A 254868-nucleotide genomic window follows, 5' to 3' on the forward strand; every position below is an offset into this window, starting at 1 on the left:
AGTTGGGCCCATTTGCGATATGATATACTTCCAAGAATATACAGACAGTCGAAGGCTTTACCATTTACCATAAAACATATACATTATATGAATTCGTTTTAGTTTTAACTTTTTAAATATTTACCCGATAGATCTTTTTAGTTCTTTATTTTCAATTTTTCTTTTTTGCTGAAGAACGAAAACTTAATTTGTTTGATATAACTATAGTTTTTTTTTTTTTCTTTCCTCTCCTTTATCCTCTCTGTCCCCAGCAACTTTCTAAGTGCTGGAGGGGTCCTCCCTCCCACTATTGTGTGTATCTTTATTTTTCTCAAAATAATTTGTATTCATTCACTGTTAATTAAAATAATTAAAACTAATACAACAACAATCTAAGAAGGCAACGGTACCTAACGGAGTTCAGCAGGGCATGATTGTATTTTCAGGGCCCAACTTTGTGCTACTGAACCTCTACCCGGCCCTTTTAAGGCCCAGATATGATGTTGAAGGCCGTCAGCTTCTCCCATCATTGTTCTACAGGGTGTTTGTGAAATGCTGGGCCTAAGCGTAGCCCAGTTAAGGCCCAACTATCAGGATTGGAAGATGGAGTGATTTTGAAATATCTTATAAATCCCATATCAGTTTGAAATTTAAATTAAATACATAATATAATTGAATGTTGTTGACTTGACTATTAGCTTCATAGTAGTAGAAGCCAGAAGGCAAGGCTTTCACCTTCTCTTGAGTTAGTGTAGGATATTATTTATATATATATAACGTAACTTGGAATGTGAATAAATTTATTATTTTTAACTATTATTTACTCTTACTAAAAATTGTTATAGCATTAATGAAAATTAATTTTAAAATTCATCAAAATCACAAAATGTGCAATCAGTGAATTTCTTTATTGAACAATGCAATATAGAAATAAATACATTATTAGGTATAACAACAAATGTGTGCTTTACCATATTTATTGAGACTTGGCCCAACCATCTATCTATCTATCTATAATAAATGCCAACGAGCAAAGACCTACAATCATTTGAGGCTTCAAACGCTGCTATTTGCTATTTGGTGACACCAACACCTACAGATATCATTTTCCGGCGACCACCGTCGTGCCGGCGATATCTTAAGCAGAGCAAGGAGTAGTTTTGAGGGAGGTGGGCTTTTAAATTCGTTTGGCTTTATCAAATCAGGAATCTTATTACGGATAATGATAATTATACCGGAGGGGGAGTACTAATTGGGCAGCAGCAGCTGCTGACGGCGCATAAAAAAGTCTCAAGGATCCATCCATCCTTGCATGGGTTATTATATATGCTTATTGACTGTTTGCGTTGCCTCCTCCTCAGCTGCCCAATTCGGACTAATTTCGATGAATTAATGCATCATCATTTCACTGATGTTCACGTCCTATTTTACTACAATTTGATCCATTCAGCGCCATCAACGAAGCTAAGTGAAATAAAAGGCTTGGCTTCCTCGTCGGTGAGCTCTCTTGACCACGACACTCTTCCTGCAAAACGTGCCCCTGGCCCTGTGCACTTGTACTGTCCATAGAACACGGTCCTGCCACCAAAATTAACCATATATTATATTATATAATTTATCACAACCATATACATTTGATTTCACTTTAATTGGGTACTTACTCTGGGTAATTAAGTAACAACCGCAACAATATATTAAGATTTTATTTTATTATGTATACTCATTCATATCATTTATTTTATTTATGATTTTTTTTTTAAATCTTACTCTACCCTTTCTACTAAATTCTTTTTCATTCCATTTAACTTCTTCTAACTTCTTTATATGAGAATTAAACCATCTTAATTGTGTCTCTTATATCTTGTTTATTTGAAATAATATATGAATAAAATTTTAATGAAAGCTGATTTAATTTGTAAATATTTATTTATTGTGAAAAAAGAAAATCCATCATCAAAAGTGGATCATAAATAAGGAAAGACCATTGGCACAATATTTTACATAAAGTTTGATAATATTTTTCTAAAATTAGCAAGGTGGAGTGGAGAATATGCAGCCATGGGAAGGTGGGGGGCCAGTGTTCTTTTTTGGCATGCCCTGGCCCCTGCTGATTCCTTGGCCAATGGCCACCTCAGAAATATTGTATTATAACCTCACTTAAGTCAATATTAATCAAAAAAACATATTTGCTTAATAAACTATCCTATCTATGTGAGGTTATATTATCACAAATTGTCCTCCTCTCAAATCCCAAATTGATTACTCTTAAAACACTCTCCTCCTCACTCACAATCAATTAGTAGTGGTTTTAATTTGATTTGATATAATACTGTTGAGTCCTATTAGAATTCAATAATAATAGACTTAAAATCTCCCTTATAAACTATTGATGGTTAAAACACCCTATTTAGTTTTTATTTCCAAAATGGTAAAAACAGAACAAAGTTTATTTTTTAACTCCAAAAAGGACAAAAAAAAAAAACTGTACCTAAAAACTCTATCAAACAACTTCTTAATATTATTTGTCCTTCCACAGAGCTTAATCGTTCAGAGAAACCAACATAAAAATCTAGATACCTGTCTCTACTAGTGTTCCATCAATATCAGTATGTTGAATCCACATGCATATATATATATAGAGAGAGAGAGAGAGAGAGAGAGAGCTTACAATTCTCTGTTGGGATCACCCCAGTTATGCCAGCCTTGAGGGATGATGATGTTGTCCATATAGGTGTAGGCAAAGACAACCCTGGAGAAGGGACCCCATGCCCGCCCCAGATACAGGGCCCCCGACCCCGTCACCTTGCACCGCACAAACGAGAACCCCGATTCTTCCAGCAGGCTCTTCCTCCCCTGCGCCGTCACCGCCCCCGTCACCCGCGCTATCGCGTGTACCTGGCACCCCTGTAAATTGTTGAATCGTTAAAGACTTTTTTTTTTTTTTGGTCTAAAAGATTAAACTCATAAGTTTTGAGATTGTGTTAAGGGAAGGGAAGGGAAGGGAAGGGAAGGAGAAGAAGGAAGAATCAAGTGAGGCAAAACCTCGAACAGAGAGAGGGCATTGCCAAAGATGAAATCGACAGAGCCCTCGATGTAGCAATCCTTGTAGTAATGCCTGCCCACATGATCGTACAGTGTATCCTGTGCTCCCAGGAATCTACAACCCACAAACGCTGCTGTATCCGCTGATATTCTGAACGCCACTGCTTGCGCCCCCATTGCTCCTGGTGCTGGAAGTGGCGTTGTGTTCTGTACATCATTTCAATTTTTTAGCAAATATTATACGTTTTCCAATTTTTCAAACCATAAGACTATCAGTATAATATAATTTGGTCAATAAAAGTTCACATGACATTAGGAGAATAAGTTGAATAAAACAAAGATGCATACAAATAAAAGCTTAAGGGTTTTATGAAAAATATGGTTATATTTAAAAATATATAATTGACGAATTAAAAATTATGTGCATGAGATTTAGATTTTATTTATTATTGTAAAATTCTTAGAAAAAGTTATGTGTATGGAATAAAGTTTCATGTGAATATAAGATTAATAAAGTTTTTTTGTAAATAAGTTGATTATATATTTAATAATAATAAAAATAAAATAGAAATAGAAGAAGACATAAATTGATAAAAAGAATTATTAGGCACGAGATGGATTATAAAAGATACGACAATTAATGAACAAAAGATAATTTGAGAGTTAAAAAGTAATTAATTTAGTCAATTGTATATAATAAATATTTAAGAGTCACATGATATGGTAATAATGCTAATCTTGTTGGCTGTTGCCGTGGAGAGAGGAGAGATCGAGCGAGGAGAGACATTGAAGGAACCTTGAAAGTGATGTTCTTGGCGATGAAATATGGAGCGTTCACAGCAAAAGTTGCAGAAGCAAATGTCCCCAGTGGCTTCCCATTTGGCCCCCTCGTCATGGCCGTATCTCCCCATTGAACTATCGTCTTCTCTGCTCCTGCTCCTTGTACGGTCACAAACGACTTCAACGGAGGTATACTGACCTTCTCCCTGTAAAACCCACATCTGGATTATATATATATGTATATCATTCTAAGAATCACAACCAACAAAAATCACTAAATTGCTCCACTCGGAGCTTAAGCTTAAATCATCAATGTCACGCGTACGAGTAAACTCCGGCGTGAACCTTGATGACGACTCTGAAGAGATTGACGAAAGGGAGGGAATCAATGGCGGCCTGGATGGTGGTGAAGTCTCCGGCGGCCGGATTCTTGTCAACGGTGAGGGTGTAGGAGGGGGAGAGCTTGTTCTTGGCGGTTCTGAAGAGGGAGTGCTTGAGGCTGCCCACGAACCTCACCCATTTCAGGAACTGTTGCTCTGATAACTGCACTTGTGTCATGTTTTCTGTTAGCTCCTTCCCTGAAGTTCTTCCCGGCCTAATGCCCTTGCTGTGGCCAAGTGTTTCGCTTGCATTTTGAAGCACTAGAATCAGAATGATAGTAGTACTACTACTACTACCCAGAATGTGTCTGAAATTAGACATATGAATGAATTTGAGAATAGGGTAAGAATTAGGGGAATGCTGTGCAATTCAACTAGCTATAGCTTCACACACACACATATATATACAGAGAGAGAGAGAGAGAGAGAGAGATTCATTTATCTCATACGGTCACAAGTAACAATGATTGTCTAATGTGATTAAAGTCGATTGAATATCGTACAAGTATTTCCCCCTTCTTTTGATTAGTTTCACACATTTTTATTCTAAGATAAGAAAAGACCATTTTGCTAAGAAAAAAAACACAAGTGAGTGACCGCGCGTTATCCAAACAATCAGATTCAGGACTGCTCTGCTCCTCCTTGACACCAGTTGTAGTTGAAGGTGAGTGATGCATTTTTGTGGAAGACATTATCAAAATAAATTCTTTTATTTATAAAAGTATTCATATAAATTTGTGAGAGTATTAAGAGGGTATCGTCCAAACAGTTTAAATAAAAAAGGTAGGAAGGGATGACATGGAAAGGGGCGTCACGGGTGCTTCCTCCACTAACATGTGTGGAGATGAAATTGAGGGCACCACACCAACCAAAGGGGGATTCCCAAGGAAGAAACTGTTTCTGGTCACAGAGTTGTTAGTTTCTAAGATGGATTTGAGCTTTTGCCTTTTGGTCTGGTTATTGTTGGTGCCCGTGAATGGAGTTACAATATTCCACTGCATGTTGTACCCATCCGTTTGGCAGCTATAATTGGCTTCAAACGATTGTACTTTCCATCGTAAGCGTTACATGTTTAGACTGGAACACCGAAAGGCTGCTATCAGGTCCGTCCATCTGCGATCGTGTGGTGGAGTCTGACATGCATGATGGCCTGATGGAAACGACAAGAGGAAGAATCGTCGCACCAGATAATAATCTACATGCAGCCAAATGAAATGCCACTGAATATTGGTGTTGTGCCATAACTTTTATTTATTTATTTATATCTTCTAAACAAAAAGGAGATAAAAAAAAGAAGAAGAAGCTAATTTCGGAAAATAAGAACACGAAAGACTAAAATGGCAAGAGTGGTAGCATCTTATATTTCTCATCATTTGAGTGTTTCTTTCCTGCTTGAGGAGAAAATAATAATAATGAAGACTTTGTATTATTTTGAATTTATTATCAGATTTGACATGATTATTTAAAATAAAAATTGAATATATCATTTAATAATGTTATTTGTAACACCCCTTGTAATGCATTATAATTGCATCCACTAACAACACAAAAATGTAGCTCCCATGGACATAAGCTAGTAGTTGAGACCGTACATATATTGGTTCCAAAAAGTCATGAATTTTAACCGCTATATTACTAGTCACAGGTCCCGTGTTCGAATCTCGCTATTTGGTTCCATGATTAACCTCTCCTACAGAAATCTTGAAACTGAACTGCGAGGGACTTTAAGGTGAAAAATTTTACATTTTCATCTAAAAACACAAAAATGTGATGCATTACTCAATTATGAGTAAATTAAAGCCCGACCGGACTGAGGACTGTGGCATGAGAAACTGGCAATTAAAGCTAAGAGGAATTTGGGAGGATGAGAAATGGGCTTTAATCATCCTAAATAGATCTATTGGGCTTCATGAAATTGATCCAAAGAATTGAGAATTTGAATTGTGCGTAAAAGAACAGGTCCAAATATTTTAAGGTGAGCCTAATAGGCTTACTAGGCCCAAATTATTTAAAAAGATAGATAGATTGGGCTTAATTTAAGCCCACATGGAAATCGAAGGGGTTCGGGTGCAACAGCCTCTCAGCATGTTTCTTAGTTAATTTTTAACTTTAATATTAAATATTACATATTTATTGAAGTAGTGATCCACTACTTCTGCATCTCAAATGAGAGGCATATTTGAAGGTGGATCTGGATATTAGGAACAAACGATCAACATTCCGACCCGACCCTGAAGTGTTTGCAGGCAGCGTGGGCATTATGCTGATGTGTCAGCGAGTCATTGGGCTATAGACAGCCGTAACACAACGTGGAGGTGGAGAACGGCACTAATAAGTAATAACCAATGCCCCGGACGGAAACCCTAGTGTAACGAGCACAGAGCAAAAGGGGTTTCAATAAAGAAGATGAATGGCACATTGGCCCTTTTACTTCCGCCAGTTTCTCCTTCTCCCCAATTTCTCTCTCTAAATTTCAGTCGCCTTCCTCTCTTTTATTCTCCACCTTCTCTCTCTACAGCCCGTAAGCCAAAAGTCTCTGAAGCTCCCTATTTGCTTTGTTTTGAAGCGATAATTTCTCTTATTTCCTGTTTCTGTTCTTCATTTTCGTTGTACTGGAATGTGCTTATCCATGTGATATACCCGTAGTTGAATATGTATATATGATTGCTGTGGCTCAGATTGAGATTTCGGGTATTTGGCTATTGAGTGTGTTTTGGTTTCTGTTGTTGAAGTGTTTCACTTTCTCATTCTTGCTTTCACATTAAACGTGCTGGCTCATATTGAAATCTTGTATCTTTTCGATTTGTTATTCCCCGTTGTTTATCATCTGCTGGATTTGTTTAGTTAGAATTTTGTTATGTTTAAAGAAGTTTCTAGAAGTTGAAGCTATGCTTGGAACTAGAATATCTCGAAGCAAAAGAAGGAAGATGAAATAGGAAAACAGGATGAACAGACTGTAGCTTACAATATGTTTGGATTGAAGTGAAGGAATGCAGAAACTATAGAAAGAGGTGAAGGGAAAGGAAGGAAAATAAAGGGGTTTTATCGTTTTCTTTTTGGGGTTAGAGGAGGGGAAGTAAGAAAATGTCTTATTTGGTTGGAAGGAAATTATAATAAAAAGTGAAATGATCGAGGTAAATAGACAATATATAATTAAAATTTTGTAACATATCATTTAGGATATAGTTGATATTTAAAAAATAAATAAATGAATACTTACTTTCCCTTCATTTACTCTTAAAACTAGAAAGAAATGAAGGGAAAGGAAAATGCTTAAGAAATTATCCAAACAACCCAATCACTTATTTTTTCCTCCAAACCTCAATCCAAATGGAATGTAAGGTTGTTAGCTCTTTGATTGGATGAAAATATCAGAAAAAAATGCACACATATTTGTAAAAAATGGTCCAAGTGTATTGCTTGAAGTATATATTTTTGAAGTGGCACTCAAACTTTGCTTGAAAGGACAACTCCTACTTAATGATTTATCTATTCATTACTGTGATAATTTCTGCATGTACATGTTATGAATAGGACATTGCATCTCTATAGTTTTGGATATCAATTTTTGTTCTTTCATGCACTCTTACTTGTTAGGAACAAACTCTTTAAGTACTTTTGTAATTTTGTTCAATCATTGTGAAACTTAGACAGATATTCTGAGGGCAACGTCTAGAAGGTTATTATCAGCTACAAAAGTGCAGACAATATCGATAATGGCAGCTGTAAGTAATTTTGAAATATTTATATACATACATACATAAACATGTGCATTTGTCTATGCATGTATGTGCATACTGTGTAAAGTTGCTGTCAGTTTATTTGCTAACCAAGTTAATTTTTGGCATAATGACCTTTTGTATAGCAAGAGGAAAATGTTGGAAATCTGAAGCAACAGCTAGCAAAATTATTTGAAGCATCTCTTAGAGCAACAGTCCCTGGTGAGGTGGATGTAGCGCCTCTGATTGCGGCATGCAATCCGAGATTTGGCGATTACCAATGGTATTTCTTGGTTGCATATATTTGCTGAAGAATTTCCTTTGTCCCCTTTCTAGCAGCTAAATTGGGAATTTATTCTGGTGCAGCAACAATGCCATGAGCTTATGGACAAAAATAAAAGGCAAGGGTTCAGAATTCACAGGCCCCCAACCAATTGGACGGGTACCAATACAGATGTTTCCTAATAGTCCTAGTTGTACTTTTTGTTTGTAGGAAATTAGTTATTATCTACATTCTTCTTTGTGTGAGTTAAATTGGGACATTAAGCCATATTTTACCTTTTCTCTTTGTCAAGGCCCTTATGAAAAATTTACCTGCGTCGGAAATGATAGAATCATGCACTATAGCGGGACCTGGGTTTGTGAATGTTGTGTTATCAAAGCAATGGATAGCAAAGGTATCATAAAATAATAGAATGATGATATGTATTTTACATGGTGTCTGAATATGGATTTCTAAACTTTGTTCCTGTTACTGCAGAGCATTGAGAAGATGCTAATAAATGGTATTGAGACATGGGCACCAAAACTTCAAGTCAAAAGAGCAGTGGTTGATTTTTCTTCACCCAACATTGCTAAAGAAATGCATGTTGGCCACTTAAGATCTACTATTATTGGAGACACTCTTGCACGTATGCTGGAGTTTTCAAATGTTGAGGTTCTACGGAGAAACCATGTTGGTGATTGGGGCACACAGGTGAGTATGCTCTCTCTTCTGTCTCTTTCTTTTATGTTGTCTAAAAGTCTGTATTGTGTCAAAATTATTTGATTTTGACGTGGCTTTTGTTCACAGTTTATACTCTAGGAAGCATGACTACTTCACTTAGGATGCTTTACCTGTGCTTGACACATTGAAATATCTATCGTGCCAAATATTTTTTGTATTTTGACGATGGCTTTTGTTCATTGTTTATCCCCTAGGAAGCAGGGATACTTCATTTAGGATGCTGTACCTTTGTTTGACACATATTGTACAAGTATACTCATTGGGTACCGTGGGATATGTTTTAGACATGCTAAATGGCATGCCAAATTTTTTTATTATTAACTCTGTTTTTAGACATGTCTATGACACACAAAAACATGCATGTTCATGGGTTAGACATGTCATGGACACATTTCAGAATACAATGGGCTGTTTAATAGTGTGTTTAGAATTTTTTTGGGATAAAATCTGCAAGTGCAATAAATTTTTTGGTAAAGAATAAAAAAATATAATCGAACCTAATCACAACTCCAATGAAAATAGGTATTTTTTTTTCTTTTTTTTTTTTTATGTTGCATGATGTTGATAGTATCATTATTTTGGATTTAATGGTATGTTTATATTAGAATAGCCGTATTTTTGATAGTTTTCTATATAATCATTTTTATAAAATCAAGGTATCTTCATATTGGATTAATATTATTCTTTCGTTATTTTCAGTAATTTTTGTTTTTTATGTTCATGAACACTAATAAAAAAAGGGAAAAAATATTATTCCTTTTGCCTTATCCTTGCTATATTATTTTTCTTCACAGATTGCCGTATCTCATGTCTGTTCTATATCCATTGCCGTATCTCATGTCTGTTCTATATCCGTTGCCGTATCTCATGTCTGTTCTATATCCGTTGTGACCCTATGTGTTATCAATGCTTCTTAGTTTATGCCATTCTAAATGTTCCGATTATTGTACCAGCTTTACTCATAATGTTTTTTAAATGATTGGAGAGTTATAATCTATGTAGCCAACCATGTAGTGGGATTAAAGCTTGTGACAGTGAATGATGATATTTTATTGTTTCTGGACATGAATGGTTTTGAGTTGTACAGCCAACTTAGACTTCTTAGTATGAGATAGAAGATCGAACTCTGATAGACTTGTCTTGTTACTCCACTAAGTGAAACAATTTTTCCCTGAAATTTTTTATTGTTGATATAGAAGTTGATTTTATATTGTTATGTTTTTGGTGTCTGAAATATTAAAAGGTCTATTTAGGTACTTCTAATTTTTAATTGCTTCACTATTATCCTGTGTAACCTGAAGATGATAAGTGTGTTTGCAGTTTGGCATGCTGATTGAATATCTTTTTGAGAAGTTACCAAATTTGGAAGCTGCCAGTGATCAAGCTATTGGAGATCTTGAGGTGAGTGAGAAAAAGTTTAGAGATTACATGGTTTTCTGTATTTACTCAAATGAAAATATATCCACATTGCTTGATATTGTCAAACAGTGCAACTCACTGGTTTGCTAGGGCTGCTTTGAGCAGAATACCAAATAGTCTGTAATTTTTATTGCAGACATTTATTTATTTATGCTTTTTTTTAAGTCTAGACGAGCTTGTTCCTTACCTGGTGATGAAGCTGTTGAACCTTCTTCTGCTAAGCATTGATGCATTATTTCAGGTAGAGAAATACGGTCAATGAAATTGAGTGTAACTAATTAGTCCACATGATATGAACATGTTCACTTTTTGTTCACACATGATATCACAGTGTCCCAGATAAGCCAAGTTTATTTTCGTAAATGGGATTTCAAGTCATTACTTCTCCGTTTAGTTTCCCCCCCTTCTAATTCTTTCTTAATAGCTTAATGAAATGTGGTAATATTTTTGATAGAATTCAAATATTTTCCTTTTTTATAATTATGTCTTCTTATCCGGGAGTGTTTTTATCTCAATTGCTTCGTATCTTTGTCATAGACTACTAATCAACACAGTTCAAACACTTTCCCTCCTAGGAAATCGTGAATTCAATTAAAATGAGTATAGCTATTTTAATTCAATGCTTCTCTATTTAGGCATTCTATAAGGCCTCAAAGCAAAGATTTGACAGTGATCCTCAATTCAAGGAGAGGGCACAACAGGCGGTGGTCAGTCTCCAGGTGATTTACTTTAATGGCTCAAGTACTTCTGAGATTAACTCTAGTCAATTCTGCATTCCTAGGATAACTTGCAAGCTTTTCATTTACTTTATCATCCTAGAAAAACTGGTTTGTAAAATATGAATGCTGTTTTTATTTTGGGAGACAATGTGACAAATGATATTCTCTCCTTGAGGTTTCTTTATTTCTCATAATTTTATTTTTCATTCTGTACATGACTTATGTGACAGGCTGGAGAAGAGAAGTATCGTAAGGCATGGACACAAATCTGTGAAATTAGTCGGAAAGGATATGAAAGAGTTTATCAGCGGCTAGGAATTGAGATAGAGGAAAAGGTACTTAATTGGTTGTCATATTAGCACTAAATAATGGTCCAATCTGGTCAGTGTCAATACTCAATAGATGTTTATTTAATAAATATTATCATTGTCTTGTTTTCTCTACACAAATTTATGTGCTATGCTCGAGGCAGTGAATTTGCAAGGAGTTTGAGATGCTGTCACGTGTTTCCCTTCTTATTGAATTTTATCTCCCAACATGATTAATCTCATATACAAAATTATTATTATTATTATTATTTTCAATACTGAACTTGAAGCTTAATTGCATTTATTTTGTTTTTCCTTTCTGTTAGGGAGAAAGCTTCTACAATCCATATATTCCTGGGGTTTTAGAGGAATTGAGTAAAAAGGGCTTAATTGAAGAGAGTGAAGGTGCACAGGTTATCTTTATTGAAGGGAAAAATATACCTCTTATTGTTGTTAAGAAGGATGGGGGTTTCAACTATGCTTCAACGGATCTTACTGCAATTTGGTTGGTCTCTTGAACTTTAACATTGATCACCATCATTCTCATCATTTCATTTTGTCATAGATAGTTTTCCATGTTTTATGTAGCCTATACTCTATGATATATGTATATATGTTTGACCTGCACAGTTTATATATTTTCACCCCCTGCTTTTCCTACAGAGAGTTACTTTATGTAATCTTTGCGTTCAAATTAATTAAGGGAGAAGCACTTGGTTTAACTTTCATGACTATTTTTTGTTGCATTGTAATAATATGTGAGTGTGATGTGCCTTTCATGTGTTACTCTTGCTAGAGTGAGGCATTTAAATTTAACCAGTTACTTCTAATATGCAGGTATCGTCTTAATGAAGAAAAAGCTGATTGGATAATATATGTTACTGATGTTGGACAGCGAGAGCATTTTGAAATGGTGTTCACTGTTAGTATTAATACCTTGCCTTGATTTCATGTTAGAAAGATGGGTTAATGTACTGTAACGATTTGTACTTCTTCTTTTTGTTTCCCCTTCTTCAGGCTGTAAAGCGTGCTGGTTGGTTTCCAGTGGATGAAAATATGTACCCTAAAGCTAGCCATGTTGGCTTTGGTCTTGTTCTTGGAGAAGATGGAAAACGATTTAGAACTCGTAGTACTGAAATAGTTCGACTAGTTGATTTACTTGATGAAGCTAAGAGTCGATGTAAAGCAGCTCTTGTTGAACGAGGTACCATGACAAATGATCTTTCACTTGGTTGTTTTCTTGCATGTTTTCCATGCATAAACTCATATATGAAATAGCATTGATTTTTTCTTATCAATTAATACATTCATCATTTGGTTCTAGAGGCAGGGGTTCTATATTTCTATACACAACAACAAATCAAGTCTTAATCCTACTATATGGGGTCGGCTACACAAATTTTCTTCTGGGCCTATCATTTCTGTATATGGCTTATCTTTTGTTAGGTTGTAAATTCATATCATATTATACCTAATAATCTCCCTCCAACTTTCTCTTGCTCTTCCTCTACCTCTTTTGTTAAAAACTTGTTCCATTTCACATCCATTCTCATCACAAGAGCCTCTATTGGACTTTTTCTTGCATGAGCGAACCATCATAATCATGTCTCATGCATTTTGCTTCAGAAAGAGCCATGGTGCTTCAGCTGCTATACAAAACAAAATATTTTAATTGGCTAACTTTGATGTTCTCAAGATTTGATTATGACATTTCTTTGAATCTTTCATCAGGCAAAGCTGATGAATGGACAGAGGAGGAGCTTGTGCAAACTGCTGAGGCAGTTGGTTATGGGGCTGTGAAGTAAGATTTTATCTACACATAATATTTTACTCGATAATGGTAATTTTTAATTAATGTTTTGGCTCCTGTCATTTCATGCGATGTATACATGCTGTCAGTTCATGGCTCAAGTATGGGAACTAGGACATATTTTATCCTTTGTTATAAAGCTCAAATGGTTCAATAATGTCGGTGAGAGAAGTGTGAGGAACTTTGTTTATTATTTAGTGTTTTTAGCAAGGGGGCTTTTCAAATTCTTTGTTATTTTAAATATTCTTGTGGGTAAATACATGGTCTATTATTTTGATTGTCCATGCAGATTTCACCCTAATTAACAAGTTGTTACAAGGTTTTAAGAAAAAGCATTTATATGGATGTAAAAATTGTTGCATGCAGATTTTGTTGTAACATTGTGGTTATCAATAAAATTTTGTTATGAAATGTGTAGCAGAGTTTGGTTATTTTGAGCTTGGTTAAGAAACTAGGGTTGGATTGATATTGAGATCTGGTAGGGGTCCCCATTTGTAGACAGCAGTTAAGATGACACTGATTGTCACAGGGATTTTGTATTGACTCAGTATAGTTATTTATAGGGATCAAGAAATTTGGACCTATTTCAGGAGAAAAGAAGGTTTAGGAAGATGAAGGCCTAATCAATGAAGGATCATTATTTCCAGAATTTGTATTTGGTAGAACTTTGAAGGTGAGCCTCGGTAGCAGTGGTATGATTGCTCATTTGTGACTGAAATGTCATGGGTTTGAATTGTGAAAACTTCTTTATAAAGCAATGGTAAGGCAGTAAGGCTTGTGTACAAAAATGACTCTCCCCCTACTTGCACAAAGCAGGGAGCCTCATGCACTGCTGACATAATTCATATGATATCTAGTAGAATTTTATTTTGTTTCAACAAGTTTTACACTATTTGTCTACTAGCCCTCCTTTATCTGGGTTTGGGACCGAATGTGAATAGGAATCCACTGGTGGAGGTTTTTCTTTTAGTCCCAGTAGACTTACATTTTCTTTGTAGATATAGGAGGGTATTTGGAGTTGAAACTATGGACATTTTTAATTTATTGAGCATGAACAGATTTGATTTTCCTCTTCCTCTCAGTTCTCCTTTCATCTGGTTTGTTTGTTTCTTTTTCTCCTCTTCTCCTCTGCCTGCTGTCCATCAATAAATTTTAACCTGAATAAAAATATTGTCTTTTTAAACTTTTGGTTTATCTTGGCAGGTATGCTGACCTGAAAAATAACAGATTGACCAATTACACGTTTAATTTTGATCAGATGCTTAATGATAAGGTGCATTTTCTGATTGCTCATTTGGCATTATGCTGTATGAAGTGGAATTGGGAGTTACATTTGTTGTATTGAATTATTTACTGAATATACTTACCTTATCCAGGTCCTTAGTTTTTCCCTTCCCTCATGAATAAGATCCCCCTAGACCCTAAGATCCCCCCCCTCCCCTCTCTCTAGACTGATCTGGTGATATAGTTATTTTCATCTTTGGCTTTAGCTATTATGGTTTGCTGGCTTGATAAGGTCTTAACTAAATAGTCATCGTGATTCTTGTTTCCATTTTACTTTCATGATATATTGCTGACACTGCACAGTTACTTTCATCACTGCATCCATTTCTTACTTTTACTGTCTTATGAGCAGGGAAATACTGCAGTCTATTTGCTTTATGCACACGCCAGGATATGTTCTATCATCAGGAAATCTGGTAAAGACATAGAGGAGTTGAAAAAAGTAAGATGTCTTTTATACTTGAACCACTCATTAAGTCATAACCACTTTCTTGCTTTCTGTTTTACTTTTACATTGGTTCTTAATTTCTTATGGTGGCTAGACCTTCTGTCAATAGCTGACTTTTGTTTAGTTAACTATTGCTGTAGTCCTACCTATTTTGAGAAGTTAATTGTAAACTTGGATACAATTTTTTTCTGAATCGGCATTTTACTGTGACCGCATGAACATCACACTTGGGCATTGTGTTGGCAACCATCCACTACTGTACAGGGCTTCTGGATTTTCTGTTTTACTAATAAAATATTTTTTCCCTCTCAAGTATCTACTAGCATGGATGGGAGTAAAACTATGGAGATAAACCATGGTTCTAGAATATATTTGCCAATTATAGGTTTTTATTACCATACAGGTTTGGTATAAATTATCTTAAGCTACTTTGTTATTATTGTTTTAAAACCTGTGATCAATTGAACAAATCACTACTTGTGTATTCTGACCTTTAAGCCCATGCTCTAAATTTCCAGTTCTGATTTTATGCTTGCATCGACCTTGGTTAACGGCTCTTTTCCAATGAACCACTGGGCAGTGGCAGTGGTAGTTACAATTTAATTGGCCAAGAAATAAAAAAGAAAAATCAACTATTGATATTTCATTGCTGCCCCCAAACCCCAGCCCAAGAAACCCCCTCCCCCCTGAAAAAGAACATAAAAATCTGTTCTTCTCCCTTTTTCTTGTTTCCCTGGTTTCTCATATTTGTTTATTTGATCGATTCAGACGGGGACAATAGTTTTGGGCCATCCAGATGAGCGTACATTGGGACTTCACTTACTCCAGTTTGCTGAGGTAAAAAAATGCACGTAAAATAAAGCGTTTCTTGCAATTATTCATGTCCTTAAACTACACAACTTACTTGAGATGGAATGTTTATTTAGTGATCCTTTCACATATCAGGTTGTAGAGGAATCTTGCTCCAATCTTTTGCCAAATGTTCTCTGCGAATATTTGTACAATTTATCAGAGTACTTCACAAAATTTTATTCGAATTGTCAGGTATGAGTTTTTCCTCGATCTTTCACATTCATTGCAACTATGTTCGACTTCATTGAGTTTTGTGGAACAGGGAATTGATTCACAGCTGATTACTTGGAACTGAAGATGTTCTTGGCCCAAAAACTATAGTGTAAACGTTATATCATTTTCTGGATGAGATTGATCATATTTTAAAAATTTTACAGGTGGTTGGGTCAGACGAGGAGACAAGCCGGCTCTTGATTTGTGAAGCAACTGCGGTGGTCATGAGAAAATGCTTCCATCTACTTGGTATCACACCTGTGTACAAGATATGATACTTTAGGATGAAGATTAATTGGGCACACTATTAAATATTTTGATTCTATACACAAATATCTTTAAGATATTTGATATTGTAACTTTTGCTTCACATTGTGCTGCTGGAGCCTGATATTTAGCAGAAAGAAAGTCCCGAAAATTTCAATTATGGATTGTGATTATATTGTTATATACACGAGTTTTTGGTCTTGCTTACAATGGCACTAATAGAATTACTCAAGAGTTTGCATCTAACCCTTTTGACAATGTCATTTATGCCACACAATGAGAAAGTTTATAATCAAAGAGGTAGAGAATTATTTAGTGGAAAATTCTTTTGGGCTCTGTTTGAGAGATTAATAATGGAATGAAATGAAAAGGAGTGGAATGGAAACTAAACTATTTTTTCTCCTTTGGAAGAGTTGAGAATTGAAAGGAAAATATTTCTCTTTATTTGAGGAAGTAATGGAAAAATATGAAAGGGGATGGAATGATAAATTTTCTTTCATCTATTTAAATTTTATCTATCCTCCTCCATTCGAGTGGGGCCAAAAATAACCTCTAGATGAAAATTGTGTTTCCGTCCCTTCTATTACTAATTTATTCCCTAAATAATGAAAGCCTTTTGTTATCTATTTTTATTCTATCCTCCTCTTCCCACATGCTATTAAGTATATTATGAAATATAATGACTATTAAGTATATTATGAACTATAATGAGATTGTGGAAAATATGATTATGAATCTTTGTAATTATAAGTATATTATGAAATATAATAAGATTATAGAATATATGATTATAAATCTTTGTAATTTTACTCGGTTGAAGAATTTTATTATTTACTCAATTGTAAAAGAAATATGGAGAGATCGTAGAAGATTCGTAAAATGTAATGGTAATAGTAGTCTGAAACATAAATTAAATAAGATTTTTATTCTATCCTCCTCTTACACATGCTATTTAGTTCTAATTTTTTCAATTTAGGAATCTTAATTGTTTTTCTTATTATATAGAACCAGGACATCTTGAAACAAATTTTCAAAAATAATCCACTAAATAAGTCATCTTAGACAAATCAATATCTGCAACGGGAGAGAAGACATATTTATCAAAGTGAATTCCAAAGCTCGGACACTAGAAATTCCTCTGTTCATGAAAAGAAGACTTGCAATTAGAGAAAAGATACCCTCGAACTCTTCTTTGATATGGTAGCCTTAGGACTGTGAATCCGATTATCCAATCCCCCTCCATAGCTCTTACATGCCTTCATTTTCCTTCTGCATGGCCTTCCTTTCTTTGCAAGATCTTCCAGGCTCTTCACACAACCTAAAGATGCAAATGTTTGAGACTTCCCTTGATAATACTTGGAAAGACCCCTCCTGCTCATACATCAATATGCACTTTTCAGCTTAAAATTAAGGGGAAAAAAATAGAAAACATGCAAATATATATATATTTGCAGCTATACACTTGTATGTTTGAATGTAATGGAGATTATACTACTGATCACTCACTTGATGGGGAGTTGAGCCATGAGCTCTGATAATTCATATAGAGGTCCATATGAAGGTGATGATGATGATGATGTTGCATCATCCATCACATCTGATGACATATCGGAACTTGTTGGATCTCCAGAGGAGGAAATGGAAGCTGAGTTGCTTATATCATTGCCATGTTTCATGGTCATCCATTGATGAGGATTACAAGAGTCTGCCTCTTCACTGTTCTTGAGTGCCTTGCCTTCATGAACTTGATCTGCTCCAGCCATTTTCATGGTCAAAGGCAAGGAAGAAGAAGAAGAAGAAGAAGACGACTTAGTAATATATATTTCCAGCAGGCCTAACTTGAGGGAGCATTTATGTACATGTTAAGGTTCAGTGGGTAAAGTGTAAAGAAATGGTATTATATTGAAGAAACTTGGAGGATAGGGTGTTATATTTTACAAGGTCAGAAATCCAGGATTGGAGGTGATGACTAGTTTTTGTGTTGGAAGTCCTTATCCTTGGGTTTTTGTCATTATCGTTTCCAATTCTTTTCATGGTCTCAATATCCCCACCTTTCCCAATTTACAAGGTAACGGGATAAGGTCTATAGTTTGAAGGCATCCCCATGTCTGAGTCATTACCCTTTTTCATTTTGGGGAAACTGAAGTCACTGTTTTTGGCTTCTTTGTCCCAATAAAGTAAAGACAAACATACCCATTTCCCATTTCTTTAATGTTACAAGGAACCCATAATTTTAGAAAGGCCACCCCCAACATGGATCCCTTGATTTAGCTGAACTTTAAAGTATTTAAAGCAACATTGTTTGGTGGATGTGGGCATCTTCCAGAAAGGCCAACTGGTAACTAGTTAGGTCTGCAAACCAAGAGTTCAAATTTTGTCCACACAAGCCAAAGTTCAAAAAATTTGTTGTCTCAAGTGGTGCAGTTTGGATTCCACAACATTATCATTTGTCTTTGCTTGTTTAGTTGTTCCTTTGGCAGGAATGCTATGAACTAGGAATATGCAAATATAGTATTTACATGACATCAAACCCTTGCCACTATTATCTTAGTTGTCCAACTAATTTAAAAAAAAAAAAAATCATAATGTTGGTTTGCATGATCAAAACCTATCAAATTTGTCACCCATCAAATGTTATTAGATAGGGGAAATGAAGTTTACTATAATTGTGTTTGGATAGGTGAATCATTTAGAATTTAATTGTTTGGATAAATATAATAAATGAAATGATTCAAATTCAATTATTTTAAATTTAATTTATGATTAATTATAAATTATTTTAAAAAAAGTAAAAAAAACTAATAACAAATGATATTATTGTTGTTAAAATATAACAATAAAATTTATAATTAGGAATCGCGTTTAGGTCTCTAAAAGTCTGCAAGATAAAAGATAATCAGATGACGCAAGTATCACCTACATGAACCCTCTGACAATTAAGTTAGCTTAGTTAAAAATTAGAAACATATGTAATAAAGTTTTATTAAATTTTTATTATACTTCAACCTCTATTTATAGAAATATTAGATAATAGGTGATAGAATCTCTATGTCTTTTAAAATTAAAATTATCATCTGTTTCATTATTCAAGATAAAGATTTTGAAGGTTAGTTGAGATATTTCAACCGAAATTGAAGGAGTCTTTAGAAGACTTAGACAAGAGGGTTCTTTGACTTCTTCTAATTTCTTTTTTTTATCTTTTGATTTTATTTATTCTTAAACTCAATTTTTTTTTCACAAGTGACTCATAATTCAAAACACATCATATATATATATATATATATTATGTGCACAAGCTCAAACATCTTTCACACTACACTTTGAGTAAACAATATTACAAAATACAAGAAGACTATCAAAATATGTAAGTAATACAAGGTGCGAAGCTAAAATTCGACCATAGTTAAATAAAGAGGGTTCCAAAAAAGCATGCACAATATGTGAGCTCCTCAATTAAAAGCAAGTATGCAAACAGATTTTAATTTCTTTTACATGTCTTTTGTTGGTGTTGTTTTCATTAATAAGGTAATTTTTTACATTTCCTTAATGAGGTTGTTCAAAAATCACTAATAAAATAAAAAATAATAATTTTAAAATATTTAATAATGAAGGTTTCCATTTTTAATCAACATTTTTTTTCAGTATATCTATCTTTTAGCAAATTAGTGTAATTCTAGCATTTTTATTTTTATTATGCAAAAATATGTTTTATATATTTATATTGTAAATTTATTTTCATTATTACTCGTTTTTAAATGATGTCTTTTCACCCCCCATATTTTATATGTGACCTTTTTATTTTTTTTATCTTTTTGTGAAATTGTGGAGGGCCTGAAAAGAGGGAGTGAAGATAAGAAGGCTTGACTGAGGTACAAAATGATACATTGATGGAATTGATTCCGATGGGGGCATAAAATAAATAAAACTGACAGATACTTAGGATATTGTTTCACTGTTTTTTAAATATAAACATTTAATGGGCGCGATGTAATATAAAAATAAATAACATAATATAATATAAAAGAGTAGAATTTGAAAAAAAATGATGTAATTTAAAAATAGAAAGCATCGATACCCTTTGGCGTTCATAGGGTCAGGGTGTGGGTGTGCCCTCACGGATTTCTTACTTCACGAAATTAGGAAAAAAGTTGAATCTAAGCAATCTACTCTTTATTTTTCCAAAGAAACTTTCACAACTCAAATTCATAATCTTTTAATTATAAAAAATAACTTTACAATTAATGTAACCAATTTCACAAATAAAATTAAATAATTAAAAAAGATGGATCCTCTCCCTCTCAATAATTTTGAAAAATTATAAAGGAAAGAAAAAAGCAAAACAAGGAGATAATCGTTTGCTAGATTAATTCCGAGTGATTAGCTCAAAGAAAATGTTCTAGTAATTGTTAACAGATACATATGAAGGAAGCTCATCTTACATTCAGAAGAAAATGGTACAAGAGATCATCTGGGAAAATTTAGAGGAGGTTCCAAGCTGCCAACCAGAATGCCTAGGTCAATGTCTTTGTCTTCGAACTTCTTGATGAACGGGTGGCTCTGCAAGAGAAAGTAGGCTCCGGAGTTGACTTAATGGAGACTTGATAAATCTACTAACGAGTAAGCAAAGTACTAACCAAAAGGTCCAAAGCAGACGATCTATCTTGGGGATCCTTCTGTATGCTGCAAATCCAATAAACAGTAGCGTCAACAAGAGTTGCAGTTTCAATATGGGAGAGCATAGCATACATCAGACCAATTAGAAATGTCAAAGCTTCTTCAACAAAAAAGTTCTGCAACCTACAAGTAATCTGAGTTCTGAGCACTAAAGCAGGGAGAAAATAAATCATGAAAAACAAATCTATTGGTGGTTAGGAACATTGCCCCAAGCAGCTGAGTTTCTCTTATATTGTGTGTTTGAAAGCAACAAAACCAATTACTCCTCATTAATCATCTGTAAACAAAGCCTAGGTTGGTTTATCTCTTTAGATCGTGTTGGGCCTAAAAACAGAGGGTCTCTAACTTAAAATAGAATTGATTCATTCAGTTAGATGGGGGGTACAAAGTCAAGATGCTATCTTGACCTTGTAATTTTTAATGCAGCTGATTATGATAAGTAATCTACCCCGTTAATCACATATCTAAGACTTGTAGGCAAATCTGTTTAACAGTATAGAGCTTTGAAGTACTGCCAAGACATCAGCCACCCTGAAAGGGGATTTAGTTCAGAATCACTTGAGCACCCAAAAGGGCGGCATTCTAAAGGGCCACTTTCTTGCAACATGGGATTCAACCACGGAACAAGCTAACACGACAAGCAGCCCAGATTCACTATTTCAAATAAATCCAAAAAAGAAAATGTCCAACTGCAATTCCTTGTAGACAAAATAAATAAATAGATGAATATTGATGCAACCTAACAAAATATTGCAGTAATTACCAGGCAGATACAAACGAGCAGAACTCGGGGGAGAACTGATCTGGTGGAGCAGAAGGTGGCGGACTTTCCACAATGGCTTCCAAAAGTTCATAAAAGCTTGGCCAACCTTGCTGATCTTCTGATTTTATGTAGGGAAAACGCCCTATGGCACATTCTAAAATTACCATGCCCAAACTCCAAATATCACTCTTATAGTCATAAGTGCTTCCTCTAATTCTTTCAGGCTGAAATGAACATAGAAACAACATGACCAATCCATTAGTAACATTCTTGAAAATAAGCTGTGGATACTGGTTTCTGCAAGTTTAGAAGATATTCAAAAACTAGAGAAGAAAAAAGATGTTGACTTGGAGATACACTACAAATACAAGGGTGATACAAATGCATACCGACATGTAATTGTAGGTCCCAACAAATGTATCCCGTTGACCCATTGAGCTGGCCAGCATTGCACTCACACCAAAATCTGTAATCTTTACTTCCCCCTTGTGGTTCACCAGCAGGTTGGAGGGTTTTATGTCCCTATGAATTACGTGTCTTTCATGGTGTAAATACACAAGACCCTGTAAAACCTGGAAAGGCAACAACTTACATGATGAGTTACTATCTGCAAACTATTGAAAGGACTATTAATATCTCAGCTTTTATTCTGGAGGGGAGAAACTCATAACCTGCTTACAAACAACTGCAAGATATGGTTCAAGGATCGTGTTTACTTGTTTGATTATGTCTGCCAAAGATCCACGATCCATGTATTCTAATACAAGAGAGATAACTCCATTATGGTAGAAAGAGTGGTAACAAACTACAACATGCAAACATTGTGATGCTTGATTTATTTTCAGTTCCTGCACAATTTGTTTACGTATCTCCTCCTGTATGTTCATCTGGATAACCTGTGACAAACCAACAATTTCTTGCCATGTAAATATGGTCTGAAGGGGCAAATATCTTTCAGCAGAAAAATAGCACAATTTGGCATGTATATTATTAAACATGGCATCAAGAAGTAATTACATGGTGATAATTTCAAGATGTCCACACCAATTTTGAGGGTTGAACCCCTCAGTCAAATTACATCATCCATTATATGTAGGAAATAAATGTTATGGAGCAAATTTTGCAGTATAAGTAATATCAATCAATCTCATGACGTGCAACTTTTACTGGAATCTGGTTAAGAACTCTGCCTGTGGATCAAGTTATCCTTCCTCCTATTTATAGCTGGTCGCAAGCCCAAACAAGTGAGGAGGATTGCATTAAGTAACTGACAATAATGTAAACTTCATTGGATCAAACGTCATGAATTCTCAAGTTTGTTCATGAAACTAATGCAGCAAAGAGATTAGAAAAGATCAACATTGATCAATTTAAAATCTCCCAACACCAATCACGAATGTTCATGCAAAGAATGTATGTAAGCAAATTACCCTCACATCTTTTTGCATATAAACTCCATTTAATTATTGGAAGGAAATAAAAACATTAATTGATCAAAAGAATTAAAACTTTTCATTAGTATGAGACACCAGAAAGCATAAGTCACAATCATTAAATGCCAACTTTCAGAGTGCAGTCAATTATATGTAAAGTAATAGAAGGGAAGTTGAAAGTTATTTGTAGCATATTACCTTCAAAGCAAATAAAGTTCCTACCCATTTATGGCGGACAAGTTGAACTACTCCACCACTTCCCTTCCCAATGACTTTAACGGTCTCGAGGTCTTCCAGTGAGAATTGGAGATTAAGTTCCTTGATTTCTGAAGGCTTTTAAAGTACCAAAAAAAAGCAAATAGCATGAGTCTTGAGATTATATAACACAAAAATTAGTGAAAATATGCATGGCAAGACCATCTTGGTGGAATGCTACTAGGCCTTAGGCCATACATTGGGATACCTTGGTGGTGGCCACAAACATATACTCAAGGATATATGAAAAGTACGGATAAGGATGTAGGACACAGATACACCTTTGCTCAATAATTTTTTGATAAAATTAAGACATGATAGGAAGAGACAAGTCAATACACCATTTTCATATGAATGCATAAGCATAATAATTAAAAAATTAGGGCATTTTCTATCCTATAATGGCCTTATAAAGGATATGACCATGGGCATAGATAGCCGGAAGTCTATAATTCATGTAACTAACTTCACCTAATAAGATTAAAGGTTGTTATAGTTGTTGTCGTTTTATGTAAGTGTCTTAACATATATGATTAGAACATGGCACCTTTGTGTTTCTTAGGGATCAAAATAGAACCATCAATAGGTAACATTTACCGATTTACATCTAGCAGAAAAGGTGTACTCTACATCTATATGCCACAACAAAAAGAATAGAACTATATACTTATACAGTCCTATTTTTATGGCAGGTAACAAGCAATTACAAACAGTAGCCCCCTCATAAGCAAGGTCTGGAATTGGAAAGAGCGATCATCTTTTATTACTGTTGTTATTACAAATTCCAAAGACAATCGATCAAGTAGTTGGGATTTTACTTAACAGAACGGACAAGCAAGATTATAGCTCATAGGCCTGATGCACTTTAGCGCAGGATTAGATTATGAATACCAATCAAATTATCAGAAAACAGCTAGAATGCGGAAACGGATCATAGCAAGCACGCACGAAAAAAAGAAACAAAAGATAACTTACACGAGATTGATTTTCTTCGGAGATGAGGCGCAAACCTTTCTGGTTCAATAGCAAATCGCCGTCGTGAAAAGTACCACTGGCAGTCCTGCAACATTTCGAAATCAAGAACCACGAATTAGGGATTTGAGTAATTGAATTTTTATTTTTATTTTTATTAAAAAAAGAAAAAGAGGCAATCAATCAAGCGAAGAGTAGGGGGAAGGGAAATGTGGATACAGACAAGAAACTGGAGATTGGAGTTTCTTGAGGGGGCACCGACAGCTTGAGCTGCTGCAGTGGCTTCTTGCTCTTCATGATACTCTTCTTCTTCTTCTTCTTCTTCTTCTTGGGTTTGGTCTAGTTGCAGAGAGCGTGAGAGAAAGGGGCAACGTTGATGAAATTTGGGGAAGAGTCGGTGGTAGGATACAAAAATGAGAAATTATAAATTCAAACGAAGATGACCGCCAAATTACAGCAGTCATCGGTCTAAGCTAAGCTTTTCTGCCGCATCGCCCACCTTTCTTTGGATCGTTCACTTTTATAATTTAAAAACCAACCATTGGGTGAAATGGTAAATTCGCCATGCCGACAACAGTGACACCCCCCTTTTTGGTAGAAAAATCATTTTTCTTCTGCTTCTTGTACGTTAAATCGTCCCAATTTCCCAACTGAAATCTGAACTGAATGGTCTTCGGACCATTTTGCCCCTACCTGTACAATTGGTAATTGAAGAATTTTAATAATTTGAAGCCCCCAATTTTTTATTTATTCACTTGGTATGTTTAAGGTATATCTAGAGGGGAGCGATCTTTTTCTTGATATACTTTTTAAAAAAATTTGGATGCGATCATAATTTATACACATTTAAAATTGAATATAAAACATAATTTATATAAGACTTGCCTTATAGTCTTACTATTGCATTCTAACAATAATTTTGTTTTTTAAATGGTCATAGTGATTCGAATTCTAATATTTTATGTAAAATTTTAAATATTTTATCATTATACTATGTTTGTGGGTTTTTTTTTTTTTAATTCACATTGAATGTCCGATGTTCGCTAGACTAATTCTTAGAAATGAGTATTTTTTCCCTTAATGTATTTTTTCATATAAATTTGAATGCGATCATAGTCTATATACATTCAGAATTAAATATTCGATATAATTTATGTATGATTTATCTTACAACTTTACTACTACATTCTATCAATAATTTTATCTTTTAAGTAGTCGCATTAATTTAAATCTTAATATTTTATGTAAAATTTTAAATATTTTATCATTATACCATATTCGGAAGAGCTTGAAGCCCCCATTTTACAACTATAACGAGGTTATTTATTACAAAACTCTACTTATTACTCTTATTCTCTCTCTTTCGTTAATGGCTAGCATTATATTCTTTTAAATTTTAACATATATACATAAATCTATATGTATTTGGTTTAATTTTTTTAATTAAAAATATATGAAAAACAAATCTAATAACGTAATACATAGTGTTTGTTAGAATTCAAATATAATTTCAATATTTAAATTTAATATTTTATTATTATATATTATATTAATATAAATTATAAAATATTTATATAAAAATTTGTAATCTCTTAAATAATGTTATTTAATTTAATTAGTATATTTAAATTAACACACTAATATTATTTAATATAAACTAAAAAAATGTTATTTTAAAAATTAAAACTCTCCTATAAAAATATAAAACTTATTTGTTGGAATGCGTTTGGGGAACAGACATGCGATGGGTGGGTGGGTGGCGCCTGGCACGCAATATAACCTTGAATCGTGGCGGAATCCAGAGAGCCTCAAACAAACCCCATTTCATAAATCACTTTCAAGTCCGCTTCCGGACACTGCTGACACCCCTATTGTCTTGTCACCACGGCTACAGCAAAAAGTTTTCCTCCCTCTGCGCTTCCCTTACCCTCCCCTCCCAGTTCATACTAATAGTACAGAGAGAGAGAGAGAGAAAGAGAGCGAGAGCCAGAAAAAGAGCCGTTGCCCGGAAGGAAGAGGGAACGTTGGGAAGAGTAAAGCAAGAAGAAGAGTTGCAGGAGAGCAATGGCGAAAGTGTTCAGAGCCATGCTTGCGACCTCTCTGCTCCTATTGCTCCTGGGTCTGTCTGCTCTTTCATTCCTCAATCTTCATCTCTACGTGAATGCATTGCTACCCATTATATATATATATACATGCTTATGTGTTTGTATGTCCTTGTATAGTGTTGCAGTGATTTCTTTGGTTTCTTTGGCCTTGTCTTTCTCTGCCGGTGATTAGATCTTCATTCGTTGCTATTTTGCACCCCATTTTTGAAGGGCGAACTGGGGTTTTACCTTTTTCTATGGTTTGTGGAAGATTCTTGTTGTTAAACACGGTGCAATGTGAGGTCTTGCAAACTTCAAGATTCCAGATTTAAATCCTGTTAAATGCGGGTTTCATCAAACTTATTTTTGGCCTGTATTTGTATTTATTATTTATAAATTATAATACGAGTGCTTTAATGATTATATTCATGTTGCTTTATGTAATTATTGATTAAAATGTACTTGTCTAAAAATAAAGCACAGTGCAATGTGAAAAAAGAAGAAGGGAATTTCAAAGCATTTTAGGCGCATTTCATTTCACTTCCTGTACCTGTACCTGCTTCTGCTTTGTTTGTGCCTCGAATCATCTTTTTGGATGCTCTGTGGCCCATTACATCATTGTTTTTTCCTGGGTTGTGGGTTTTTGTCTATTATTTCCTCTTTCTTTGCCCACTATGCAAGCAGTACTGTATAAATAAAAATCTTTGGGTTCTGTTCTGGAGTTATTATTTTCCTTTTCTTTCTTCATGGAAGTTATGTGTTTCACTTCTATTTACTTTGTTTTGTTCAGTTTCAAGTAGTATGTTAACATCAATGTCACTTTAGTCGATTAGTTGGGGGCTTAATATTAATGGACAGTAAAGTGCATTAGTTTTCTAGTAAACGAAAGGGAAGTGCCATAATTAACCGAGGTTGCGGAATACAGACGCTTATTATCCTTAAGCAATATGCTAACTGCTACAGTTGAAACCCATGTGGCGGTTCACTAGGCTTGTCTGATTGATATGCATTTCTTAGCTGTCAGTTGTCACGATCCTGTTTGCATAATAAATTTTTCTTTTAACTTGAATGCATTTCATCTTGGCTCGAGGAACTAGTAGCCACTAGTTGGGAAAACAATTTTAGAATGCAACTGATGCTGCTGAAATTCACAATTTGATGACTAGCCTCAATTGGTAGGAACTCCACTACCTGCAAACACAGTAGAGAATCACCCTTGGATGTGTCTTAAGGGAAGACTCACTGATGCCTAAGTCAAAGATTGCCTGAGCTTAGTAAGAGGATATAAAAAATATATGAACATGCAAGGTTGTTAAAATCGGGATTTTAAGTGGGATCGACAAAGGGTTCATAAAATCGTATCGTAAAATCGTAAGATTTTAGAGATAATTAAAAATACTCTTTAATTTTTGTAAATATATGTTTATAATAACATAATTTTGTAGAAAATGAATTAATATCATTTAATAACCTAATTATTCCTTATTATAATTCAAAAGATGATATTTTCAAAATATAGCTCAAAAACTAGCAGGTTGGTATAGGCAATTTAAAGGCAAAATATAGGTAATTTAGAGGTAAAATATAGTTTAAAATTCTTTAGATGATGCTTCCAACGTCTTCCATTAGATTTAGATTGCAATTTTTTCTTGATTTAACATTGATTAAATCAAATAATATCCCGATTTGGAGTTGGGTGGTCCATTAATTAATTACTTGTTTGTCTTGATTTACTTATGCAATCAATGTTAAATCAAGTAAAAATTATAATTTAAATCAAGTAAATTGGAACTTATACAATTAATGTTAGATGCTATGTGACATTGGAACTTATGCAATCAATGTTAAATCAAGTTCCAATTTAGAGGCAAAATATAACAATTCATTGCATAAGTTCCAATGTCATATGCTATGTGACATTGAGACGTTGGAAGCATCCTCTAAATTACAACTTAAATCAATGGAGGTATTTGAATCGTAAAATCGTTTGGGGATCTCTGAAGCGTAAAATCGTAAAATCGTACATGTAAAATCGAGATTTTATAGGATTTTATCCCAAATTGGATTTTACTTGGGATTCGAATCGTTTGGGGGTCTTCGAATCGTAAAATCGTAAAATCGTACGCATAAAATCGGGATTTTAACAACAATGTGAACATAGGATATTCCAAGGGAAGAAGACTCTTTGATGCCCAAATCAGAACTACGTGAGCTTTAGGAAGAAGATGGAAAAAATATATGAAGGAGCATATGATGCTTGGAAAAATTGTACTTAATGTAGTCGTCATACCTGCCTGTTGGTTGTATAGAGTTGACCTAATCGTGATAGATAGTATAGATAGTAGTGGGATTCTGCTTATTAATCTCTCATGTGAATGGACCTGTGAGGAATTATCAGTGGTACAACTTTTTTGGTGGGTTATTTTCTCCTAGTGAATAGGTAGCTACGAGTTATATCCCTTAGGGTGGAGAAGGCATATGTGGGTTATCACTGGCAGCTTGAATACCATAGGATGTTTATCCACCCTGGACATTTAAGTGGGATTTATCTAACTTGCCCTCTTGTCCATGTGGTAGTCATAGTTGCTGGACACTTTTTGCATGTGTTAGATGTCTCTTACTTCCTTTGCCTAGTTATTAGGTTTTAGGAATTAGGCTTTGAAAATTGCTTGCACTAAACCCTCTTCCCAATTTCACTTGGGGTTTTTCATATTTGTCTAAACCACTTGAAATGAGTAAGTTGTGTAAAAAGCTTGAAGCACTAAACATTTTATGTACAAGCAAAGTGCTTTTTCAACTTTTTGTGTCCATTTTTTTTTTAAATGAAATCAAGGGAAGATTTCGTTGTACTACCTAAGGCATGCCTCCTAAAGGGGAGCCTTATTGGTGCAACAAACAAAAGTGAGGTTTCTAGAAAGAGAAAGGGAGAGAGAGAGTGTGGAAGGAAAAAGGAAGGAGAAATAGGAAAGACGGTCTTTGTAAATGTCCTCCCCAATTTGATACTAAGGAAAAAGTAAATGTGATAACTTCATAAAAATCAAGGGAAGATTTCGTTGTACTACTTAAGGCGTGCCTCCTAAAGGGAGCCTTATTGGTGCAACAAACAAAAGTGAGGTTTCTAGAAAGAGACAGGGAGAGAGAGAGTGGAAGGCAGAATGGGGGAGAAATAGGAAAGACGGACTTTGTAAATGTGCTCCCCAATTTGATGCTCAGGAAAAAGTAGACGCGATAACTTCATAAAAATCAGACCCAAATCTAATAGTAAGAAAAAGTAAGTGGAGAGTTAAAATTTTTAGTAACAAGTAGTTGCATAAAGAGGCTTATTAAAGCCTAGCACAATTAAATATTCAAAGTAAATTGATTGGCCATTGTCCATTGATAAAATTTTGTAAGGGTACCCTGCCCCTCGACAGTGAATGCCACCTTCCTCCCCTAGCCACAAGTGTGGAGGAGCTTAGTTCACACCCTCTTCATGTGGGTTGGGAATTGTCTCAAAGGTGCTCTTTTGAAGCTAAGTCCCGCTTCTATTGGGGTTAAGGTCAAGTGACAAGGTTCCCCATGAGCCTAATGTTATTCTATCTTCTAGTAGCCCATTGCACTCAAGAACCACTAGACATCATGGTCACAAAGACTAAGCTTCCTATAGTTAGCCTCTCATGCTATAGTTTAATCTATATTTCCACATGCTTTTTCCTTAAAATTAAAAAACTTGTTTTTCACCTTATAAATCCTACCATCTCGTTCTTTCATCATTTTTTTATATGGACATTAAGGACCATAAGCTCATGTTGAGTGATAATGCCTAGTATAGCTTTGCAATTCTCATAACATAAGCGGCTCTCTCGTCTCATAAAAAGGTGGTCTATTTGGGTATTTGATAAACATGTTGTGAGGGGCTGATGTTCAATCACTTATAGCTCAAGTAGGACTTGAGAATTTTCTAACTCATGCTTCATCTCTAGTAGTCAATAATTAATCTTATATGGGGAGTAGGGGTGTCAAAACATATAAACAGGTCGGGCTCAAGTCAAGTCATTGTTGGGTCACAATCTGTTAAAGGCTCAAGCCTAACTTGATCTGTTAGCCTGTTGGGTTAAAACCCTCAACCTTAACTTGGACATGCTAACTAAATAGGTAAATAGGTTAGTTTGGTAAATACATGTAAAGGTTAACATGTATAGATCAAGTTGACCTATTAACCTGTTTAAGTACTTATTTAAATACTAATCAAAATATTAAAAATAAAAATAAAATAAAGTAACCCATAAATTACTAATGAAGTGATTAATTTTGTTCTAATTCTTCTGAACAATCTAAAGTAGTCAAAACATAAACCAAGAACAGTGTATATCCATCATCCATGATACAACTTGGAAAATAATCAAAATCTTGCCTTGTTATCGGGTCAGTTCCAAGTTTTTTAGGGTTGACCTACTATCAACCCAAACCCAACAAGCTTTTATTGGGTCGACCCAACAATGATCCAAACCTGTTAAAGGTCGACCCAAACCCACTAATTTCGTGTCAAGTTTGGGTTGGATTATCGGGTCAGGTCATCTATTGACAGCTCAAATGGCAAGTTGCCTTGTTTGGGGAATGCAGTTAATTCTGGACTCACTATTTGTATGTAAAAATCTTAACAGTAGCTTGTTCATGTTGGTAGGTAAAACCTTCCTATTGATGAGCTGTCCTGAGGGCCTTAAATACTTTTGCAGGACACCCTTATATTCAAGTTTTAGGTTTAGTTTGCCATGTTATTTGGATGGAGTAATTTAATACTCTATCTGAGTAAGTAGTAACTCAGCCATTGGCTTTCATAGGTAGAAAGTACGATGCTGTTGGTAGGGTGAGATATATTACTTGTCCTTGCATGTATAATGCCAACTGCTCCAGTTCATCAAAAAACAAAGGAAGTTCTTGTCAAAATCTAACTCCACATTACTAGTTTATTGGGGAGATCTTGTGTATGGGTTGATTTTCTGAATAAGCCACATTCAACTAGCAGTTTCAGGTGAGATTTGTGGTGTTACAAGTTTTATCAGACCAAATTAAAGGAGGGTTGTTTTTCACAATCTAATCCCATATGGGTAGAAGTAATCTACTAGGGAGGTCGTCTTGGGTATATAAGCACTGTGGGTAAGAAGACCTCATGCAAATGCATACAAAGCTGTACAATGTGATGGCATTTTGATTCTAGGGGTTCGGTTCTCTTCAATTTCTGTGCAGATATCTGCAAGGGGAGCAAAATTGGAGTTTGCTATGGAAGATATGCCGACGACCTTCCCACGCCAGATAAAGTTGCACAGTTGGTTCGACTTCACAACATCAAATATTTGAGGATATATGATTCAAACATCCAGGTTCTTAAGGCCTTTGCAAACACTAGAGTTGAGCTCATGGTTGGGATTCCGAATTCAGATTTGTTGCCATTCTCCCAATTCCAATCCAATGCCGACACCTGGTTGAAAAACAGCATCCTCCCTTACTATCCAGCCACAAAGATCACTTACATAACTGTTGGTGCTGAAGTGACAGAAGCACCCGATAATGTCTCTGCCCTGGTTGTACCTGCTATGCAAAATGTTTTCACGGCTCTAAGAAAAGCTGGCCTGCACAAGAGGATTAAAGTTTCGAGTACCCACTCTCTCGGCGTTTTGTCTAGATCATTTCCACCTTCTGCTGGAGCCTTTAACAGTAGCCATGCATTCTTTCTGAAGCCTATGCTGGAGTTTCTTGCAGAGAATCAGTCACCTTTCATGGTTAACACCTATCCTTATTATGCTTATAGAGATTCGCATAATAAAGTTTCTCTTGATTATGCGCTCTTTGAGTCATCCTCTGAAGTAATCGACCAAAATACCGGTCTGCTATACACCAACATGTTAGATGCACAAATTGATGCTATTTATTTTGCACTGATGGCCCTAAACTTCAAAACAATCAAGGTTATGGTCACTGAGACTGGCTGGCCTTCCAAGGGATCTACCAAAGAGAAGGCTGCTACTCCAGATAATGCCCAGACTTACAACGCCAATCTGATTCGCCACGTTATCAATGATTCAGGTACCCCCGCTAAGCCTGGAGAGGAGCTAGATGTGTATATTTTTTCATTGTTCAACGAGAACAGAAAACCTGGTCTGGATTCAGAGAGGAATTGGGGCCTATTTTATCCAGACCAAACAAGTGTTTATAACCTTGATTTCACTGGAAGGGGTGCCTTGGACACGAGTATACAATCAAATGTTACTGGTTCAAACGGAACATGGTGTATTGCTTCGGCTACTGCCTCTGAAGCTGACTTACAGAACGCCTTGGATTGGGCTTGTGGTACCGGGAATGTGGACTGCTCTCCTATTCAACCCAGTCAACCTTGTTTTGAGCCGGATAGTTTAGTTTCGCATGCATCTTATGCATTCAACGGTTATTACCAACAAAATGGAGCTACCGATATTGCTTGCAGTTTTGGAGGAGCTGGCATTAAAACAAACAAGAACCCTAGTAAGTATACTAAGATTTAAACCCTTTTCTCTTGGGACAAATCTCCTTCTCTTGTTCAATTTTGTTTTCTCACAAACACGTGAGCAAGTGCAGGGCAAGTCTTGTGCATCTGTATGCTTATTCTCACCTTTTTGTTTTGTGGTGCAGGCTATGACAACTGCTTGTATATGACAGCCGGGTATGTCGAGCATCCCATAAAAACATTCTTTTTTAGTACAACTACATATCAAGTCCTTTTACCCCACTATGGTGGGGTTGGTTACGTGAATCTTAACTCGCCATTCATGTCTGTCTATCTATGGCTTTATCTGACATCCCTTTTTTAGTATCTCTTTAATTTTCATACTCATAATGCTGGACTTGGCCGTTGAAATTTTACAGGGGCAGAAAAACTGCTGCAAGTAATTCAACAGCAGCTCCTGCAACAGCTTCATCTTCCTCTTCTTCTTCTTCTTCTTCTTCCTCTATTCAAGTACGATTTTCTGTATGGATTTCTAGTTGTCTGCTTTTGGCCACCCTTCCATTTGTCTGAGATTCTCTGTCCAACATAGCATGCATTTTGGAGCTAGAGAGAGTTTCTTGATTTGCATTGCCATTGTGGAGCAGCAACCGAGCCCTCTTGGTTTTGTAATTGTATGATACTTAGAAGGTGCTTTAGGAAGATGGTAGGTGTTCTGTTGTTGGTTCTTCAACGGAACATGGGTAGCTCTGAGTTGTAACCTTTTAAGCTATGACGTGTTGGAATCTAAGTATCATGCTCAAGTTTTGTCAATAGAAAAACAAGATCTGAACCGTCACTTCCGCGTACATATTATTGAGTAAATGGCATCGATAAACAAGAAAAAAAATACATTAATATATGCGATTTAGGCATGGGCCAGAAACCATATTCATTTTGACATTTTCTCTGTTAAATAAAATTTTAAGTTTATATTGGCCACAAATTAACTGGATTTTTCAAGTACTCGTAAAATCAAATTGGGGTATATATTATCATCCCTATTTTTTGAATTGAAGGGATAAATGCTTGTCCAGAGAAATCATGGATGGTTGAAACCCTGTTTCAAGCTGCCATTACTAATGCACGAGTTAACAAGTTGAGAAATGGACGCGCCTGATGCATCCCATGAAATGTTGTCAAATAAAGACCGCTTTTGTAAGTCCAAAAAGTGCCTCACTTGGACCAAATGACAACAGCACAGAGAGAAAATATAGTTCAGCTCAGCAAATAGCATAATCTTAGCACTTCACAAGCTTCAATACTGTTTGTTTCCACAATAGAGTTTGCCACTTCAGTTACTTGTATCCTTCTTTCACTGCAATAAGTTCAAGTGCTGCAAATGAGAAGATGCAAGCCCCAAAAATAAGGTAAGAAGAATTGCAGGTAGAAAATGGAACATACCAAAGGAATTAAAGACCCTGGTCGATGAGATAATCACCAAGCCTTTCAACAACCATGTTGCACTGGCCAGGTGTCATTGGCTCGTCGTAGATGCCAATGATCAATGCCTGACTAGTCTTCTTAACAGTAATGCCGCCAGGACCCTAAACCAATCAGCACCATTACGTCTATTAGGGAGACAACAGATGCCAAATTCAGATTCACCCTCTGGGTTTCAGAATGGACTTCAAACTATGAAACCCAATATTCTCAACAGACACAAGGATACACAGTCTTCAACTAAAACCATTCATGATGATCACACTAAACAATTCAGGTGAACGGGTTTCAACTTTTAGTCCCTAATTCTTCCAGTTTGGAAGCAACTTATAAAAACTAACATATCAAGCTTTTATTTCACTAACGGGTTACTTACGGAAAATTCTAACTCGTTGATTATTCTTATATATGACTCGTACTTTCTTTAAGGCCCTTAGATTCAAGAAACTAATCTTGTAAAAACGGGTCCAACCAGGTCATAGCCCTGAAACATGGATCTTTAAACATGATGACTGGGAAGAAGTTGTGTCTAAGAGCATGGAACTCCCAAACCATCATGTATCCAATAAAGGATATTGATGGTGTCATGAAGCTTAGCAATGCAGTTTCTTACTATGTAAATGAAGCTTTCCGGATTAGAGAGCAACGCTCAACAAAGCAGCGTATTTTAAATAATCCACGTATCAGCAGCATTATTCTCTGTAACTATGTTAAACGTACTTTTTTGGTTGTCCACTTTGATAATAACGTGATAGAAAGCAACAATTAAACGAAGCTCAGTTACAAATTCATCACCTTCTTCCCTCGAATGACAGCTCCAGGTTCCCCTTGGATCACCATGTATTTTGTCCCTCCAAGGTATAAGCCAGTTGGAGCGAGCGAACCCGGCTCGGCAAAATCATTCATGATAGCTGTTATTTCTTCAAGCTTGAACTGCACATATTTGAATGGAAAATAAATCAGCGCAAAATCATGAAATTCATGTCACAGAAAGCCCTCAGAATCGGCCAATTGTCTGTTGTTTTGCGCCTTCAATTTTTATAGTCATTATTTCAAGAAGGATGTAATTATAGATCCAACCAAACATATCGCAAGAATGAAATGTAACGCTCAAAAGGAATCCTAGACCCTTTTTTTTTTTTTTGGGCATGGGCATTCAGAGGCAAATAAAATGTGCCTTTTTTAATTTTAAGCATTTTTACAAACGTTACTTTCTTAAAAGGAAATAAATAAATTATTTCAAGACATACCTACGTGCAGAGCAGGCTTAGCCTCTCGCTCTATCGATGAGGTTAGGCTCAGAGAGTTAATTCAGGCCAATCTTCTCCTGCTACACCTAGCTGTTGTTTTCCACGGATTGACAATACCCTTGCTAGTAACAACATCATTAGTCTCTACCCGCTTAAACCAGGAAGGAAAATCTAATGGCAGGCAACCGGCCATATCCTAAAGTGTAGAGAGAGGCTACACAAGGGAAGACTCAAACATGAGACTTTTCCCGGTAGACTAAAGCGAAATTCAATTCAGAATCCAGTTTGGTTCCTTCCTCTTCCTCCTTTTAAGCTTCAACTATAAGAAAATAATTGATTTAGCAACAACTAAAATAATGACTAACATTTTCACCTCAACCTTTCCATTACACAGAAATTAGATGAAACCTAGCATCAAATCCAAACGCAATTGATCGATCAAACAAAGAGCATAAAATCCCAAAAACAAAGAGCTATAAATTACTAACAGATGCAAGGAAAACAGTTGTCAAAACTGAAAAAAAAATCAAGCCCAATGCAACCCCATTGCCATAAGATGATTCAGATCCATGGAGGCCCTAACAACAAACCCACCAGCAATTTACTTCCGTGACTTAGACACAAGCACTTTTACGGATTCCCAAGAAGAACAAACAAGAAAAAGGAAGTAAAACCTGAGGGAAGGTGGCGCTCTGTGCCCAGACAGCGGCGTCCTGGCCGATGATGGCTGCGGCGAAGAGGCGGTTCCCCTCGATTTCGCACATCAGATGCTCGTCCACGTACGTCTGCCACGACATCTTCTTCAATCTTCACTTCCTTGCTCTCTTCTTCAGCCGAGAATCTAGACTGGAGAGGCCAGGCAAGCGAGGAAACGGGAATTTGTCACGTAAATATAAGGCGACGAGTGGAGTGGGATTTGTGGATTTTTGATTTCCGATTTTGCCCTCAATGCCAACCACGTTGAGCCGATATTACAAATCATTATTATATTTATTATAGAGTCTCAGTTTTCAACTTCTAAATTATTTTTAACTTTTTATGCTTAAACATTTTACTGAAAGAAATCTAATTTGGTTTTGAATTTCTTGATAATACCTTTTTGGCATGGTCCATAGACATGTGCAAACGGCGGATCGAAATGTAATAACTGAAAATTTTGATGTTAATTGAAAAATCAAATTAAATTGATCGAATAAATTAAAAATATAAAAAAATTGAACCGACTGAAATAACCTAAAAATACAACAAAAAAAATTGACAAAAACTGAACAAACTAATAAACCGAACCAACTGGAAAAAGCTAAAAAACTGAATAAACTAAAAAAAATCGAGGGCTAAATGGTAAAAGATAAAGGCAAAGAGAGGGTACCTAAATAAAAAAAAAAAATTCCCCGTTGATAGTAGGGGTGTGCAAGGGTTCGGTTAGACCGAACTAACCGAACCGAACTGACCGAACCGACCGATTCGGTTCGGTTAAATAAGTCTCGGTCATCGGTTAACCGAATGGCGGTTCGGTTGGTTCTTTGGTTAGAAACATGTGGTTCAGTTAGGCTATTCGGTTAGTTTTAATAGGATCGGTTTGATGGTCGGTTAACCGTTTAGTCCGAACCGCCCAATGCTCAAACGACGTCGTTTTGTGAGATTATCGGTTAACCGTGCGTGAGGGGTAGAAAGAAGGCATTCTAGAGCCTTCTCCAAATTTCTATCGACGCGAGAGAGAGAGAGAGAGAGAGAGAGAGAGAGAGAGAGAGAGAGATGAAGGCGATCGAAACCCTAACCCCCTACCAAAACCCTATCGTCGCCGTCGCTTTCTACCATTGTCGTCGGTTGCTTTCGGCTTCCTTCATCGCCACCAATCCACCGTCGTCTAATCGGTCAGTTTCTCTATCTCTATCTTTGTCTCTGTCTCTTTCTCTCTCGAGCAATCTCTTTCTCCCCCTTCATCTCTCTCTCTCTCTCTCTTAGTTGCTCTATGCCTATATCTCTATATTTATTTTGTTCTTTTGTTTTGCAGATATTAGTGGCGTCCGTTCACGGTCCACTGCCACTCCTAAAGTGATTTAGCTAGCCGTCCGTCGTCCACTCCTAAAGGTTAAATGTAACTTAGGTTTGTTCTTTGTTGACTGGTTAAAGGTAACTTACCTTAGTTTGAAATTGTTAGGTTTGTTCTGTTTGAAATAACTTAGGTTTGTTCTGTTCTCTTTTGTTCGTCCACTAATATGAAATTGTTTTGTTGAGTCAATGACTCAATGGAACATTCGATTACTTTTTAAGCTCAAACTATATTGACTTGTCACTGAAACTAACATATGAACATCAACTGACATCTTGTGTTATTTGTGTCTAGCCATGACAAGAAGTATATATCTTATACTTGTACATGGAGTTAATCAGTTACTAATAATAATTATTTTGCATTTGTACAAGATAAATGATGATCATATAAATTAACTTCTTAAATATTAATTATTTATGTGATATATCTACTCTCGTATTTAGAGGAATAAGATTTAAGCGACAGAATTTTTATCTCCACATCAATTGGCTTTAACTATAAACACTCTCACAAATTTGATATAAAATAAAATCATCGCTCTCTTTCTAGGACTTTATAGTGTTTACACCATGAATGTTGGTTGACTATTCTAGTAAAAGTTACTTACTAAAGCTCGTAGTGCAAGCATGAATCCAAAATATCAAAATATTTTTTTTTGGTGATATTTTATCTTGCTATAATTATCTTATTTTGATTAAGTTTGTTTACAAGACACCCACTAAACTCTTTTCAAGATGGGATTTAAACAACTGTTATTTGAATTTCTATGATCAGATTTAAAAATAAAAAATAAAAGTAAGGTCAACTCAACAACCTATCAATAGACAATCTGTCAACAGATTGCACAGATTATCAAATTAAAGAAAATGCCTTCATCGAGCTCAAATTAAACCAAAAGGAAAGGAAAAAAAAAAGAAGCAAAAAACAATCTGTCAACAGATTGCATAAAACACAAATCAAATGACAAATACTAGAATATATTTAAACTCACTCTTTAAATACAATACATATTAATTACAAATTTACAATTGTATTAATTTTAGATGGAAAGAGAAGAAGACACCAGTCACACAACAAACATCCCTAGTATGGATGATAGTTCAAGACCTACACCAATAGTACCAAGTCAAGGTAGCCAATCTCAAGCTGATAGAGGTGCAACATCACTAGGAAAGATAAAGAGAAAAACAATAAGAGCTAGGTCAAATGTGTGGGATCATTTTACAAAGTTTACAAATTCAGAGGGTCAGATTAAAGGGAGATGCAACTATTGTTCTAAGGAATTCCATTGTGATCTAAAAAAAAATGGGACTATAGCTCTAAAGAATCATATGGGAACATGTAAAAAACACCCTCATACTTTGGAAACCCACAAAATGCAATTAAACTTGCAACCAACTTCAACGGGGGCTGAGAGAGAGGGGGAGAGTATGGGATTGGTGAATTGGAGATTTGATCAAGTGCTTGCTAGAAACGCTTTAGCTCGTATGATGATGGTTGATGAGATGCCTTTCAAATTTGTTGAGCGTGAGGGGTTTAGGCACTTCATTAATGTGATTTGTCCAAAATTTCGTATTCCTTCACGTTGGACAATTTCTCGAGATTGTTTTGAATTATTCAATGAAAAGAGGTTAAAATTGATGAATGAGTTAAAAAATTCATACCAAAGAGTTTGTTTAACCACTGACACATGGACCTCCATTCAAATGATTAATTATATGTGCTTGACAGCACACTATATTGACAACAATTGGACATTGAAGAAAAAAATTATAAATTTTTGTCCAATATATAGTCACAGGGGTGATGCCATTGCTATGGCAATTGAGAAGTGTTTAATGGGTTGGAAACTTGATAGAGTTTTGATTTTAACAGTAGATAATGCTAGTTCAAATGATATTGCTGTGGGTAACTTCAGGAAAAAAATGGCAAAATGGGATGCTAGCATTATGAGTGGCCATTATTTGCATATCAGGTGTGTGGCTCATATAATAAATATGGTTGTGCAACATGGGTTGAAAGAGCTAAATGAATCAATAACAAGAGTTAGGGATGCAGATAGATATATTAGACAATCTCCAGCAAGACTAAGAAAATTCAAAGAATTTGTGGAAGTGGAAAAAATAGAATCTAAGGGCTTATTGTCGTTGGATGTTGCAACTAGATGGAACTCCACATACTTGATGTTAGAGATTGCTCAAAAGTTTGAGAGAGCTTTTGAGAGATTTGATGAGGAAGAACCATGTTTTATGCTTGATATTGGTATAAGTAGTTGGAATAATGACCTGCAACAAGTTATTACTATTGATGGGAGATCCAAGCCAGAGGATTGGACAAGGGTCAGAATGTTTGTTAGAGTGTTGCAACAGTTTTATGAGCTTATTTTGCGGGTTTCGGGTACTTCATATGTCACCTCCACCACTTTTTTTCATGAGATTAGTACCGTTCACTGTCTCTTACATGAGTGGCAAGAGGGTGACGATCTTGAGTTGAGTAAGATGACTGGAAAAATGAAAGGAAAGTTTGATAAATATTGGGGGGATCCAGAAAAAATAAATCACTTGCTTTACATTATTGTAGTACTTGATCCTACGCATAAGTTAAAGTTTATGGAGTATGCACTTCAAGAGATGTATCCAGATGAGAAAAGGGTTGCTGCAGTTTTATCCTTAAAAAATGCCGTATATGCTTTGTATGAAGAATATAAGAAAAAATTGACACCTCAAGATGAAACAGGAGAGCAGTCTTAAGTGTCTACACCTATTGTGGAGAATGTTGAGAAGGGAAAATCTAGCAGACCAAATTTACTTAGTTCTCGTTTCAAAAAGTATAAGTATGCAAGTGGTAGTGAGTCTACAACTGTGCCTTCAGAATGTGATAAGTATTTCAGTGAGGTGTGTGAGGAGGAAACTGATGACTTTGACATTTTGAATTGGTGGAAAGTTAATTCTCATCGGTTTCCTATTCTATCTTCTATGGCTCGGGATGTGTTGGCAATTCCAGTTTCTACTATTGCGTCTGAGTTTGCCTTTAGCATACGGGGTCGAGTACTTGATCCATTTAGGAGTTCTCTTTCTCCTAAAGTTGTTGAAAGTTTGTTTTGTACTCAAGATTGGATTCGGTCATCTACCACCCCAATGAGTGTTGAAGAAGATTTGGATCATGTTGAATAACTTGAAAAAGGTAAACTAATTAGCACTCACCCCGTCACTAAAATTCTGTCACGCCCGCTTTAGTGACGGATTTTACCCCGTCACTAAACCCGTCACAGAAAAATTTAGTAACGGATTTTATGTTTTTAGTGACGGATTTTTCCGTCACTAAAACTGATTTTTCTTGTAGTGAATACTTATACTTGTTATTTTTAAATTATTTAATTAATTTTTTGTATTGTTTTAGAATTGGCAAAGGTTACCGTTGACAGCCCCACACCTATGGAAATTTAGATTTTAAAGACTTATGCTCATGCATTTGTAAGTAAGAGAATTTGTGCCTCTCAATATTTCAATTTCAATATATACTTTGATGTGTTTGATGCATTAGTTAATATTTCTTTATTGTATTATTTTACAAATTTAAAATGAAGCATATATGACAGACTTCTCCAATACGATCATCAGTGTACTGTAAACTAGAGTGGACAATTTTGAGTAAGGTGGATTGTGGACATTTGATCCTTTTTTATTTGGTTTCCTACCCAATTCTATTGGTTTAGAGTAACTTTGGGCCTTTCCATTATGCTTAATTTATCTGTGGTATTTATGTATTTATTTATTTTTTGCCTTCAAGCTTCTAGTGTAGCAGTTTCCATATTGATGACTTCTATGTATTTCTCTTCTGTAATGGCTTGATGGATCCATTAATTACAGATTTAAGAAATATGAATGCTTTAGCAAATGTATGCATTTCATTTTAGGTATGTACTTGCTATATATTATTAGAGTAGTGGTTAAATGTCAATGGACTTAGTTTTGCAAGTAATGAGGCAGAGACGGATTGATAGAGGGGCTCTGACTCTTGCGTGGCTGAAGTGAAATTTCAAATTGACACTAAAACTCATGACCCTCTTGATATTGTTATGTAAACTTTTTGAATGAAGCAACTTAGAATTTTATACATAGCTTCACACTAGCAAACATATAATTCATTTGATGCAAATGGATATATTATGAGTTATTGTTCTAGTTTGTTGATTGATAATGCTTTAGTGGATATTCATGTGTTTGGAACTTTGATGGTATGGTATGGGTTTGTGTTTGCTATAGTTTTCTGTTTTTGTTGCCCGAAATTCATAGAATATTTGGTAGGATTTTCTGATCCTATGGGTATTAATTAAAGTCCGATTGTTAGTGATATATGGTCATTTGTGCATTGCAGATTTTATGTTTTGTAGATTTTTTAATGTGCTTTGCAGATTTTATGTTTTGTTCCGTTGAAAATCTGGGGATTTTTTGCTTTCTTTCATGCTTTCTTTTCCACTTAAAATGTTAGGAATCCATTGCCAGGGTATCTGCTTTGTCAACTTCGGTAGATTTTCAAATGTTCGATTAGACTAAACAAACTGACAGAACCAACTTGTTCGGTTCAGTTATATACCGATCGGTTACCAGCTCGGTTAGAATTTTAGGCAAAACTTCGGTTATTAAGTTGGTTCGGTTAGCCTATTTATAGTTCGGTTATATCGGTTACCGGTTAGTTCGTTTATATTGAGTTGTCGGTCGGTTCGGTTCGGTTAGTGAATTTCGGACAGTTTGATTTGGTTATAACCGATTACACACCCCTAGTTGATAGTGTTTGATTGGTTGAAATCGAAAGGGAGAGGACCAAAGAGTTAATAGGCAAAGATAGAAAGTGATTGATCGGAATTGTGGGTTATTAGTCCAAGAAGGGAAAGGGTTCAAGGATGGGTCAATTTGGTATGTTGCAACTTGTCGAAGTCAAAGGTGGAAGGTAGAAGGAAGAGTCCAAGACGAAAGGTAGGCGACGATGACAACGATTAATGAGAGCAAAGAGGACGTGTGGGTCTTTGGTCTAGAAGATGACGACTGATGGGAGCAATCCAAGCTGAGGAGAGAAGGGTCGAAGGTGAAGAAATGACTAAGAAATTAGGTTTGGTTGTACTTTTTTTATTTTATTTTTTACTTTTTTTTTTTCAATTCAATCAGTTCAATTATTTCGATTTTTTCAACAGAAACACCAAATTGAATCGAAATAATCAAAGTTGCCAAAATTTATAATTGAACCCAACCAAGCTTTAACAAAAACAAAGCAAAATTGATAATTTCGATCAATTCAATTCGATTATTTCAATTAAACTGAAATTTTACAAAGAATTCTTAGGGCTTATCTAGCAGTGGGGTGATAATTTCATGTTGGTTTTAGATCAATATTAACTATTCTGTGTTGTTAGCTTGTGCATATAGTTTAAGTGGTGTTAGGCTAATGTTAGGTTGGATGTTATTGGACTATAGAAATGCCATTTAATCCCCGCTCTTGAATAAAATCAACGAGAAGCATTTCTCAAAAAAGTCTCTAATGCTTTTAAGTTAAATGTTACTAATGGATAGAAAAAAGAAATAATAAAAGATTAGAGAAAGCCACTAGAATAAAGGAATTTAAAATTAGTTATAAATTTTATTCTTACTTCCTTTCCTGTAAATAGTACCACTTGATGATAGTTATTAAGAATTAAGTCAAATTGATTGCCTGATAATTATTCTTAATAGGTCTGTTTATAAATGTTTGTTAAAAAATATTTTAAGAATCTTATAGTTGATTCAATTCAATTCTAGATAACTTGAGGAATTAGTATTATTATTAAGATATAACAAAAGAACATGCTATTTAACAGAACGTGCTATATTCCTATCTTTCTAAAAAATATATATATACTATTCATGTGAGTATAATATATTTTAATATATAATAATTAAACAGAATTGAGACTAATTATTTTATATAAAAACTTTTAATTTTATTATCGCTATGTTGTCAATTCTTGAACACATAGGGAACATGAAAAATCTAGTCCACTCGAATTAAAGATGGCTCCAATGCCGGAAACAGGTTAATTTGAAATTTATTTATTTCCGCGGGCAGCTAGTTTGATTGTGGGTCGTGGTGGGTGGCGTGGTATTACACAAGTGAAGTGAAGTGCAATGGGTAACAATATATATATATATATATATAGGAATATAAGAGTATTTAGAAGATAGGGACAACACTTTATTTAAATGGAATGTAGGCTCCAATTTCAAATTCTCTCAAATCTCAATCATGCTTCTCTTTTTTTTTTTTGTGGACATTTGCTTTATTCTTTCTATTTTCTATTGGACGGAATATCTCTGAGCCCATATCAGGGTGAGGGCCGGCCCATCGAATATTTTCAGTCCGTCTCCTGCTGCTGCAAATTGGATGAATATTCCCCTGCCTTTTCTTTTTCTTTGTCTGTTTGTTTGTTCTTTTGTTCGTGATGGTGCACGTCTAGTTGGGGGGCGGGTGGCCGATCACCCTTCTTTTTCTCTTTTCAATTAAGAGATTTGGCTTTTTGTTACATTTTGCTCATTTAAAATATTGATGATGCTCTATGAAGTTATAATGACAATGTTACCAATTTTTTAATTTAAATTCATAATGATGTGAGTTCACATAATCCAACTCTGACATAACAGATAACTAAAAAATTAAAAATACAAGCGTCGAGTCAAATTCCGCTCTTTTATCATACCCTGCTGTGCTTTTCAACTTCATAACTTGATGGTCAAAAATTAAAATAGCTTGAATTCCAAAAAGTACGCAGGCGAGGGCCAATGCCAATTCACTGGGAAGAGCTTAACCATGAAATCCTTAGTAGTTCCATTAGATATCTGGAGGTTAAGATCCGGGCAGGGGTGACAGAGAGATACTACTTGTCGGCCGTGATAAGATAATACACTAAAAAAAATATTACAAAACAATGCGTACTTGGAAAAAGAAAAAAAAAAAAGAAAAAAACTGTTCATGTTCCCAAATCAAATGGTCCGAAACAACTCCACTTCCATTTCACGCCATAAAAGCATGAATAAGACTGAGTCAGAGTTTAAAAGCCAAGGAATTAAAAGAGAGAGAGAGAGAGAGACCGATAAAATAAGTGAATGACAAGAGGGGTATTAAGAAGCAACAAGAAATGAGCTAGGCCTACAGGCCCTGATCAATTAGGTAATCTCCGAGCCTCTCAACCACCATGTTGCACTGTCCAGGAGTTACAGGTTCCTCGTAAATGCCGAAGACCAGAGCTTGCCCAGTCTTCTTTACGGTGACGCCTCCAGATCCCTAGATAAACAGTACGAAAACAAGTCCCCTTGGTCAAAACTAGAAATTTTGTGGCCATTTTCTTCATTTTCGGGCCATTCTAATGGAATGTTTACCCACACTCTGGCTACAGGTACAATTTAGATGGTTGTAGGGATTTAGATATATATATATGGATGCAAGTTCATTAGTCCTGAATTAACATGATGTAGACTTGTACCTTTTCTCTTGTTAACAGAATATATCAAGAAAGGAAGTATTAACTCCAATCATGCATGAACGTTATTCTCAGCACACGTTTCCACTAAAAACACACTTGCAGGTTTCCAACCAACCGGTCTCACATTAGATGCCCCAAAGACTCCAATTACCCACCAAATCAAATATTAAGCAATCACGCATCTTGTGTATTTCATGGGAATGACTATATACTTGTATATATCAGACACACTTGCGCACTCGCATAAATTTTTGTCAAGATGAACAACTTCTTTACGGGAACAGAAAAAAAGGGGGTCATTTGAAATAACATTTTACCCAAATTTTTGTGAGCATGAGATAAAGAATACCAAATAAACAGAGACATGGAGAGGACAGAACCAAGTATAAGAAAGAAAATGGTTCAGAATAATGAGCACATGCTTAAATCCTACGTCAAAGTTTTAGTTGGCAGGTTACCACAGTATCGTATTAGGGTGAAGGTTGTTTTTAAAAGAATATTCCATTTAAATGAAACAACAGAACTGATTGAAAAAGGCAGGATTGAGGTGCATAGACATCACCTTCTTTCCACGGATGACAGCTCCAGGCTCTCCTTGGATGACCATGTACTTTGTGCCACCCAGGTGTAGCCCTGTAGGGGCCAGGTGGCCTGGCTCATTAAAATCGGTCATGATACCAGTGATTTCCTCGGGCTTAAACTGCTTTGATACAGGCAGACGATACGGGGGGAAAAGTCAACATAAAAGACATTGACATATGCACTACATATATATATAATAGCAACACTAAAGGTAATTAACAACAAAAAAGAAAAGCAGATTTTGAAATTGACAACTTTAACTATGCAGCAAACTATGGAATGCACGTGTAGACTTTGGTTTCTGTTGTAATAGGAGATTTACTTAGACGTACTGGCAAGAAGAAAAAGTTCATCCAGTAAAGACAGCACCATAATTGTATTGATGGAAACAAAGCTTCCCAATTGACCATAAAGATGAAAATGGTTTGTTTTTCTCGTTTTCGTTTAGGGATCTGTTTTCAGAAACATAGACAAGCGGATGCTACTCTTCATTCCAGACCAAGCATTAGTTTTGGTGTGACAGAAGCACACATGCAAGGTTAAGATTTCAGAATATATCCTCTTTCTGACTGGCCTTAAGACGTGAAGGGAGGACAGAACAATCCAAAAAAGTCCACGCATGCACATATGAACTCTCTCCTTTGACGAGGGAATAAATAGTCATGGCGTCCAACAAAAAATTTTTGAAAAAAATTACCGAAATCTTCTAAGAAGAGGAGTTTTGGTCTTGAGAAATTCTGACACGAAGCTAACAAAATTGATTTATCAAAGGTGTTAACAATGCATGAGGGTCATGAAGCTAGCATATCTGAAAATTCCACGTTGAGAAAAATAAATCATCCTAAAAAGAAAGAAAATATTTTTCCACAGGAGTAGTTTGAGATATCGATCAAATCCTTTATAAAGAAAAAAAAAAAAAAAACCATATTTTGGTGCAAGAAATTCAGATAAACTGAAATAAAATTCCCAAAAGAAACTATAAGCTGATCCAAGCAAGCATCTCTTATATATTATCATCTATCAACACTCCTTTAACCAAGAGATGAATATGAAATTTTCACAACCAATAGGCAGAGTACAAAAACATAACCGACTCAAAACTGACATGAAGTGCCGGTATGATTTACTTTTCACGTTCAGCATTGAAATAATAGATAATTAGATCTCAAACCAAAAAGAATACTGCTCAGGTTTAGATTCCACATTTGAAAGAGATCAACCTCCATTATATTCGCATAAAACTACTTGGGCTAATTAAGCTAAAGAGATTTCCTATCCTTCTCGGATCCTACATTCCCGTGAACTGTAAACGCGCACAAATGAACACAGAAAGACCGCGCGTTCATCTCAATGTTCTATTACACATGCGTAGCAGCACTGGATCGATCCTGGAAATTCACCAAGACGTACAGTACATGGACCAATTCAAGAAGCAGCCGGATGAAGGCAACAATATTCAGCGAAACGCTTGATCTAAACTCATGACCATTGCAGTGAAACAGCAATCATCCATCCGGACCGATCAATCAAGAGAATAAGCAAATAAACATATTCATTCAACCTACACAAACATTAATTTACACACACACACACATATATATATAGAGAGAGAGAGAGAGAGGTGAGACTATGTGAATTTTAGGGGAGTAGACCTGAGGGAAACTGGCGCTCTGAGCCCAGACGCTACCGTCGTGGCCGAGGATGGCGGCGGCGGTGAGGTGTTGATTTTGACCCTCGATGTCACACATCAAGTGCTCGTCGACGTAAGTTTGCCACGACATTTTGGGAGTAGTACGGAGGCGCAGAGGACGTGCTCAATGGTTGGTACGTAGGGGTGGTAATGATGCGAAGGCGATGGATTCTGTGTAATGAAATGTTTGGGGAAAGGGAACATAAATAGAGAGAGAGAGAGAGAGAGAGAGAGAGCAGAAGAAGAAGAAGAAGAAGAAGAAGAAGAGGAAGAATGGTGATTACTGATCGCGCACCATCTTCTCTCCACCGTCCGCTCCACTCAATTTCCGCTTTCGCGTTCGCTTTTCTCTCCGCAACTGCACAGCCAGAAACGCATGCAGTAATAATGAATTATATATTGCATATCCCACCCCACCCACACACAAATTGAACCTATATAATATTAAAAAAAAACTATTTGTACGAATAATCAAGTTTATGAAAAAATGATTGAAGTCGTCAAATTATAAAAATATCTTTACTCAATTTACAGATTCACCACCCTTACCCTTGGCCGCCTATTTTCTATTCTGCCATGTCCGTTTCTAGCAAATTCTGCCTCGCCGAGTTGACTGCGATGCATCTTCTCGTTGCCCAACTGTAACACCTCGTGCGACCACCAAGGCATATTGTCATCCCCTCATTGCAACACCTCGCACTTATCGCTACTACACCATTTCTCGTCTCGCCTCCAAGTTTCATCTGAGCCTGATCGAGCTTCATGAAGCCTAAACTTTTTCTCATCCATGATATCTTAATGATCGATGATGAAGTCCGATCTATGAAATTCGATAGAACTTCATCATCAAGTAAATAAATTCGATTCTATTATTGGGTCTATCGTTCTGTCAGTACATGTACCATAATCTATGATATTATTATAGGTCAAGTACCTAGATTTCTAATTCTAATCATCCAATTACTGGAAATTAAAATTTAACCAATATCTTACGGGAAAACTAAAAATTATGTAGGCCACATCAGATTGTGTCCCTTTCTTTCTTCAATTGGATATAATAGATCAATGAGGCCCCCACCCCATATCCATACCTACTGCCACTAGTCGTAACCTACCTTTCTCGAATATACAGTCTCTCTTGTTTTTAAAGTAAAAGACTCAAGAGCACGTGAGTCACGTTTTGTAAACTGAACAGTTGGGTTTAAATTCGAATTTTCGAATTGATTTAATATCCAAATTATGATATTTAAGATTAAGATTTTGATTTCAGCCACATAAATTCAGTTGATTTAAATATACGACTATTTTTTTTAAAAAATATATGATAATAATTATATTTACTAAAACGTCTTAAATTCATATTAATTTTTTTTAAAAAAAATTGGTTATTCAAAAAATGGATTATTTGGTAAAATAAGTTGTTTTTTTTTTTTTGTTTGTTTCTTTTCAATTTTAGTTTGAATTTGAATTTATTATATATAAATTTGGTTATCAAATTACTCCATAAGATCAAAATAACTACTAAAGGATGATCTTTAATTTGTATTTGGCGATGGCAGCTAGCATTCATCTAAAAAAGTAAAGACTGTCACCAAAAAAAATCACGAATTAAACTTAAAAATATAAAAGTATTAGTAATACTTCAGATTATTTATTTTTTTCGTGCAATGTGATAAATAAATTATTAAATTAATCTCAAAAAACCTAATTTTTGAATTGAAAATTATTTTATGATTCTATTATTAAAAAAATACTACTTACATATTCTTATTGACACCCTTATTAATACTCTATTAATCAATTATTAATATATCATTCACTTAAACTCTAATATATAAATATTAATATATTCTTAACTTAAATTTTAATTTACAATTATTAATGTATCTCTCATTCTTTGAGTTTAAATTAAAAGTATATTAGTAATTAGGTAATGGGTGTCGACAATGTGCAAGTATTATTATTATTTCTTTTGTTTTGGTTAAGAAAAACAAAAGTCGGTGAAGGATGCTTCAGACGAATCAGACCTGCATTCAAATTACATAAACCAAGTGGAGAAGAAGAGACAACGTGGAAATGCGAGGGCGAATACATGTCCTTTTCGTGTAATGGAGGTTCCTCTCTCTCCAGATTGGCCCCCTTCTCTTTGGCCCTGCTTTGGGGTATCCATATTTTATCAAATAAGTATTTTCTTAGCTAGGGTTTGAAAAGCGGGATGGGGACGGGGACGAGGACGACTAGTATAATAATGATATCTTCGCGACCAGAAAGCTATCATACGAGAGCTTTTTCGTTTTGGTTTTCCGGCGATGGGCACTGGCAGATGCGTCGTCGCAGTTCTCATCTTCAGCCTCATATCCAAATCCTTTGCCCGACCGATAATACGGACCACGCCGGAGAACCACAGATCAGCCGGTGCCGACCTGATCTCCGACGGTTGGACCCTAACCAGTGAAGATTTCTTGTACTGCGACAGCTGGAGATTGGCCATCGAGACGAATAACGCCGGGATCTGGAGCCGGATTCCGGCGAGGTGCGAAGAGTACGTCAAGGACTACGTGTCCGGCGACCGGTACCAATCGGACTCAAAGGTAATCACTGAGTACGCGCTGGATTTCGCGAAGACGGTGGAGGTCGCCGGAGAAGGCGGGGACGCCTGGGTTTTTGATGTGGATGAGACGCTCCTCTCCAACGTGCCTTACTACGCAGCCCATGGCTTCGGGTGAGTCTAAAGGTGTCAGCCGTTTGATTGCTTTTCAAATGTGATCGACTTGCTAGCTTATCGAGTATCGCCCATTGTTTGCAATTGCCAATTAATCTTTCAAACTCCGTCACCGAATTTTACTGGTTTGTTGATTTGTTTTATTACTCTGTTACGTAATCCAGCTTCTAATGCATATATCAATGTTGCTGATAAGAAATATTGATTTAGTTCCTTTATGGGCTAGAAATCCATTTGTGACCTGTCATCATTACGTTTTGTTTTCCTTGCAGAAGTGCCAATTAGTGCTCCAATATTTGGGTAACGTTAGTGACTTTTTTCTTTTTTTCCACTTGAGATCTTGTGAAAATATTATTTGTGGTTCGAAGCAGTTGTCGCACGAGTTTCATGAGATTTTGGCACGGCAACCTTTGAACCTATCTTCACGGGAGATCAGGTCTCTTCCTCTTTGACTGCTAAACTTAATCTTCCGAGTCGGCCACCTAAAGAGCCGCCAAGACAATATGAATATATGACGTACCCCAGACTGAGGAGGAGAGTTGTGTTAAGTACCTGAGAGCAAGCGTGAAAATTATTGAATCTTTTTATCATGAAGTCTAAATAAAATATTATTTTATTAGTGTGTAACTCTCTTAGCGAAGTGCTATGCTGATCGAGTATAGTGAAAAGTAGGCTAGGATGAGGGGGAAAAAAAAGAGTAGGCCAGGGCCATTACAATAATACTCAAATGTAGCGCTAAATTTGCTAAGTTTCTTACTTTTCTTGTATGGATGTGAGTAAAGAAGTTGTCCAAGACCATAAGCACAGATTTAAATCATCGAATATTGAAATATGTGGAGGATGTGGATGCGGTTATTAGGAAAAGGGGTAATGTTATTTATTTGGAAGAGATGAGATGGGGTTGGTGAGTAGGGTAAAATATTAGCTGAGTTAGGATATAAATTTTGATACTCAAGGAAGGACTGCACAAGAAATAGTGCGGGGATTATTATGGAAAAGATTTGAAGGATGAGATAGTTATATGTAATGCATATATGCACTATAACTCAGATTCACAGACAAGATGAAGGCAAAATTTTAGGAGGGTTTAAAGAGGTTGTCGTAGGAAAATCATTTTAGGAGATGACTTGAATGATTGCATGTGTAGAGAAGTGAATGGGCATAGAGATGTATACAGAGTAATTGGCTTTAAAAAAAAAAGAAATAATGTAAGAAAAGGTATCTGGATTTTGTTATTACACAATCTCATTATGGCTAATACTATTGTGAAAGATGGGACAGACATTTAATGACATATATCTGACTTAGACTACCCAAATAGACTTCTTATGAGCCTAAAGGATTGTTTATCTTGTAAGGATCTTAAAGTTATACCGAGAAAGTGCTAACTTACTCGGTATAGGCTTATTTTCCTCGATTTTTGGATAAAAAAGGGTGGAGGAAGATTGATAAGAAGCAAGGCTCGAGAATTAAATGGTGGGATTGAAATTTGAAAAGATGACAAAAGAGTTGTTTTTAAGAAAAAAAAGTTATGTGGTGGAAGAAATAGGATTATAGATGGCAGGACAAAGTTTATGAAAAGCAATTGGATTATAAGTGAAATGAGATCAAATGCTTATGAAAAACTGTGCAATTAACTTTACACCAATGGCAGAGAAAGAGATATTTATAAGTTTGCTAAAGCAAGAGTGACAAAGAAGGGATTTGAGCTAAGTGAATGCATAAAAGTTGAAGTCCAAAATGTATTGATAAGTGAGGGGGTGATCAAGAAAAGATAAGGATGAGTATTTTTCAAAATTGGTCAATGAATGTAAAGCAATAAATATTACGTTGGAGCATCTTGGTAATTAAAAGAAGATGTGAATTATATATATATATATATAGATATACACACACACCATAGATAGATTTGTCAAAAAGAAATGTGAACCAAACCATAAAAAAAGATGAAAAACCATTAAAAAAAAGATGAATGGTAAAGTAGTTGGGTTGGACACTATCTTGATAAAGTATGAAAATGCATGAGAAAATAAAGTCTTCTGTGGTTGATGAAAATACTCAATGTGATATTTGATCAAAGAGTATATTTAACAAATAGAGAAATAGTACTCTAGTGCCCATTTAAATGAATAGATGAGATGTTCAAAGTTTTGGACTTGTACTAACAGTTTCTATATGAACTGATGTACACTTCATGACTTGATCCATAATCGTGACTGATACACTCTGTGCAAGTTCATAATGATAAGCTCTGATACTAATTTAATCAAAGCTTATTTTATTTGCTTCATTCAGTTGGACATTCATGTGAGAAATACCTTGCTATTAGGGCATATGATTTATTAAGCAGCTGCAATTTATTAAAGTTTTTTTTTTTCAATTTTTTTATTGAAGTTACTGAAAGTATCTTGCTTTGAACATAGATCAGAAACATTTGATGAAGGATCTTTCAATGAATGGGCAATCGAAGCTGATGCACCTGCCTTACCAGCAAGTTTGAAGTTTTATAAGGAGCTTCAACAACTAGGGTTTACTATATTTCTGTTAACCGGCCGGGATGAATCTCAGAGAAACGTTACAGAGCAGAATCTTGTATATGCCGGTTACAGCAACTGGGAAAGACTTATACTGAGGTACGTCAAAAAGTTCTACGGAATGCAAGTGCAACTACTTCCTTTTCTCCAGCCTTCTCAGAAAACTGCCCACAACATCATCCATTAACAATGACTTTGATGAATCGGACAGGGGAACTTCGGATGCTGGCAAGCTGGCCACAACCTACAAATCCGAGAAGAGAAAGGAGTTGGAAGATGAAGGTTATACAATTCATGGAAGCTCCGGCGATCAGTGGAGCGACTTGCTGGGCTTTGCAGTGGCTAAACGATCATTTAAACTTCCAAATCCAATGTATTACATCGCCTGAACAAGAAGTAAGAACACAAAATTGGACGATATTTATTTATTCTGATACAGTTGTAAACTAGTGACCATTTTTATGTTTTCGTGCAATTGTGGCTCGTCCATGATTCGCCTGAACAAGAAGTAAGAATATTTGCCGACGTTGTTATATCATGTTATAAAGCTGTGAAGTAGTAGAATTGCCTGCGTTGTGTTCGTAATTGCTTCTAATTTGGTTTAATTTCATGTTTCCCGTTCTGTGAGGACCCTATCCCCCACTCCCTTAATCATGCATCTTGTTATTAGTTAAAATTTATTTATCCTTTAACTTTATCGACACACTGGGTTAAAATTTTCTCTGGTGATTGACCTGCACCTGCACCCTTGAGATTTAACAAAGTTACAACTGGTAGTTTTGTATTTTTAAAAATGACAGAAATTTCTTATATCATTGGAAATTGGATAAATTAATCATTTTAGCTATCTTCTTTCACCTTTCTCACTGGAAACCATGGCCAAAAATTCAACCATGACTCTCTCTATCTCGTTGAAAACCGGGGCCAAAGGTTTAGTCATGGCTCTTTCTCTCTTCTTTGTTGTGTGTGTGTGTGTGTGTGTGTCTCTCTCTCTCTCTCTCTCTCTCTCCTTGGTTCAACAATAGACGCAGCGATTGAGAAACTGAGGGAGAGGAGGGGGCTTCTTGCAATGGTGATTTTGATTATTGGTGGCGGTGGCAAGACCTTTCTCTAATGGTGCTTCTCTTTCATGGCGTGGCGGCCAGCTTCCTCCCTCTTCCTCTTTAGGCTAGGGGCTAGGGGTGTGCATGTTTCAATTTTTGAAAAAACTGAGTTTGGTTGTTCAAATTAGTAGAATCAAAACGGAATTAACTCGGTTTTTTCTGTTTGGTTTCTTGAAAGTACCAAATCTTTTTTTTAACCAAGAAAATTGAAGGCGACTAAAGAGGAAAATTTGCAACTAGTTTTGGGAAAGATCATGAAAAGAGAAAGAGACATTCATCAGTGGAAAAATTGGAAATACAATTGGGTTTCAGGGTTTGATTTGAGATGCAATGCAAGCCCTTCTAACTTGAACGACCAATGGCATATATATATGTCTTTTCATGGAGCTGCTTCGTCTCTCTACAGTTTGTTGGCTCTTCTCTTTGGCAGTATTTTATAATTTTCACCAAAGGCAATTTTAATTTCTAAAGCTAGGGTAGGGCTCCAAAGCGGGATGGGGGCGAGGACGACTAGTATAACAATGTTTGTTATATTCGCCACCAGAAAAAGAGAGTTTCCAATCGCACAAGAGTTTTTCTGTTTGGTTTCAGGCGATGGCCACCGGCAGGTGCGTCGTCGCAATGCTCATTTTCAGCCTCCTATCCAAATCCTTTGCCCGACCAATAATACGGACCACGCCGGAGAACCACAGCTCCGCCATCGAGGGCCGGATTGTCCGAGGTGACGACCGCTTCTACAGTTCTACTGCGACAGCTGGAGATTGTCCGTCGAGACGAATACTGCCGGGATCTGGAGTCAGATTCCGGCAAAGTGCGAAGAATACGTCAAGGACTACATGTCTGGCGACCGATACCGGTCGGATTCAGAGGTAATCGCGGAGTACGGCGCTGGATTTCGCGAAGACAGTGGAGGTCGCGGGCGACGGAAAGGACGCCGGGGTTTTTGACGTTGATGAGACCCTGCTCTCCAACTCGCCTTTCTAGTACGGTTTGGCCCATGGCTTCGGGTGAGTCCAAAGCTCTCAACCGTTAATTGGTTTTCTCTCTTTTTCTTTGTTTTTTTATCGTTTAATTGGTTTTCAAATTTGATCGACCATTGTTTGCGAATTTTTCTGGTTTCTTGTTCTGTTTTGTCAGCTACCTAATCTAGTTTCTAATGCACACATCATAATTGCCGCTTATAAGAAGTCTTGGTTTAGTTCTTTATAGGCTAAGAGATCCGATTGGGCCTTTCATCGTTACATTTAGGTGGTGTTCTCTTTGTGTTTTAGTTTTGAGTTTTGAATTCATTTTCAATTTTGTGTTTTGAGTGTCTGTTTTGAAATTTTAAAAAACACATTCTTTTTGTCATTTTGAAAAATCATTTCTCAAAATACATATTTAGTTTAATATTCAAATAAAATAAAAAAAAATCAAATCGCAGAAAGGGAGGGTAGCAGCAGCAATCAGGAAGAACCCATTGGTGAAGGGGAGACGATGCTCGGTCGTTTGGCGATGGCAGATGCTGGGGAATGGAAAACGAAACCAAAACAGAAGATAGTTGCAGCTTGCCAGGTCTCATCTCATTCTGCCATTTTTTCCATTCTTTCCAAAATCCACTCTCTTCCCCTGCGCCCACCTATACATACATATAATCCCATCACAACTTCTACAAATTATAATATAATACTCCACATAAACCATAAAAAATCATTTCCAGATTGAGACTTCATCTCTTGGTTTGCGTTTTGCGTCTCGATTGATCGTCTGAGGTTAGTTTCTCCAGCTAATTCTTTAGCTCCAACAGCTTTCGCTCTTCTCGATTTTAGGGTTTAAGAGATGGGGGCGATCGATGGCGGTGGCGAAAGCGATTAACGATGGTGATGGTAATGGCGGTCGACGACCAGAAGAGAAGAGAGGAGAAACAAAGAGAGGAGAGATCAGGGTGTGTGTAATGAGAAGAGAGGGGAAAGGCTAGAAGAGATAGAGATGTGGGTATGTGCGCCGAGGGGGGGCGGAGCATTTTTCGTGTTTTGGTAATTTGGCTGTGTTTTCACTGAAAACACCCAAAACAACAAAATTGTTGTTTTGGGTTTCCTTTACAATTTTTTTTTCTTGTTTTTGAAAATACATTTTTGAAAATAGAAAAGAGAACGCATTTTCAGTGTTTTAAAAAACTGAAAACTCAAAACGGGTTGAAAACAGCAAAGAGAACAGGCCCTTAGTGTTTTGAAAAACTGAAAACAAAAAACGGCCCAAAAACGACAAAGAGAACAGGCCCTTAGCTTTTCGGGGCCTCTCCTTTCGTCTTTCGGCCAGTAGACGAAAGTTTCACTGGCATAAAGTGCCAAATTAATTAATACATCAATATTTGTAAAGTACCGAAAATGGGTTTTCACCAAACACCGGACTGAAGATCGGATGAGTTATGTCCAGTCTAATTTTTTAGTTTGTATCTATATTTGAACACCCTTATCGGCTACTGCCAATACTTTTTTTTTTTTTAATTGTAAGCGAATTTTAAAGTTTCTAATAAAATTAACTTTCGTTGGTTAACAATAAGGGATATGTGAAGCACAATAATTGACTTCAAAAAATGTTGGTGGTATTTTAAAAATATAAAAATAATAAGTGTAATTTAAACAAGTCTAATAAATGACTATAAAATTGACCCTTGCAAAAATTATAAAAACATCAAGCTAATGAGCGGCATCTTGAAATTTCGGGATAAGAAGAGAAATCAATTTGCCACTATTTTTGTTTCTTTCTTAATTGTTCAACGATGAATGCTATATATTTGTTGAGACGTGTAATAGAAAGTTTGTAGGTGAACAAAAAGATTTATAATTTATGTCCAAATATGATATGTAGGTATTAAAACAGGATTTTGTAACTGAAATTGAGTACTATTTTTTGAATTTTGTAACTAATAAATTGAATGCCATTAATTCTTTCAACATAGATGATTAATGGGCCAAATTCATATAATCCATCTCACCTAAAAGGATTAAGACTTCCATCAACTCTTCCCTATTGTTTAAGCAAATTTACTAGTCACCATTTTTTTGTTTGTCAAACTTGTCTTTCTAAATGATCGGGTTTGTTCATTGAAAAGCATCCATCCTTCATCTCTTCTGCCATAAAAAAGCACCATAGCACAACAATTTAACTCTTCTGCTTTTCCTTTTCCTTTTTTTTTTTTTTTTTGTGGGAGGGGTGGCGGCAAAAGAAAGAAATAAAGGAAAAGAAAGAAAGAATGCCAATAAGAAGGTAGCCATGGATCAGTTTCTATCTGAACTGATATGCACTTCATGACTTGATCTTGGCTGTTTGTGAACTGTGACAAGGTCAGAGCTGCTTCATGCGAGTTCATAATGATCAGCTCTGATCCTAATTTAATCAAGGCTCGTTTTATTTGCTTACTAAGCAGCTTCAGTTAATTGAAGTTTTATTCGATGAAAGCTCTTTTGATGAATGGGTGAATATAAAAGAGGGGCCTGCCTTACCGGCAAGTTTGAAGTTGTACAAGGAGCTTCAACAGCTGGGCTTTACCAAATTTCTGTTAACCGGCCGGGATGAATCTCATAGAACTTTTACAGAGCAGAATCTTCTACACGCGGGATACAGCAACTGGGAAAGAAGGTACGCCAGAAAAATTCTGCTCAATGCAAGTGCAACTACTTCCTTCTACCAGACTTCTCATAATAGGTGGCAAGCTGTTCAATTTATCAAAGCATTGCGTTCTGATCAGCATATTTTGCACTCTTATTTAGTGGTTCAAACTTAGCATTAAAGTATTCAATGAACATGATTACTACTCATTTTGGGTTCAATATTGTCAATATTGATACACATCACATGCAAAGCAGACATAGAACAAAAAGAAACGATTTTGTTGCATGATAGGAGTGGAAGAGAAACTTGAAGGCATGGTCAGCGTTCAACTTAAAACAAGATAGAGAAAGTGAAAGTGGAACAAGAGATAAAAGTGAAAAGCGAAGAGGAAAGAGGCTAAGGAGGAAATTTAGTGGCTTATAACGAAATGCATACCGTTGTAAGATCGCTTTAGGAATTGCTATCTGAAGCTCACGAGTCTACAACAATAAGCATACCGCGGTAGGATCGCGATAGCGTTCTAAACTTCAATTTAAAGCTCGATTTTGGCCTGTCTCCGTCAGAATCAATGGAAAACAAGAGTTTTCACTGTGCACGACTTTAATAACCTAAAAAACACTATATAAAGAATTATTCTTGAGGGTTTAAGGGGTTTTGGGGAGGGGAGAATCCGACGGAAGATTGAAGATTATACTCTTGGGTTATATTTTTCTTTCTCTTTCTCAATCTTTCCTATGAATTCCAACTCTTTTCTTTTTCTTTTGATTGTAAGAATGTATTGCTAAGTGTTTATAACTAGGGTGAATAATGAAATCTCGACTTCTAATGATTTGATTTAAAGTTACTCAATTTGTTATTTTCTTATTCATTCGAGTTGATTGTTTGTTATGTTCATAATACCGTTTTGAACTTGATCACCATTGAAACGTATTTGTGATTTGTGTTGTTTTTGAGAGATTTAATACAGATTAAACATGGTAGCAAATAATGTACGGTATTATAATAGATAGAGATACCATTATACCCTATGAAATTATTTTGTAATGATCACCGTGATTGAATGCATGTTTATATATTCGAAGGTTGATTAGAGATAGTTAATCTCATATATATACATAGAACTGAATGACTATCGAGAGTGGTTTTTGGTTATAATTGGATCATCGATTTTTAATCTAAGATAAGGATTAACAAGATCCAAGTAATGAATAATTGAATCATAGAAGGCTAACGATGAATTCACAAACCCTAGTGTCTTAGTCTTGTGAGTTTTAAATCAAAGAAATTGTTCTAGTTGCATATTTTATTCGTAAATTAGTTTTCATTATAGTTGAAGTTATTGTTAAAGCATGTGTTAGGTTAAGGTTAAATCAGTTAGAGTAAACGTAAAAAATTAGTTCTTTTGGGTACGACACTCTATTCATTATTATATTACTTATCATAATCCGTCCACTTGCGGGATAGAATTAGGCGGGCACGTTCGTTCAACATCATGCATTAACATGATTGTAACTTCAATGAATCGAAAAGGGGACCTGCAGATGCTGGCAAGCCGGCCACGACCTACAAAATCAGAGAAGGGAAAGGAGTTGGAAGATGAAGGTTATACAATTCATGGAAGCTCCGGAGATCAGTGGAGTGATTTGCTCGGCTTTGCAGTGGCTAAGCGATCATTTAAGCTACCAAATCCAATGCCTTACATTGACTAAGAACACCAAATTGGGCTATATTTATTCTGATATTGTTGTAAACTACTTCCATTTTTATGTTCTTGTCCCTTGTTCGTCTCTGCAATTCCGTGGCTTATTTATGTCCATATCTGGGGTGTTTGCTCCTCAGCAAACTTCATGTTTTCCTCAGTAATAGTTATCCCATGTGAACTTAAAAGGAAGTTATTATCTTGTTATAAAGCTGTGAAGTAACTCCAAATCTTGATAGTAGGGGTAAAATTAAGTTGTTTATTTGTGATTTGAAAACCACATCTTTAAATTGTGGGAATAATTTTTTTGTAAAAAAGTAAAGAAAAAGCTGCCTGTAAAGGTCTTGTGCATTGGGAACGTGGCAATTTTTGTTCTTTTTTTATAATTGCCTCCGAGGCACCGGAGATAAGGTTTCATGTGATCTGGTTGGTGAAAAGCTTCACGTGCCTTGTGCTAACAAATTCTGTTACCAAGAGTCTGTTTGGATTATCATTTTTTAAGTTGGCTTTTAAACCATTTCACTGTGTAAAATTTTAAAATTGATTAATGTTTAAGTTAATAATGTGTTTAAATAAATCTATTTTTAAGTTATTATTTATATATGTATTTAGTTTAAAAAAATTAAAATAGATTTGTTTTTAAATAATATAAATAAAATTTATAAAAATATTATTTTTATTAAAAATAAATTATAAATTAATATTTAACTAATAAAATTTTTAACATTAAAGATTGATAAATTATATATAATTATTAAAAATTATAGTAATACAATTTTTATGTTAAAATTTAGGTAAAATATTAAATATATAGAGAGAGATGGAAAAGGTGACGATGGAGATAATAGCCACAGATACAGGTGAAGATAAGGGAGGTAATGATGAAGATGATGAAAGAAGATAGAGGCGATGGCAATGGGATGGGGTTGTAGGCAGATGGAGACGTCGTAAAAAAAGAAACTAAAGCAAGACAATAACAAAGAAAAAATAAAGAGACAGAGGGAGAATGATAAGGTTATAAATATTAGAGTTTTTAAGAGAGCAAAATCATAAAATATTTTGTTAACAAAATAAGTTAGTGACAATATTTTAAGAAAAGTTGAGAATAATTTTTTTAAAAGTTATTAAAATAGTGTTTAAAATTTTTAATTTTTAATAAATATATAACTGAAAAAGTTATATAATATTTAAATTGAAAAGAAAGGACAGCTTATAAGTGGCCAAACCGCTGCCCCAAACACCCCCTGACACTTCCTGTCTTATCCTGTTTTAGTCCATGAACTACTCAGAGAGGTTAGATAAAGAAACATAAATAGTAGTCTTCGAAGTACCTCATTGCCAGCTACACTGGCAGGCGACGCTCCTCTGTAAAGAATTACAGCTATCTTTGAAGGACAAACATATCTATAAATTAAATATTGGTTTGTAGGCGAAGACCCTCTATAAAATAAATTAAATATTGGTTTGTAGGCAAAGACCCTTCATCTTTAAGATTCACACAGATTTGAACTTTCAATGCTATAAATTTGGTTGGTGGTCAGGACAAAATCAGAAGCAGGAAAATGGCTCAGACTTTGTGCATTATTTCTAATATTTCCTGGGCATGTCTTATCCAGACAAGAAAGACATAATATTATATATATAGATTTACTGGCCTCATGAAGAAACAAATTAGGAGGCTCAAAATCATAACTGCTCCTAGTTAATGAGACACAGCCATCACCCACCTGTTTTCCAACTCTTCACTGTACTCTCTCTATCATGGAGATGAAGTGCTAAAACGAGAACCAGTAAGGTCACCTAATACCCCACAAACCAGAGGCCCTGCTGCTGGAATTCTTAGGCAATTCAAGCCACCTCCTGGGATCACAGAGCACTCTGGCTCAGGCCTCTGCATAGCCCTCCCAGCAATGCAATTCAAGGAGAAATCAAAACCCACATTGCTGTGCAGCAATTTGGCACAGTCCTGGCTGAATCCAGAGAAGAAATTGTAAGCCACGCTCAGATTCATTAAACTACTCAATGAACAAACCACATCTGGCAACTCCCCAGAGAGCTTGTTGTGTGCCAAATTGAGCACTTCAATGTCTTCCAAACAAGAAATTGAATCTGGCAACTGACCCATCAGTGAGTTGAAGCTCGCATCCAAAACCTGCAAATCTTGCCACAGCCCAACTCCCTCTGGGATGCACCCTGTCAACTGGTTATTCAGAAACAGAATCTCCTTCAACCTCGGACCTGTGTAGCCAAGGCTAAATGGGATGTTCCCAGAGAACTTGTTATTAGCCAAGTTTATCACAGAAGCTGGAGAATTCCCCAAATTTGAAGGGATTTGCCCATTAAACTGGTTATTGTTGAGGAAGATAGCATCCAGCTTTCTGTTGAAGAGATCTTCAGGAACTGGCCCAGAGAAGCTGTTGAATCTAAGGTCAAGATAAACCAAATTTGGAATGAGAAGAGTTGGGGTTGGGAATTGGCCAGAGAACTGGTTGTTGCTGAGGTCTAACTCAGAGAGAGATGAGAGATCCTTGAAAGAGTAAGGCACTGTGCCTGTGAATCTGTTGCTGTTGAGATGAAGAAGAGATAAATCAGCAAGAAGGCCAAGTTCCTTCACAAGGGTACCTTTTAGGTTTCCATGGTTGAGATCTATGGCTGCAACAGCTGGGCCAGTTGGATCACCACCAACTTCTTCTTGAGGCTCCCCACAGAAAACACCCTTGTAAGAACACACATTTGAGCCAACCCAATTGTCCAAAATCCCCAATGGGTCTTCTGTGATGGCAGATCTCCATGCCTGCAGGGCAGTGTAAGCATTCTTCAGCTTTGGGGCTGAGGACCCAGGTGGGGTTGCCGGGCTGTTGTTGCCGCCAGCCCCGCCCCCGCCAATCCAGACTCCGCCGCCTCCGCCGCCAATGCCAACACCAATGCCAACGCCAACACCAAGGGCAGCTTCTGTGAGAACTGTTTGGAGGAGGAGAAGAGCCAGGAGCCAGCTGGTGTCCATTTTTCAACTGAGAAATGAAGATGATGGTTTCTTGACAGGTCTCGGTGGTAAAGCTGTCCACATATGGTGATGGTGGTAAGCTTCAGCATTGAAGGGACAAAATAGCTGAGTTAATTGGTCGTCAATGCTCCCTCGTTTAGACACATACATCTATATACACACACACATATATACACATGTTAATTACAAAAATACAATAATAAATTTTTAATTTTACTTTGTCTTAATTATTACTCGTCATTTGCAAGTTTAACATGGATTGAGTTAGACAATTATGTGGTAGAAATTAGCTCATGTTAGAAATCCAATTTTTTGTTTTTTTTTTTTGGTATGTCAATATTTAATTTTTAATTAAATAATTTTTCTTATATCTAATCATTTAATTCATTACACATTAATTTATTACATAATATTTTAATGGTAAAGTGTTTAAAATCTATTTATTTTTTGGGCATATTTCTGAGGTTTTTCTTCCTTGGTGGGGGAGTAGGTCCATAGTCTTCACTGTACAAATATACACTTGTGAATGGTGGAAGGAAAAGTCATTGGGATGAGTTTGGGATTATTTATAAAACTCAAATTTGCATGGATATGAACCCTTGAAATTCTTCCTAAGTTTTGTTGAAAAGCAACCGTTGTAATTAAACTAGAGTTAGGGTTTACAAAAGCTGATCAAATTTAACAGTTGTTACATAGGAAAAATTGTTACTACATAAGATTTAATAAACTTTTAGATAGTTTTTAATATTTAATATCAATCATTGTACACGAATTTTAAAAGCCCCATTAGGTGTTGTAGCAATTTAACATCATTATTGGGTTAAAATCTAATTTTGACAAATTCAGTGTGGTTTTTGATTTGGTTTCAACTTTCAACTATAGTTCTTTAATTTTCTTTTAACCAAATAAATCAAATTGATCAAAACACATGTTCATTTCTAAAAGAATACCACCAAATTTTGAGTTATGTTCACTAAATCAAATAAAATTCTTAATTTATTGGGTAATCCCATTTTTAAAACTACATAGTGGATTCAATTTTATTATAGATAAATTCAATTAATTAAACTAAATTTTGGAGTTGTTCCCATGAGATCATCAGAAGCTTTGTGCGAGGCATAAGGCATTGGTAATAATTGAAGGAAGCCATTTTCCATGGCCATCCATCATTCCATATGCCCAACCCCAATTGCCACCAAACAGCAATAGAAAGGGGAAAAAGTAAGAAGAAAGCTTAGAGATGATTATGCATTGTCCATCAATCATCATTGCCACACTACATGTGGAAGCCTGCCCTCAGAAGTTGGCCTGATTTAAACCATTGATAGCCACTGCAAATTTTCTTTCATCTTCAAAAACCCAATTAAACAGAATTTCCAAAATATTATTGAAAATTTAAAAAAAAATGGTAATCAAACATAACATTCTGGTTTTGTTTACAAAATTTCCAAAATAAAAATAACAAACCAAAAACTAACCCTAAAACTTGAATTCCTAATTGTAGAAACAAAAAAAAAAAAAAAAATAGCAGGAATGGGGTCCACAATTATTGGGTTGATGTGTTTGTGGACACATGCGACTACCCTTTTTTTTGGGAGAATGAGAAAGGCTTGGAATTTTTCTGAAAAAGAAGAAGTTGCTCTATTATTAGTGTGAGTGAATGAATAATAATGGGAGAGGGGCAGAGTGGTGTTGTTGATGGATCTCTCCCACCCATTGTCGCTAAGTAATTGTGGGAACCAAAGTTGTGCCAATTGGGACAGAACTCCTGTAATGGGTTGGTTCTGCCATTTCGTGATTTCAGTGCTGTTTGTTAGGTTAGGTTTACGTCTTCAATCCCTCACTCTCTCTCTCTGTCTCTCTCTATGGGTTGGTACTGCCATTTCGTGATTTCAGTGCTGTTTGTTAGGTTAGGTTTACTTCTTCAATCCCGCCCCCCCTCTCTCTCTCTCTCCGTCGGCCACTAAATTTAGTTCTTAGACCTCAATGTTGTCTCCCATTTCTATGCTTTGCTTTGTTTCTTCTTTTTTTTTTTTTTAACATTTATTGATCCTCGAAAATCAGCAATAAAGAAGAAAAATCTGTCGGTGTTGTAAATTATTAATTATTAGTAAATGATTATTGTATCCCTGCCCTCCTAATTTTTATCTATAAATATAGGATTTTGATGTTTAATGATATATATTTTTTAAAGTATAATTATATTCATCTCTTCTCTTTTCTCTCTATTTCACAATAAGTTATCAGCACAATGTCAAATTTTTTTTCTTCAACTTTGTCCGTCCACTGACTTCTCTTTCTTATCATGGGTTTTATTCTCAATTATTTTATAATTATGTATGAGAGGCAGTAATTGGACTTCTTCTTTCCGACAACAAAGACTTTTTCTTTTTCTTTTTTTGTGCCTAATCTCTCGGTAGATAATTGATAATTATCAATTAAAATTTAAATGCGATCCAATTTGATTAGATAAGATAAGTTCTTATCCTAAAATATAATATCTCTAAGTGAGATAATTTCAAAATTAGAATTATGGTTAATTTTCATTTCCTAAACCTTATCAGATAAGGTTTGCTGAAAATTCGAGAAGGCTAGTGGTAAGACAAATTTTAAAGATTCAATTTTTTTGCTATTAATCGGGTATTTTATCTTTGTAATATTTACAATTTATGCATAAAATAACTATCACTCTATTTTTAATAAATAAGCAACAAACACCAAAGACACCATCCTTTATGTATTTCAAGATATTTAAATTGGGGGTAATAGTGTATGGATGAGATGTTTCAAATTTGAAAATTAATTGGTTCAACTTATTGAAGTTTGACACGTGCATATACTTATCTTTCATGGGGATATTGTTTTCTTCTTGTCTTTTTAACCTTTTTTTTTAGGAACACAATTTATAAGTATTGTTTAATTTATAATATTAATATGTGTGATATACTTGAGATAACATTATTATTGAGCAATTAATTAGCCATTTATCTTGAATTGTATTTCTTGAAAAAAAACATAATTTTATGATATTATTAATAATGCAGATAATTATTATACCATTATGATTCTTGAAAAATCACAATTTCATTTTGTTTCAAATATTCTAGAAGAATATCTTGGTGTTGTTCCCGAAGAAACATAGTTTTTTTTTACATTTTTAATATGTTACTTATTTCTAAAAAACATAATTTATTAGATTGAATATGTTGTTGCTCCTGAAGTAGTACAACTTATTATAATATTTCAGAAGAATAATTACATGTTCTTGAAGAATATTAAACTATTGTTTTTGAAATAGTAATAGTTCAAAATATGTCATTATTTTCAAATTATATTATGCTTTTGAAGTAGCACATATCTCGAAAAATATTTGTTTAGTATATGTGATGTATGATCTAATACTTATCCCTGATGGAAAACATATAACTTATATTCTGTTGACATTAATTATTTTTTTTAATTAATATGATCGTATAATATTTAATTACCTTTTCCAAACTTAAGTTTATTGCACTTGACATATCTGACAAAAACTACTTATCATGGACTCTTAATGTTGAGATTCATTTGATCTCAATAGGTTTGGGAAAGACAATAAAAGAAAGAAACACTAAATCCCAACAAAATCATGCAAAATGACTCATTTTCCTTCATCACCATCTTCATGATGAATTGAAGATCGAGTACCTCACTGTGAAATATCAACAAGTCCTTTGGAAAAAATTAAAAGAAAGATTTGACTATCAAAGAATCGTGATCCTTCCTAAAGTTTATTATGAAAAGGCATTAATCACGTACCTATCGTATAACGAAACATCTTATAGACTCTACCAAAATTCAATTAAGGGAAGATAAAAAGTGTAGACAAATGCATCCATTCATAACGGGCTCTAAGAAGAACTATGGTTTTATGATGGTCAAATCTTTCTTTCAAATTTTTTCAAAGGACTTGTGAATCTTTCACAATGAGATACTCAATCTCCAATCCATCATAAAAATGGTGACAAAGAAAAATGAGTGATTTTGCATGATCCTATAGAGATTAAGGTTGCGTTCTCTTTACTGTTTTCAAGTCATTTTTAGTTTTCAGTTTTCTAAAATAATGAAAACGCGTTTTCTTTGTTGTTTTTAAAAATGCATTTTTGAAAACAAAAAAAAATTATAAAGAAAACTCAAAACAACAAAAAGTTGTTTTGAGTGTTTTCATCCAAAATAAACTCTAAACTCAAAACACATTTATTTATTCATATTTTATTATTGTAATAGGAAAAAATATTACAAAATTCATTTACTTTAAAATATATATGTTTTTTAATAATATATTAACATTAAATATTTATAATTTACTTAATAATCAAATTTATTGAATAAAATATCATTAAAAAAATATTTTCAAAATTTCAAAGAGAACGCGTTTTCTAATTTTCTGTTTTGAAAAATAGTTTTCAAAATGACAAAGAGAACACGTTTTTAATTTTTTAAAAACAGATTACCAAAACAGAAAACTAAAAATGAATTCAAAACTCAAAACTGAAAATTGAAAAACAAAAAGAACGCAGCCTAAGTATTTCCTTCTTTTATTGTCTCCCTCATACCCATTGAGATCAGATGAATCTCAACATCAAAAGTCCATGACAAATAGTTCTTGCTGGATATGTCGAGTGCAATAAACTCAAGTTTGGAGAACTGGGGGAACCCCGGTTCAAGGTCGAAGAACCTTGTGTTCTCGACTGTGAGTGGTCAAAAACCCTTGTATTCTCGAACCTTAGGTTTTCCACCAATGCTTAGTTAGGAACTCTTTAATTTTTATATTATTTTAATTTAAAAAAGATGTTATTGTTCCTAAAATAAAAAATAGAATTAATAAAATAAAAGTATAATTTAAAAAATTAAATGAATTCTTTTTGAATATTTGCATCTTTAAGTAATTTAATAGGATAGATTATCCAATTTCACATTTATTTAAGTATCAAAAATTCAACACCTAAAGATAAAAATATTAAATTTCGAATTAAACTTCATATTTTGATATCATTATTTGAATAAAATTTTATACTAAAAATAGCATTTGATCATCAATGATTTAAAAAAGAAACTTTTATTTCTTTTGGAATTAAATCATCCATGTCAAATTCTTATACATTAAAACTTACATTGTTAGTATTTTTTTATTTAAAACTTACATGATATTTCAAAACTTACACTGTTGATAGTTAGAATACTTAAAAATTAAGTATTAAATGCTTTTAAAATTAGAATATTTAGAATAATACTCTTTAAGAAAAATTAAAAAAAAATCGTAATCTATGATACTCTTTATTTTACAATGATCGATTAGACACAAATTATAATTATAATTATAATTTTATCTTATTAGGGGGTGTTTGTTAACTAAGATAAAAGGGAGAAAAGGTCAGATATGGGAAGCATTCCGGATGTTTGGTCTTTCCAACGTGTTTGTTAAACTTATCTGGCCATTTCCGAAAAATGCCTCACGTGACCTCTTATCTCCCCCTTTTAAGATAAATTTATCCGACCTCTTCCATCGAATAAATTTATCTGGCTCTTTCAAGATAAGCCTCAATTACTTATCTACCCCTTGTAAGATAGTTAATGCCATTTAATGCATTTTAAAGATTTAAATTTATTAAAAAGCTTATTTATTTATCTCTCATAATTAATATTATTTAATATATTTTTAAATTATTATATGTTTTGACAATTTTTAAAATTTAAATGACATTATTCATTTCATTAATTTTTAAAATTTAAATTTCTCTCTCTATATATATATTTTATTAACTAATATAATTCATTTCATCAATTTTTAAATTATTTTATTTAATTTTATATTTTATTATCTATTATGAAAATATGTTTTGGCTATTTTTAATTATGTAGGTGGAATTATTGTAATCCTAACAATTATTATTTATACTTTTCAACTCTTTTTAAATTTATTTTTGAACTTGAATTTAGAAAATAAAATATTATTTTTAATTTTAATCTTAATTTTTTTGACAATTCATATTAATCATAAAATACTATTTTAATCATAAATTTGATAATAGGAATATTTTGATAAAAAAACCTTATCTTGGTGCTTATCATATGTATTAACAAACACGTGGAAAGAAAAAATACAGTTACCAATGGATTCTAAAAAATTTAACAAACAGTCTGATAGAAATCTTGGAATGCTTCCCGGCCTTATCTTGATCATTCCATATCTTGGTCCGGAAAGTATCCCAATCTTATCTTGATATCACCTTATCTTACTCATTTTAACAAACACTCCCTTAACAAACATACATAAATATACACAAATTATAAGTATAATATTTTTAATTTTAAATATCGATTAGGCAATTTTATCTAAAAATATTTTTACTTTCTATTAATATTTCTAACTTTAAATATTTTATCTAAAAATATTATAAGTGGAATGTTTTTAATTTTACTTTAAACTTTAAATATCGATTCATGTTTCTCACTTTAAATATTTTATCTAAAAATATTTTCACAAAAAAAAACTGGAAGGGGGCTCGACCGACAAAACCACACCCATCAACAATTTCCAAACAACACCAACCAAGGTTTAATTCAACCAAACTAATACTTATTCTATATTATTTCACATAATATAAATAATTAAAAAATAATTATTTTTACATCAATCAATCTAGAGAAGAAATCCAGCAAACGCTCACACCCGCGTCACCTCTTTGACTGTCTCCCTTGCACCAAAACCCATCCATCAACAATGTCATTTCCCCCATTTTCTTTTCTTTTTTTCATATTTTATATTTTCTTTTCTTTTTCTCTTTTCTTTCCTTTTTTCTTCCCATCATCTTCTTCCTCTTGCTTCTCCTTCACGCACGGTCGAACTACCCATGCCAACTGCCTCCGGCCGTCGATCGGGGGCAACGATCAACCACTACTAGCGACCAACCAATGCGAGCACCGCCATTGTTGTCTGTTGCCCCCCTGCTGCGAGCATATCACTCGAGTGTATATGTGCCTGTGTGTGTATATGTGTGTATATATATCTGTGTATATGCATGGGTGAGTTTGTGAGAGAAAGAGAGAGAGGCAATGAGTGAAGGAATGGGAGAGAGATAAAAGTTGGGCGAGAAGTCTAATTCATCCCAACCATTGATTAACATTCAAAAATCATTTAGCCATAAGATCAAAATGTATCTTTTATACATTTTAGACATTTTCAAAAATCGTTCAAATTTTTGAATCTTTATTATATAAATATTTGATAAAAATTTATTTTTCAGGAGTTTGTAATATTCTTATTGCAATAAGTTGCACTACTTTAGGAGTAACAACATATTCAATCTAATAAATTATGTTTTTCAAAAACAAGTAACATATTATAAATATATATAAAAAAAAACTATGTTTCTTTTGGAGCAACACCAAGATATTCTTCTAGAATATTTGAAACAAGATGAAATTGTGATTCTTCAAGAATCACAATGCAATGGTATAATAATCTTCTGGATTATTAATAATATCATGAAATTATGTTTCTTCAAGAAAAATAATTAAAAATAGATGGCTAATTAATTGCTCAATAATAATGTCATCTCAAGTATATCACACATATTAACATCATAAATTAAATAATATTTATAAACTGTGTTCCTAAAAAAAAGGTTAAAAAGACAAGAAAAATTAATTTTCATACGAAAGTCGAGCATATACACGTGTCAAATTTAAATAATTTGAACCAATCAATTTTTAGATTTGAAACATCCCATCCATGCACATATTACCCCCTAATTTTACGTTTCTTGAAATACATAAAAGATGGTGTCTTTGATGTTTGTTGCTTATTTGTTAAAGGGGGAGTGTCAGCTATTTTATGCATAAATTGTAAATATCACAAAGATAAAATACTTGGTTAATAGCCAAATAAATTGAATCTTCGAAATTTGTCATGCCACGAGCCTCCTCAAACTTTCATGTTAGTTGCACACTCACAGTATGGAAAGTGTACTCTATTTATAGATAAATAAATCTTATTTGATAAGGTTTAAGAGATGAAGATCAATTAGAATTATAATTTTAGAATTGTCTCACTTAGAGATATTATATGTTAGAATGAGAACTTATCTCATCTAATCAGACTGACTCATCTTGATCGCATTTAAATATTAATCGACAATTATCAATAATTATCAATTATCTATAGAGAGAGATCAAGCACAAAAAAATAAAAAATCTTTCAAAAAGAAGAAGTTCAATTGTTGCTTCTCACCATACATAATTATGAAACAATTGAGAATAAGACCCACGATCGAAGAGAGAGAGATCAATAAACGAACAAAATTGAAGAAAAGAAATTTAAAATCGTGCTGATAACGTGTTGTGAAATAGAGAGAAAATAGAATAGATAAATATAATCATACATAAAAAAATATATATGTTTAAGAATTAAAATTTTATATTTATAGGTAAAAACTAAGATGGTAAGAGTATAATAATCGTTCGTTAATAATTAATAATTTACAACACTCATCTCTTTTATTTCTACTTCACAACAATGGGTATAATACGTTGGTTCATTTTATGTTGAGTTTACAAGTTGGGTTTGATTTTTTCAATTCAGTTCAATTTTTTTTTTGTCACAGGCAGCCAACCAACTGAGCCACTCAATTTTTTCAAAACATTAAACCAAAAGTAAACTAAAGGGGAGAAATAATTGAAGCCATCCAAATCCAACAACCCAGTTCCTTTCAATTTCTGGATTTTCGTTGTATTCCATTTGAATAATGACAAAATGATCGATCTCTTGTTGGTCGACTACATCAACGGTTCCAATCAATCATTTTATCATTGTCTTTTCAATATCATTTAGTTGAAACCATACAATTTGAATATGCCAATAATATGCCAAATGACTTTTAAGCAGTACAAGAGCATAAACAACACATCTAACGACCCTAATTATTTTTGACTTGGTATCACAAAAATCTTTTGAAAAAGAAAAAAAAAAAAAGAAGTTAATTAGGACCCATATGTTATTTGTGCATATATATATACATATATAGTGATGAAAGATAATTTTTTAAAAATAACAATTAAATCAAATAGAAAAGAGTTAAAAGGCGAGGCGGAATCAATGGATAGACTGGTGAGACACGTGTCTAGAGTTCCCAATCGCTTGAACTTAATAAATAATTATTTTAATTTTATTATTAAAATAAAATTAATAAATTTTTTATTTTTTATTAAAAATTAAAATTTTTTAAATTAATGATGAGTTAGGACTCAACCCCTTGAATCGATCCTGACTAATAAAGGTGGAAGGTGAGAAGTAGATGGCAAAATAAGCCAATTGAATGTTGGTGAGATGAAGGGAACATAATGAAGTTGCATTGGTTTCCTGCTTGTCATCAATCATCATCATCATCATCATCATCATCAATATATATATATATATATATATATTTGTCAAAACTCACATTATTGCAAGCCCAAGCTTCTCCCATTGGCTCCCCTGCTTACAAACTGCACCACCACTGACTGCTACGCCTACTCTGAATATTTTTGTTTGTTTCCCTCTGCTCTTACAATGACAATTTATAATTGTTACTATCCAACTCTTCATGCATGTCAAATAAATAAATATATAAAGATATGTTATAATCCATACTTAGTCGACTTTGGTGATTGAAATTGAAGGTTTGATTTTTCCAAGATGATGCAGCCAGCAACCTCATGGTTATATCATATGGACCACTCACCTTGACTTGTGTGACATGAACCCATCAATCCCTTTTACATTTTTATCAATATTAATCACAAATATTTATCTTATTTGATATCCACAAATCTACCGATAAGTTCTAATTGCTTCTTTTGAGTGTCTTGTTGCGTGTCTTATCAACAACTTATTAATAAAGGGACTATAAAGGATAATATTTAAACACTTTTAGCACAAATTTTCTCTATCTGAAACTAGCTATTGTATTGTATTTATACTTGTCGTGACATATTATCTTCTCTATCTTCTATATTTATCGAGTTAATTGTACATTTTGTCATTCACCACCATCTTTGTCACACCCAGAGTCGGCCCTGGGCATAGGCTGCCTAGGCAGCAGCCTAGGGCCCATGCCCATTTTCAGCCATCAGTTCCATTTTAATTTTTAGATTTTAAATTAATTAATAAAATAAAGTTAATTAAAAATAATAAATTTAAAAATAAAAGAGACATTAGGGCCATGCCTATTTTAAATCATTATAAATTTTTAATTAATCTTAATCTCTCATTTTTCTTTTATCAATAATTAATTTCATGAGTATCAATATAATTTTTAATTAATCTCAATTTCTCACATTCCTTTATTAATAATCAATTCCATTTCTATGCGTCTAGTAGTAGCACCCATCCCCTCACATCTATTCCATGCATTTTTAATTAATCTCAATCTCCTCCTTATATGATTGTATCGCAACCATTTTCATGCATCTGGCAGTGGTTGCGACTCCATCGTCTTCCTCAGTTCCATTCCTTCTCAATTTTTTATCCATCCATTATCGCTGCATCTATTATCAATTTACACAAGTGTAGATCCTCAATCCAATTGATTTCATAATTATGCATTCTCTTTTGTGATTCCATTTTCGTCCTCATCATCCCGTTGTGTGATTTATTAGTTATGTCTTTTAATTTTTTTTTATTAGCTCTTAAATTATTAATTAATTTTGTATTTATATTTCAATATTTGTGATCTCTCTCTTATTAGTGAATCTATAATAACGGATTGACAATTATGTCTATTGAAAAACATATGTTAGAACAAATTAATTATAATAGTTTAATTATTAATTTTTCATCTAAAACTACTAAAAAATAAATTTAAAGTAAAATATTGTAAATTTTATATAATAATTTTTTTATTTATATTAATTTTATTTTTAAATATAATCGTAAGGGGCCCATAAAAAATTTAGCTTAGGCCCCTATAATTTCAGGGCCGGCCCTGATCACACATTCTCCTCAATTCTCTATACTTGTTGCTTACCACCATCTTTGGTATGAATTTCGATTAAAAATAAATCAAGAGCAAATTATCAACCACTCATATGAACACACAATTTTATTTTAAAAACTCAAATTGAAAAAAATTACAAACAAAAATAATAAAATATCACTAAGTAGATATTGTTACAATAAAAATGATATTGTCGCACTAATTCCATGGTATTGGGGACCTATTTATAAACTAAAAATCATCTATATATATATATACAGAAAATTATATCTTGATTAGAAGATGATTCAAAATGATATTTCTCCAGATAAGATAAATCTCACTTAAAATTGAATTTGACAACATTCTAGTCATAATTAAATTTGAAATTCTAATCATGATCAAATTAAAAAAATCAAATCATAGATGAAATAAGATTTTGAGTTATAATTATCACAATCTCATCTCACATTCTCATTTATCTTCTATACTTGTCGTTGGTCATCTCCTATGCCTCATCGTTGACTATTTCTTGTCTTTCCACACCACTCACCTAGCCTTGTTAGTAGCTATCATTTTTGCCAATCTCTCACCCCTTGCAAATCCTCTTCGTCCTAATCTATTTTATTTTTTTATCATCTGTATCTCAATCGTCGTTGTTAGCTAAAGGAAAAAAGCAAAGATGGTAGTCAACAATGAGGATTTCTTAGAGATAGGTTGTAGCAAATGGAGAGATAATTTAAGCATTTCACTACGAGTCCTAATTCAATTATAATAAAATGTAAAATTGATCGAAAAGTATATAATTTAGATAAAAAATATTTAAATTAATATATAAAATAAAATAAATTTAAAGTGCGTCAGGTAAATTGTGAATTCCATAAAAAGATATAAAGGAGTTCAAATCAAGAATCCTATCTTAGTCCTGAAGCATTGGTGGCATCACATCATGCACCCACTTAAAGACAATAAATTAATTTAACTAATTACTTATAAAGTTAAAATACATAGATTAAATGGGTTAAATTATAAATTTATCACAAAGGAGCTCAAATCAACAATCGTATCTTAGTCATGAAGTATTGGTGGCGTCACATCATCCACCTTAAAGACAATAAATTAACAATTTAATTGATTTATAGTAACTAATTGCCTTTTTTTTTAAATGGAGTGACCTAACTTTATGAGCTTAAATTTGAAATTTAAAATTTATTATTTAGATATATTTTCTTTAAAAATATTTAGATTCTGTTTTAAATGAGAAATTTTCAAAGTAAATATTGTTAATTATAAATTTTAAATAATATTATTTAAATTCTTTATATTGGTAACCCATTTCCTCGTAATAGTGATATAATGACAAAATATATACTTTAATTTTTATAATTATATATTTTTTATTTAAAATTTTTATTATTTTAAAAATATCTTTAAATTTATAATTTCTAATCAATTAGATAAATTTGTTAAAAATAATAAATTCATATATGTAATTAAAATAAGAAAAAGTTTAATAATATAATTGACTTAAAATCATATAATTTAAAAAAAATATTTTTAAAATAATAAATAATTTAAATATCTAAATAGAAAAAACGATACTAATATCGGCCTAAAATATGTATTTGTGCGTGGCACAATGGTGGAGGAGGACGCCCACCGTTGTCACGTGCATCGCGCATGCCCATGGAGCATTATGGACCTCATCCCCATCCCAACCCCTCTCTTCTGCCGAGCGGGTCATTCCGTAGTTAACCCCTGCTTTAGGGGCAAACATTGCCTCTTGTAATCCTATTTGCTTTTCCGCGCTTTTGACTATGCTGCCGCTTTGCTCCATCCCATCAAACCTCCAGACGCTCTCCGATACTCCGATGAGAATCGCAGTACCAAGTTGCCCAATTCCATTCGAATAATCCCCGAATTATATCCGAATTCCATGTTCTTACCCTCAAATCCACCTTCTTTCTCTCGATCGATCGATTTAACTCACCTACTAGGGTTTCTAAATCCCCCAAATTCTTAGAGATTGTTCGATTGTGCCGATCAGAATCGGCGTTAGGGTTTTGGTTCCGTTCGAGTTAAGTAACATGAAAATCGAAGAGTTGGACGAGGTTGAATCCGATGGAAGGAGCTACTGTCAGGACCGGACTTTTGGGATACAGATCGTTCGGGTCGATGCCAAGAGAGCGCTAGTCGGAGCCGGGGCTCGGATCCTGTTTTACCCGACCCTTCTCTACAATGTTTTCAGGAACAAGGTTCAAGCGGAGTTCAGATGGTGGGACGAAATCGATCAGGTTTTTGTTCTTTTGTATTTATTTCTATTTTTAGCAGGTCTATGTATTTGTGTTTTTAGCTTTTGGTTGGGGAGAAGATGAAGGACCACGAAGAAGAAGAAGAAGATGAATTTGACGTTGCTTGTATTATTGGGTTGGTTCTGGATTGGTGACTTCCAAATTATCTTGGCATTCCATTTGGTTTTTGAGGAAATGCAGGAAATGAGTATAAATAGGATGTTTCCTAATTTGGGTATATCTAGATATTGGAGAAAAATACTGTTAAAAGATTAGATTTTGGGGTTTGTAAGTTGTAATTGGTAGATTTCTTATGGTGTATTTTGAGGAAATAAAATCTCCTATGCGATTACATTGCGTTTTTCTCAATGCTGATTTTCTCAAATTGACTGAATATGATCAGTTTATTTGTGTTCTTCTATGTTCTGTTTGAAATCAGTATCTTCTGCTGGGTGCGGTTCCATTCCCGAAGGATGTTCCCCGCTTGAAGCAGCTCGGTGTTGGAGGTGTAATAACCCTCAACGAACCTTATGAAACATTGGTCCCTACATCCTTGTACCATGTGAGTAATATCTGTACATTTACACTTCTTCTGTGCAAATTTATTGTACAATAAATAGTATTTGGATCTTTAAGTAAATAATTTTTGAATAACGATGTTTGTTCGGAGTCCTTTAGTTTTTTTTCCCACTTGAAATGGTATTTGACTTGTGTCTTATTGGGGTATCAGAAATTAGATCTTAAGTTTGTTCTGGTGATTTCATGTGCTATTTCTTCTCGTCCTTGGTTTTCAAATTCCTAAAAATGACATTGATTTTTGTAATTTAAATTTTCCAGGCTGGCTCGAGATGTCTCAATAAAATCTTTGATCTCCCCCATTGGTAGGGTGGCAAGAGTTCCCCCCTTCATTAGGACTTGATTGGGGAGGGCACAGGCTTGCTCTTGGTCTGTGGAAGCAGTCTAGTTAATCGTATGAGTTTTAAGAAAATGGATAATAATGAGAAATTTAGGTTAGGCTTTCCAAGTGAGCTCACCAATTTCCCTATGTCAATTTTGCGTTTTGAGTAAAATATCTCATATGAGTACTTTAGGGCTAATGCAGTGAACTTGCTTAGCGAGTCCTTTTCTTTGAAGGAAAATCTCTCTGTTGAAGGATGAATCCAATAAGTTTAACGAGAGCGGTTTTCTGATTTTTATTTGTAGGCTCTCCTAATGATTGTTTTTTGGTTTTTAGGCCCATGGGATCGATCATCTGGTCATACCCACTAGAGACTATCTTTTTGCTCCTTCATTTGTTGACATTGATCGAGCTGTGGATTTTATTCACCGTAAGTGGAGCCTCTGTTTATCTTATATCTATTAAGTGCTGTCTGCACGCACATGGGCACACACATTTCTCCCTGACGGGTAACTTTTTACATGGAATCTCTTGCCCACTAATGTAGAATTCACTCATTTTGGGTGCAGAGAATGCATCTTGTGGGAAAACTACATACGTCCACTGCAAAGCTGGGCGAGGAAGAAGCACAACCATTGTGCTTTGCTACCTTGTAATGTTCTCTCTCCTGTGTAGACAATTTTTAATCTTTTGATGAATATATGCCTGGAAATTTGCATTTATTAAAAAAAATGGTCTCTGGAAAATTGATCTAGTTCTATTGGGTTAATTCCTGTTAAATCAGCTTGAAGCTGTAGAATTTAGTTTTTTTTTTTTCCCTTGGTGAAGCTGTAGAATTTAGTTATTTATGTAAATATTGCAGGTGGTGTTTAAAGACATGTCTCCTGCTTCTGCGCTGGAATATGTGCGCTCTAAAAGACCCCGAGTGCTATTGGCTCCTTCACAGTGGAAGGTAAGGGATAAGGTTAATTATTTCTTTTGATGTAAAAGCAAGTAGAATTTGAACTAGAGTTCTGTTATCTCTCCTCCACCAGTGTAAAGTGGTCAGGAAAAGGTGACAGGTTCTAACAAAAGTGTTTTGTTTTCTTGCTTACTTGACACCTGCTAAATTTTGGTGTGAAATTTGTTCATTCTGCTTGTTAGTAGGGCGTCCCCAATTCATGAGGTTCCCCGCTTTGCAAGAGTGGAGGGAGGGTCATTTTTGTATATAGCTTGCTTTGCAATGAGGCTATTTTTATATTTTGAACCTATGACTTTCCAGTCACAAAAGAGCAACCTTATCATACCAAGGCTTGCCCCTCTGTCAATAATGTTATATTAGTTCAATCTTGGCAATCATAGGAAGTGTCATTGTATATATGCATTTATAGCAGGTTTTCTTTTGATTGTTTGTTAAAGATACCCTTGTTTTCTGCAACTGTAATGCTGTATGGGTTCTTACAAAATGGGAGATTTCCTTGAGTAACAACATATAATTGACAGATTATTTGGCTTATAGTTGAAGTTCATTCATGATTTTGAACGAGCAGGCAGTCCAGGAATACAAGCAGCGCAGATTAGCATCCACGGGATACTCTCCCTCCGTGGATGCAGTTCTGATCACGAAAGCAGATTTGGAAGGCTACCATAGCTCATGTGACGATGATGGCAGTAAGGAGCTGGCAATTGTCGCCAGAGTAGCGAGGTCGAGCCCAATGATAGCAAGGCTGTCCTGCCTGTTTGCATCTTTGAGAGTTTCTGGCGGCTGTGGACCTGTTCCAAGGCAGCTGACAGAGGCGCGTGCTTGCTAAGTGCGCCAACGGTATTCGGGGTTGCCTGTACAGTGCAGAGAAGCGTTATGGAAGTAACATGGAAGAGTAATTCGTTTCCATGTTGTCTTGAGGGAGAGGAATTTGAAGAATAATGATAAAGAGGAGAGATTTGAGTAGTTTTTCAATCTTGTGTAATATTACTAGTAAAATTACAGTTCTGCCTGTACAGAAGTCTTGCATTAGTTTCTGACATATGAACCCCGTGTTGATGGTGTCGCTTGTCAATGTCTGCCCCTTTTACCATTGCTTGCAGGTCATGTCATGGCCATCCTCATGCTCCGAACAACACTAGCTACTAAGCTGCAAATAGATTAGCTTGTTATAATCAACAATGATATTCTGTTGGATTTCTCGGGCCTCCTCGATGGGTTTTCATGTGGCCATCCAAGCAGCGGCGCTGTGTTGCGGAACAGTATGAAATGCAGGTACTGTACACTTCAAGAAAAGAGTTGAGAAATTAGGAATTTTGGATTTCCCTTCTATCTCTTAGCCAGTTCTCTCTCTTTCTTGTGAAAGCTAAGTCAAGTCAATACTTTAGTGAAAGAATATTAAATGAGAAATGACCATTAATACTCTTTCATTATTCATTATGATTTTATGTATTCTCTCCCAACTCATAATCTACCAAGTGATTGTGAGGGGACTTGGAATAAACATCAATACACCAGAGGGGTAACTGTGACTTTTCACTGCCAAGCAATTGCTAAATGGGAGGACAGTCACCGAATCCTGTGGGAACTCCCGCCCCAATATTCACCATGTGGGATTTGCAAATCCGTTCCAAAAGCCACCAAGTCTTCTTGCTTTCTGGGAAAATGATTCTTGGGCCGAGTGGTCTTCATTTTTTGCTAATTAAGAAATTGGGAAAAGTGAACCCAAAGAAAAGCTGCAAGGAAACTTAAGTAGAGATGATCTGAACACATGGCTACATTTATTTTCATTCAATTCTGTGAATGTTGTCTTTCCTAAATGAATGAAGAGAACTCTCTTTCATTCATTTTCATTTCATTCCTAAATTACCTAAATTGTCTATCCGTGAATGGATAATAAAAGCTACCCCTCGATTGGCCATTGCACAGAACAGCAAACTACTGCCATCCTAGGTTCAACCTTCTTGGGTATCATGTGGGCCTTGCAACAACTCCAAATCCTAAAGCTTCTTCTACAAATTAATGTTACGGCGGAGCAGCAGCCCCGCTGCGGAGATAACATTAGGGGCCCAACTTTTCTTTATGGATAGGGTACAAGTATTTACTTCATCTATTTAGCTTTTATTGAACTTGGATGATGCGATGCCATATGCTTCACAAGTCTAACTAGAATAATGGTGATGTTGCTATAAAGATTGTCCCAAACAAAAATATTAAAGATGATTGAAAAACTAGCTTAGAATGAGCTTTTGATAAATTGGATTAAAAAAAGACTTAGCGCCCTACAGATTTGCGGGTCTCACGTTGGTGTTGGAGCTGGAGTTTCCGAAATTCTATGGCCTTCTTGTTATTTAGCAATTTATTTGGGTATAAGAAAGAAGTGAGCTACAACTTCATGACTTCTATTCAACTCCTTCCTTGAGAAAGAATAGATGAAAAGAAAATGAATAGACGTCATTAATTGCCACTTATTATTCTTTCATCCTATCCATTTTTCATTGCTTTTTAACTCTCTACTAGTGCATCACCCGTGTGCGATGCACAGATATTGCAAGAAAAAAAATAATCTTTAAAACGAAAATTACATAATTTAGTAGTTATAACAAATTGACATCATAATAAAGAAGTATAAAATGAACAAAATAATCATATTGCAATCATGAGAAATGAACAAACATACAACAAAATTAGTTATTCAATTATTGTTAAATATGTATGCCCCTTTTTGTTTGATTTTTTTTTATTTTTTGACATTTTTTATGCTTTTATTATAATCTTTCTACTAACACATATGTGTGTCTTTAACAAAAGATTGTATCCTACGTCTATAGTATTCGTGACTTGTTAGAGTAAGATTAACGTCTACCATTTTTAACACATTATTTTCACTTTGATGCACGAAACACTAAAAATGTGGCGTGTTTTATTCTGAACTCTCAGTAGCAAGGTAGTTGATTACTTAGTATAAATGATGATTTCTCGATTTATTTTACTAATTATTTGATTGAAGATGTTTCTCGTTCGTTATGATTTCAATATTGTGTATGTTATTAAATCATAACTTAATTATGATAAATTCTTGTGCAATATGCTGGAAAAAATAATTTGTGCAGTGAAAAAAAAAAAAGAATACAGATAAGAATGTAGGAACGTTAAACACCCACTATAAATTAGTGGACTAAAAAAATATACAAATAAATAGAAATGAAAGAATATAAAAAATGAGCAAATACATAAGTGTGAATCAGTAAAAAAAAAAAGAAAAAAATTAAATAATAAAAGAAAACAAAAAAATGTAAATCAAACAAATTGCCTAGATATAAATCCAGCAACAACAAAAAATATAAAAATAAAAAATTAGCAAACCAAGTTTACCTTGCATAAGAAATTATAACAAAAGCCAACAAATAAAATTTAGTAGCAATTAACAAAACAACCTAAAAAGTTTTATAGGAATAGGTAATAACCAAAAATATATATATATTTTAATCCGAAACCAATCAAATAAACTTTTTTCAGTTATCCTCTTTCTTGATCATCGATTGAATCTTCTTAGTTGCATTAGTCAACAAATCGTTAAGGAGAACCTTTTTGACAAAACACCCTTCATAATTTTCCAATGTATGTATAATTCACAACCCGACTTTGACGACGTAGTAACTTCATCATTAGATGAAGAAATATAGAGTATAATGTCATTAATTAGTACTTATGTCATATATATTAGGAACCCCAAAACTTTTTTTATAAATATAAATATTAAATTCTAAAAATTGATAAAGTACATTTTTCTCCTCAATTTTGATCTTTTCAATTTTTCAATAAAGAGCATACTCTTGCTGTTGAGAAATGTGGGTATAACATGTTAGAACATGTTTTAGCACATAGTCATTCTTAACACATTGCAAACCTTAAAACCTTAAATACTATACTAACTTGACTTGCTTCTAGCATACACATGCATTTAGAGATCAAATTAGGATTAATTACTAACTTCATCACACTAAAAACTTCACTATGTTTGCAAATAAAGTTAAAAAATAAAATTATAACATTTAAGCTATATATAAAATTATAACATTTAAAATTATAAAAAATAAATTTAAATTAATTAAGCTATATATAAAATAAAGATAATTTAAATAATCAATTAATTATATAAATGATAATAATCAAATTTTCAAAGTTGATTATCCATATATGACTTCACATATTCCTCCTGTCAATCAATTACCACATTCAAGATAGGTCAAATTTATAAGAAAGAAAAAAAAAATAATGTTAAAAAATAAAATTATAACATTTAGTTATATATAAAATTATAACATTTAAAATTATAAAAAAATAAATTTAAATTAATTAAACTATATATAAAATAAAAATAATTTAAATAATTAATTAATTATATAAATGATAATAATCAAATTTTCAAAATTGATTATCGATACATGACTTCGCATATTCCTCCTAATAATCAATTATCACATTCAAAACTATCAATTTTTTTAAAAATCAACAAAAAAAAAGTTAAAAATAAAATTATAACATTTAAGTTATCTATAAAATTATAACATTTAAAATAAAAAAAATAAATTTAAATTATATATATAATAAATATAATTTAAATAATCAATTAATTATATAAATTATAATAATCAAATTTTCAAAATTGATTATCTATACATGATTTCACATCTTCTTCTTGACAATTAATTACCACATTCAAGATAAGTCAAAACTTTTAGAAAGCAACCAAAAAAAAATAAAAAATAACTATTAATTGAAAAACTTAACGTTAGGACCACTTCTAAAAAATTAAGTTGTTACACAAAATCTGTTCACATTAACATGACTTTATATGTTCCTCCCTGCAATCAATCACCATATTCAAGGCAGATCAAATTTTTAAGAAAGCAAAAAAAAAAATTTTAAAAAAAATTATAATATTTAAGCTATATATAAATTTATAACATTTAAAATTATAAAAAAATAAATTTAAATTAATTAAACTATAGATATAAAAAATAAAGATAATTTAAATAATCAATTAATTATATAAATGATAATAATCAAAATTTTAAAATTATTTATCCATATACGACTTCACATATTTCTCCTGCCAATAATAAAAATATAAAACATAATAAATTTTTCAAAAGAAATATGACAACATATGATAAATATAAATAGTCTATACAAAATATTTTTATTTAAAATTATAAAAAAATAAATTTAAATTAATTAAACTATATATATAAAAAATAAATATAATTTAAATAATCAATTAATTATATAAATGATAATAATCAAAATTTTAAAATTAATTATCCATATGTGACTTCACGTATTTTTCCTGTCGATAATAAAAATATAAAACATAATAATTTTTTAAAAAAAATATGAGAACATATGATAAATATAAATAGTCTATACAAAATATTAATTTTGTCAAAATAATTGAAACGATTTATTTAAAAAATAAATTTAAATTAATTAATTATATAAATTATGATAATCAAATTTTTAAAATTGATTATCTATACATGATTTCACATATTCTCCCTGACAATTAATTACCACATTTAAGATAAGTTAAAATTTAAATAAAGTAACAAAAAAATTAAACTAAAAAATAACTATTAACCGGAAAACTTAATGCTATGATGACTTTCAAAAAATTAAGTTGTTACACAAAATCTATTCACGTTGGCAAACCAGAAACACAATTAAAATTAATTGATTGAAAATCGAAAACCCGATTAAACTAATTAAATAAATGATAATAATCAATTAAGTTATATATAAAATTATAACATTTAAAATTAAAAAAAGTAAATTAAATTAATTAAACTATATATAAAATAAAGATAATTTAAATAATCAATGAATTATATAAATAATAATATTCAAATTTTTAAAATTGATTATCCATACATGATTTTACATATTACTCTTAGAAAACTTAAAGTTAAAAAATAACTATTAATTAGAAATTTTAATCCTGGGACGACTTTCAAAAAATTAAACTGTTACACAAAATTCCTTTATATTGACAAACCAGAAACACAATTAAAACTAATTTGTTGAAAATAAGAAAATATGGTTAAATTAATTAAATAAATGATAATGATTTATTAAGTTATATATAAAATTATAATAAAATAAATTAAAATTAATTAAAAAATATATAAATTAAAGATAATTTAAATAATTAATTAATTATATAAATGATAATAATCAAATTTTTGAAATTGATTATCCATACATGACTTCACATATTTTTCCTTGCAATCAATTACCACATTCAAGACATGTCAAATTTTTAAGAAAGTAACAAAAAAAATTAAAGTTAAAAAATAAAATTATAACATTTTAAATTATAAAAAATAAATTTAAATTAATTGAACTATATATAAAATAAAAATAATTTAAATAAATAATTAATTATATAAATAATAATAATAAAATTTTTGAAATTGATTATCCATATATGACTTTACATATTCCTCCTAGCAATCAATTACAACATTTAAGCAAGGTTGTTAAAATCGGGATTTTAAGTGGGATCGAAAAAGTGTCCATAAAATCGGATCGTAAAATCGAATCGTAAAATCGTAAGATTTTAGAGATAATTAAAAATACCCTTCAATTTTTGTAAATATGTGTTTATAATAACATAATTTTGCAGAAAATAAATTAATATCTTTTAATAACCTGATTATTCCTTATTATAGTTCAAAAGATGATACTTCCAAAATATAGTTCAAAAACTAGCAGGTTGGTATAGGCAATTTAGAGGCAAAATATAGGTAATTTAGAAGTAAATATAGCTTAAAATTCTTTAGAGGATTCTTTCAACGTCTTCCATTAGATTTATGTTGCATTTTTTTCTTGATTTAACATTGATTAAATCAAGTAAAATCCCAAATTGGGGTTTGGTGGTCCATTAATTAATTACTTGTTTGTCTTGATTTACTTATGCAATCAATGTTAAATCAAGTAAAAATTATAATTTAAATCAAGTAAATTGAAACATATGCAATTAATGTTAGATACTATGTGACATTGGAACTTATACAATCAATGTTAAATCAAGTTCCAATTTAGAGGCAAACTATAACAATTCATTGCATAAGTTCCAATGTCAGATGCTATGTGACATTGAGACGTTGGAAACATCCTCTAAATTGCAACTTAAATCAATGAAGGTCTTTGAATCGTAAAATCGTTTGGAAATCTCTAAAACGTAAAATCGTAAAATCGTATATGTAAAATCGAGATTTTATAGGATTTTATCCTAAATTGGATTTTACATGAGATTTGAATCGTTTAGGGGTCTTCAAATCGTAAAATCGTAAAATCGTACGCGTAAAATCGGGATTTTAACAACTATGCATTTAAGATAGGTCAAATTTTTAAGAAAGCAACCAAAAAAAAAAGTTAAAAATAAAATTATAATATTTAAGTTATATATAAAATTATAACATTTAAATTAATTAAACTATATAAAAAATAAAGATAATTTAAATAATCAATTAATTATATAAATAATAATAATCAAATTTTCAAAATTAATTATCCATAATGACTTCACATATTCTTGCTGTCAATAATAAAAATATAAAATATAATAAATTTTTCAAAAAATATATAACAACATATGATAAATATAAATAGCCTATACAAAATATTAATTTTGTCAAAATAAATTAAATGACTTATTTAAAATAATCTAATTTTGCTAAATAACTAATTTAACATAACCTACTAACTAATTATTTTTCAAAATTAATTAATAACATAAATATATATAAGATTTGTATTTTTTTTTTTGCATGGTTTTGAAACTAATTAAGGGTTTTAGAGTTTTGAGTGGTGGCTTTATTGAGAGAGAATGAGAGATAAATTATGGGAAATAAAATAAAAAATTAAATTTATTTTTTAAAAAAGTTACTTGGCAATCGGTATCCGATAGTATTACTTGATATCTCAAGATTTACCTCGATTTAAAAAAGTTTTATTTTTTTGTAATTTATTTTAATTAAAATTTTATATTAATATTTAAGAATTAATAATATAGATTAATTCTTGTCTCTTCATATACCATACTTACACATTCTCCAAGCACTTTACAGCTAAAAAAATTATCCACAAGTTCCAATAATTACATATTTTTCACAAATTTATGCTTAATTAATGATCTACAAAAATTCTATTTTGGGTAAGAAAAAAAATAAATAAAACTTAAAAAAAATATCAAAATAAAAACTGAAAATGGACGAGAAAGGAATTTGACGATTGTTTTGTTATAATATATATATAGATTAAATATTTTAAATTTTATCGCATTACCAGGTGACTACGGACTCGCTCCCAAACAGACGCCTACAACGGAAAGCCAGGTGAGGTGAGCCTTGGGAAAGCTCACCATCCCGCAGCAGAGGAAACTGCACCGCAATTTCAAACAAGTGTGTAGTCTGCACCCCCCCTGTATTGATCTTTAAGACTTTGTTTCCGAGATGGGATGTGATTTTATTTTATTCCATAAGCTCAAGAGCAGGTACGGAGCCTACGTTACAGTGTAGGGTGGTCAGTTTTTTTAATTGAAAAACAAAAAACTAAGCATACTGTGTTTAGTAACATTGTGCTTTTTCAAAATTCTAAAAAAAAAAAAAAAGAGTTAAAGAGTATGCTGCTTGGTGTAAAAAAAAATATTTAATTTGTTTTTTATTATTATTAAGTACATATATAATTTTGTTTAATTTAAATTTTTCAATAAAGGATATCATTAGTTATATTTTTATTAAAAAGTCATTAATTATCATAAATAAAAAAAAAATCAAACTCTTTAGTTGTCACCTGTAGTTGCAGGTGACAGCGGATAGAAATTTGAGCAAAGACGCAACACGAGAGAGTGAGAGACATGGGTGGAGTAACTGTCGATGGAACGAGACGGCGGAGGTGGCCGACCAGACACTATTCCTAGCGAAATAGCTGCCGACAACGATGGAGGAATGGGTAGGTGACCTAGGAAGAGGTTGGTGATAGGTTAATAGCTTCTTGGCTACGTCGACTGTCTGTTGAGGTAAATAGTAAAGTCCAATAGTAGACAATAATTAAATATTAATATATTTAAAAAATAAGGACATTAAATGGGTTGATCCACTCTTGACTCAATTTAATTTGGCTCCACACGAAATATTAAGTTGTGTCATGGCCTGGGTTGCATGGGCCTAACAAGCAAACTCACTCAACTCATGTTAAATTATTTTAAAATAAATTTAAACAATTATAATAACATGTTTGATATCTAATTTAATAATATATTTTTGTCGCCATTACCCACATATTTAGTAGTCACGTAGAAGTCATTCGATTAAGTAAATATAATTAAATTTTAGATAAAAAAAAAAAAAACACTTACCATTGTTAAGCTCTTCCACTAGACACCAAAATTAGCAGGTGAAGCACAAAGTAGATGAAACTTCTAAAAAGTGAAACTGTACAAGCAATAAAAAAAGAGGGAAGCATGCAAGAGAGAAGGGGGTTTCCATATGCAAGAAAACAGCTGAGCTCTTTTTGTTGAGGGATCCCAAAATAAAGCTTCCTGATATTTATTCCCCATTCCACTAACACACATTAAATTCATCTTCCAACCTTCTTTCGTTCACACCACACAGAATCTGCTTGCGCACAAACACACAGAAGCCCCAGCCTCCTTCTCTCTCTCTCTAAAAGCTCCCCAAATCTTCTATGAAAGTGAAAGAATTGAACAAGACATGCCAATTTTCTTTTCTCCTATTATTGCATGTGGAAACAGACACTGTTTCTTCTTCTCATCTAATTCTTTCTCCAAGCTAGCACACTATTTAATTAAATATGGAGAGAGAAAATGAAAAAACAAAAAAAATAGTAGATGGAAATAATGAGTTTGTAGTTAAACTTATCGAGGAGAAAGGTGCATGGTGAGGGCGAAGAGGAGGTTGTGGTCAGAACCCATCTAGATACAGCTATTTTTGTGGAGCTTAATTAGATTTTGAATATTCCAATAAATAAGATTGTCCCATCAGAATTGATTTGAGTTTTAATTGGCAGCCACAAGTTGGAATCCATTTTTTTATTGTTATTTTTACTTTTTATTTAATTAAAAAAGCAAATCCATAAAATATCAATTCATTTAACTTAATTCCATTTTATTTAACATAATTTTGTGTAAAGTTTAATGGAGAGAGGTGTCTTGACTATAAAATAAAAGGCACGCATATATACAGACTTGATAAATTACAATAAATATTTGAATAAAAGAGCTCAAATCACAGGAATGAGAGTAATTTACCCATTGATGATATGTAGGCATTCCAGTAATAAAGCTTGCAACTTCCACTCATTGTCTGTAATCTGTCTTTATTCCCTTAAGAAACTACGATGAAGCTGCCTTCCCTAATTCTTCCAGTTGGAACCTACCTAATACCTTCCTTTATTTCATGCACGTCCACCCTGTAAGGAAAAGTTAGAATGCACCACACCTCTCTCTCGTTCTCTCTCTTCCAATGCTGTGGAAAAGGTTGCATCTTGGAATAGAATAATTAAAGCAAGAAAGAGGTCACAGAATTAATGAATATCAGAAAAAAAAAAAAAAATGGAGTATCTTGAAATATGAAATGCGTTGGGTAACCCATAAAGAAAGATATTCCTATGGCTATTTCCCGAAAGGAGATTTTACCCAATCCCAATCCCTAGTGCTGCTCCCTTCTTTTACACTCACACACACATATATGCATGCTAGCTATAGACGAAGAATACCAATTGAATACACTTGAAGAGTACGAGAACTAGATCCACTTTCTTGAAAAAAAAAATCAAGATATTGCTATATCATGAAGTTCACCATGTATATGGAAGCCCACTCGATCCGTATATATATATGTGCATGCATTCTTTGTCATCCCATTAATTTGTTTTTCGTAATTCATAGGTATTGGTACTTATGGACGTTTTAACAATTTTGCATCTATATATATGTTTTTGCCCTTAGCTTAATCCGGCAGTAGTATTAGCAAAACTGAAGGTACGTGTATCTGCTTCAATACAAGAGAACTGCAATATGTCACCATGGAATATAGTGGGAAATTTTAATATATATATATATAGATAGATAGATAGATAGATAGATAGATAGATATAGATAGATAGATAATTCTAGATCATCCATGACAGACAAGTATTTCTGCTCCACACAAAGATGATCGATTCTACTTGAACGGTTGAATCAATTCCAATATGGAATATTGTGGATTTAACGGCTTTATCCTATATATTGCTAGAATTCTAATTAATAACTGATGATTATGGAATGTGACTTTTTTTTTTTTGAGTAAAATAAATGGAATGTGAGGTTTTGACATTGAGTTTTGCTTTATGTGCTTGCTCCGTCTGTACTCTTGGGTGTAATCTTGCTCAGAGGTCGCCTGCTTCAGTACTCATTGTGAGGGTGATCGATCCTTTTCTTAATAAATTTTATTAGACTTCTATTTATTAAAAAAATAAACTGATATAACCATTATTTATGCATGGTATACCTTTAGGCGAAATCATTATTAAATGAGGAAGAATTCTTAAGTGTGTGTGCGTGTTGCTTGCTAAAATGCATAAGTATTCTTATATAATTGCTGTGAGGGAAAAATAGCATGTTTATTAGTAATGAATTATTATGTAACCAAGGGACACGTATTATATTACAATCCTCATGGATACGTTATCAAGTCCTATGTACATATATACAGCAGTCTGACGGATAAACATTTCATGTGAAGTCAATGGTTGACACCTTAGAGTATAGACATTGCATCCCTCATGCCACCCTTGCTTGAAGATCGAAATTTTGACTTGATATTATGAATACTCTTGGACCTAGTCACAATTGTCCTTTGATGATATATACTCATGGTAATCAAGAACACAATTGTAGTCGCTGGTCACAAATTGGCATAGTAACCATGATGATGCCACTAGTTTTCGCGGCAAACATGAATGATTACTAACGTATTGGACGGTTATCTCACATCATAATAGATAAGAATAATATATTGACAAAGTCGAGAATGTATTACTGTACCTCCTAACTATTTTTTCTTGTTTTCCCAACTGTCATTTCTTTTAAACTCAAATGTATTCCTAGCTTACGTATTAAAGAGTTTATCCTCGAGCCCCACCCAAGACAACTTTCTATTGTTAGTTGTAGAAACTTCAATTGTTGACATACAACTTAAGGCGACACATTTCTCTTATCCCCAATTAGCACATTGCAAATTTCATGAGAGACATTCAGGAAGTTTGTGTTGGGGTTGGGGGCAGGCAGGGGGAAGGGAAGATCAAATGTGGGAAAGTTGTACCCTAGTACTGCATGTCTAGATCTGCTCTATTCTTAGCTGTCTTTTCAATAAAAATAAGTCATATATCAAATTAATACAAATCACCAAACAAAAAAAAAAAAACGAAATTACAGGAAAAAAAACTTAACATTCTTCTTTCAAAATTTATTTTGCAATTGACAAGAAAAAACACATTTCTTCATCTTCTTTAATTTCGTCTTCTTTCTATTTGATAATGTGTATTAATTTGGTAACACGAATTATTTTTATTAGGGAAACAATTAAGAGGACATTATATCTGAACTTGTGCATCACCATGTGGTTGAGGGACATGTTAATTAGATCGAACCCACATGATCATGTCACATCAAATCCATGCCTCACAATCAAACATGTTGTGCGAAGTCTTTGGATAAATATCTTAATTAAGGTGTGCACACACTAATTACTTCATGCCACCCTTGCTTGAGTGAATAAGTAACCATGACACAGCCCCTAGCCATAGGGATGATTACTAGTTGTGAAAATTACTCATTGTGGTAGATGAATAGTTACGTTACCAATATTCGTAAATGATTATCTATTATGGTAAATATTATTTGGTTGCACACAAACTGACAGTTTAAGGGCAAGAAAACCCATATAATGAATTATATAGTGATTAATTGGTCCTTTCTGGCCTTAGCCACCTAGTGATTTCACCCAATCAAACAGTTATTACACCTCATTAATGTATACAATAAAGAGGGTAACAAGGCTCCAAACTTCAATCTTCGGCACATAACTTGTATTCTCATTTTTTTGCCATCCTAGTCTAAACACATTGTAAATTTGAGCAACAATAGTATTAATATTAGATTTGTAAATTTTAGCAACAATAGTATTAATATTAGATTAACTTTTCAAGTTCAAACTATATAAAGAAAAATGTGAACATATATAGTTTATCTAGTTTAATTGATAGAGGTGAAGGCTCTCAATCATCATATTCTATAGGGATAGAGATTAAACAAAAGATGAAAAAAAGACCCAATCACATTGGAATTGTTGCATATAAATAAAATCTCTCCGTTTTAGATGTCCGAATATCAGGACTTAATATAATTAAAATTTATCTAATAGTATTGATGTTGACAATTGATCCCATGAGTTAACTTTGAAACTTTAATTTGCATCACATGAACACTACTGAAAAGACTTAACAATGCTAAATATTTTTGCAAAAATATCAAAAGCAGTTCTGGAGCAAGTAAAGCACCAATAGCATAAACAATTCCTTTAGCACATTTTCATTTCTATAAAGGGAATTCATTCGAGCCCCAGTACATCCTGTATTCGAAAAGGTCACTACCCACAACACAATATTTAACAAAAGTTTCTTTTGCCATAATTTGAACAAACATGACCTATTGCTCTCTTTCCTGTAAAAACAATTGAACAAAATATACAAATAACTATAAAATAAACAAATAAAAAGAATAGGCATAAAGACGATATTGTAATCATAATGGCGATGATTTTCATGCAGCAGGGATGGGATTCGCTTGGGGTTAGTCTTTGGTTCCCCCTTCTATTTGTCAGGAGAGAGCTGCAGCCTTTCCATTCCTGGTCTCTTTTCTTTTCTTTTCTTGGTTTCTCTCTTTCTTTTTCCTTTTGGGTAGTCCCTCTCTTTCTTTCCAGGATATGGGTTTTTTGCTGTTACTTCAGCTGAGGCATCAGATCTGAGCCAGGCCCTCAGAAGAAAAGAGAGAAAAGGGAGAAACCACTGATGGTTTTCTTTGCCTCTTGTTGAAAAGAACTCAGCAAGGCTTTAAGTACTCATGATGATGATATAATCATATTGTCTCTACGGGCTTTTGTGTAATTTCCTTCTCTTTTTTTTTTTCTTTTTTTTTTCCCTCCTACCCATGATGATCCGGGTTGTCAGGATCAGACCAGAAGGAGTATTTCATCCATTCTGTCTCTTGTGGATTTGTGATTGATGAACCCTGCAAAATAAAATGCAGTAATATAGATATGTGTGTGAGGATTCGGGTTAGGGTTTACATAAAAAAATGTAATTAACCTGGAAGGATAACAGAAGAAACTGCCACTTTTGTCCTTTTCTGCCATGCAGCAAGTTATTTCTTCCTTCTAATCTTTTTATCTTTAGTTTTCTTTGTTAGAAGAACACATGTTAGAAAAGTTTTGGGGTCACTATCTCCCTTTCTTTAACATGCAATTTTTAATTAATTCTTTATAATCTGTTGTTCATGTGTAACTTTTGGTCAAATATTTCATGGAACAGTGGGAAAATCTTTCTAGTTAATCATTCTTCTCTATAGTTGCCACTGTTTCAGATTAAACTGGTTAGGCTTTTTCTTTTTTTATTTCGCTTGCTTGATCAATCTGCCTCGACAGGGATCTAGTTTATATACAGTTGCAAACAGTCTTGAAAGTTAAACTGGACTAAGTTCTTTAGTGCTGCTGTTCAATGAACAATAAATTCGGTCTTTTAACAATTAACAAGTTACAGATTTCTCACGTTGTTTTTGGGTGTGGACAGCGCGACTTCCATGAACTCGTAAATTTAAACACTTCATGTTACTCAAAAATAATAATAATAATAATAATAATTTCTGGTCCCACATTTGGTTTTCATTGGTGACTGCATCCCTGAAATGGCTCCTAGTTTTCTGGGGATATGACAAATAAAGGTTTGTTCTCTTAGGATGCTACTAAAGTCTTGTACATTCTCGGAAAACAGCTGTTCAGAAAAAGAATGGATATATATATATATATATAATGCCATCCCTCAAAAAAAAAAAAAAAAACAAAAAAATGGAAAGAAAGAAGAAATAGAAGACTGCAAGTTCTATTGCCTCTTAATATTATTAGTTAGGCAACAATATTTGGTTCTCTAGACAAGTTTTCTTCAAAATACAAGGGAAAAAGGTCACCAAAGCATAAAAATTGAAAAGATAGAAAAGAGAAAAGGAAGGGCTTCTAGTTCCTGTCTTTAACTTGGAATAACAACATTCACGAGGTAGATTATTCTCTGTCTGCCCTTTTTAACTCCAAATTTGTCACTTTTCTTTTTCCCTATATATGCTTAGTTGGTAAGGCGACACATAATTAACTAAAGGGTTATGGATTTCAGGGTCAAAAAGCTCAAAAACACTCACTTCTTTGATGTGATGATCAGTTGAAGTGCAGCCCATTATGAGTTCCTCCAATCCAGACGCAGACCTCCCTACCAGTTTATGATGATGCTGTTGCAGCTGCTGTTCTTGCTGTTGCTGCTGCTGCTGTTGCTGCCGAAAGTTATATAGGGATAATTTAGAACAAAAACAAAACATAATCATCTGTATGATCATGTGTTGTCTGCAGAAAGTAAAGACATAATTACTTGTTTGCAACTCAGCTCACACCAAAACCTAAGTAAACACAAACACATATCATTTTTTTTTTATTGTTTTCAGTAAGAAAGGTAACTGTGAATTTTAGGGAGACATCTATGTGTTAGAAGGACAGAGCTCTGGGGCGCCAGCCCGAGTTAACCTTCTGTGTTCGATTCAGAAATTGACAATACTCCTGTTATGATTCAGCAATAGCATAATCAATTTCTTCACTTTCAAACCCGTGATAACTTTTATGGCACAGGAATAGGGCACGTCAACTCTCGTACCACTTACTACCGGAGATGAAATCAATTTTTGTTGTACATAAAACTTGATGGGTTAGTACACCATTATTTTGTGGTATAATGTTGTTCAAGATTTAAGAATAATAATTCATGTGAAGAGAATTATATATATAGCAGATGGGGTTGTTTGGATACCTGGAAACTTTCGTTCTGGAGCATCATTCTGGGGACATGGAAAGAGTCATCATCGAGAATAATGGAGGCTTGATGAAGGGAATTAGGTGGAGGGATGATAGTGGAAATGGGGAGTGAAGGCCTGCAAATGTTGAAGGTGGCTGTGGAAATCTGGTGATGAAGATGGTGGTGGTGGTGGTGGCTGCTCACGTGATGGGGCCTTTGGTGCTCGTGCATGTCACGCTCTTCGCACGTGCCTGATGCCTGCACTTCCCTCACAGTAGATGCCTCACCGACTCCTCCAACCTGAAAAACAAAGACCCCTCCAAATCAAAATACTGATTTGCGCTTGTCCATTAATTTCCAAGTCTCCAGCCCTTCTTCTTTTCCATCTTTTTCTTTTTCTCTTTAGTAAGCTTTCCCTATGGCATAGCTAGCTACTTCTCTCTTTCGGTTTCTATATTTCTTTGCTTTAGTTTCCTTTCCTCCTCCCTTTTGGTGGGTAGTGAGAGGATGTTTTGTTAGATGACAGTTAGTTTTCATGCTGTCTGTGCAAGCAAGAAAATGTGAGAAAAAGCAACCTCTGAACTCTTTGTTTTCTTTTCATTATCATAAAGACTCCAATGGATGTTAATGGCTAAATCTTCTAACATCAACATGGCTTACCCACCTAAAAACAAGAAGAGAAGACGACGAAGAAGAAAGAAAGAGAGAAAATGACAACACGAAACAAAACTAGAAAATTAGTTGCTAATTGCTATACGTTGTCTCCCTCCCATCAAAGTTCAAACTTCTTGACGGCGAACCAACAGAGACAAATTTCTATATGATTGTTTGGTGCATATAGTTTTTGGGCTATTGCACATATTCATGAGATTACCGAACAGTGACTGCAGGTTCTCATTGTTATTAACAAAAATAAAATAGAATAAAAAAGAATATAAAGAAAACATTAAGGAAGGAATACCTCATCAAAGCCTTTTCTAAATGGGGCAAAGCCAAAATGGTCAGCTTTCAATTGCTGAATATCCATGGGACTGTAACTTGACATTGCACCACCAACCCCAGCTGCAGACAGTTCATCTCTCTGGGTGATCACTTCCTTTGAAGAACAACTTCCACTGCCACCACTATCCCTTTTGCTATTCGGCTCCACACTTCCTTCTCCCGCCCCGGTCCCGCTCCGGTCAGACCAATTGCACTGCCTCGGCTGAGTCTGGTAGAAAATCTTGGACACCACAAGCTCCCCCTCTTTCTCCTCTTCATGTTGGCCAAGATGGTACTGGTGCATTACCCAGTTGGTTTTCTCGGGCTTTCTGTTCTTGCCGAAGTTTGTGTAGAGGACTAGGATTTTCTTGCAGCCCTTCTGTTTGCCGATCACCATCACCGGCCGGGTCTTGCCCGTCTTGTGCCACCGGGTTTCGCCGCCTTGCAGGTCGCATTCGGTCTGGATTTTTCTTCGTTTTCTTGTGCCGGTGGTGTAGGCCTTGGAAGGCCTGTGGAAGAAATGCCTGCTCAAGCCGTCTCTTGTGACTCCTGAGGGACAAACAGAAAGAAACACGAGACTCAAAATAATGAATATTGTATTAATTGCTTTGAATGAATTATAAGATTGTCGTACAAAGCTATTTATAGAGAGAAATTTAGTTAGGTTGATTTAGGTGTAACAAACTGGAGATAATACTTGAATTAGGTTCCTGAAAGTCATAACAAACGGGGAAGATCATGTTCATACAAAAACCCTAGAAAACCATGAAGAGAAAACATAGTAAAACCTAACATCTTGAATTATGGAAGATTAGTAGAAGAGAGAGCTAAAAGAAATACTAATATTTTCTACCTGGAAGTTTTTCAGGATGAGTATAACAAATCCCATCTTCCCCTTCAATGGTAGGGATGAATTCATCAATCAAAGGGTGAGATTTGGAGTCTTTAGCCTCTACCTTTGCTTCAAGATGTTCTATCAATTCTTGGTCTGTTGGATCAAATTTCACTCCAGCTGGTAAACCTACCCAGTCCTGCAAACTCCATTCAAGTTTAATAAAGAAAAGGAAAGAAAATAATTATAAAATAAAAATTAGAAGACAACAAAAAGATAAAAAAAAAATATGCCTTGTTGAAAAGGAAACACTATCAAATTAATAGGATTGCTGGACTTAAAAATCAAACAGCAAGCATAATTCTTGTCTTGTTTGATTCTTCTTTTTTCAAAATCTTACTCTTGAAGCCAAGAATATTATGGTGAGATCGATAAAATCGAATCCGTACCGGCTTTGCTTCGAGCTTGTGGCCACAACCAGGGCACTGCTTGGATCCACAGAGCTGATGCTCCTCAAGCTTTGCATCAATAAGATCAGCAGAGGTACTCATGGAACCCTTATTCATGGCTTGCCTCCTCCTCCTTTTTATGAACTCAATTTAAACTCTTCCATATGGGAATTGAATTAATTAGTCCTCCTTTTTATGCCCCAATTTCAGCTCTCTACAGCTGCAACTTTGATATCAAGCATCACCCTTCTGCAAAGAGACGTGTTACTGATCATAGAGAGATCAATCTGATATTGTTCTGTCAACTACAAGAAAAAAGGAAACAAATTGATGGATATGTACTTACAAAATCATGAAAACTCAATTAAATTAGTATATCTATTGACAACTCTTGCTGTGACTTGCAGGATGATGCATCAACACGGAGAACATGAAAGTTAACCAGTAATTCACCATCAAACAACTAAAAAGAAAAATCTATAATCTGAAACAGGAAATTAATTGAAAACCAAGTGATAACTTACCCAAAAGAGCTAGGAAATCTTTACAAGAAAAAACCGGAGAGAGAGAGATGGAATAACAAGAAGATGAGAGAGAAGAGAGGGGGGACGGGGGGGGAGGAGGAAAGAAGAAACTGTGATAGTAGGAAGTTGCTATAAAACCTGCTTTAACCAAAGAAAACACCAGAATTCCCTCTGCTTTAACTGATGAAGCCAGTGGGATAAAGGAAAAGTTGTCTCAATCTCATACCCTAGACACTACCTTTGAAATGAAATCTTTGCTAATTTAAGCAGCTCCTGTTCCTTCCTGTAGGCGGTTGAGAGAGAGAGAGAGAGAGAGAGAGAGGAGAGAGAAAACAGGATAGAAAGAAAAGAAAAAACCAAGTTGTTGTTTTTCCTCTTCTTTTCTATTTTCTCTCAAGCACCTTTAGTTTGTTTCCAGTCCCCTTGACTAGTAAAGCAAAAGCTAAGAAACGGCATACTCAAAAGCACAGCAACCCGTCTGTATTATACTTAGTTTATTCAAGCTCATCATAAAATATGTAACTAAATGACAGTTCGTATTTTCATTGAAAAAGCTTGTTTCATTATCAATAAAGCAATTTCATACATGAAGATCTGGTCGAAAATTGGGATAATTGTAACGCTTTTGCAGTATATACGTGGCAGCAATAAACTAGCTTTGAGTAAACTATACGGAATCAGGAAATTCTATGCCGTTTGGTATACTATATATACACAATCTGGAATTCTAGCAAATTAATTTCTACGAAATTTTTATCATCTCTTAATTTGAGAGGGATATTGTAGGGTTTTCTCGAGAAACAGAAAATTTTGCCAAAAGAAAGTAACTCACATGAGCATTGAGCCGGAGTGCTGATCATGATTCTACTGCCATGAATGTTGCACAGAGAGAGTCAGGGAGAGAGAGAGATTGGAAAGTTTGCTTGATGTGCAAGGCAAATGAGCAATGTACTTGATGGACCACCACCACCCCTTGTAATTAAATTCCAGACCTATCATATAAAAATGAACCAGACTTCAACCAGAAGCACTCTTTCATATTAGTTCATTCAACAGAAGAATTCAAGATAAATATATATATATATATATTGCATCTAATTCATATATGTATTATATATCATCCCAGTTTCTTGTCTTTTTTAATTATGTCTGTATATTCGTTTATATCCGGTTTCTCCATGTGTCTTTTTTTTCAAATCCTGGTGTGCATCTTAACCAACTTGGTTACATTGCATAGGATATGTTCGGGTAGTAAAATACCATGTGAAAAACATAATCGCAACCAAAATGAATTAAGATGTTAGGATGAATGTAAAGTTATACAAAAAATAAAATAAAATAATATTAGAAACAAAAATCATTGGTAATAAGGTCTAAATTGCTCTTATTAAAAATGAGATACTTATGAGACATAATTAAGGTAAGTTAATTATATAGAAAGAAGACTACCAGAGACTTTATTTAGAGAGCAGATAGAGAGAAACATATATTTAGTAAAAGAAGTATGAACTAATTAAAAAAACTTACAAAAGATAACATTAATACAAGATAAATACTAAATTATACATGATAAAATAAAGAGTTGATATACTTATGTGGGTTCTGAAATTAGGAAAATCTGACAGATTTGGACCCCAGCTCGAAGATCTTATACCCAAAAAAGATATAGCCATTCAAGTCTCATAGCATACATTTTGATTGGTCAAGAATGAATGATGGATAGCCCACAAGAATGCATGGTTAAGCATTCATGTTTAACAGATGGCCATGATTGCTCATCTGTATTTGATTTTTTTTGTTCCTTGTTTATTGAGTAAAAACAATCAATAAATGCCATTAATTTACTGCAGAGTACATAATATTATAATAATAATATCCTAGAAGAGGGCCATTTTTTGTGAAACATGAAATGAATGGGATAGGCCAAAGTACCCATTCAACTTGTGTGAATCATCCCCTTCGATTAGATTTCTTTTTTGTCCAAAGGAATTAAGATCAGAATCAAATTCCATTGGAAGTGCCAGAAATTGTTTGACTCTTGACCAATCCTTCTTCCACTGGTGGAACCCAATCTCCAAATACTGTTTTAAATTGATTCTCAACATGTGTCATAAGTCCCTTTTATGGTTTTGTCCAAGTGGTTTTAGTTGAAGATGAGTATTAATACATTAATAAGATTTAAGTAATATATATATATAATTCTTTTAATAAATTATTGACCTTAATTACAATGTACACTAAAAGTTGTATTTTATAATAATGCTTAGCTAATTTGATGATCGTAGAAGATACGCAAATGTATTATTTATTACTCGACTTTACATCTAAATTTCGTAGTCCGTAAAATTGAGATAGACATCAATATTTTCCAAGTGAGTCAACAAGCTGGGGCCTGTCTCCCACCAATTCCACCTATATATATATATATTGTGACATCTTCTGTGTGAAATCAATGTACGTGTTTTATCTTTTATTTTTTCTTGCCTCGTATTAATGGGTTTATCATTTACGTTTTAATTATTTTCTTATGCAACATATGGTATTCTTCCAATTCCTGCCAACCTAATAACTCATGAGGCTTGGTATATATTATGGGATCGATCGGTTTTGAAAGTATAGAGTACTGCTCATGCTACACCCAAAGATACATCATCATCTAAACCACTAATTAAGTATATTTTTTTATATATTGAGCCATCAATAAAATCTTCACTACTTAATTTTTTAACTCTTAAACTTGAAATCTTACATAATATATATATAGATGTCGACTAATCAAGTCCCAAATTAAACTTGAAATCTTACATAATATATATATATAGATGTCGACTAATCAAGTCCCAAAATTAAACATATATAGCAAGGCTACTCACTGTTACTTTCATTTTTCAACTTAGAAAGCACAGTTTATGTAAGAATAATTAAATAAAAGAAGAGAAGAAGAAGAAGAAGAAGAAGAAGAGAACAGAAAACACAAAGGCAAGCAATGATAGTAGGCAGGGGGCCGGGAGGGAGCTGGGGCAGAAAAGTCGTACTGATTAAATTAAGGAGGAATTGTCAAATTAGCATTTGGAATTATTCACTTTTTTTCTGGATGCACTTGTCCAACATGTGTCCACGAAAGATGACCCAAACATATTCTGTTATTATACACACATAACACATTCATATGGATGGATTAGACTTGAGAAAGTCCCTGGAAATTTACCTTATCAGCACTCAATGCAATAAAGTTAAAAGAGATGCATGCATGAGGACAAATCTCTCATCAGACCAACCAAACCATGCATGGCAGCACTGCAGTTTTATCATTATGCCTTGTCACTCACTCCTGCTTGCCATTCTACCTACCTTTTGTATTATACAATGAACTGGAACTGGATAGATATATATATATATATAGAGAGAGAGAGAGAGAGAGAGAGAGACAGACAGAGACAGAGAGTTCAATCTAATTCGATGCATGCATGGTGTAAACAGTTTTCATACAACCCATCCTCATATTGTAACACGTGGACATTAATTATATACTTTCTATGGGTAATTATATCTTTAAAGAAAAAAAATTGTAATCCACTAATATGATTTGGTGTCCTGTGAGATCCCCTCCTCATATGATTTAAGATTTAGAAAGAGTAAAAAATTTAATAATGTTACTTCGTATATAGCTCTTAATAAGGGGATTTTTTTTTTTTTTAAATATCATAAATGATTAGTACACTGAATTGTTGAGTTAAAAGATAACACATTATGTCCCTAATCACTTTAATGTTTTTTTATTTAAAAAATAAATAAAAATGCAATTGTGTAACAAAATTATTAGGATGTACCCTGTATGAATTTATGTGTACGTAGCTCTGCTCAAGACCAGCCTTGCCAATATTGGCAAAAAATAAAATAAAACAAAAATAAAAAAAGACTGATATTGGACTCAAATCCTTGGACTGAAATTTCATTAATAAGGGAATATATAATTGGATATTTCAGCCATTCAATCCACTATCTTTGTCAAAAATTTAAATCAAATATTATTTTAAGTAGGAAAATGTCCATCATGATCATCGGTGCTGAAATTTTTGTTCAAAGTGTGGCACTAACATCTTCAAAATTATAAACAACTTTACTAATTACTGAATCATATATTCCAAAGCGATCGAATTTAAAACTAACACAACATCTTATATATGTATATTGCTATAAGGACATTCAATCTAATATAATTTTTTATTTGTATAGGCTACTCACATGAGCACTGTAGGCATGAAACTGGAACATTCGGAGAGATTTTTGTTTGTGCAAATTAGGTGTTTCTGTCCTGAGATTATTTCTCTAAGTTTTAGATTATTTTTCATCATACAGTTAAAAGTAGTTGTAATTTCCCCAGTGATACCTTCCAAATAAATATTTGATGCTTCCAATTCGAAATTTGTATCAAATAATTGTTTGGATGATCACTAATCAGTCATATAATTTAAAAATTAATGATACTATCTCATATAATTATAGTGAACAAAAATTTTGTTTTATGAATAACCAATTTAGAACATAGAGAAGTCGGGCCAAGTTTTGCGGTCCCTCAACCTCAAGGGCCAAGGGGGGAAGTGGTAGGCTGGTAGCTTAGAAGATAGGGCTTGTCACGTGGATTGGGTATGACCTCTGACGTTAACAAGGGAGCAAAATTCATGTAATTAGGTTCATCCATTAATCTCTTCTTTAGGTTCGACAAGAGATAGGCAGAGAGGGGAGGATTCAGTGTTACAATAAAATCTATCCTAGGGTGCAACTGCTTTGCAGCTGCCCCACGTAAAATTTTTATCAGCAACCCAGCACTAGCTTTTTTTGTTTTCCTTGAATGCTTTCTGAAATATATGGTTCCTATATATGTTTTTATTTTTATTTTTTATTTTTTGTTCAAGTTACGTTTATTATTGAAATATTGAGCCATGCAAGAGTGATTGTTTCTAGGTCGAGGTTTTTCATATCTTTGTTTTCCTGTTTACGAAACCAAATTCATCAACTTATTATTCATAAGGTCCAATAAAAACTGTCATCCCCACTCACTGCATTCCAATTAACAACAAATTCTTCAATCCACTAACAAATGAAAAATTAAAACATGATATCAAATAAGTCGTGCAGATTATAATTCTCCAATCATCTCATCTCGATCACCATTCAGAATCATAACGATAGTAAAGGAAATTGTCCACCCAGCCAGAAAAGCTTTTCTCAAGGAAAACTAGCCAGGTTAGCGGGACATTCAACTGTACAGTATAGCAAACTGGCGTCTAAAGCCGTGCCCATTGCTCTCTCCCCAACTGCAAACAAGGCAGGGCCCAAAATATAATGCTGCACCTCTCGCAACTGGAATGTGCCAATTTCATATTCTGTGTCTGCAGTCTAGAGAACCCTTATATTAAATGTGATGTCTCAAGAATGATCATTCTAAGTTAAAAAGGAAAGAAAAGCCCCGCCGTGCTCGCAGATGTCATCAGGAATGAATTCTCTGGTAAAGATACAAGAGTTAAAAAGGTGAAGTCAGAATCACAAACACCTGACGATTAAATATTGATCATTAGGCATCTTCAAGTAGCCGATCCCACCTAGTGGCGCGCCAACACAACGGTTTTCAGATGCGACTCTCGGTTGAGATGGAATATACCGAAATATTAATCAACGGGCACAGGGCATTCTTCGGGTAATTGCTCGAGAATCATAAGAGAAAACAGAAAAATGAATGAGAGAATGTGATTCGTGCAAATGGCAATATTTCATCTAAACATGAAAATCAACAATTACACCGACAAACCGAGTTTTGTCAGAATCAGAAAAGACTCTTGCCCAGACAATAAAGATACAGGCATACAGAAAGAAATTGGGCGCCAAATTGCTGTGCCTTCTTGTGTCGCTGCATTATTTTTTAACTAGGGGAAATTGTCTTATTTACCAAAGCACTGGCCATAAGACAACTCAAAGGTTTGCATTTGCTCCAAGAATTACGGACAAAAGGTGGTTCTCGACTAAGTATCAAAGAATTTCATTTTGAGCGGAACTTGCTGCTGACTGCGTCATAGCTTGGGACATAAATTACTGCCAGAAAAGGAATACAAAAATGAGGGACATCTTCACAAATGTTAATCAGGGTACTTCCATAAAACACAAAAATTACCATCTCCGTAAGATGCCATTGTGAGGGGAGAAGAAATCAGCTTTTGAGCTATGGAAGCAATATCCTTTGGTGAAACCTCATCTACAGCCTTCAAGAAATGCTCCACAGTTTTCCTGAGAAAACAAAATTACAAAAACATTTACCAAAATGAAAGATAACGCTGGTTTTAGCTGTTCATTACTTTCTTCTGATCTTAATGTAGTCTAAAAGTACAAAAGATACTGATCCCTAGTTAATCAACAAGGTCATACCATTGTTATTAAAACTGGACGGAACGGGTTCAATGGCAGCATCGCTTATTCAGAAGCTTATATATATATATATTTCAGGTTACATGAATTTACTATTGACAATTATTAAGATTCAAAAAACCATTAAAAACATAAAAAGGCAGGAATTACTAATTAAATGTTCAAATTTCACAATTACAAACAAATAAAAATCACAAAAAGCTAACTAGATGTTCAAATCTAATCATCACAATACATGCAATATAAATTACTGGTGATGGAGGCAAAGGTATGGCTAGATGAAGATGACCATTAGTAGGAAAAATACTAAAATTTGAAGTAATTTGCCCTCTATTAAAGAAAAGAGATTTTTAAGAATTATAGGTATCAATAATTTGGATAAAGATTAAAATTTTGATTTAGTTTTTACTAGTAAACCAAAAACCAACAAGGTTATTGACTGGTTTTGACAAGTTTATACATATCTCCACTCTTTTCCCTGAACCGAACCTGCTTGGTGACCGGTTCATGGTCCAACCAACCAGTCCAGTCCTGTTTTAATAACTATGGGTCATACCAAAACTAAATCATGTTATGCATACCATTAATAAGGAAAATATTTTGGTCGAGAGTCTTGAGACTGAAATGTTGGGCAGCCTTTGTAGCTTTGACATGATTATGCTCCACTGTAATATATTTTCATGATATTCATAAATGACCTCTTAATAATTGACAAGAATATATCAATATATGCATCAGTTCATAAATATTTTGAATTTAACAGTCATTCTCAACAGAATTAATTTTTTTTAAAAAATGAAAGACCATAATTCCAACAGAATTAAGTTCAAGTCTATCAAGATATTGACATCTACCAAATTCTCCCATACTTCCATCAACTTTGAATCATTATTTCTAGGTTCTACTTCTAGCTTTAAATTGTTTTAATGCTCTATGTGGGCGAATTTGGCAAATGGAAGTAGAAAACCGACAAGGTTTTCTAAACAACCTCTTAATAAAGAGGTCTCCCATATTTCCATCAACTAGAGATTACAGAACATGTTCAATGCCCACCGAAGCAATAGAAAAATGTAAAAGAGACTTTTCATTATGGTCAATAGGAGATAGATGATGATAAGTACATTATGCTAAACAACCACCTTTCTACCAAAACCTGAAAATCATGACATCGCATCTCAAGTCCAAGAACAATAATTATCACAGTAACCTGTCACTAGGGGGAACAAAAACACTATTAGCTAGTCAAACTGAAAGCCTCAACAATTGATGTTCATGAAACACCAATCTCTGTCAATGAAAGACATGGGCATCAACCACTCTTATTAACCTCAGGTTTATGTCACTTTATGAAGTGAGACTATCAGAATCTTTTCAATTGAATCCTAATGAAGCCAGCAACCTTGCTTCGTCTTTTAAGACCAAATCATAATTCCACTGGAATGGGGTATGCCCAGGGTAGTCGGGCGAAAGCCAAAAGCTTTATATTGCTTGAGGCACTAGGTGCTAAAAAAGTGCTCACCTGACCAAAGCGAGGCTAAATTTACAAAAATAATAATAAAAAATTAATATAAAAAAGATAATTAGACAAGATAATATATAACATTAACACAAAACATAAGTTATATAACAAATGTTCAATATTTATATAAAAAAAATAAAAAAATGTTAAATACTTATAGAAAAGCAAACAATTATACAATATAATATATAATATTAACACAAAATATAAGTTATATAAAGTTATAAAATATTTTATATTAACAAACAAACAATACTCTACATAAAGTTATAAGTTACACTGTTACAGGTTTACAGATATAGCAAACATGTACGGGTCTGCAACAATAAAAGGGAAAGTGAAGTACCAAACAGTGCATGTAGAGATGACCGCTACAATAAACCAAACTAAAGAGTTATATTAGAGCAGGGATGGCCATGGGAGGGTCGCCTGTCACAGGCAAGCCTCCCTGTCAATGGTCAGCAGTCACTGGAAGGATTGCGTCGCGCCTTCACTGTGAGTTCCCAGCGCATGACAGCTCGGTCAAACATCCAGCTACTGCCCTTGAAGTCACCCCCCTCAAATAAATGGTATTAGGTCAATTAAAGCTACCGAAAATCAACAAAAATGGAGGAACTCAGTGTCAGTTCCAATCGGTTAGGCAAACAATGGAGGAGCTAGGTGCATTTGCTTTTCTTCTTTTGTTTTTAAATTTTCCTCTTCATTTTACTCTTTCTACTACAACGAGACCTTTCGCATGCCTTCTGCAGATGACCATTCACTTTCCATCAATTCTTATTTTGATTTTGATTCATTGCAGCCTAGGCAAGTGCTTGTGGCGCTTGAAACCTCAGCAGAGGAGCTTGCCTAGGTGGAGCCTGAGTGAAGCAGCCTTGCCTAGCAGTAGGCGAGGCGCTTCCCCAACACTTTGTGTCACCTGAGCACCTAAGCAAGCCAGGAACTTGCCTTTGACTACTCTGGGTATGCCAGTCCTTGTATTCACTTCTGGATGCAATGCAACCATAATTATTTGCATCATGCAAAAATGGAGAAACAGCAGATGAATATTCACAGCATTTTTTTCAATAAGGAAGCAATTGCAATGCATTCTTGTGCACACAGGAGAGACCATCAGACACTTATAAGAAAGAAAGGAAAGGAAAAAAAGAAAAGAGGGGGGGTGGGGAAGCGAGGGGGAATTGCACTTGAGAGGTTAAGGTTATGGAAAAGCAAGTGATGTACAAAAAAGCATGGTAGACCCTAAAAACCCATGTCTTACCAATTCAAAGTCCAAAATGTACAGAAGTACAATCCATATCTGGAAACAAATCTTATCCTGTTATTTAATTACTGGAAACTGCTGGCCTATATACCCCTTTAAATGCCACAGACATGCAGATACCAACACAATTATCACATATATATGCTACTAGGTACACTGATTCACAAGTCACTACAGAGAATAAAAAGCCACAAGCTTTACCTCTCTCCATATGTTAAAATTTGTCTGCCAATATCTTCAGAAGCAACCATCTGGAAAAGCATTTCAACCACAAGCCATCAGAAAACATGCCAAGTGCATGGAAGTGGAGAATTTAGAAGAAAATAAATTTAAACGGTTCATCAGTTTGGAAAGTAAGTTAGTTACTCTGGATTCTAGGTTCATAAGAATCGCAGACTTTGTTGACTGCTTGGCACGATCTAACTGTTTCTCATCAACTGCCAACCAAAAGAAAGGCAGATAAGCAAAGAATGAATCAACAAACTTCTAGGAAAACTGGACTTGCTATCTCTTTGTTTGTGTTCTATTATTGTCGATGAGTGGAACAAGGAACCCCCAAAACCAAAGTAGAAGAAGGATACTAGCAAATTAAAGGCACAGTACCATACCTTGTCCAGGTGTGGCAACGGCAACAAGTTCTTTGACAGCAATATCAATAGCCTTCGATACAAAATCAGAGCTCTGAAATAGAAATATCAAAAGCACGTTTAGATTAAAACAGAATATCAATGAAGCCATAACCTTATGATCCTAAACTGGTAGGCATCACCAGCCAAGTAAACTTACTTTCTCCAGAAATTTTTTTGAAAAAAGCACCAGCTTAAGAAAGCAACACTAAATGCAGAAAAGTTCCATCATTTTTTTGGGCTTTATTCTGACAAGTTGGATATGGCCATAGATAGAGATGAATAATTAGCTAGAATTCATGTAGCTAACCTGACCTAGCAGAAAATTAAAACCTGGGGCTGTTGTTGTACCAAGTTGCCTTACAAACTTGAGAAATAATCATCACTTGGTACTAACAAAATTTCAGATATACTTTGTTATAAGAGTTAAGATAGGGCAGTGAAAAAAGTGATTGCTTTGTGTCTTTGACTTCTCCATTGTGGACATTCATTTTGGAGATAGCCAAAAATGAAAATTAGTACTTGTCTAGAGACAGACTAAATTGGTCATGCCTTAAAAAGCATTTAAAGAACATTGTAGTTACATGTGTGTCAAAACTAAGTTGCAGCATTCAAAACTTCAATTGAACATCTCTAAGGAAGTTAAGGAACTCACACAGGCAGACCTAATCATGTAAATTATTGGTGGTAGGTATTATGTCAAGATAAGCAGTAGCTTACAGTGGTAGCTTGAATACCAAATATGCCAGTATGGTTGTAAATGCTGTTGAATGCAGAAAATGACTGAATCTGAGGATACTCGTTCAGGACACGAAGATCTATTCATCATATCAGGACACACATAAACATCCCAGGGTTAGATGTGAGGATAATAATAATTATTAGTTTTTAAGGTTAAAAATAGACACATTGCATAGCCATGAATACATCGAAGAGTCTGTTATGTACACGTACATAGCCGTGAATACATCCCTTTTCCAGGACCCCCAGCTGAGAAGGATCCACCTCCTCCCATCAGCATCTATGAGAAAATAATGAACTGTTATTGCCCAAAAGGTGTGCAGGAAAACAAAGGTGCAAATAGATACACCCAGGACAAGTTGCAACATTAACAACTCATTATTGCAGGTATATTATTTGCAGCAATCACATTACAAACCCATATCAGATTTAATACCTGAAGAACAGTCAAAGTCATAGCATCCTTCTCCTTAATCCACCCACCAGGTGCTTCAAAGGCTAAGGCAAAATGAGTTCTCTGGCCACACAAGAATACAAGAACATTACATCAGGAAGTCCAAATTAAAAAAATGTTTCATGAAAATAAGTCCTAGTAAAAGAGTCAATACAAACTATCATATAAGATAAATCTTTACATTAAAAATACACATGCAGAATGGTCATACATACCCCTGGCTCAGCTTGACAACGATAGTCTCCTCCAGCATAGACAGATTTTGGCTCTTGAGGACGAGGTACAGTGGGTAAGTCTGACAGAAGTGGTTCTGCAATTTTTAATAGCTCCTCATGTTCAACACCAGATGCTGCAAGGACCATTCGAGGAGCAGTATAGTTTTCCTGAAACTCTCAATAAAAAAATAGATTAAGAAATGCAAAACACACAGAAAGAGCAACCAACAAACAATGAAGCAATTGATTTCTCTGCTAAAAGAACACATGAAGACATAAAGTTCAGTGCAACTCACAGCCACAAATTCCTCCAAAATTGTACTATTTAGTCTATTGATTGCAGACTCTGGGGCCATAAGGGGATTTGCTAGTGCACCAGAATAACCAGCAGAGTGAATTGCCTCTAAAAGTAGACCTTGCGGATTGTTAGAGGCTTCTGCAATCTCAGCTTTCACCTTTTGTAGCTGTTAAAGGTAAAATTTCGTGTTTATTACAAACATTGAAAATAGACAAAAAGAATGCATGCAAACAGAAATATACCTGTTCATTGACTTCCCAATCTAGGAAGACGGGGTTCCTCACACAGTCAACGAGCAGCTCTACCATTTCAGGAACATAAGTCCTCAGTGCATCATAGGTGTATCCCATCTGCTCCCGAGAAGCTGAGGCTGTCACATTACCACCAATTGCTTCCACCTCCCGCACAATGCGCAAGTGACTCCTGTTTGTTGTGCTCTTAAAGGCCATGCGTTCCAAGAGGTGTGTGGCCCCAAATGATACAGGAGTCTCATAGATTGAGCCACAATCAACATACAATCCAATGGAGGCAGCAGGATTCTGTCCAGTAAACCAACTCAACAACTTTGTTTCAAAAAAACTTAGATCAGCAAAAGAACCAAATAGAAGAATTTATGAGACAGACTTACCGCAGATGTTTCTGATGCTATTTTGACACCATTGGGGAGAGTTGTTATCTTAGTCTTACCCGGTTCAACATGGTCGGGCAGTGGGGGAGGAAGGGTAACACCTTGAAGGGGGATTTCTAGAGGCGGGAGCGATCTAGACCTCTCCCCTGTCAGCCAGCCAAAAAGACTGCCTGATGAAGATGACTTTGTAGCAACAGCACTTGAACTAGCATACCTGGTTAGTGACTTATTGCCCACACGACCCTGCTTTCACAGTTTCATATTAAAACAACAACATTCCCACTTGAAAGCTTGTCTATAGATAACTTACTAGATGATAACATAAATTTAAAGTTGATTTACCACTAAATTACATGTTATTGAATAACATTGAAATGTTGATGTATTAAACACAACTAAACTATCTCATCAGAAAATGAGTCCTTTTCAAAACTGTTGCATAAACAAAATTTTATTAATACAAAGAATTTTTAGCCGTGTAAGCAACTCTAATGCAATACTTGGAATTCAAAATATCAAAAGGGAATGAAGATCTTTTTATTTCATTATCAAGCCTTAATCCCACTAAGTAGAGTTAGCTTGTCAATCATATCTAATGATTTGATTGTCCAGAAAATATATATGTACAAGTTAATGGATGCACATTTATATCAAATGCTAGCACATTTTTACCACACACCTTTCATTTCCTCTTCATCCCCTAAATAAATTTAGCTTCAACAATTTAATTTTATTTTCCTATTATTCTCTTTTCCCCTCTTCTCCATCCAGAAATGTTATCACCGAAGATAGTGTAAATTTCTTTTTCGAAAGATATTGTATGCACTACACACACTTGTACTGCCAATCAATTAGCCAGAAAGAAAAAGAAACAAATGCATTGACTGATAAACAAAGCCGAGCTAATTAACTGCAAAGAAACACGTTCCAACACGGAAACATGAAACTCGTCGACATTTTCTCAGCAGCCAAACAAACGAATAACATTTTCTCATCATAACGGGCAATCGCGCTGCCCCTAAACCGCTATAAGATCTACAAAATACGCGGCCTGGAAATCCTATCGGCACCGCACGCATCAAAATCGACGGCTCAATCGCTCATACGAACGTATATACGCGGCATAACTTGCTAGGGTTACAGGAGGGGTACTAACCTTGAGAGCTCTGAGACGCGAAGCTGCGCTTCTGTACATGGCGATCGATCGGAACGAATTGAAAAAACCCTAAGAAAGAGAGTAGTTTTTGGTTCTGATATTGGCAGCTAAGAGGAAAGAGGAGTGTGATGGTGTTTAGACGGGACTCGGGAGCCCAGAACGGCAAATGGAGGCCCAAACACGTGCGACGTTGCGCTAACATGTGGGAGCGTTCATCGGCCAGGTTTGTGAGGATGCGAGCGATTTCAACCGTTGATATGAATTCTCGGACGCGATTGGATATAGGCCATCAGATTCGTGATTGAATCCGTCTTCTGGTTGAGTTGAGGCCGGGGCTTGTTGCCAGATCCATAATACAATTTAGATTTGGTTAATTTTGTTATTTTTATATTTTAACATGAAAAATTTGAACTTTATTAAATTTAGTGAAAAAAAAAAAAACTCGTTCACGCCTACTGAGCTATTAGTGCTGGTTTGAATTAGTTTCCTTTTCGAATAATTAATTTCTTTGTAATTTGTTACTGTTTAAGCAACAAAAATAAAAAATATTGTTTAGTTATTCATTTTTTTAAATTTAAAGATGCCAAAGAAAATCTAATTTTATAATTTCTATCACAATTCCTTTTATCTCTGCGAGTTGTATTGAATTTTGAAAACCCCATGGTGGCTGTTACTTTAGATCTAAATGCCCACTTTTAAGTCTTATTTTTATTTTGCTTAAGTTCCCTTCAAACCTTTATAATTTGAACCAATTTTACGTAAGCCCCATAGTTTTTAACTTTTTTTTTAACTAAATTTATTGTGATCAAGTTAGTTTAGTTTTTTTTTTTTTTTGCTAAGTAGTTTAAGTGTTTTCAATTTAGTATGGGTTTAATATTAAAATATTAGATTGCGTTCTATTTATTTTTCAACTTTCAGTTTTGAGTTTTGGATTCATTTTTAATTTTCTATTTTAGTAATCTGTTTTTAATAAATTAAAAACGTGTTCTATTTGTCATTTTAAAAAATTATTTTTTAAAATAAAAAATTTAAAAACGTATTCTTTTTGAAATTTTGAAAATAATTTTATAATGATATTTTATTCAATAAATTTGATTATTTAATAACTTATAAATATTTAATATTAATATATTATTAAAATATATGTAGGCAACCCCGCCCGGATATCCCAACCGCCCGATCTATCCGAATGAGAGCGCCTACATAAGAGAAGAGAAACAAACACAAGACAAAAATACCCTGGCATGCATACATACGAAAAATACAACAGCGGAAGCAAAATAATATACATGCACGCCTACAAGTACCCTGCTGGAACAGCAGTCAAGGAGTATATAAAAATATACAGACACCTGTGCCAACGATAAAAGATACAAGGAACAACCGGGCACAGTCAAAAATGAGAGTCAGAACTCTTAACAAAACATCAGAGAAAACGGAGGCAGCTAACTGTACACCCTACCGACACGGCTGGCTGCTAGGTGGCACGGTCCTCGCCCTCGACTTTAGCCTTACCCTTACCTGGAATGATGGAAAGCAAGGTGAGTCGCAAGACTCAGCAAGTTTATATGAAAAGGAAGGCTGTAAACGAAACAGAAGAGGAGATCACCCCAAATATAAACCCACATGTACACACAAGTCATGTGACGCAACAACGCAATAGTGCCGCATAATAAAACATATACCGGTCCTTAGGGCCCACATAAAACACCTAGCACCCAAGTCCCATACCAACCTGCGGCTGCCCTGAAAGGCAACATAAATCACCACAAACCTGTGCGCACTGTCCCGGGTCGGTACTCCCGTCACCCGTATCCCTGCCGGTACTCCCGACAGCCGAGCCAAAGGCTCCCTCGGAACGGTACTCCCGTCCGAGAACTAATAACTACCAGTAACCATGCAATGCATATAAAATGCAAGGCGTAATGAGCACCAACGTGATACAAGGCGCCTATACATCCAGGCATCAAGCCATGCTCCGCCCACGTAGTAAATCACACGCGATGCATATGCCCGTGCTGGATGCAACCTGACCAATCTAAAATGTCCGTGATCAAGCATAACCAAAATATGATGATCCCATCATGCAGCCCGAACCCATGTGCATACCAAACCATGCAACAAAAATGAAATAATCAGGCATGCTATAATCACATAACGGTAGAGTAGGTTAGCAGTGCCTGACACCGGTCAGCGGTTAATGACCAGGAGAGACCATCTGACGGCCTAAAATAGACCATACAACAGTTTCACCGTCACCGAACGGCTAACCTTTGCCCCCACTGTCCAACCGCTCTAGCCAATAAATAACCGAAAATCCATAATAATACCCGACAGCTAAGAACCTAGCCCCGGGTGAGTACAACATCATTTCCATAGGATTGGGGGTGATACAAACCCCCGTAGGCAACCAACGATTAATACCCTCGAAACCAGGTTAATAAATTAAATTTTTAAACACACCGTTTAAATTCCATAATTTATTAACAGCCAAATCTAACGAAGGATGGCCAAATAAATTGACATCGAAATAATCGACAATGAGGGTATATAGAACTTGCCTTTCCGGAGATAACCTTAGGCTCAATTTGACCAAACACGGTCAAAGTTATACAAACTGCAATATTCTAATTATTGGCAAAATTAATAAAATTGGGCCCAAACGAAATTTCAACCACAGAAATTATTAATTACTAAATTAATTACATACCTGGATAATTAAATCAGGGATTAAACAGAGTTTAATCCGATTTTTGAAGCCCCAAAATCTCAAATTTCCCTCGCGAGCTGCTGTTCTTTCTGTCAAAATTTGCTCACTGATTGAGCAAAAGGAATGCCCGAAATCGGGCTTTAAATCGCGGCCAAAATGGGTGGCCAGCGCGCGGCCACGTGGCAGCGCTAGGCGGCCACCGCCTTCACCCCGAAACGACGTCGTTTCGACGTCCTTGGCCCCTCGCGCACGCCTGCCCGCGGACTCGAAGCCGCGTCCATCGCCTGGCCGCCTCGCGCACGAACCGCCCGCGCCCACGCTTGCATCTAACCTATATATGTTTTAAGTTATATTTAATGTGACTTTTGGCCTCTTCCGCGATTCACGCCAGCACTCCTAACTTTCCATTAATTACACTCTCGCCCCCTATATTAATTACAGAAATGCCCGAAACTTCTAAAAATCCCACAACTTGATTTATTTTAATTTTTTTCTATTTCCAGAAATTCCCAAATAACAAAATTAATTATCTTAATTTCTTATTTCCTTAAAATCACATAATTAAATTTTTATTTAATCCCAACAACTTATTTTAATAATTCTTTTAAATCCAATTACCCCAAAATTAATTTAATTACCATATACGGGCGTTACAATATATATATTTTAAAATTAATGAATTTTGTAATATTTTTTCTCATTGTAATATTATTTTTATTATTTTGAGTTTTTTTTACAATTTTTTTTTTCAAAAATACATTTTTAAAAATAGCAAAGAGAACATATTTTCATTATTTTAAAAAATTAAAAACTAAAAATGACTTAAAAATAATAAAGATAACACAACCTTGAAGTCTATTAAATTTGGTTTGAGTTTGGACTAATGTCGGTCAATGACCTAATTAAATTGAACCAACCATTAGAAAATACTCTTAAAAATTTTGCCTCAAACTCTAAAGCCTTTCTCATTAACTTGTGAATTGTTAAATTGAATAATTTGAATTACTCTCGTTAGATTGAACTTTGTAGATAGTAGATTGATTTGAAGATTTTTTTTAGAATTTAATTTATATCTTACATCATTTATAGATTTTTTTTTTTTGTTAGGTGGAATTTAATAGTGTAGCTAATAAAAAAGGTAAATTATTGAAAAAAATATTAATTTTTTTACTTTATTTCAAATTTTTAAAACCATTAATTTTCAATAATATACAATTTTTGAGTTTTGTTTTAATTTTATAATAAACTTTAAATTTTTTAATAATATGTCATTCTTTATAATAAAATTCATTTTTTATCAAATATGTCCATGTATTTTTTTAATTATTACCTAAAGACCACTTGTCTTATAAACATTTAAGATTAAATTAAATCACAATTTATTTTTAATTTTTTAATTAAAAAAATCAGCTATATATCATTTTTTGGGTTCTAACTATAGCCAAAATAAGTCATTTATAAGTTTTGACCATTATTATTGTCTTTTATATTTTTCATATTCGCTAGCACCTTTCTCATCACCTTTTCCATCTCTTATATTGTTGTTAAATAATGATAATAATCTTCCTTTCACCCTCATTTATAACACCTTCCATTTTTATGCCTTTCTTTTCAATAATAGCCATTTAATTTATCATTCACAATGCAAATAAAAAGAGAAAATATGAGAGAGAGATTAATAAATGAATAAAAGGGAAGAGACGGAAAAATTAATCAAGATTTATAAAATGAAAATTTGATATGGTGTATAAAAACAATGACTATAGTCAATATAAAGTAAGAAAATTGAATTGAAAAATAGTTGTGTAAAAATAAAAAAAAAAGACATCAAAGATAGTGACGATAGTTAAAAGTTACAAATAATTAGTTCTAACTATATAATTTTAATAAAACCCAAGATCTATATATTTCAACTATCAATGATTTTAGCGTTACTTGAAATTTGTAAGTCCCAATTCTCTAAAGGGATTTTAATGTACAAAAAAATATTATTTTTTTAAAATTAAATCACATAAATTTTTTGTCCAAGAGGTCCAAACCATTGGGAGTGTGATGCAATTTACTCTATTATGAAATTGAAATAAAACACAAAGTTTAGTATATTGTAGAAAAATAAAAGTTGGTTATAAAATTAAAACTAAACACAAAATTCAATATATTAATAAAAAATTAAAAAAATGTTATAAAAATTAAATAAAGCTAAAAATTTAATTTTTCATTAATTTACTAAAAAAATTAGTAGTGTAGTATGAATTTTATTTTTTTATATCGCTGTACAAGCTTTGAAATTAACGTTCAATTAAATCAAATTGATTTGAGTGAATTTGATTTTATTTCGAGATTATTAAATCATTTTTAACTCTGAATTAAAAATCCAATTATTGTCAAGTTGACTCTAAATTTATATAGAATTTGGTTGTGCTTTTCTAGATTTACAAAATTGAACCCACCGTCAAGTACGTCATCCAATTTTCTCCTAGATGATGACGTGGATATTATTATATGGAATTTTAAAGATGACATGAGAAATCATGCATTAATTAATCTATTCTATCTTTTTTTATAATAATGTACTGTGATTAAAAAATAAAAAATAAAGAATAAAGAAGCAAATATGAACCGACCAAGAACCTTCTACAATATCTCTTTTCTATTCGGCTTCTCCACCTATCAAAGGTAACGCCCACCCACCAACCCGACCCATGCAACATCTTTAATTGAATTTCTCCATTATTAATTGTCCCCTTGCCCTTTTTTTTAATAACAAAATAAAAATATCAGGTATCGTTATGCAATATGTTGTTGTTTAATTCACATAATTAGCACGTTATTTATTATTTAATATATTTACAAAAACGCATGCTAATCATATTATTTGAAGTAAGGTGTTATCATTTTTCTTTGTAAAATTAACATATTAATCATTTAATATATTTACAAAAACATAAAGGAATACTATGTTGTCCATTGACAGACAACATAGCATTTGCCTGCCAATGAGAGAGGTGCGGGCTCATGCACGTGGGCTTCACATGCATGGGGCCCATGCTCTTCTCACTAGCGATCAAATGCTATGTTGTCCACCAATAGACAACATAGCATCACTGCAAAAACATATACATGAATCACTTGAAATCATCCTATCAATTTTCTCCAATTAAATATACAATTTATACTATTAAGTAACTAAAAGACATATTAAGAACATTAATTACATCAATAACTTATGATAAACCTATTTTACTCTCTACATAAAAAATTGGCCCATACCTCTTGAACTATAAAATTAAAGATTTTAAATCTTCTTATAAATATATAATTTAAACTTAATATGTCAAAAGTACATATTAAAGTATATTTTAATTTTTAATTTTGGATTCGTCACCAAAGCTTGACTTTATTAAATTGGAAATTTTTCAAGAACTTGTAATGAGAAGGAAGAACTTAATTTGATAATTATCGAAAAAGATAAATTATGTATTAAGACTATAGGCTTTTTGAAATAAAAAAAATCATATATTTACTCAATTTTCTTCATAATAAATTAGTTTACCTATTTCAATAAAAAATACCATATTTAGTGGTCGAGCTGCACAAATATTGAGAGTTGATTTTAAATCTTCTTAATCTATCTAAATGGTGTTTGGTGCTCAAGTTTGACCGCTTATAAGTTATTAGTGAAACTTAAACATTGTATAATTTATTTTGTTACATATTTATTAAAAATTATCGAGTTCTAAGCTATTTTAATAGTGTTTTATAAAAGTTTTTCTCAAAACATTGTTATTACTTTATTTACTTGATCAAATGATTTATAATTTTGTTATCTACAAACTTTAAAATTTACAATCCTCTATGCCCTTAACTATTAAACTCTAACCCATCGCTGCTTCCAACTTCTAGCATCGTCGCCTTTAGCCCGTCGTCGTCGCCTCCAGCTCGTCGCCATCACCATCGTTGACTGTCGCCTCCGCCTCCATCTTTATCTGTGGTCGTCACTTCTATTGGTGCTTTCTCCATCTCTATTTATCGCCATCTTTGTTGTCTCTATCTCTTTCATATGCTGCATTCTTCATCTCTCTCTTTATATATATATTGAACATATACATATTTAACATATATATTTTAATGTCTCAACGTATATATATATTTAATATTTTTATGAATTAAACCTAAATTTTAATATAAAGCATTGTATTTATATATTTTTTAATAATTATATATAATTTATTAATATTTAATGATAAAAATTTTATTAGATGTATATCAATTTATAATGTATTTTTCTTAAAAATTATTATTTTTATAAATTTTATTTGTATTATTTAGGAACTTGTCAATTTTAGTCTTTTTATTAAATTATAATAATTTATCAAAAATTTTAAATTAAATACATAATCATATAAATAATAATTTAAAATATGTCATCAATTTAAATCCTATATAACTTTTAAGTTTTACACAATTTATAAATCAAAAAACTTAAAAACTGTATAAAAAAAAAAAGGTAAGGCAAACAGCCTCTTAGCTTTACATTCATAAGACTACGTCTGTGATTTGCGTCTTATTCTAATTTTGCCATTTGTCAATTTTTTTACTTTTTTTTCCATGACACTACACACGTCACGTAATCCCCGTGTGCCCTCCCGTTCCGTGACTCACCTTCCATCAGCAGAAAACGACTTCTTCTTTGGTCCGTTACCACGCAAAAGAACTAAATAAAATAAATAACACAAAAAAACAATAAATAAATAAAATTCCAGGCTCACCCCTATGCACCCACATACACCCCGCCTGCCACAAGGCCCGATCATTTCTATTCTAAATTCAATTTATTTTTATAATGAGATATTATACTGTGATAATTACTGGTCTACGATAAAAGTTGACTCACTATATAATTTATTAATTTTCAACCTTTATTAATGAATAACTTCTGCAGCCTTCACCCTTTGGCGCACGATTCATGCACATTGGAGTTCAATTATTAAGCGGTAGTTCGAAACGTTGACTACTAATAATTCTATAATAGCTAACATTTTATTCGATTTTTATATTTGTGTTCAGTTTTTAATATAACAACATGATATTAATAATTGTATTATTATTAAATACTGTTTTTATAATAATATTAGATATTATAAAACTTAATATACAATTAATAGAATTGTTAAGGGTAAGTTACCAAATAATTGAGCAACTTTTATACTTTTTTAATTTTTTAATTTTATAAGAGAAACCATCCTATAATTACGAGATAAAGTCTTAAAAATTGGCTATTACTTTGCAAACGATCAATCAATTATTTTTTTTGTAAGTGATTAGTATTTAATCAACTAACTTCATGCATTATTGGTTTTATTAATTTATTTTATTACTGAAAAAATTATTAAAAATTGTATCAATAGGAGATACAAGTGGTTGCCTTGCTACAAAATATTATTTTAATTCAATCTAAGAGAATATGTTTCTTCTCGAGACAAGACTAAACAATCTTGACAGTTTCTCATTTTGACGCCTGATTTTCTTACCATATACCATTCCAATTCGGAACAAATAATAATATATTAAATCAAGATCAGCACATGGTTGTTGTAAGTTTTCAAAATTGGCCCAATACAAGTTGGAAGGAGTGGGACGCTGAGTTGACATTTTGACCACTGTGCCCATGACCATAGGATATACAGGATGGCTTAAAGAGATCTCCTTCAGATTCAAAATCGCCTAGGGTTGACCCATTCATTTCTTTCGTATTCGTCCTCCTTTTTCAACCATTATTATTTTATCAACATAATGACAAATTTTCAATTAATCCAGAATATTTTCTCCACGACGGAACAGAGTATTAAATCTGGAGATTCCATAAAGGATCGAGGATGGTAGGCTAGCTTCTCGTTCTAGAGACTGCCTGCCTGACCCTTGGTTTCAGTTTTATGTTTCAACCCTGGTCCCTGGAATTGGGTTTTCTTTTTTTTTTTTTTTAATTGTCACGATAATGAAAAGGAAAAATAAAATATAAAAAAATATTTACTTTCAACGTTAATTCGGCCACCCTGACCCAGCAGCTCAGAAAGTTAACGAAATATCATTAATTTTTTTTCTGTATATATTAATATAAAATATTCGTTAATTAATTCCAGAATAATTGATAAGTTGTAAAGCTTCTGGAGGGCCTGTGTCCCAGAAATCGGGTCTCATGGAGGTTGGATTTGACCATTCTGTCCCCACCGCCCCAAGTCCACATTCAATGCTCCATTCGGGTCTATCACGAGGTGCTGCCGTCTGGCTGTGTCTGCTGATGGGTTCATTATCCCCCGTTTGGAGCCGTTGTTTCTAATAAACGCCTCAAGCACATTAATCGAAAAAGAGAGAAAAGATTAGCCAGTTAACATAAAGAACCAGAGACACGGAGACACGTCTAAAGATAATTCCAACTATCTTTATAATTAAGTTACTTCATATTAGTTTGTAAGGCAATGTTAACTACTGTGTTAAGATAATTAGTAAATTAAATTTTAATTTCGATAAGATATATTATTTTCAGTTGTAAAATAATTTTATTGATTAATAAAATATTACAAAACACGATATATTTATTATCAATTAAAATAATTATTTTAAAACTGAAAACAAATCACATTATCTAAAAATAATATGCATTTATTAAAAATTAACCATTAGTCTTAAAACAATTTGCATTAACCTAATTTGTGCTAATTGATCTTTAGTTGACTACGGGCTCAATTAAATAATAAATATGTTTCCATTATTTTAATTATAAAAAGGATAAATTGGAGTAACCATCCTTAAAGTTTAACCTAATTACAAAAACACTTTTTACATTTCAAAAATTGCAACAACCTTGATTGTTATTAAATAAATAAATAAAATGACCATTTTAACCTTTATTCTCTATTTCTCTTTTCTTTTCCCTCTATTTATCTCTCATCTTGTCTTTGAATTTAGAAAATTAAAAATATAAAATAAATAATTAGTGATCATTAGTTACTTACAACTATTAGGTTCAAACCCTTTTGCATCTAGATTTGATTAAACTTATACGAACTCATATGAGTTTGTGCAAATAATCCTCTATACTTGAGTTTGGTTCAAATTTGAATGTAAAAAGTTTGTTAAGGGTCGATTAAACCCTATGAATCTAGGTTCAAATCGAACCTTAGTAAGATTTAAATGTCAAAAATTGAGAAAGAGAGAAAGAATAATTACCTCATCAAGATGAGAGTAAAACAATATGTGGCAATACTTGCATTGATGGTGGTAAGAAGAGTACATACGATTGGATTTGCAAAAAAATAAAAATAAGAAGAAAAAAATCACACCAAAGAAAGTAAGGGTAATAATGATTAGTAATGATAACGATGACCATTCGACAAGTAAATAAATGGTGGGATAACAGAGAATATGGAAAGAAAATATAGATAACAACTTCCCGACAACAATGATAATGATCGTTTGGTTGCCAAACAAATGGTGCAAAGAGAGAGAGAAAAACTTTTAAAAAATGAAAGTATTTTAGTCATTTAAAAATATTTAACTAAGGTTAATTAATGATAGTGAAAAATTATAACATAACCTTGAATTTCAAGAGTACTCCCTGTATTTTCATAAATATTAGGAATAATTATTACAATTATCTTAAATCTCAAATATACTACATATAAATTTTTTTTATAAAAATTATGTTATTTTAATCTAATTAAAATACTGAACAATAGAGATGGGCGAACTAATGTGACAATTTCATCAAATATGACCATAAGCATTCTATATCACTAATCATAACTACTATTAGACATGTGTGTTTGTCACTCTAACTCTTAATATGCATAATAGTGGAACTTACATTCTACATCAGGGTCAGAATATAATTTTTGCGAGATAAAAGGGATATCTTTCTATTGATTGGACTATTATTTTGATAGTAATTTTAATTTTAACAAGATAATGCATGTCAAAAAATAAAATATTCTAAATGAAGATTCATTAGGTATAATTTTTTAAAAAATAAAATAAAATTTTATTTTAAACAAAATAAAATTTAGTGTAATAGTAAACATGGTGTTCATAAATTAATTATAATTAGAGGTAATAAACTCAAATTTTAATACAATTTTTTTAAATGGAAGTTACTTAAAAGGGCTTTTTAGAAAAAGTAAAAAAAATTCACCTAAAAATAATACAAAATTATGTATTTGTTTAATAACAGTATAGTTTTTAAAAACATATGAAAGGTTAACAAATTTCTAAACGTGGTCACTTTTGACTTGTGACAGAAAAAACAATTTAAATGAACACAATTGGAAGCTGTCCAAATCCTACTTGCGGACATGGCGTCACAGGACCATGCGCGTCGATGTCAACGCAGTAATTTTGATCAAAATCCAGGGGCATTACCGACCGAACACAAAATTTCTCGGAATATAAAAAAATCATCGTTCCGAGATCGGAAATGGAAATTCCCATCAACACCGCTTGCCGGTTTCCACTCTCTTTCCCCTTTCATTCTCCCACTTTCTGTGAAATGAGCTGTAGCGACGAAATTTTCTCGGAAACAAATTCTTGTTAAAAACCGCCACAAAATCCTGCCGCCTGTTTTCTAGAAAACCAAACGCTGCCTTCATATTCGAGAAAACTTTCTTTTGGCAGAGGCTCAACGTTACTGCTCCCGTGGTCGTACCTGGTTTCTTCGGTCAACAAGCGTACACTCACACATATATATACACGTGATTTCTCATCGCTGTATGTGCCTTTACCTGTCGATCAGTCGAAGCTTTTTGCTCGTGTTTTGCGTGCACTTTTGCATATAGTTCGTCTTGAATCTATTCTCTGAAGTTACGTGCACTCGATCGCTGTATTTCGAAGCCTGTTAGTTCAAGTTCCAGGAACGGTTCTGCGGAAAGCGATGGGAACTTCCGGCGACACTCCTAAGAAGATCGTCACCGGCGACTACGGTTACGTTCTTGAAGACGTTCCGCACTTTATTGATTACATTCCCGATCTTCCTGTATGCTCTTTCTCTCTCTCTCTCTCGCGCGCGCGCGAATCTCGATGATTAATACGTGATCTATTTCTGTAGGTTTGTGTTTGTATAATTGTCTAGTTTGAGGCTAAGCTTGAGCCAGGCTGTTTAATTTTTGTTAAATCTGTGTTGTTCCCCTCTCATAATTGTGTATTATGAGGTTAGCTTATATGGTGTAAACTATGGAAATTTGTAATGACATTGGGAACGGCATTTTAGTAGGATCACGTGACAATTAATCCAAATATTTTGTTTGTATAGCATTACTATATATAGGTGTCTGTCTATTGTGTATATATCTTTATGTGCTTGTATTTTTGTCCGACGATTCTAACCCGAGCTTAAGTTTGAGCTCTATTGTTTAATTTCATCCTTTACTATTTTCTAACTGTCCTTATCATCGAATTAAATTGAGAATTAAACTTATTTTCACTTGAAGTTTTTGATTTGTTTGGTTGTGTTGAACTTCCTCTGAGGTGCCTCTATTAATCTTCTTCTCATAGTCACTACTCTTAACTTTATTGCGGATAATTTCATCTTCGGACATGCCTTTTCTTGTGTGATTTACATCCATAATATCATCTTTAGCTTAGTTACATTTTTAGGTTATACTATATGTACAATATAAACATTATGTGTCATTTAGCAAAGTTAGTTTTAAAGCTATTTAATAAAACTTTTCTTTCAAATTTAAAGGGATTTTACAATCTCACAAAATATTGGGAACACTTCTTTACTTCAATTATTTAGCCTTAATTCTATAACTAATATCCTCAGTAGTCTCCACCTTCTTTTAAATAATTGATATATTGAGCAGATCTTTTCTTAGAATAAATTGATATATTGTCTCACCAAGACATTATCCCCACTTTCATCTTTACTAAACTTATAGTTCAGTTTACGACTTGCTCAACTTGAATCTTTGAATTAATGTGTCCCTCTATAGTTTGAGCTTACTATTCATTTTCTTCCCTTTTTTTTTTGGTCTCATCAACCAAAACAATATCATCTGCCAACATTTGCCAAGACACCTCCCTTTGGATATTTGTTATGAGTCAGTGCTTTGTTTTTTTATTAGACTTGATAGGCTGTTCTAGTTTCATTATAACTGGGGAGGAATTAATCATTACCCCTGTTTGGCTGATGAGAAACTGAGCTAGGGAGAAAAAATATGTTTGTTTTTGGAACAATTTGACAGGTTCATGTGAAACAAATGAAATAATTGTCTTGGGGATGGCAATCAAATGGGGCATTTGGTTACTTTTTCATCCATGTGACATGATATATACTTCATGATGCAGTTTGAAAGGGGATATTTAAAGGTTTTTCCCCCCTCCTCTAGGAGGCTAACGGAATTATCAACTTACAATTTTATGTTTTTCCGGATGATGTTCTCTCATGAATAAATAATTATTTGAATAAGAACGTTCCTGATTTTTTTTTTCTGTTGGCGGCAGACTTATCCGAATCCATTGCAGGACAACCCTTCATACTCAGTTGTTAAGTAAGTTGATCTAGGTTCTCTTGTACTTGTGCTGGTCATTTTTTGTTCCTTGTTATCTTAAGAAATATGATTAATGCATTACCTTTGAGTACCAATAGATTCTGCATTAACGATACAAATTTTTCTTTTCCAGGCAGTACTTTGTCAATGTTGATGACACTGTTCAGCAACGGGTCAGCCTCTTTACAAATTCCCTTGCTTTGTTTTATTTTTTTCATTTTCTGTTTCTTGGAAGTATCATTTCGTTATATCTCATACTTCAAAGTCAAAGTATTATGTTATTGTGATAATAATTTTTGTATTATATTGTGTTACTCATTACTTGAGGGAAAATGTACCTCAAGAGGGATTGCTTGGATTTCAAAGACCAAGCATTCTACCAACAGAAGGAAGAATGCTGAGAATTTGACAATGGGCGCATTTTTCTCATGGTTTAGGCTTACAGGCAACGAGAACATCACTGGATTAATAAGCAACTGAAAATTTCTAGTCTCTTTCCATTCCATGCTTCCATATTAGTTCCTTGGTTGTAGATTGTTCTGATTTGGGCTTGCAGACCATGTAGGACAGCACTGGTTTATGTATTTCTTTTGTAAAGTGGACATCACTGATTTAATAAATGACCAAAATGTTCTCTCTTTAGACGTTTTAATATGTTGGTTCCATCGTTGTAGATTGTTGTTCATAAGAGTAGTGCACGAGGGACACATTTTCGACGTGCAGGCCCCCGCCAAAAGGTACACATTTTTATCAGCCTTTTGTGTAATAATGTGGAATTGTGTGACACCAAGTGCTTGATATTGACATAGGATCTTTCAAATTTGTCATATTTTTCAGGTTTATTTTGAATCAGATGAAGTCCATGCATGCATTGTGACCTGTGGAGGCTTATGTCCTGGTCTCAACACCGTTATTAGGGAAATCGTATGCGGCCTCCATCACATGTATGGTGTAAACAAAGTCCTGGGGATAGATGTAAGTGATTTCTTCCTGAAAAGAAAACTTCCAACTGCATGTCCTCCATGCAGTTGTTGTTAGATACTGCACTAATCTGTTTTGGGCTTCCGTTGATCAGAGTTTAGTCAGTAGCTTGAATTGAGATAATAATAAAGTTGTTAGCATGTTAAATTACTTTTCTTATTTTTAGAGGAAAAAAGAAAACAATTTGCTATCTGGAGAGAAAAAAGTGATTTTCATGCTATCAAAATAATGCATCAGCTTCATTCTCTCTCCCTCTATGCATTTTATTTTGCACTTGCAACACATAATACTACACGCCTTTTTGCTAAGAGTGTAAAAATTAGCATCCCGTAAACGAAACTTCTTCCTGAGAGGCCAAATGCATGTGCTTAACTCTTTCTATGGAGAAGTTATTTTCTTGTTTCAAACTCATGAACCTGTATTCCAACAAGAAAACATTTGATGCTTTCCGTTGGATTAGAAGAGGGCTTGACTACTGATACTTTTACAATGCAAGTGTCTTCAGGTCCTTTCTAATTATTATATGTTGCCTACTTTTCTTGATTTCTTAAACCCTTAAGTTTAGTTTGTTTTTCAATAGGTGTTTTTTGTGTTCAAGAATGGTAGGTTAATCTAAGTTATATATTTTACTAAATAACAGACTATTCGGTTTCTATAGCATAATTTGGGGGCATCCCTATGAATGAAATTATTTTATCTGCAGGGAGGATACAAGGGTTTCTATGCTCGAAACACAATTACCTTAACACCCAAAGTTGTAAATGACATTCATAAACGTGGTGGAACAATCCTTGGCACATCGCGTGGTGGCCATGATACTGGGAAGATAGTCGACAGCATTCAGGACCGAGGCATAAATCAGGTAAATCAAAGACACCATGCGCACTTCGTGAAAAAAAGACACCAAGCACTATTATAATTTAAGATGTCTTATTCATTGATCAACATCTTTATATTCATTTCTGTTATCTTATGAGTCTACTCTCAATTAAATTGATTTTTGCCATGTTTTTAGGTTTACATTATTGGAGGAGATGGAACTCAAAGAGGGGCATCTGTGATATATGAGGTATATATGGTGAAGGCGATTTGTTATCTTTCACTTGCCACACGCATAGGAATCAATCAGCACTCTCAGAATCTTAATGCTCGGATTTTCGTAATTGGAAACCGTAAAGCTAATTGCGATCTGTGTGAATCTTACAACATTTCTATTGCCGTCATGCAGGAAATTAGAAGACGTGGTCTCAAAGTGGCAGTTGCCGGAATCCCTAAAACTATTGATAACGACATTCCTGTAATTCTCATGCCAGCCTTAAATATGCCAGATTGTTGCTAAGTTCAATATCAGCACTGATTATTCCACATATTGCATTTTTTTAGATATCAATTTGCTTAAATTATGTTCATTACTGTAGGTGATTGACAGGTCCTTCGGCTTTGATACTGCTGTTGAGGAGGCTCAACGTGCCATTAACGCAGCTCATGTTGAATCCGAAAGCATTGAGAATGGCATCGGTCTTGTCAAGCTAATGGGTCGCTATAGTGGTATGTTTCACTCCAATAATAATGTACTCCTCTTTTCATTTAATTATCTATGTATTTGAAATGTCTTTTTATCCTGTTCATTATTCCTTAAATGTAATTATTATTAACGTGTTGAAAGGCTTACTATCACCATCTAGTGCGGAGTTGAACAAAATAACGTCTTCTCCATGCTTGTGGCCTGAAGCCCAGTATTTTCTTTGGTTGTTCTACTTATCAAATTGGACTTTAATGTTACAGGGTTTATTGCAATGTATGCTACTCTTGCCAGCCGAGATGTGGACTGTTGCTTGATTCCCGAGTCACCTTTTTATCTTGAGGGACCAGGTGGACTGTTTGAATATATAGAGAAGAGACTAAAAGAAAATGGACATATGGTCATTGTTATTGCAGAAGGTGCAGGACAGGACCTCCTTTCTGAGAGCTTGCGTTCTAGTAATCAGCAAGATGCTTCAGGAAACAAGCTTCTCCAAGATGTTGGGCTTTGGATATCTCAGAGGATAAAGGTTTGTATTCTTTTCCAGATTGTTTCGTGTATTCATGTACTGAAATGTCGATGGTACACAGATTTTGTTGAAAATACACACTTGCACGCACAAAATATATGCATCGCATTTTTCGACCCAAACTTCCATACTCCTAGGTTCATGTGAATGGATCAGTGTCCTATGACTGCGTGCTTATTTCAAATTTTATTTTCCCTTAAAATCTCATGGCTTAGTCATACCAAATGAAACTACTCCAGGTAAGCTGGCTGCCTTAGTTGGCGAAGCATGTTGGTTTAACATGCCAAATTCTCTGGTTCGAGTTTCTCGGAGCTCAAATATCATCTTTTCGATATGATATTTTCAATTCTAAAGGAATACTTCTAGATACCGGTAATTGTATTTACCAAGTTATATGACTACTCTACACGAGAACAATTCTGTTTTCAATTTGCTCAACCTCTGACTAGTTGAAAGAATTTCCCGGCGTTATTTCATCTCTCTTCTTCCTGGAAATGATAGATTGCCTAATTAATATTTCAATTTGCCTCTTGCCAGAGTTAACTGACCCAATGGCCATTCAAAATTCTGTAGATCACAATTTGTTTTATCTTATTTTCTGTTCCAGTACTTGAATGTTCAAATCATTATCCACTAACAAACCTTTCGACTAAATATTTGTGGCTGAGCTCCTGCTTTAACTTTCCAGGATCATTTCTCAAGCACAAAGATGGCCATCAATCTCAAATACATAGGTTGGTACATAAAAATTTCCTGGTAGCATAAACCGGCAGTAGCTGGGTAACCTGAGTGTTCTAATAACTAATATCTTGCCTGACAGATCCGACATACATGATCCGGGCTATTCCTAGCAATGCATCTGATAACGTGTACTGCACTCTACTCGCGCAAAGTGCTGTTCATGGAGCAATGGCAGGGTACACGGGCTTCACAGTAGGCCCTGTCAATGGCAGACATGCTTACATACCATTTTGCGTGAGTAGTCCTTAACACTAAATAGAACTGCTTGTTTCTGCATAATACTTATAGGAATTGGGTTCCTAGTTCTGCTGATGTTTGGAGAATTTTTACATCTTTCACATTTAAAAAGATAGTAATTTTGTTAATTCACGAAGTTTTGTGTTTGTAATTATTCTTTATATATATATATATATCATGATACCGAGGATTCGGTGGTTGACTTATTTCCCGCGTTTGGGTAGCTAAAAAGTGAGGGGAACATTTTTGAACAAGAACATTTTAGTTAACGTACTCATCTCGAACTGGGGTTTGTGCAGAGAATAAACGAGGGACAGAACAACGTGGTGATAACGGATAGGATGTGGGCAAGGCTGCTATCTTCAACCAACCAGCCAAGCTTCATGACGGGCAAAGATATCATTGAATATACCAGAGATGACGAGCCACTGGCTCAAATGTCCGACGACAACTCTTCAGATGACAAGTTGGTCAACAAAGAGATCAGCACGTACTGAAGAGATAAATTTCGCTCATGTAGTAGAGGTCGTCACTATTATTTGCTTTTCCTACCACATTTTGTTTTCCTCTAATGTAAGCAAAATCAGCTAGCGGCTATTTTTATGTTATAAGTTTGCCTACCTTGTGACTTTGTATTCTGAGATACTATGGTTGGTGTCATAAGAATAAAATTTTGACTTCATTTCTAGAACCAGCTCAACTAACATGTTCTTCCACTTTCTTTGATTTCGTAACCTTAAAATGGCATGCTTAAAAAGGTTTCGGTATAAGATTGCATGTGAATGACAAAAACTTTTGCGACAATACACAAATATTCAAAGCAATTGTGATATTTATGTTATCATGATGTCACAATCTAATCATATCTTATTATATATATCAGGTAGGTAACTTTTAATTACATGAAAGTAAATGGAGATAAATTTTTTCTTTATATTTAAATTTATCAAAAATTATCTATCACCAAATATTTATAATCTATCTACATGATAAAGATATAATTAAATTGTAATATAGCTGATAATGCAGTACGACAGTTGATTAATTTTTTTTCTCACATCCACGACCCTTATACCCCACATAGTGGGATAAAGGCTGGATATGTTGTTGTATTCACGACTCTTATAAGCATAGAAAACACCTGCTCACCTTTCCGTGACTTTTGGATCACAAAATAAATTTACTCTTTCCAAAGATAGACAAAATTATGTCTAGAAATAGCCCTTGCTAACCTTGCGCGGTAAAAACACCTTCCCGGACACGAGCATGTCAGATTTGCCTTGTATCTTACGGAGAGGTCATTTGAAGAAACTTTAAACCATCCCTCGATGACCGTAGCCTCTGCTTTTGGATTATCTGAGAAACAAGAGAATTCATTTTACAAGAAGTTGCTTGTTAAATGACAGTAAAAGAGGAGAACTGTAGGAAAAAAGCATAGAAAACCAACCACGTCTTTGCAAGAGCATTCCATTGACCATCTTTAACAGAAAATGCCGGAAGGTGAAGAAAACCAAATTACCCAAGGCCAAGTGGGTGACCTACCAAGAGTTGGATCTCAGCCTCCAGGAGTAGAGAATGCAACTTTGAGTATATATTCTCTGAATTCATGAACCGTATGAATATATAACTCTGTTTAGGCTCCGCATAATAATGTCCATCCTTTCTTTGGCAAGTTACTTATACAGCATAACATTTGCTAGAACAAAAAAGATAAAATTAATTTGGCATACGATAAGCACAACTGCTTCCCATATATTTAAGGTACAAAGTATGATGCCTCCCTCCCTCTATGTAGATATGGACAGAATACACAAAATAAACATGTAAGGAGACAATACAAATAAGCAGTTGTGCTCATGTAACTCTCATCTGTTACTGTTAGCCTCAAATTCAGCGATAGGCCCTTCATGACTGCCAGAACAGATCCGGATCATCACTATACAATGTGCGGTCCTGAACCTCCAGGTTAGCCACATGATAATTTATGAGTTTTGCTTGGATAGCTATACAAAGCACAAGTCCGGAAGGAAGCAGCCACCATCCACTTTCATCCCTGCACCCATGATCACCAGCATGCACACCTTAAGTGAACATCAAACTAAGGCATGTATAGTTTCTAAATAAATGTATGGAGAATACTCTGGAAATAAATGATTGGTTCCGTTACTACAACAACAAAAGCACCTTACATGCTAAAATTCCAGGAATGAAAGTTATGATGATTTTTATCGGTTGAGGACTGACTTTTAGAATGAACACATCCACACAAGAAACCCACTACCTGCGACCACAACAGAGGATAAAACTGAGAAAGAACATGAATTCTTTATCACCTAAATTGCAGTTATTCTCATTCCGAGTTATTTTCTTTTTCTTTTTTTGGCTGCAGGAGAGTTCCTAGCCACCCTTCTTTCACAGGTTTTTTTGGATGAATTATATACACACCTGTAGAAGGATAGCCCACCCTTTTGGTATATATGTTAAGAGGTGGCAGCTAACACCTTTTAACAGTGCCTTCCTTTTATATAATACAATTTTTAACTTGGAAAAGATAATGTGGGTAAGCCAAAATTCCTCGGATATAGCCCCCTCAAGAGAAATTTGAAATAACATAAGCATTTACAACAGAATTATACAAGATATAGTCCGAGGATCATGTTGTCCATGTTCATAGATATCAATTCTATATTTGCTAAAAATGTAGGAGAGGTAAGGAACAACTTACAACATTTATCAAAGACATGATGTTCCACAGGGCATATATACGTGCAAGACCTGCTGATTCCCTAGGTCCATGACTAAACAAAGCGTTTATTCCAGCTGGGAGTGGAAACAGTATGCCAAGAGGAAGAATAAACATAAACAAGAACAAATCCAACAATGAGATAGAGTATAGCTGAAGCAGAGTGAGCAAGACTAAGCTAAAATCTCCTAAGAGTAGTATTGAGATGACCAAACCAACCAGATCCTGCAATGATGTAAAACAGTATTCTCAGATGGTGAAGGAAAAGCACGTGCAGTTTCAAGATACATTTGATAGATTAGCATTCTGGAAGGATGAAACTTGCCTGATGACCGACAGGTTTAGTATTATACAGTATAAAAGAGAGAGGATAACACAGAGTCTTTTTCTCTGTAACTCCTCGCAAACTCTTAGTTTGTATAATTCCCCCCACTGCCCTCTTGTGTGTTAATAGATGTACTGCTCTCCTCCATTGATTACCAAGTAAACTGTGTATCAGACAGGAAAGTCAATCAAGCTGGTCTGCCTTTGTATCTGTTTAATTTTACTTTAACTAAATAGAAAATCATTGACAAAATCAGAGGAAAATTACCTTGACTGTTGCTCAGCTAACAAAGATACATCTTGCCCATCCACTGATGGTTGTGAACTTTCATCTTCAACAGCATGTACACTAAGCCCAAATTGGCAATAACCACCAACAGAAGGCTGAAAGCAAGCCAAATCAACACGTACACCATAGGTGCCCAATGTAGGGTTTGCATGTGTTTCAAGCCAGATCTTAATTGAACGAAAACTCTTTCTTAAACGTCCTCGGCGAACTAGACGCAACTGAGCATTTAGACCAGCAACTAACCGAAACCAAATGGTAGGAGGGATGCACTACAACATGTGGGAATAACAATTAAAAAGTTGTACAAGAATTTCATCTCTTTTCTTATTTTTTTGTAAATAACAAAGAAACACTATGAACACCAACTCAAGGGCGGTGAAACATGAAAAAGAGGCCAAAGAAAATATTTGCAATGAGATATCATCATATCAACAAGAAACTACATAAAAGCCTCAGAAGAGAAAGGCAAGATTCATACTACAAAAATAGGGAAGCAAGAATGGATGAATGGTTCTTTCACAGATTGCACCAAATAGTTATAGTGTAACCCTGCTTTCTCAGTTTATCATTTATCACTGTTAAAATGGCTTCAAGTGAGGTAGTTCAGACAAAAAAGACCACCCTGGGAGGTGCTCTCCACTTCCACAGAGATTTTTGAGGGTCTTCCTTGGTCACTAAGAGCATCATAGAATGAGCACTACAAAAATGACTCCATTACTTGGCATGATCCATGGCAACAAGGTTTCTCCTCTGTGAGTAGGGAAACATCCTCTTTGCAATGCAAGGGTGAGTCTGCGTGCACAAGCAACCCTCCTTGACCCCTGCAAAGCACAGAGCCGCACCTGGCCACACAGATTTCTGATGGCAATCCAATCTACCTTTGTCACTAAAAACTCCATTACTTGGCGTGCTCCTTTATAGCAACAGTAAGATTTCTTCTTTGTGACTAGGGAAACAGCCTCTTCACAAACAGGGGTGAGTCTGCATAAAAAACGACCCTCCCCCACCCTTTCAGAGTGAGAATCTCATGCACTAGAGATGGCCTTTTTCCATCATGAGCTCCACACCCATCCGCACTCCCCCTACCCTACCTTCGGATAAATATACAAAAAAAGAAAAAAGAAAAATGAAAAGCTAAAGTATGATAATTTCAGTCATGGAAAATTGCGTCTTCGGGTACCAAAAAAGGATGTGTCTTCAACTGTCAGGACCAATTAACCTTACCAAATAGGAAAAGAAATAACCACTCACCACAGCCAACCTATTTCTCTCCAAACAATAAATGTCTGGAAAAGGACACTTGAAGGCCTCAAGCTACACCAGCTATCAGTCCAATACTCTATCCCCACTTCCAAGGAGATGAATTTCTTCAAATCAGCTCAATTCTTCATAATTCCTTTCCACAGCCCTATCCATAAAATGAGGTAATTGACCCCGTAGACCAATGACCCTGAAGAGAGCCATTCTTACTAACAATATTATTCCTTCAACTGCAAACCTCCGCATTCATTTCACTAAGAGAACTTATGGTAAAATAATTCATCTCAAAAAGCATAAACATTCAATTATCTTTATCACAAATAAATAGCAGACCTGACTCATGAGGCTAGTAAGGATATTGTCATTTTGAAGGGAGAAAGGAGCCATATAACTTCCGTCTCCTCCAAATACCAAAGACATTGGAAATCTTTGATGAAGGTGAGGAGGAAGGCCAACTCTTTTTTCATCTCCACCAAGGAAAAAATCCACATGTGCTAGCATTAGATCAGAAGTTGCAGCAACCTGCATTGAAAGGAATGTAAGTTAACCCCAAAGGCTTTGCCTCCATTAAGATCAACATCATGGTAGCATTGTGCTAATTAAACAATGACATGAAACTTTATCATGGACCAACCAACCATAAAGCCTCCAGCAATTTGGAACAGGGTGACAGGTCTCACTTACAAATCTCAACTCACTGAAAGCCAAATTTTCTATACCATAGAGTCAAGTTACTTTTCAGTAAGATGACATGGGAAACAAGTATCATATTTTTTGAGTTGCTCAATTGAGGATTGGAAGATAATTATCGACCAATCAACAATGCCACTTCTAATTACCTGAGTGCTGCATGTTCCTCCAGAACACAGCTTCAGACTAATCTAATTGTTCACCAGTGATATCACATTTGATGGTTACTATAGCATTTTAGAGGTAAACCACATCATTAGCTGCCTAGCATAAAAGTAGGGGTGACATAAGCTTCTATCTCTCTACTCAAATAATTATCTGGTACACATGGAAAGCCAACTTCTCAAGGAATCTCCTAGCTGTTAATCAAACCATCAAAATTTGTCAATGCAATGCACTACTTGCATATCTTGCGATGCTTCCTCGATCCTACATGCTCATGTACCCAGGCCCACCATGTAACATCAACTCAGAAAAATACTTAAATAGTAACAAGCTGGAAAAGGTACAGTTAAAATGAATATTCTTAAGAAAAATACAGGGATTAGTAATCAAACTTAAAGAACAAAAGCCTGTGATCTTGCAAGACTTGGTGGTATCCAGAATATGGTAGTGCAGCAAAAGCCTGTACAAATTTGTTTTTCCTATGTGTACTAGTTGAAAAAAATATCGAAGGGCATATTGTAATCACAATATAAAAAAAGAGATGAACAAATTGTTCATGCAAGGCTGTGTATTAGTGGTGCAACAGTATTGATGCATGTGGGAGCACTGTTGAATGAATAAGTTCAGACCACACACTAACTTGGGTGCGTGGAGGGGCATTTCTTGAGTTTGGGATGATTTCTTTGTCCACAAAGCCTTTTAAGGTTGAGGATGGGACAAGGATAAGATTCTGGTATGATAACTGAAGTGGACAGTAAACAAACTGCTTTGGTAGCTTTTCATGGAACCTTTTTTTAGCTAGCTGGAGATATGTCGGTGAAGGACTCCTCTCTGTCACAGGAAGGCATTATTTGGTCTACTATCTTTAGATGAAATCTCCAGGATTGGTAGTTAAGACTCCACCGCTGCCTTCTTTAGATTATATGAAGATGAATTCATCACCCAGCACTGGAAGGATGGACTTAGCATCTATCTAGGGTAGGTACTTTTACCATCTGGTCCTTCTATAAGGTTTTTAGAGTTGGTACACAGATCAATTTTCAACAGAAGGTCATTCAGAAAATGAAAATATCATCCAGAGTGGCTTTCTTCCTGTGGCCAGCATCATATGGATCCATATTTAGAATTGACATTCTAAGAAAGAGGATGTGAGATTTATGAGATTTATTTTCTTTCATGTATAGAATGTGTATATAGTCAACTGATGATTAGCAGATAATCAAGTTAATTAGTTAGGGTGTAATTATTCCCATGATCTGTAATTATCTTCATGATTAGCTCCATCATTGATTGTAATTAGCCTATAAATAATAGAATTGAGAGGCTAATATCTCAAGTTTTATCTCCCAATCACTCTCACATGGTATCAGAGCCCGTGTTGAGAAAACCCTAAAAATTCCCTGTTGTCTCTATTTCCAATGGAAATCAAACCCTAGTTTTTCTTCTACCCGCAACTGACCGAACCTATTGGCACGTTGTTTGGTGTTATTTCCAAAAAACCAACCATACCATCATCCTCGGAATCTCTAGATCGACCGACCCTTGGTGTCGCATGGCCATTGATGAAGCCACAGGCCCCCATGTGCCACCACACGCAGACTGCTTCCGCCTCCACTTGCCGATGCGCTCGTTGTTGTCTTGCCTTCGGCCACTCCATATCGGACCTACAACACTCTTTGAGCTCATCTCCTTTGTCAAAACCCTCGCCATGTCTGACCTCAATGACACCATCTCTATCTCTGGTGCTTTCGTTTCAGCATTTAATGGCTTTGTTATCTCTCAAACTTTTGCTGTCTCCAATCTCAGGACACCCAACATCACCACTATCAAGTTGATAGGGTCTACCAACTATCTCTCATGGGCAACCTTTGTCAAAATGTGGTTCAAAGGACAATTCCAAGCTGATCATCTTACCACAAAGGCTGAAAGTGTGTCGACAGCCAATCGGGCTAGATGGGAACAAGTTGATGCCCAGTTATGTAGTATCCTATGGCAGTCCATTGATCCATCAATCTTGCAACTCTTTCGCCCCTTTGAAACTTGTGTTGACGTATGGAAGGAAGTCGAAGAGTGCTAAATGATATCCAACACTTGTATATCGTGGTCTCTAATATCAAGAATCTCAAGCAAGAGAGATCCATGGAATCTTATCTGGGGCAGATTCGTGCACTTATGCAAGAATTAGAAGCTTTTTTTTCCTCGTACTACAACCTACAACGAACAAATTGCTCAAAGAGAAGTTTTTCATGATTATCGCTCTCTCTAGACTGAAACTGGAATTTGACACCATCAGACATCAAATCTTGATCAACTCCACTAATCTTACCATGAAGGACTTCAAACGGTTGTTGAATATGAAAAGTGCACTGTGTCCTCTTCCTCTACTGTTGTTTCTCAAGCTGAATTTTCGACTCTTGTATCTCAGGCCTCCAACTTAGGAGGGAACAAAGGACGTAATAATAGTCGCCCATGTCCACAGTGTACCTTTTGCAAGAAAATGGGTCATCTTAAGGAAAAATGCTGGAAGAAACATGGTCAGCCAACTGCCCTGCCTACATCTACCAATGTAGCTAATGTGTTTCAGAGTGACCCTAGTCCTACCCTGTCTCCATCGGGTTTGCAATTGATACCTATGTCTACAACTGAGTATGATACTTTTTTAAAGTTCCAAGTCACATAGCAATCTCACCCTAGTAATCTCGTTGCTTGTATTACTATATTATAGATTCTGGCGCCACTGATCATATGTGTAGTATTGAACTTCTTTTCTCCTCACTTACCTATTATATGATATCTTGCCCAATGTTATCCTAGTTGATGGCACCAAAACTGTAGTTAAAGGGATAGGCCAAACCACACCTACCTCGTTTTTATCCTTAAATTCTATTTTATATGTCCCTGGTAGTCTTTTTAATTTAATTTCAGTTAATTGCTCAGTCACCTTCACTCCTAACTCTGTTTGTGTACAGGACCGGGGTATGGGGCGGACAATTGGCATCGGGCATGAGTCGCGGGGTCACTACCATTTGGTTGTGCCTAGTTCACCAGTAGCTTGCACCAGTATCACCTCTCTTGAGCTCCTCCATCATCGCCTTGGTCACCCGAGTCTCTCCAAACTCAAGAAATTGGTTTCAGGTTTATCTTATTTATCTGTTTTCAATTGAGTCCTATCAACGTGGAAAGCATACTCGTAGTCATTTTCCCCGTCGTATCTCCAATAGAGCCGAGTCCCCTTTCTCTCTTATTCACAAGGATGTGTGGGGTCCTAGTCGTGTTCAATCTACTTTGGGTTTTTCTTACTTTGTTACCTTCATTGACGACTATTCTCGTTGTACTTGGCCCTTCTTATTGAAAAGCCATTTAGAATTGTTTTCCATATTTCAAACATTTTGTGCTAAAATAAAGACTCAGTTTGGCAGAACCATTTGTGCCTTGTGTAGTGATAATGCTCCAGAATATTTCTCCTCTCAATTTACAACATTTATGGCTACTCAGGGCATTTTACACCAATCTTCTTGTCCATATACTCCATAATAGAATGGCGTAACTGAAAGGAAAAATCTTCATTTGATGGAGACTGCTTGAAATCTATTATTGCATGCTAATCTTCCTCCTCAATTTTGGGGTGACACAGTTCTTACTACCTGTTATCTTATTAATTGCATGCCCTCTTCTGTTCTGCAGGATCAAATCCCTTATCGTATTTTGCTTCCTATTCAACTGCTTTCTTTCCTTCCCCTTTGTGCCTTTGGTTGTGTTTGTTTTGTGCATTGTCTCTCTCCTGGATAGGACAAGCTTGCTGCTAAGGCTCTTCAATGCATTTTATTGGGCTATTCTTGGTTATAAAAGGGTTACAAATGTCATTCTCCTGAGTTACACAGATAAATCATGTCTATTGATGTCATTTTCTTTGAACAATAATGATTCTTTCCAGTTGCTCATCCCGACTCACAACGCATTGATCAAGTTTTGCCCATTCCCTTTTGTTCTCCTTCCTTGTCTTTAGAGGATTCACCTGTCTCTTCTTCCATCGATCCTCCTCTTCTCTCTTACCATTGTCGTCCTGGTCTTGCTATTGGTGCCAACCCACTGACCCATGCAGACTCATTCTCTCTACCAGACTTCCCTCTTCCCATGGATCTGGACACAAATAGTCTCCCTATTGCCTAACACAAAGGTAAACAATCTACTCTCAATCCTTAACCTATTTATCATTTTTTGAAATATGATCACCTATCACCTACCTATTGTGCCTTTGTTTCGAGTCTTTATTCTGTCCCTATTCCTAAAGATATAGGTGAAGCTTTATCCCATCCTAGTTGGTGCCAGGTTATGCTTGATGAGATGGAAGCCTTGCACTTTAATGTGACGTGGGACCTAGTCCCTCTCTCGTCAGGAAAGACTATCGTTGGGTGTCGATGGATTTTTACTCCCAAGATTGGCCTTGACGGAACCATTGATCGCCTTAAAGTGTGTTTGGTCGCTAAAGGGTATACTCAAATCTACATGATAGATTATAGTGATAGCTTCTCTCCAGTGGCCAGGATGGCTTCTGTTCGTCTATTCCTTTCTCTAGCTGCTATGCATCATTGGTCACTCCACCAACTTGATATTAAAAATGTGTTCCTCCATGGTGACTTGCAGGAAGAAGCATACATGGAGCAGCCACTTGGGTTTGTTGCTAAAGGGGAGTCCGGGTTAGTTTGCAAACTTTGTGAGTCACTCTATGGATTGAAATAATCTCCGCGAGCATGGTTTGGCTAGTTTAGTATTGTGGTTTAGGTCTTTGGAATGACCTAGAGCGAAGTTGATCACTCTATTTTTTATCGACACTCACCATCGCAACAATGCATATATCTCATGGTTTATGGAGACGACATTGTAATCACTGGGAGTGATCAGGTAGGCATACAACAACTAAAGGAACACCTGTTCAAACATTTTTAGGAAAAAGATATGGGGCAGCTTAGATACTTCTTGGGTATTCAGGTGGCTCAGTCGAGAGATGGTATTTCTATATCACAGAGAAAGTATGCATTGGATATCCTGGAAGAAACTGGTCTATTAGATTCCAAACCAGTCGACACTCTAATGGATCCTAATGTCAAACTCCTACTAGGTCAGGGGGAGCCATTGTCAGACCTTGGAAGATATCAGAGACTAGTGGAAAAGCTAAATTATCTCACAGTAACAAGACCAGACATCTCTTTCACTGTGAGTGTGGTTAGTCAATTTTTCAACTCCCCATGCGACTCTCACTAGGATGTTGTTCTCCACATTCTGAAGTATATCAGGAGTGCACCAGGGAAAGGATTGCTCTATGAGGATAGGGAACATTCAGAGATTTGATGCTATTTAGATGTTAACTGGGAAAGATCTCCCTCTGATCGAAGATCTACTTCAGGGTACTGTGTTTTGATTGGAGGTAATTTGATTTCGTGGAAAAGCAAAAAGCAGAATATGGTAGCAAGGTCAAGTGCCAAAGCAGAGTACCGAGCCATGGCTAATGCGACATGTGAGCTTATATGGCTCAGACAACGTCTTCAAGAACTAAAGTTGTGTGGAGAGTCTCCCATGAAACTTGTGTGTGACAATTAAGCTGCACTCCATATTGCCTCAGATCTAGTAGTTCATGAAAGGACCAAGCATATTGAGATTGACTGTCACTTTATTAGAGAAAAACTAGCTGGAGATGTTATTGTCATTGAGTTGTCAACTCCAATGATCAACTAGCAGATGCCTTCACAAAGTCACTTAGGGGTCCTCGGATAAACTTCATTTGTAACAAGCTTGGCGCATATGATATATATATATATATATATATGCTCCACCTTGAGGGGAAGTGAGATTTATGAGATTTATTCTCTTCCATATATAGAATGTGTATATAGTTAATTGATGATTAGCTGATACTTAGGGTAATTAGATAGGTTGTAATTATCCCCATGATATATAATTATCTTTGTTAAATTTTGCACTAAGTTAGTCATATATCATATAATATCTATAGAATAAAGGAATTCAAGTCAAAAGGAAGTTCAAAAACTCAAGGTTGTTAGAACTTGTAACGGTAACTACCAATTTGTGTCTTGTACAAACCGCCTCTATCCTTTATAAATAGACGACTGGTTGAGTTATTTTTTGTATCTTCTGAAATTGTGTACTAGAGAGAAAAGACTAGAGAGAATTTAGACTTTGTAATCTCTGAGTGATTGTGTACTGATTGTTTTTCAAGATAGTGGAAGATCGTGCCCTCTGATTTCAATCTAGACGTAAGTTCAACAATTAATAGGTGATCCAAACCAGGATAAAATCCTTGGCCTCTTGTGTGTGTGTGTTATGTTTTCTTTTAGTTCTATTTCCTATTCTGTTCATACTGTGCACGAGTGGTGTGTTCTTGAGAGTGTGGTTTTGTGTGTGGGACGCTAAGTTATTCAACAATTTGGTATTAGAGCTCGAGTTTACACAATCAAGAAGTCAAGAATCATCACAAGGTGAAGAAGTAGAATTCCAATCAGAGACATGGCATCATCTTCATCTGCCTTAAGGTACGATATTGAGAAATTCAACAGGTAAAATGATTTTTCCCTTTGGAAGATGAAGATGCTTGCTCTCCTCATAAATCTTGGTCTAGAGGAAGCACTAGAGGGGAAACCCAAGATACCAAAGTCCTATACAGAAGATCAAAAGAAAGAAATCCTGAAGAAGGCCTACAACACACTAATTCTGAGTTTGGGCGACAAGGTGCTAAGGGAGGTGTCCAAAATGAAGACAACTGTAGAGATATGGCTCAAATTGGAGAGCCTATACATGATGAAGTCATTATCAAGCAGGTTATATCTAAAGGCAAGATTTTTTACTTTTAAAATGAATGATGGACAAAGGTTACATGATCATATTGATGAGTTTAATAAACTCTGTTTAGATCTTGAGAATATAGTTGTTAAGTATGAAGATGAGGACAAGGCATTGGTCTTGCTCCATTCTTTGCCTAGATCATATGAAACCTTTGTTCATATCCTAAAGCACGGTAGAGATACTCTGTCATTGGATGATGTGATAGGGGCCCTAAACTCTAAGGAATTGCAATATAAAGTAGAAGGAAAACATTCTTCGAGAGATGCCTTTACAGTGAAATTAAGGTTAGATAAAAGAGACCCTAGGGGAAGAGGTAGGTTAAGTTCAAGGTCTAGAAATGGCAAGAAAGTAATAAAATATTATTACTGCCATGAGGAATGACAAATTAAGAAGAATTGTCCTAAGAAGAAAAAATGATTTTCAAGAACGAAGTAATTCTGATGTTGGAGTTTCAATATGTGAATTTAGGTATGATAGTGCAGATGCATTGGTGGTATATGAAAAAATAGAAAATGAGGTGTGGATAATGGATTCGAGTTGTTCATACCACATGACACCAAAGAAGCATTGGTTCTTAAACTATTAGGAAATTAATGGAGGAAAAGTTCTGATAGGAAATGATCATGAACGCAGGGTGTTAGGAATTGGAGATATAAGATTAAAGATGCATGATGGTTCTTGTAGAATTCTATCATCGGTTAGGCATGTTCCAAAATTAAAGAGAAATTTAATCTCTCTTGGAGAACTGGACATAAAGGGTTACAATTTTAAAGGTGATGGTGGAGTACTAAGAGTTTCAAGAGGATCCTTAGTATGTATGAGAGCCTCACTGTAGAATGGTATAACATTCTGCAAGCCACTACCTTGAATGGAGAAGTAGCAGTGGCAGGAAGCAAGGCTCTTATATAGTCTAGATTATGGCATCTTAGGATATCACACATTAGTGAACAAGGATTAAGAGAGCTATCAAAGCAAGGGATCCTAGGAAATGATCAAGTGGCAGGACTTGACAAGTGTGAGTCTTGCATTTTGTTTAGTAAGAAGGCAATACATTCCTCAAAGGCACTATTAGATTACACATTCATTCAGATCTTTGGGGACCTACTCAGACCCTATCTCATGGAGGCTCTAGGTACTTTCTCTCTATTATTGATAATTATTCAAGAATGGTTTGGGTGTATGTTTTGAAATCAAAGGACCATACATTTGAGGCTTTCAAAACATGGAAGACTATGGTGGAAATAAAAAAGGGAGAAGTGTTAAGACCATTAGGACTGACAATGGCCTTGAATTCTGCAATACAAAATTTACACAATTATGTAAGGAAAGTGAGATAATAAGACACTTAACTGCCTTTGGAAATTCGAAACAAAATGGCCTGGCTGAAAGGATGAATAGGAATCTACTCAGACGAGTAAGATGTATGCTATTTCATGCAAACTGTTGAAAACAACAAAAGAGCAGCGAGAATAAACCTTAGATTGGAAAAGTCGGAAGAAACCGTACTCCCTCAATTATCTATTGAATACTCCATGAGGAGTTTAAATAAACAAGAGATCCTAAAATCTAGGAATTTAAATACAAACAAAAAACTATTTAAAAATACAACAACATAGATATAACTAATCTCCTAATTTTTAGAGGAGTAGATAAGATTCTATCTCCTCCTAGAATTTAGGAAAGATGGAGCTTTATCTTAATCATAGATTATCTTTGAATATTTCAACACTCCCCCTCAAGCTGGGGAATGGATATTTATCATTCCAAGCTTGCATATTAGATTCTCAAACCTCTTTGCTGCCAAACCTTTTGTGAATATATCAGCTACCTGTTCCTCAGATGAAACATGAGGAATATTGATTATTCCTGCATCCAATTTTTCTTTGATAAAGTGTCGATCTATTTCAATGTGCTTTGTCCTATCATGTTGAACTAGATTATGAGCAATACTTATAGCAGATTTGTTATCACAAGACAACTCAATTGCTCCTTGAGTTTTTATCTTCAAGTCTTCTAGGATAATTTTTAGCCACAACAATTCACATATCCTAAGGGCCATAGCCCTAAATTCTGATTCTGCACTTGATCTAGCCACAATGCTCTGTTTCTTACTCCGCCAGGACACTAGATTCCCACCTAGGAATACACAATATCCTGTGGTTGATCTTCTATCATTGATAGATCCTGCATAATCAACATCTGTAAAGCCTTTAACATCTAATTCCTTTCCTTTTCTGAACAATAGACCCCTACCTGGATTAGTTTTGAGATATCCAAGTATCTTCCTTACAGCTTGCATATGCTCTTCAGTTAGGTTATGCATGAATTGGCTCACAAGACTAACACCAAATGTAATATCAGGTCTAGTATGTGAGAGATATATCAACCGGCCCATTAGCCTTTGATATCTTCCTTTGTCAATAGGTTGGCTGTCAGGATTCTGCCATAGTTTTCCATCAGGTTCTACTGGGACACTGGATCCCTTGCCTCCTGTAAGCCCTGTTTTAGTAAGTAAATCCAAAACATATTTACGTTGAGATAGAAAGATACCATCCTTAGAGTAGGCCACTTCAATGCCCAGGAAATATCTGAGAATACCAAGATCCTTGATTTCAAATTCGTGGGCTAGGTTTCTTTTTAGCAGCACTTGTTCTTCCTCATCATCTCCGGTCACAATTATGTCATCCACATATACTAACAAAGCTGTAATCTTCCCTTCCCTTGAATGTTTCATGAAGAGTGTATGATCACCTCGGCTTTGATTATATCCCATTGTCTTCATGGCTTTAGAGAACCTTCCAAACCAAGCCCTAGGGGACTGTTTGAGTCCATAGAGAACTTTCTTGAGCCTGCATACTTTTCCTTTTCCTGTTTCTTGAAATCCCGGAGGCAACTCCATGAAAACTTCCTCTTCTAGGTCTCCATGTAAAAAGGCGTTCTTAACATCAAATTGTTGTAGTGTCCATCCAAAAAATGCTGCCAAAGAGATTAGAATTCTTACTGTTATCATCTTAGCCACTGGTGCAAATGTTTCAAAATAGTCTATGCCATAGGATTGGGTATATCCTTTGGCTACTAATCTTGCCTTGTACTGTCCAAAGTTCCATCAGCTTTGTATTTTACATTGAATACCCATTTGCAGCCTACTGGCACAACTCCTCCTGGTCTTGTTACTATCTCCCAAGTCTGATTTTTCTTTAAGGCTCTCATTTCTTCCATCATGGCTTGCTTCCAATTTTGATCTCTAAGGGCCTCTTTTACTGAATTAGGAGTGACAATTGAATCCAAAGATGCTAGGAACCCTTTGTGTTTGTGAGACAGCCGATGGTAGGATAAGAAATTAGTTAAGGGATATTGGGTACAGCTTCTAACACCCTTCCTAACAGCAATAGGCAGATCTAAATCATCATAACTTGGATTAGGAGGATTAGAGCAGTCTAAAATTGAGAGCTGAGAGTCATTTTCTGCAATAGAAGGTTGTATAAATTCCTTACCTTGACTAGGATCAGATAATGGTACTTGCTGGGAGTCCAGAGCAAGCTGTCTTCTTCTTTTGAAAACATAGGGAGATCCCTTGAACCGATCTGAGGTCTGTTGGCTGGACTGAACAGCGTGAGAAGGAGGGGGAATCATATTCTCACTGTTATTATTTGGCTGAGATTGAGAAGAAGGGATTGAAGAGATAGGCAGCCGAGATAGAGCTTGAAAGACATCTTCCCCAACAGTCTGGTCACCATCTAAACACTCCCCCTGGCGACCAGTTTGATGTGAAGGAAAGAAAGGTTGGGTTTCAACAAATGTAACATCCTTGGAAATGTAAAATTTCTTTGTAGTGGGATGATAACATTTGTATCCTTTTTAGGTAGGAGAATATCCTAGGAAAACACACTTTAAGGCCCTAGGATCAAGTTTGTCTCTGTTTTGTTTGGGAATATGAACAAAAGAAACACACCCAAAGACCTTTAGTGGAAGAGGAGAATGTAGATTGAGGTCTGGAAAATAAGTAGACAGGAGCTGGAATGGAGATTGATTGTCTAAGGTTTTTGAGGGTACTTGATTTATTAAATAGGCTGTTGTAAGAGTAGCTTCCCCCCAGAAATTTTTAGGCACTGTATGATGATGGAGGAGACTTCGAGCAACATTAAGAAGGTGTCGCATCTTCCGCTCCGCAACTCCATTTTGTTGTGGAGTATGGACACACGAAGATTCATGAATTATCCCTTCTTGTTGAAAGAATTGGTGCAAGTGATTATTAACATAATCTTTGCATTATCAGTTCGGAATTTCTGAATTGTGCAATTGAATTGAATGGAGATTAGCTTGCAAAAATATGGCAAAATGGTACTCGCTGCAGCCTTATCTTTTAATAAGAAAATCCAAGTCATTCGAGTACAATCATCAATGAATGAAATAAACCATCGGGCCCCCGAACAATTTGGTATTTTAGAGGGTCCCCATAGATCGGAATGAACCAAAAAGAAAGGTTTAGATGACTTCTTATTGCTAGATGGATAGGACACTCAATGATGCTTGGAAATAGCACATACCTCACACTGAAATTTACTAAGATCTAGGGACTGAAATAAGGAAGGAAAACATGGTTTTTAGAAGAGGAAACGGAGGGTGACCAAGTCGGTAATGTTGCAGCCAAGCATGAGCAGTAGAATTAGAAGTGAACTGAGAGAATCCAGCAGCCTTAAAGGATCGGTTTTCAATCAAAGGATAGCCTCCCTTTTTCTCCAGATAATACAGCCCATGCTGTTCCCTAGCTACACCAATCATCTTCCCTGTCTTCAAGGCCAGAAATTCACACACATTTGGAGAGAAATTGGCACGGCAGTTTAAATCATCAGTAAGTTTATGAATGGACACAAGATTGGTAGATAAATTGGGCACATGTAGGACCTATTTAAGGGTAATACTAGGGCTGAGGGTGACTGTTCCTTGACCTCTAATGGAAACCGAAGTTCCATTAGCAATGGTAATCCGTTTGGAGGTAACAATAGGTTCATAAGTGTCAAAAAACAATGGATTAGGGGTCATGTGATCAGTGGCTCCTGAATCTAGAATTCAAATGTCATTCTTATCAGTTTTGAAGGCATTAAGAGATACCAAATTACCTTGCTGGGCGAAAGTGCAGTTTCCATCATTGATAGTCTTAAGAAGAGCCTTAAGTTTGTTAATTTCCTCACCATCAAGTTGTGCAATCTCAGTACCTAGGGGCTGATTCTGCCTTACTCATTGTTCCTCCTTCTTCGTTTTCTTTGGATGATATGTAGGCCTGTTTTGGTGCTGTCATATTTTTAAAACCGCCCATCTTTTTCAACACAGCCTCCTTACCATGAAGTTTGAAGCAATAATCTCGAGTATGTCTAGGCTTGTTGCAAAAACTACACCAGAGCCCTTCACGATTTTTGTTTGCCTCTGTTTTTCCCATCTTAAAACGTGTTCCATCCTTCTTTGTGGCAGTCATGGCAGATCCTTCTGTTCCTCCGTCACTGAGCATAACTCCCCTTCGGTTTTCTTCACTTCTTACCACAATCGAAAACTTCATTCAGGGAGGGTAGTTTCTCCCTACCAAGGATTTGAATCCTTACTTGATCAAACTCAGTATTTAACCCAGCAAGAAATTCAACAATCCTATCTCTCTCAATAATCCAGCTAAGAGTGGCTGCATCACTGCTGCATATCATCTTTATCTCCTGATATTGATCTAGCTCTAACCAAAGCCCATTCATCTTGTTAAAATACTCGGTAACTGTTAGAGATGCTTGTCGAGTACTATTAATCTTTGTTTTGATATCAAAGATTACTGATACATCTTGTACCTTGGAATAAGTTTGCCTAATGGTGTCCCAAATAGCCTTAGCCGAATCTAGGAACATATAATTCTTACTAACCTTGGGTTGCATAGCATTCCAGAGCCATGACATGATAAGAGAATCCTCAATATCCCAAGCCGGAAAAGCTGGATCAGTGGTCTTCGGGGGTGAGGTAGTGAGGTGTCCTAGCTTTCCTCGCCCTTTGAGGAAGGTTCGAACAAGCTGCGCCCATTGGAGGTAATTTCTACCGTCCAATCTATAGGAAACATGCATTCCAAGCAATTCTCCACTGTTGGTTCCAGAGAAGTCGCCCGCACTTCCAGGTATACCAGTAATAGAATCCGGTTTTGATTCTCCAGTAACAAGACCAGGATTAACATCCGAGATTGCTGACATCTTTGGTGATTAAGGAATCAAGAGAGGGCAATAAAGGCCTAGGGATGAACACAGAGGCTGAGAAACAATGACTGGAAGGAAAAATCGAGTGCAATAAAGGCTTGGCAAAGGTCTAAGAGCAGAATGAAAGCTCTGATACCATGTTGAAAACAGCAAAAGAGCAGCGAGAATAAACCTTAGATTGGAAAAGTCGGAAGAAACCGTACTCCCTCAATTATCTATTGAATACTCCATGAGGAGTTTAAATAAACAAGAGATCCTAAAATCTAGGAATTTAAATACAAACAAAAAACTATTTAAAAATACAACAACATAGATATAACTAATCTCCTAATTTTTAAAGGAGTAGATAAGATTCTATCTCCTCCTAGAATTTAGGAAAGATGGAGCTTTATCTTAATCATAGATTATCTTTGAATATTTCAACACAAACCTACCTAAGTTATTTTGGGGGGAAGCAGTGTCAACTGCAGCATATGTGATAAATAGGTCACCATTTGTTGCTATTGAGTTTAAAACCCCCTATGAAATGTGGACAAGTCACAAGCTAAGCTTAGATCATTTAAGGGTATTTGGATGCTTAGGCTATGCTCATGTAAAGCAAGGAAAGTTGGAACCTAGAGCAAACAAGTGTCTATTCATAGGTTATCCTACTAGAGTAAAAGGTTACAAATTGTGGAATTTGGAGACTGGATTACCAAGGTGTAATACCCAAAGAGCCCAGAGAGGGTAGTATATATCGAGGATAAGTAAAGAAGGAAACAACACTAACTAGATACCTTTTGGGCTGAATGTAGGCAAAGAACTCGCAGGTTAAGCGTGCTTGAGCTGGGGAAGCTTAAGGATGGGTGACTCCTGGGAATTTTGCGTAAGCCCATCAGGGTAAGTTGTTTCCGTCATTCCTATCGCTTGATACAGGATGTTACAGGTGGTATCAGAGCTGATCCTTAGTGAAGGCGGTCCAACGAGGGCGGGGAGTGGCGCCAGGGCTCAAGAGCCTGTACAAGGAGAGGCTTCTGGCAGGCTTCTAGGATGGCAGTCCCAAAGGGGAGAAGATCTGTGACCAGTTGTAAGGTCACATGATGAGGACGCCATGTGCTCAAGGGGGGGAGAGAATGTAATACCCCAAGAGCCCATAGAGGGTAGTATATATCGAGGATAAGGAAGGAAACAATACTAACTGGATACCTTTTGGGCTGAATATAGGCAAAGAACACCCGGGTTAAGCGTGCTTGAGCTAGGGAAGCTTAAGGATGGGTGACCCCTGGGAAGTTCGGATAGGCCCGTCAGGGTAAATTGTTCTGGTCCTTCCTATCGCTCGATACGGGATGTTACACAAGGATTATAATGAGCAGGGATGTTACCTTTGATGAAGATTCTACCATGAAGGATGTTAAAATAGATGATCAACAGGACTTAGAAGGACAAACTAAGTCAATAGATGTTGAGTTGTAGGGAAGAATTCATGAAAATGATCTAGACACCCCCCATGATCAGGATACTGCTCAACAAGAGGAAAGTGAGGAAGATAGTGATGGTACCTCTAATGCAGATGATTAGCCAAAACTACAAAGATATAACATGGCTAGGGATAGGCAAAGGAGGAGTTGTAGACCACCACTTAGATATGGTTTTTCAGATCTTGTTTCATATGCGCTAACAAGTGCATTAGAAGTAGAAGGGGGATGAATCACTGACATTTGAGGAAGCAGTGTAGTCTAAGGAATCACATAAATGGATGGAAGCCATGAAGTCAAAAATCGAATCCTTGACGAAGAATCAAAACATGAACTCTGATAGATAGGCCTAAAGGACAGAGGATTGTGGGTTGTAAATGGTTATTCAAGATAAAAAAAAGGGGCTAGAAGTAATGCTAAACCTAGGTATAAGGCTAGGTTGGTGGCAAGAGGGTTCACTCAAATCGCTGGAATAGATTTTAATGAGGTGTTCTCTCCAGTGGTGAGACATACCTCTATCCGAGTGGTGCTTGCTATAACATCACACCTAAACCTAAGTTTGGAATAGATGGATGTAACCACAACATTCCTTCATGGTGACCAAGATGAAAGGATCCTAATGGATTGACTAAAAGGTATTGAATCTAGATGAAAGTTGGAGCAGGTATGTTTACTAAGAAAATCCCTCTATGGACTTAAGCAATCCCTATGACAATGGTATAAGAAGTTCGATATGGTTATGCTGAATCAGGGATATGCTAGGAGTTCCTATGATTGTTGTGTATATTTCAAACATGTGTCCAACAGTATTTCAGTTTACCTACTTCTATATGTGGATGATATGTTAATAGCAAGTCAATCTGATAAAGAGATTCATTAATTAAAGCTAAAGTTAAAATCAACATTTGAGACGAAGGAATTAGGTGATGCAAGGAAAATACTGTGGATAGAAATCATAAGGAACAAACAACAAAGAAGGCTTTGTCTATCACAAAAAAATTATCTAGAGAAGCTAATTAGAAAGTTTGGTATGACAGAAGCAAAGGCAGTAAATGTACCATTTGCTCAGCATTTTAAGTTGTCCTCTGATCAATCTCCTAAAGATGAAGAAAGTATTGAGGAAATGAAGGATATACCTTTCTCTAGTACTGTGGGTAGTCTAATGTACAACATGGTGTGTACTAGGCCTAATTTGCCTCATGCTATGAGTGGTGTTAGTAGATTTATGGCAAATCTGGGTAAGGCACACTGGAATGCAGTCAAATGGGTGTTTAGATATCTTAAGGGAACTAGTGACATGGTTTTGTCCTATGGTGGAGCTAAAACAAAAGAGGCAACAAGTACTTTGGGTTATTCAAATGTTGACTATGCAACGGATCTGGATAAAGTTCAAGTTATGGAACTCAATAGTCAGTTGGAAAGCAAGCCTACAACATGTGGTGATTGTCAACAATTGAGGCTGAATACATAGCTGTTTCAGAGGCAATAAATGAGGTTCTATGGTTAAAAGGTTTGACAAGTGAGCTAGTTGGGACTTCTGTTGAAGCTACTTTGATGTGTGACAATCAAAGTGCCATACATCTGTCAAAGAATCAGGCACACCATGAAAGGACCAAACATATTGATGTGCAGGTGATGTTCACTAAGGCTGTCCCTATAGCAAAGTTGAAGCACTGTTTGGAGCTACTCCAGGTAGTTCCAAATGCCTAAGAAGAAGAGCAAAGAAGATTTGGAGAGGGTAGGTTTCTACTCTTGGTGAATACTAAGCTTGTGCAAATGGTGGAGAATTTGTTAAAGTTTGCACTAAGTTGGCCCTACAGCATATAACATCTACAAAATAAAGGAATTCAAGTCAAAAGGAAGTTCGAAAACTCAAGGTAGTCGGAACTTGTAACGGTAACTACCTTAACAGTAACTACTGGTTTGTGTCTTGTAAAAACCGCCTCTATCCTTTATAAATAGATGATTGATTTGAGTTATTTTCTGAATCTTATGAAATCGTGTACTAGAGAGAAAAGCCTAGAGAGAACTTAGACTCTGTAATCTTCGAGTGATTATCGATTGTTTTTCAAGATAGTGGAAGATCGTACCCTCTGATTTCAGTCTAGACATAGGTACACTAATCAATAGGTGATTTGAACCAGGATAAAATCCTTGGCCTCTTGTGTGTGTGTGTGTTCTGTTTTCTTTCAGTTCTATTTCCTGTTTTGTTCGTACTGTGCACGAGTGGTGTGTTCTTGAGAGTGTGGTTTTGTGTGTGAGACGCTCAGTTATTCAACAATCTCCATGATTAGCTCCATCATTGATTGTAATTAGCCTATAAATAATAAAATTTAGAGGTTAATCTCTCAAGTTTTCTCTCCCAATCACTCTCACAGAGCAAAAATATTATGGATCCCCAGTGCTTTCCATGTAAGGAAAGATGGAGAATCAATTAATCACTTCCTTTTGAACTGCAAAATAACTAACCAACTGTAGAATCCTGTTCTTTCTTTCCTCTGAGAGTTTTGGCCTTTTGGACATTGCTAGTCAAAGTTATGGATTAGTTTTTTGCTTGGGCAAAGGAATGTCCCAAGGAGATGCTCTAGATTGCTTTGGTACATTACACCTTTACGTATTATCGATGCATATGAAGAGAAAGAACCAAATGACCATTTGACGATGTAGAAAACTTTATACATTTTTTGAAGGGAACACTTCTACTTTCCCCATTTTTGTGGTTGAGAGAGGATTCTTGTTTTTTGTCTCCTTCTTTGCCTCTTCTTGTAGAAGAGATCTCGTTGTAGTGTGCAATGCCCTCTTATCATATACACTGAAAAAAAAAAAAAAAAAAAACCCTCCAAAACCAGGAAGACCCCATGTAATGTTATCAATAATGGTTATAGATACTAAGATGTTACTAACATTGTACATTAAGTTGCTAATATCCTAAGAAACTAAGAAAGCCTAGTAATAAATCAACACTCATTTAGATGTAAACCATAATAATTACTAATACTAAGGTGTAACCTTGTAGGGTAAATTACACTGTTGATCCCTAAACTTTGCATTTTGTAACAAGCTAGTCATTATATTTTAATTTTTGTCACCACAACCACTGGACTTCAATTTTTGTTAAAATTCAATTTGTCTTTTGATTTTTTGTCAAATTCCATTAACGAAAACTGACATTGTATACATTAATATAAACCCTAATATCAGTTAATGTTAAAATTAATATAAATCTCACAATTAAGTGATTTTGGAAGTTATATTAATGTATATCACGTCAGTTTTTGTTAACAAAAATTTGACGAAAAATCAAAAGCAGAATTGAATTTTAACAAAAATCAATGTTTAGTGGTTGCGGTGACAAAAATTAAAGTATAGTGACCAATTTATTACAGAATGCAAAGGTCAAGGACTAATAGTATAATTTACCCAAACATTGTACGTTAGGTTGCTAATATCCATAGAAACTAAGAAACCTTAATTAAAATTAACACTCATTTACAAGTGTCAAATGGGCAGGCACGTTCTAGTTCGCTATTTTTTATTTTTTAAATTTATAATCAATTTTTTAATAATATAACAAAATGTAGATAGAGTTGGAACTTTTCCAACTTGATAACATTTTTTTTTTTTCAATATATGATGAACCACGACTCTAAACTTTATCTCATAATTCCTTCACTACATGGTTGTTTCAGGAAAGGCAGCCGAAGTAAAATTTTGCCACTATTGTTTCTCATGGATTTGTTTCAATGTGGCTTTTAGAAGTTAATTGACATTATGAATGTCATGGCACCAATCCTAACTTGGTTAGAATAAGGTGCAATAGATGATGATGCTAACAAAATGTAGTATTGAATAAAATTCTGACAATTTTATTGAAAATCATGCCCCAACTAATAATGAATAATCTAATACACAAGATCATTACATTCAACAATTTTTTGTATTGAATAATACAATAAAAATAATTATACCAATACACTTCAAAGAATAAATTTACTTTGAACAATATTCAATAGTTCTTGAATGGGGTCTTTGTTCTTTAGTCACCCCTATTTAATTGCTAATACATATAGTCCATCTGTTTCAAACTATTAATGTAGAATAATAATTTTTTATACATAAAAATTCAAAACTAGATGGAACTATATGTACCAACTATTTGTAGTTTCTAGTTCTAGCAAATATAAAAATGTTAAAATGTTTGTTGAATGTTATACCATTTTTATATTTTTAGTCATCTGTTTAATGGTCAATAATATGAGCTTCACCTAGCTCTAATGTCAAGTAAAATCTTTTATAGACCATACTAACTGACCTTATTCTATTTTTAAAATTTTTAAAAATGAATAAAGTTAATTGGTGTGGTACATAAAAATTTTTACTTGACATTAAAATTAGATGAGTTCATATTATCAAATAGTAAACAATTGTTAAGGTTAAAAATATAAAAATGCTACAACTGTAAGAGAGAGAATTTAATAAAAAATGTTACATAAAAAAACTTCAAAGCCTAAAAGCACTTCAACAATCTCATCATTGTTCCCAATTTCTGGGGTATTCATTCTACATATGTATCTTTGTTTAGCATTATTAAATAACTGATATGCAGGTTCGATCTACATTTGATGTCCAAAACTAGATGGAACTCCACATACCAATTATTCAATGGTTGCTGGCTGATGCAATCATGCAACTATTAAATAACAACATTATATTCCCAAGTCCGACGAACTGTTTAATAGCTAATATTTGAAGCTTCACCTAGTTTTAATGTTAACTAATTTTATAGACCATACCACTTATTTTATATTGAAATTTTAACAAATGAAATAATGTCAGTTTTTTTTTTATTGAAAAATAACGTCAGTCAAGATGTGCTATAAAGATTTTACTTAACATTAAAACTAGATGAAGTGCAAACTATTAAACATTTGCTAGGACTAGAAATATAAAAATGCTATAGCCATAACTATAAGAGAGAGTTTGAGAGAAAGAGACAAGAGATTTGTGGGGAGGCGGGGGGGGGGGTCTATTTTACATAGTGGGAGAAGGGGGAGGGGGGATTATATTCCCCTTAACCCCCTAGGTGGCAGGTTGTAGCCTAGGGGTAGGGGTAGCATGCAGCCTTGTGTCACAACCTATAGATGAATTAGGAGCAGTTGTAGTTATTTTTTATTCAGTTGTTATTTACAGTTATGAATTAAGAGTAGTTGGGTGTAGTGGAAGTGGAAGTGGTAACTGCTAGTTAGTTGTAACCATTGGATAGCTTTATATATAAAAAGCTATGCCACAATTCAGGAAGATATCATATTAGAATTTAAGGAATATCATAATTCTAGTTTCTCCCTCGATTCTCTCTTTTTCTCTCTACTTTCTATCCATTTCTCCCTCATTTCTCTTGGTTTCCCCCCTATTATTCTGTCTATTTCTCCCTCACTTTCAATTCTATCTTCGAAGCAAACCTTAGTTAGGACTAGAGTCTTGAAAAAGTGGTATTAGAGTTGTTAATTCTTGATTGTGGCTCAGGCGATTGACATTTGCTATTAAGAGTGAATTTTGAAGAATTTGAATTGTGCAAATGGCTAAAGGAACTCTTGAGAGAAATCACTGGAGAAAGTATTCAAGGAAAAAATCAATAAAAAGCTGGATGACTTAATGATTTTGATTTCAAGGAGGTTTCAGGTCAGTTTACCAGTGGAATTTCTTTTAAGTTCCACTATAGAACCAATTAGAGCAGGCACTGGAATCCTACCTAATGCTTCCAGTTTGCAAAAAGCTAATGAATTACTTGTATTGGATCAGGCAATTCCAACTAAAAAATCATTCATGTGTGCGAAAACTGGTGCCAGAGTCCTTCCTCAGATTTCTGGTTTACAAGAGGCTGAGGGACATTTTGAATTGGATGCCAAGAAAGGAATGGTAGTTGCAGGAAAAATCACTACGACACCAATGGAGGAGATATCTATTGAAGATGAACCTTTGGTTTATGCCAGGTGCTAGCCAGCTGGAAGCAAAAGATGATGTGAAGTTGGGGAAGGTTACGATTACATCAACTTTGGATTTTGAAATCTTGAAAAATCTACTATTCTTGAAAGAATAGGTACCCCTCCAATACTTAATGCCAATGCAAAGCTAGTAATTTAGGATTTACTGGATAGAGCCAGAGAGAAGGAGGAAAAAAAAGTTAAAATCCTTCCATGACTAGTAAAAGACTTTGCTGATCTTTTAGGCACCATCAAGGAAATCACTTGAAAGAACGGTCTAAGAAGGATGAATCAGATAGTGAAAGGAGGGATTGGAAGAAGAAGCAATGACCAATTACTAGATTTCTTAGGGACAAGAAATCTTTTCAGGGGGAGGGAAGTCACGACCTAGATAAATTAGGAGCAGTTATAGTTATTTTTTAAAGAAGTTTGGATTGTAAAACTCCTTAATCTTTGATTCGGATTTGACACATTTATATAACAAATGATAACTGCTCATATGGAGATAGTTACACAGAAAAAAAAAAACTGCCTAGCTGTATATTTTATATAAATGAAATTGCCTCTATATTTTGCCTAACTGTCTATTTTTCTTGTACACGGCTTTCTACACGCCCCCTCAAGCTAGGCTGTAAATATTAAGGAAGCCTAGATTGGATCTTCACATCTTCAAACTGAGTCTTCAGTAGATCCTTGTTCACCTTCAATTTTTCTCTTTATGAAGTGCCTGTCTATTTAGGTCACTTTGAACATATTGACTTGCTGCCAATATCTAGTTAGACAACTAAGATATTAGGTAACTGAGATGTCTCCTTAACAATGCCTCTGTTGTGTCCTCAATGTCAGAATACGTCTCCTTTGCGACATCCTAAATTTCTCGTGCTATCTTGTGGAGGATGAAATTTACTTCGCCTTGATGTGTCTTCAAGGTCAAATTGATAGTAGATTTATTTTATTGATATTGCACCATCATCCTTCTATTCCTCTGGAGATATGACTGACAACAAATTGAGTCTTAAGATCTCCCAAAGGCTGATTAGGATTTAATTTGAGGTGTCTTCTTTTTTGTGGGACTTCGTGGTGGTCTTCTTAGCCGAGTCCTTGCAAATCACCCTCTTAAAGTATTTGGCGACGTAGACAAATGCCTTGACGTGAGACTTCATGGCAATCTTCTTCGCCTTCTCTAGCATGAGCGATTGCCTGTCTTTTCTGTGAGGATGACTGACGCAACTCTTTGCTTGTGACCAACTGCCTACATCTACCATGTTCGATGTCGGAGTGCAATGTTGTGCTGTGCCCTTTCATCTTCTTCGATGACGGCGATGGCTATTTGGGTTTTGTGCTGCAAACCCTTTCGTTTTCCCCATTGATCATTGTTCTGTGACCCTTTGCTTTCTCCAACGCAGCTTCATGACTGTGGTTGGTTATCCCTTCAATGGCGACATATGTGATTACGGTTAAGGGCGACAATAGTGACGGTTGTGATTGTAACTGGAGCGATGGCGGACAAAAATGAAGGAGATGATCGAAGATGAAGGAGATGGGTAGCGACCAATAATGACAATGTTTTCTCTCAAGAAATAAAGGTTTCTCAATTTTAGCTTCAATAACTTCACCTTCCTTGTTGCTCTCTCTCCATCTCTCCTTCTGAGCTCTCCATCTCACCGCTTTGATACCATGAAGAAGTTTGGGCTGTAAAACTCCTTAATTTATTATTCGGATTTGGGATTTGACACATATATTACAAATGGTAAGTGCTCATATAGAGACAATTTCACACAGGGAAAAAAAAAAAACTACCTAACTGTATATTTTGTATGAATGAAATTGCCTCTATATTTTGCCTAATTGTTTATTTTTCTTGTACATGGTTTACCACACTTTTTATTCAATTGTTATTCACAGTTATGAATTAGGAGTAGTCGAATGTAGTGGATGTAAAGAAAGCCCTAGGGCACATGAAGAGGAAGAACAAAAACACACAAGAGAGAATAAACCTTGCACAAATTTACTAAAATGAAAAATGAATCTTAACTTACAAAGAGAGGCTATGAGCTGCTTAGGTAACGCCTCGTTATTAGCATTTTAATCACTGGCGTATCTCGTTTTTATGGCTTAAGTTATTTATTGGCAAGAATTGGGATTTTTTGACGGATTGCTAAGGGGTCGATAAATTCCATGTCGAGAAGCCGGGTATGTTGTTTTCATGTCTCACTCACTTCCAATAATTTATGCTAGTTAGTTATGCAAAATAAGGGATGATAATTTAAGAGTTAGTATAAGCATGGTTGAAAAGCCTAAGTGTGTTGAGTTATATGGCTAGTTGAAAAGTCCAAATCAAGAATGTGAGTGGAGAATGTGGAAAAGAAAAGTGTATGGAGTAGTTGAAATGTTTTAAGTGAGGGGAATTGAAGAGAAGTTCTCGGATGTGCATATGGGGTGAAATGAAGAAGTCTTCTAGAAGCTTGAAGGCATTAGAGGAAGAAGTCAAAATTTATGGGCTAAGTAGGAGACCATCTAGAAGCTTGAAGATGAGAACAAGGGGCTTAATTGGGGAATTAAGCTAATCAGTTAAAGGGAAAATTATGTGGCGGAGAATTAAGCAAAATTAGTGGAAAATATATATATATATAAATCCGGAAAATTTTGGGAAGAAAAATGGCAAATTGGTAGGAATCTCCCGAGAGCCTTCTTCTCTCTTGAATTCCAACCTTCTTCTTAATCTCTCAAGCTAGATTTCACCTATCTAGTGGCTAGAATCATCAAGCATTAAGAAAGGAAGCATTTAAGGCAAGTTCTTTCTTTCCCTCTTCATTTATGGTCATTATTCTTCATTTTGATGTTGTTTTTGGGAATTCTTGCTACTTGATGGTTCCTCAAATTTATGATCTTGTGAAGTGAAATCATGCCCTTGTAAGAGTTGATAAAGGTGGATTTTATGCATTTGAACCAATTTCGGGAAGAAAACCAAACTTTTTGGCTTAAAGAATTTTGGCCTTGATTTGCTTAAATCTTGTTTTGGTTGTTTTAATCCTTGTGGAGTCTTGTTGTTGGCCAAAGTGGGGCTTAATTCACCCCATAATTTTAAAGGAATGGTGTTTTTGGGATAGGGTTAGTGCATGGCAAGAATTGGCCTTCCTCCACGCCTTGTGTTCTGCTTCATTTTTGGGTCTCGTAGGGTTGCAAAAAAAAAATCAATATGAATCAACCCCAAAGTAAATACCAACCTAATTCAATGTCTCCCAAGCCTATAAATGAAATGAAAAAGGAGATTGGCCTTGTCAAAGAGGTGGAAATATCTATGATATCAAAAGCATTAATTCTTGTCATGGCATGGTTGGAAATGTATGTTGAATGTGCATCATGAGCATGGAATCGTGCTAAGCATACAAGTATATATGTGTCATGAGTGAGCATTAGGCACGAATTATAATTGTTGCGTACGATCTATTGTGTGTGAGCATTAATATGTTGCATTGCATAAGCAATTCATGGAATCAACTATTAATGCGTGTTGTGGACAATTCCGTGGGATATATCCCCCAAACTCAGAGAGCTTTATGCTTGACTGTGGTGAGCTTCGGCTCTTGCGCTCGCTTGGTGACGACCAGGGGCGAGATTACATCTACTTGGTGATGACCAGGAGACAAGAGGGACTTCGATCCAGACATATGTTCACTGTTTCTTTGGTTGCAGGTATTCAGACTCAGGCCGGTATATATTATAATTATGTGAGGCCGAATAGCCAAACGTGTTTTACCGGCATGTGCATGTATTGTGTATGACATGGTTGTACATTGGGTTGGTGAGTGGTTGTTAAGTGTTTTCTTCCGTATAACGAATGGCACCCACCATATATTCTCTATGTCACGTACTCAGCTGAAATGTTTTTCAAGCTTTATACTTATTGAGCCTTATGACTCAAATTTGTACTCTTCACCATTCCAGGTAAGGGCAAGGGATTAGCTGAAGGGGGTCCTAGCAGAGTTGATGGTTAGATATGTGTGCGGGGGCACTCTCAACTTAAAGGTCTTGGGGATGTTTTGTGAAGTCGAGGCTTATATTTGTACCCCTTTAAATGTTGTATGAACCTAAGTAGAAGACGCTTGTACCTCCTATGATGTTGTAACTATACCATGTATGCTATTTTGGGCTTCTGATGAATGAATGATCAAATGATAATTTTGTGATTGGCCCAAGCTTTTATCATGCTTATGTGAATGAAATGTATCTTATCATCCCTTCGTCGCTCTCTCACCCGGACTTCCTGGGTGTTAGGTCTGTTTGGGGGAGGGGCGTTATAGCTTATATATGCAACTCATCACACAACAAGAGAGGCACCGTCTCACACCCAAACCTAGCTATTACAAACAGCAATCCAACTTATAATTAACAACAAACTACTACATAATCAAAGACAAAACATAACAGCAACAACTTCTATTATTGTAAAACATTAGATGCTTCCACACTTCCCCTTAAATCAGACTCCGTAGATGATGAGCACTTAATCTTAGGTAGTCTTGTAGCAACTTTAGAACCAGCACCCACAGGTGACAATCTTATACCAAGCTTTCTACACAAAAACAAAAATTGTTCTCTAGGTAGCCCTCTAGCAAGGATATCAGCCACCTGATCAAATGTTGGAACATATCCGATTTCTACTGCACCACATTCCACCTTCTCACGAATAAAATGTACATCAATCTCAACATGCTTGGTTCAAGAATGGAAGACCGGATTCTCAGCCATGCTCTTGGCAGCCAGATTATCACACCACACTATCGGAGTAGTAACACATGGATACGCTAATTCCAAAAGCAAAGATTTCAACCACATTAACTCTGTCACACCTAGGGCAACTGCTCAATACTCAACATTTCCAACAGATCTAGCAACAATAGATTGTTTCTTGGACCCCCATACAATGAGATTTCTTCCAAGATGCACACAAAAACTACTTGTAGATATTCTAGTGACCTTACGGTCAGCATGGTCTACATCTGTATAGACCACTAAAGACAAGTCATCTGGTGAGAGAGAGAAAACCAAACCAAACCCATCCCAATAGTTCCTTTAAGGTACTAGAGCAGCCTATTACAAGCTAACCAATGTTGGGACTTTGGGTTAGACAAAAATTGATTCAACTTGTTCACTGCAAAAGTTATGTCCAGGCGAGTGTAGGTGAGATGCTACAATGAGCTAATAAGAGTTTTATACAAGGAAGGATTAGAAAACAGATCTCCTTCATTAGTTAATGAAAACCCAGTAGCCATAGGAGTATCACAAGGCTTGCAATCTTGCATAGCAACCTTTTTCAACAAGTCAACAACATACTTGGATTGAGTTACGTAAATACCACTGCCATCCCTATAGGCCTCAAACCCTAGGAAGTAATTCACATAACTGTCACGGTCTGGCCGTGATAGAGTTATCCTCCTAATTTCGATGTGAATTAGGAGAGTGCAAGAACAAAACAAGAGCAGAGAAAGAGAGGAAGGAAGAGAAGCGAGAGGGAGAAAAGAGAAACAAGAGAGTTGAGAGTTGGAAGAAATCAGAATTCTATTCCACGATGATTCTCCCAAGAGAGCCTTGGAGAGAATATACAAGCTAGTGGAAGGGTAGGCCCACTACAGCAGATCCTATTCCCTTTTTTTGTTGTAATAGACCTTTTTGTCCTATTCCAGCCCCTACAGGTGGGCCCATAGGATAAACTAACTCCTAACAGAAAATGACAGTAAAAGTAACTAACAAATTACAGCAATAAGGAAATAACAAAAGTTACAGCCCTAAAGAAATTAAAAATTTCGGTAGGCTAGGTTCTTCTCATGACAAGAACTTAGGGACTTAAGAGCAAAATGTGTGGCCAAATCATGAATGCAAGACTTAAGGATTGTTGGATCTGACTCGATAATGAGTATATCATCAACATACACTAAAACAAAGAGTACATAACCAGTTGTCCTCTTGATAAACAAAGAAGCATCAGATATAGCTTTAACAAAACCCCAACTCTGCAATGCAGCCCTCAACTTTGTATACCAAGCTCAAGGAGCTTGCTTGAGCCCATAAAGTGATTTCTTCAATCGACACACATGAGTAGGAGACCCAAGGTCTACAAACCCTTTAGGTTGAGCCATAAAAACAGTCTCGGTTAAGTCTCCATTAAGAAAGGCGTTATTAACATCAACTTGTTGTATATCCCAACCAAAAGTGACTGCTAGAGAGAATAAAACTCTAATAGTTGGAGCTTTGACAACTGGGCTAAAGGTTTTAGCATAATCCACCCCCAGAGTTTGAAGAAAACCCTTGGCCACCAACCTGGCCTTATACTTAAGAATAGACCCATCAACATTATACTTTACGCGAAACCCATTTGCAACCAATCAAATTCATATCCTTTGAAAAAGGAACCAAGTCCCAGGTATTATTCCTTTGCAAGGCTGTGTACTCTTCTTCCATGGCCTTAATCCATTGTGAGTCTAAAAGAGCCTCACGAACTGAACTAGGTTCAAGAGAACTCACTAAGGCATGAGGAGAAGAGGTTACAAGGTGTTTGGACTTTGATCTTGTAAGCATAGGATGAACTGAAGGGGCTGGAACAGTCTTGAACTGAGGTAGAGAGGATTTAGATGCTGGTGGCTGGGTGACCAGAGGTTGTAATTCAGGTGAAGCGTTTGTAGGCTGAGTTGAAGTGTTATGAGAACTAGTGGAGATAGGACGAGACAGAACAGGAGCCGAAGACTGTGCTACTTGAGGACACAATGAAGAAATAGGAGAAGAAGAAACAGGTTGAAGAAATGCAGTGGAATACCCATTTAAATATGATAAAGATGGCACTGATTTAGGTAGAGAAGAAGATGAAGTAGAAAACAAGGCAGGAAAAGGAAATTCACTAGGATTGAATTGCACATGTCTAGACACATACACTCTCCCTGATGGATGCAAGCACTTATAGCTATCTTGAGTGTGACTATACCCAAGAAAAATACACTTGATAGAATGGAAATCAAACTTGTGCTTCTTATAGGGATGGAGATAGGGAAAACAAGCACAACCAAAAGGTTGCAACAAAAGATAGTTAGGTGACTTTTGATACAACAATTCAAAGGGAGTGTTAAACTTGATAGGTGAGGCAGGTAGCAAATTAATTGTATGAACAACTGTTTGAAAGGTCTCTACCCAAAATTTTAAAGGCATTTGGGCATGAGCTAACAAGGTTAAGCTCATTTAAGCTATATGTTTATGCTTTCTCTCAGATACACCATTTTGTTGATGGGTGTGTGGGCAAGTAAACCAAGGTTGAATGCCATTAGCATGAAGATAAGGTAAAAAAGCTTTAAACTCTCCCCCATTGTCAGTTTGTAAGGCTCTAAGTTTAGTTTGATATTAAAGTTCAACAAACTTGTGAAAAATAGTAAAAATTAACAAGGCATCGGACTTGAGTTTTAAGGGATAAAGCCAAGTGTACCTAGTGTATGCATCCACAAAGATTATGTAGTATCTAAACCCTTTAATAGACATAACATGAGCAGGTCCCCATAGGTCTAAATAGACCAATTCCAAAGACTTAGTATCAGTGATTTCACAGCTATTAAAAGGAAGTTGGCTCAATTTTCCAATCTTACAAGAATCACAAAAAGATAAATCTGAAAGAGAATAAGAGATACCAATTTTATTCAACACAGATTTCAGCACATTCAATGATGGATGTCCCAATCTAGCATGCCACTGTTAGCAAACCTTAGTGTTTTGAGCAACACTTACAAAACTTGACAACTCATAACAAAATGAGTTATGTTTATTAAATGAATTTTGTCTTTTACATGTATTCAAAGAAGGAAAAGAAGAAATAACAGGTGAAGGCTCTAGGGATCAGGCAGAGGTGCTGTTGACAGCAGGACAAGATGCTGGAACCAGCCAATATAGCCTATTTTTAAGGTGTCCCCAAAGTAACACCAGCCTGGAAACCTTATCCTTAATCAAACAAACATCCGAATGAAACTCAGCCACAACATTGTGATCAAGAGTAAGTTGTGAAACACTAAGTAAATTTTTCTTCATACTTGGAACATGAAGAACATTAGGTAATGAAAGAATTGAAGTAGGTTTAGGTTGTGTGTGTAAATAACCAGTACCTATATGAGTAATAGGTAGTTTCTTACCATTTTTCCTATGGCCACTTTATCTCCACCATTATAAGGAGTATGCAAGGATAAGTTGTTTAGGTTTGAAGTAATGTGATTGGTTGCCCTAGAATCGACAAACCAAGATGGATCTAAAAGAGAAACTGAGCAGCAAAATTATCTGAAGATAAGGGTTTGGAAAAGTTGCCATAGTGAGAACCTTATATAGAACCTGTCTCACTCATGTAAGCTCTATTAGAATCACTAAAGGAGGCCATATAAGCTCTGGAATCTAACTAATTGCCGCCATTATTCCCACCATTAGGTCTACTAAACCCTTGGCTAGGCACTCGCTGAAAATTTCTATCAAAACAATGATAGCACTTATCTACAAAATGCCCTGGCTTCCCACACAATTGACAATAAATCCTTCTATTTGATGCTCTACCTCAGCCTCTGCCTCCTCGATTCATATAACCACCCCCTCTTTGAGAATAACCTCCTATATTAATACCAAAACCACCACTATTCTATGTAGGAAAAGACACCACATTCACATGCATAGAAGAAGACATATGATCAAAACTTATTGAAGACTGTGGTGAATTCTTAATTGACAGCCTTTGCTCATGCATCAACAGTAAGTATTGAACCTTCTCCAAATCAATTTCATCCATCTGATACGTTATTAGGCTCAACTGTTTCATAGCCCTGATCTAGACCATTTAATATAGCAAGCAACATATCTTTATCATTTAATGGCTCTCCTATGGCTGCAAGAGCATGACCTATTGTTTTAATCTTTAGGATGCAGTCATTTACAGAAAGTGCATCCTTTTTAATTGACTGTAGTTGTTGCTTCAATTGAAAAGATTTGGCTATAGTTTGACGAGAATATAAATTCTCCAAAAAAAGCCATACCTCGACAGATGATTCACAGTGAATCACCTGCACTAACACCTCTTTGTCAATGGTGGAGAAGAGCCATCCCAACAAGAGTTGATCAGACCGGATCCAGCTCAAATATTCAGGATTGACCGTGGCTTCTCTTGCTTTTGGATCGGAAAGACACTTCACGGGAGGAGACATTTTATTGAGAAATGGAACGAGATCAAAGGCTCGGATTGTGGCGAGGATCTGAGCCTTCCAGAAAATGTAACTGCTGGAATCGAGTTTTATCAGAATAAAGTTGAAGGCCTTTGCCACTACTGATAAATCAGACTGAGAAGCGAATGACAAGAATGAGGAGGATCAAGGAGGAGAAGAGGAGGAACTGAGAGCATGATTAGAGGCCATTAGGATCGAGCAATGGCTTTGATACCATGTAAAGGAGCCCTAGGGCACACGAAGAGAAAGAACAAAACACACGAGAGAGAATAAACCTCGCACAAATTTACTGAAATGAAAAATGAATCTTAACTTACAAAGAGAGGTTGTGAGCTACTTATATATGCAGCTCATCGCACAACAAGAGAGGCACGGCCTCACACCCAAACCTAGCCATTACAAACAGCAATCCAACTTACAATTAACAACAAACTACTACATAATCAAAGACAAAACATAACAGCAACAACTTCTGTTATTGTAAAACATTAGATGCTTCCACAGTGGAGTAGTGGAAGTGGAAGTGGTAATTGCTGGTTAGTTGCAACTGTTGGATAGCTTTATATATAAAAAGGTATGCCACAGTTCAGGAGGATATTAGATCAAAATTTAAGGAATATCAGAATTCTAGTTTCTCTCTCAACTATCTGTTTCTCCCTAGTTTCTGTCCATTTCTCCCTCATTTCTCTTAGTTTCCCCCCTATTATTTTGTCTGCTTCTCCATCATTTCTTTCTATTTCTCCCTCACTTCCAATTCTATCTTCGAAGCAAACCTTAGTTAGGGCTAGGGTCCTAACACCTTGCTGCAACTTGTGGGGGATACCATTGTGGGCTGCACCATGTCCATCACATCCTGAGGGATGTCCAGGTGCTGAAAAAGCCTGGCCTAGCATAGACCAAACTCATGTCATGGGCATCCCAGTCCATTTGATGCCTCTAACTCATTGAGTTTTGAATTTATACGAGATCTTCAAGGGGGAGGACTCACTAAGATAAGCATAACAAAAAAAATTGTTGCAAAGGCAAAAAAAAAAAAATTGTTTAATTTCAAAAACTAAACATTCCTTGAGTAATAACTAACTAATAAAACAAAAGGCTAAAGAACTGAATATTCATACACCCCCTCCCCCCCCCCCCCCCCCCCCCCCACAAAAAAAAAAAAAGAAAAGAAAAACACCCACCAAGGAACAAGATCAGATTTTTAAAATGTCATCTAGAAGAAATTTTGGAAGAATACCTTGAGCCCCTCATAGAGAGCACGTGAACGACAAGAGCGCAAGCAAGCGTGATCATATTCTGATCGGACAAATTCACGCAGCCGTTGTATTTTCTTTTTCCGGCGCCACTGCAGCCAAGACCATGCAAATGGATACACAAAAAGGAAGAGAATGCTGTATACTGATCCTTCCCACCACTGATAAGCAGCTAATGCATTAATCTCGTCAACAAATATGTTAAACGCATCCTCATATCTGAGATGTTTGACAAAACATTTAAAAAATACTTAATGGTGAAAACCAAAGATAAGAAGTTTTTTCACGTGCTGTGTGCCATAGGCCAGCCCTTTTCTAAATAATGTTTACTACTTGTAGCTGTTTAGGATACAAATCTACCTAAAAACCATTTGGATTCTAAGATAATTGCACAAGATCAACACATGGCAACTATGGATAAACATCATGTTATTAACACACACAACATCTAGGTTATTATATGTGACACATACAAGCAACCACAAAGAAGAAAGCTTACACAAGTTCTTTTACTTGTTCTGGAGGAGAATAAGGGAGATGCCATGGTTCACTGAAAGTGTTCGACCCTGTGAAGTACATTCTATGCACATGAGTTTGGGATTCCTCAGTTCTACTTGTTTCCAGAACCTAAAGAAAACAAACCATCAAGGTCAAGGTAATGTGCCCCCCACCAAAAAGAAGGAAAAAGAAAGTGCTTGAAATTTTAATGCAAATTTGATTCCAGATGATGGAACATGAGAAAGTACAGATATAGGCGGACCTCATTCAATGACTCAAGGAAAGGGAATGAGTGATCCATTTGCAAGCCACGTCGATTAGGAACTAGACCAGGTAATTCATCCACATTGACAAATTTCATTCGAGCAACACTGAGAACCAGTGCTAGCATAATCAGGATAAACAACAGGAGGAAACCAAATAGCCATGGTCCCCCAAAAGTGTATACCAACTCTTCAAGGGCTGTATGACAGTGTGGCATGTGATATCTGTCAGAAATGCACTTGTAAGGACAAGGAGTGTCAGCAACACCACCTGTCAAAAACAATCAAAAAAATCATGGAATGGAAGCACAAGGAGTGTCAGCAACACCACCTGTCAAAAACAATCAAAAAAATCATGGAATGGAAGCACTCCGCCTGCCACTGCAACCCTCAAAGAAAAGACAAATAGAAAGAGTATTGACAAATAATAAAAGGAACATTCTGAATTAAAATTTACATAATGTGTTCAGTACTGCTCCTATTGGAAAGACAACAATCAACACCAAGAGATGGAATTTCACAAATTATAGGAATAAATTCCAGCAGGCAGAAACCCTTCAGCATGAGGAAGCTAGCTAGAAGTTACCTCGAACAGAAATATAAATGGCACGATGTGGCAGTTCATGGGAAGGGCAATCCCTACAAAGGGCTCTATCAGATCCGCTGACATTTTTAAATGTCCCAACAGGACATTCCTGCAAGATATTGCAAGGTAATTGATCTATAAGATAAAGAAAGATCACAAAACACAACCCCCCCCCCCCCCCAATGGTGCTCTCTTTCAAACTTTTTGTGGTGTTCCTTTTATGTGCATGAACAATACACGAAGTTGAATGCTTAGCAAGTGCTTTAGTAGTCAAGGCATATCCATGAAGTGTATTGAGATCATTGTTGTTAAAATCCCGATTTTATGCGTACGATTTTACGATTCGAAGACCCCCAAACGATTCAAATCCCATGTAAAATCCAATTTGGGATAAAATCCTATAAAATCTCGATTTTACATGTACGATTTTACGATTTTACGTTTCAGAGATTCCCAAACGATTTTACGATTCAAAGACCTCCATTGATTTAAGTTGTAATTTAGAGAATGCTTCCAATGTCTCAATGTCACATAGCATCTGACATTGGAACTTATGCAATGAATTGTTATATTTTGCCTCTAAATTGGAACTTGATTTAACATTGATTGCATAAGTTCCAATGTCACATAGCATCTAACATTAATTGCATAAGTTCCAATTTACTTGATTTAAATTATAATTTTTACTTGATTTAACATTGATTGCATAAGTAAATCAAGACAAACAAGTAATTAATTAATGGACCACCCAACTCCAAATCGGGATATTACTTTATTTAATAAATGTTAAATCAAGAAAAAATTACAATCTAAATCTAATGGAAGACGTTAGAAGTATCCTCTAAAGAATTTTAAGCTATATTTTACCTCTAAATTACCTATATTTTGCCTTTAAATTGCCTATACCAACCTGCTAGTTTTTGAGCTATATTTTGGAAATATCATCTTTTGAATTATAATAAGGAATAATTAGGTTATTAAATGATATTAATTCATTTTCTACAAAATTGTGTTATTATAAACATATATTTACAAAAATTAAAGGGTATTTTTAATTATCTCTAAAATCTTACGATTTTACGATTCGATTTTATGGACCCTTTATCGATCCCACTTAAAATCCCGATTTTAACAACCTTGATTGAGATGGAATAATAATTTCTAATAATAAAACCAGTTAGAGAAAACCATGCCGTCCAAATTTTCTGCTAACTACATGCATTCAACATTTAATATAATGCTTTGTTTCACTCAGATGTAGATGTTATGCAGTTGCCATTATAACTAAATACCATAAAGAGGCAATTCAGTTGTCACGACTATGATACTCTAAAAAAGTGCAGGGAACAGAATAATATGATGAAAAAGCAAAGCTACCTGACAAAATATCCCATAAAGCCCTCTAGGACAGGATTTCCCAGTGACAGTTCCATCCTCCCCAGCATTGCCCTGACCATTGCCTACCCCTCCCCTGTCAAAAATGGGGAAAAAAAGAAAAAAAACAGTCAGAAGGAAGCCACACAATCTTGTTAACAAGGATTTGTTATAATTTTCTTCTCTTCCGTTCTACTTTAAAATTAGCCAAAAAAAGAAAGAAAGAAAAGAAAGATGCTCAAATTCCAATGAATATCTAGTCATATAACAGCACAAATTTATATCAATAAAATATGTATCAGATTGTTGAGATGCAATGACCAATTCCAGTCAGGACCTCACTGTAAAGGACAAAGATGATCTAGTAAGCCATGCACTATTTAAGCACACAACACTAAGATGTTCCTTCCCACAAGCACTGGAATGGGTTCTCAAATTGAAGGTAATAAGAAGCATTTCTGGTGGCAAAAGGGAAGTATCCGTGATCTCAACTTCACCTTTTACATTATTGGAAAGATCAATAACTTAATAGAAGATTGTACTAATATAGTATTTCAAAGGGAGGATTATGGGACCTGGTTTCATGTATATAACCCCAACCTAGAATGCTCATAGAGTGGCCTATTGACAGCTCATGCAAGGACCAGGTCCTTCATGACCAATTAATTACCGAAAATAGGGGATTGAAAATTTTCTTTTTAACTATCTTAATGATCTTCTGATATCATTGCTCCACAAACCCCATTGTTCATTACCATATGCTGGTAGAAAGTCATCCTCCCCAGACAATGGCACATACTAAGAACAAGGTTGGACATTCACTTGGGTGGATTAGGGTGTCACTTCTTAATCATGATGTGGGATTTAGTTTCCGTGGATCTTAGACATATTTTTTGAATCTTCATTGCCCTTAGTTTTGACCTTCAAGTTCCCTCTAGTCTACCCATCAATGGACTAGTGACCTCACAATTGAAGTCTCTGGCATTCTGTTCTGGAGGGTCAGGTTGACTGTTGTTCTCCAACAGTCAATGGCCTAACAACTCCTTATCTAGCCTTCCTCCAGCAGTCAATTGACAACTCCTTATCTAGACTTCCTTAGTAACTTACATTGCACCTGGATTGCTTATAGTTGACAGCATCATTGTTGACCATCCTACAACACTATCTTGCACAGCAGACCTCACAGTCTACAATCTCTTGCCATACTCAACTATCCAACCATTCTATTTTCAGATAGTTGACCATTAGTCAATTATCACTCCTCAGTTGAGGTTTTAGCAACTCACCTTCAACTGGTCCGTCCATTCCACAATCCACAGTGATGGAGGACATTGGCAGAAGCCTCTAAAGAAATATAAGAGGCATATTAAAACTGTTTCTGCCCAAACGTTGATTTGGGATGCTTTGGATGAAGGGCCCTCAAGGGAGCTTTGTTAGACTTATTTTGATGTTTTATGCATTAGGGTATTTTTTCCATTCTTGCGGTAACTGTACTTATGGTTGTCAGTTTTATTATCAGCAGTTTAGTTTTTGTCTGTTTTCCTAATAGGAAAAGGGTTTCCTAATCCAAATTGGAATAGCATTACTAAAGCTCTATAAATACCATTGTAACATCTCTTTTTAATAGTGAATGGAATAATTACCAACAGTTTTCTCTAAGCATGTTATGGTTACTTTGAATTGTGTGATACAATTCTAATCTTAGGTGCGATCAAGCAAGGCAGAGCTCTCCTTGAAAGCCTTGATGTTGGGCTCCTTTCACAGGCTCCACAAATACAGAAGGAGACAACTTGCCAAAGGCAACAACTACAGCCTAAACCCTCTTGTCGAATATAAAACAAATCAAGGTTTGGATGGAATTGAACCCCAAACTTCTCATGTTGCAATCCCATATCAAAGGACTAATTGGCACCATAGTTATTGATTCCACATGAAAGGAAGCCAGTTAAGTTTTGGGTAAAGAAGGGCAAAAAAGATAAAATAATCACATATCATTGTTGAGAATCCCACATCGTCTCCATAAGGGAGACCTGGGCTATATATAAGGAGGAGGATCCCTCCACCTATTAAGCTAGTTTTTCAGGTTGGAGTTCTACCTCTAACTTCTCACATGGTATCAGAGCTAACCCTTGGTTGTCGTGGTCATGGACCAGTATCCTGCCCGATCACCTGGGCATGTATCAGTTACTAGAGAAGCTTTGGCGTGGGGGGGAGTGTTGAGAATCCCACATCGCCTCCACAAGGGAGACCTGGGCTATATATAAGGAGGATGATCCCTCCACCTGTTAAGCTAGCTTTTTAGGTTGGAGTTCTACCTCTAACTTCTCACAATCATATTCTATGAAAAAAGATGTTTATTCCACAATTCATGAACAAGACAATCATATGTGATAATCTCTTAAAGCAATTTCATCTTAAATGCATAGCACATGTTAGTAACATAAACAACTAATAGAACCAAAATTTTTTGCTCATAAATAAATTGGCAATACTTAATTGAGTTATAAAGGCAGTAACTGCCTAGCAGTTCTTGTGCTATGAAATAATAATAGGAAGGCTAGGTACAAACCCAACATGAATAGTTCCTTGTACACTTGCCATAGGCAGGTATTCATCCCCTGTTAGAATGTCTGACCAATGTAAGTGAATCCTTCCACCACCTCCACCACCACTATTAGGACCACCATGTCCTCCAACCGTTGAGAGAGAAGACGCCTCACCAAGGGCCAGTTTATGAACAAACAAAAGAATAGTTCCACCTGATCCACCACCTGGACCAATGTTTGAAATACCACTTTGCTTTCTGATATGTTCTCCAGAACTTTCTCCATCAGCTTTTAGTGAACCATTAATAGCCAAACTTGACAATGAGTGCTCCATTGAACCCATCACTGCTTGAAAAGGATATGAATTATTAAAACAAAAGAAACTGACTGTCCAGAAAAAGGAAAAGAAGGAGACACATATATGGCATGGAGCAAGATCGCCGAGACAGGGCCACAAAGAGATTGCCTAGGTAACACCTAGTATCTAGTTAATGAATCCAGCAGTCATGTTCAACTATTGTACCAGAACTACAAAAGAGAAGTTGTACCCATACAAGATGACATGAATTTTCCTTTCAGTCATTAGCAACGTGAAACTCTTAGAATCACTAACACTGTGGGGTAATTTATTATCTACAGAACCCACCATGTGTACGTAGATGTCTACATGGTGATGTGCTACAGGACAATGAAAAGAACAAAGGCACCACTCCTACTCATTTAGTAAGAATTTTCACATAAAATAAACATTTATAGATAATAAAAAAAAGAAAGAGAGGAAAACATGCAGAAACAGAATAGAAAAACAATATAGCAATTACTTGAAGAATGCTGACAAGATCCATATTTCTCTCTGTTTTAACTCTCTCTATATGTGTGCGTGTATACTTGCAATGTTCTCAATTTCAGACACTAAAATGAGATCCAGAGTATTTCTAAAGCAAAAGCAACAAGGTCAAACCCTTGATGACAAAACATGAAAGACTTATTGCCCCGTTTAGTGAAATATTAAGTGCAGCAACAGGGTTAACAACTATTTGTAAAGGCAAAAAGGGGCAAAATGTCAGTTCTTCCAAAAATAAAGCAAATTTATGGGATAAAGACAGTATATTTTCAATTTAACTTGAGAAGAAAACAGCAAACTTCTACCAATCCTCACTAACATAGCATCTACTCTTTCTTTTTTTTTTTTTTTGCTTGGTACATACCAAATTTCAAATATAATAAGAACAGGATAATTTATGCATGGAACAAACTGGAAAGGGTTTAAGGAAATGCCAACTGATTGTTCAGCAACACTGTCCTCTAGATAAAGATGGCATGCCTTGCAACAAGAGATATTTTCTATACATAGCACACAATATTTTGAAGCTTATTCCTTAGCTTGGACCTCATGTTATTTGACTAACAAATGTCCAAGTATAGAACAGATTAGTAAGGCAACATTAAATGATCTCATTCATTCAAAAGCTTACCTATGATACCACCACCTGAAGTTGAACCAGCCAGGCTATCATTTCCACTTCCACTACCAAGTTCACAAGGCAAATCAGCATTCCCATACACAATCCCACCCTGAATAGCACTGCCATTATAATATCCACTTCCACCTTTCCCACCATGCCCACCACCACCACCACCACCAAGACCACTGCTTAAAAATCTTCCTCTGCCTATCCCACTAGTGCATCCTGCATGTGTTCAAATCAAAATTAAATCAGCAGGTCTAAAGGAAGAATTTCTGAATGAGGAAAATTTCAGAGGGAGAAAAGAAGAATGAAGAGTGATTAAGCATACCCAGCCCAGATGCACTTATTGCTCCAGAAGCTTCAACAACAACAGTTCTAACCCAATGTAAATGGACAACAGATCCTTCTATTAAACCTTCAACAGTCACATCTTCAACCCGACAAATCTGAAAAAAAAAAAACAGGTCAACACCATCTCATTCACCCAGAGACAATGAAGCTCAGAGAAAGGAGCACAATCTAACTAATACAACACCTCGATAGTGAAGGACAAGGACGAATTCACATTGCAATCCTCAGGCGGATGAAGCAGTTCCACAGGGCAATCCTGGAGTTCACAATAGAGTCCTGGAGTCCTATCAATTATCAAAAAATCAAATGAACAAACAACAGAAGCATAAGCACAAACTATGCATGCAAAGTTGGATCAATGGTACTAACTTACATGTAGCTTGTGCTTGAATTCTTCAAGGGACCTCTCAAAATAGATCCAGGGCCAATCTTCATGCAAGGAAGGAAGAAACCATGTAAGCAGATAAAAAAAAAAAAAAATTCTAATGACTCATGATCACATTAGAGATTGGGGGGGGGGGGGGGGTGCAGGAAGTAAAAAAAAAAAATAGATTAGGAACTCAAATTTGAAAAAGAAAAGCAAAAACATACACTCAGAATGGTACAAAGAAATGGACAAAAGTGAGAACTAACAAGGGATCAGTTAGGGACGGACTACCAGCCCAAGGAGTGTACAAGAGCTAAGGAAAAATGGATATAAGTTGTGTTTACTAGTGACCAAAACAAAGCTAAATCAAAGCCAAAAAAAACCTTAGCAAATCAAGAAAGCCTTGAGGTCCATCTACAGCTGTGGAAGGTTTGGTTTGGAGCCAAGCTAGGGGCTGGAAATTGGCTGTAAATCAGACCCAAACTGGGCAAAGAAAGGTGGGAAGAAAGTTAGAGAAATCAAAAGAGGTTAAAACCATGCCTGATAATTTGGAGGTAAAAATGGGAGCATGATGGAGCCTTTAAGGCTTGGTTTTGGCAGCATAGAGGTTGATGATGAGCTGGAATTGTGGGCTAGAAATGGGCCAATGGTTTTTGCAGCAAGAAAATCAATAATGTTTCTTTTACCTTTGTTGATAAGTAGGTTTTCATCTCCTGTTCTTCGGGATACAACTCCTTTTTGCCATTTCCTTCTATATACTAATCAAGAGAAATTTCAGCTCTGATTTTGTTTCCACTTAAGTTATTTCCTATTTTATAAGGTAAGATAATATCTTAAAAATTAAATGAAATGATGATACTGGAATGTTAATTGAAAATGAATTCTCCTCTATTCTCTATAATCTCTGTTCTTATTCTTCTTCATCTGTCTGTCTTCTATTTCTCTTCATCAATTCCCACAATTTTTCCATCTACCAGTACTATGTCACTAACCATATAGAAAGTTTTGTTTTATGTTTTGAAAGGAATTAATATGTACAAAAGAGTGCCTCTATTGTTTTGGTGTTCCCTATTTTTGATAGGAGGATTCCACTGTCAGAGGCGACCATCCTGAGTGACTAAGTTTCTAAGGTAAACCAAGAGATGCAAAAATTCAAGAATACATCGAAGGATTAAATTTGGGGTCAAAGAGTTGATTAAAAGTAAGAAAATCCAAATTGCTTCCTTGTTCAGGGTGCTAAAAGTGCACCAAGGTATTCTTCTTCCACTGTCTTCATATTGAATCAATTGTGAACATGTCAGATGAACTTCTTTCATATATGAGTTGACTATGGTTTTCAAAACCTGTAAGTTGTTAATTTAATAGTTTGGTTTCAAAAACAAGGTTAAACTATGTATCCCTAAAGACAAGGAATAGTTAGAGAAAATTATCATTTTCCTATAGTAAACACACATAAAATACATGAACCCATGAACTTACACTTATACTATAAAATAATGATAAAACCAAATGCTCAGCTTCAATCACATCTCCTGGTCCAACCAAATAGAGATAACCTTGCCCATGAACTCCAAGATCTGCATTGGAATGTATTACAGATGATTCCTGCGAAGTGCCAACCAAGTAAATTTAGCAATGTGTGCAAGAAAGCAACACTGGTCAAAATTGTTATGTATAAGTTACCTGAAGAACCACCAAGTTGCTGGCCTCTAGCAATGATGTTGCAACAAGTGCATCACCATCACCATCTATAATGATTTTTGAACTGCTCATTAAATGGATTTTGACAGCCATTCGCAATGCCCCATATACCTATACTTGATCACCAAGTTAACAAGACAATATCAACAAACTATACCACCGACATATAAGAAACATTAAAAATAAAAGAAGAGCTCCATTGCAAATTAAGAATTTTAGCATGGCAGATGAACTTGTACCCTGTACAGTTCAAAACTCAAGGTGATAGAAAGCAATAGGATATATAAGATTATAGAATTGTAAAAAATTAAAATAATGTAGAAAGGAGTCATAGACAAGGTGCAAAATCTACATGTTAACAAACTGTGCAGATAATCATGGAAAATGCAGATAAATTAAGATAAAATGCTGAAGAGAAATAGCACTGGCCATAATTAACCTGCACAAAAACCTTTTAGACAAAACACACAATAAAATTTCCAAAGATCAGAAAAATCTAGGAAATGTCAGAGATGCCATGTGAGTTATAAATTTTACTATAAATCAATCTGTTCTTTCTCACAAGAGTAAGTTGTGAAAACTTCTAACTTTCTACTTCAAACTTCAAGATATATTCACACGTTCAAGTCTATCCACATGAGGGCGAAATGACATATTTTTTAACTTTCAAAACACTGAACTCAATCGTAAGCTTGTGTTGATGACAACTGGGCTTCATTTGAAAGGATGGCAGGTATGTCCAGCATAATTGAAAGAATACGTCAATCAGAAACAAGAAAGTTATCACATATGTGACCTAACAAATTTTTTATTAGATAAGGACCAAACAGTAAATGCCTAACGATCATTTTTTGAGCAATTAACTAGAAACAGAAGAAAAATTTAAAATGGAAAAATAAAGCACAGAAAAATAATGTCAACCACTTGCCTTGATTATTGAGTCACTCATTAAAAGCTCTTCCGCAATTAACTCGAACTGGGATGAAGAATAATGTGCAAGCCCAAAGCTCAAGACTGCAGAACATGATAAACTTAGCTGTCCCAGTACCTATATGTATGTAGTACATCAATATCTGGATGTAGACAGACGTAAATGAAACAGCATAAGCAATATCTTGCAAGTATATCTTACTACATCCATGAAGTTAGACAGCTAATACAGCAAGCTACCATATCTGGTGGGAATACTTTAAGGTTGAGACTTAAGGGAAAAAAATAAAAACCATTTTTAAATATGAGGAGATATTTCCATTTGATATGCAACAATTTTAAGTGAATTAATCCAACATAATAAGAGAAAGATCTCAAATAAAGAGGTACTACAATTGTGTTTCAGAAATTACAAAAGAACAGAAAAACAAAGGAAGGAAAAAAAGTGACCAAGGACCGAGAAGAACAAAATAGAAGTAAACATAGCAAAAAGGAAGCAACTAATTTCTTTCGCATTCAAGAAGGGGGAAACCCTTCAACTCTAAAGCAACAATATAAAACTCAAAAGACCAGCTCAAGCAAAGGAGTGATGGAAGCACTAATAGTCTCCTGAATTAGTTCCCACAGCCCAGCAACAACACCTTTTTCATTCTCTTCTTTCTTTTCCCTTAACATAATGAACTCCAACATATATGAATCACTTTGTAGATGATCCTCATAAGAAACTAGAAGTCAAGGGACCATCTAATCTGTTGTAGATGAGTATTTAATCAATTACCCATGTTGCCTCTAGCCTCTGCAAGGCCCATCATTTATTTCCTTAGTTCACACGTACAAATACCAAAGTCCAACATGGAAATTGTACAAAATTGTCACAAACCCAAGGATCCCCAAGGAATTGTCATTATAATAGTAGTTAGTTTACATGCATTTACTATATTGTACTCTAAGTTGTTGAGAATAGTTGTACCTTTGAGTTAGATAAGTTGGAACAACCTATAAATAAGCTATATCACTCAGAGAATGTTATGTTTGGATTGATAATTGAATTCAGTCATTTCCCCCTAGAAATTCTCTCTTGATTTCCCTCTCATTTCTCTCTAATCTCTCCCGCCTTCGCTATTCTATCTGAATATCTTCCCCTATTCTTCTGGCATCTCCCTCATTTCTTCCGATTCCCCCCCCCCCCTTTCTATCTATTTCTCCCCCGACTTCTTCCAATTTCTTATCGAAACCCCAAGTAAACCCTAGGTACATGATAAATTGGTATCAGAGTCGGTCAATCCTCAACTGTGATTCCGACAATTTGTGGTGAAAATCTTAGCAGTTGAATTTAGGTATTGAGTCGCAAGAGGCAATTCAGGGAGTAGAGTTAGAGGTGACTCTCAGGCTACCGATTTCTCAATTCCAGCGATCTAGGCCACGAAGCAACACCCAAGCAAACTCTTACAAAGTTACATTAGAGCTGGTGGTCCTTGGCTGTGAATTTGAGGTAGTAGCAAGAAGGAAGGCACGATCAAAAGCTGATCTTGAGCGATCACTAAACAACGAGTGCGATTGTTGACAATCAGTTACAGTTGATCGGAGGTGATACTTACAGTGATTCCAACGAAAATTCTTGGCTCAAAATTGAAGGCGAAGCAGAGTCAGTTGATTGCAACTGTGATAGGCGATTTATAGAAGTAGTTCCAGTGACAGAATTCCAGTGACTTTGGAAGCCGAAAGTAGGCGACCCTTAGGAAGCCACAACAGAGCTGATCGAGTATCATTCCAAGCAATTTCGGATCGATTCCTAGTGGTAATATAAATCGATCGTATTCTCAGAAAGATTGCAGTAGAGGAGGTTGATTTGCAGAGGCAATTCAAATCAAGGAGACTGATTAATTCAGTTGAGCAGAGAAGAATTTTCAAGGAAATCGAATTGAGGAGATGGATATAGGGATCGAGAACACTATGGGCAGAAGCAAGAACACTATGGACATAATCAAGAACATTATGGACAGAACTAACGGCAAATTGGATGGCCTATCAAGGAAGTTTGATGAATTTTTGGTGATATTTTCTAAGAAGTATCAGGTTAGTATACCAGTGGAACTTTATTCAAGATCCACTACAAAACCTCCTAATGGAATCCTTTCTGATACCTATGGTTTGAAGGAAGCGGATGCAGTATCGGATCAGGTAACTATGACCGAGGGATCATTCAAATATGTGGATACTGATGCTTTAGTGGATGAGGCTACAAAATGTGTTCAACCTTACAAGAATGAAAATATTATGTCCTCCATTGAGGAGCTTTCAGAGATAAAGGAAATTTCTAGATCTGCAAAAGATCCGATTTTATCGACTAGGATCCATTCTCAGCTTTCTGACTTACAGGAGACTAAGGAACAAACTAAAGTGGAAAAAATTATTGATTCACTAGGGAGAGTAACAGCGACACCATTGGAGAAGACATTTATTGAAGAAGAACTGTAACGACCCGACATAGGGTCTAGTGTATGTTAGCCTTGGTGGGTGTGTGAGTGTGTATATATGTATAAGCTTTTCTATTTAAATTAAAGGAGGAGAAAAGGGAGTGGCAACCATGTAAATAGTTGCAAGTGTAAGGGCAAATGGGAAAAAGGGGAGAAGTATATATATGGCTTTGTGTATAAACTTCACCAATTTCTTCCTCCTTCTCCCGATCCTTCTTCTTCTTTTTGCTCCACCGACTCTCCTCCTTCATCCCCATCTTGTTGATGCTAAAGAGGAGATTGGTTAATGAAGTAGAAGGCATCTTGTCGGTTTCATGAGCTTGGTTCGTGGTTTGTCTTCTTCATCGGATTCATTTAACCATTGAGGCAAGTTCTTGTTCTATCTCTTTTCCATGTCAAGGGCTTCTTTTGGAATCTTGTTAATGTGTGTGTGACCCTCTTCTTCCTTTGTGATTCTTGAGTTAACTGTTTTCGGGTTAAGTTTTCATAAAACCCTTCGTTGGAAGGAGGTTTTGTACAAACCTGGTTGGTTGCGATTAGTGTCATTTTTCTTGTATTTTTGATAAACCGTAACTAGCATCTAAACGGGGACTTGATTCATCCCGTATTTCTAAAAGGAATGGCGTGTTTTTGCTAGGGTGTAGCTACATGCAAGAATTTGGTGTTACTTGCATGTATTTTGGGTGTTATGTGGGTTGTTCGTGGCTTTTCGGGTACTACCGGTCAACCTTTTTCCCTTAATCAGTCGACAGTTGGGTGTAAAGGGTTCTGTCGGTCGACTGTTGCCTTAAACGGTCGACAGTTTGGGTGAAAGGCCTCTGTCGATCGACCATTTCCTTCCCATCGGTCGACCGTTTTTAGACTGTACAGCCTGCGCATGCTCCACGGTTTTGGCCATAACTTCTTGTAGAAATATCGGATTTATGAACCGTTGTTGCGTTATAAACTAAACTCGATAGGCTTCGATTTGGTTCATATTTGAAACTATTTGGACAAGTTTTGAGTGGTCTCCTATTATTTACAAAATATATCTAGATGTTCTTGGCCAATTTGTGTACAACTATTAGCATGTTTGCGCATGGGGGACTTGGGTGCGTTAAATGCATAGAAATAAACATGTTAGATGAAGAATATCCCATAAAAGTATCCTTGAATGAGACAATGATCACTAGTACTATGAGAATGCCTAGTTGCATGTTGCAATGGGAATGAGAATGCATATCTCATGCATTGACATATGTGTGCAAGTTATATAATGGTGGTGTACCGTGGATTTCCAAGGCAGTGCGTCCGTGCATTCACACTATGGCGGTTAGTTTGTTGTCATTATGGCGGTTAGTCCATTGATACTATGGTGATGAGTCCGCTGACACTATGATGGTGAGTCCGTTGATACTATGGCGGTGAGTCTGCTGACACTATGACGGTGAGTCCGTTGATACTATGGCGGCAAGTCCACTGACACTATGACGGTGAGTCCGTTGACACTATGGCGGTGAGTCCGCTGGCAGAATATTTGCATATTACCATGGCAATGAGTCTGTTGATATTTCTACTCGTGGTAGAGAACCATTGACACTATCTTATCCGTGTTATAGCATTGTTGTTCCATCTCGGTGAGACGATCTTGCAAATGATATATGTTCATGCTATTTTTACTCCTGTGACTTGTACTTGCCATTGGCCGCTGTGATTATCTTTTTACTCATTTACAGTTATCGTGTTATGGCCCTGCTTTGTTTCGTATTTGTTTCATATCCTATGTTGTGATCCATATTTGTTTCATAGACTTGCTGAGCCTTGTGGCTCATGTTATTTCTTGTGCCATTCCAGGTAAAGATAAAGAAAAAGCTAAGGAAGGTGGCGGGTATAGCTGCTGGTGAGTCTTGTAATAGATGTGTACAGATGTCTTCCCAACCTGTAGATCCTTGGGGGTTGTTTTAAGGGCAGGGAGCTGAGTTCTATTTTGTACTTTCCTTTAGCCCTTTCCATATTTTGTAATGTATGGGCAGATGAGCCCGAACATAACACTATATTAACCTGGAAATGTATATGTGTATAAGTGAAGTTTTATGATTTCTGTATTGTTTATGTGGTTGGCTCTTATTGGAATATGTTATGTACCTAACCTTTAACGACTCTCTCACGGATCTCCTTTCCTAGCGGGAGCTCCGGGAGGCGGGCCGTTACAAGAACCGTTGGTGTATGACAGCGAGCATGAAACAACTCAGGAGGAGGAGTTCTTTGCTAGTTTGTTTGTTCAAATTCCAGTTGGTGAGTTGTAGTATCAGATTAGATTCTGGCTGACAAAGAAGTTTGAGTCCCTTCCTATTACTAGAAATGGTATGATTAGAGATATATTGGCCATTGAGCTGGTCTTAGCAAAGATTCAGGAAATTACTGGACTCTACAACTTTGACATGGAGATCATACAGGTTTACATTTTATATTTGCAGGGCAACCAAATGAAAAAGAACAAAAGAGAAAGAAGGAAAAGGTCGAAAAGAAGAAGGAAATGAAGGAAAAAGAGAAGGATAAACCAGAAAGAGAAGACGGGGATTGGATGAAGCACATAGTGGCTAGTTATTGTAAGTTCTTGGGGACAAGAACTTTCTCAAGGAAGGGAGAATTGTCACGACTCCAAGGATTAATTGTCATTATAATAGTAGTTAGTTTACATGCATTTACTATATTGTACTCTAGGTTGCATTTAGTTAGATAGGTTGGAACAACCTATAAATAAGCTATATCACTCAGAGAATGTTATGTTTGAATTGATAATTGAATTCAGTCATTTCCCTTTAAAAATTCTCTCTCGATTTTCCTCTCATTTATCTCTAATCTCCACCTCCTTTGCTGTTCCGTCTGAACATCTTCCCTATTCTTCTGATATCTCCCTCATTTCTTCTGATTTTTCCCCCATTTCTATCCAATTCTCCCCCAACTTCTTCCAATTTCCTATCAAAACCCTAGGTAAACCCTAGGTACATAACAAGAATCTAAGCCCAAGAGCAAAACCGTAAGATTTTTTGTAACATGGAACTCTTTCCTCATTGCTTGCACAAGGCCAGCATCCATACTCAAAATAGCATCACAAAAAGTTGAAAAGAAAATTACAAAGAACTCCTCCAATGGGAACCATGTAACATGTTCCCAGCATCAAGGTATCAGGACCTATCAATATCAAATAATGAAAATGCCTACTCCTAGTATGTATTAAGTATTCATTCACAGAACTAAAACCTAATAGCTCTTAAACCTATGCCCTTAATATTGTTAATAAGACAAAGAAAATTCCAAGCAGCTCCCTCGAGCCATGGCTACATCCTTCTGCTCATCATGAGAAAAAATGTATGCAAATATCTTAATAAGTGTCACAAACTAGTTTCAACTCATACCTCACATGAAACATCAAACTTTTTAACAGTTTACTTCATCAACCACCTCAATCTGCACTCACTATATTTACAAGGCTGTGTCAACTGCAGAGATGCATGAGATGAAAATGATGCCCACGGGAGAGTTGAGGGGGTGAAAACAGACGGTTTCGATTTTGCTATCCCAAATAGCCTTGTAGCCTCAGCATTAAACAATAATTAAATTCAAACAAGGATAAAAAAAGAAGAAAAAGAAAAGGAAGATAACATTAGTTGAATGACCTGCACACGACTCCAGAGCAAAGGAACAGTAGCTCTGGCACGATTCTGGATATAAACACTAGTCCACATAGGCTGATTCGGAACCTCTAAAAGAAGTGTATCAGTATCTGTGGACATATTGTGATTGCTGATGTAGAGTCTCCGAAGAACGACATCATAAAATGTCCCTGCAGCACCAGAGTTCCCAGGGCACCCATAACTTCTTCCACCTGCAAGTAAGAGGTAAGGCATTTCACAACTTGAAAAGTCCCCATCTCCAGTAAGATGAAATGACAACATATTCAAAAGGTGACCTAGAATTTCAAGTGAAGATGTTAACAAAAGCCTCTAAAGCAAACAGAAATATTGTAACCGAACACATTTCCCAATGCCCATCCGGGATACAAAATTCATGAAATTCTGATGCTGGCAAATTGAAATGGAAAATGCTATTGGTACACTTTTGTGTACACCTTGGGCTACATAAAGGTATACCAATGACAAAAAAGTCCCTCATGAGATGCATAGAGGCGCGTGAGGCGCATGTGAGGTGAGGGGTATTTTGGTTATAATACCCTTTTATGTAACCCAAGATGTATAAAAGTGATGTACACCTAGCATGATTCAATTGAAATTGATCTATGAAATTTAACAATTAGCGGTATAAAAGGAGGCTAAAATCAAAATCAAGTCTAAACTCATCATAGTATAAAACTAGTCCACACAGACCAGACATAGAACAGAATAGAAAACCAAGACACCAGAGCCAAAAAATTAAACCAAACTTGACAGGGGTGTCATTCAACAGTACATATAGCTACATACTTCTGAACAGCACAATAATACCAACCAACTCCATTCAAAATTCATGATTCATGCTCAGAAGGGCCAAAATGTACTCAATTTAACAGAGAAACCAAAGGTTTTGTTAAGAATAAAAACCAATCAAACTCTTTTGTCTTTCTCCTTTTGTCTTTAACACACCTGTATGAGCAAAAAAACTATAAAATCATGCAAACAAAATTCTAACACCAATAAGTTACAATTCAAATGGAATAAAATGGCAATTTATTCTGATGAAGAATCCCCAAATCTCATTTAAAAGAAAAAATAATCCTTGAAAAATGAAATAATCACTGTATGACAACTGTGAAATAACGTAAGAGATGTTACCTCTAAAGAAACCAAAGTATCCAATAACTTTTCAGACCTAGTGACAGTGAAGAAGCCACGTGATGATAAGAGATGCATAATCATCACAAATTATTTTGTTAACTAAAAGGCCTGCCTGTTGCCTCTTTGAGGCCCATTGCTGTGACAGTGCACTTTGGTTTGCGTTCATAAGATCGTTTCATGCTTCAAATCAATAAAATTCAAAAATATATAGAAATAATGCAACTAGAGTTTTCAGTAGTATCAAAAGATAAAATAAATGGCACACTCCCAAATGCATGGAGCCCACGCAGAAAGGAAAAAACAGCAAACTTCTCAACTTATCAAAGATTTATTATGCTGACATTAGACAGAAGTAAAGAAACTGCATATCACATAGAAAACGTCCTCTATCCACAAACAACCTGCAGTCACAACTCATACTGAAGATCTTCACTGAGGGAAATCTTACCATGAACCAAGAATTTCTGGTCATCATGCCTGCTGATAACATTGACAGACACTCTCCCACCACCGCCTCCAGCAAATCCATTACCTCCAGAAGCACTTATATTACCACTGCCACTCCTGTGCCACCACCATAAAAAACGTGACTTTTAGGCTAACACCAGAGCACAGTCAAATCAAAATCATATGAGTGCTATAGGGACAGATTTTTACAAGATGTTTCATTGATGGGATGTTTTGGTATGTAAACTGGAAGCATAACACAAAGAAAGATCCATTCCATATACTGTTTCAAGTTCAAAATATTGATAGATTGATGTGCTTCCTAAACTACTTTTCGTTTAGGCAACCAAATTGTTTTAGTTTTTCAAGGAACAACAACAGAAAGGAACATAGTCACAGAAAAGAGTCTTTGGGTTTTATGAGGTACATAATGTATGGGCTTTAAGTTGCATGAGTTAAAATCTCCTCCCCCATACCTTCTTTAGCAATATGTAAGTTCAGTGAAAATATGTGCGGATGATTGAACGAATAATTTTGGAAGAAATTACTTGATTTCTTACTTCTAGCAATCAGCTGTACAATACATGTAACATCCCGTATCGAGCGATAGGAAGGACCGGAACAACTTACCCTGATGGGTCTACATGAACTTCCCAGGGGGTCACCCATCATTGGATTGTCCCATGTCAAGCACGCTTAACTTGGGAGTTCTTTGCCAACATTCAGCCCAAAAGGTATCCAGCTGGTGTTGTTTCCTTTCTTACACTATCCTCGATATATTCTAATTTCTCTGGGCCCTCGGGGTATTACATTCTCCCCCCTTAAGCACATGACGTCCTCGTCATGCGACCTTACAACTTGTCCCAGACCTTCTCCCCTTGGGGGCTGCCATCCTAGAAGCCTGCCAGAAGCCGCTCCTTGTACAGGCCCTCAAGCCCCGGCGCCACTCCCCGCCCTCATCGGACCGCTTTCGCCAAGGGTTGGCTCTGATACCACCTGTAACATCCCGTATCGAGCGATAGGAAGGACCGGAACAACTTACCCTGATGGGCCTACATGAACTTCCCAGGGGGTCACCCATCATTAGATTGCCCCATGTCAAGCACGCTTAACTTGGGAGTTCTTTGCCAACATTCAGTCCAAAAGGTATCCAGCTGGTGTTGTTTCCTTTCTTACACTATCCTCGATATATTCTAACTTCTCTGGGCCCTCGGGGTATTACATACATATATACAAGAGATCTTTCTATCTTAGGTTATACAAGAATAGGAAACTTAGGCTATACAAGAATAGGAAACTACCAAAAAACTAAAACAGAAAGTTGACCTAAGATAATTCTTTTGATTACTCCTTTAATTTGGGGATTTAATCTCTTCAATCATTCCCTCTAAATCGAGGATTGATTTCCAGATTCCAACACTCCGCCTTAAACTAGTGAATAGATGTTAATCATTTTCAACTTGCTTACAAATGCTTCAAAACCTGGTTTCAACAGTACCTTAGTTAGAATATTAGCTTCTTGTGTCTTAGTTGGGATGTAGGATAGGCTAATAGCTCCACTCTCAATCTCTATTTTGATGAAGTTTCAGTCAAATCTCATATGTTTCATTATGTCATGTTGGATTAGATTATGAACTATACTGATAGTTGATTTGTTGTCACTATACAACTTCATAGGAGTCCATGTAAATTTCAGGTCTTGTAATAATCTTCCTAGCCATATCAACTCACAAATCCCTTGAGTAATTGCTCGGTACTCAACCTTAGCACTAGTCCTTGCCACGACTGTTTGCTTTTTACTCTGCTAAGTGACCAAGTTACCCCATAGTTTAGTGCAGTAGGTAGTTGTGGACTTGCTATCCTCGATTGAACCTGCCCAATTTGCATCTGCAAAACATTCAACTCCCTTATGATCATTCTTTCAAAACAAAATCCCTTTTCTAGGGGTCCCTTTTAGGTATCGAAGAATCTGGTTTACTACCTCTAGGTGTCTTTGTGTAGGTGAGTGTATAAAAAGACTCACAACACTTATGCTATAGGCAATATCAAGTCTAGTAAGGGAAAGGTATATCAACTTTCCTACTAGGCGCTAATACCTTTCCTTATCAACAATAGAGTCATTTTATTTGACTTTTTGCTTCCAATTTCATTCTAATGGAGTACTTGCAGGTCTACATCCAAGTTTTCCAGTTTCATTCAAGAGATCAAGTGTGTATTTTCTTTGGGTTATGAAAATACCTTGTTTACTCCTTGCTATCTCCATACCAAGGAAGTATTTTAGTGTATCGAGATCTTTGACCTTAAATTCAGCCTGCAGCCTGGTTTTAAGTCCCTTTATCTCTTCAGTGTCATCACTTGTTATCACCATATCAGCCACATACACTATCAAAATTGATCTTTTTCCATTTTCAGCCTGTTTAATGAAGAGAGCATAGTTAGCCTGTCCTTGCTAATATCCAAACTAAGTCATAGCAGCACCAAACGTTGTGAACCATACCTTGGGTGATTGCTTGATACCACAGAGAGATTTCTTTAAGTTACAGACTTTTACCTGAGGCTTCAGTGTATTCAAAACCAAGTGAAAACTTCATATAAACTTCCTTTCCAACTTCCCATTCAAAAAAACATTCTTCACATCCATCTAGTGAAGTTCCCAATCTAAGTCGACAGCAAGAGACAAAAGAACCCTTATTGAATTTAACTTCGCTACAGAAGCAAATGTTTCTTCATAGTCAATGCCATAAGTTTGTGTGAATCCTTGGGCAACTAACCTTGCCTTGTATCTTTCTATTTTTCCATCCAAGCCATATTTGACTGTGAATATCCATTTACATCCAAAGGGTCTCTTTCCTTCATATAACTCCACAAAATGCCATGTCTTGTTATTAATCAATGCATTCATTTCCTCCAAAACAGTTTTTTTCCATTTAGGGTCATGAAGGGCACTTTGAATGTCTTGAGGGATTTCCACATTGTCAATCATAGTGGTAAAGACCCTACACTTAGGAGACAACTTAGAATACGTCAAATAGTTGGAGATAGAAAGCTTGGTACACAATCTTACCCCTTTTTCTTGTAGCAATTGGAACATCAAGATCATCAACTATGGCAGCCTCGTCCAAACCAGGACTTGGCTCTAGTTTAGATGAATGGCTATGTGGAAGAGCTTTTGGCCTTCTTGAGTAAACCTTAATCGATTGTGGATCAATAGTAGGTTCTCCCCCTTGACTCATTTCTTGTATAGGTTTAGGTTGGTCTAATGAAGGATGTGAGGATAGTTTAAGTGAGGGAGCATTTGATGGATAAATTTGAAGGGAAATAGGAAGTGAAATAGATGGGTTCTAATGATTATCTTCATGAGAGGTCTCACCCTGAAGAGAAGCATGGAGATAGTAAGGTTGATGGTCAAACAAACACACATCACAAGAGACATAAAATCGGTGAGTGGGAGGAGAGTAGCACTTGTAACCTTTTTGGGTGAGAGAGTACCCAACAAAAATACATTTGAGTACCTTAGGATTAAGTTTGTTGCAGTGAGGGTGTTGATTATGAACAAAGGCAGTACATCCAAACACTTTGGGAGACAATGAAGTAAACAACTCAAATGGGTTTGACAGTTATGTGGTTTGGAAGGCAAACTATTTATGAGATAGGCGGTTGTTAGAATAACTTCACCCCATAAAGTATTTGGAACATTGTTAGCAAACATTGGGGATCAAGCCACCTCAAGAAGATGTCTATTTTTCCTTTCTACTATCCCATTTTGTTGGGGAGTAGACAGACATAAACTTTGGTGCAAAATACCCTAATCAATAAGGTATTAGTTTCTTGTGCAAAGTATTCGCCACCATTATCAATTCAAAGGATATGAGCAGAAGATTGAAAGAGATTGGTAACAAGTTTATGAAATTGTTTAAATATGGAATAGTCTCAGATTTGTCCTTCATGAGCTAAACCCAACAAACATGGGTGTGGTCATCAATAAACATGAGAAACCATCGAGTACCGATTAAAGTTGAGACACAAGCTGGCCCCCATGTGTCACTGTAAATAATATGAAATGATTGTGAGGATTTGTAGGGATGAATAGGATGATGAGAGCGTGGATGTTTAGCATAAACACAATGTTCACATTGAAAGGAAGTAGGATCTTTATTGATGAATAATTTCATATGCAAAGCTTTTAAATAATTGAAACTAGGGTGGCCTAGTCATTTATGAGATACAGAACATCACAATCAGAAATGGCAGACAATGAAATAGGATTAAATGACTAATGAGTTGATGGAGGAACCACGCTTGACAATACAAGCCATTTTGCTCCTTAGCATTGCTAATCATCCCGAAAACAGGTCTTGAAATACACAATAGGTAGGATAGAATGTGATTGTACAATTGAGATATTTAGTCAATTTACTAATAGAAAGGCAATTGCATTTAAGACATGGAACATGAAGAGCAGAAAACAATGTTAATCTAGGTAGAAAAATAGTGCCTCGACCATCCACACCAGTTACATTCCCATCAACAATTGCAACTATAATATTCTCAGCACAGTCTTCATAACTGGAAAAAAAAAATTGATAAGCCTGTCATATGATCTGATGCCCCAGTGTCTACAATCCAACAATTGCCAGAATGTGATTGAGATAATAAAGTGGATTGAGTGTTACCTTTAGGAGCAATTATGGTTGTACTAGCTTGAGGGGTAGGTTTGGTTTCCTTAGGCACTTTAGACTGGTTCAATAGTTGTCGTAAAATTTTCATTTATTCCACTGTAAACAAAGCATCCAGTTTTTCAGAGATGATGGTTGAGTCAATCAGTTGTACTTGCTAACTTGTGTTGTTCTCATTGGCTTCCAATTTGCAGGTTTGCCATGAAGTTTCCACATGTGTCCCTCGTATGATGAGGTTTATTGCAATGATCACACCAGAGTTTATCTTTAAGTTTCTAATCCTTTGAATGAGATGTACTACGATGGACTGCCAAGGCAAAATTCTGGGATCCCAAATTAGAGGGCTGGTTTAAAGGGTTGCTAAGCATTATTGGTTTGCGGCCCTCCTCATGTTTGATCTCAGCAAAGGCTTCTTTGATGGAAAGGAAAGGTTTGCTACCAACGAGACGACCATAAACTTCATCTAGATCTTTGTTGAGGCCATGTAGGAAATCAAATACCCTTTCCTTCTCTAGCATTTTAGTGTAATTAGTACTATCCTCAGTACAATGCCAACTAATATCATAGAAAAGGTCCATCTCCTACCAAAGTTCAGTTAAAACATTGTAGTATTTAGTGACTGACATGTTATCTTGTCTAATAGTTCGAAGGGCAGAACGGATTTCAAAACACTGGGATATGTTTTCAAGATCTGAGTAAATTTTTTGCACATCATCCCAAATCTCCTTTTGCAGTTTTGTAAAAGAGGTAGGTCCTATCTTAGGCTCCATAGAATTAATGAGCCATGACATGACTATAGAGTTTTCAACATCCCAAGTTGAATAGTTAGCAACAGTTGAAGGTGGCATAGGAATAGCACCTGTTGTTGGCCCTTGCATTTCATAACAAGCAACACAAATTGGAACCATTCACAAAAGTTGGTTCCACTGAGTTTGTGTTGGGTGATTTGAAGAGAATGAAAATCAAGGGTTGATATGGGATTAGCTGAAGTAGTAGAAATAATAGGAGCAATGGAAAAGTCTACCGAAGAGGCTGCCAAAGAAGAGTTAGTTTCTGCCATAAAGAACTGATATTTTGGTTCGAAAAAAAAGAAAGGACTGATGAGTTGAATGCCAGACCAGTGTCGAGCCTAGCTCTGATACCATGAACAAATAATTTTGGAAGAAATTACTTGATTTCTTACTTCTTGCAATCAGCTGTACAATACATATATGCAAGAGATCTTTCTATCTTAGGCTATACAAGAATAGGAAACTTAGGCTATACAATAATAGGAAACTACCAAATACAAGAATAGGAAACTACCAAAAAACTAAAATAGAAAGTTGATCTAAGATAATTCCTCTGATTACTCCTTTAATTTGGGGATTTAATCTTTTTAATCATTCCCCCTAAATCAGGGATTGATTTCTGAATTCCAATAGATATTTATGATAAAACTAAAAGATCATTCAGATATTTTGGATCAATCACCCAAAAAGATAGGGAGATTAATGAAAATATTACTCATATAATTAAGGTGGGATGGATAAAATGGAAAAGTGCATTCAGTGTTTTATGTGATAATAAAATTCCATTAAAGCTAAAAGAAAATTTGTATAAGACAAGCTTTGTTGTATGGTATAGAATGTTGGGCAATAAAGCACTAACCCATGCAAAATATCAACATGACCTAGATGAGGATGTTAAGACGGATCTAAGGATGTTAAGACGGATCTATAGCCATACAAAAAAATAAAATTAGAAATGAGGTTATCAATAAAGTCAGAGTGGCTCCTATTGAATATATGATGTGTGAGACACAATTAAGATGCTTTGGATCATGTGAGAAGAAGACCGAAAAGGTTCTTGATAGCAAAGTGGATGGAATAGAATAAGTATCTAGCAAAAGAGGTAGAGGAAGACTAAAAACACTTGGTGGGAAACACTTGGGTATAATATGAGTTATAAGAGACTTAAAGGAGATAAGTTCATAGATAGAAATGACTAGAGAATTAGAATTTATGTAGCCAACCCCACATTGGAGGGTAAAGACTTGATAAGTTGTTGTTGTCCATCTAAGCTATGAAATTTTTTTATCTAATAGGAGCCCAACAAGAAAGAATAATAAAAATTCAAAATGCCAAACTTTATGTCAAAACATGATAATTTCATTGAAAGTCATTGACATTCTACATACCATTTCAAAATAATTACTTGTTTCCAAACTTGCGAGGAACATCTGACAATATTTATTTTTTGTTTATATTTTTTTGTTAAAAGAAAATAAAATTGAATGAATAAAGAATATATTTCTATTGGGAGAGAAAGAGGGAAACAATATTGACATGATTAAAGTCACCTCTCTTCTTGCTATGATGAGCTTTATTATCATAAGGTACCTCCATTAAATAAACATTATACCTTCTAATTATAGAAAAAAAAATGGAGAGCATCCATGTAACCAACCTCATTTGTTGGGGTTAAAGCTTGTAATGATGAATGTTGTAAAAAGAAAGAACAAAGCAAACTATATCATGTTTCCATGAAGGATTCCCTTCATTTTAGGAATGACCTTTGTTCTTATTATTTATAATAGTTTGTTAACTTTGATTTTTTTGGAACCTACATATACATATTGTTTAATGCGATTAATTTATCTAATATCATTTTGTGTTTTGTCTTGTGGAGGGTTTTTGAGAGGAAAAAAATAAAAAAGGAGTCTGAATTGCCCATATACAAGTTATGAATGTGGCAGGACCCTACGGTGGAAAAAATAGTTAGGGGTTGTAACCATAGGCTGTTGACATAGTTGGAAGATTTTAACAAATAACGGTGGGAGAGTTAAGTGGTTGTAACAATTGAGGATGGGCCTATATAAAGGGCTTTCCCTCTCAATAAGAACCATCGGTGAATATTTTGGTGCAATCCCAACTCATCTCTCTCAATTTCTCTCTATTCCTTTTCTCTCAATTCTTCCCCTCTCATTCTCTATTTCTCTCTCTCTCAACCCAGCCCTAATTCTACTAAAATCCCCTCTTTCAGAGGAGAATTCCCTCTGTTAGGCCGATACCCTAACAATTGGTATTAGAACAGTCAATCCTTGGCTGTGAATTAATTCAATTTGAAGAGAGCCAACCAGAAAGTCTTGTTCAATTTTGAGAAACGACTTGATCAGGCGTTCCGAAGGTGCTTCCGACGTCTCTTAAGAGCGAGCTTGAAGCGATTAGAACCCAGCCAAATTCCACAGGCTCTAGTTCGATTTGTGGTGGGCAATTATTACCGGAGCTAAAGGACGAGGCAAACCAGAATTTCATCAATTAGATTAGGTTGACCCAAGAAGAACAAGGTCGACCCATAACTTCATCAGTCGAAATCGACTGACCCAAGAACTATGTCAGTTCAATTGGGTCGATACTGCAAGCGAGCAAGACAGAAGCGCGAAGACGAAGCAGCCTAGAGATTTCCGACAACCAATCCCACTAATTCAAGAACCCTACCAATTGCAATTGGCTGTTAGGCGAGCAAGCCAGCGATAATCTTAGAGTCAAACGAGCAAGATCAAGGCCAAAAATTCAAGTCTTGGCCAATGGTGGATAATTTGGTTCAAGGCGATGGCGGACGGCACAAGGTTGAAGCAGATGGAGCTTCAAATTCAGCAAGTGCGTGCGGCGGTAGCGGATGCCCAAGGGAAGATGGAGGCCATCGATGAGGTGGTCGAATGGAGAATTGAGCAAGCATTGGATCGCAAGCTTGGTCGTGCAATGTCGAGCATGTGGGAGGAGGTTTCCAGCCAAATTCGGGAAGTAAAAGATCAGGTTTCTAGCCAAATTCGAGTGGTTCAAGATCGAGTTTCCGATCAATCTCGGGAAATGAAGGATCAAATCCAGAGCTTTATGCTCATGTTCGTGGGTCAAAATTCGGTCAAATTATCGGTTGAATTCCCTCCGAGGGAGAGCTCCGAGCCAGTCTTGTCTTGGGCTGGAGCGGGACCAAGCACCACGGGAATTGTGGAATTGCAGGCAGAAACACCAGCACTGGGCAAAATCAGAAATGGGCGAGTTGGACAAAATGGACTAATAACGCCAACAAGACCAGCAGAGACCGTGGACTTGGAGGCGGAAACACTGGTGGCGGATGAAGTCAACAATGCGCGAATTGGGAGGAGATCATTATGGCCATCCGTCTCACACCCTTCACAATTTCCTATGCCCAAGTTGGACGTGCTGATGTTTGAAGGACAAAACCCATGATGGGGTTTGCAGATGTAGAAAATTATTCAGTCTTTATCAAACACCGGACGAGTAAAAGATAATGTTGGCAGCAACCTACTTGAACGACATTGCCGATTCTTGGTTCCAAGATTGGTATGAGTCGCAAGAAGGCAACAGCTGGTCACAATTTGTGGAGACTTTCTATACAAGATTTGGAGACCAGAATTTGGGGTACATTGTGGAAGAATTTAACAAGTTGAAGCAAGTCAGAACAGTGCAGCAATATCAAGAAAGATTCGAGGAACTCAAGTCAGTGATGCGCACAATGAATCCGGGATCAAGCGAAGCCTACTTCGTTTCAAGTTTTATAAGTGGGCTAACTGACAAATTAAGGCCAACAGTGAAGATACAACGGCCAAAAACAGTCAGAGAGGCAGCTGAAGTTCCAGGGGTACAGGAGATGTTGGTAGAAGCTTTGATAAAGAAACATCAACTTCCTTTTTCACAGCAATCAATTGGCTTTCAGCCGTGAGGGTACAAAAGCAGGGAAATGAGGCCAAAACGTGAGGGGCAATGTTGTTCCGCTTGTGGCAAGGGAAAATCCATCGTTCGAGGGCTATTCCGGGATCTTTGAGCAGCGGAGACAGGCTAGCCTGTGTTACAAGTGTGGGGATCGGTACGTACCAAGGCATCAATGTAAAAAACAACTGCTAATGTTGGAAGGAGGAGAAGAAAAGCTCGCATATGATGATGTTCCACGTGAAGAAGAATTAGTGGCAGAAGAAGCCGAGGATGGAGCGATCTCCTTACATGCATTGAGGGGATTGGTGAACAGTAGGACTATCACGATGGAAGGGATGGCAAGAAATCAGAAATTGATGGTTCTGCTCAATAGTGGCAGTACGAACAGCTTTATGGGCAAAGAAACAGCGAAGAAATTGGGATGTACGGCTAAGAGGGTGCAGCAACATGGTAGGTAGGATGGCTTGTATGAATTTTCACTGGGAAATGCAAGGAGAAGCGGTCTCCACAAATTTACGACTATTACAGCTTGAAGGATATGATGTTGTGTTGGGGGTGGATTGGATCCAGACCGTTAGTCCTATCTGCTTTGATTTCAACAAGCTGGAAGTAACAATTGCGAAAGACGAAAGATCAATAACTTTGATGGGGAGTGTGGACAGTGGGGAATGCGAGATAATAACCGAGAAGGGGTTAAGGAAGACTGTTAAATCATGGCTACACCAAGTGGTGCAACTCTTTTCTCTACAAACCATGACAGAAAAGAGGTCCACTCACAAGACAGCCAGTGCTGGTAACAATCAGTAGCCAAGGTTAATTGATATGGCAGATTGGAAGAAGAAGGGTTGGCTGGCTTCTCACTTTCTTGGGGACAAGAAAGTTCTGAACCGGGGGGTATTGTCAGGACCCTATGGTGGAAAAGGTAGTTAGAGGTTGTAACCATAGGCTGTTGAGGCTGTTGATATAGTTGGAAGATTGTAACAAATAACAGTGGGAGAGTTAAGTGGTTGTAACAATTGAGGATGGGCCTATATAAAGAGCTTTCCCTCTGTGAGATAATCTATGATTTTCAGCATATCAAGGAGCATCTAAAGTGGTTTCTAGAAGCATTTAAATACACAGCATTTAAAGTATTAAGAAAGTCTTTATAGTAGAGTTTTTTTGTTTTCCAATATAGCATTTATAGCATTAATTCTCTAGGAGTCTTTTTGTATTCCAAAGTTGTTGTAAATGCCTTGATTAACCTTTATGGTTGTTTGGCTCTATATAAAGAGAAAAGAAATGAGAAGCCATATTAGATTTAGTAAAAAAAAAAAGAAGAAGAAGCTGCAGCTCTGCAATATTATCCAGCATTTGCGGTTCTCTCAAAAGTTTTATTTTTAAAACCACCATACTTCCGCATGCACCAACAAATTTTGGTATCAGAGCCAACATCCCAGTTCCAGTTTCAAAATGGCCTCAAATCCTCCATCTACATCAAGCACTATGTTCTCCTACTCTCAAAGCCAAGTTCCCATCTTTGAGGGTGAAAACTATAGATATTGGAGTGATCAAATGATGTTCTTCATCTCTCAAGATTTGTGGGAATTGATTGAAGAGGATTATGAAGAACCACCAGCTGCAGGCTCGAATACAGCTTGGACTGCAGAGAATCAAACCCAATACAAGAAGAATACAAAGAAGAACGCCCTAGCCTTGAGATATCTACATCAAGGAATAAGCAAGTCCATCTACCCTCGCATCTACGGTGTCACAAAGGCCAAAGTTGCTTGGGAAACATTGAAGAAGGAATGCTAAGGTAATGACAAGGTTGTTTCCATAAGACTGCAGTCACTTTGGAAAAGTTTTGACACCTTATCCATGAAGGATTCCGAATCAATAAAGGAGTTCTTTTCAAGGGTTTCTGAGATTGTGAATCAAATCAGAGGCTATGGAGATCAGATAGATGAAAAGAAGGTTGTGGAGAAGATTCTTAGGAGTTTACCTCCTAAATTTGATCATGCAGCAGCTGCCATAGAAGAATCCAAAGACTTATCAAAGATCACAATGTTTGATCTCAGCGGTTCTTTGGAAGCACACGAAGAAAGGATCAAGAAGTCTTCAAGTCAGTCCTTGGAGCAAGCTTTTCAATCCAAGGTGAATCTAAAAAGGAAGGATCAAGAGAAGAAAGGAGGCTAATTTAAGCAGGGAAGAGTCCTAGAAAGTCAAGGTAGAGGTTGTGGAAAAGGCCATGGATGTGGAAGAGGCTTTCAGCCTCAAAAACAGAACAACCAAGGCCCTTATTGCATCATTTGCAAGAAGACCAATCATGTAGCTGTTGATTGTTACCACAAATGCAAAAAATGTCGAATCCCTAACCACTGTCAAAGGGATTGCTGACATCAAAACGCTGAGAAATCTGAGGCCAATTTCTCTAAGGAGAATAATGAAAAATAGGTTTTTTACACCTGTTTAAGTACAGAAAGCAAGAAGGACAAAGTATGGTTCCTAGATAGCGGCTGCAGTAATCACATGACAGGGAACAAGAAGCTCTTTGTGGAGATTGATGAGAGCGTCTTAAATTCTGTCATCCTTGGAGATGACAAGGCAGAAAGAATTAAGGGCAAAGGAGTCATTGTTGTCCATACTAAATCGGGAGAGAAAAGGTATATTCATGATGTACTTCACGTTCCAAATTTGGCTCACAATCTCTTAAGTGTTGGACACTTGTTCAAAAGGGTTATCAAATTCATTTTGATAACAATCAGTGTAAGGTTATTGACAAGAAGAAGAATATGGTCATGGCAAAAATTGAAATGACCAAAAACAAGGGTTTCCACTTGCAATGTCATATTCCAATGACATGGCTCTCAAGGGAGAAAGCATTGAGGAATCCCTACTTTGGCACTTGTGGTATGGACACCTACATCAGAGGGGACTTCAGCTTTTGCAGCAAAAGGAGATGGTGAAAGGACTTCCCCGAATTGAGCAGAAAGATCATGTATGTGAAGGCTGTATTTTTGAGAAAATGCATCATCTTCCATTTCCCAAAACAGCATGGAGAGCCAAAGCACCGCTGGAGTTAGTACATGCTGATATATTCAGCCCAACAAGATCCCCCTCTCTTGGTAATAAGAGATATTTCTTGTTGTTTGTTGATGATTATACTTGGATGATTTGGCTTTATTTTATCCATGCAAAATCATATGCATTTTATGTATTTCTTGAGTTTAAGGCTCTTGTAGAAAGACAAAGTGGATATAAAATAAAGACTTTGAGGACTGATCCGGGGGGGGGGGGGGGGGGGGGGGGCGAGTTCATATACCACCCATTCATGAGTATTGCAGGGAAAGAGGGGATACAAAGGCAACTTACAGTAAGCCGCAGACCATAGCAGAATGGAGTGGCTGAAAGAAGGAATAGAACGATCGTGGAGATGGCTAGAAGCATGCTAAAAGGAAAAGGATTGCCTAACAGCTTATGGGCTGAAGCTATGCACACAACAGCTTATATTTTAAATTGTTCCCCTACAAAATCAATTCAGAATAAAACTCCTTATGAAGCATGGAGTGGGAGAAAACCAAATGTAAGTAATTTGAAAGTATTTGGCTGCCCTGCTTATTCCCTGAATAAATCTCCTAACAAGGATAAGTTTGATGAAAAAGGAGAAAAGTTGTTATTTGTTGGATATAGTGATGAATCCAAGGGATATAGATTGTTAAATCCCCAAACTAACAAGTTGATTGTTGCAAGAGATGTTATATTTGATGAAATGGCAGTGTGGCAATGGAGTTGCAGCTCTCAAAACTCAATTAAAGTGACTGACTCTGGTCCTACAGAAAGTACAGAGACTGAAGAGGCAGATCAGACACAAAATCCAGCAAATATAGAAGCTGGAAGTACTTCTGGAAGACAGGTTTCAGGTTCTGGAGCCACAAGTTCAGTAGAATCTTCATCTCCAGCCCCTAATTTAAGAAGATCAGGTAGAATTAGAAGACCTCCTGAAAGGTATGGTGATTTCAAGAGTTATTCAAACAATGAAAATGCAGAATTTGCTCTTTTTTCTTGTGAGCCAAAAAAATTCAAAGAAGCAGTAAAAGAAGACAAGTGGCTGAAGGCAATGGATGAAGAGATTGCAATAATAGAAAAGAATAGAACATGGGAGCTGGTTGACCTTCCTAAAGGAAAGGGAGTGATTGGCTTGAAATGGATCTTTAAGACCAAGTATAATGAAGATGGAAGCATGCAGAAAAATAAAGCAAGACTTGTTGCAAAAGGGTATGTCCAGCAGCCAGGTGTGAATTTTGATGAAATTTTTGCACCAGTGGCACGCATTGAAACTATTAGAATGGTACTGGCCATAGCAGCCCAATTAGAGTTGCAGGTTTATCAACTAGATGTGAAGTCAGCTTTCCTTAATGGAGAGCTTGAAGAGGAAGTCTATGTGGAGCAGCCTCAAGGCTATGAGCTGAAGGGTAAAGAAGAATAAGTTTACAGGCTGAGGAAGGCTATATGGCCTTAAACAAGCTCCTAGAGCTTGGAACAGCAGGATAGATCCTATTTTCAGCAAAGTGGTTTCCATAGAAGTCCAAATGAGCCATCACTTTATGTGAAATGGAGTGGACAGAATTTTATGGTGATATGTTTATATGTAGATGATCTGATCTACATGGGAAATAACCTGAAGTTACTTGCTGATTTTAAGCAGTCAATGATGCATGAATTCAAAATGACTGACTTGGGTGTTATGAAGTATTTTCTTGGCATACAGGTGAAGCAAGGAAAAGGGGAAATTTTCATTTCCCAAGAAAAATACACCCTTGATATTCTGAGAAAGTTTCAGATGCTGAATTCAAAATCTGTATCCACTCCTATGGCATTGAATGAGAAGCTGAAGGTTGATGATAGGTCCAAGAAGGTAGATGAAGGGCTGTATAGAAGTTTGATTGGTTCCTTGTTGTATTTGACCCACACTAGGCCAGGTATTATGCAGGCCGTAAATATGCTATCCATATTTATGAGTAGCCCGAGCACATTGCATTATTCTGTAGCAAAAAGGGTGTTGAGATATCTTAATGGAACCAGGAAACTTGGACTCGGGTATAATAAAGAATCAGAGTATTTTTTAAATGGATTCACTGGCTGTGATTGGGCAGGATCCTTGGAAGATAGAAAGAGCACTTCGACTTTTGTGTTTCTCTTGGGAAGTAACATTATTTCATGGAGTTCAAGAAAGCAACACACTATTGCATTATCATTAGCAGAGGCCAAGTATATTGTAGCTACGAAAGCAGCTTGTGAAACTGTTTGGTTGAGAAAGTTGCTTGCTAACCGAGCCCAGAAGCAAGAGGTGCCTACAGTAATTTGTTGCGATAATATGTCTGCTATTGCTATGACAAAAAATCTTATTTTCCAAGGTAGGACTAAGCATATTGAACTCAGACATCACTACATTCGAGATTTAGTACAGAAGGGTGAAATTCAACTAAAGTTTGTTAGTACAAATGAGAAGCCAACAGACATGCTCACCAAGGCAATCAGTTCAGAAAAGTTCAAGAAGTTCAAAGCTCAATTCAAAATCACAAATTAAGAGGGGAATTTGTGAGATAATTTATGATTTTCAGCATAACAAGGAGCATCTAAAGTGGTTTCCAGAAGCATTTAAATACACAGCATTTAAAGTATTAAGAAAGGCTTTATAGTAGAGTCTTTTTGTTTTCCAATATAGCATTTATAGCATTAATTCTCTAGGAGTCTTTTTGTATGCCAAAGCTGATGTAAATGCCTTTATGGTTGTTTGGCCCTACATAAAGAGAAAATAAATGAGAAGTCATATCAGATTGAGTAAAAAAAAAAGAAATTGCAACTCTGCAATATTATCCAGCATTTGTGGTTCTCTCAAAAATTTTATTTTTAAAACCACTATAATTCCGCATGCACCAACACCCTCTCAATAAGAACCATCAATGAATATTTTGATGCAATCCCAACTCATCTCTCTCAATTTTTCTCTATCCCTTTTCTCCCTCTCAATTCTTCCCCTCTCATTCTCTCTTTCTCTCTCTCTCAACCCAACCCTAATTCTGCTAAGTTCCCCTCTTTCAGAGGAAAATTCCCTCTGTCAGACCGCTACCCTGACAGAATGTATGCATCATCAAACAAAAATGATTGTTAGGATTTTTGGAGAAGATATTGAGGTTTTTCTAATTACAATTGTATTATCTTCAAGATCTAGAGCCCTAACCTTTTTACTCTTGCGATGGATGAGCGCATAAAGCACATACAAGGATAGGGAATAGGTGTTTTAGTGTATGTCATTTGCAGATGATATTGCCTTAGTGAACGAGAAAAAAGAAAGCATGAGTACTAAACTCAAATTATGGATGGCCACCTCTAAATCCAAAGGTTTCAAGTTAAGTAGAGCAAAAATGAAATACATAATATAAAATTAGATGTTTGGATGTCGTGCCAAGACTTAAAGATCAAGTTGTTCCTGAAAAAGATCAATTTAAATATCAAAGATCAATTGTTCAATAGGGGAGATTATTGAGGATGTTATTCAATATCAAGGTAGGCTAGTTTGAGTGAAGAAGTTCATCCAGAATTTCATGAGATCACAAAATCCCTTTGAAACTAAAAAGGAAGCTTTATCAAACGATTATAAGACCCATCTTTATTGTATGGCTTATGATATTGGATGGTAAAGTATCAATATGTGCAAAATATAAGCATAAACAAGATGAAAGTATACAAGAAAAGACATAATTAAAAATGACATTATCCATAATAAAGGTAGAGTGGCACCTATTGAAGATAAGGTTGTAAAACACAATTAAAATGGTTTGAACATGAAAGAAGAAGACCAATAGATGCTTCTATGAGGTGAGAAAATGGATTGGAAGGAGTTTATAGCAAAAGACCAAAAAGAAATTGGTGAAAAACTCTTAGTTGTGATATATTACTTCATTGTGTATCACCCCAAACATGTTCAATTATTTATTATTGAGTTTGCATGAACATTTGTATAAGTCACACTTCTTGTTCCTAATATTTTGAGAAGTTTCCTACATCTTGTGTTGTCTCCAAATTGATTCTGAACCATTTTTTGCTTTAGTGCAAGTCAGAACAGCCTCTTAATTCAAAATATTAATGCTTGTTAATACAGCAAAACTCATGGAACTTTAAAAGGAAACCATGAGGACTAAGGCTTCATCAAATTAATATAGAAATTGTATACAGAACTATTAAGCCAACCAGGAAAATGAGTAGCACTTCAAACAAGTCTTATCACAAAATGCCAATATCACAGCAATTTATGCTTGGGAATCCGCATGTTAACCAGCCTGCAACATGATTTTTCACACTTGAAGACAGTGTTATCCAAAATTTTAGCAGAACAAATTTAAATTGGGGACACATTTGCACAACTTGGAAATCAAAGTAATCCAATTTTTTTTTCTTTTACAACTATTTGTTCGAAGTTTCACTAGAAGGGAAACAATCAAATGCAATGAACTAAAACCAAGAAAATGTGGAGTTTAACACATTTCAAAAATATTTTAATCTTTCATTCCAAAGCCATCCAAATTATATTTTCCTAGTTATTAATGTTTCCATGAAAAAAAAAAATCCTAACATCATGAACTATTTGACGAAAAAGAGGGGAAAGAGAATATACAGACTAACTAAGTAGGTGAATGAAATCTAGAGAATCAAACTTGATGAGTTCCACTGCAACTTGACAAAATCAAAGAGGAATGAAGTTATCCAACAAAATAATATGGGCAACTAAAAATTTCAGAACAAAGAATAATAGAAGATTGCAAGTAGTAGATTTCTCAAAATGTCAGTAGCAAACTTTGCATTTGAAAAAAGCAAAACAGGGTGAGAGTTATCGTAAGATGGCATTCCCATTCAAGGTTGAAAGAGTCTGGAGATGTAAATGTGCATTGGCTAAGAAAACTATTGAATAAAATCATAGAAACTACTTATAAAAATAAATAAAATGATAGTAACTAAGAAAATGCCTAAATGAATAAACAAAAATATTGGTACATACACATAAAACTAAGAAAAATATTCAAAGTTAAACAACTAAGGAGGAGGGGTAATTGTTATGGTCCACTATAGGGAATGGGAGTTGTCCCACATTGGAAGTTCAGACTTCTAGTGTGGGGTTTATAACCTCTTAGGCACCCTCCCCTTAATAGTTAGCTTTTAAGGGTGAGTTCTACCCAAGAGTTGTAACAGTGATATCAGAGACGGCCTCGTGACTCCCAGTGCAAGTGAGTGGCAACAGAGGTGACGCTGGCATTGCAATGTTCACTTGGGACTAGTAGTGGCTAGTGCATAGCTTGCTGTCGTGGGCGCCGAGCTGTGGAGCATGATGGTATGTTATGGTCCACTGTAAGGTATAAGACTTGTCCCACATTGAAAGTTCAGGCTTCTAGTGTGGGATTTATAATCTTTTGGGCACCCCCCCTTGACAACTAGCTTTTGAGAGTGAGTTATACCCGAAAGTTGTAACAGTAATGTAGCATATGTGAGGGCTTGAAACAGTAACATTCCAAAATCAGTAACTAGGAGAACAACTGAATATATGAATACTAAAGATAGGGAAAAAAGAGCAGTCATAACTGAAGCCAGGAAATACAAAGACTAAGCCATTTTGTTATCGGCGTGAATCTTTCATAAGGGTAAAGAGATTAATGATGATGCAACCTATAGAAGAAGATGAAACAAGTTGAAAGAACTGTATATTACTTGCTTGATCTATTCTCAGGTAGTATGGGATATTTATACACAACACCTAGGTTATCTCCTATATTCTAGAAACATATTTGAATGTTTAGAAGATAAAAATACAACAAGAAGAATTTAAAAAACTGATGAGATATCTTGAATTATTTGCCACCTTTATCCCTTTATTTTTGGAGTTTTCTAATCTCCAAATCACCTTATCACTTTATCTTTTTATCTCCTATTTTTAGCTATAAGATTAGGAGATGTCATGAACCTAGGGTTCATAACGGGCTGAAATGGACAATCGGAAAGATCCAATTGAATTAAGGTCAAGAGTAGAATGTATTAGAGGGAAAATTGAAGAAGAATGGGGAGAAATTAGAGAGAATTGAGGGAGAGCATAAGAGAGAAATGAGAGGGAGATTTGAGAGAATTCTTAGAGAGAGAATGAGAGTTTTCAATTATCAATTCATGCATAATCATCTCCTCTTACAATGGGCCTTTTTATAGGCATAGGTAGCTCCTTAACTAATTTCTAACAGCACCCATGTGCTCCTAACAAACAACCAAATATCTCCTAACAAACTAATATAAGCCTATTACAATATTATCCCTTTATTATATCCCTATCACAATATTACCCTTCTAATCCTCCTAGGGACATGACAATTTTCCCCCCTTGAAATGTTTCTTGTCCCAAAGAAACTTATTACCACCTAGACGTTGCTTCTTTATCCAATACCCATCTTCATCCTGTGGTTTCTTCTTCGCTTTTCCTTCTTCTTATCTTGTTTTTCCCTTTTCTTTTGCCTTCTCTTTTCTTTCTCCTCAATAGCAACAGCATTATGGCTTGCTGCCACACCAATGGAAAAATGAGTGAGCAAAACATCAAGGGTCTTGGTCCCTTCAACAAAGAAGTCCTTTCCTTTCTTCCTTTCATCTTGTTTCACTTTATCCTTCTGCGTCCTCCATTGCTCCAAATGCGTCGTCAATCTTACAACCCCATCCTCCAACTCTTCGGGCTGCAATGTTAACTTTGCTTTGTCTTGTGTGCCTGTGCCAATGACATACATGTGGGATGTTCCAAGCAAGGTGCCCGATGCAATCCTTTGTTCCTTGTCTTTTGACTCCTTATTTTGTTATTTCAGGAGATCAATGGCATTAGGAGTCTCATCACTAGTGGCAGTGCTTGAGAGACTGCCAATTGATTGAGTGTCATCCTCCACTTTCTCCTCCCCAATCTTTTCTTCCATGTACTCCTCAGCCTTCTCCATAGCCAAGACCAAGGGAGTAGTATGTTTAGACCCTTTCATATCTTCAGTAGGGGCCTCCTCCAGTGGAAATACTTTTACTTACTGGTAGCTGGAGTACACCAAGGATTTACTTTCAGCAAGGTTGTCCTCCTTTGGCTACTCCACTTTCAGGAATCTTCCTTGTTAAAACTCCTGCGATAATCATCGAAGTATTCAATGGGAAAGTTGTAATGATACTTCTTGATTAGTATCATTGCAAACTCCTGTAGCTTCTCGCAGAACATACGGGCAAATTCTTCGCACTTTTCATGAATCCCACTCCTTGTTCCTTTGTCCCTTCGGCTAGACTCATTCTCAAACTTCTTTCCCCATGTTTGATTCTTCTGGCTACACTGCTGCTTATCCTTGTTGTTGTCAACTGAAAATGCAGCCTTCTTTGGCTGTCATTGAAGCTCCATTCCAGCTGAAAATGAGGCATTCATCTGCTGCAATTGAGGCTCCAATGATCTCCTACGTGCAATGCTTCCCAAGGCTTCACGAGCAAGACATCCCATTGAAAATGCAACATCCTTTGGCTGCAATTGAGACCCTATGGCCGACATCTCACGAACATGACACTTGGAAGACCAAGGGATAGGGGTTCTATACATACCGCTCTTCTTCAAACAAGCTAACCAAAATTCAAAGCCAAAATTAACCCTTGTTTCCCTTTGCTCACAGCCTCAAGCACCAACAATAACGAGTTGGATGAGCTAGAAGCATCCACTTCTCACACGGAATCTGCGGCTTACGGCTAATGAGCGCCACCTCACCCACTTCTTCAAGAAGTCGCCCAAACTTAATCCGCCTCAAACGGAACCTGCCAAGAGCTGGGTCTGCCTCGCCTTCAATTCTGCACTCAATTAAATCAAGCAGGAGGAGTTGACGGCCAAGACTCTACTCGATTAACTCAGTTGGAAATTTCTCTCGACTGAATCGCACTCGTCGATGTTCAGCGATTGTTCCTTAGGTTTGGTCAGACTTGTGCTCTCTAATGGAAAGCTTCACACCCAATTAGTCGACAAATTTTGCTTAGCCTCTCATCTCCTTCCTCCGGTTTCGCTCTACCTGCGATCACTTCCAGTCGCGAACCTCTTGCCAATAATAACCCAACCAGTGATGCATCAAGCTTCCTTCCTCAGGTTCTACCCAATCACCAACCAAACCACGATCGCCCAAAACCCACTGCACAACTGCGATAGCTTGGAACTCTTGCGCCAATCGCGACCTCCTGGTCGTTCACGTCAACCTCTGGTCACCTCCTCTATCACAGTCAAATATGAAAATCACTAGCCAGATACCGTCCTTCGAAGTCGCCTCCAGAAGTCAACAACACTGAGTTTCACAACCAAGCGTCACTGTTGATTTCGCCTCTAAAAAACGGGCAATACTTCCAATCAGTTCCTTCGACCCAACCACCAGAGTCTTAACCGAAGTCACTCATCCTTCAGATCCGAGCTGACACTCACCTCCTCGTGCGTTGGAATCAATTCCGAGATTCAAGGGACGTCTTCGTCTTCAAAACTCGAACAGTAGTGTCTCTGATCTGCAACTGAATTGCTGATCAGAACCACCTAACGTAATGGATCAACCACTTCTGTACTCACCAAATTTCATCACCAAGAGTCATTCATTGGAAATTACCCGCATCCAGAAGCAGTAGCCCCGACCCAATCGGAATTCGTCTGGCTATCTCGCCGCTGAAATTAACCTTACCGCAATCGCAAAGGGAAACCGCCCACCAAGGTAGTTGCCTTCAACTGGAATCAAATCCACAGCTAAGGATTGACTACTCTGATACCATTTGTCATAAACCTAGGGTTCATAACGGGCTGAAATGGACAATCGGAAAGATCCGATTGAATTAAGGTCAAGAGCAGAATGTATTAGAGGGAAAATTGAAGAAGAATGGGGAGAAATTAGAGAGAATTGAGGGAGAACAGAAGAGAGAAATGAGAGGGAGATTTGAGAGAATTCTTAGAGAGAAAATGAGAGTTTTCAATTATCAATTCATGCATAATCATCTCTTCTTATAATGGGCCTTTTTATAGGCATAGGTAGCTCCTTAACTAATTTCTAACAGCACTCATGTGCTCCTAACAAACAACTAAATATCTCCTAACAAACTAATATAAGTCTATTACAATATTACCCTTTTATTATATCCCTATCACAATATTACCCTTCTAATCCTCCTAGGGACATGACAGGAGAGAAATCCAGCTGTTACTAGAATTATCCTTTGAGTAAATTGTGACATTTCCAATACAACCCTACAGAATTTTAGGCAATTAACAAGTGACTTTTTTTTGGTAAATAAAAATGACAAGACAATGTACTCGAAGACCAATAATAGCACTAGAAAAAAGAGGCCCTGTTATGTTACTGGTAAAGCTAGAGAATGAGAGAGGCTAAAAATTAAATTGACTTGGAAATGATCTTCAAAACATTTAGATGTATAAGCTTCTTAAATTCTAAACTATTAGCTTCTAAAAGATTACACCTTAGTTAAATTCACTCAACTAGTTGAATAAAATACCAATTTTCATGTTGACTGAATATCCATTAATTTAGACATTTTAATACTCGAATACAAGTGCAATTTCTTAGCCATGGCTTCCTGCAGCATATACTTAGATGACATTCTACATTTAAAGAGTAGGTCATCCCAAACCAAGTGGGAAATGTCCCTTTAACTTAGTTTTAGAAGTCAAAACTCGGGTCTCTGGAACTTCTTAATGAAGGTTTTACTTGCTTCACTAATAGTTTCACAATTAAATATGAATCCATGATAAGCACGGCATAAATTCCAGGCTATGTCACACAGATAACTGGCATTCAAGGAGAATGCAAACATGTGGTTAAAACTTTCTGTTCAAGTATTTGCACCACATATAAGGAATTTCCAAGAGAAACATAAATTTGTTCCATGATGGAAAAACCAACATATAAAACACCTGCAAACAAAGGTAAAAGCAGTAATTAACTAACCAATATTGTATGCAAATGGACTCGTGTATGCACTACACAGTAATCACAAATATCAAATATACTAGGGCATGAAAATGTTGATTTCCGTAGATTTGGTCAAGAAGGGATTACATTTCAGGGGACTTGATGTTGATGCTGCCTCCAGATCCTCCACCGCCTTTGATGCCACCATCACCTCCATCAGCTAAAAGACTTCCATGAATTTGAATATGACTTTTTATGTTAAACCCAATCCGCCCACCTCCTTTCCCACCATAGTCCTCCCCTCTGTCCGTAGTACCACCCTTACTACCATAACTCCATGGCTCTGCCAGTGAAAGCCATGAGTATGCATCTCCACCCCACACATCCTCAGGAAGCTTTGTGTTGTCCATTACACAACTAGCACCTCTCCCACCATGTCCCCCACCCCCACCCTGTACCCCTGTGGGCGTCCCGCTTGTGTGTGCCGGCGGCGCACCCGCCAATGCCGTCACATTAATCACTGAACCATTAAACAAAGTAGCATTCCCCGCCTCAACGAACACCGTCCCAGCTCTCAACTCCGCATCAAGACCTAACCTAAATTCACGACTAACATTAACCAAAATCGAACAGCCAGCGATCGAACAGCTCAATTTGACCCCCGGCAGTACCTGTAAACTTCCATTTCCAGTAATAAACACGTCGCCGGTGAAATTCAGGCTGCAACCGAGGACGCACGTGGCGTCAAGCGATCCAACACCATTCAGGTCTTCCTCGCAAGACGAAGGCGGCGGATGAGGCGGCGGGGATGGCGGCGGCTGGGAGGGCAGGGAGTAATCGCCGTAGAAGGGAATCAAACCGGCGCCAGTATCGAATGCGAAATCATCCACTTCTGCAGAAGAATGCCCTAATCGAGAGTGGAAACTAGGGCTTGCGAAGATATGAAGGATTAGGAAACAAAGAACATACGCGATTGCAGAATTGAAATTCATCCTAATTTAGATGAGACGGCGGCGAGTAACTTTCAGAGTCGGAAGCGAGAGAAACCTCGCCGAGTGATTGTAGCGACATTGGAGTGGAAACCTCGCATGGCGACAGAATGTATGAGATAAGAGGAAGAAGAGGTGAATAATATGAAACTGGGAAGAGAAAGAGAAATTGAATCATTGTACAATATAATGAATTTGAGCGCACCGGTTGCAAGAAGAGGATGGAGACAATGGACGGGTGGCGAACAGGTGGAAGGAGGACGTTGCAATGCATGCGTATGGCTTGCCAAGCCAACGGCATGTATATTCTTCCTTCGGGACACGTAAACCAGCAATGTAGACATGTGTGTGATTTTAATATTATATATATATATAATAATAATATATAAAAAAAAATATTGTGCACCAGTCAAAGTCAAATCTACAACGTCTTATCTCCGCTTCCAACGGGTCGGAGCGGGTTTTGCCGATCTCAAATCCAATTCTAGCGTTCCCGCGCGTGTATCCTTGTTTAACAATTAGAAGGATTGTTTTGTGTCATGTGCGAATAAAAATAATAAATAAATAAAAATTATTGAGGAATATGGGATAATTATAATTTATTAAATAAATAAAATATAATTTTTTGAGTTTTATAATTAATATAAGTGTATTATATATGGGTACGAGTGTGTCTTAATCAAATTCATAAAATTATTCTACTAACAAATATATGAGAAAGAGTCCGTAAATGCCATGCATTTATTAATAATTTTCTTTCGTTTTTCTATTTCTTATAAATATTGGATGCCTTTCTATATAACAAGTGCATGGGGTTTAACTTCAAATTGAAAGGTCTTTTTATTGTATATTTTATTTTTTTCGTAATTATAAAATTGTAAATGTGTAAGTTGGAGATATTGTAGAGTTGAAAAGTATTGTTTAATAGCAATAAATTATTATTAGTGTTATTTGAAGTACGAACCATTTAAATAAAGTGTAAACAGAAAATTTGGGTCTTGACTTTTGAAAAGTGCATTTTCGAGTAACTGTGAAGTTTAGTGAGAGTTTGAGTAAGACTTATGAGAATATAAAAACTATTGAAAATGATATTATGACTTTAATTATATGGGCATCTTCATTTGTGGTGCGTATATATATATATATATATGTATATATATATATTTCCATGTACATTTGTGTTTCTCCAACAAAAAATCATACAATAACTAAAGACAAATAATTGATTTTATTTTTAAATATTTCTAATTTTTAGATACTATGAAGAAATTTAAGGTAGTAGACGTTAATAGATTTTTTTTTCTTGTTAGAATTAGTGTCCTGATGTTAGATTTAAATGACGTCTAACAAATATAAATAAGAACTAATGATGTACATATTGCAAACTTAATAAAAAGATATTATTATATTTTAATATTATATCTTTATTTATATCTCTTCAATTTGTAGATATGAATAAATCTCTAAATTTACTAATAAATGTCTTATTTTTAAATGTTAGGAATATGTAACAAAAGCTCTTGTATCTAGGATTTTTTAAAGTGATTATCAGCCTTTAGATTTCTCAAAATGAGAACATGATTAATTGATTATGGTTTGATACATGGACTGCTACATTTGATTAATATGAGATACTAATGATAAAAGATGGTAAGTCACATATCATATTTCATGAGATGAAAATAGCAGACAAGTGGGTGGATGTTAATTGAATATATATTGATTGTGACACAAGTGATATATCACATGTCTGAGAAGATTAATGATTTGTCATTGATTTCAATTGTGTTATTGATATTTAGACTGAAGACAACATAGTTTTCTTGTATGTTAGTGTTAGAGAATTGTTCTTGTGCAAAACTGCTCGTATATAGCGGTAGGAATGTTTTCTATGCAATATTTGTGAAGTAACATATGAAATTAGATGATTGTCAATGGGATTCATTGACTTTCGATATGAGGTGAACATCTTATACGATTAATAGTGGCTTGTGATTGTTTAAACCCTTAGCCAAGGTGCACATGATTGGAAATGAGTTTATAATGTCAAAAAGAGTTACGCAGTGTCATCTCAATTACACCATGTTAGATCTTGTCATAGCTATCAAGTTTTGTGAGTTTGATCAATTCACGGCTCTCACTTGATCGGGATATTAGTCAGTTGAGGGATTATAATACACGAGAATCAAAAGCTCTAATAAACTTACTTGAAGTATGACTTCATTACTAATATGATCGTCCTAATATAATATTAGTTGTCACTCAATACCTCTCAGGATATATCGAGAAGATGAAATATCCTCGTCGTATATCAAAATGTTTGATCGACGTCAATTTTGTTTAACATGTCACGATTGCTACTTAGTAGTAAACCTAGAAGGTCACACGCATCTATGAGTATAGTGGTAGATTAGTGATGTAATGATATAATTATTATTAATCATCATTAAGAGTTAATGATAACACCATTAAAAATTAATTAAACGAGTTTAATTATGAGAGCAATTGTTAAAAATTAACAGGTATGCCGTTGAGAGTTAATAAGGGCATCAGTTTCATTATAAGATGATGAAATAACTATTAAGAGTTAATCGCGGATCTAAATGCAATTTATAAAAAAATTGAGACAAGGTAATATAGGCGGTTGAATTGGCCTTATTGCGTCACCCCGAATTAGTCGGTCGGTTTATAATCAATTAACCGATCTTTGTTGATTTGGTGTAAATTGATCGACCGTTTCTTATAGTGAAGGTCAAGTTCGGGAACGTTCTCTTATCGTTTTCTATAATCGAAAAAAAGAGTTGTGCGTCTAAGGAGCACGAGGGGAAGGACATCATATAGATGGCATGCCTTTCCCCCTGATGCTAGATTTAGATAACATATAGCGGGCTTGTTTTAATGTATTAATTGTATATTTATATAAATTAATAAAATACAAGATTTTCTTCATTCATATCTTCTCCAATTAATCAAGTATCTTATTCTCAAGGTGTTAAGACTATGTGACAGGATTTTTTGGTAACAAAACTTCTTAAACTATTCATAATCCTTAAATTATTTGGATTGAGACTCCAATTAATCGAGTATAGACTAGCACAGGGATTATTATCTCGTTTGATATGAGAGATATCAATGAAATGATGATGTGTTACACGTCATATGATATAAGATGTCGCTAGTAAACATGTGGGTGGTCGTTGGAAAACAATCAACCGAATGTGACGCCGATGAATGATCACATGGCCTGGTGGATAATGGTCGTGTCATTAGGTTGCGATAGTATGCTTATCCTTAAACTTGAACCGACACGATTATTTTGTGTATTGGTGTGCGATATTTAATAATAAGTCGAACCATTCAATTGGAATGTGACAACGTTTATTTATGTGATTCAGTAATGTTGGTATATGGATTCAGGTGTTGGGAATAAGATTTGTCGCTTTCATCGATATTTGACAAGGTGAACGTCCTATATGATCTACTATTAATATAATGGGACAATCTCTATCCCAGACATATTGAAAGTCAGGAAATGTGTTTCTTGTGGTGTCATCTAGTCACATTAATGAGATCTAACACATAGTTACTGAGTTTGTGAGTTTATCACTCTATAACTCTCATTCAGTTGGGACATTAGGTGATGGAAGGATTATAGTACATAGTAATCGTCAATTGTAATAGATTCATTTAAAGTCAGACTTCACTGCCACTTATACTGTCTTGAACTGCTGTTTGACGTTATTTAAGAACTTTTTGAATGTTATCGAGATTTGGAAAAATTTTGGTGATGGGTAAAAGGGTTGATCGATACCAATAAAAGTTTTGGTATTATCTGATTACTAGCGAGCAATTAACCTAGAAAGTTACACACCATATATAGTATTACGTTTGGTATCAACATCATATGCTCAAAATATCTTTGAAAATTATTGGTCAAAAGTTAACCATTGACCATTTGTCAATAGTGCATAGTAAATTGCATGATTGCTCAATTATTAAAGAGGAGTGGGGACGAATTTGAAAATGAGGTTAATTTGGGGGAATGAAGAAAAGATAAAGGAATAGGGGAAATGATTAAATAAGGTAGAGGCATGGCCTCTGCCTTTTCTCTATCTCCTTATTTGTTGCGCTCTCTCTCTTTCTTTACGCGTGTATTTCTTCTTCTTTTTTTTCTTCTTCTTCTTCCTCTGAAATTCTTCTACTACCATAAATATTTGATATGTAATTGTTACGAGTAAAATTTTGAGACACAGGTATTGGTGATACACGAAATCTCAATGTCTAGCGCGAAAAGAGATGATCAGAACGGTACTATTCAGCATATTAGGCGTGGACCGACTATAACCACCATATCTTAAACTGAATTTAGTCTCAATATAGAAATTGTATATACACTCCAACCTTACATCAAATAGCAGATATGCATTTCTTTGTATTCAATTGTTAAATATGTATTTTACTTAAATGCTCAAATTATGTATGATATGTATATTATATTTCACTACGTGTACATAATTAAAATTTTTATTTTTACATGTATTGTCGTACTATTGATTCCCTTCATCCATCACCTACAAGAAACCTTGACTAACACATAAGCTTTCTATAAGGTTCATCAATTTCTTAGAGTGTGGACTAATTAGGGTCCTTATGCAAGTGATGGACGGATTGGTCATCCAATCGTTTCATTCGAAGTAGTAGGTGATTGTTCGGGAGCTAGTTTTGGGAGCACTTGATGAGAACAAGAGCTATCTCGGTTGCATTTCAGCATCTACATCTGCAACGAAATCTTCCAATGAGGTATAATATCTAAACGACATATGGATGATTTCGTTTTTATTGCACATAGTTGTTAGATAACAGGTCTTACAAGATAATCTTGATTTCTTTTGTTACCTATTTTATGTTATTTTTAAAAAAAAATAAAAACTAACTAAAACCCTTTCATGATACACTAAGTGTTGGCATTTCTTTTCAATTTTTACATAATTACACTTTTTTATATTTTTTGTTACTAACATTGAAATAGTGACTATGTTCAGAATTTATTAAACATAATTGGAAAAAGAAAACCGTAATCTCCACCACTTCTTGAATAATTAAACTACGTTAAAATTGATAACAGATTCCGTATTTTATTTCCCCCACAAATATCTAACAGATACAATCGCCATAAAAGTGATAAACTGATTTTTTTTACATTTTTAAACTTATTTGATTGCAGTACTTTATAAAATTGTCACTAGCCATTATCACGTGTGAATGTGTGTCTATATATATACTATATATTAATATAATATATCTCCGTGCACTGCACATCAGTGGCAATGACATGGGGCCGACCAGGTATAAATGAAGACCAGAAACTCTCAACGAGAGGCTTGTGAAATATGATTAAAAAGATCAAAATGTCTTTATTCATAATATAATTTTGTAAGGAATGCTGTTATCTAGCCTTTGTTTCTCTCCTCTCTCTTCATTCTCTCATAGTCACCCGACTGCCGACGCTACTATCTCGCCTCGCCACCATCACATTAGTGTCTCACAGCCATCGTCTTGCATCGCCACCATCGCATTAGTGCCTCACAGCCATCGTCTCGTTGCCATCGCATTGGTGTCTCGTAACCATCACCTCGCCGACTGTCGGATGCAATAAGGCAAGGCAACAAAGGTATTTGGATCTTTTTAACCTCATTCGATAAGCTCGTCTATAGACCCATCGACAAAGTAGAATAATCCATAAATGAATTATAGATTCAACTTGTGTAGTATACTTATCTCCACGATGATAATTAAACTATCAAATCACGTTTTTTTATTTAATTAGTCTAATTTTTTATTTCTATAACACCGATGCTTTTTCACATTTTGTAAATAATTTATTATACTAACAAATATGAACTTTGAAGTTATACCTTTCTTTTACCAACACCTGACCTAAATAATTTGTTTTTATTTATTAATTTCACAAATTATGTGTATTTGATTTTTTATATAAAAATATAAAAGTTATTTATAATAAGAAATATTAAAAATTTTAATTCACAGTCCCATATTCATCACGATGTCTATGCAAATAAATTTCTCCACCTTTCTTCCCTCAGTATTTACTTTATTGGTTAATTTAAAAAAAGGGGGCAAAAGTCACAAGTGACCAAAAACTAGAGTACTGTTATGTAATATATTTTAAGAAATATTTAAAAGAAATATTAATAAGAGCTCGATTTTTGTCATCAATTTACTTGCAAACAGAACAAAAGTGACAGTGAGTTGTGGACAAGATAGATCTTGTGATGGTCAACATAGAAATTGCCATGAGTTTGAAATAGTGTCTTGTAAGAGAATGTCTTAAGCGATAATAAAAAGTGATGAGGATCATTATCATGTCAAGAAGTCTTTTGTATTTAACAGTGGCTTGATAATTATTTATACACCGATAAAGTGATTATCTCTTACGCATAATTAATGCTAGATTGTTGAGACATTATTATATTAATTATCAGCAGATTAAATCTATATTTTTTTAAGTTAATTTAACTTATACATTTTGACGTGAACAGAGTGTGGCATATAATTTATCGTCTAACTTTTTTTTTATATATGAATATATAAGGGTTAAATTAAATAAAAAATATAAGTTCAGTGATATAATTGAAATAATAAAAAATTTAAATTATTACACAAAAAAAGTCAAAATACATAGTTAAATTAACTTAAAAATCAGATTTAGAGGTATAATCGAAATAATGAAAATTTTAAATAATCACACAAAAAAATATAAAAATATATAGATTTAACTTTTAATGAGACTTACCTAACATGTTTTGTTTCTACTATTAATATCATTCCTATCCTCATTAATATTTACTTTAAAAAGTTGGTATCTTTATTAATTTTTATTTTTAGTTAATTAAATTCATGATGCACTCGTACGAATTCTACATTAGGACAAGGAGGGAAAAAAAAAAAATCCCCAACTCAGGTCGGGCCCAGCCATTCAAATTAATGGGTACGTCTCTCTCCCTAATCTAATCTCAGATAACAATAAGGACTTATATAATCCAACCTACAAGTCCCTAAGTTTGAGGGTAGGGTATCCTAATAAGTGGCATAAAGTATTTTATATGCCATGTAGGGATGGTAGATCTTACGTGCATGCCTTTTTAACAGTTCTAATGGGATAAGAACAATCTGTAAGCTCCTAGCTAGATTCTGTTACTTTTAATTTCAATGGTATTGTGCGTCCATACTTTCCCTTTTTCGGCCTAACATTACTTTCTGTCTCAGTTTACCTATTAGAACCTCATGATTATTCGACCCTCTTATGCTAATCATGCTTTCCACACTTGGGGTCAATTATTATATCATGTCGACAGATGAATCATCAGGGTTCTAATATCTAAAGGAATAACTTACAATTATATTTTAATTTGGTTTAGATCGAGCAACTGTAAAGCCAGCCTTGTCAAACTTCCCTTTAATCCAGAATTAACTCTTTTTTTTTTTTCTAAAAAATCAAAATTCCCCAAGAGCATATTCGCACCACTATATTTTTGTCCAATTCTTTTGTTTTTAATTAAGAAAAATCTACCAAAAAGTATGCTTAATTTTTAATTTTTAAAGAATAAGTAGTCGGCATGAAAGGGAAGGGGAGGAAGATGCCAATGTCTTAAATCTATCTCTGTAGCTATCCAGGGATGGGCACGCTGCACACGGCCCACCGATAGAGAGAGGGAGAGGGCCCCCCCGCCGATGACACTATTATTGTTTCCTCATCCAAGCCGTGGGCATGGGCTCCACTCTACTTTCAAGGCTAAGTTCAACCCATACTTTAGCAAGCAAGCATGGAACCTCTAAAGATGTCTATCTACGTGTCCTGATGTAATTTCACATCCGTAGATTATTCCTTCCGAATATTTTGAGTCCCTTTTTTTTAAAAAAAAAAAAAAAAAAACATATAAAATTAAGAGTGTAAGGGATATTTAGGATTAGATTTATGAGATAAATTGATGAAATTAAGTATAATGTAACTGATAATTTTATTTAAGATTTATAGGGTAAGTATATTTAATGTGTTATACAAGAATAGTAATAACACTCAACTCAATTGAATTTATATGGCAATATTATTAACTTTATATTTAATGGACTTGGAGATCCTTAGTTAACTAGCATAATAACTATTACGAGATAAATCTTGGACGTGTTATATATTTTTATTAATTTAATAATCATATTTAACTAATATTTTAAAAAAATTGTAATATTGCAAATAGTATCAAAAGTACTTCAAAACTAGTTACAAGTAAGTCAAAAAAAGTACTTTAAATTTAATTTGAGTAAAATTCAAATATAAACTTTTTAGCATATATAGCTAGCGCGGACAAAGGATTAAAGTGAGATGAATTCAAGACAGCTTAATCTCACATAAATAAATAAATTCATAATACATCATCACTGGGGAAATTTCATAAAATGAATATTAATGAACACTCCTTTAATTAATGCACAGTGAAAGCTTTGTTTTATCAGAGAAGCAGCAGCATGGTCAATAGATCTTCCAAATCTCATCCAACACTGACAACCCCCATGAAAGGCACTGTGGAGTGATAATTACAAGGGGGGAGCCACAGCCACCAAGCCCCCCCCGGTGCCTGGATTTTCATTAGGCTTCTTCGCCCATTGACCCAGCTAATGCATAATTGAGAGCCCCCACAACCACACCCCGCCCCTACCCCCCCCCCCCATCAGAACACCCTTTCTTGGCCATCAATTTCCCGTGATGGGGATATCTGCCGATCATTTTCCTCCAAATTTCTTCGTCAATCCTTAGTCGGAGTTTTTAGATGTACAATTATTTATATTTTTAAAACTTAATCAAAAAACTACCACTGATCGTGTCACATCAGCATGAAATAGTCTTAATACTAGTAATGAAATGCTAGTTCAGTTCAATTAAGATTTGTAATAAAATTGGTTTGGGATCACTGAGAACCAGTTTATTAAATAATATATATATATATATATCTTGTTGTATAAGCAACGATAGTTTTTCTTTTTCTTTTTCTTTTTAATTCCTTTCTTGGCCTTGAAGGTTTTGAAAAGTCTGTCACTTAGGATGGGTAAGATTAAATTCCTTTCTTCATCATGAAATTAGACCTTGAGGAGTTTTGGTTGATCATCATTGTGTTCTGTGGCAATGCATTTAGCATTTAAGGAATGGGAGATAATAGTATGACAAACAACACTTTTCATTCTTCTTAATTAGCTAGGAGAGAGAGAGAGAGAGAGAGACAATGACAATCCCACCGCGATGCTGTGGATATGGTTAGATTAATTAATTATTTAATCTTGCCACGTGATACAGTCTACTTTTTATAGAGTATTCACATTTTTAATTAAGCCCTCCTTTTGTAACCAAAATTAGAATCATTCAACATGGGAACTTAGTTGTGGACTACTCAAAAAAATATTTGAAATTGTGTCTATGTGACTTTGAGATTTCATTTTGGTAGTAAGTGGTGGTCGATGCGGATGCCACTGTCAATGAGATCACTAACTCTGTCACATAAAAATTATTTAATCTCAATTAAAACTAAATTTAACCAAGCAAACAAAATTAACTAAAAAATGCTGAAGAAACCATTATTGGGTTTCCTGGCCGAAGACAAGTTCTATTCTTCGCATTGGGTTTCAGACCAAAATTATTTTACTATTAATTTGAACGAGATTCGTTGCTTATATACCTTGACACTTTAGAAGACTGTTGGCTAGTAGTGAACCAAATTAACCCCAACATTTGCACAGATTTTCTCCTAATTTAGTAGCGAGCAGCCATCTCATGTGTGAAAAATGAGGTGGCATGTGTACTTAGTCCATGTAAGATAGTCACGTAAAACATATTTAACGGTTTTAGTTGATAATAAAATCATGATAATTTTAAATTAAAATAAATTAAAAGTTTGATATTATTATTGATAAAATTCAAACTGTGGTTCATAATTGAAAAACATTAAAAGTTGAGGGTTTTTTTTAAAAAAAATAATTCACTCTTAATCTAATTTAGCTTAATTAGTGATGAGGGGAATATTCTCGGGTTCATAATTATTCTCATATCCTGGGAAGACGTCCAATAACAGTCGTGCCACGTGTTCGCTTAAGGGGTACTTCGTCGATGCTATCTTGTTTAGGTCTAGAAGGACACGTAGCAGATATGTATCACCACGCCAGTTGGCATGATGCTCTTTAAAAAAGTCTCTGAGGTCTTAGGGAGTAACCTTTCGCTGAAGGTTACGGAGAAAGAAAGCTATCCCGAACTCTTCGGAGAAGGCTGCGATTATGGAATCCTTATCGTTAAAATTCCAAAAAAAGTGGGATAAAGATCCCGAAGATCTCTATCCGAAATTTTTATCTCAACGCAAGGATAAAAGAAAGAGAAAGGATAAATGTAAGAGATCGGATCATCTTTTGATGAATTGAGCATAAGTGATTATATTAGCTTTCTGGTTGAATACATCTAACTTTATCGTCGGAGATTGACCTGGGGAGTAAGTCCCCGTCTCCATTGCAGGTGTTTGGGCGGAGGCAGAAGAAGGTGATCGGCTACCGCATCATTAATTAGAGCTTTAGTGATAGAGTTAGTAATGGAGGGGTCTAAGTAAAATTTATTATTTTTTTAATTTTAATCTAATGAAGCTATATAATTGTTACAATTATAAAAATTTAAGTATATGTTTAATATACATTAAAATCTATCATATAATTAATATACGTGACAAAATTTTAAAAAATTTAATAATTTATCCATATAAATATCTCATAAAAGGCAAATGAAATCAAACAGCTGGTTGGTACGCTGGCCCCGTGTTTCCCTTGTTTATACAGAAAGGATGAGACGAACGTTGGCCCCAAAAAATTAAAAAAATAGTAATAATAATAATGAAATAAACAAACGCCTCTCATATATATATATATGGAAAAAAATTTGAATACAGTTATTATAGCAAATTATTATATTAATGTACTATTACGGTTTATTTATTTTTATTAAATAAATAAAAGCAAGTATTGTTTAAAAATAAAATAAATTGTATTAAAATTCTGTTAGCCTTTTTATTAGAAAATTCTTAAAGGCAATACTAATTATTATTCTATTACGAATAAAATAGTGGTCAAGTTTTAACAAGCACACATTTTTTTTTCAAACAAAACATACTGTTTTTAATTTTTAAATAATTTTATTAATTAATAAAATATATGATTTTTTTTATCGAACAGTACAAAATTAGATAAATTAAAGAGAATGTACAAAATAATCTGGACATATCTAGAGAAACATACAAAGAGGGCCAAAACTAATGGCCCAAGACAAAAGAATTCCAATTGACTAAAACTTGAGAATACAAAGTGTAAATAGCTCTGTATACATGAGCTTTAATCTTGAGGATGATGTTCGGAATACACGATTTTAGGCCTTAAAAAATTATGCGATTCCTAGCCGTCCATAAATGGTAAATAGAACATGCCAAAGCAATCTTCTTAGCTTTACTTAGTTAAGAAGATCCCTTGACTTTCTTTTTAATCCATTTTAGTGCACTAGAGATAGTGGACATAGCACATAAAATACCCAACCAACTCCTGATATTGGACCATATAGCAGTACTAACTGGGCACTGAAAAAACATATGAATGGTTGACTCATCTACTACCTCGCAAAGGCTACACAATCTATCAATGCTAAGGAAGATAAGCTTGTCCTTTGTGCAAAGTTTGCCTTTAATGCCAAGCCAAAGAATGAAGAAGTGCTTCGGTGTTTTGTAGAAGGCCCAGACAATCGAAGCCAAATTGCCTTAGATGCTTTAGGTCAGAAGTAATCATAGGCCTTGAAGAGTTTGATTCGCCCCTACACGACCCAACTAGATAGCAGCCTGATAGCCCCTAGAAAGAAGCCTTCTAATTGGCAGATGTGCTCTCTAATAGCCACCAACCTTTTAATAATAGCAGAATCATCCCTTCCAAGACTCCATTCTAAGATAAAAGAGCCATGCAGGATGAACCCAAAGGGAATCTTGCTTATTGTGGATATTCCATAGGACTTTGGAGAGCAAAGCAATATTCCACATTCTAAGATCTTTGAACCCTAGCCTTTCCTCAGCAAACATACATCCTTCCAAGCCATGATGAGGGATTTAGATTGCCAGAAGAAAACCCTGCAAAGGTGGGTGATATGGTCAATGACAGCGACCGGGGTAAGAAACATCAAAAGCCAGAAACAATCCACGCCCTGCAAGATAGAACGGATAAGCTCGGCTTTCCCAACAAAAAATAGAGACAGTCGGTCAGGTAGCAAAGTGGGCCACTTTAAGCTTTGCAGGTGCAAGCGGAATACCAAGATAATAAAAGGTCATGGAGCCAAGAAGAAAGTTTACCAAACCTTGAATATCAACGGGTAAAATTAATAAATAGTCACTGAACTTTAAAGTTGTAATTATTTACTCACTTAACTTTAAATTGTAACCATTTACTCACTCAACTTTATTTATCGTTAACCATCCATCACTCGTTATAACTCCGTTAAATATTATAAACGGAAAATACTAACGGAATCTAACGTGACTAACAGAATCTGACGTGACAAAAGTAAATTTAACAAACACTCACTGAACTTTAAAAATGTAACTAATTACTCACTGAATTTTGCTCAACGTTAACCATTTATCACCCGTTACATCACCGTTTGCTCTTGAAAAACACCTGTTACATCACCGTTTTATCTTGAAACATATTAAAATTTTTTTATATACATTTAAGATCACTTACTTTTCAAACAAAAAGTCAAAAACTAAACTAATAATTTAAATTAAAAAAATTATTGATGCAAATCAAAAGTAAAAAAAAAATCTATTTAAATTTTTTTACCTTCATTACGAATAATGAAATTCACAAAAAAAAAGTATTCAATAATGAGACCAAAAGTCAAAAACTAATTACAAAAATCGTATTTCTTCTATACAAAAAAATGCATATGATATCATTTTCTTAGAAATACGATTTTTGTAATTAGTTTTTGGCTATTGGTCTCATTATTGAATATTTTTTTTTGTGAATTTCGTTGTTCGTAATGGAGATAAAAAAATTTAAATAGATTTTTTGTTTACTTTTGATTTGCATCAGTAATTTTTTTAATTTAAATTATTAATTTAATTTTTAACTTTTGGTTTGAAAAGTAAGTGATCTTAAAAACATATAAAAAGTTTTTAATATGTTTCAAGATAAAACGATGATGTAATGGGTGTTTTTCAATATCAAACGGTGATGTAACGTGGTAATTGATGGTTAACGTTGAGCAAAGTTCAGTGAGTAATTAGTTACATTTTTAAAGTTCAATGAGTGTTTGTTAAATTTATTTTTGCTACGTTAGATTCCGTTAGCCACGTCAGATTCTATTAGTATTTTTCGTTTATAATATTTAACGGAGTTATAACGAGTAATGGATGGTTAACAATGAGTAAAGTTGAATGAGTAAATGGTTACAATTTAAAGTTGAGTGAGCAAATAATTACAACTTTAAAGTTCAGTGACTATTTATTAATTTTACCCAATATCAACAAGCTATTGGCCAAATATCCTAACAGTGAATAAGGTAGACTTCAAACCATTAACTCTTAGACTAGAAACTGCACTAAATTGGGAGAGGGAATCCATGTCGATCTTAACCGAGGTGAAATCCCCTCTAGTGAAGAGCATGAGATCGTTAGCAAAGATAATGTGAGAAATGACAAGACCCTCACACTTCGAGTGAAAATTGAAGTCATAATCAGTTGTAACAGCCTTGAGCAACCTAAAAAAGTATTCCATACAAAGCATAAAAAAGAATGATGAGAGATGATCTTTCTATCGAAGCCCCTTTTACCTTTGCAAAACCATGAGTATTTCCATTTATGGAAAAGGAAAATGAGGCATTTGTAAAACAAGTTATGATTTATCAAGCAAATTGAACTGGAAAGTCAAGGCCAAGCCGAATGTGTTCCAAAAAGTTTCAATTAATCGAGTCAAAAGTCTTACATAAATCCATCTTGATTGCGCATCTAGGAGAGACATGCTTCCTAAAATAACTCTTAAGCAATTTTTGTATAAGATGGACATTGTCATACAAACTCTTAACCCTCAATAAATGCCGCTTGAGCCTGATCTACCAAAGAACCGAGCATAGGAGCAAGCTTGTTAGTAAGAATTTTAGAGATAACCTAACGCACATTACAATATGAGATAGGACGAAAATCTCTGTAACACTCGGAGCATGGGAGGACTTCGGAATGCTTAAGAGTTATTCTAGGACTGCGGGTTGACGGAACATTTTGTCCGTCTTGACCAAATAAGTAAAAAGCACGTATGCACGAGGAATTAAGAGGCCAAGGTCCGGGAAGGAGGCTAGCGCGCCCCAAGACATGCAAAACAACCGCATGTAGGTGGTGACACGCGGCGGTCAGCGGTGGAAGTGCGAGTCATCTGTCGGCTACCGCGTCATCGCCGGAATAATTTAATTTAGGAGAGAGATGCAACAACAACGTGGACGGCCGAGAACGAAAGTAGGGGAGAGGCCAGAGCACGTGGAACCCCTCCGTACAACTTCGGCGATAAACGCGAAGGCAAGGCAATCCCCCGATCATGGTACTGGTACTCTGTCGGAGGGGTCACGTGGGAGTCCTGTGTCCCACATGTCATGCCGTCTCCTCCCCCGTTCCTCCCGGACACCCTCACGTGACCCTCAAACACCCCCCCCCCCCCCCCCCCCCCCCCCCCTCGCCTGGTTGTTTGACTGTTTTATCCCAATGGACTTTTCCATACAACACGATAGTGATAGAAGTCGCCCGGCGTTACGCCTTAAGATGGCGAAATATATCTATATTCTCATACAATAACAAAAAAGTTTTACCCAATTAACCATATTCTTAACTGGAACAAAATATATATATATATGAATAGCATAAAATTAATATTAAAACTCTATACAATTGTTAAGTTACAAATAATAACCTTTCATAATATCAAAGTCGTGCTCAGGTCGACTCAAAGGTATGAGACCCAAAGCAAAAATTTATAATTTAGGGACAATAAATCCTAACTAGCAACAAGAGATAAGGAGATAACATGGTAGTTTGATAGTCGGAGACAAGCAAGAAGTCGGTCGTCGGTAGCAAGCAACAACACAGTCAAGAGGTAATTAGTGAGGTGAGCTTCTTTTTCTCCAATCGTCGTCTACATTTGCACGAACGGTGAATCAACCAACAATTGCCGCCATCTCCTTCCTCTCATTATCTCATCCAATCTCCATCGTCGCCTTTTCTTGGGTGGCTCTAGGCATAGGTCACTAAAGCCTATGCCTTAAACTGACATTGGTCGTGATTTCAATAATTTAAGTTTATAGATGCTACAAATAACATCTATATTCTCATAGGGTTTTCATAACGACAATTTTAGATACGATTTTTGAATTTTTAAATGATTTTGCTCTCTTAAATATGTTATAATTTAACACATTTTATCAATTAATAAAAAAATATTTGAATACTAAAAACAAGTGTTTTAATTCTTAGAAGGGTTAGCAAAGCCCTTCTTAATTTTTTTGGTTGTCAATTGTTTTTAATTTCTAATTGTATTTATTATAAATTTCTATAACTTATATTATATGCAATAAATTTTAATTAAATTTTTTGAATAGTGTTTTATCTATCTGGCCATGAAACATGCATAAGCTCCTAAGGTCATAGCAACTTAGCAGGTGTACACCAACTCAAGACATGTATCTAATTAAGAATGAATTTTGAATTTTAGTTCCAGCGTTCTCCAAATCTTAATTTTACTAAATTAAAGTTTAAATTTATCTAAAATAGTCAAAAGATTATTTCGTTACGTGTGGAAGGTGACCATGCATATTAGCCATATCAATCACATCAATGAATCAATGATATTTCTTAATTTATAATAATTTTCTCATAATATTGAAAGAGATAATATACACATTTGTTTCTTTAAAAATTTTGAAGCATTGATCGGTCAAAACCCCTGTCTGTCGACAGCCATGACTTTCTTGTATATATTTTTAGTTTCTACTTTCACAAGCAAAAGAAAAGTGTCAAACAGACCCTCACTCGAGAATTTTCCTCCAAGCAAGGCATTACCGTAACATATAGAACAATGACCGTGACTAAGAACCCAAACAAAGCGCAAATGATAATGAAATGAATATCAAATGCCTTATGTTAAATTGTTTAACAGTTAGTAGATAATATACAAATAAATATATATATCTTAATTTTAATTTTTTAAAAGAGGAAAATTGGTAAAGCGTATTTAGGGACAATAATTAACATTATTCTACATTTATTAAATATTGTTTTTAATCTCAATTTTTTATTATTTCTTATTAAATTTAGTGATAAATACATATATTTCTAAATATTTTATCAAGAAAAAAAAGAATTAACATTACAGAAAGATAGAAAATAAAAAATTGGAGAGATATTCCCTCGGAGCGCACGTTAAATAACGAAAGGACGGGTTTTCTCTAGAATGCACCGCGGGAACTTTTGTTTTTGTGTAGAAGCGTCCAGAATCATAGCCCTCTTAGTTCTCACGAGTTACGAGTTGTCTTTTTTATCCCCCTCTCTCCTTTTTTTTTTTTTTTTTTTTTTTTTTGTGGGCTCTAAGAGTTCTCTTTTGTCACTCTCACTTTAATGTTCTAATTATAAAAAATCAAATGTTAAAATAATAAACAAAAAAAAGGGGAAAATCATTATTTTATTATATAGAAAAGCCCATAACTGTCTTCTTACAATACGCAAATCCACGTCCCATAATCGTCTTTTTACGTCCGTATCTTATGCTCCACCGCCTTTGGAACTCTACGGGCGGTCAGTTGAAATAAAAATAAAAATAATTTAATACCCGCTCACAGACACGTACTCGCCAACGGCTACTAATAACGACCCACGTAGCAACCACGAGACATGTGTCCATCTCTCCCACCACCTTCTTACATCAATTGCCTATCCTCCGTAACCCAAAAAGCCTTTAATGAATTTAACTGCGGTTGAAACGTGGACCTTGTAGTTCTCGTAATCTAACTACGGTTAAATGTATTAACCATGGTTAGCCCCCCACTTCTCCAGCAGTTTATATACGAACCAGAGGGAATGGGTTTGTTGTGGTTATATTCCAGCCCGCCCACGATGATGATCGGAGAAAGAAAACTTCCGAATCCGACAGTCCATGTCCCGCCGTGGGTTGTCGCCGACGATCTGACCGTTGACGCCTCGTTCCCCTTCCCTGTGGCAGCCGTTTCCGTCGGCCAGAGCCAGAACATCAATGCTGAAGAGTACTCTCCGCTCGACGTCCTCGCGGCGCTGCACCGTTTTCTGCCGTCCAACGACCTCGACCTGGACTCGGATGAGTCGGATCTTCCGCTGGACGTGTACTCGTGCGATAACTTCAGAATGTTCGAGTTTAAGGTCCGGAAATGCACGCGCGGCAGGTCGCACGACTGGACGGAGTGTCCGTTCGCTCATCCCGGCGAAAAGGCTCGCCGGCGAGACCCGAGGAAGTTCCATTATTCCGGCACGGCTTGTCCGGACTTTAGGAAAGGGAATTGTAAGAAAGGCGACGCGTGCGAGTTCGCTCACGGCGTGTTCGAGTGTTGGCTCCATCCGGCTCGGTATCGTACTCAGCCGTGCAAGGATGGGCCCAACTGCCGCCGGAGAGTTTGTTTTTTCGCCCACTCGCCGGACCAGCTCCGGGTTTTGAGCCCAAGAACCCCGGGTTCGGGCTCGGCGGAGTCGTACGACGGGTCGCCCCGCAGGCTAGCGTTAGAATGTTCCAAAGCGTTAGTTTTCATGTCCTCGCCGGAGTCGGTATCCCCGACGTCCGAGTCGCCGCCGATGTCGCCGATGACGAACTCGCTCAGTCGTTCGCTGGGTCAGAACTCGCTCAACGAAGTGGTGGCTTCCATGCGGCAGTTGCAGCTGAGCAAGGTGAACTCGATGCCCCCTTCTTGGGGCGTACAGATGTGCCCTCCTGGATTCGGGTCTTCAAGGCTGTCTATCGCCCAAGCCGGTTTCAACAGCTTGCCGTCTACTCCAACCGCGGGCGTGACCCGGCCTGGAATGGGATCTGTCGACATCTGGGACAAAGGAGGGTGCGAGGAGGAGCCGGTGATGGAGAGGGTCGAATCGGGCCGAGATCTTCGGGCGAAGATGTTCGAGAAACTGAGCAGGGAGAATCCGTTGGATCGGGTTGAGCCATCTCCAGGTCCGGATGTGGGGTGGGTGTCGGAGCTGGTAAAGTGAAGTGGCTCTGGTGGGGGTTGATGAAGAAGATGATGACCATTGGTTTATGATTCTCTTTTGGCTTTGGATTGATGTGAATATGAAGATGAAATCGGACGAGAGGGGGGGGGGGGGGGAAGATGATGCAATATGATCTTGGAAGCAACTTTTAACATTTTAAAAAAGATTCATGTACAGACATATATATATATATATATAAATATAATGAAATTAAGATGGTAATTAGCAGTAGCATTTTGGTAGGTGAAGGGTGATGGGTGAAGAGAAGAATCTCTGGTTTTGATTTTGGTTTTGGTTTTGGTTTTGGTTTTGGTTTTGGTTTTGGTGGGTGGTCGGGAATGGAAGGAAAGTGGGGAAGACAATTTGTATAGCGTCAGCGTGGGGCTGCCGAAGAAAGAGGTAGCAGAAGAACATCATGGTATCATTATATTTTCCCTTCTTTTCTTCTTCTTCTTCTTCTTCTTCTTTCTCTTGTTCCTATTTTGACGATTGCTGTGTTCTTCTTCTTCCCTCCGACTCTCAGCTAATCTTTTAATATTGTTATCATTATTATTATTATTATTGTTATTATTGTACAATTTTGATTTACCAGAAGAAGAACGCTGACGAGTGATGATGATGATGATGATGTTAATTAGTGATGTATTTTGCTTTAGCCTTAGTTTGTGGAAATATTATTAAATTTTGTCCATTGTTGGTCATCAAGCTGTGTCTCTGGACTGGAAGTGAGAAGCAACCCACTACCACCGTTTATTTCATCTTTTCTTTGTATGCCTTCACCATACATCCTGCGACATTTAAGACCTGCTGTGCTGTGCCGTGCCGTGCCGTGCCTAGATTAATATTTTATTATTCACATTGTATTTTGTTTCTCTCTCTATTATTACAATCCCCTGGCAGACCAGTAGTAGTAAGTAGTAGCCGGCCGACCTGGCTAGACCTCCTGGCTCTGGGGGTTTAGGGTTAATAATATATATATATACCTTTATGAATGACGACGGCTTGGATTGGCTTTTGACTCTTGTTACCTCTGTATTTGTTGGCTGCGTTAATGGATTTTGGTAGCTTCTTAAATCTTCCCCTCCAGTCCTGTCCGCTCCGCTCCTTTGCTAGATTTTTTTTTTATACATTTTAATATTTGATATTTATTTATTTAAATTTATTATGTCACTAGGTTTGTGAGAGCCCCAGGGACCTTCATAGTTAAATGTGTTAAAAAAGAAGTAAATATTTTTAAAAAAATTACAAATTTTATTTTAAGTTGTTTAATTTTAGATAAAGGAATTTAAATAATTTTATTTATAATTTCATGATTTAAAATGTTTGCACGTTAGGTTCTGTAAATTAGATATAGCATTGCCAGCCAACGTTACATGCACAACAATTTTTCACCGTAGTTTTACATTAAAAAAAAAAAATCAATTAAGTGATTTAAGATATTTGATAAAAATATTAAATTGCAAGGAAAGACGCACGAGACGTAATTCTTAAACAAGATAAATTAATATATTAATGTTATTTTGCTCGTATTTTAAAATATATTATCTATTATCACATATTTATAATATAGCTAAATTCGTACATATTTTACTTTAAAAAATGTATACTTATCAACGAATTTAATCTTGTAATTAAAGCCGTGACAAGATAAGATCGAATAGAGAGAACAATTATCTTTCTGCTGACCTGGTAGGTAGGTTGATATGGATACATGACATATCAATGAGTTCCCCCCAAAAATGGTGCTTGCTTGTTCTTGCAAGTAAGTCAGATTGAGATCGGTGGTGCCCTGCTGGAGAGGATGTCGTGCTATTTCTGGCGAGGGCCGAATAATAGGGTTGGAATTCCACTTATGGCCAGCCGAGCCGGAGATAGTTGACAACAAAGTTATCCCCACCAAATTAGGCGGCCAAATTTCATGCATCATTAATTCCACCATGAATTTATGCATCATGCATACCATTAAATTCCGCAGGTTAAAAGCTTGGTTTTTAAGGAATCCTCCAAACTTTGTTCCAGCACTCATTATTTGGGGGCTGAATTTGATTTCTCTGACGAAACTAGTTTTGAAAAGACCTTCAAATAGATTAAGCAAATCTTCTCTTTTTAAGTTTTAACCATAAACTCATTAATTTCTTTACTCTTTTGAACTTAAATAAACATATGGTGTTGAACCGCATGAGACTTAAAATGGTGGCAGTATGAATACTTGAGGTCTTAATTACGAGACCTTTCGACATGTCAATTAGTCTCACTGAGGCTTAACCTATGTTAAATTTATAAAGACTAAATTCGTTTGTAATAGGCCTGAACATGATTTATTAGACTCAAAACCCATTAAAGTTATTTATTAAGATAGTGTGTTAATTAAGATATAAATAAAAATAGATAAGATATTAAAAGTATTTTAGACATTTGTCATTTCTAATGTATTTATTAAACTTATCTTATGATCCTTAAAAAAAATATGACTTCTTCTGTGATATTTTTTAATTATGCTTATCTCTTTTTTTTTTTCAAAATAAACATATTTTGAACCTTATAAATAAAAAAATAATAACGTATACGTCTTTTAGTGCATTTTAAAATATTTAATAAATTTTTAGAATAATTTTCAATTTTATTTTAATCGACAAAATATTCTAACATTTAGTTAATACAATCTTATCTCACTTGTTTTCACAAACTCTACCTAAATGGGTTAGATTTAGATAAACTATAATTTCATCGGGAGACAGATGCAGAAATTACCATTCTTTTCATTATCTCAGGAAGACTTTCTTCCTTCACCGTCTCCAAGTCTCTCTCACCTGACATTGGTAATACAATCATTTTGCTTTAGTACTACATCCGGAAATGAGGAAGCTCATGTTTCTATCATGGAATCTAGCCCTCGTCTCCCTCCTCACCCTCATTTGCACTAGTCGCAAGTCCATCGCCACCACTATTAGGGCATCTCCAACCCCTTGCCCCAAATTTGGGATAAAGGGATAGTTTATTCTTTTCTTTTCTTTTTTTTTTTTAAATATTTTTTTATAATGTAAATTATTTACTTATTTATTATATATTAATTTAAATTATTACCTAAAAATTACATAATTAACTTAAAAAATTTAATTATCAAAAATATTAAAAAGTAAAAACATTACATTTACTATCTCAATTAACAAAATATTACATTGAAAATGACAAAATTAAAAAAATATTATTACATATAACATAAAAATATTATTAATCAATTATTATTTATTAATTTTTAATTTAGTACATTTATTAATTATTTTTCATTAATTGATTACAATTTATTAATATTATTTAAATATTATTTATACTAATAATAAGTAAATAAAAATACAAAAACATATAAATGTGAGATACAAAAAGAATTAAATTTTGTTATAGTTAAAATGGGAGGGACAAAATAGGAATAAACATATTACCCCAAATTTGGGGTGAATTGGAGAGGATTTTACCCTAAATTTGAAATTATTAAAGATAGTCTTAGTATTATTGTTATCGCTATCTCATATCCCTCTCCTTCTTTCTTTATTGTTAAAATTTACTCTCAAACATCCCGTTAGAGGCTCCAATGACAAAAGTAAGCGACGGACATGAGATTTTAAATTTAAAATTTTTTAAAGATAATATACGAAAATTAAACTATAATTTATTTAACAAGTAGAAAGTTAGGATGAGACTTAGCTCCAATAATAATAGAGAATAATATGGCATAAGTTTTGACAGTTAGATTATGAAAAAAAAAAAAATCCACTGTCAAGGCCGGCCCTCGCCAGGAATCCAACGCCGTCACCGCCCATCCCATCGCATGTCTTACGCCTACGTACTGCGCAAGCCCATCATGGACGCCCTCTGCTCCAACCCTTGCAACTTCACCATTTGTAATTTGTATGAATTTTTATTTTAATTTGATTTATATTATTAATTGAATTAGCGTTGAATGATTTTTTAAAAATGTATTAATTTGTATTTCTTTGTATCTTATTGTCTTTGATGTATAATTTCTAGTAGCAATTATTTGTTTCTAGTGAAATTTTCTTTAATTATATGGAACAATAGAAATATATATTTTTAAGTTGTGCAGCTAAAAATTGCAAGGAAAATTTTGTAGGGTAGTTTCTTAAATGGGTTAGAGTCTAATTTATAACAAAAGCGTTTTAATTCTGATAAGTTATTTTTTTTAATTCATAAATTCTCTTTTATTCCATGAACACACATTTAATGTGTGGTATGTGTATGCAATGGAAGTCACGTAGAGTTGAGAGGTGGGTGGCTATTGGCTATTGCCCCCTCAACTTCATGAAAGCTATATGTAGGGTCTATAACTTTTTTCCATTTCAAAATTATTTCTTTTAAAATCTAGAAAACATGGGTTCATAAACTAAACAAAGAGAAAAGTGTTTTAGAAACCTTCAATTCATATATATATATATATATATAATGGTAGATATCTCTGTGAATTCAATTCATATTTGATTGAGATTAAATCAATTGACATATTAATTAGTAAGAGAAAAAAAAAATATGCTTAGGGATTAATTAAAGAAAATCACACCGTCCCAATATTAAGTGTGTGTTTTAAATTTAAGTATTTAATTCAATATTATTCTTAAAGACTAGCTATAAGCAAAGTCTAATAATTGTCGGTAAAGCCTAATTAACAAAGTAGTATTTAAATTTTTTGACGCCAACTTAAGAGTGTAAAATTATTAAAGACCCTTTTAACTCAATCCACAATTAATGTACATAATAATAATAATCCAATACTTGAATTTCAACCTAACAGAGCGGCGGGGTCTAATAACCCCAAATGTCCTTCAAACTCCTCAAGTACTTAACCATTCCTAAGAAAAAAAGGGAAAATCATAAAGTCAAATGGACAGCCAAGAATTTAGGTTTGTGTAGTGGAATTAAGGGGCAGATGGAGGTTGCCGTCAACCCAGGTAACTGATGAATTATCGCAGTCTTCATCATGGCCTTATCCTTTTGTCAACCAAATCTTGGAAGCACTCATCAATTTTTATTATTAATTAATTAATATTATTATTATACTAATTAACCTATATATGCTTCTCTTATGAATATATATATATATATTATCTAACTCCTTGGCTTCTTCCATATGGTAATAATATCCTTGCGTTTAGTTTGGTTTTGATAGATTGCTTGACCTTTGGGCAAAGTAATCCGTCCAAAGTTAGATTGTGATTGAATTGACTGCCATGCTTAATCAACAATTTGTTCGTTTGGTAAAAGTTTGCATTTACTATTCTTTACCTAAATATCATATTATTTTATTGAATATATATATATATATGTAAATATATCCCTTGAATATTCAAGTATAGAAAAATTTGTGCATGGTTTATCTCTTGAAAAATTAAACCCTAATCATAAAATATATATATATATATAAAAAAAAAAAGAAGAAGCTAAAATTCACTAAACCCTGTTTAAAGTTTAAAGTTTGGGGCAATTAACACTTTGTATTTTTATGTTTGGTCGATGACCCATTTGATATCATTTTTGATAAAAAAATATATATATATTAGATTTATATGTTAAGAAAATGACCATAATATCTTAATTAATCTTAAACAATAATACATAATTTTATTATTATAAATCAATTACAAATAAAAATACCAAACATACTCTTAAGAGGAGGGAGGAAAGAAGATAAAATTGAGAAAAGACGTGAAAAACTATAGCCACTAGTTCAAAAGGAAAATGAGAAAATTCTAACTTTGAAATTAGAAATACCAAAACAGTGTTTTGAACATTCAATCAAAAAATTGTATTTATTGAGAAAACAAGAAAGTTCAAAGAATTGTATATTTAAAAATTTAATTAAAAAACATACTTATTGAGCAAAAAACAAGAAAATTCAATTTTTTTAAAATTATTTTAATTCTAAGATTCAAAGACTTTGCTTTTGACAAAAAGGATTATCGATCAAAAATAAAACTAAAAAATAGTTAAATATTCTAAGTTATAATTTTTTTTTAAAAAGTAGATTTTACCTCGAATAATTATTAAAATTAATTTCATCACCCCGTGCGATAAGTTCTTATGTATTGAATTTATTTAAAATTAATAATTATAATTTTTGTATATATAAATAAATTAACATGACAATAATGAAAGTTTAAAAAGTAAATATAGTAATTTGATATGTTTATTTAAAAAATTAATATATTTTGAATAAATTACTATAAATTTTGAAAAGTTATGTTCTCAACTAGAGTATATTATTGTGACAATTTGTTAGAGGGATTCAATTTGGGAAGGCTAAATTATGTTCTCAACTAGTTAACTTTTTTTATATAATAAATAATTATTTTTATAATACATATCAAGTGATTGGATTACGATAAATTAGGATTTGTATCAATAGATCGTAGATTCCTTATCTTATGTAATGGGACAAAATTTTCGCCTGTAATTTATCTTTTTTATCGAAATTGAGGATGTGACCGATAAGAATCATGTAAAAATGATAATTTTAAAAATAAAAAAACATAAGAAAGGATTGGGAGAGAGAAAAATGCCAAAAGTTTTTTTAAGAAAAAATATTACTGACCACCCACTTCACTTGGTTATGATTTTTGTTAGGAAAAATCATGCAACATCCTGTGTATCACTTCTTGTTGGGACTCTCAGACACAGTACAGAATTAATTATAAGATGAGTACTCAACTTTTCTTTCCAAATACCAAAAAAATCCAACCAAACATCTCAATCTTGCAAACAAATTTCTTTCATTTCAAAGAACAGCGGTGGCAGCAATTTACAGACCCTAAGAAAGGAACTCTGAGTAGACTAAAGTAAAGTCGTAATAATACAAGGGAAAAAAAAAAAAAAGTTAGGCCTTGATGGATGCCATAACCAAATTTTCAATTCCGTCCATTCTCTCTGTCACCGTCTCCTCTCTACTCTCTTTCCCTCGCCACAAGTCAAATCTCGATCTTGCATTGCAGACAATATTTATCTATCGTAACACTCACACTCGTATTACATTATTAAACCTCGATATTGGTCCATTCCTAGCTTAGGAATTCTAATTACTTAAAATATTATTATTGTATATATCTCCAACAAGATATGATTATTTTGCTAGATTTTGTAGGGTTTTCTGATATATATATATATATATATGAAAAGAAGCCATTAGTCATTGCCCATAAAAAATTAGAATTCACTCTTTTTTCTTCTTCACTCGATCGTATCAATATGAATATAAAATTATATGCTGACAGGGTCACGAAACAAGGAGCATCATTGCATTAGATGCTAATCCGAACTTGTGAAGAGGGCGATTGAATAAAGAAAGCAGATTAGACACTAATTGAATGCGCTTAGTGCTTGTCATCTCACGTCTCATGTCTGTCCAGAAAAGTGGGTTAAGTATTTCTTAGATTAATTTAATAAAAATCTTAAAAGGAGAGAGGGGTTAAGGTAAAAACATGTTAACCCACCACCCACCACCACCACCCTCCCTAGCTTGTTATATTTTTTTGTTTCTGTCAAATCCGATGATTCAGATGGAGGAGTTGACAACGAAAGACAGAGACCCTGGAAATTGCAGCAAAACCTTTTTCCTTGTTTGGCTCTTTGGAATAAAATAGGAAATTGATTCTTTAAATATATATATATATATAGTCAGTTGTGCTGATATATTATTATTATTATTAAAGTTAAAAAGAGGTTTGAATAAGTAAGCTCTATAATTCCATGCACTGTTGGCGCAACCTTCCGCTGACCATTTCCGCCGTCTGTTCAAATCACTCACCTGCAATGATAACTACATATTTTCTCTCCTCGTTGAGTCTTTCAGACGGCAACAGTTATATAACAAATAATAATAATAATAATAATAATAATAATACGTACGAGACAATATATTTTTAATAATTAAAAATATAATATTTAATCTTAATATATAAAATATCAAAATTTAATATCTTAATTAATAAAATTTATTCTTTTAAATTCTTAATGTCTTTATGAACTCTTTATTTTAGCGAGTCATACCTTACGTAAATGACCAGTTATAAAAGTCGAAAAAGAAAAATGTTGAAAGAAAATTATTATCCTACACATAACGTATGTTTTTGTGCAACATATTAATCTTTAATTAAAAAAAAATAGTGTGAGTCGTGCTTTCTTAAAATAAGTATTTTACGAACATCATACAGTCTTTTAAGTCATCCATTGTGACAATTTGGAACCAACTCTTTTTTTTTTATTTTAAAAGAAACATAGGGCACTAATTAATTGGGTTACGTGGATAGATTTTCTTTAAAAAAAATGTTCAACTTCTTGTTTGATGCATTTACTTTATATATTATTGTGCTTTTGAAAAATTATATACTCTAATACTTTACTTGTGAATTAGTTATACCATTGGAATTACATTCTATGCTCTCATTTTAAAATAATAAAAATAAAAATTAAAATTAAAATTCAAGCCAAAAAAAAAAACAATTTAAAACTAAAGATGAAATTGATGTAACACTTAAAGGAAACTTAATTGTTGCTTAATTCATTGTATTTTATCACAAAATTAATCAAATTCTCCATACATGATAAGATGTATATCGGGTTAATCAGTTAAGACATATTACACAACCACATAAACTATACTAATTGTCTTAACATTGACCCTAATTCTAAGTTGGCAAGTGTATTAATCAAAACTGCTTAGATAGAGTTGGAAAATGGGCAGCAGGGCTGGCATGCTTCTCGTTTGGCCCACTTATTTCGTGGATTGGGCTAAATTTGACCCATGAGGGAGGTGGGTCGAGCCGAGCAATGGGAAATGGGGGCCTGATACGGCCCTATAACCCTTAATAAACAAGTCAAGGCAGGTGGGGTTGGGCTATTTTGGTGGGCCACCCCTATTTTGGTCACCATTCCCATTTTTGGTGGGCCAAGTTGAGCCATGGGCGACCCCCAATTTTGGTCACCATTCCTATTTTTAGTGGGTCGAGCTGGGCCGTGGGCCACAAAGCACTAGCCTGGCAAGACCCATTTGCTACAATACCTACTTGGCCTATTTGCTACAATATTGGGTCGGGTTAGGCTAGGCTGAAAGGTAAGTCCATGGGCCGCCCAACCCATTTGACAACTCTATCCTTAGAGTAGCTCAAACGGTCCTCCATACATATTCAAGGACTTGAGTGCCACAAGGTTGCATGTTTAAAATTAAACTCTTATGAATAGTGTATTATTTGTGTCTATCTAAGGGACGAGGGCATAGATCTTCGATTCGGACCTACCTGTTCACTCGTCTGGCCTAATGTAGGAGATTGCAGTTTATAGGGAGAATGTGACAGTCTGGTGTATATCGGGATTTTCTCGATTTTTGCGTAAGAAATGCATTAATCAACGGTCTAATTTACTCTGTTAGCAAAATTTTTATGCTTATTTTAATTATATGTGCACATGTTATTTTATGAAAAAAATGAAGAAGTCATATTTTTAAAATTCTATAAAAATGTCTTGGAAAGAAATTGTGTATTAACTTGCAAAAGTCTTGTGCACCCATCCCGGTCTCACTGTCGTTTTTCTCTTGTACCAGTTGACGAGACAGATGGGGCATTAATAATTAAAGGCCGATGGAGGACTAGGACATTGACCCAACCCTTATTAGCAATATAATTATAAACAAATATTGTAATTAATGTTGAATGGGTTATCCTCCAGAACCAATATCATCCATCTTGGCTCGTGTCACACGACGCTCACAAGTATGATGTTACTTAATTACCAGATATATATAAGAATAGCATTACAACTATAATAATTAATTAAAATAAAATGACGTGACGTGATGTGATAGTTTACCAATGACTTGAAACTTGAATTGCATGACTCCATAGAGATAAATTTAGAACACAATGTTCACAATATACGTGGTCCCGCAACAGCATTAGTCATTAATATAAAATACATTTTTTTATTTTGGATGGTATTGAGACAAAAGCATATCATAATTTGGTGGGCCTGTGGGCTTCCCACCTTCAATGTCACAATCACAATACCTACAAGAGACCTGGCATGCGTTGAATGGGTTGTTACGGATCCGCTGTTTGTATCGCATGAAGGTATTTCGCTTTGGATTCGAACTCGAAATTTTAGTATATTTCTCACTGTAGTTCACCTTCATATTTTTCGTGATCGATATCATACGAGTTATAACAATTCTAGAAAATTTGTTCAGTGTGTTGGAATTATGATCTTGACGATTTTATCTTATTTAAGAAAGATTTTAAAGTTATTTTGTGAAATCCTTTATTTCTTGTCTACTCAGGGTTGTTCTCAATTAATGTAATAGGATATGTCTATTTATTTATCTCGACTCGAAATGTGAGTAAGTTTGAAAAAGTTCTATTAACTCTACAATTTTTTTTTATTTATCAAAATATACTCTTTGCCTAGAGAAATTCTAGACTTAAAAGCTTGTCATGTGACTTTTACCTCGTTTGAAAGCCGCTTCCTATTATGTTGTAAAAGGCAAATGAACTGTTATTATTTTTGAACGCTTGGTAAATTTTTTATAATTTTTTTTAAAAAAATATTGTTTATGCAATATCCTCGACCAAGAAATTGTTTACTTCAAGGCCCAATTGAAATCTGGGCCTCCGGAGTAGGCTTGAGCTTGGGCTCTGGCAGGTCCATGAACATCTACCAGGACTTTGGTTCACGCTGTAAGAATATGTTCACCCTGGTTATATTGTGATAATAATACTTCCTTTATCCATCATTATTATTATTATTATTATTATTATTATTATTATTATTATTATGATAAAAAGACGAACAAATACATCTTTGAAGTGAGTGAATGAAACTGAGGAAGACCAAAGTAAACTTAAACGTGAAATATGATATTATGTTCTTTATTATATTTATTTCTTTATTATTTTAAAATAATTTTAAAAAATATATGATAATTGTTGTCATAATTAGAAGATTATAAAATATTTGTAACTATAATCCATTCTGAGTAGGCATTTTATCTTTAAAAAATATATGATTAGTAATTTAATAATATATGTCTTGTTATAGTGACTACATAAATTTAATGAAATGGAGTTCGATTGCTTCTTTTAAGAAATTGTCATTTTTGAGAATCATTTGAACCTCACCATCATCACACTCTTCTAAATCTACTGTTTCTCTAGAATTTCGATTGAATTTAATAAAGAGGGAATTGAAATTAGATGTAAGCAAGCTCAAAGTAAAGTAAATTGCATAAATGATTTATACAACGTATATACAAAAAAATTATTGAATTTTAATTTGTAATAAAAAGTTATTATATTTTAATTCCATAACTATTATCGATTGTTATTAAAAATGACTAATAAAATATTGATATTTTTATATTTTAATATATATATTTTTTATTATTTTGTACAAAATTCAATATTCATTTGTGTTATTTAATTATTTATGTTGTTAGTTATATTAATATCCTGTTAATCTCTTTGAATGATGATTGATAGTAATTATAAAATTATATATTAAATTAAATTTTAATAATATTTTATTTATAAATTAAAATTTAGTGATTTTTTTATTGCTTAGTGTAAATTTCAATTATCGTTTTAGGGAAAAGAAAATGATTAAATTGGCATAATATGTTTACATGCGGGCGATAAAAGCAGTTATGAAAATTTTAGGTGGCGTTTGTGTAATTAATTAATCTTCATTAAAAATGGAAAAAGAAAAATCTCTACCGCCAAAACGCCGGGCACTCATCTCAGCCGTCTTATATACGCTTCTTCTCCTCTCGTTCCCTCTGCAACCACAGTACTGAAGAGTGAAGAGGATTGTTGCAATGGTACTTCGATCTTTTCAAAACCCTAATTGTTTCTGAATTTCAGCTTATGCATCATTCAATTGCAACTGTTCCTACTTAGATTCACATCAAATTTAGGTTTATGCTTCTGTTCAACTTGCTGTCGTTCCGATGTCATTGTTTGACTCTTAACTGATTTAACACTTCTTCATTAAAATTTATGATTCGAATCATTGTACCGTGCGGTTTACCTCTCTCTTGTCTATGCGTTTTATCGGTGCTCTATCATTTGTGCATTTAGACATTTCCCTAGATCAGATCGGTTTATAATCTGGTCGCACGATTTGGAATATCGTTACGAGTTCTGATCTCCTGCTAACTTTATGTCACATTGATACATGTACAACCATGTATGTTTGAATATGTATGTGTTTGTCCTAAGTTAATATGGGTACGTGTACGTGGTTATGAAAGTAAGTAAATGCATACGACTGTGTATATCTGCTTTTGCTGTTTCTGTTGGATAATTTGTAAATTAAACAATAAAAGATTAAAGGAAATGAAATTACTTAAGGAACATCTTTGAAGAGACTCGGATTTTAGTTCGCATCTATTCTGATTGGTGACCAATGAGTAGGTTCAACCATTTAAGGGGATGTGATGCATCTTACATCTCTTCAAATGGTCATTAACAAATAGGTTTAACCTTTTGAAGAGATATGGCTTTCCGGTCATACCTCTTCATCTATTATAAATTGATGGTTAATTTATATTCTATGTGATTTGATTCCTTTTCTCCTATACTAAATTGCTCTAAGGGAAAATGCTCAGAAATTGCTTGCCGCAGATTTTAGTGACAGATAAATCTTGAGGGTGTTTTGCCATTTACCTTCCAGCAAAATTCTAATCGGGGCATATATCATCTTAAAGACAGTGATTTACAATGTTCAAAGTCATGTTATACAGAAATCCCCACAATATTTTTCAAACAGTTTCTCCCAATATAGATTTTGTGTTAAAACTCAAGCCAATTGAGAAAATTCTAATGTTGTATTCTCCTTTGAGGCCATAGTTAGCTATTTCTCCATTCTAGTTCTGTGATTTTAAATAGGCCATATTTAGGTAACTAGTTTGTTTAGTTGCTGTAGGAGCTGTCCTTTTGAAGTACACTTGTTAATAGAAGTTACCAGTATAATTCAGACTTATATCAGAAATAAAACTGTAAAAATACAAATGAGGTAATTCCTTCGGGTGACATTTTTGTAAAATGTGGTATTCTATCAATTTTACAAAATGTAACAAGTGGACAAGCTAAAAAAGCACCGTGCACTATTTTTGTTCATTGAAATGAGTTCTTAAATGTTTGGGGAATGAAACGTGCAGTAGTTATTACAGCTCTTTGTTTACTTCTGTGAAGATCATTTCATTCTCCTAGTTAATTGCATTGCATGTATTACTTTTTGCCACTTTATGACAGTTGTTCTCCTTAGTCCTTTATATCTTATAATTTTCAGATTTTGGTGCACTGTGATTGAATATACAATGAACTATCTAACTTCTATGTCTTCATTGGTGGCAGTCTAAGAAAAGAGGTCTTTCGTTGGAGGAAAAGCGTGAGAAGATGCTGCAAATCTTTTATGAATCGCAAGACTTCTTCCTTGTGAGTACTTTGTTATTCATAGAATTAAGATTGAGATGGAGAAATGCCTCCAGCTTGTCATGCAATATTAGTGTCTCACTAAAGCTAATAAGAGAATTTTATTGAATGACCATAAAACCAACTTTGTTCTATTATACCAAATGTTGGGCAAAGTTTCGATATGTGCAAAATATGAGTATAATGGAGATGAGGATGTTATAGTGCATCTGCAGCCATATGAGATAGGATAGGATTAAAAATGAGGTTGCATGTCATAAGGGAGGAGTGCCTCTTCCTGAAGATAAGATGTGTGAGATGTACCGGATGATTTGGTCATGTAAGAAAAAGATTGATAGATGTCCTGTAAGGAGAGTGGATGGAATGGAGGAAGCTTTTAATAAAAAAGGGTAGAGGAAGACCATGGGAAACTCTAAAGTATGATATGTGTTGTAATAATCTTATAGAAGATATAGCCATAGATAAAATTGATTAAAAAACTAGAATTTATGTAGTTGACTCTATTTAGTGGGATTAAAGCTTGATATGTTGTTTGCATACGGAGGTTGTCCAATATATCCAGCATGCAAGTTGACATGATGATTTCAGTGCATCTCACCAACGTGAGAAAGTTTTTTTTTTATCATTTTATTCTCTTCATTGCCTTCTTTAGGATATAACCATGGATCGATACATGGATGTCTAAAATTCTTCTAGCTGACCGCAGCTAGTGAGATTGAGGCTTGTAATTGTTGTTGTCTTCTTCATGATTTCACTGCCAATAATTGATTACCTTCAGTTGTACTCAACATCCTTCTTTGGCATTTCCCAGTGTTCTTGAAGCCTGCTTAGGTTTTGAACTCAGTTGATTGGTTGCTTTTAGTAATTATATCTAAGTGACATGTATCTTTTGTCATTGATTTTCAGCTCAAGGAACTTGAAAGGCTCGGACCCAAGAAAGGTGTTATCAGCCAGTCTGTAAAAGATGTTGTCCAAAGTCTAGTAGATGATGATCTTGTTTCAAAAGACAAGATTGGAACTTCTGTAAGTAAACCATGCCTGGACGGGCATATGGGAATTTGATTTTCCTTTTGGAGCTCTATGATATGTTTTTGCTTGGATATATGATTATTATTATTTTTGCAAGTTCTGTTTGAAAAATCTTCCGTTCTATCTATCTTCAACTTTCCTGGAACAACTTTTCATGTTATGATGAAGTTCTCTTGTAGTTTACTCGTATTTTCTTTCTTTGGCACTTACAGGTATACTTCTGGAGTCTTCCAAGTTGTGCTGGAAATCAGGTAATGCTGTTGTTTTTTGAATTATAATCCAGCTTGAATTTCAAAATAGTAGCTCTGCGTCTATCTTCATATAAGTCATGCTAATATGTTTTGTTTTACAGTTGAGAAATGTGTATCGGAAACTTGAAGCTGATCTTCAAAGTAGTAAAAAAAGGCTTGAAGAGCGTGTTGAGCAATGTAATGCCTTAAAGAGGGGAAGAGAGGCGTCTGTAAGCGCTTAAACTTCCGTACTTCTATCTTCTTTGAGCTAACGATGAAACTTTCTGACCTTAATATGCTTTTCCTTTCATTTTTACTAGGATGAAAGAGAAAAGGCCTTAGAGGAGCTAAAAGCTATTGAACAGAAGTATAACAAGTTAAAGGTTGGGGCATGTTGAATTCCCTTACACTTTATATAGCAACATAAAAATGTTTTTTTGTTTGCATTCATAACTGGTGCCAGTTTTCTATATGTTAGGATGAAATGGGACAGTATGCGGACAATGATCCAGCTGCTTTTGAAGCAATGAGTTAAGGAATGCCTGCACTTCCATTTGACATTTAGTTGTAGTTTGTACATCTTTTTTGTATTTTAACTTGATTAATGGCCCGGTGATTCTTTTATTTTGATGAGCTTTTGAGTATACTGACATTTTAATCATAATGTTGACAGAGAAAGCTACAGAAGTTGCCCATGCAGCAGCTAATAGATGGACAGGTATACCACTTACAGCTTGGTTGCTTTCCCTCTGCCTTTTTCTGGAGTAATAAATAAGTAAATAAATAATTAACTCTATTCATTCTTCATTTTCCCGGCTTTCATATGCAAACACCCAGACAACATTTTTACCTTGCTACGTTGGTGTTCAAACAAATTTCCCGAGGCCAAGGAGCAGCTTGGGCACTTGTATGAAGAGGTATCATTCTTATTTCTTCAAAACTTATATGGTTGTTCTCACAAGATATGCCAGCACAACAACATGCCATCCATGGGTGGTTCCCTCCTAGTTCTGCTTGTCCTATTTGAGAACTGTTGAAGGAGCTTACAGTTTAGTTGTCTGGAAATAGTCCTTTGAATTATTCACTTTAGATGAAGTTGAAATTTCTCGTTAGCAATGGTAGAGGTACTGTTCAAACATCAGATGCATCTGTAAAATTGTTTTATGACTTGGGTTCTTGAACCTAGTGGAAATGCCATGATTCTGTCATATTCAAATTGCATAACACCTTATAATACAGTAGAATTTCCGTTTGTGGATAGGCTAACCTGAATGTTATAAATGAATCATTTGAATTTTCAAATTTGATCCTGGTACTACCTAGTATTTTTGTTGTCCTTACGACAGGTCGGGATAACAGATGATTTTGACTATCTGGAACTACCCACAGCTGTCCCTCTCGGAACAGCTGGTGATGAAAGGCCAGAAGGCAATCCTTAGGTATTGTTGTTGCCTCAATGCTCTATTGATTTTAACTGCAATCACTGCACATAATCAATGTTTATTTTGCCATCAAATTATCATTAGAAAAACAAAATATGTGATGTTGTTTTCATACTTCACTGGTGTCATCTTGCTTTTGGTTATGCAGCTCTGAATGTTAAAATTGAGTTTCTTAATGGCTGACCAACATCAAGGACTTGAGATAATTAAGAAAGGAGAAATCAGAAAAATATTCTTGATCAGTGTAACGCTTTATATCAAACTGTACGGCTATGATCGTGGCCCCCCATATTTGTAAGCCTCACTCTGTCTGTAGTTTCGCATATATAATTTATTAATGGAGTATTGTTGGCTTTTCTGTCCCTGGGTGTTGGATACTGCTTGGTTGTGTGTGTGTTCGATCTCTGGGCAGTGTTGTATTGTGTCACTGCACTACACGGGGGGCTACAGGCATGGGTTTTTGACCTGAGCTTACCTGGTCTGGCCTGATAGCCTAGTTTGGGTCGGTGCCCATAGATTATAGAAGAGAAGGTGATGGTCTCTGTCAAAGACTTATGTACCGACACTTCTTCCGTTTCTTGCATTACAAATATATATATATATATATATATTAGTCCATTTTTAAGACAATAGAAAATCGGCTTAGGGAAGAAACCGTTTGAGGTGGTTTAATGTGCCGTTCCTTGGGAAAGAGAGTTGTCTTTCTCTTCTTCTTTGCTTTATTTGTTTATTTGGGATGGGAAAATGAATCGTTAAGAAGTAGCTGTTTTTTGAAATTAAAGATAAAATTGAAGTCTATTGTTGGCAAAGCCAGGTAATGCAATGTCCCGAACTATAGGACCTAAGGAAAGAAAAATAAAAGAATATTCGAGCCATGATATACAGAACGTGGGCAAGTAGGAAAGAGGGGCATTTCATTGGAGCAAGTCCAGTGAAAACAGCTAAACAAGAACTGGCATCAAATCAATTGCCGCCTGTACACAAAGCAATCATCAGCAGTCCAGAACTTGGTTTAAGGGGGCCGCCCTCGTGTGCTGGCAACGGTTGTGAAAGCCAGGGTGGCCGTTGCAGACTTTTTTTTTTAATATTTATTGGAGGAGATTGAGATTCTCCCAGAAACCAAAGCAGCTGCTATTCCTCCGCCCTCTTGGTTTAAATACCCCACCGTCCCCCCTCCCCAAAATAACCAGGCAGGCATCAAAACTGAGACGGGCTTTTGTGCTGGAAAGTTGAGGAAATTAAGGAAGAAGAAAGAGGGGTTCGTCTTAACAAAATGGAAATGTTTGCATTCAGAGTAAATTTTGTTGTGATGGCCGTTCTGGTCCAACTATTGGCTGTGGTTACTCCCTCTATCCATGCTCTTGCACCTGCACCTTCCAACGATGGTCTCTCTCTCTCTCTCTCTCTCTCTCACACACACACACACACACCAATTTCTTTCTTTTAAATTATGATGTTATTTTGGTGAATGAATGCTTTGTCTGTTTGGGTGGGTGGAATTGCAGGAGTAGCGGTGGATCAAGGAATAGCGTACGTGCTCATGCTTGTAGCTCTGGTTCTTACATATATCATTCACTGAATGAAATTGCGCCTGTACATACTGACCCCAAAAACAAAAAACAAAAACAAAAAGAAGGGAGAAGGGAGATTTACTTGATTGAAGATTGATTCCCAACCATATGTTCCATCTGTTAATTCATTTTTTTGTGATATTCACTCAAAATTCAAATTCAATTTTTCATGGTCAACATTCTTCTTTGCTATGGCATCTTGTCTCCCCCGTCTATTAGATACTAATTTTCACCATACACATCGAGATAATTACTTATTATTATTAATAAATAATATTAAAAATCATAATTATAACAATGTCATCAATTATGTGGTGTAATTTTTTCATTGGAAGAGACTAAGAAACTGTGCCATTGTCTCTTTTGTTTAACATTTCTTTTAATGAAGATGTGATAGATATTGTCATCAATTATTAACGTAACTTATTATTAATACAAAAATATTATTTAAAAACATTCAAGATTGATATTTATATATAAATGCATTATACTGTATTTAATTAATGTGTATGGAATACATCAATATTATAATATTACACTGTTGAAATAACATTTCCGTTATCAATATGCATATATGAAATTTGGACGAGTACGGGCCACTTGGATAAACAAGAACCCATCACTGATATTCATTTGGCCTCTTTACATAGGCTATTTCCCACTAAAATTTGTATACCAAAAATTCTATTCAAGAAGTTAAAACGAATTCAGAAAATACGGACAGCTGATATTACCCCTAGAGTATTACAACTACAAAAAATTTTAATCATTTAAGAAAAGGTTTGTCTTAAAATTAAGATATTAAATAAAAATATTGTAAATAAATATTTATTCTAGCAGATTAAGAAGTACTAAATCGCACTCTAATCCTACCCAAAATAGAATTATAGCAAAATCCTAATACACCAAAACTCTAACAACTGGCAACCCACTACTCTTATATTGGGCAAATTCACTGAACAGACAAAATAGCAGCATGCAACCCACACATACTATAAAAATATAAAAAATATCAACGTAAAACCTCAACTTCAGGAAAATTTGAACTTTAGTAGCATAAGAGTTCATTACAACCTCCTAACAAGAACTCATTTCAATAAACATTCACCCTAGCATCCAACTGCTGGAACAAAACGACAAAAGGAACGCAACGTGACAGACAGTAATCAGCATGATTACTGAGGTTTTATCTAGCCACCAATAATAATAATAACAATAATAAATGAGGTTTATTTATAGCACATAAATCAATATGATCTATATCTATCACTGGAGCGTGAAAAAGTGAGAGGAGGAATATTTAGAAAGAGCAACCCTTCCGCTGATGTCATACAAATGATGCAAGGAATTTTAAGAATTCGGCACCATCTACTTCTCCCACATTTTTGTACAGTGTACACTCTATTTACCGGTATAGCTATATGGGTAATGGGAGATATGCTCAAGGTTGAAAGCAGCAGCAATATACATCACAATTTGTTACATAATCTCTTCACTAAATACCGGCAAATTGTAATATAATAATGCCAACTACTAAAATACAGTGTTGTTACAAGTTTAAACGGTTTTTTTTTTTCTTTTTTCTAGTGGAAGATTATATTTAAAGCAGATGGCCTCATAATAGACACTGAACATAACTGTAGCGTAAAGCTCTAGCTGGAGAGGTTCCAGACCGGTGGTTCACAGCCCTAGACTTGGTCAATTGATATATTATAGGCTTCAACAATACTACATCAATATATAAAGGTGGGAGCTTTGGATGCCACACAGCACAATGGGAGACCAAATTACAAATAAGAAGAAAAACAACCTGCTCAAAGAGCCATTTCTGCCTGTAATGCAGCAAGTTCATCTTCCTCAGCTGTGGGCTTCCGAGGGGGAGCACGGACTGGTTGCCTGCCTGCTGGTACTTGTACCGGTGCTGCCGGAGCTGTTGTTGCAGGTTGCAGGAGCTGCTCCTCCAACTCAGCACCTTCCAGTTCTTCGAGTTCTGCCTCCAATTCATCCTGCAACCACAAAGATTTTTAGTGGATTTATTGATATCAACACTAAAAGTGTTGACTAAGAATGTGGAAAAGCACGGTCGCATTTATTCTCTATGCATGGAAATGGAACACTGAAGACAACAAGTGATGGGTAGAGAAGAATACCTCATCAAAATCGGCTGCTGCGCCAATGGGTGCGGCCAATGCTTCCTGTATCTGTTTCATGTTTTCTGTCTGCTCATTTATTTCATCCATAGTCTTGTCCACATCATCAATATTCCTGTACAGTAGGAGCCAGGGTCCAAATAGTTATTGATCGGAATAAGTAATTAACAAGAATTTCCAGTTTTTACAGAGTCCATGTTTCAGTTTAGAGTACGCAATTGACAAACATTCAGAGCTTATACACATGATATTCCATGAGTCATGCAGCTGAATGGTTGAGGTAATAAAATATAATGAGTCCAAGGAAACATTATATCTATGATTGTGAACAGAATTGCCAGATTTTGAGCCAAATTAGCAGATACATTACCAGCTGGTTGTCCAAGTTGTGTGTGGAATGGAATGTCGTAGGGCTAAAAATCCTTTCAAAAAATAGTATAACAAGGAAGTAACATTTTCCCTTCAAAAGACTCCTACAGATTCTAAACAAATCCTACTCTTCAGACAGTATTTTTTTTTTTTTTTTTTTTTTGGGGGGGGGGGGGGGGGGGGGGCGCGGGGGAAGGGGCCTACATGCTTTGTGAATAGCACAAGTATGTTATCAACTTGATAAGAATTTTCAACTATATTATATGAAACCAAAATATTAATATTTATCAGGCCAAAAACTCAGGTAACAAACAAATACTGTGTGTCATACTCACATCCATTACAATTTCCCACATGTAGAGTTGAGGCGAATGTCAAGCATGCAATAAAGGGTCCTCCTAAGTGTCTCATGAACAAAGTTATATTAGCCAGCTTCTCATCCATCTTTCATAGTTGTAAATTAGAAAAAGGAGAAATAGAAATATTATAATCCAAGGGAAGCATCAAATATTTGAAATAAGAATCTAAGAAAAACAAACAGTGTCTAACCCAAAAGTGTAGAAAATCCAGAAAAGAAAAATGTACTATTGTAACACAATGGAACTCGGGTAGGCAGAATGAAATGGACAACCAGTGGCAAGCATATTATGGCAGCAGCAGATAGAAAAGAAAAGCAGGAGCAAAAGAAATTTAACAGATGGCAAAGGAAGATGACATCTAAATTTTCATACAAACTCAATAAATTACCTTCATGACCAATAGAGCATAGACAAACCAAAAAGGCATGCACATCACACAGGTAAAGTCTAATACATTCCTTACGAACCAGTGATGATTATGCCAATTATAACAACATTAATATATGCGTGTGAGAGAAAGAAAGAAGGAGAAACTACTAACGTTGCCTTTTGCATTGATTTCATTGCGGATGCACCAGTTCTCAATGCATCCACAGTCTCTGTTGTAGCTTTTGCACCTTCTAACAATATCATCTGTAAGAACAATACATGTTTCACAAATTAGACAATCTTCCTCTGATAATATTAAAGGTAAAGTTAACCCTTAAGCTTTTAGATGGCAAAGGTCCTAAACTTAGATCTCATTGTTGATTCAATATTTAAATAATTGCACATGTTTGGGCCAGTTATGCAGTGAAGCCTGCCATACGTGAAGGGACATATTGAGAGTAAAAATGAAAATATAAAAAATAAAGTTAACCCTGTATCTAAAAGCTTAAAATTTTAAATGAGATGGTGGTTAATAATTTAACACTTATAAACTACATAGATAGAGAATATAAAACCTCAAGCTAACCTGGTCATGGATGCGTAATTGGAAATTTCCAAGCTGCTCTATTTGCTGTTCATAGAGCCTCTTCCTCTTCAAACATTGTATAGCCGCTGCATGGGGGTAATAATAAATTTTCAGATTCAAACCAAGAAGTAGCATGTGCACCTTTCTAGAGGTGCCTTGATTGATAAAAGTGCCACAAGAGATACATGAAAATTTAAAAAAAAAAAGAAAAAGGATGATTCAGAAAGAAAAATGCTGCTTCATAACTAACTAGGGAGTACGAGGCAGGACACTGTCAGAGGAGCCAAGAGTCCTGCTAGAGGAGGCAAAGGAGGAATGCTAGCTCAGCCAATAGTTTCAAATGGCCACCACTTCTCCCTTGGCTTTTTTGGCCTGTGACGTGTGATGTGGCATATAACACAGTGGGAGAATTTATTTTGGGAAATACTTTATCCGATTTTTATTTTGGGAATTTTATAAGTGTTTTATTTTTAAAAAAACTCAGGAAACAATGTCAATTAATTCCCCTGACACTGCCAAAGGATAACCGCTTAAAACAATAACAACAACCAAGTCTTAATCCTGCATGATTACCATTTGAGTTTGAGGTGTAAAACAACACCACTAAACAGAAGGGTGCACACTAGCTGGGTAAAATTTCCTGACTGATATAAAGTACACAAGGAGAAGTCTCCCTAAAATTTGGATTTGAACATATAAGCAAAGAGGAAACGACCCATCATGGTTCCTCCATCTGTACCTTTTAAGTTAAATAGCTATTACCGTAACACTATTGACTTATGATAGGAGTCATCTGAAACTTGTTGCATCAATACGACACAACACGTGCAAGCCTATATGCAATATCAAGTTGCTTTGTTAAAAATCAATGTGATGCAAAACCAACAGTAATAATTGCAAAAAATTGACAATACAGATGGAACTGCAACATAAGTGTCACGCTGTCCCACAGAGACATAAATGAACAGACTTGCTTAAAACTCAAAAATGGCCCTCTGAAGAAGACAATAGGGGGAAATGGAAACCATACCTCTCTTGTTCTTTGCCTTGGTGAATTCTTTGGCCTTTTCAACTTCTGCAGAAGCCTTCTTCTGGAGTACTTTCTCCTTCTTTTCAAGCATTTCAAGCGTCTACACAATATAAGAATCCAAAGGTTTAGGCCACAACTGGATCTTACATAAAAAAGATTATGATAAATATCACTGCATACTATGTTTAAAGCACAAAATCAATTCCACCAATTACTTATTAAAAATGGAAAAAGCATTTCAAAATAAAAAATCGTCACACAGAGAGTTGATTAGTTTCCTCCCATTTTCATGCCCTCACAATACATGAACACGTATAATAAAATACGAATGCCTTCGGAATTACTAACAAAGAAGCAAGACTGGAGAGAAAGGGACAAATCCCAGTTGATAGTAGTGGTTACCAATTAACATGGAATGATTAAGCCGCACATCTCATTTATTAGCTATCTTCTTTTCCTTATTCATTTATTTGTTTTCTTTAGGGGCAGGGGGAGAAAAAAAGAAAAAAAAAAGTTTCCAGTCATTGTTGTTGCACAGCGGACTCAAACTGCCTTTCAAAAAGGTATACTGCATCTCATGTTATTATGTTAAGAACGCAATGTTTAGAGCTAGGGTTTTTTGGATAGAAAAGAAAAGGAAAAGCAAATATAAGCCTAGTTCCATAATTGTTCCATGATAACTAGCCGCATCATGCAATTTACATATTTTCAAGAATTACCTATTACTTGTTAAATGTAATCGTTTTAACAATTTCCAAAAAAATCACCAAATAACTTGTTAACGTAATAATTCAATTTTGTATCATGTAAATATTTCCGGATTATTCCAATAATTTCAGAGTTCAGAAACAAAAAAAAGTTGAATCATTGAAGAAACAATAACCAATTATAATCAACGTTAAGGCAATAATCAAGTGCTTGAATCAGATTAAGCAAGAAAATAATAGAAACCACACCAAATAACAAGCCTATAAAATAATAATAAAGCTGAAGAAGAGGCTTTTCTTTTTATATATTTTGGAGGTGAAAAGCGTAGCGTACCTCGTTTAACTTGTCTATAGTGGCAAGAGCATTAGTCTCTTGCTTGGGTTTGCCGAAAATCCGAGAAAACATGGTCGATGATCCGATTCGATTCGATTCGCCTGCTACAAATCGGAACTATACCGATCTTCTGAAACAAAAAATAAAGCAACAGCTATAAGCCCCAATTTGGATCTCAAACACACGTCTCGAATTCTTTCTTTGCACTCTACAAATTGAGCAAGCAATAGTAACTAACATACCTTTGAAATTGAAGTAAGCAGCTCCGAAATGAAACGAGACAAGGTCGAATTTGGTTAGGGTTTCTGCAGAGAATCCAGCAATTACAGAGAAGGGGTTTCGAGTTCGGAGGAAACTACGAAGAAACGAAGAGAGAAAGAGAAAGAGAGAGAGAGAGAGAGAGAGAGTCCACGCGGCAACCGCTGGTCGTGGTTTTACATCACAAGGTGAGACTGAGTGCTCCCCTGCCTGCCTTGAATAGAAGAAATTTTCGAGATTATTTAAAATAACAAAATATTTTTTTTCTAAAGTTAAGATTTATTGAAAAAATAGTTAATTATTCCCGCATTACAAAATTATTATTGAACTGATGAGAATGAGAATGACTCAAATGATATATTTTTGCTTGAATTTTACCATGACGCCTAATTCATACTAACAGGCTGACAATTTTTCATTAGACACTTTAATAATAATCTTTCGAGTTTGAGTAATAATATAGTCAAATATATATATATATCATAAAAAATGTGATTAAATTAGAAAATTTGTAAAACTTGGATAGAAAATTATAAATTGGCTCAGCCCAATAGTAACTAGTTCTTGTCATATTTAATTATCTTATTATACAAACAAACACTTATTTTGTTAAATTTTTTTAATTTCAAACGAATGTTAATATTTCATCATTATATATTTTATGTCGAACAAACTTAAATTTATATTCTATTATTGTATTTACATATATATTAACTAAAATATTTAATTTGATTCAAACTAAATATCATTTATCTTTTCAAAATATTCTTTTTTAAACTTCACACACTTAGATAATTATGGCTAATTTTGGGTTGTACCAAGAAATTAGCTAAATTTAATTTTAAAAATATATATTGTTTACACATAAAAAAACACTTTCCGCCCCTTTAATCTCTGATCTAATGTTGGCTAAAAAGTTTGCAAAATTGTCTGGGTTGCTCAAAACATTTCTTATCTTTTTATTTTATTTAATTTCATATGTGAATTTTTATTTAATATCAGTCCTAAAAGTGTTAAATAGAAAAAAATAATGTAATACAATAAAGTTTAAATAAATTAACTAATACCCCCTAATAAGATCTGATTAGGGATTATTATATCGTTGCTGTATCTTTCATCTTATCTAATTTTTATTTTTTTTAAAAAAATTGAAATATTGTTTAAATGTCAAATATAAATTCTTTCGCCTGGAAATTAGAAAATGTCTAAAGGAGTGATTTTTTTAACAAACACAAAAATTTTAAAAAGCAGAAAGGAAGGGAGAAGAGACAACATATACGATAAACCAATTTGTGAGTTCTGCCACCCCGTGAGAGAAAAGAATCATATATGTATATATATATATATATATATATGGCATGCTCTGCTTCGATAATCAGCAAACTTTTCTGTTCGAGTAATATCCCAATTTTATCCCGTGCCCCAGCAGGTTTTCAGTTCTGGCCAACCAGAAGGCGAACTTGCCTACTTCGGATTCTTTTTCCCCTCCTAACCCCCACCACCTAAAGGAATTTCTATTTATAAGATTGACTCCATTGAGGGATCCCACAAAATTCAATTGGTCAAATCATCAATAGTTTTACATTTCCTCTCATCAGCAATAAATCACAAGGGATTTGGGAACATAGAGCGAAGCCCACTCCAGTTAAGACTACTAGTCTAGTGGTTAATTATAGTAGCAGAAGATAAATGGCCAGTTTTGTCTCATTCCTCTACTAGGTGAGAAACCAAGCAAGCATTCCTCAATCCGGAGGATGGAGATAGAGGTAATACTAACACATTGCCTAAGAAGGCCAGCCAGTAAAAGCCTCAAGGTCTCGAGAAGTGCCATGCAAGTCTGGGAGTTTTCATCAAAGGGCATAGACTTAACAATGCTATGCAATTGTTGCTACAAAATAAGGCACGCGCTTACAGGGCAACGCAAACCGACCAGCAACCCTAAATACATAATCCAAACCCTTCAAAAAGGAAGCAAACAAATTGTGTATAACTTAAAGAGATTTATTCTCTACTCATGCTAATACCATCCAATAAGCACCCGTTACTCTTTACCATGCATTGGAATGACACTAGCAAGAGCAGATTTTCAGATCTGCGCATAACAAACATTATCTCCAGCTTTTCCAACCAAATCAAGTACCCAAGCTTGAATCAGAATAAGCAACATGATGAGACAAAAATCTTCAACTTTTAGCAAGAAGATAATAATGTGTTCGGGAGATAGAATCGAAATTCCAACAATAGCAAACCGGGGACTAAAAACACTATCACATACTTGTTTAACAGCTCAAACAAAAACCAAACCCCCCATGGCCTACTAACTACCCAGTTCTTCAGCTTACTTCTCTGATGAATTTGGTCCCCTCTTCTTTCCAAAGCCAACAACTGCAAACAACAATTTAAGAAAAATATCAGTTAAATGTTTCAGCAAAAGAGGCACGTGAAGTCCAGGAAAAGTTTATTCATAAATTAGAAAGTACAATGCAAGTTATAAAAGTCTTATAGAAGATATGGCCTAAATAGAGATTGACAAGTTAAAATTAACGTGCCCAACCCACCTTAATGGGATTAAGGCTTGACGTCTTCTTGTTTATCAATAAATGTTTCGGATACAACACCATCAAGGTATCTAATCAAACTCAGCAACCAATTTGAGAAAAAGGAAAAAGGTCGATAACAATGAAGACACAACAGAATACAACATTCAAACTTAAAAATTTTCCCCTTTTTTTGGCTGACAAAGCATCCAGTTAGAGATTTACTCTGAACTTAGTTAGATCTGTTCGACAGATCTAATACGCATATGGATAAATCAAAGCATATGCACACACAATCAGATGTATATCATATGGATAATTAAATATGCACGTACATATATATATATATATATACACGCAGAGAGAGAAGGAGAGAGAACGAAGGGATACCGGCAGTGACAAAGCGGCGGTTGTACTGCATGCGCTTGTGAGCGCGGCCGCGGGGCTTCTTCTTCTTGTCCTGCTTTGCAACCTTCGGGGTTTGGCCTCTTACCTTACCCGCACGAGCCAGCGATCCGTGAACCTTACCTACAACCAAGGAATTTTATCAACCCCCAAATCAATATACATCGATCTCTCGCTATCAAACCAGGGAAAACACGCGTAAACTGAAGAGAAGAATTCGAATGCAGGGGCTTTGAGGGTTTACCCATGGCTGAATCTCCGTTCTCCGAGCTCCAATGGCTGCTTGCTCCTTCGGCGGGTTGCTTCGCGCAAGATAGCGAACAGGGAGAATGAAAAATTTTGGGTTAGGGTTTTGAGAATAATATATAGAGTTGGGGATAAGGTAACTGGGCCCAGACGGCCCAAAAATAATTGGGCCGGTAAAAATCCTAAAATCTGTTATCTGACATCTATTCTCTAGACAAACTTAATAAAAAATGAATTATAAAATAAATATTGAACTTGGTTCAATTTTATTAAGAATTTTTAACTCTTATATTTTGCGTACTGAACTTCATTTTTTGTTTTAATCATGGAATATTATATCACTTTAACATTTAATTAATGTTAAATGATGGTCGACCATCAATTTTTTTTAATTAGCGTAAGATTTATCTCGTAACTCATGTAATATAATCAATAAAAATATCTTATCAAATAAATTAGTAAAAATTATTTAATATATTATAATATAATTAATATAAATATTTTATCATATATTAGTATTTATCTTATGAAATAATCAAATTTAATATCAGATATAATTGTGTTATTCTGATAAGATAATTAAATAATTTAATAAAATATTTGATTGATTATCTTATAATTCTATTTGGTTTCAAAATATGAATGATAATTTCTAAAGAGTCTCTATGGAGAATTGGTTTTACTATTATAGATAAAAAGTTTTGTCTTCTCTCTACTCAAGACATCAAATCAATTATAATTATATTTTATATCAATCATTACGTTTGAGGTTAAAGGAAAGAAACTAAATTCTGGTATTTTCGCTTTTGAATAAAATTTGTCATTACGACTTAATTTATGATGAATTCAAGTATACGTTTATTTATCACATTATGTTAATTGCATGAGTTTTATGATTTATAGGCATAATATTTAATTGTGTGTATACGTGCAATATTCTTATAATTAGATGATTGAAGCTGTAATTAATTACTATCTCTTTACCCTATCACACATAAATATATCTTTTTGGTTCATCTATGACCGTACAAAAAAAATAGTGGCTATTTATCCTAGTTAGCAAATGTTATCCATTTTCCTTAAAATTGAGGTACTCTCATATGTTTTAATTCTTAGATTATAACCTTATAACTCGCCATTCATTAGTCATAATCGCCTATCACAATCAAAAACTAAAACTCATCATTCTCTTTAACCCAAGCTGATCATAGTTTTTCACTCTATTTCTCATGAGTAAAATAATCCTAGCAGATTATATATTGTGCAATTTGATTTTGATTCAAAATTTAAATTTATTTTCATTAATAAACTATAATAGCGTTACGTATAATTTAAATATATATATATATATTTGTAAGGGTTAATGTGACCCTCAATTTTAAAAATATTAATTATTAATTGATAATGTTAAAGTAAATAGTTAATTTTTCAATAGGGTGATTTACCCTACCTTGTGGGGCAATTTTATTGGGAAAGTCTTCATTGTCTAATTAAATTTAAGAAAGTCTATGACGAATATAAACAAAATAGAGCGTATATAAAAAACTTCGTGTATGCCTGCGATCCCAATAACTAAAAAGTGTAGTATGCCTGAATCTAACTGGGGTTCGCAGTGGTGGAGGAACTGGATCGGAATCATCAAAGATTTGACCTTTTCGAACTCTGTCTATAACTCACTAGAGGCTCGCTTATCCTAGTGAGTTTTATGGACCTACTGGACCAGAAGCTTCTCAAGAGAATCTTTGGAGGGAATGATTATATTTGCGATAAAACTTTATCCCCAAAGAGGTATTTGAGCTAGTCCTATGAAAACTTGTTATGCATGTATCACATGATCGAGCAATCATTATGGGCAAGTCTTCAATATATCCTACATTGCACAAATTCACGTTGTTCAACACAATGTGGCATGCTCTTATTTAGGCCTCTTTCATTTGGAGGACCATTCCTCGTGAGAGGACGAGGATTCTCACCAAGGTTATTTAAAACTTAATCTCAAAATAACCATGTACAGTTAAGAGAATTGCATGGCCCACAATTCAACAAGTCACGTGGTCTTTTCACATGCTTGTCTCGTGTTTTAGTCACTAATGAAAGTGTATAAATACCTATCAATCATTTGTCTTCTGAATTTTTTTTTGATTCTTCAAGTGACCCAAACAACTGTTCCACACAATTCTTCGAGATAACTCTTACATTTCATCTAGGAGCGGATCCAGCCAGGTGAGATGGGCTGGGCTGGGCTAAATTAAAGGTGGCCTATTACTAAAAAATAAATAAAATTACATTATAAAAAAAAAATTCTTGTGGGCTGCCCTGGGCTTCAGCCCAGGGCAGCTCACTAGTAAATCCGCCCCTGATTTCATCTATACCAACTACATACTTTACTTACATCACATTGTATCTATACTTATTTTTTATTATAACATGTCTGATTTAAGTGTCGGAGAATTTGCATGGAATAAATCCCTACATGTCTTTTGACCTATTCTTGCCTTGTAGATCATTTCTTTTGCACACAGCTCTTCAAACACACATATTTGCGATATCTTCATTCCCTCGAAGACTTATTCAATGAATCATATTCGGGACATTTATGTCGAGCAATTTCTCAAAGCTACTTTGCTCTGCTTAATAACAAATCGAGCCTTGCCTTAGGCAACCTAGCCATAGATTCCTTCTGTAACACCCGAGAATAATTTTGAGGATAAAAATGATGTTTGATAAAGGGCATAATTGGAATTTTGGGAAAAATAAGACTATAGGGCACACTAATACAGCTTTGGACGACCGAATTAATCAGAGGGAGTACCTCGAACCCTAGATAACCAAGAAAAATGGTATAGTATCAACGATCAATTAAAATTATGATTTTTAGTGATGAAAGAAATAAGATCGGGAACAGTTTTCGGTACAGCAAAAATACAACTGCCAATTAGGTCGTATTACCGAATTACTGTAAACGACATCCAAAAAGTCAATGGAGAGTGTCAAGGACTAGTATTTGATGTATAGAACAACCCTTAAGAGGTTTCAGGTTGAATCGAGTGGATTTGAGGTCAAATAAATCAGTCGGGCCTAAGAGTAATTTTCTAAAAATGCCCGAAAGAGGTCAAAACGGTAAATTTTCAGAAAGTTCAAGGGAGAAATGAGAAGTCCTAATCTTGAGGGTCTTAGTGAGGGTGCTAAAGAGATCAAGGGCTTGAGGGTAAGGGCCAAAATGCAAAAGAGAAATTTCAAATGACCAAAGTGCAATTTTCAAAAAATTGTACAAGCATGGCCGATTTGGCCATAGATTTGGCCGGAAAATCCGGCCATTTGGCAGCCTTGGATCATCAGGGCATGGCCAAGGACTGTCCTGGTGGCGTGTAGGAGGAGTTTTGGCCGGAAATCGGCTACGTGAGGGTCGAATTTGGCTATAAATAGCCAAGGGTTTCGGCCGAAAATGAAACATCAAATTGCTCGGTTTTGAGAGCAAATCGAGGGAAACCAATAAGGGGCTTTTGATCATTGAGGGAAGAGGATCATTTATGGAGATTTTGGGAATTTTTGGGGTAGTATAGAGGGTGTTTTCGCATATATATACATTCGGCCGTATATATATATATATACATTTTGCGTGAAATACCAAATCGGGTTGTAGAGTGATCGATCGAGCGATCTAATAAGGGGCTTTTGTTCGCAAGGTGATGGGTAACTGATCTGAAAAGTTTCGTGCCAATCGGAGTTCGAATCGAGGGTCAATTTGATTCGCCAGAGTTCGGTGGCGGGATAGCTTCGGCCGACTGTTTTTGGTCAAATCAAAAGGCTTCCGGTGGTTTTTTCCGAGCAAGATTGGTACCATTGGGATCGACTAAGGGAGAGGAACAGCCTGGTGTCGTCGCTTCAATTTTTCGGTGTACCGTCGCTGGAGAAGATGACCGGAGGTATTTTTTGTGTTTTTTTTAAATACTGAAAATAAAGAAAATTAGAGGAAAAATAGAATTAAAGGAATTAAAATTCTGGAAAAATATCCAGAAATTCTAGAAATATGAATAGTTTATTTTGATGAATTTTTATATTGGAAATTTCTTGAGAAAATAATTATTTTTGATTTTTGAAAGGAAATGTAAATAGAAAATAAATAGGAGGAATTTTTAGAAAATTCGGAAAAAATTCCATAAGTATAAGGAATTTATTTTATGAGTTTTAGTTTTTTTTATTGAAGTATATTCGAAGTAAATAGATGGGAAATAAATTTTCTCAAGGAAAAGTAATTATGGAAATTTGAGAAAATAGGAAAAAAATCTGGAAAATTTTCAGAAAATTCCAGAGGCTTATAAATATTGTTTTATGAATTATTATGTAAAAATATTTGAGAAAATAGTTGTGTAGATATTTATTTCTGATTCTTAGAGAAGAAAATGGGAGAAAAATAGGAAAATTGTGAGAAAATTAAGGAAAATTATAATTGTTGGATAAATGTGATGATTAGGGTGCCTTGAGGCTTGAAACGAAGTGACTCGTGGGAAGTTCAAAGAAGGCACGCAAATCGAGGTAGGCACGCAAATCGAGGCGTACCGCGCTTGTCGAGAAGAATTTGAAATTTCGCCAAAGGTGAGTGTTCGCCCCCAACTTTGTTTTGACTTATGAGCGATTCTACCCGAAGGGATCTTGAGTGACATGTGAATGGTTTACTGTGAATGCTCATCCCTATGGCTTTGTGTATTATGGTTGTCCAAACAGTTATTTACACATGCATTGCATTTCGTACCGTAAATTGCATACATTGAGATGTAGATTTTTATGCATGTAATGATTTTTTGGCATTGGCTTGTTTTGTTTTGTGTCGTCCATGTGGGGCGTGGGTTGGTAACCTGTGACGTAGCCCAGAGTGACAGCACTCGGGATGCGTACCTAGGATTAATGCTAGGTGACCCACTTGGGACGGGGTTGAGACGGACTTCACCCTACGGGACCCAAGTGGCGGGGCTGAGAGTGGACACCACCCCGGTTGTT

At 35.2% G+C, this 254868-nt stretch overlaps 17 protein-coding genes and 1 pseudogene across 47 annotated transcripts; 8 read left to right on the plus strand and 10 right to left on the minus strand.

Annotated features, from left to right (window-relative positions):
• Positions 1–873: 873 nt before the first annotated feature.
• Positions 874–18181, minus strand: LOC127795034 (probable pectinesterase 53). 5 transcript variants are annotated; one of them, XM_052326448.1, is made up of 8 exons: positions 17405–17540; positions 15799–15880; positions 14148–14319; positions 4127–4489; positions 3818–4007; positions 3022–3228; positions 2648–2883; positions 874–1557 (listed from the first exon to the last, which is right to left on the minus strand). In XM_052326448.1, exons 4-8 carry the CDS (start codon positions 4357–4359, stop codon positions 1410–1412), a joined length of 1014 nt encoding a protein of 337 aa, XP_052182408.1. In that variant the 5' UTR covers positions 4360–4489; positions 14148–14319; positions 15799–15880; positions 17405–17540; the 3' UTR covers positions 874–1409. The 5 variants fall into 5 exon arrangements, with proteins under 5 accessions (XP_052182408.1, XP_052182405.1, XP_052182404.1 ...); XM_052326445.1 differs by lacking the exons at positions 14148–14319; positions 15799–15880 and adding an exon at positions 17733–18181 and having other exon boundaries at positions 17405–17544; XM_052326444.1 differs by lacking the exons at positions 14148–14319; positions 15799–15880 and adding an exon at positions 17733–18172 and having other exon boundaries at positions 17405–17597.
• On the plus strand, positions 6536–16399 carry LOC127795033 (arginine--tRNA ligase, chloroplastic/mitochondrial-like). Of its 5 annotated transcripts, none has more exons than XM_052326441.1 (18): positions 6536–6702; positions 7832–7906; positions 8047–8183; positions 8267–8342; positions 8476–8577; positions 8661–8876; positions 10227–10307; positions 10961–11044; positions 11275–11379; positions 11679–11857; positions 12190–12274; positions 12370–12556; positions 13084–13153; positions 14366–14435; positions 14799–14888; positions 15663–15731; positions 15840–15938; positions 16124–16399. In XM_052326441.1, exons 2-18 carry the CDS (start codon positions 7898–7900, stop codon positions 16232–16234), a joined length of 1770 nt encoding a protein of 589 aa, XP_052182401.1. In that variant the 5' UTR covers positions 6536–6702; positions 7832–7897; the 3' UTR covers positions 16235–16399. The 5 variants fall into 5 exon arrangements, 4 of the variants coding, with proteins under 4 accessions (XP_052182401.1, XP_052182400.1, XP_052182399.1 ...); XM_052326440.1 differs by having other exon boundaries at positions 7836–7906; XM_052326439.1 differs by having other exon boundaries at positions 6538–6713.
• A 2320-nt stretch (positions 18182–20501) lies between the features above and the next one.
• LOC127796024 (mitogen-activated protein kinase kinase 6) lies at positions 20502–24825 on the minus strand. Its single transcript, XM_052328060.1, has 8 exons — positions 24547–24825; positions 24327–24411; positions 23295–23429; positions 22335–22559; positions 22053–22235; positions 21664–21887; positions 20861–20906; positions 20502–20783 (listed from the first exon to the last, which is right to left on the minus strand). The coding sequence occupies exons 1-8, from the start codon at positions 24618–24620 to the stop codon at positions 20691–20693; spliced, it is 1065 nt and encodes a 354-aa protein (XP_052184020.1). The 5' UTR covers positions 24621–24825; the 3' UTR covers positions 20502–20690.
• A 1435-nt stretch (positions 24826–26260) lies between these two features.
• Positions 26261–33712, plus strand: LOC127796025 (glucan endo-1,3-beta-glucosidase 13-like). The gene is made up of 4 exons (XM_052328061.1): positions 26261–26442; positions 31634–32905; positions 33053–33083; positions 33287–33712. The coding sequence occupies exons 1-4, from the start codon at positions 26388–26390 to the stop codon at positions 33435–33437; spliced, it is 1509 nt and encodes a 502-aa protein (XP_052184021.1). The 5' UTR covers positions 26261–26387; the 3' UTR covers positions 33438–33712.
• A 161-nt stretch (positions 33713–33873) lies between these two features.
• On the minus strand, positions 33874–36469 carry LOC127796026 (profilin-like). Its single transcript, XM_052328062.1, has 4 exons — positions 36271–36469; positions 35142–35279; positions 34308–34450; positions 33874–34221 (listed from the first exon to the last, which is right to left on the minus strand). Exons 1-3 carry the CDS (start codon positions 36391–36393, stop codon positions 34316–34318), a joined length of 396 nt encoding a protein of 131 aa, XP_052184022.1. The 5' UTR covers positions 36394–36469; the 3' UTR covers positions 33874–34221; positions 34308–34315.
• Positions 36470–44627: 8158 nt separating this feature from the next.
• Positions 44628–47783, minus strand: LOC127796027 (profilin-4). Of its 2 annotated transcripts, none has more exons than XM_052328064.1 (3): positions 47397–47783; positions 45725–45862; positions 44628–44963 (listed from the first exon to the last, which is right to left on the minus strand). In XM_052328064.1, exons 1-3 carry the CDS (start codon positions 47523–47525, stop codon positions 44829–44831), a joined length of 402 nt encoding a protein of 133 aa, XP_052184024.1. In that variant the 5' UTR covers positions 47526–47783; the 3' UTR covers positions 44628–44828. The 2 variants fall into 2 exon arrangements, with proteins under 2 accessions (XP_052184024.1, XP_052184023.1); XM_052328063.1 differs by having other exon boundaries at positions 45725–45865.
• Positions 47784–49549: 1766 nt separating this feature from the next.
• LOC127796028 (acid phosphatase 1-like) lies at positions 49550–53275 on the plus strand. The gene is made up of 3 exons (XM_052328066.1): positions 49550–50156; positions 52580–52789; positions 52902–53275. The coding sequence occupies exons 1-3, from the start codon at positions 49744–49746 to the stop codon at positions 53077–53079; spliced, it is 801 nt and encodes a 266-aa protein (XP_052184026.1). The 5' UTR covers positions 49550–49743; the 3' UTR covers positions 53080–53275.
• Positions 53276–53576: 301 nt separating this feature from the next.
• Positions 53577–59325, plus strand: LOC127796029 (acid phosphatase 1-like; annotated as a pseudogene).
• Positions 59326–60553: 1228 nt separating this feature from the next.
• LOC127796030 (leucine-rich repeat extensin-like protein 4) lies at positions 60554–62215 on the minus strand. Its single transcript, XM_052328067.1, has one exon. It carries the CDS (start codon positions 62088–62090, stop codon positions 60846–60848), a length of 1245 nt encoding a protein of 414 aa, XP_052184027.1. The 5' UTR covers positions 62091–62215; the 3' UTR covers positions 60554–60845.
• Positions 62216–74821: 12606 nt separating this feature from the next.
• Positions 74822–78431, plus strand: LOC127795903 (phosphatidylglycerophosphate phosphatase PTPMT2-like). Its single transcript, XM_052327877.1, has 6 exons — positions 74822–75378; positions 75815–75937; positions 76610–76703; positions 76843–76925; positions 77136–77225; positions 77803–78431. The coding sequence occupies exons 1-6, from the start codon at positions 75172–75174 to the stop codon at positions 78061–78063; spliced, it is 858 nt and encodes a 285-aa protein (XP_052183837.1). The 5' UTR covers positions 74822–75171; the 3' UTR covers positions 78064–78431.
• Positions 78432–90858: 12427 nt separating this feature from the next.
• On the minus strand, positions 90859–97165 carry LOC127795861 (NAC domain-containing protein 75-like). 17 transcript variants are annotated; one of them, XM_052327809.1, is made up of 7 exons: positions 96197–96632; positions 95673–95977; positions 95245–95422; positions 94372–94940; positions 93426–93710; positions 92770–92892; positions 90859–91593 (listed from the first exon to the last, which is right to left on the minus strand). In XM_052327809.1, exons 2-7 carry the CDS (start codon positions 95787–95789, stop codon positions 91507–91509), a joined length of 1359 nt encoding a protein of 452 aa, XP_052183769.1. In that variant the 5' UTR covers positions 95790–95977; positions 96197–96632; the 3' UTR covers positions 90859–91506. The 17 variants fall into 17 exon arrangements, with proteins under 17 accessions (XP_052183769.1, XP_052183768.1, XP_052183754.1 ...); XM_052327808.1 differs by having other exon boundaries at positions 92770–92898; positions 96197–96629; XM_052327794.1 differs by lacking the exon at positions 90859–91593 and adding an exon at positions 96019–96066 and having other exon boundaries at positions 92442–92898; positions 95673–95921; positions 96197–96631.
• A 4752-nt stretch (positions 97166–101917) lies between these two features.
• Positions 101918–109682, minus strand: LOC127795369 (mitochondrial-processing peptidase subunit alpha-like). Its single transcript, XM_052327000.1, has 13 exons — positions 109515–109682; positions 108359–108601; positions 107973–108269; positions 107729–107896; positions 107433–107600; positions 107200–107280; positions 106977–107043; positions 106743–106840; positions 106005–106077; positions 105763–105833; positions 105598–105647; positions 102366–102478; positions 101918–102286 (listed from the first exon to the last, which is right to left on the minus strand). The coding sequence occupies exons 1-13, from the start codon at positions 109551–109553 to the stop codon at positions 102234–102236; spliced, it is 1521 nt and encodes a 506-aa protein (XP_052182960.1). The 5' UTR covers positions 109554–109682; the 3' UTR covers positions 101918–102233.
• Positions 109683–120690: 11008 nt separating this feature from the next.
• Positions 120691–127469, plus strand: LOC127793930 (ATP-dependent 6-phosphofructokinase 3-like). The gene is made up of 13 exons (XM_052324731.1): positions 120691–121249; positions 122722–122768; positions 122902–122941; positions 123443–123505; positions 123606–123743; positions 124453–124611; positions 124765–124818; positions 124978–125046; positions 125168–125297; positions 125535–125800; positions 126489–126534; positions 126621–126775; positions 127078–127469. The coding sequence occupies exons 1-13, from the start codon at positions 121148–121150 to the stop codon at positions 127273–127275; spliced, it is 1467 nt and encodes a 488-aa protein (XP_052180691.1). The 5' UTR covers positions 120691–121147; the 3' UTR covers positions 127276–127469.
• Positions 127470–127770: 301 nt separating this feature from the next.
• On the minus strand, positions 127771–204732 carry LOC127793928 (uncharacterized). Of its 4 annotated transcripts, none has more exons than XM_052324727.1 (23): positions 203579–204731; positions 181074–181189; positions 179471–179679; positions 173333–173452; positions 172387–172515; positions 172183–172308; positions 170710–170765; positions 170521–170620; positions 170314–170431; positions 169992–170207; positions 168540–168861; positions 165974–166067; positions 164597–164705; positions 164010–164281; positions 163749–163876; positions 163234–163468; positions 131728–131916; positions 130114–130403; positions 129847–130009; positions 129504–129746; positions 128968–129059; positions 128226–128831; positions 127773–128134 (listed from the first exon to the last, which is right to left on the minus strand). In XM_052324727.1, exons 1-22 carry the CDS (start codon positions 204421–204423, stop codon positions 128684–128686), a joined length of 4320 nt encoding a protein of 1439 aa, XP_052180687.1. In that variant the 5' UTR covers positions 204424–204731; the 3' UTR covers positions 127773–128134; positions 128226–128683. The 4 variants fall into 4 exon arrangements, with proteins under 4 accessions (XP_052180688.1, XP_052180687.1, XP_052180689.1 ...); XM_052324729.1 differs by having other exon boundaries at positions 127777–128134; positions 204401–204728; XM_052324730.1 differs by having other exon boundaries at positions 127777–128134; positions 204103–204253.
• Positions 204733–221600: 16868 nt separating this feature from the next.
• On the plus strand, positions 221601–222958 carry LOC127795809 (zinc finger CCCH domain-containing protein 20-like). The gene has a single exon (XM_052327715.1). It carries the CDS (start codon positions 221616–221618, stop codon positions 222762–222764), a length of 1149 nt encoding a protein of 382 aa, XP_052183675.1. The 5' UTR covers positions 221601–221615; the 3' UTR covers positions 222765–222958.
• Positions 222959–234496: 11538 nt separating this feature from the next.
• LOC127793739 (meiotic nuclear division protein 1 homolog) lies at positions 234497–240697 on the plus strand. 2 transcript variants are annotated; one of them, XM_052324438.1, is made up of 11 exons: positions 234497–234633; positions 236171–236251; positions 237155–237271; positions 237490–237528; positions 237630–237737; positions 237828–237890; positions 237986–238037; positions 238181–238225; positions 238345–238424; positions 238854–238946; positions 240455–240697. In XM_052324438.1, the coding sequence occupies exons 1-10, from the start codon at positions 234631–234633 to the stop codon at positions 238944–238946; spliced, it is 681 nt and encodes a 226-aa protein (XP_052180398.1). In that variant the 5' UTR covers positions 234497–234630; the 3' UTR covers positions 240455–240697. The 2 variants fall into 2 exon arrangements, with proteins under 2 accessions (XP_052180398.1, XP_052180397.1); XM_052324437.1 differs by lacking the exon at positions 240455–240697 and adding an exon at positions 239098–239309.
• Positions 240698–241964: 1267 nt separating this feature from the next.
• On the minus strand, positions 241965–246882 carry LOC127795498 (vacuolar protein sorting-associated protein 32 homolog 2-like). Of its 2 annotated transcripts, none has more exons than XM_052327220.1 (7): positions 246667–246882; positions 246425–246551; positions 245384–245483; positions 244354–244439; positions 243940–244031; positions 242671–242785; positions 241965–242526 (listed from the first exon to the last, which is right to left on the minus strand). In XM_052327220.1, exons 2-7 carry the CDS (start codon positions 246494–246496, stop codon positions 242335–242337), a joined length of 657 nt encoding a protein of 218 aa, XP_052183180.1. In that variant the 5' UTR covers positions 246497–246551; positions 246667–246882; the 3' UTR covers positions 241965–242334. The 2 variants fall into 2 exon arrangements, with proteins under 2 accessions (XP_052183180.1, XP_052183178.1); XM_052327218.1 differs by having other exon boundaries at positions 246425–246554.
• A 1969-nt stretch (positions 246883–248851) lies between these two features.
• LOC127795499 (40S ribosomal protein S30) lies at positions 248852–249979 on the minus strand. The gene is made up of 3 exons (XM_052327221.1): positions 249869–249979; positions 249610–249747; positions 248852–249067 (listed from the first exon to the last, which is right to left on the minus strand). The coding sequence occupies exons 1-3, from the start codon at positions 249870–249872 to the stop codon at positions 249021–249023; spliced, it is 189 nt and encodes a 62-aa protein (XP_052183181.1). The 5' UTR covers positions 249873–249979; the 3' UTR covers positions 248852–249020.
• Positions 249980–254868: the final 4889 nt, after the last annotated feature.

This window comes from Diospyros lotus, chromosome 2, assembly GCF_014633365.1.
Source record: "Diospyros lotus cultivar Yz01 chromosome 2, ASM1463336v1, whole genome shotgun sequence".
NCBI lineage: Eukaryota > Viridiplantae > Streptophyta > Magnoliopsida > Ericales > Ebenaceae > Diospyros > Diospyros lotus.

Excerpts from the sequence above, each read along its gene's own strand:
- LOC127795033 (XM_052326439.1), top strand. The coding sequence starts at position 6,588 with ATGAATGGCACATTGGCCCTTTTACTTCCGCCAGTTTCTCCTTCTCCC. Across the intron at positions 6,714-7,831 it reads CTACAGCCCGTAAGCCAAAA|ACAGATATTCTGAGGGCAAC; the intron begins GTCTCTGAAGCT and ends TGTGAAACTTAG. Across the intron at positions 15,732-15,839 it reads ACTTACTCCAGTTTGCTGAG|GTTGTAGAGGAATCTTGCTC; the intron begins GTAAAAAAATGC and ends TTCACATATCAG.
- LOC127793928 (XM_052324727.1), bottom strand. The coding sequence starts at position 204,423 with ATGAATTTCAATTCTGCAATCGCGTATGTTCTTTGTTTCCTAATCCTT. Across the intron at positions 164,282-164,596 it reads CATTTATATTTCTGTTCGAG|GTGGTGTTGCTGACACTCCT; the intron begins GTAACTTCTAGC and ends TGTTTTTGACAG. Across the intron at positions 163,469-163,748 it reads GAACAAGTAAAAGAACTTGT|ATATGAGGATGCGTTTAACA; the intron begins GTAAGCTTTCTT and ends CAAACATCTCAG.
- LOC127795498 (XM_052327220.1), bottom strand. The coding sequence starts at position 246,496 with ATGTTTTCTCGGATTTTCGGCAAACCCAAGCAAGAGACTAATGCTCTT. Across the intron at positions 245,484-246,424 it reads CTATAGACAAGTTAAACGAG|ACGCTTGAAATGCTTGAAAA; the intron begins GTACGCTACGCT and ends TATATTGTGTAG. Across the intron at positions 242,786-243,939 it reads AAATCAATGCAAAAGGCAAC|GAATATTGATGATGTGGACA; the intron begins GTTAGTAGTTTC and ends CCTACTGTACAG.
- LOC127796027 (XM_052328063.1), bottom strand. The coding sequence starts at position 47,525 with ATGTCGTGGCAAACTTACGTCGACGAGCACTTGATGTGTGACATCGAG. Across the intron at positions 45,866-47,396 it reads AGAGCGCCAGTTTCCCTCAG|CAGTTTAAGCCCGAGGAAAT; the intron begins GTCTACTCCCCT and ends CCTGTATCAAAG. Across the intron at positions 44,964-45,724 it reads CTGTCATCCGTGGAAAGAAG|GGATCTGGAGGCGTCACCGT; the intron begins GTGATGTCTATG and ends CTGTTTATCTAG.
- LOC127793930 (XM_052324731.1), top strand. The coding sequence starts at position 121,148 with ATGGGAACTTCCGGCGACACTCCTAAGAAGATCGTCACCGGCGACTAC. Across the intron at positions 122,942-123,442 it reads ATGACACTGTTCAGCAACGG|ATTGTTGTTCATAAGAGTAG; the intron begins GTCAGCCTCTTT and ends CCATCGTTGTAG. Across the intron at positions 125,801-126,488 it reads GGATATCTCAGAGGATAAAG|GATCATTTCTCAAGCACAAA; the intron begins GTTTGTATTCTT and ends TTAACTTTCCAG.
- LOC127796030 (XM_052328067.1), bottom strand. The coding sequence starts at position 62,090 with ATGGACACCAGCTGGCTCCTGGCTCTTCTCCTCCTCCAAACAGTTCTC.
- LOC127795903 (XM_052327877.1), top strand. The coding sequence starts at position 75,172 with ATGAAAATCGAAGAGTTGGACGAGGTTGAATCCGATGGAAGGAGCTAC. Across the intron at positions 75,379-75,814 it reads GGTGGGACGAAATCGATCAG|TATCTTCTGCTGGGTGCGGT; the intron begins GTTTTTGTTCTT and ends GTTTGAAATCAG. Across the intron at positions 76,704-76,842 it reads AGCTGTGGATTTTATTCACC|AGAATGCATCTTGTGGGAAA; the intron begins GTAAGTGGAGCC and ends TTTTGGGTGCAG.
- LOC127795034 (XM_052326445.1), bottom strand. The coding sequence starts at position 17,469 with ATGGAGGGGGATTGGATAATCGGATTCACAGTCCTAAGGCTACCATAT. Across the intron at positions 4,490-17,404 it reads TATCAAAGAAGAGTTCGAGG|ACACATTCTGGGTAGTAGTA; the intron begins GTATCTTTTCTC and ends GTCTAATTTCAG. Across the intron at positions 2,884-3,021 it reads ATGCCCTCTCTCTGTTCGAG|GGGTGCCAGGTACACGCGAT; the intron begins GTTTTGCCTCAC and ends AACAATTTACAG.
- LOC127796025 (XM_052328061.1), top strand. The coding sequence starts at position 26,388 with ATGGCGAAAGTGTTCAGAGCCATGCTTGCGACCTCTCTGCTCCTATTG. Across the intron at positions 32,906-33,052 it reads TAAAACAAACAAGAACCCTA|GCTATGACAACTGCTTGTAT; the intron begins GTAAGTATACTA and ends TTTGTGGTGCAG. Across the intron at positions 33,084-33,286 it reads TGCTTGTATATGACAGCCGG|GGGCAGAAAAACTGCTGCAA; the intron begins GTATGTCGAGCA and ends GAAATTTTACAG.
- LOC127796024 (XM_052328060.1), bottom strand. The coding sequence starts at position 24,620 with ATGAAGAGCAAGAAGCCACTGCAGCAGCTCAAGCTGTCGGTGCCCCCT. Across the intron at positions 21,888-22,052 it reads GGACCTACAATTACATGTCG|CCTGAAAGAATTAGAGGAAG; the intron begins GTATGCATTTGT and ends TGTTCATTTCAG. Across the intron at positions 20,784-20,860 it reads CGTCTGCTTTGGACCTTTTG|AGCCACCCGTTCATCAAGAA; the intron begins GTTAGTACTTTG and ends TTTCTCTTGCAG.
- LOC127795861 (XM_052327804.1), bottom strand. The coding sequence starts at position 95,789 with ATGAATAAGGGTTCCATGAGTACCTCTGCTGATCTTATTGATGCAAAG. Across the intron at positions 95,423-95,672 it reads ACAAGCTCGAAGCAAAGCCG|GACTGGGTAGGTTTACCAGC; the intron begins GTACGGATTCGA and ends TGGAGTTTGCAG. Across the intron at positions 94,941-95,244 it reads TCATCCTGAAAAACTTCCAG|GAGTCACAAGAGACGGCTTG; the intron begins GTAGAAAATATT and ends TTTGTCCCTCAG.
- LOC127795499 (XM_052327221.1), bottom strand. Across the intron at positions 249,068-249,609 it reads CCGCCGCTTTGTCACTGCCG|TTGTTGGCTTTGGAAAGAAG; the intron begins GTATCCCTTCGT and ends TGTTGTTTGCAG.
- LOC127796026 (XM_052328062.1), bottom strand. The coding sequence starts at position 36,393 with ATGTCGTGGCAGACGTACGTGGACGAGCATCTGATGTGCGAAATCGAG. Across the intron at positions 35,280-36,270 it reads AGAGCGCCACCTTCCCTCAG|TTCAAGCTTGAAGAAATAAC; the intron begins GTTTTACTTCCT and ends AAATATGTGCAG. Across the intron at positions 34,451-35,141 it reads CTGTCATTCGAGGGAAGAAG|GGTCCTGGCGGCATTACTGT; the intron begins GTGATGAATTTG and ends TGATTGGTTTAG.
- LOC127793739 (XM_052324438.1), top strand. Across the intron at positions 236,252-237,154 it reads AATCGCAAGACTTCTTCCTT|CTCAAGGAACTTGAAAGGCT; the intron begins GTGAGTACTTTG and ends ATTGATTTTCAG. Across the intron at positions 237,891-237,985 it reads AGAAGTATAACAAGTTAAAG|GATGAAATGGGACAGTATGC; the intron begins GTTGGGGCATGT and ends TCTATATGTTAG.
- LOC127795369 (XM_052327000.1), bottom strand. The coding sequence starts at position 109,553 with ATGTACAGAAGCGCAGCTTCGCGTCTCAGAGCTCTCAAG. Across the intron at positions 108,602-109,514 it reads CGCGTCTCAGAGCTCTCAAG|GGTCGTGTGGGCAATAAGTC; the intron begins GTTAGTACCCCT and ends CTGTGAAAGCAG. Across the intron at positions 107,897-107,972 it reads ATTGGGAAGTCAATGAACAG|CTACAAAAGGTGAAAGCTGA; the intron begins GTATATTTCTGT and ends TACCTTTAACAG.
- LOC127795809 (XM_052327715.1), top strand. The coding sequence starts at position 221,616 with ATGGGTTTGTTGTGGTTATATTCCAGCCCGCCCACGATGATGATCGGA.
- LOC127796028 (XM_052328066.1), top strand. The coding sequence starts at position 49,744 with ATGGGCACTGGCAGATGCGTCGTCGCAGTTCTCATCTTCAGCCTCATA. Across the intron at positions 50,157-52,579 it reads TACGCAGCCCATGGCTTCGG|ATCAGAAACATTTGATGAAG; the intron begins GTGAGTCTAAAG and ends CTTTGAACATAG. Across the intron at positions 52,790-52,901 it reads TGGGAAAGACTTATACTGAG|GGGAACTTCGGATGCTGGCA; the intron begins GTACGTCAAAAA and ends TGAATCGGACAG.